General features: G+C 38.2%; 3 protein-coding genes across 14 annotated transcripts; 1 reads left to right on the top strand and 2 right to left on the bottom strand.

Annotated features, from left to right (window-relative positions):
• Positions 1-29,586: 29,586 nt before the first annotated feature.
• Positions 29,587-41,089, bottom strand: GALR1 (galanin receptor 1). Its single transcript, XM_056485693.1, has 3 exons — positions 39,730-41,089; positions 33,510-33,575; positions 29,587-31,240 (listed from the first exon to the last, which is right to left on the bottom strand). Exons 1-3 carry the CDS (start codon positions 40,429-40,431, stop codon positions 30,923-30,925), a joined length of 1,086 nt encoding a protein of 361 aa, XP_056341668.1. The 5' UTR covers positions 40,432-41,089; the 3' UTR covers positions 29,587-30,922.
• Positions 41,090-98,187: 57,098 nt separating this feature from the next.
• On the top strand, positions 98,188-202,566 carry MBP (myelin basic protein). Of its 9 annotated transcripts, none has more exons than XM_056483234.1 (10): positions 98,188-98,563; positions 122,694-122,767; positions 151,742-151,832; positions 185,397-185,827; positions 195,413-195,436; positions 197,379-197,486; positions 197,953-197,988; positions 198,550-198,582; positions 199,558-199,680; positions 202,126-202,566. In XM_056483234.1, the coding sequence occupies exons 2-10, from the start codon at positions 122,717-122,719 to the stop codon at positions 202,180-202,182; spliced, it is 954 nt and encodes a 317-aa protein (XP_056339209.1). In that variant the 5' UTR covers positions 98,188-98,563; positions 122,694-122,716; the 3' UTR covers positions 202,183-202,566. The 9 variants fall into 9 exon arrangements, with proteins under 9 accessions (XP_056339209.1, XP_056339215.1, XP_056339216.1 ...); XM_056483237.1 differs by lacking the exon at positions 98,188-98,563 and adding an exon at positions 98,721-98,895; XM_056483236.1 differs by lacking the exon at positions 98,188-98,563 and adding an exon at positions 99,156-99,415.
• A 2,648-nt stretch (positions 202,567-205,214) lies between these two features.
• ZNF236 (zinc finger protein 236) lies at positions 205,215-277,558 on the bottom strand. 4 transcript variants are annotated; one of them, XM_056484693.1, is made up of 33 exons: positions 277,484-277,558; positions 266,989-267,131; positions 265,372-265,536; positions 260,999-261,177; positions 259,350-259,474; positions 256,122-256,294; positions 253,371-253,517; positions 251,073-251,144; positions 246,495-246,698; positions 245,150-245,378; positions 243,218-243,490; positions 241,095-241,298; positions 239,165-239,309; positions 236,681-236,941; positions 236,180-236,430; positions 235,442-235,543; positions 230,448-230,599; positions 229,265-229,371; positions 229,020-229,171; positions 228,691-228,903; positions 228,041-228,320; positions 227,481-227,584; positions 223,397-223,762; positions 221,329-221,474; positions 219,860-220,103; positions 219,032-219,211; positions 218,393-218,545; positions 217,586-217,776; positions 215,860-215,991; positions 214,963-215,160; positions 209,288-209,417; positions 207,848-208,024; positions 205,215-207,404 (listed from the first exon to the last, which is right to left on the bottom strand). In XM_056484693.1, exons 1-33 carry the CDS (start codon positions 277,542-277,544, stop codon positions 207,277-207,279), a joined length of 5,787 nt encoding a protein of 1,928 aa, XP_056340668.1. In that variant the 5' UTR covers positions 277,545-277,558; the 3' UTR covers positions 205,215-207,276. The 4 variants fall into 4 exon arrangements, with proteins under 4 accessions (XP_056340668.1, XP_056340670.1, XP_056340669.1 ...); XM_056484695.1 differs by having other exon boundaries at positions 246,495-246,665; XM_056484694.1 differs by having other exon boundaries at positions 205,216-207,404; positions 221,329-221,444.
• Positions 277,559-288,358: the final 10,800 nt, after the last annotated feature.

Raw genomic sequence — 288,358 nt, 5'->3', positions numbered from 1 at the left:
GCTGCAGTCTTTGATATTTGCTGTAGTAAAATTAAACTTACCATTCCAAAAAGGCCCAAACAACTATTTTCTTAGTAATTTTGTAAAAATAATTCTATTTATCACATTGGCACTTGAATGCTCCCCAAATTAACTTTGCTGATGTAAAACACTCCCTTATATAGGAACAGAGGTGCAAAAATATTTCAGTGACGTTTCTTCAGGAAATGCTGAGTTGCCTTATTGGGTGCAACACTTCATTGAAATATCTCAGCCTGAGCAAATAAAAATGGAGGCATCAAAATCATGTTAATGTTACAGAAATTTATATTTAAAGCAGTGTAGACAAAGTAATCAGGCTTTTACATGGATTTTATTCTGTTCCTACTCAAGCAGAAATAATATTGAAGTGGGAAAGATTTTACCATTTGTATTCAAAACAGAAGTGAATTCAATGTCATTGATATAGTCTGTAGTCTTTAGGTCTGAAATTTTAATCTATGCATAAAGTAGTTTAGGAAAGCTACTCTGTAGGGTATTACTGATTTTCAAAAAATTGAATGTAAGACTTCTTTTACTAAACAGTCAAAGCATGAAAGATACATCAACAGTACAATGGCAATATAATAAAAAAGTATGAGCAAGAATTCTTTCTCAGGTAAAAGTTTATCAGTCAATATGTCAAAAGATATAGTTTTTTAAGATGCTTCAGAACTTTTTATAGCAGTTTGTGCCATAATGATGATATCATTGCATATATATACATTCCTTATATTTTGCAAATATTTAAGTAGTTCCCATGTGTTCTAATCAGATTATTAAATTTCTTCCATCTATTGAAATGAGTCATGGTGGACTAGGAGAGGAATCACAAATCTCTTAGAAAATAGCATGAGAATCTACCACTCTGCCATTCTAAATTATTGGCAAAACAATATGAATAGTGGTTGTGTAGCAATTACAGCAAAGAAAGTTGAAATGATTTCCACAAGACTGGTACTTGCAAACATTTTAGGTTTCTATGTAAGTTAGAGGAAGGAAGATTTAAGCCACAACTTAAATTCTTTTTCAGAACAAAAACTAATTGACTTTGTCAGCCTGAAAAAATTCTTTTTAGTAAATACTTAACAGCATTGTCTAGAAAAGATAAAATCCAATTAAAAAAACTAAAAATTAAAAAAATTTAAAAATTGAAATTAATAAAATGTCACTAATAGTGTAAAATTGTTAGAGGGAGAAATAAAACCAGAAATCTGAGTAGCCTCTTTCTGAAATATGCCAATTATTCTGAAAAAAAAAGCATTTTTCATGTTTGAAAATTTTCATCTCATTGATTCAATTACTATTTAACAATTATAACATCAGAGACATTAAAACTTTTCACTTCTAGTGGATAAAAAGAGATTGGGTCTAGATTCTTCTTGTCCCTAGCTTGTAGTATTTTTCTCCACATCCAGTGAAAGAAAAAACATATCCGAAAAAAAACTTAGTCCCAGTTGAACATGATTTCCATCAATTACTTGAAATTTCACTATAGAATGATACCTTATAGAAAGGGTAGTAATTAATAAATAGATTTTGTACTGCCACTTTATCCATCATGTTGACACTGTCATATGAATAAGATACAGCTAGGAAGAACTTTAAATTAAAAAGGTAATTTTAAAGAAAAACATACTCAGCATGTTAGCTTTGAAAGGGTTCTGCCAGGGCTGGTTTCAGAACATTATAGATAAAACAATAAGGAAATTGTTCTGCCAAGTGCTACCCTACCAAAGTTTGGAATTCTTCTCTTTACTATGTGTGAAAGATTAATCTTACCAAGGAAAACTGATCTCCACTTGATGTGACTTTGTAGATGGCTTTCAGTAAATTGTTTCTTCCCATGGTTTGAACATTCCTATTGAAGGTAATGAAATAATTCAATAAAAATCTGCCTAAATCTTGAGATTATGAAAATTCAAATGAGCTTAATATTATGAAAAATCTATCTTTAGAAATAATACTATAAATATACACTTTTAAAGATATATTAAAAAACCCAAATATTGTTTAATGGAAAATTTAAGAAAGTACTTCTTTGATGAAGGGAATACTTTTTACAATTGCAGTAGTTACTTGTGGCCAGATTCTACTTCCAGTGTTATGAATTACTACTATAAATCCTAAGTGGGAAAAAAATTTTGGCCTCACTTAGTGTAGTTTCTTCTTTCACACAGAATGGAAGTCACAGAAGAACACAACATTTAAAAAAGAAATAGATGTGAGGGAAATTCCCTCGAATGCCTTAAAAAGCAGATGGAAAGAACAATTCTATCTCAGTAGTTTGAAAGATTTTTGTTTTGTACTAAGCATATTGAGCCAAAGTAGGAAGTAAGGTGAAAAAGTAAATAGAAAATTGTAATTAATTATATTTTGACAGAACCTGGAAAGTCAAACAAATGTGAAGACAAAAGATTGAAATAGAACAATAGATAAAGTGGATAATCAGATAATGTAATAAAATGCTTTAATGCATTTTCATATTGCAAAGGCTACATTCAAATTAGTTTCCCAAAACACTTGATAAGGAATACATATTAATGAATATGTTATTCACATTGTAAACTGAACATAATACATCTAATTAATAACTTAGACTTTTAATACTGTGAAATTTAAATTTTCAAATGCTTTCATATATATGATGTCAGAGCACAATCCTAGCTCTTTGTTCTACTTTACACTACACAGGAAAGCACTGTGTTTGCTGACAAGAATATAGTTTTTATCAATAGAGAACATCCTCCTACTATGTCACTCCAATAATTCAGCTTTTAACATTGTTAATAAAAATCAGAACACAAATTAGTCTTAATTGTACAAACAATTAAATTTTGTTAAGAACAAAATTAGCTAAGTAGTTAATTAGAACAATGTTTTACAGATTTATAATGATATTAATACTGGGACTGCAGAACTAATATACTTACAAATATGGAATTTAAGGTAGCCACAAGTTCTTGAGGTACTGATCCTTGTGACAATGTTCACCTAGGATAAGATGTAATTCAGTGTATTCAGTGCTCAAAATCCATAGCAGCTCTTGCATTTCAAAGATGATTAAAAAAAAATAGTGTTAGCTTGGCTGTGAAGAAAAACAACATGTTAGAATCTCAGTTTTTCAGCTTGTGCAGGAATACTAGTCTTATGGACTGCCTTTCATTAGAAAATCCATTTGCTTACCTACAGCAAACTCAAATAAATGCACAAGTTCACACAGAAATGTAAAGAAAAAACTAATATAAAATCAAACTTTGAAAAATAATCCCATTAAGAAAACCCACTGGCTGGAAAAATGGAAGTATTTGAAAGTAAATGTCATGTTTTCAATGAGGTTTTTGTGTTCTTGTCATTCAAACAGTATTGCAAAGGTCAGTTTATTGAAATGTCATGCCTGAAAAATCTATATGCATTTTTTCTCCCTACACTTCAGAAATGTTATTTTCAGTGACCATCATCACATTGTCTTAAGCAGTACAATGAATCAAACTAAGTGGAAGTATGTTTTGTGCTATTGTAAAATACAATAAATATGAAATAAGTATTTACAGTTGATACAAAATTTAAGCCTTCTGAGTGAATTTACCAGAAGACATCAGTATTTACTGACAGAACAGAGTGTTCATGTCAAATATATTCTCCTTCTATAAAGAAATATATCAATAAATAAGTAAAAAACTACAAAGACAGGGCTTAAATATTCATCTAGAACTTGAAATCATGTGTGGAGAGCATGATCTTAATTCTGTTCTTCTTTCAGGGTGAGGTTCAGCAACCTTTCTTCCTCTATACCTCTGTAACTGCACAGTAGAAAAGAAGGGTTAACATGCATCCCAGACACTAAGACACTCTCAATGATAAAAGTACACTTTTAATATCTTTTAGAGATGTAGCTCAGATTAAAAAAAAAAAAACCCCAGAAACCTTAAAGATTATGCAGAAATCCTTTTGCTGAACAGTAATTTTCACCCTGAGAGAAGAAATTAAATAATTGCAACATCCAGGACGAACAGAAGAGTGAATAATCACTAACCATTGTCTTTGTGTGATATTGTAGCCTAGACACTGAACTGAAGAATGGTGTGTTGAAATGTGGTACTTGCTGCAAGACATTTATTTGTGCAGAGCAGGGCTTTCATAAGCCTCATAGTCTTATAGTTTCTAACAGGTGTCATGCACCTCCCCTGGAGGAGCACCAGAGAGTGGGTCACTGCCTAACATACATGCTCCCAAAGAGGCTGACTAAATAACTCTAATGGAAGCTGAATGCTTGCTGCCTGCAACTGTGGTGTTAAAGGAGAGGAGGAAATTACCTCAAATATTATAATACCTTGCCTTAGGAGCAAAGGGGCCATTTATATAATTTTTGGTCATAGATACCTGCCTTCTGCAGGAGTCATTTTGACTGTCACAATTGTTCATCTTCAGCAATGCCACCTGTCCCAATTTTGTAATTTTGCTTTTCCTCAAAGAAACCACCTTTTGTGTGGAAGGAGGCCAGGGCAAATATTTCAGTGTTACCATGCTTTTTAAAAAGGAATGATGGACATAAGCCCTTCTTGTTGCTAAATAAACCATGAAGATTGGTCTTCTGAGAAAGCCTGAGTATATTCCAGTTCTCTGAAATGAGTTTAGCCTGCAAGTTAAATATTTGTATTCAGTCCTTGGCAGAGAAGGTCCCCTCTTCAGACTTTTATGCCTGTCACATAGTTTCATTTCTTGGGATCATCTGGTGCTCCTTCAGCAAAAGTTCAGTATCTACCAAAGCACAGTGGCACTCCCTAGGGAAGGAGATGGTTCTCTGAAAGCCAAGGAAGAGCAAACCATGTCTTTGAGCTCCAGATCTGCAGTTTCCACTTTCTGTTTTGCACTGATGCACTCCTATGTCAGCAGAAATTTTTATTACACTCCAAAATGTAGCTTCATTCACTACCTCAAAACTCCACAAGCTTTCCAAGGATTCCATTTTCAGCAGTTTTAGGATACCTTCACACTGGCCTGTACCATCCACTTGTATGACTAGAAGAACAGGGGTTGACACTCTTTCTGCATGGCTACATCTGCCTTTGATCCATGAGGCTTTTTTACATTACTGCTGGAGCAAAAAAGAACTTTTTAAAGCAAATGTTGAAATAGGTAGGAAAGGAAAGGATGTGAATCCAAACTTGTAGATTTGTTGTTACCAGAAACTTTTTTTCAATACTCAATCATATTGACATTACTGTATCAAGTATATAGAGAGTTACAGATATTATATAGATGCAAAAATACAAATTATGATCTTGATATAGACAATATTTCTAGGAAGGGTTAGGAAGAAAGTAGCTGAACAAAACCTAAAAAATTTTTAGAGGCCTATGACTGAGAATATTTTTTGCTCTTGATCAACTTCAAAAAAAAAGGAAAAAGGATGCATCAGCTCCCAGAAAGTCAGAAGTGTTAGACAGATGGAATTTTTATAAAACAGAGGTGGCTGGTGGAAGTGTTTCTGTAGATTATTGGTAGTGGAATTGTTTTCCTTGTGCACTGCAGGGAATCATGTCTATTTTTACAGAGCAGAAAGGAACTGTTTAACATGTACTGCACATTCCCCAGTGGTGTTGATGAGCATGCTGAGCTGGAAATGCAGCACATTCTTCCTTTTGGAACTAATTATTGCAACTTCTTCTCCCCCACCCTTTTTCTTCTTCTGTCCTTGTTCCCTTTCTTCCTTTAACACTTCCAGTACATCTCTGTAAAAAGTAACTGAAAGAATCCATAACCAGCTATTTCAGAAGAAATTGTGGTACAGTGCTAACAAAATGAGCTTTTTATACCAACATATGGGAATCAGAAATTGATTGAGCCAATATAAGGAAATCCCAGCACTTCTGTTCATGGTAGAAATGTGATGCCCTAGGAGCATCACCAGGAAACAACACCTAAAACTCATTGCTGGGAGCTCTTTGATAGCAGCCCCAAAGCTTCTCTCCACTGATCTGCTGGTGTTGTTGTTTTTTTTTTTTTATTATCATTATTACTTTGTCATTGAGTACTGCCTGGTTCTTATCCAAAAAGACTACATATGCAGCTCTAAACACTGAAAAAGGCCAAAGCTCTAAACACTGAATTTGAATGCAAAAGTGAATTGCAAAAGAGTATTCTGCCTCTTAAAAAGGGGTAAGCTTTGGAATCAAATATATCTGTTCATTGTTAACCTGTACATTCATAGCCCCCTCAAATAATCACATAAGTTTGTAGACAGTGAAATCCATTCTTGTAGACAATGAGAATTAATTTCTGAACTGAAAGCCAATGGAAAAAAACCTATAATCTGTCTCATACCTACTCTGAGCAGAAAAAGAGTTTGAATTAGATAATTTAGGTTTTAATATAGATCTGTTTGTTAATTAAAACAAAATAAAGAGGAAGGGATAGGAGAGGAGAGGAGAGGAGAGGAGAGGAGAGGAGAGGAGAGGAGAGGAGAGGAGAGGAGAGGAGAGGAGAGGAGAGGAGAGGAGAGGAGAGGAGAGGAGAGGAGAGGAGAGGAGAGGAGAGGAGAGGAGAGGAGAGGAGAGGAGAGGAGAGGAGAGGAGAGGAGAGGAGAGGAGAGGAGAGGAGAGGAGAGGAGAGGAGAGGAGAGGAAAGGAAAGGAAAGGAAAGGAAAGGAAAGGAAAGGAAAGGAAAGGAAAGGAAAGGAAAGGAAAGGAAAGGAAAGGAAAGGAAAGGAAAGGAAAGGAAAGGAAAGGAAAGGAAAGGAAAGGAAAGGAAAGGAAAGGAAAGGAAAGGAAAGGAAAGGAAAGGAAAGGAAAGGAAAGGAAAGGAAAGGAAAGGAAAGGAAAGGAAAGGAAAGGAAAGGAAAGGAAAGGAAAGGAAAGAAGAGAAGGGGGAGGGCCACAAGATCGGTTCTGACATTCACTGAAGAGACTGAATATTCAAGTAATCCTCAGGTTATTGAGTTGCCAAACAGAAGTGTCTCAAAATTGTCACTATTTTAATTTTGTAGCCTCCTATTAAGGTTCAATAACAATATACACACAAAAAATAAAACAAGTGCTAATTAAGCAGCAACACCCTTGGTGAAATGAAGCAGTACCTTCTTTCTTTTCAGGCTTTATGTAGCCACCCTAAGAAAAAAAATGCCATGCCAGTATGAGCAGCAATATTGAAACAGACAAGAAGTCTGTTTCTCTGATAAAATTCCTTCTTGTCTAATTTATAAGGACATATATTTCCAGCTGAGGAAATACATCCATAAATACCCAAGGTAATAGTATCCTTTGGTCATTTGCTGTGGCAAAGATCAGTTTCACAAAAGCAGGCATTCCATTGAATTAATAGCTGTGTTTTCCTTTTCAAAATCTGATTAGAAAAACAAGAAGGAATAAAATTGTGGCTGTCCATCCTCTGAAATACTGCTTTTAAATACATCCTGAAAAATGCTTCTGTTTCTGGGTGAAAAACAAATGCTGATAAATCTGACTTCTTCCACAGTGAAATTTCCCAGAGATGGAGGCAGACAAATCACTGAGACAGAGAGACCATTCCCAAAGGCAGAAGATAAGAGATTGATGAATGTCTGAACCTGCAGTGTGGAGAGCACTTGACTGCTTTGGCATACTTTTGGTTTTACATTAAACTTCACTACATGCACTACTACAGATCTCCCTGTTTTCAGTGCTGATTGAGTGTTTCTGTGTTGGTCAGATGTAAAGATCCTATCCAGATTCCTCTTGAAACCAGCAGTGCAAAGGGGTAAGGAAAAAGGAGGTTGCCTCACAGTTACTTGAAAAACCACACCTGTGTCTTCAGCTGCAGTCTGTGACTGCCCTAGAGGTGCAAAGTTTGACAGACTAACAGGTGATGGATTTAACACCTACCACAAAGAGCTCTTCTTTTATTCCCATTTGCAATCTCAGCATGATCACTCTCCAAGGCAATCTAGTTAGGCCATGAGCTTTTCAAAATAACTAACTTCCATTACTTTACTGTGTCCAAGACTCATATAAAACTTCCTGACTGTAGTAATGCATATAAACTAAATTATCTGTTTCAGAATCTGAAAAAGTTTCAATTGTTCTAATCATATGCTACCTAACTCCCTGAAGTAGATTCATTACTGAATGTATATTCTGTAGCATGAAATAAATGAATTTAAAAAAAATTTACAGATGATTCAATTTAGCATTATTCTTCCTATCAAAAACTTTATTTTTCAGTAGTTAATAAAATATTTTGGATGTACGGTGCAGATAGACAGTAAGGGGGAGAGAGAGGGTGGTGCTAGCCTCCAAAGCTGTGCAGCCTATGTGAAATAACACAGTAGCTGTACCTTGGCAGGAGATGTAAAATAATTCATATCTAATGGGGCTGTCTTGGTCCATCTGGCACGGGCCATTATGTACTCAGCAAAGCCCAAGGGAGACACTTTCTAAAGAATAACAGAAATTATTACTCTGCAGCAGTGCTATCAGTGTTCTTAACCACGTGCTTGCTTCCAGGTCACGGAGAGGCAGCTTGCTCAAGGGTGAAAAAATCTCAGAGTAATTACCTGCTTGTCTTCAGTTCTGCATCTTCCTGTCATATACAGCCAAAATTTCTCTGAGACCACTTCTGTGGTATGAAGAAGAGTGACAGACTACCAGACCCTCATGTCTGGCAACCTTGCTTTCCATGTATTTGCCATTTCCTGATTAAAAAGCAGCTGATATCACAAAAGGATTCAGCAGAAAACCCACTTGTGATCTCTATGGTCTCTCAGTGCAAAGACAGCTTGTCAAAACATGAGAGAAAAAGTCTGAATTCTTCACTGCCATGGAAACTGAAGCATTAATAAATTTTCCTTTTTTTTTTTTTTTTTAAACTTCAGCTGGAACTGCACTTGAGACAGTCTTTTAGTAGAAAACTGTTAAACTGTCCCTGTAATTTCAGTTGTTGTGAAGTGGAGTGGGTTAAAAAATACAGAAAAGAGGAATTTTTTTGCAACAGAGCAGCAGTCAGAAGAAGCAGGGCAAATGACTCAGGAAAAGAGGCTGGCTTGGATGGAATTTTAAGGCCAGAAGGATCACAAGCTGACACTTTGGGGGGTTTAAGTGGCAGTAACTTTTTTATGATTCAGGAGTGTATAGAAAAGACACAGGGGAAGATGCTATGAAAAATACACAGCCTTTTCCTCAAAAGTCTCTGTCTTTTCCTTTTTCACAGTAGAGTATATTCACACACCTGCTGCCCCACAGACCTCTGAAACAAGAACATGGCAGCTTCTTCCCTTGGACACTCCTCAGCACTCACTGGCAGCAGCTTCTGGGATTGTCTCTAAACTAAGGGATTTCTGCTTTATTTGTCCTCTCCAGTCATGCACTGTATCATTTCAAGGTGAAGAAAGCCTGCAGTACACAGCTCTGTGACACAAGACCACCCCTTCTGATTTGAGCACCTTTTGAACTTTACCAGCTCTGCACTGCTGCAGCACAGTGAGCTTTGCACTTGCCCTGCTGTCTTGGAAAATAAGACAGCAATGCACCCCTGGTTTATTGTCCCTGTGTCTGGTGATCTGCAATTTGGAGATCTCCAGAGAGCCAAAGACAGAACTGGAGATTCAGCAGCCTTTGCAATCCAATGAATATGCAGAAGGAGAAGTCATTGTGCATAACAAAGTGTTTGGAAATCCCGTCAAACACTTGAGTCCCTGAACTGCAAATAAGACAAAGGTGCAAGACTGTCAGAAGGAGCTACCATATAACCTGTCCTGATGGTTTTATTATTTATTAAGCCTTCACTTTTGATCACTGTTGAAAATGGGATCCCAGGGTAAATTTGCCTTTGGTCTCACAAAGGACAGTCAGTTTTCCATCCCCACCCCAGCTGCTGGTGCTGCTGGGGCATTTGTTTGTTAGGCCAGCCCATGGGAGCAAACACTTCTCCAAACTCAGCACATTTGTACTGAGCAAGGTCCTACTAAGGAAATCTTCCAACTGTTCTGACAGGCAACAGTTTGATAGTTGCTGTGGCTAATCAAAAACCTTGGAGATGGTCAGGTAGGGTTCAGAAAATTTTGTAAGCTTGTCTCCATCTTCCACAGTTGCACCTAATTCAGCTGCTTTTCACAGCACTTAAGGGAAAAAAAGGTGCAGTCAGGAATTCAGCTAGGTGTTTCCTTTTGAAGTCCCAGATTCTTCACATATAAAACTTATCATTACCTATTTTGCTTTATTTAATCAATAGTGAAAATCTAAGTAGCTAAATTTCTAAAATGCAGGTTTTTTCCTTAGCTGTGAAGTATGAAAGAACTGACAGCATATATTTTTCTTCCTTCTTGTATTTCCTAGGTTTTCATTGTCATGAATGTCAGATGAGTTGATAAACTCAATACTTTTCCACTCCCTCTGCTATCACAAAGGCAACATTTATCTCTGTGGACAGCACCTTCTTCAAATGCATCTTATGTAACTATTTTGTAGGAAGACATGAGACTGACAGGCTCCAGTTTATGTCTGCACAACACCACCCATTTATTGCTATTCAGAAACTCTAGATGTGTTTATATGTTCATAGTAATAGGCAATACATACTAATACAGAAATATTTCCCCCCCTTTCAGGAAACATTGAGCTTACAAACAATGTTTTGTCTTCAGTATTTCATTTAGCCTTACTGAGTCAATGGAAACATTCATTGGTAACAATAAAAGCAGTGGTTTGTACCTGTACTAAAATAATTAAATTCCCAGCTTTACACTTTATGCCTACACAGGACAGTACATTCTTTAGCCTTGTTCAAGCCATATGAACAGTCCAGATGTTTATGCTGCCTCTTTATGTAGGGCTGTCTCATTTGAAACTCATTTTGATGTTATTCCAGAGCTTTGCAATTTATATTGTAGACTGTTCTGTCACTATGCAACAAACTGTTCAAACACAGACCTAAATTCTAATGAATATGTTACGAGCAGGCATTTAGTAACAGTAAATTTATAAGATTAAACTTCAGATTTATGTTTATTGCATTCTGCAGGAGCAAGTTAAAATTGCTGCCTGTGCACACATAATTACTAGTGGAACTTGGCAAGATTATGTTATCCTCGTGGCTGAGATGCAGTTCCTTGTGAGCTGCTGACATTTTATTGTCTTGTACTAATAAAATAGCAATGGTATCTATATTTTTCACAGCCAAGCTTTATCATAAGTACATCTGTCAAGATCTCAAAATACACTAAAGACTCTTCAGCTTCATGGATGTCTTTTCTTAGATTTTCCTTCCCATTCTGCCCTTCCCCAAGTGACATTTAAAGATCCACTTTTCTTCCTCCAGATCTATATCTGAAAAGCAATCAACTGCTCCTCTGAGCATCTGACACATGCTTGTTTGTACTAGTTGTTAATTTTAAAGATGCTTCAGTTTACAATTTCTCTGACACTTACTCTAGAAGATTTGTGCTCCTGAATACATTTATGTGATTTATTTATCCCCAGTTGTTTCTGAAACTCTGATAAAGGCAGAGACTGATCATTATAAGATACCTGCCATGAGTGTTTGTTAACTACTTTGAGTGTCCCTTTGCTTCTTGCACCGCTTCTGCAATAACTGTGGCACTTCAGCCATCTCTGAATGCTTAATAGTCTTTAATATGCCTTCAGTGTGCTAAAATAGACAGATAGATTTAAAAATTATGTCATCTATATATATAAAATACATCAAGAATGTACATATGTCTTTTCATTTAGTACATCTCCAATATGCTCCAAGATGATTGCTGTGTAATATAAGTTAATCTCAAGTTAAACATGAGATTTTAAAAATTCTAACTACCCAAACACAGTGCCAGTTGCAAGAAAATATTTCAGATGTAAATTTTCCAGTGGATGAGAAAAAAAGTCCTTTCAGATTATGCAAACAAAAAGAGTGTGAGAGTGACCTGGGAAGGGAAAAGAGGAACAGAGCCACTGACTGCCTGCCTCCCTGCTTGAAAAATCTGAACTGTGAGAAAATATTTCAAGCTGAAAGCCTGCAGTCTATAAGCAGGTAAAAAGGCACTGCATGTCTTCTTTTCTAGTAGAAATAGGCAGACTCAAGCTGCCCATAGCAGTGTGCTGATATTAACCCTCTTCCCCTCTGAAAATCAGAAAACCACAGCAACCTCAGAATCCAGCAGATATGATAATATCTTAGCTTCTGGCAGCAGAGGATTGAAACCAATAAAATACACAAAATATACATAAAAAGCAGATAAATGCAGGTGGTTATTTAAATCTGTAAACAGCAAAACCCACAAAGATTCTCTTGTGATCTTAAATTTCTATATGAAACTCCTTTAAAAAGCCCACACAGTTTTGAATTATATCGATTCAGAGAACAGCCTGGGGTGGAAAGGACACCTAAATATCATGTAGTCCAACCCTCCTGCTGTGGTCAGAGACACATCCCCCTAGCCCAGGTTGCATATGGCCTTGAACAGGACCTTGTGCTTGGCCTTGTTGAATACCACAGGGTTATATAAAATTATGCTTTGAACAACATAAGCATCATACTAAACTTCTAGTAAAATATTAACTAATTATACAAAGGTATGGATTCATAATGCAAATTTAAATAAGTGATATATTAAATTTTTTTTTAACAGAGTTGATACCATTCTTTACTATTTATAAAATATTGAATGTGTATAGAAACTGTAAGTCACATTAAGTTCATGCTAATAATTTAAAATTCTTCATTAGGAATATAAAACTACCTAATATATAACACATCAAGTAAAATATAAACTATCAGTAATACGTATTTTAACACAAACTAGTTTATTTAATTAGATGAAATTCATACAAATTAAGCATTTTTAAATTTAGTCCGAGCTGCTGCTCAAAAATACTGCAAAATTTTATTACTATTTTCTTTCAGCAGTCTAAACAGAGACAAGCTCTAGTTCAGAAGTTAGACTTCCTTTAAAACGTTGGTGCTAATCATCTATCACAAAGAAATACCTTTAAAATTACCAGGAATTTTAGCTTATTTTAACTTAATTGCAAACCACTCAAGACTTAATAAATCATCATTTCTGTTTTAACTTTCAATAAGCTCTAAAACCAGTTAAATTCCAGTGTAAATGCATATGTTTTCTTTATCTCATTGTGTGTATATTGCTCCAAATTAAGACTGACTGGCAAGAGGTGGAGTGGTGAAATAGCTCAGTGGTGTCTCTTTGAAAGTATGAGCAGGTAAAGTCATTGTGTTTGAGTGACAGGTTTTTGTAATATGCTCTAGAAGGTGTCTGAAGTTAAGAGTCTACTTAGTACATGAATTGTACCTACATTTTGGTTTGGTTTTAAAACCAGGACTGTGACAGGCTCTGGGCAGGTCTTGGGAATAACATAAAACTACTTTAGCAAATTTTCCAGGGTAAGTGGAAAGGTGTTTAAACACTCCTGGTGCACTCTAAGACAAGACATGGCAGGCAGCAAATTGCATTCTCACCATGCACCAACCACCTATCCCAAGCAAGTCCCTGCAACAGCTCCAGCCCTAAATGTAATCCATCTTTACACCTGCCCACATTTTCAGTGTGGTTTTCATTTTTCAGACTTGCCCCTTTGAAGATAATATTAAAAACATTCTGTACCACAGGCTATTCCAGGTTTGTCAAAATTAGCACTTCCACTAGTCAAATAACTCAATGGCTAGGCTGCTTTGTTTTTCTAATAAAAAAAATAAAATTGAAGGAAAAGTCAAATAAAAAGCAGGCAGAAAGATGAAATAAGGCCTTTTCCAGCAAAATATGAAATAATGGAAAAATACTGCATGCCCATCAGAAAACATACTTGCATGAAGCACTTTCAATCCCAGCCAAGCTGTGATTGACTTCAAATATCCACAAAAGTAGCACACTGGTTATTGGATTTGCAGTACCCTTGATGCCAGAACTTTCCTCCCACCTGATCTAGGAGCAAGGTGTGAGTATTTGCAGTCTGTGAGAGAAACTTGACAAACCAAACTCTGCACTGATCTCGTTGCTATACTGACAGCTTCCCCCCAGGTAAGAAGACAAGTTTGATTAGACCCGTTCATACATTTGCAGAGATACATAAAAACAAAAAAATAGGCTGGAAATGCTCTTGCTGAAGGCTAAGGAGCACTTGGTCTGAATACAGAGAAATGTCAGTAGGGAAATGGGTTGGAAATGGATGGAAATTGCTCTTTCTATGGCACAGAGGAGAGAGTAGTGAGATGGCACAGACCTGATCGTGCTGGAGTGGAATGGGAATGAGATGGGCAATTTTCATTTAGAATTTTAAGGTCTGAGGATATAAGCAAAGCAGTCTCTTGAGTTAAAAAAGGGATAAACATATTTTTTATCTAATGCAGACATGGAATGCAAGAAAAAAGCCATCATGAGCTAGGGAGATTTAATGGTAATCATTATTGCCTTTCTAGTGGGCATTTCTGAGATATCTCTGAAATCTAATGACAAGCTGTAATTTCACAACTGCTTTACAATGACATAAAGCAGGCACAGCTGTCAAGAAACCCAGTCTGTCTCCTGCCAGCAAGTGCTCAACCTCTGCCTCTACCATCCCATGTTTCTACTGGCACAAGTTGCATTCAGGGAGCCATATCCTGAAGCTCACAGAGAATCTGATTAAGGATATCCTGGTTTAAGATGGCCATGAAACTCCCATTACAGTTTTGACTGGGAGAGAACCTGGACAGCAAATACTAAAATGAAATGTGTGTGTGTCTGTAGAAAGTTCCTGCCCTCTCTGTGAGAAACCTGTAGCAGAGGCGGATGAAATTTTATGAGTGGTGTAATTAGGGAGATCAATCAAAAGAAAATGATAGTTCCCCTCTGAGGTCAAAATGTATCCAACTATAATTAGCATTAGCTTTTTAAACTATAAGCAATAACAAATATTGTATTCAATTGAAACCACATTATCTAACAATGCTGTATCTAATAACAAATCCACTATTTTAGTAATTATTAAAATGCTGGTACCTTCCTTCTTTCTATAAATAACTGCAGATTGATACTAACAATTAAGTAGCAAACAAAGCTGCTCGTTTCCTTTCAAGAACCTGTCATTCTCACACAATAGAATAAAGAAGAATGTTTGGTTGTAATATTATCCTGGCAAGGAAAGAGAGAAAAGAAGGAGCTCTGTCAAAACAAAAACAGTTTCAAATACCAAAACTTCAATATCAACAGCTTGGGAATGTACCATATTTTCATATTTTTCACTAAGTTGATTAAAAAACTTGACTTATCTAGCTAGAATTTTATTTGTCTTTAAAATTAGATCTGTAGTAGCACCTTTTTTCCTATATGTTAACTGGCGTTTTGCAAGGTAGTATCTGTAATCCTGGGGAGAGATATGCAAACAGGCAATGCAAAAAATCACAGTATGCAAGCCACTTATCAAACTGAGGATGCAAGGTTTTGTCCCTTCATGGGTTGTCCACACAGCATTTGAAGTCACTAAGATTGACATTAACTAAACATAAAATAACATACAAACTTAGGGCATCATCAGGCACTACTTGTGCAATTCATGGAAGATTTAGCTCTCACATAATTTAGATTTTTTTTTGTGAATTGCCATGTCCATCAACTCTTACAGCAAAGTTTCAATAGTATTAGTGTGCAAATCATAAGAGTTTAGCCACTGTTTTACTCTATTTTCTTTATTAGTTAAGTTACCATTGCCTTCAATAGAATTAGCAAAAAATTTTATTGCTGTGAGATTTTCTGTTTGAAGAGGAAATATTTCTGGTTTTTGCTTTCAATTAAGGCATTTTTTGGATGTGTGACTGTTATCCTTTAGCTCTGGGCACCACTCAATCACCCAGCAGCACAGTTCGAGCCCTGTTTGATGTGAATTCACTACTGGAAATCTGTGGGAGTACCCAGTATGGAGTTTGCGTCAGCTTGTGTTTTTGGGTGTCTTTCACATAGTTTGCAGAATGTTATCCAGCACAAAGCTTTCTGGCAACAAGGTAACAGGCAGCTTTTTCTGAAGCAGAGCTGAAAAATGAGTTTAGAGCATACCAGTGATTTGTAATCTGAGGATGTGACTTTCTGATTTTGGGACTATGAGCCTAGCAACAGATTTGGTCATTGGAACCCACAGCTATCTCACCAGCTGGCCTCATTCGTATTTATTTTATGCTTACAATAACATGTAACATTCTAAATAGCTCGTTTCAATTGCAACCAAAATTCCCAAGATAATATATATATATGTAGAGCAATAGAAATTCAAATCACTGCTGTTATAAAAGTACATTTGTAAGTGTGTTTTCACATGATGAGTAGTTCATCGTTGCAGATAAATATAACAGACTATGAAACCCAAATTCTTATTATTATCTGCACCAGAGTAGAAAAAGTAGATATGTAGCAATCTATTGGCTCTTTGGAGCTCTGGCTGTATTAATAATCTTATTATTTTCCATCTAGATTGGTAAAATATGAATGATCTATAATGCTCCCATATTAACCTTATTTAACTTTTATTGCTTCCTATGTTCCTGCTAAGAAAAAAAACCAAAACATTGCAAAGATGATTAAGCAAATACTTTCTTCAGAACCATGCCCTTAGGTTATCTAGTGGATAATTATTAGTCTGGTATATTGTGCAAAACCAAACATTATTTTACAGTATCCCTATACTTCTGTGCTACGTGGAAAAGACTACCTTGTATGATATAGCATATTTTATTTGTCTATTACATGCTACAGCTGTGAAATATTTTTGCTTTATATACTCAAATCTCCAAAATATATTTCTCAGCTCCTAGTAAACCATGAATATTTGGAAATTTTACATGGAATAAATGCATAATAATATCTGTCTGAATACACTTACCTGCTCTGTCACTGCTGCACAGGGTTTATATGGCATTCCTCCAAAGTTTTCCAGTCAGCTCTGTATCATCAACACAAGTTAATTTCAGGCTCCATCTTCTGGTTAAAGTGTTGATGAGTTTGTAAATGGAAGAGCTGATTATTTCTCTCAGGGTCCCAAGAGCACCCACAGCCCTGCCTCCCTCACCTGCCCGTGGCCAGGACCCCATCTCTCCCCAGGGCTGTCAGCCCCTGCCCCAGGATGCTGCACCAGGGCCAGTCTCCTCCTCCCCATGGCCTGATCCTGCCTGGCCATGGACCCTGAGCTGGGATCAGCCAGACCCAGCTTGGCCCCGTCCCTAAGCCCTGCCTGGCCACTGCTGACAGCCAGAGCTGCTGCACAGGAGGGGTCTGTCCCCAGCAGGTGACACCAGGCAGGTTTCCCTGGCCCTCCCACACTGCTGGGATGTTTCTGCTAACACGACGACCTTGGATGAGCAGCACTTTCCTCCGTGGCAGGAAAAAGTTTCCTTTGCAGGTGACCCAGGGAATGGCCTCAGCAGAGGTCTTGCTCAAACGAAAAAGTGAAAAAAAAAAAGACATTTTGGGATACATCTGACCCCAGTATTGTTTGGGACTGCTCTAATATTTTTTTTCCATTATTAACAGTCTATCATTTTAATTGTTTTCTCTGATTTTAGAGCTACTACCATTTGGGTCATAGGAGCCTTTGGATGTCTGCATTTGGCAGGGGAAAGGAAAAGTGATTTAAGATGAAATGTACAATATTTTGGAAAGCAAAAGATACGACTCAATCAGATTCAAGAAGGAACCAGTCTATTTAATTTAACTGTTGAGGGTTTCACAGAAGTTATCAGAAAATAAATTTTTGGCCCACAGAATTGTTAGAAAGTCATGGATATCTTTTCCACACAGGGCTGATGTTTTTACCTCAGAGATAATGTATTCTTCAAGCATTCTTCTCTCTACACTCACCTAATAAATCCTGATCTCATTTTGTGTTTTCTCTTTACAAGTCCCTCCGAAATATATTTTCAGTCATCTGGCCCTGTAACTTAGTTGCTAAGCTCATAAATGCCAGCAGCTAGCCTAGCAAGCCAATAAATAACTTTGCATTGGTTGAAAATATGAAATGACTTGCTGGTGTATGAAATAACAGTTCTATTGCTAATCCTTTCCACTATTTCTTACCCAACATTCTTGAGTATGATGGCCCTGATTTAAGAAGTGAAGAACACGTTGTTTGCTTCTGTAAGGACAGCATTAAGGACTGTGGAAACCTCCTTTTGGATTTCAGGAGCATCACCCAAATAAAATTAACAAAATGTATTAGGCACACTGTTTAGGATGTGCTATGAGCTGAACTTGTACAGAAGAAAAAAATCAAGGCAAAAAAATGTTCAAAGAGTATGTCAAATATAATGGGACTGAAGAACTGCCTGCATCGGGTAATTGTGATCAGTCACTCACAAAAGTCCCCCAAAGCTGCTGCATCAGAAGACACCATTCCAGCACCAGGCACATCAGATTGTGCAGGACCTCTGTGAGAATTGGTATTGCCAGAGCTCTGTCTCCAGGAGCCTGGGAGGAAGGTGATACAATCCTCATGAGTGTCTCAGAGGACAGCAGCACCATGTCTCAGTTACAAGTGTTGGATGATGCCAAGGAATCTCATATCCAAGGGCATGCAGGTCCTGGTCCAGTGGTGCTGGTCCAATACATTCCTTACAGCACCATTTTCTTGCTGTCATTCATCCTACTGGAAGCAATCCAGGATGGTTTTGATCCTACTGAAAGCAATTGCAGAATGGTTTGGGATAGAAGGGAGCTTTAGAGGTCACCTAGGTTGGACATCCCTGCAAGGAGCATCTTCAACGTGGTTGGGTTGCAGTAAAGACCCACCCAGCCCAAACTTGAATGTTTCCATTAGAAAGAATACTCTCTTTAACATCAATAAAAGTGGATTTTGACAAACAATAAGCAGTTAAAATACAAAACAATAACAAAACAAAAACCTGTGAAGAAACCTACACCAAAATAAGCTTTCAAAATGCAGCAGGCACTTGCTTTCAGTGATTCAGCCAAAGCAGACTTGCAACTGCAGTCACAGAGCTCTTAGAGGCAAAACCTTGTAATGCAATTAACTTCACAAAAAACCTCATTAGAAGCAGTGAGGGCTAGGCATGACCAAGCGCAGTAAACAGACACACAAAGCTACATAATGTTTTAGACACCTAGTCCAGCCTGCCTGCTCCTGCTTTAATGGACCAGAATATCTCAGAGTTCCTAATGAGATGATAACACTCTCACAATGAGATGTTCTGGCAACATCTGTTTGATGTATCTGTGGAAACTTTATTTGCCTTAGGCTGGCCACTTAAATTTGGGTACACTGATAGTTTCTCTTGCTTACACAGTGCTAGAGCTCATGACCACACCAACAGAATTTAGGGGCAGATGCAAGAAATTGTGGCTATTGCCAATAATGCTACATGTAAAAGTATACTTCTAATACAAAATAATCACATCAGGCCTGTAAATGACTAGTTATATAGAATTGTGATTTTGATTTTTAAAATAAATTATGATTCACACTAGGAAAACAAAAAAAGCAGAAAATACAAAGTAACTCTGTAGCAATACTAAGATAAAATACAGAAAACAGGAAGATGAGAACATATGTCCTCTGCTTTCTGCAGCTATGCCAAGAAGTCTGATTAATATGTATTGGTTGCCACTCATGGGGGCTTTTTTATAGTTCCTTAACTGAATTGCTTATGGCAACACCCAAGGGTGGGTTTTTTACAGGAATTCTTTTATCTGGTTTTTTTAGAATTCACTGTTCTATATGCAGCGTATATTAAACAATGATATAGAATGTTTATGAATCATCTAGGTATTTCTACATGGTTCCACAAAAAAGTGGCATATAAAAAAATGAGATTTTTCTTTTCATTTTTCTTTTTGCAGCAGAAGGGGTTCCACAGAGTTTCCAGGGGTGAACTGAAGCCCTCAATTTTGTATTGGAGAAGAAACAGCAAATGGGGTCAAGTCCCACCCTGGTAGACACTGCAGCTTTCCTGACATAAAGGTCAGATTTCATGATGTTAAAGGCTAACCAGCTAACCAGGAGATTTTCTTCTTCCTTAGAGAATACTCCATTTTCTGTCTTCACAAGACTGTAGCATGGAGAAAGACTGCAGAAACGGCAATATGAATACTATTTTGTAGTGGGAGAAAGTAATATCTGATTTCCACCAAAATAATTAGATAGACTCCCTAACTTCCTGGGAAGTTAAATCAGATTAAAAAATAAAAGCAAAATAAATTATAGATCATAACAGAACTATGGCTGGTGAGAAGAATTACTGACCTGCTAAATCATGTAGTGATCCATCCCCAACAATTGCATGCTGGAGAACTTTCCACATGCCCAGTGGCAGCTGGCATCCCCAGTCTCCTAATTATTTCTTTCAAGATCTTTTACTGTTACATACTCACGGTTTTATCTTTTGCCTTGCTTCAGTGAAGTCCAGCTGAATAATTTAGCAGCCACTTTGATTTTGCTCAGGTGAAGTACATGGAGAGTCACACTAGAGGGGAACAATAACAGCGTGGACTTTGGGCAATGGGAACAGTTTCCATTGTTCCTCCTAATGGAGGCCCGAGGGATGTACTCGATTTAGTCACCTACATAAATATGGAGCAGTATCATATCAGTTTCACCCTTACTTGCACTTCCCTAACTTTTCTTTTGCCTCTTAACATAATGTGTAGTACAGTCCCTGGCTTTAGAAATACAGTCTTACAGATATCCTCCCTCTTCTTTCTCTCTCAAGCACTAAGTGTCTGAAGGATAAAAGTAATTTAAAAGCAGTATATTTCTCAGTAACAATGAGGGGTTTTTACAGACAAGAAATGCAGGACATGAACAGGCATTCAGTGCCATGAGCTTTAATTTGATTAGTGCACTCACTTTTTAGAAATTTGAGTCACCAAGCAGATAATATGATCTGTTTTCATCATTTTAGTTAGACAGAATGAAATAAAGCAAATAACATTAATACATAGGAAAATTATTACAATTACAAGGTCTAAGTCAAATTTTATAAACAAATTAAAGTGCACAACATAGTTCCTTCTATAATAATTTCTTTTTTTATCAGCCATGAAGCAGACATTTTATTATGCAAGTTCTTTTGCACTGATGTAAGAGATTTCAAATTACAAGAAAATGAGTATTCACCAAAGAAAAGTAGAAAAAAAATCTCTAAATAGTATATTTAGGAGTGGGAAATACTGCAAGATACAGAGTAGAAGTAGGAAAGACCATTAATTTCCATTTGCACTCAACTAAATCTTTGATAATAGTGCTATCATATACAGAGGAAGAAACTCTTGTCCTTATAAATTAACTAAATCTATTGAAAAAAATAATTTAAATATAAGGTGCTAGTTCAATTGATATTATGGAAAGCTTCTGGATGTGGCAAAATTAACAAAACACCAGAACCCCCACATTTTAATGGGGTGTCTGTGGTTAAAAAGATCCTAAATATCCACCTATTATTTCATCCATAGCAAAATTATCATGAGCTCTTTTCCTGAAGAATATCTTAAGCCTTATTCATGGTGCAGTTCTGCATTACTTTCACACAAATAATTTTTCCAGCATGGGATCATAATATAAGTATTCTCTGCAATCATGTTTCACATAATATTATCAGCTGTAATACTGCAGTGAAAATTAAGTCCATATTTGAACATCCTTGCTGTATTTCATTTTGCCCTGAGAACAATTTCAACTGCCACTAGGTTATTTCTCTGGATATTTAGTAGTGATTTATACATAAATTGTGCCTTTTGGCCAGGTGTCCACAGAACTGGAGGTAAAATAAACCCTTTTATCATCACAGGAGTTAAAAAGAATATTTAAATTCTCATCCATATGAATGTAGGAAAATCTGAAAACACATCTCAGGATAACACTGTAAAGCAACAAGGGGCAACATAATAGAAATATGATCCTACAAGGTTTATTAGAGGCATGCAAAGATAAATACACGAAAAAAAATTAAACTGCTCAAGTCCAGGGGATTCTGTGTTCCTTATAGCAACAAACTGCCTACAAACTACTAACCATTGCCTAGGTAGAGGTTGGAAGTTGGGACCAGAAATAATTCCATTCACACACTCAACTGTCTTCAGCATTTACTCCCTCTCCTCCTACCCTTCCTTCTCCTCTGATGTTAATAATTAGATACGAATTTTCAACTAGTGCATCAGGCATACTATCAAGATATCATGAAATCTATAGCAATTCATTTTGTCTACACAGATATAGAGCTGTGGAGAAGGAAGCAAAGGTATTTTCTGTGGCCACTGGTGTTATTGCACTATCAGAGATTCAGGGTTAAAAGTACAGAAGTTTTCTTTCTGCTCATGATCCAGTTAGGCTTACTTATGAAAGCCAAACAAGTCTCTCTGCTCCTCATTTGTAGCACTGAGGGTAGAAGACAAAAAAACACCAACCCCAAAATACAGAATAAACTCTGCTCTGTGTATATCTTAGTAAGGAGAAAGCAGAAGTCTCAAAAACAGCAAGGCCCACATTCACATCAGCCTTCCCACCTCCAACTCAGGGGGAAGCCTTCCATGGCATGTAGGCAAGCTGGGAGCAGCTATAAACAGGATGAGGTGCTGCTCTGACCACGTAGCATCCTCAGCAAAGGGTGACTGACTGCTGACAGCAGGTTAGGGGGCCAGTCCCCAAAGGGACAGGATGCCATGATCAGAGTGCTGTACAGCTATTGCAAGTGAGCAGAATTCTGTAATTATTATTCCAAAAACTCACATAAGACACCCATAATTAGACAGGTTTATCTATCATGCAACCTGTACAAATCTGCCCGAAATGTTGACTGCTCTATCCAAAACACCATGGTAGATTATGTTTGTTTAATAAAGTGTTAGCTTTTAAAATGTTTCATATAAGCAAGGGTGAGTTGAAAACTTTGCTGTCAGAGGCTTTAGTTTACAAGATTTCTGATATTTTCACAACAGACTGGTGAAACTGACATCAGTTTATGGAGGGAAATGCAGGTGTTTGTAATGGACTGGCAATCATCTGCTCATAGTTCCCATGGAAACAATAAATTGCTATGCATGAGTAATGGAGAGTGATTATATTTAGAGTAATTATGGCAAAAAGTAATTAAGCAAGATGAGAAGAACATACAGCATCATTTGCCTTCTTCCTCTACCAATGGCAATCCACATGCCAGTTTTCAATTAGGTTTCTTAACCATCATAAGACCTTTCCAGGCTGTAGCCCACTTATGGAGTCATTCTTTATATATCTTTAGATGATCACAAACTGACTGAATAATAGCTGAGTTTTGTCATGTTTTTTTTTCCTTCACATCTGCATAGCTCTCATACTGTTAATTACAGAAATATGAGTGCAAACTGACTAAGGCCAGAAGGGCCACTGTGATCATCAGGTCTACATACTCTGTTACATAAGCTGCATTTTCTTCCTCACAGCAGTGCTATCACCTAGTCCATATTTTGATATTTAAATACATAAAATCTTTCAAGAAACAGCCAGATGTGAGTTGAAGCAAGATGAATGTATTACACTTGCTCATTAAGCATTCTAGGGTCATTTGTACCCATGGCTCAACGTTAAGGCTTCCTCTTAATTAAGATTCAACTGTTATAGCAGAATTTCACTGTATGTGACCTTGTGAACCCATCCACCAGTTTCAGAGATGCAGAGCATCAGGTATTTCTCTCTCTCTCTACAGAGTAATGTGAAGTTATTAGGGCACTCTTAACAAGAGCCCTCTGCACTGAGTTTACATCTCTTGGCTTTGGTAGCAGGGGGGGCTACAGGGGTGGCTGCAGGGAGAAGGTGCCAGAAGCTGTGTGACAGGAGCCAGAAGCTGTGTGACAGAGCCAGTGCCAGCCAGCTCCTTGGCTGTCCCACTGCTGGCCAAGGCAGTGACAGTGGTATTGCCTCTGGCACAACATAGCTGAGGGGGCATGGGGTATGGAAACTGCAGTGGGAGAAAGAAGTGAGGATGTGGGAGAGAAACAGCCCTGAAGACACCAAGGCCTGTGGAGAAGGAGGGGCAGGAGGTGCTGCAGGTGCTGGAGCAGAGATTCCCCTGCAGCCCACGTGCAGATGATGGAGGGGCAGCTGTGCTCCTGCAGCCTGTGGAGATCCAAGGTGGAGCAGAGATCCACCTGCAGCCCAGGCAGGACCCCGGGCTGCAGCAGGTGGAAGCCTGAAGGAGGCTGGGAACCCATGGGAAGCCCATGCTGGAGCAGGGTCCCGGCAGGATCTGTGGTCTTGTCAGGAGAGGAGCCCACACTGGAGCAGGTTTGCTGGCAGGGCTTGTGATCCCAAGGGAGCACCAAGCTGGAGCAGCCTGTTCCTGAGGGACTGCACCCCATGGGAGTGACTCACACTGCAGCAGTTTGTGAGGAGCTGCAGCCCATGGGAAGGACTCCTACTGGAGAGGTTCATGGAGGACTGTCACTGCTGGGAGGATTCACATGGAATAAGACTCAGAGGAGTCTTCCTGCTGAGGAGCAAGGAGTGGCAGAGTGTGATGAACTGACTGCAGCCCCCAGTCCCTGTGCCCCTGTGCTGGTCAGGGTGCAGAGGTAAAGGAAATAGGAGTTAACATGAGCCCAGGAAGAAGGGGAGGGTGGGGAGAGGGTATTTTTGAAATGTGGGGTTACCTCTCATTATCCTATTCTGATTTGATTGGTAAAGAGTTAAATTAATTTCCCCAAGTTGGTTGTATTTTACCCATGACAGTAACTGGTGAGTGATCTCTCCCTGTCCTTATCTTGATCAATGAGCCTTTCCTTATATTTTCTCTACTTTGTCTAGTTAGGAGCAGAGTGTTCTGAGCTGCTAACAGAGTTCAGCTGGGATATTTTGGTCTTTTTAAGAAGTTCTAGGAAATGCCTTTGTGAAAGCCCCTCCTTTTCACTGGTGTTTCCTGTGGCTCAACTCAAGTACCAATATCCTCCAAATTCAGGATTCCACGGTCTATGCAGGCCATTTCAGTTACACAGAGTTGAAGGTCATGTTTAGTTCACTGGCAGTTTTGGACTCATCATTTTCCAGTGCAATAACAGTTTTTTAAAGTTTGCCTCACATTCTCAATTCCTTTTCATTTTTCTATATTAAAACTATCCATTTGCTTGTACTAAATTGTGAAATTCAATGTAAAGGAACTGCCACACCATCAGCTCTACTGTATATATCACAACTACAAGGCATTACTGGCCCTTTTTTATTTTCTTTCAAAATCTTAATATTAAACTTCAACAAGTTGATAAGTTCTTGACAGGTGTTGCTAGAAACATCTATGTAGCTCAGATGATATATTGCTAGAGGAGAGGTTTTATTTTTCTCAGCAAATTTTAGATGTGGTTAGGTGTTTATAGAGGAATGGAATGACCATGCAATGGAAATTTGTACAGTTTTCCAAGAAGAGAATGCTGCCATTAGGGAAACACTTCTATAAAATGAGACCTCAGCCTTCATCCAGTAAATGTACCTGGCCAAGGTGCACCAATGTTTCTACAAATGTCACACACAAAGGATTCATGAGTACTACCCAGTAAAATTGATAAAGGGCACATAATTTTAAATATACGCTGCAGCTTTTCATTTTGGTTTAAAAGGTTTTCATTAGGTATAAAGCTGATTATATTTTGGTTTTGTGCCCAACCAGCTATTTTTACTGTATTGAAATGGCCGTTGATCAATGTTAAAGCAAACATACACAGAAATATGCACCAAGTTGATTGCCTTTTTCCAAAACTGGAGCCACACACAGACTTTCATAAAACAGGTTTGGACCTCACGTCATTGAAGGACTCATAGTTTTTTTCTGATACTCAAATATATGAATCTGGCTCTATTTATCCATCTCTCAAACTCTACAAAAATTACAGAGATTTAAACTACACTTGAATAAGAATATATAAATTCCAATAGACTTCTTACCTGAATGGAGAGCCATGACTCCTGCATCTAAGTACTTGAAGATCAGTTAAATTTTCAGTTAAATTTTCAACACCTAGTGACATCTACCCATCAAACTGATGCAAATCTGCAAAAAAACTGCAAAATGCAGTTTTACTTTTACACTATTTCTTCTGGAAGTCTCCCAAATGTGCTGCTTGTTTTTAATAATTATGTAAACATTTTGTAAGGAAAGCAGTTTGTATCTCATATGACAGAGCCAAGAAGAGATGGTATAGACCTATTGGAACTATCCCTTGAAAATTCATGCAAAGTAAATATAACTCAGAACAAGTGCACACTATTTTACACGCACTAGACATTGAAACAAACACAAATTTTTAATTTTTTGGTCTTTGACATTTGCCCATGTACTGAATACAGAAAACTAACACAAGCTCTGTAAGGTACAAGCTGTTCTTTTCTCTGCTGTTCTCTTTTCTCAAAATACCACAAATATCATTAGGTTCAATGTGTCACATCACACTGTGAAGCAATCATGAAGATAACAATGTCTAAAATAATGTATTCACAAAATTGTTTTATAAAGCAATCCCTGTCCTTCCCTAAAATGTATGATTTAAAGCAAAATTTATTTCACTGCAACATTAAATATATAAAGGTTAACGTTTATCTCTTGGAGATAGTGACATTATTTTTTGAAAATGGAGATCTAATCAATTATGAAAATAATTAAGGTTTGAAGGCAGAGATGCATGCACATGAAGTAAAAGGAAATACAAAGCTCAAAGGACTGTAGCTTATAAATTGTCATTTAAAAGTCCTATCTTGCCAAAGATTAAATAGTTTTTAAAATATGGGGTTTTTTTGTTTAAATTTAGAAAAAATATTTCTGGAGAATTTTAAAATACTCACAGATCTAGCTAATTTCATCACACAAAATATTGAAAGAATATTAGGATTGCTGATGGGAACACTGAACTACAAAATTTAAGTTTGCTCCTTATACAGTCAATATTTTTACATATAACTTCAGCCAGTTTGGACATATCTTTATAACTTATTGCATCGTGACATTTTGTCACCAACCTTAGACATACAAAATTTTTGAAGAAATTCTACATTTTTTGATACAAGAATTTTAGGCAATTATGAATGATTACCTTACTACAAATGTTTAGTACATACTTGTGACTGAGAGGAGTGTAGTTTAATGACTCAGAAGCAGCAATTAAGTGTCATCTCCCTTGCAACTAGTAAGATTCCTTTCTTCAAAATTAGTTGAGTGGGCAACACAATTACCTGTGAAGTAGCACAGCTGAGCAAAAAGTTAGACAAGTTCCTTCATTTTACTGCATGTTTGCACATGTTCAACAGTATGTTGGCCATGATTTAATTGGGGTTTTTTGGCTATGGATCCTAAATCTGATTTGTATGCAGCAGTGCACAGTGCATGTCTGGATTCACACATATCTTGGAATTGTATTTTAGTCTTTATTAGGGGAAGAAGAGCACTGTTGTAATCTTTTGTATTATACCTCAAACAACCTACTCACAATCTGGCAGGGCAAACATGGCACTAAGAACCCTGGTGGAATAATTTATTTACCTCTTTTAATGAGATTTCTGTATCTTTTCTGTATGTTTTTTTCTGTGTCTTTTGTAATGAGATTTTCTGTACTTTTTTCAAGGGAAAGTGGTGCAAAGCAGAAAATGTCATGTATAAAATGCAAACTTTGTTAGAAACCTGCAGCAGTGTCTTAGTTTGAGAGGAATCTGAGTAAACATTCCTGTTATTTATTCTGTTTTGTACAGTGTAATATTTTCAAATTCACATAGCAGGATGGAATTCAGTGGGATTATTTCTTCAGACCTAGCTAGAGAAATACCTTTTTTTTTCCTCTTGCCTTTACTTTGTGTACACTGAAATCAATCTTTCTGCTTAGAAAAAGACATTAAGAAGTGTATTAAGCCAGTCAATGAGGTGAAACTTCTGCTTTGCTTTCCACCAGAAACCACAAGCCCTGCCAACAAGCTCAGAAGCTGGAAGCAATTCTCAGTTGTAGGGGATCTCAGCACCCATTCCCTGATTTTCTCCCCAAATCAGCCATTTCTGTGGCAGGACACCTTCCTGACCAAGTGTGCAGCTGCTCAAGGGTTGGGCACATCCCACATTAACTCTGCTTCTATATTCATAACCTTCCATCACAGCTGGGTGTGATGGAGTCGCTCCAGAGACACAGAGCAGCAAAGTCATGTTTCAGGCAGGAAACAGAGTCAGCTGCTCCTTAAGGTTTCCCTGAAATTCAGGTGGAAGTTTTACTGATATTCACCAGGAGCAAGATGGGACCTTTCTAACTAGTTGCTGCAGAAGTTGCTACCCTCCCCTTCCCTCATCCTAAAAAATTTCAGACAGATGTAGCTCCACTACTATCAAGCACCTGGGTTTAAAATTATGTTTGTACAATGTACAGTTAAGGAAAAAAATTCTTCTCTAGATGAGACTATATACTTAGCTTATTATAATTGTTTTTACAATTATATGCTGACACTGCAAATTTTATTCAAAATCATAAAATATCATTTTTTTTAAAATAAAAAATACAATTTTCAAAATCACAGAATTTCCTAAAATGTTGTAAATCCAGCTGAAGTTTGATAATGCTTTAATAATATGTCTGTTTAAGGTGATGAGTATATCAAAACTCAAAGGAACTTCTTTCTGGGCTGTTTCCAAACCTTAATCTCAGCCCAGGAAATGGTTTCCTGAATAGATAAACTCTTCTTTTCCAATTGTGAGTTTTTTGAAATATGTATATTTATATACTTATATTTTTTGTTCCTAGAAATACCATCAAATGGTCTCTTCATATGAAAGAATGGACACAAACATCATGCATGCACTAGCATGTCTTTGTTACTATTTTACTGATTCCAAGAAGACAATACTGACACAAAAACAGATATTTTTATGTGAGCTAACTCTCTATAGTTGACATTCCACCACTCTGAATTATTATTTTTTCTAAAGCAAATCTGTGGAGGAAAAGGAATCTGAAAGAGCATCTGGCCAACACCACTTAGCATCTTCAAAGACCAGGAGAGGGTTGCAGGACTGTCTCAGAAATTTTATACACAATGGCAGACCTGGGGGAGTGGTGGATATTCTGGAGAGCAGGTATGCCTTTCAAAGGGCCCTTGGTAAACTGGAAACCTGGAAGTAACAGCTGTCAAATGCATGAAGATCAAGAATTCCAAAAGCCAAGTCCTGACACTTGAACTGGGACTCAATGCAAATCTGCAGGAAAGGACTCGAGGGCTTGTACAGCAGAAATTAAATATAAGTCAGCAGTGTATCCTTGCAGCCATAAATTGTGATAATATTGGGCTGTATCAGCAGGAACCAGCCAATGGGCCAAGAGAAGCAATTACTCTGCTCAGTGCTTGTGAGGTCACATCTGGAGCACACTGCTCAGTCCTGAACACCCCATTTCATGAGAGGGATGGATGCCCTGGAGGAAGGGCAGCAAGGGAGGGAGGCCACCAGCCCAGGCAGGGACTGAGGAGAGGCTGGGAGCAGCACAGTGGTTTCAGAAGGGAAGGCTGGGGGAAATTCAATGGCCATCTCAAATCTACACATTATTCAGTCAGAGAAAAGGCTTCAGTACACAGTGAAAGGGCAGAAAGAAATGGTCACGAGATACATCAAGGGAAATCCCAGCTGTGGTAAGGAAAAATATTTTAGTGAGGGTGATTAGGCACTAGCACAGGTTGCTCCATTAATATTGTTGAATTGCTACCCTTAGAAATTTTCAGATTTTGCCTAGACAAGGAAGTGACACAACTCTGAGGGCATCCCTGCCTTGAGAGGAACCTTTCAGGGGTTCCTTTCATTTTATTGACTCTATGACTCTATGGGTCATTAATAAAAAAGGGTAAATTGATGTCTTACTTCAGCTAAAGGAATGTTTTTATAGGACTGTTTTTCCATTATTTCTTTAGTGGTTTATCACCTAAAGACATTATAAGTAAATTTATAAAATTGCAGAAACTACTAATTTTATTTAAGAACTTGCAGAATTGTACAATTTCCTCCTGTACTTTGCATTAATTTAAATGCAATGTTCTTTATATTTCCAGTTTAAAACTGCATGATTTCAAGCTCCACCCACAAATTTTAGGGGAATGTTACTTTTATATCCTCAAGCACTGTCTAGAGCTTCTTTATGAAACATAATATTTTAAAGCATATGTATACATTGCACGTTTTAAACTGTATCTCCATCTCCAAGCCTATGAAATTAAGAAAACATACATACACATGCACATGCAGCACATGAAGAAAAGCTTCTCTCAGTTAGACACAAATCCTCATTTTGGTACAACTATATACAGGCTATAAAAAACCCTATATAGTGTACACTAAAGTTCTGTGTGTACAGCAAGGCAGCCACATGAAGTGTAGAACCAATCCATCCTTGCTCAGTAAGGCATATTAAAACCAGCTAAACAGATAGAAATAGCATCTCCTCTCTAAAGTAATTGCCTCAAGGTTTACACAACTCATTCCAACTCCAAATCAGAGCTCAAGTTTACTGTAAAAAGAAAAAAAAAAACGTTGTTAAAACAATCTGAAGAGAGAACAAAAGCTTTCCTCTTTGGAATTACAGTAGTCCAGTATTTATTAGGACATGAAAGTTATCCATTTTTCACTTTCATGGAGTAAGATGTTAGAAAGTTACCTGTCCACATCAACATCTTGTACTTTTGTATGCTTGGTGAGTAAGAATACAGACATATCATCTCAACTTTTTTTTTTCACAAATATCTATGGAAGTCCAAGAGCATTATTTGACAAAGCTGTCTAAGATGCAAAGGATCAGCCCAGGTTTCTTTCATATGAGTTTCACCAACTTTGGTTACAAATGCAACTTCAGTACATTAAATACCAATTATCTTTATCAAGATAAACCCAGGATAAAGCTCATTGTGCTTTTTTTTCTTGGTGTTTAGTTTACATAAAGGAAGAGCCAACATGCAGGGCTTCTCAGCATTCACACGTGGGTACAATTGGTAGAGGGTGGTGTATCTATCCGACTTTTATTTTCCTTAGCATCATTCAGAAGTGACTCATTACCAATCTGGCACTTGAAGACTTGTTTGTAGGCCTTCCTAAAATTTTCAGATAGAAATGCATATATGATTGGGTTCACAGAAGAATTGCTGTAAGCCAGGCAGTGTGCAGTTACCCTGAAGAGAAAGGAGGCTTGAGTCAGTGGGAAAACTCCAAATTCAGCCCAGAGATGGATCACGTGATGAGGCAGCCAGGAGATGCCAAAAACCACCACCACCACCAACACAGTCTGTGCTGTCTGAGACAAGGAAAGGAAAACACATATGTCTGATGAGCACTCAAAAAATCAGCTTTAAACCCACTTCAAAACTACTATTTGGAGGGGAAAAAAAAACCCAACAAACCAACCCACAACAAAAAGTATACTGAGAGGGAACACACTGCAGTATTTGTTATTGATTTCACCCCATTGGCTATATGGGCTTTATTTTCCATGGAGAACAACTGCAAGGAGAACTCCAGCCTTGAAAAATGCCATAGTAAACAGCAAAGGCACAACTTTCCTCAAATGTTAAGAGGTATGTTCCTAACTCCCTGCACAAAAGCTTGGCCTTTTCTGAAGTGGACCTAAGCCTGTTGTAAAATAATGACAACAGGGGTCTTTGGGATATCTCATCCAGATCTAATGATCTATATTTTAGTACAGAGCACAAGAATTTCTGATTAAAATTTCAAGAGAGATGTATTATGCACGAAGACAGCTGGTGGAAAAGCTTAGAGCTTGTCCAAGTGCTTACTTCAGTAAGCTTTTTGGAAGTGTCTCCTTTAAACACAGAATTTCCACAGAGAGGGTGTCATACAGCAACATTCTGGGATACAATTAGTGAAAAAAAAATACCAAAAGTAAAGGCTTGAAATTTCTGGTGACTGCCATCATCAAAACCAATCTGGGAATTGAAGTTCACCACCAAACACTAAATTAAAAAATGGAACAAAAATTATCTTCAGTGCTGCTTCCACATTCCACTTCTACTATTTATGAGAGGATCATCAATTTCATTAAATGCATTCTGAGCTCCAGAATAAGCTGGTAGGGACCCTTCAGGTGCTGAAGGTGTTCTGTGTTTTCCACACATGCAGGAAATTTATCTTAAGATTCTGCTACTACAATGTTCCTAAAGGTTTGAATACAGCTAAAAATGTATAATTACACCTGCAGTGCACTCCTCACAAGACAGTAGAAGGAAAAGAAGAAAGATAAGCTAACCAGAGAGAGCACTAACACACTAATGAAGACAATGTTGCTTTGGAAAACTTGAGTTAGGCCTTAGGTTTAGAAACTCAGTTTCTAAGCCAAAAAAAATCTGGATTGCTTTTTGGGTTTTTTCCTCTTTGCCTACTGAACCCTGATACATTCAAGCAGTCTTGATCATATATATAATGCTTTATCCTGAAGCTATGAAAGTTAATTCCTAGTCAGATCAACAATTTTTGAGAGTTAGTGGCTAGAGAAAATGCAGAGATATTTTCAGTTTGAGAATAATTCAGATGAGAGATGGCAATGTACAAAATATCTTTGAAAACCACACCTTTGGCCTTGACAACATTAAATGTAAAAATATATATGTTAAGTATTTTACTGACTCAGGGCCATAATGCTTTTAATTCTAGGAATCAAAATCTATTGAGTAGGATATTTTTCAAAAAAATAGAGAATGAATAAATGAGAGAGTACTTATTCCCCATAGAGTCCAGGGACTCAATTTATCATAAATCTCATTTACATTGCAGGCATTCTCCATGCCCATATGAAAAGAGTGATCAGATCAAATTAAGAGCCACAGCTTAAGGGGTTTTGTTCTCCACATCCATAAAAAGAGAAGCTAGTCAAATGATTTCTGTGGTCAAATCTGCTCAAAAATCACAACCACATTATATTAACTGACAAATTCTCTGTTTAAATGCATCTTTCAAATATTGTTCTAAATCATGAAGCTTATATTCTTCTTTAAAGACCTCTCAAGATTCTATTTGTATCCAGTACATGACTTATGTCTTGAATGTAGGAAAAGAAAACATTGTGTGGAAAATCAATAGAAGAATTGGAGAATCATTAAAAGTCTCTTATTATACTCCTACTGGGAAGCAATATAAATTTCATTTTAAATGTTCCTCATACAGCCTAGGAGTTATTCACTGAAACATTACAAAATCAGCTTGTTAAAAAAAAACAAAGTTTAAAATCCCATGTTTTACGAGTCAGGGGAAAATGCCTTGAGAAAAAAAAAGAAAAAAATTTAACACAAAAGACAGGTTTTCTTCCTGTGCCTAAATTTCAGATGCTCTGAAGCTCCAAATATGAGGATCCCAGGTAATGGCTTGGTGCAATGTGATGGAAAACTTGGATCAGAAAAGATTCCAATCTGCTAAGTTCAGAGGGATGTTGAATATTTCACTATATACTTTACTTTTTTCTCTCTGTCACATCCTTAGCAACAAGTAGCAAATTAGCTTAGCCCTAAAACTAAAATACACACAAATGAGTATTAGTAGTGAATGCAAAATACCTTCTTCTTGGATGCTTCTGACTTCTTTGACATGTTTCTCAACTTCTTATGCAGATGATTAAGAACCTGAAAAGATAAATTTGCATCTCTTTATCATATTTTGCCAATTTCTATTCAAACAAAATTCAAACCTGTGTATCTTAGAGGACCCTTGTGCTCTCCAGTCCTGCATGATTCACTAACAAACATCACTGAACCAGCTTACACATTTCAAACATGCACAGTAGGAAAACCAAAAGAATTTCACATGTGAGTCCCTGTGAACCAACAAATACAAAGCAGACCACAACTGAATTATTATAAAAAGATTCAGATGTATTACACAACAAACACATATCACTAATTAACAAGGAAAACAGATAGAATAGCAATTGGAATAGAATTAGCAATCTCTCTTCTTCCATCAAAAGTCAAAGACTGTTGGTTTAGAGTGCCCTTTAGTGTGTGTAACATAGGAAAAGTGTATATTTTGAGTCAGAGCTTTTCTGAGTCACCTGCATAATTTTCTTCTTTCAGATGGATGCTTGGTTAACATAATCAAGGTGTTGGCACTATTTGATCTTTGAAAGAAGCTTAGGCTTTCAAACATAATTTATACTGAAATGAGATATGAGACATGAGGCATGACATTTACCAACAAAGTGATGATACTCACCATGTGTCTTTCACAAGCTAATTTTAAAAATACATCACAAAAAGGTTCATCGTCCAAGAGCAGGGGCCAAATTTCAACATTTTCATTTACACATAAGATTTTGGAAAGAGGATGCATAGAGATCTTGAGATGGAGAAATGGTTCCAAATTCAGACTCTTTAATATCATCTGGGGACATTTTCTCTGTGTTCCTTGGGGTGCACAGTTCACCACTATCAGGACAGACATCAGCCAAGATGATCTAGAGACCTGATCCCACTCTGGAATTTGAGTTTTATAGACATACATATTGAATTAAAAGAAGTAAGATGGTATTTGTGAGTGTCCAGAGCTCATCAGCAGACTTCATTTTTTAGGTATCTACTCTTAGCTACCAGAGAACCACCACCACCAACAAACATAAGAAATTACTTATGACCACTTGGTATAGTAAGTGCAGTTCATTTGTGCCTGTCTGTGCACACCATGTGACTCACCCTGCCTGCACTTCCTATTTGGAAACACTATCCAGGCCACTTCCAAGGGCTAACCCAAGCTAAGAAGAAGCAGGAGAAAAATAAATGAGAAAGCCTGGTTTTGACTGCATTGCTTTCCTCTTCAGGATGAAGCAGACCCAAAGGAAAGGACAGAACCCCAGCAGAAGAACAGCGACCGTCGCTCACAGAATTTTTATTCACCTCCCATCACCATGTGCAGACCAGCTGAATTGCTGAGTCCATCAGTGAAAAACATAAATCTAAAAAAACGGGCATGGGAGGAATGAAATTAAGTTCATGTCCCCCCACTGCTGCTTCATCTTTCATATCCCTTCCCACAGCTTACAGTGATGGGCTGTTTGTGTCCCATCACCTGCCACCCAGTGACTGAACTGCTCTGTGATTCTCCCTCACAGCCCAAAACTAAAGTCAGATAAACTCTTCCCAGAGATCAGAACTGCAAAATCTTTTTTAAAGTTACAGACATTTTTTTCTTCTTTTCTGAAACTTTTAGCCCAAAGTTTTGCATTGTATCTTTCTCCAGTTCAAAGAAAGATGCAGGAGATGAAACAGGTAAATTGGGTGTTTGAGAGGGGTGGGGGGTGGTGTCAGTTTAGACTGTAACCCCCAAATGAACCTTCTCAGCTTCCCCTCTTTTGGGTTACATGCACATTTCATAAAATAAGCATTTGCAGTGAACTCATATTGGCTCTTCATAGTATTGTACCAGATGGCATGAAAAGTAGCAGCAAGAGAAACAGGCAAAGTGCAATGACTTATCAGCAGCAGTGGAACATCTCTCAAAGACCTGCACAGAATGCCATGGAGTATTTAAAAAGAGCCATATTTGTGCACAACCACTACAAGGCAAATCAAAGACGCTCTCCCCATTACCCTGTTCAAATTGCCTCTTCTCTGGGACAATGAATAATCAATTGTTCCTGCAACAGCCTGAATGAAGAATTATTCTACAGTGTGCTTCTTAATTTGTCTTAGGCTATATCTCTTAAGAAATTATTTCAAAATACTCACTAATTCATTTGCATTTTTAACCCAGGGAATGAAATAATTGTCTTGCTAAAAATAGGTCCTAACCTGGTCTCATAGGATGTAATATTTTCAACCCCAGCTTTTATGTACCAGCTATTCAGAGACCAGCTTCTCTCTTTTCTGGAGATGAGGGTGAGGTGCTGTGGTAAGAAAATTATGTTGTTGTGTAAGAGACTGTAAGGAGTCTCTAAGGAGTAGGGTTTAGTCTGGTACAGACTATATGACCACGACTACCACTCATGGCATTTTGTAGGCCCTTGGTTTTGTCTACAGATCCTTCCTTCCTTCCTTCCTTCCTTCCTTCCTTCCTTCCTTCCTTCCTTCCTTCCTTCCTTCCTTCCTTCCTTCACATCGTGAAAATTTGAAGTCTACACTGCTAAAAACCATGTTTGCTGTCTGGCACTTCACTGACCACACCCTCATTATCAGCCATTGAAAATCATGCAGGAGGAAAGCCTGCACAAGGTCACTATCTAGTAAGAATGAACTGCTCCTTTTATGTAAGCATTACATTCTGAACCATCTTTGTAGTATGAACCTGACTGAAATTCAAGTGCTATTGCCTGCAATCCATGCTTTAAAGTAATACTGCTACTTCTATTGTCATAAGAGATCCTTCACCCTCTTTCAATTAAAAGTGTGTGACTAATGTGTCATACCTTTTATTTTTCTCTTTCAGTGCAGTTTAATGAAGTTTTCCCCTTGCTGCTCAGTAAAACTTTGAATATAATATCCAGAGCCAGATAAGCTTGTATTTTATGTTCAGGCTGTTGCTTTTTATGGCTTAGTTTTAACCAAGTCTGTAAATCATACATGACATGAATTCAGAATGTTCAGAATGAAAGATAAGAATGGAAACATTCTTAAGGCAGAACACATTTGTTTTAAAGAAAGCTTTCAACATCATACATCTATAAAAGGAAATGTTTGCTAATCATTATAGGTGTCTAACCTAAGGGTTTGATTGAAAGAGGCATGACTTTCAAGGAGTGGATCCTTGGAAAAGGGAGGTACCCCAAATAAGTTGTAACAAAGCACAACCCTGGCAGATATCAACTGTTAGAAGCTGACTGGGAATCATTTATCTCTTTACTCTTTAAGGACACATTAGTGAGCAAATGTAGCACTGTTACAAAACACATAAAAACACATACAAAAAGTCATTATTACAAGATTACAACAAGTAAAATGATAAGCAATAATAGAGTCAGAACTCAAGGTGTCCGTAAGTACACAGTGCTGAGACTCAGTTGATCACTACATAATCACTGCTGCTCCCTCTGACATAGCAATCTTCTTTCAAGAGCAGTTCTGTGAGGCCACAAAAGCTGGTTTCCTATGGATTTGTGGTTTCTTTACTGTGTTCCCAAAAAGATGTGTCTTCTCTGTAAGTTGATAAGACCTCTTTCCTTATGGCTTGTCTGGTGTTGCAGTTGAATGCAAACTGACTCCTTAAAAGAGAGGATAATGGAGACTGCACTTCTTTATTGTCTGCTGTTTTCACAAAACCAGGGAAGCATCCTTAATTCTGATATTTTCACTCCTCTATCAAAAATTTGCATTGAAACTGAACCAGTGTTACTTGTGGAAGAGAGAAAAGAGGTAGCTGTACACACAGGACAGAGCATGATCTCATAAATTTCTGCCTGAAGAGCATATATCACATGAGATGTTTTTGGAGGACACGGCCTCCAAATACTTGGCACTACTTCAGCACTTCTGTACATTGTAACAGCATTGTTATCCATGGGAAAAAAGCAAATCTCTGCTAATAGGATATAAACGTGAATGAGAGAGAGAAAGAACTTGGCTCCCTATTAGAGTGCCTAAAAAATGAGACTTTCAATACTGAAAGTTCAACTGCAATTTATTTTTTGAAAGAAACAGAAATGCCTTAAAGGAGTCTGGAAAAGGCAATATATTCAAATAGAGAAATGAGCCTCCTTTGTCTTAATTTACTGTAGCAGAAGATTGCGTTATCTTGCTGATCCACAGTCCATGAAACCCAGTGAAGTCCATAAGAAACTAATGCAGAGATTAATGTCTCCTATGAAGACAGGCTGAGAGAGCTGGGGTTTCTCAGCCTGAGAAAAGGCTCTCCCTGCCCCAAAATACTGCAGTTTGAGGTTTGTCAGTGGCTCCTAAGGAGAGCAGGAATGAGTCTCTAGCTGCAGGCTAATGAATACTTTTGATAGCTCTTTAAGGCACTTTTCAGCTTGCAAACTGATGGGAATCCCAGCTCTCTCCTAGCTATCTTCTAAAATCCACCCCTTCAGGTTAGCTGCTCCAGCCTGACACCATGGTAAGCAGGATCACACATACAGGCTCAAAACACACCACAAAGCCAGGGTGACACTCCAGCTTGACAATAGTTTAAGCACACGATTTCATTGTAATTTCAAGTGGTCTTGATTTTCCTAACTTGTTCTTGGGCATATTTTTCACATTAGAGTTCCTTTTGTTGGCTTGGAGGGGTTTCCACTGATTTTTTTAAAACTACATATTAGTTCTAATATTGAGAGATTTACTTCTTTAGAGGTATTTTGTAATGACAGTGTGTTTTATTTACTATGCATATATTTTGGTTAAGCATATTTGCTTTTTTCATGCCTACACTGTACAGAACTATGCTTATTTCGAAAGATTTCTTTTTCATCTTCTCTCATATAATTACACTTCAAAGGTCAGTACCTTATGCTGAAACTGAAGATGCTTTGGCTTTAAAAAAGGAGGAATTAGTAGCTGAAATCCCCATGCACACAGTCTGTAATGTTTTCCCTGCAATATGTAATACTTTCTTGAAACTGGCAATCTATCACTGCAGCTCAGTGATATTCACCACAGTAGATGAAACACCAGTGTATTCATTCAGGGAAAGCAGGATTCTGTTTGTGTATGAAAACTCGTGTTTCTTCTTCATTTGCCAGTTTGGATTTGTTCCACTATGAACAGCCATTTAGAAATGCTGTCCTTTGTGTTCTGCACGTCCTGGTTTCATTAGAGTAGGATGACATTATAACCTCAATTTGCACATTGCAATTAAGCTGATGTAATATACGTAAAACTGAGCAGAACATAAAATCACTTGCTCAAATTAAATACTTCAGGTACATCTATTGAACTTGCCAGCTGAAGAACTGACTTAAGCAGTCCATATATGCAAGAGCACATCCTCTCAAAAGTCCTATCCCCTCAAATGTAAATCACTACCTAAGGAGAAATCCTACAACTGAATCTTTCAGCTGGCACAGAAACAGGAGGATCTCTGCCTATCTCAGCAGATAGCAACTGGTGCTCCAGATCCTGTTCAGCAGCAAGCAGAGGATCGTACTCTGAAGGCTGCAATTATGACTCCAGAAAAGTGTGACACTTTGCTTAAGCAGAAAAATCCTTAAATACCCATATTCAGGCACCCTTAATTATTGCTTTTTCCTACCTGGTTGTCATACCCTGCTCCCTAGAACCACCTGGCTTTGCTGTAGTCAGAGGTAACTTTCATTAACTTCAGCTGGGGCAAGATACGGCACCACAGGGACCGGGCAGCATGAGGCACATTTTATTCTTAACACCAAAGATAATTTTTGTGACTTTCAAGTGCACTGCACATTTTAAAGAACCACAATGCTTCATCTGAAGCCTGAACAACTTGTTGCTTTGTTGTACTTTATTCAGTCAAACTCCTCACACAGCACTGCAAGAAATTAAAGAATCATGGAGATGGAGAAAGCAACAGAGCACTGGGGCTGCTTAGCGTTCTGCAACAAGGGAATCTGACAGAGAGACCCCAGTAATTGCCAGAGCACCCCCCACTCACCCTATGCAGTCTTTGTTCTGACCTGTCTGTGATATTGAACATAAGTTGTCACCCTTCAGGCACCCCTCAGCTATAAAAGCTGCCCTCTCCCTTTGTGGCACAAACTCACCCCTGCTCCTTTTCTCCCAGCAGTGCCAAGCCCCTCCACATGCCCAGAAATGGCCCTGTGGCCCATGGACACCTTTTCCACCACTGTGTCCCCCCATGGTTTCACATTTGCCCCACCTTGGCATAGCAGAAGGAGATGAGCAGCAGCGGGAGCAGATAGCCGAAGACGAAGGTGCAGATCACGTAGACCTTCTTGTGGCGTGGGTTGGGCCAGAACTCCCAGCAGAAGGTCTGGTTGCTGGTCTCGCGGTGGAAGATGCGCTGGTGGTGAGCCACGGGCGAGGCCATGGCGAAGGAGAGCGCCCAGATGAGCCCCACGCCCAGCATGGCATTGCGGGGAACGCGCAGGGCCGAGGAGCGCCGCGAGTGCACGATGGCCACGTAGCGGTCCACGGACATGGCCGAGAGCGTGAAGATGCTCACCAGCATGGAGATGGTGAAGAAGTAGTGGATGAACTTGCAGATGAAGGCTCCCAGCACCCAGGTGGGGAGCACGTAGACCGTGGACTGGAAGGGGATGCAGAAGAGCAGGTAGGCCAGGTCGGCGATGCTCAGGTTGAGGATGAAGATGTTGGTGGTGCTCCGGCGCTTGCCTGGTTTGCTCCTCGCCAGCACCGTGATCACCAGGGTGTTGCCCAGCACCCCCAGGGTGAAGATTAAACCGAAGACGATCAAGGTGATGAAGTTCTCGATGCCGATGCCGAAGAGGGGCTTCCCCTCATCATCCGGCAGCCCGGACAGGTTGAACTCCCCGCGGGGCGTCTCTGCCGCGGCTCGGGACAGGTTGAGCGGAGCCACCGCGGGCTCTCCTGGCTCCATCCTTCCCCTTGCGCGCCGGGCAAACTTTCCTCGGGCTGAACGCGGAGCCACCGCTCCACGGCACCGCGGAGCGCGGCGAGCCGGGGGCAGCCGCCCTACCACAGCACCAGCACCAGCACCGGCACCAGCACCGGCACCGGCACCGGCCGGGGCGGAGCGGAGGTGCTGGCGCGCTAGGCGCAGTGTGCGCTGCCGGGAGCGGAGCCCCGCCGCCCCCACAGCAGCAGGAACAGCAGGAACAGCAGCACCAGCAGCAGGAGCAGCAGCAGCAGGAGCAGGAGCGCTCCGCCCGCTGCGGCCCCGCCCGCACAGCCGCGGAGTCTCCGCGCCCCCGCGCTGCTCCGGGAGACTGGGCTCCCCGGGAACGTCTCCTCCGAGAAAGGGGAGGTGGGGTTTTCTCGCCCTCTTTATTCGCCCCCGCCTGTTCTTCCCTCCCTCGGCTTGTAGGTGCTTCCCCGCCCAGGGCAGCCGGAATCCCGGTCCTCTCCCCAGAAAACTTCTCCCGGCTCCGAGGGAGGATCGGGAGCCGCGTCTCCCGCAGGGCCAGGCAGCGCTCGGCTGGTCCGGCCGGGCTCGGATGAGCAGGAATAAATGAAGCGCCTGTGTGAACCCACCTCAACAGGTAGCCGGCAGCAAGAGTTGCTCCGGACTGAGCGCCGCCTGTGCTCGCTGCTCTCACCGCCTTCACAGGCTTCCATTAATCACTCGGTATCTCTAGGGACAAAAGGCGGCAGACATTGTCACGCCTTCCTATTAAAAAAAAAAAAAACAAAAAAAAACAACAACAAAACCCCAAACCAACAAAAACCTAAAAACAAACCAAACAACAAAGCACAGCAAAAGAAACGGAACGGGAAGTCTATCCGCTTTTCACTGCCAAGTCACGACGTGCGAGCTCCGGAGCGATCCGGGTGAGGCGCTTCTTGGAGCCGGGCAGCCGCCGGCAGCGCTGCACTGAGCGGAGCTCCTGAGCCTGTCCTCTCAGAGAGGGATGAAACACAGAAACACTGCCAGAGCGGAGCTCCTGAGCCTGTCCTCTCAGAGAGGGATGAAACACAGAAACACTGCCAGAGCGGAGCTCCTGAGCCTGTCCCTGCAGAGCGGGGTGAAACACAGAAACACTGCCGGAGCGGAGCTCCTGAGCCTGTCCCTGCAGAGAGGGATGAAACACAGAAACACTGCCGGAGCGGAGCTCCTGAGCCTGTCCTTTAGAGAGGGGTGAAACACAGAAACACTGCCGGAGCGGAGCTCCTGAGCCTGTCCCTGCAGAGCGGGGTGAAACACAGAAACACTGCCGGAGCGGGGCTCCTGAGCCTGTCCTCTCAGAGAGGGATGAAACACAGAAACACTGCCGGAGCGGAGCTCCTGAGCCTGTCCCTGCAGAGAGGGATGAAACACAGAAACACTGCCGGAGCGGAGCTCCTGAGCCTGTCCCTGCAGAGCGGGGTGAAACACAGAAACACTGCCGGAGCGGAGCTCCTGAGCCTGTCCTCTCAGAGAGGGATGAAACACAGAAACACTGCCGGAGCGGAGCTCCTGAGCCTGTCCCTGCAGAGCGGGGTGAAACACAGAAACACTGCCGGAGCGGAGCTCCTGAGCCTGTCCCTGCAGAGCGGGGTGAAACACAGAAACACTGCCGGAGCGGAGCTCCTGAGCCTGTCCTCTCAGAGAGGGATGAAACACAGAAACACTGCCGGAGCGGAGCTCCTGAGCCTGTCCTTTAGAGAGGGGTGAAACACAGAAACACTGCCGGAGCGGAGCTCCTGAACCTGTCCCTGCAGAGCGGGGTGAAACACAGAAACACTGCCGGAGCGGAGCTCCTGAGCCTGTCCTCTCAGAGAGGGATGAAACACAGAAACACTGCCGGAGCGGAGCTCCTGAGCCTGTCCTCTCAGAGAGGGGTGAAACACAGAAACACTGCCGGAGCGGAGCTCCTGAACCTGTCCCTGCAGAGCGGGGTGAAACACAGAACTTCCTGCAGTACACGGCTGCGAGCTCATGCGAATGTTCGCACCGGCACATACACCTTGCGAGTGAAACGGATTTGCCGGAGGGTTTTTACACATTTGTTTCCGAATTACCAGTCAGTGAGCTACAGCTGGCAGCAGCAGTGACCAACAGAGCTGCCCAGATGTGCTGCTGGAGGCAGCGAGCTTTTGTTTGCATATTTTTCGGTCTGCAGTTTGACAGGGCTTTTTCTACCTTTCTTTCTGCTGCTTATATTGAGGCATCTCAGCAGCTGCACATCAGCTGACTGCAAAGCCATCAACTTCTGCACATCTAGATTTTAATTAAACTAATGTATGATCTCCTCCATTACGTCCAAAGCAACACATCATGGGAGAGCATAATTCAGTTTACATAGACCTAAGAAACTTTTATTTGGATTGAGCTGGTTTCTACATCTGTTGTAACTCATTTAAGAACTTATAAGTATATAAAGCAAAAACATACTAGTAGGGATTCCTCAAAGACTTGACTTTTGATTTTTTTTGTAATGTACATTCTTTATAGTTTTGTTGCCATGCTTGATCACCATGCGAATGTACTAGTCTCTACTTCTGCAAGAGGTGTGAGAAAGAACAGTTAAACATTTCTAGGATGTATCAGATAGCACACACCTTTTGGAAACTGAGTATATTGTGAAAATGAACAGAAGTCAATAGATTGTCCCAGTGTTGCTGATGTCTATGTTTGTCCATGAATTCCTTCATGGGGTGAAGGAGATACAAGAAACGTTTTGAATACGACTGATGGTTTGCTTTTGAATCATGTCATGTTGCCAGACAACACTCATTTCCCAGGATGTCTGGAGTGCAGCCCTGGTTTTGATGAAGCTAATGCAATTCTCCATCTGATATGCTGCTGGCCCTCACCACTCACACTTCTGTTTTCTTGGAAAATATTATCTTCTATACAGAATAACCTGAAAGGTTAAAACAAAGGATATTACACTTAACAGTCAAGTAAGCAGGAAAAGTGGGTAGAGAAACAAAATCGATTTTAGTGGGAATCAACCTGAAAATCCCATTAGTGATTTGGATGGGAGAGTTGACTATTGGTTTCCTTTGGATATTTAATTGACAGTTTTGTGGTTCAAGCTCTGCTTTTCTGCTATGTGCCATTGTAAAGTATACAGTTTCTATAAGGCTACCCTGAGCATTAGGGGGAAAAATCCCCAAGAATACAACTTCATTGTAGCTTTTGTCTCAGACCTTCAGGCATCAGCTTTCACATGAGTGAAGGAAAGTTCCCACACTGGCAACACTCACGATTACTGTTAAGATTGTCATAACCAAACAGGTATTGACATGTTAAACCACTGTTCTTCTTATCTAGACTGAGTAAAATCTTCATGCAAAAGAAAGTTGAGATGGAAAAGCTGTTATGAATTCAGTACAAATAAATATGTAGCTAAACAGGAACTAGTTGGAAAACTATGAAAAAAAATAGTAAAACTATTGCATTGCACTTTGAGAAAATAAATTTCATGTCTTTGCAAAAGAGATCTCTTAAGTACATGCCTCACACATTTTCTTGAATCTAGTTTTATTGAATTTATTTCATTGTTTTCCTGAACACTTTTGACATGAAAGCATCTAAATTTACTAAAATTAAAATAATCTAGGAATTTCAGAAAGAACAAGAAACTGCATGCAGTGTTCTTCTGTCTGTGGCTAGAATCCACAATCATCTTTATGAGATAACTCACCTCCAAAACTTTGGCTCCAAAAGTTTCTGTAGCAATCAATGGAGAAGATAGTAGAAATGTCTAAAAGGGATGGGAACCTATGTACCCTGTACCCTAGGCCCTCATATTTACTCCTCAGTGGGTTGATCCAGAAGATATTACTGTAAATACATGCAAGGATGTCCTTCTTGCTGTTCACTCCCATGGTTGGTTATGTTATTTTTATGTTGTTCCAAAAATAAAAATATTTGACTTGCACTGGTAAAATTTTATTTCAGGAATGAGAATTCCAATGCATTGACTTAAAATATTAATTACTACTAAGCTCTTTGTTCCTATTTAATGCATGTGTATAGGTATAATAAACATGTAGTCAATAAAATGTCAGTAAAATGCATTTATATTTTTAAATGAACATTTCATTAGCACCTTAGAAACAATAAATAATGCAGCTTTTAGTTACTTTTGATTACATTGAATAACTGAGGCACAAAAAACAGCTTCTGACTATACAAATACAAATACATACACAGATGTCCTTATGCATTTTATCATTCCACAAAAATAAAATAATAAGATACACAATTTCTTCAGAGAAGAGTTTTAATAAAATCTTGTACAAATTCTTTTGGGGCCTTTTGGGAGTGTTCTTGGGTTTTTTTCTGTTGTGAAGTTGAGCAGGAGTTGAGGTTCAAGGCTCTCAACTGCACCCCAGTGTCAATAAAGAGAAACCATTTAAACTTTATTTATACTAAAGTATATGAGCAACCCTAACCTTTAGAAATTTTTGACAGCTCAGCCCTTAGCTGAATGACCACTTTTCTTTGCTGGAAAAAAATATTTCCCAGAGTTGGTCGTGTTTTGTTTATCAAACACAGGACCTAAAACAGGTTTGTTTTGAAGACTGACTCTTTTGTTTGTGAAACAAGATCAGATGGAACAGTCACATCAATCATTTTCCTTGGTGACAAGTTCCTGGAGTAGAAATTTGCATCTTAAAGGTGGATGTGAACTTTAAGTAAAATTCAAAAGCCAGATAAAAAAGTCCATGATTCATAAGCAACCTTTGATTCACCTTCTATGAAAATACTAGTATGTAAAAGTCAAGCATCTATAAACTTCTATATTTATCCCTTCTATCTATATTCTTGGGAATAATGTACCCCTCAGGTCACAGTTGTCACTACATTCAGATTTCCATAGTGGAGAAGTGTCACCAATAAATTGAAGTTTATTGCTTCTTGCTGACATTTAAAAAGAAGTAAACATCTGCCCATATACATTTGACAGCCATTGTCATTCCATCCCTGAGTCTGTGCTGACATTTCTTTCCTCCTAGTTCTCTATTACTGTTCTTAAAAACCAGTTCTAAGAAAGTCTTAAAATGCAGGCAATCAAAAGTAAATTTGAAGCTAAGTTTCCAAAATCCCATTCATACTTTGTGTTACTATTTAGTGCTTTAAAGTAATATGTTTTAGGCTTAAAAATTGTACATAAAAAAACATGTATCCATAGTTTATTCAATGACCAGAAATTTTCTCTGTAAAAAATGTCAAAAGCTAAACACCATGGTCTAACAACATGAACTTGCTTTATAGCTGTTGAAGACAGTTGCTTTTCCTTGATTTGTGACAATTACCCCATGGGATGCTCTTTGATGTTGGCTGCAGAAGCAACTTGCCTGTGCATAAAAACACAGCTGTGCTTTGTCTAAAACAGAATCAAGTGTATTCTGATGAACACTTGTAATACAACATAGCACAATAGATCAGGTCTTACTAAACTCAGGAGAATGGAGCAGGTTTCCAGGTCATGGGCACAGGAGGTGCAGAAGTCTTTTAAATGGACAATTATTCTACCTTCAAACTGCTTTGTGAAATGTGCAACTGACTGGAGTGAGGTCATGGGGCTTAAGAAAGGCTTAAGTTGTGTAAAATGAGCGTCATGTTTCTATACAGGAAAAACAGAAATATGGGCTCAAGAGCTTACCTTGGCCATGATGCTGGCAAACATCAAAATGATCAAGGCTGAAAGAGGCAGCAGTAGAAGGAAGAAGCTTGGAAAGTGTGATTCCAGCTGAAGTTGGTGTGTGCTGCTGGCAAAGCAACCAGGAGTTTGCAGGCTGCTTTGCCTGGGGTCAGCTCCAGGCACAGGCAGAGGCAGTGAACACCTGATGTCAGGGAAAAGGCCAGGACCTCACTGTCCAGCCCTGGAGACCTTGGGCACTGGGGCATTTCCTTGGGCAAAGGGACAAAATGGGCAGTGGGCAGTGGATGGACACCATGGACACCTTTCCCAGCAGTTACTGCTGCCTGCTCACTCTCCTGCACCCTGGCAGCAGCAGCAGCAACCTTGGCTCCTGCAGGCTCTCACAGCACTCAGACAGGGCTGTGTGTCAGCAGCACCCTGGATTTCCCTTTCCTGCACCCTGGACACCTCTTTAAAGAGAGGCAAAATCCAACTTATACACCTTGCCAAGGAGCAAATACAGCTATAAAGGAAATAAATGTGAGTGGGTTGCCCTTTTCCTGGAGGCATCATGTCCAAAAAAGTGTGTAAATCATAATTTTGGGGTTTTTTGGAATATTGATTATTTTTTTTTTTTTTTGTGGATACTTATGTAAGAAGAGATTTATAGTGTGTAGGAAAACAGTAAAAGTGCACTTCAATAGCCTTGCAAAGATGTAGTAAAGAAATACAGGATTTTTTGTAAATAAAATCTGCTAGTTCACCATTTCTATTAATTTTCTATGTCAGACTGTCATATAAACTATGCATCAGGAAACAAAAATGCAGATTTAATAATCTTCATTAGAATTACTATTGGAATTGCTATCAGATCCCATCTGTTTTACAAAATATATTTTCTAGTTAAATAGCCTGACAAAATTAATTCCAGTTACTAAGTTCTGGGGATGACTAGAATATTATTTTCTCTTACAGGTTTGTATGCTGCACATCACTTTACTGCTGTCAGGACTTGGGCTGCATCAGAATTCAAGGAGAGGAAATTAACATACAGAGATTGAAAACTACAAATTCAGCACAGCAAATTCATTCCACAGTTGCCATAGGTCTCAAATTCAGGTCTTGCAGAAGCCAATTTTGGAGCTGCTGCCAGCTGCTTTCCCCAGCTCTTGCAATTATTTTTCTGACAGAACAGAGACTACTTTTTCTTTCAGATAATTACTGAAACACTTAATTGCAGTGGATGGAGGTAGCTTAAGCCTGGTTTTGCTTGAGCCAGACTTTTCTTCTTTACTGGTTTTAGTAACTGCCTGAGTTGGGGTTTATGGATTCAGGCTCAGTTGTGCAATGCTTTAATTTGCTCTGGGAGAGGGCTTCATTCAGAGTGCAGATCATTAAACTGATCCTATTTTTCATTTTTCTGACATTTCACAGGAGATGTTATCACTCAGGGTTTATTTGAAGTTCACCAAAATTATAGATGTGGTTGCCTTCCCTTCCCTCATCTCTCAATACTCACTCAGGCATATGCAGAGCTCCATGGAAGAGATTCTGCTGGAGGAGCTCCATCTATCTGCCCCACATCTCCAAAGGCAAACAGAATCAGAAAGAAGAACAATTAACTATGTGTAACCAATCTTCATGAATACCTATTATCCTAAAACAATAGCACTGAAGGAAACCCCACCACCTTTGTAGACACTCCTAGTGCTCAGCTACCATTTACAACCAGAAATCTCTGTTATTGTTTACTTACATTCCTAGTGCACCAATTTAAGCGTGTTTCTCTCTTATCTAAGAGTATGGAGAATAGCATATTCTCTCTGCTTTTGTAGATACTTTTCAATATTTGGAGACAAGCAGCCCTTGCTAGAGACAGTTCAGATTCACATGTGCCCACCTGGTGGAAGAATTTGAGGTAAAAATTTGATCCAGTATATAAAGGTTCTTTGGCTTTTCCTCCTGGAAGGAAAATTGCAGCATGCCTTGGTGTACAATGATCCTTTTTAGTGAATCCAGAGGATTATACAAACTGTGCTGAAGAAGAACTGCAAGTGGACTCAATGGCAGAGCATCCATACTTTGTGCTTTTACAAATCCAACTTTTCCTGTGAGTCCTGTGTGCAGCCCAGTCCTTTGTGTCAACAGCTCAGCATGAGGAGCTGTGTTTGCTTTTGGTCATCAAATGCCCTCATTACATTATTTTTAAGGTGTTTCACCTCAAGGAATCCTGGAGTAACCTGTGTAAATCAACGTACAAAAAGGGGGGTTTCATATTTTGTATAGTGACAAATTGAGTGTCAGAAGATAAATTATTCCTGTATTTTCTTTGATATTTTTAAGAAATTGATTTTTAGTTTTAGTTTGGATCTGGTGTGATAAAGAAGACACACTATCTCATTTCGTCTTGTTTGGATTCTTGCTATATCTTTTCTTTTCTCCCCTTTTAAAATAATGCCAGAAACCACCCTTTCAAATGCCTGTTTTAATAAAAAGTACATTTTTTTAGTTCTAATTAAGCTCGTCATCCACTGATATCCCACAAGTAATTGTCCAGAAATAAATCAATCACAGCATCAATTTACCAGATTATAGAATTGGCATAGCTTTGTGAATCTGTTACTATTTTTTAAAAACATAGGTTAGAGCAAACTCCTAGGTTCACTCAGTTTGAAATTTATCACTGATGAAATTTGGCTTAGCTTTTCAGTTTGTATCTATTTTCTATAGGGTTTTGAAATTTTATTAAAAGTTATTTACTAAAGAAATCCACAGCCTATTTTCCCATAGTAGTTTAAGAATTTAGTAGGGTAACATAAATTAAAATGCAAACTTTTTAGTTTTGTTATGCTGGCATGTGTTTAATTTTTTTAAGGTAAAACTGAAACACTGAAGGGAAAAAGTATGGCCACTGAAACTAAGGAGAAAAACCACTTTTCAATTACTTCAGTCATATTTCTCAGATTATTTTTGGTACACTTCTATTGAACACTTTTAAAAAGAAAAATATTCAAAAGAGACATCTGGACTGAGTTGGTAACTCATTTTATCTGAGAATTTTCAATAAAATGTTTCAGTTATGAAAGGATTACTTTATTCATTAATATGATCTTTTGCTATTCTTACCCAAAAATATAATGTCAAGATCACTATCCATCTGTTGTATCTATCAGTTGTTTCCTGGAGATAGAATTAGCTCCTCAGATTTTTTTCCACGTAGGAAAAACAATCAATAGATGAAACATTTCTTCTGAGATGCAGAGAATTCAGAGTAGTGTTGTTAAATCCTCAGCAGAGCTTATCCAAATTGAATTTAATGAAATTGAAGTACTTCAGGGATTTTGTTTCATGAGCTTGCTGCCTGTCTTCTTATTATTTTATACTGTGATCTTTTCTAAGAGCAAGATATTTGCAATTACAGGATTTCCTTGCAAGGCCATAGAAAAACATATGTGTCAGAGGGACAATATTACATAGTAATGATTGCAGAGAATGGGTTTGTGTTTAAATTGTCTTAGGACAATTCTGTGCTAGGCTCTTATAGTACACATTTCCTTATCAAAATTCTGAAGGAACATTTCAATGCTTGAAATTTTTGCTACATTAAGTTATAGGAAAGAAACCAGCAATTGTTCATTAAAACACTATGGAAAACCTAATGTAGACAAACTTGAATCAATCAATACCAAACTAACTCATGGCCACTTTCACAGGCACATAAATAGCTTATTTTTGTATTTATTAGTCATCCCTAAATTTGCAAACTTTCATGTAAAATATTGTGTATTAAATTACTTATTTCTTCAACAGTTTGACTACATTTATTCAAAGTAGAGAACAATGTGGCAAGCACTTAGAAGGAAGCTGAAATTCTCTGAAAGCATTCTATACAGTCATTATGTCAGACAAATAACATTCATAAGTTTCTCCTGGTAAAACCCATACACACAACCTTGACCATCATAAACTACAGGAAGGGAGACTACACCAGCAGATCTTATCCCTAGACAAGGGTGCACCAGCAGCAGTGATGTGTTGAGCTGCCTAAAGCTGTTCCACAGGTTTGTTCTAACAGTCAAAATTTACCTGAGACCATTATTTTCTGGATACATTGAAGAGCAGGTAACTTCTTAGTGTTGAAGACATGACCATAAAAAATATGTGTTTATCACTCAGTCTCTGTTTCTCATTATCTCTGTACTCAGCTGTTTCTTGGAAATGAAATATTTAGACTGCAAGAAGTTCAGAAAAGGCAATAATTTTTAGAAGCTTGACCTCAGTGAAAAATTATTCAGTCTTGATTCTGTTCACCTGCAAAGGCAATCCAGGTAAAAGAGACTTCTTGAGCATTGGGTCTGTGATCCAGGGCTGCTTCATGCAAACATTCTTGTGTTTCTTCCTATCTCAAATAATTCTGGTTTAATACAAAGAATTGCCATATAAAATTATTAATATTGTTACTCTAATTTAAAAAAAAATAAAACAACAAAACCCAGCTTATTTTTCTCATGCCTTTAGAGGAGACTTTTCATTATATTGATTATGGAAATATTTTTAGAAATCTATAGTAATGTTACAACTGGCTGGATATCTGCTCGAAAGAGGGATGTATCTATTGGGATTTGATCTAGAAATTCTCCCATGTGAGTTTGCAATATCCTGGGGATCAAGAGAAAATGCACATCCACACCTGAGTTAGGAGAAAAGAATGCCAGCTAAGAGAAAATAGAACACATCCAGATTATTGGAGAATTTTGCCTGACTAAAGGGAAACATTAAAAGCCATTTGCCTGAAATTTTGTATTTAGGTGTTTAAAATTTATTTGGATTATTATCATGGGGCTTATGGGATATTAATCCACTGTCTCACTTTTCAAACCCCAAAAGAAATTGAGGGCGGGGGGAAGAGGAATCATTGTAAACTTTTAAAATATATATTTTTTTAAGCTCAGGAAGCGTGTTATGCTCTAGATTACACACGAAGCTTTGCACTTTAATAAATTGATGGTTTCTTAATTATTACTGGGGCCAGAGAGGCTGATGGAGCCAGTGCCGTGTGTTTTATTGAGGCAGCGCCTCTGCCCGTTCCCACCAGATGGAGCCCGAGAAGCTGCGCTGGCAAACGCGGGGAAACGACGGGAAAGAGGAAAAACAGCCCTGGAAAGAGAAAATTGGCAAAGAAAAACTGCCCTTGCCTTTCTGTTCCCATGCTCGAAGCTTGTACAGAAGCTGGTGTTTCCATCTATTTCAGTAATGAAATCTGTATGGCTGGATGGTTTCCTGGCTGAAACCCTGCAGGAGGACAACGAAGACTAAATGATACATCTGTATTTCTTTAAACCACACCTAGAGATAATTTTTTTTATTAAGTATTAGTAGGGATTTTTGTGCAAAGTAACTGAAGTACTTTAAGAAAAAACAACCCAAAAACTCAAAAAGATAAATTGCCCTAGCTTTTCCTAAGGGCTGTCTTTAATTCAACTTAGTAAAGACATTAGATTTGAAGACTCAGAAATGTGTTTTCTACTTTCAGTACTGGTAATAACTCTCTGATATCGCTGTGGTAACTGGAAAAACCGAGGTGTCACAGCTGTACAAATGAAATTAGGGCATTCATATTCTTTCTGAATATAGTTTTCAAGGTTAACAATGGTTCAATGTCCAAACCAACTCTTGCATCAAATGGGTTAACTGCAAATAGTTTTAGTTCAGTCATGTCCTTCTCAGTAATTTCATTAGTTTCTTGAATTATGGGATAAAGACTATGGAATAGATTTGCAGACTCTGTTGTTGACACATTCAAGCACAAGATCAGAAGTCAAAAAGATCTGAGAAAAACTGAACACCAATGGCACTCCCATTGTGGCAGATTAACATCTATTTCCATTCAAGTGAGGAACAACAGGTGAGGTGGAGGTACTGTAGAAAAAGATCTCAGGACTGTAGTGGATTTTAGGCTAGACCGTGCCTGAACAACATGTTATTACAAAAAAAGGTAAGTGCACACTGGAAAATAAAAATAAAAATCATCTAAAATTCTTGGCTCAAACAAAAAAAGATTGTTATTTAATTTTTCAGTACACTTTGTAAACTACTGAAAATCTATTTACTAGAAGTAATTAATTTCTGGGAGCCTCCTAGTTGATTTATTTAATGGGAAGCAGAAGCTGTTTTATACTGCTGGGGTCACATATATTTAAAATAAAATTTGGGTAACCAGTTTTAAGTGACTGCTAGTAGTGAAATGTTTACCTTAACAAGGAGAAAAATCATGTGGCTTTTGAAAGCACTTAAATAAAACATCTGTACTAAATTTGGAATCTGAAGTCTGAAGTTTTCCTCAGTTTATGTAGATGTCTGTATTTTGAAAAGTTAGGGTCTGAATGTGCTTAATGGAATATACATTTCTAAATGTAAATGGCAGTGAACCACTATATTATCTTAGTCTTTTCTCATACTAATGGATGAAATATGGCATTATAATTGGAATGAATGTTCCTTATAGGAGGTGATTTTTTAAGATGATGGTCTAAAGAATTCAGCAACATCATTAGCAGGTGGAAGGGCATGGGTTCACTTTCCAGCAAGATGTGTTTTAGCACCACTTCATAAAATTAGTGCTGGTCCTTTCTGTATTTTTAAACAATATAAAGTGAATCAAGTTTTTAAACTTAAAATATTTGTAAGAAAATATGATAATTCTTTAGCTTTCTTACTGTACTATCACTAATTGTGTAAGTTGTACAAAAATATTTTTGTTATTTTTGTTTCAATCATTTATGGTTGCATTGTGGATGTGGTATTAAATAATCTTTTAATTGCATGGTAACTCATGCAATAAAATCAGCATTCAAGACGATTGAAGAAATTGAATATTATATGATTTAACATCAGATAAAGTACTATGTAATTGTAGAGGAAGATAATTCAGGGGAAATACCCCACAAGAGCATCCAATGATGGATGAATTGATGTTTGATGGCCTTTTGATCACTACTCAATAGCTGGACTTCATAACACTTGCGTGATATGGGAAAATGATCAGCTGAATCATAATTCCTTCCTCTCAGAGGTAAAAACTGGTTTTCTTGTGATATCTGGTCCTCAGTTCTCAACATCTGATAGAATGTTCACACCTCATCCTCTGAAAAGTACAGTAAAGGTACAATAAACAATGAAACCTGTATGGTAGTTCTCCCTGGCAATTTCTCTGAGTGACAGTGGGTATTGAATAATGAGTAACACGCTGAAACAAGCCTCAAAAACTGTGGGCAGGAGCCCAGCTTCTGTTTGCTAAGCCTCCCACTCTCTTGTTATGGTACAGACTCTGTGATGCACAAGTTGTTTCACAATGTGACAAGATCCAGCCATGCAGGATGGCAGATTGTCACAGGAGCAGAAGGGAATCAGTGTTTCTCTGCAGTTGGAGTTTCTGCACTTCCACTAAAAAAGAGGAGGAAACAGTGGAAATTCTCTTTGTTTGAACTTGCTGTTCCTGAATAGATTTTTAAACCGGGCAGAAAAGAAAAAAGCATCCTATGTTACTTTTTATAACTATAGATTGATTCTTCAGCTTTGATTATATTTGTAAACCCCAAAAAAGAAACCAGAAATCTCTGCGGAAAGCTTACAGCTGAATACTGGGTCTGAGAGCTGTAGACTCAGTTCTTTCCATGGCCATTTTTACTGCTATATACTGAGCAAGTAATCAGATTTAATTTTTTTCCCTTTCCTTGTCATTAGTAAATTCCCAGGGAGTTTTTCAGTTGCTCAGGTGCATTACTGGCCAGAGATGTATGAATACCTAATGAAAAACCAGCCCCAATATAATTTTCCTGTCTGGACCTCATGGCCACAGGAGAAGTGAACTGAGTATCCCTTTGCTTATGTTTTTGTCTTATCATTTCTCTGAAAACAACCCAGCAAAAAGAATAATTTTCTTATCTGTTCCCACAAAGTGTGAGTCAATTAGTGATAAGAATAGAAACCCTGTGCTCCAATTCAGACATGCAGCTGTTTGATCTTCTTAAAACAGCCTCTAAACAGCTATATGGAAAATTCTTCTGGGTTTTATTTGTCCTAAATCATAAGAAGTCTTTCAGCTTTAAATTAATGCTAATGTTCCTAGCATTTTGACAAGTGTCCATGATCAAACAATATCTAATTATTTCCTATTTATATTGAAAGGAAATGCAAAAACTCAGTTGCTACTAAGATAACCATATGGAAAATGCCTGTAAGTAACTATATGACTTCTACAGGTAGGAATATCATAGGATGCCTTACTGATTTTTTTTTTAGGACTAGCAGAACAGCTAATCATGTGCTTGAGTGGTACTAACACTAAAACCTTGAATGGCATTTTGTTAAAGCATTCCCATATCTAAAGATAACCAGTTCTTAAGATCAAAAGGTCTTAATTCCCTTTTTCCTTCCCTTCCTAACAATTTACTATAAATAGGATGTTACTGCTACCATAAAAGAAAAAAAAATTCCTTTCAATCAGTACACTTTTATCACTAATGATGGCTAAACCACTGGAACTGGATTTCTTGTCTGCTTGGGAAGATTTATAAAAAAGCACTTGCTACTTTCCATGATTGGTAAAGCAAGAGCATTACATCCTATTTCACAGATGAAGATTGGGCTGAGGTCAACTCCTACAGCAGAGAGCATTAGTTCCCTGCATTGCATATGACATTTTGACCTGTCAGAGGGGGAAAAAAGAAAAAAAAAAAAAAAAAAAAAAAAAAAAAAAAAGAGAAAAGAGAAAAAAAAAGAAAAAGCAGAGCACAGAAATGTGATTAGAAGTGGGAGAGACCAGGAGACAACTCCCTGATGATGGCTGTGCTTGAAATCTTTCAGCCTAGGGAAAATTTAGGGTTGAATTATATATTTAGAACCCTTTAATAAGGCTGTCTTGTGGCAGATCTTCAAACACAAACATGAAATGGCAATAAAATAAACTTGGTTTAAGTTTTAACTCAAGGACCATACAAACAATAGAAAATAGACTTGTAAGGAAAGAACTAGCATCTCAAAAGTAATTTTCAAGGAAATTGGAAAAAAAAAACTTAATTAATGTCCTGCTCTCCAGTTCATCAATTATCTTGAACCTTTTTGTAAGGTCCTTATAGCAGATATTGCCTGTGTAAATAAGGCAATGTCACTGGGGGAAAAAAAGAAAAAAAGTAATTCTGCAGTATTGAAGACAGAAGAAAAATTTTCCATCAAGATGCTTGGCAAAAGACTCAAATGCCAAACTTGGTCCATCATGGTTTCCACTTTTCCTGCAAATAAGCCTAAATGATACTAGACAGGGATGATGTTTGGTAGGACTGGTAAATCTGATAGATTTATAGCAAGTGTTTTTTACACTTGAGCTACCAACTTTATGCTCAAACTCAAGAAAAACATAGTGTAATAAGATGTAGTTTCCTGAGAAAATGCTAATCTTAGGGTAATTTTTCTGTAAATATCTGTTTCTTCAGGGATTTCCTTCAGTGGTATAAATAAAATTGATAGACTGCTTTTCCGGGATAAAGTTTTTCTAATCACTTATTACTAGAAGGAGATTATGTTGAAAATGAAGCTTCATTGATTATGATTTCAAAGGCAGCATTAAACCTTATGAAAAGGCAGCAAAAACTCTAAAAAGATTAAGGAAATTGCTTAAAGTTGTTCAGCCTATAATTGTTGCTATAGTTGTTTAGCAGCTCACACCAAAGCCTCAGGACCAGCCCTGTCCCATGGGTTATTCCATCAGACATCAGTTGATTCAAGGGTAACATCCCTGTGCCTTGGCTGCCCCTTTAATATTTTGTATCTCATCAAGACTGGACACAAAATGCACAGAAATGCAAGGCATTATGAAAAGTACCATCATACTGCAGCTAATGCAAAAGTTGACAGGATCTGATTAGTTAGATTAGATTACCTGATTAGTTTCAGGTAATCAGTCAAATTTTACCTTCAGAGTAATGCCAACCTACTGAATGAAATGCCAAACTGCTCATTAAAACCTGTGTTAGGAACATTCATTCTAATCACAAACTGTGCTAAGAATAATTTTAATGCTATTTAATAATATTAACTTTTTATTTCTAAAATTTATTAGATTTAACATTGAGAGTCTAAGAAATACCTCACGATTAATGTGTCTTGCTTCTGCTGTCTCCTGAGTTTGTGCATTTTCCTTTAAGAATTAGATTCAGTTTTTGAATAGATTTTGAATAAATGACACTGAACTCTGTCAGGTTCAGGCCAGTGCAGAAACAGCTGAAGGATAAAATGACTTTTCTTGATTAATGATCTTTAACTGATATGGGGGAAGGTCTGTTATTTTTCACCACAAACTAAAAACCAGATGACCACTGAATGGCTTCTCCTTTTAAATGTATTTTTTAAAGCACTAAATATTCCCTACTTTTCATACTGGTCATACTATAGAAAAATATTTTGCTCTAGGACATCTGGATTCAAATTTGCTATCTAGATTCAGATTTCAATTTTTACTCACACACACCAAGAAAGAAATAGTCATTGACTTGAACAGAATTAGAAGTACAGATCCATACAGAATTCTTAAATCCCTGCTGATAAACTGGGTTTGCATTTATTCTAAAGGCTGATATTCCCTTGAATGACAATGAGGAGTTAATCTGCTGGAAGGGCAAAACAGCAAGTTTAAATATAATAAGAAACTGGTTAAAGGATTATGGACAAAGAACAATCCCTGTATTAGTGGAATGCAGTGTATCCAAACAGCTTTGGATAAGGTCACTTCCCCTGGAGTTACCGCTCCAGTTCAGCCACAGATTTAAGCCTGTATAAATTAGGCTCAGGAGATTTATTCCCAATAAATCTTGCCTAAATTCTTGTCAAGGACAGAAGTGAAGGACATAGAAAACACATTAATTAAGGCTGAATGCAAGGAAACTCAGGGGTTCACTTAGGCTATATCTACATTAGCCTATTAATTTTGTTCAGGAGTGTGTTTCTAAAGAAATCCCCAGCTGACACTTGTTCCTGTAATTCAGTTCTTCCCACTCAGGCTGAGCCTGGAGTCTGCCTTGCAGCTGAAGCTGAGCTGGGGATATGATACACCTCAGAGTGCACATGGTGTGCTGCAGCAGCAGCTGGATGTCCAGTGCCTCCAGCAGACTGAGTGGGATTAAGGCAAAACTGCTAGAAATATGTTTGTTATGGAGTTTGGGTCCCCAGAATCAACTGTGGGGTTTGACCAACCAGCTCCCCTCGTGCAGTGCTACCTGGTCCCATAACACAACAAAAATGCAGCTCTTGCCTGTAGGCAGGATGAAAATCATCATTTTAGAGCAGTAACCGCAGGTTAAATAATTCATTGAATCTGGGCCAAAGTTAGGTCCAGTACAGTAAATGTGGGGACATTTTATAGTCCCCAAGTAGAATAAATGCAAGAAGTTTTGTTGCTGTGCTTGGTGTGAACAAGTATTAAGCCAGTCAGTCAAGCAGCAGTTGTTTACAGCTGACATTTCAGTGGCCTGAGTATCCCTTCTCAGTGGGTTTGCTTGGGGTGTTACATTTGGCAGAGGATCTGCACTAGGATCTCCTGTACTGAGACCAATGACAAATAGTAAAAAAAAATGGAAAATAATGAAGCATTTGCACAAATAATTTGTAACTTCCTTTTTCAGTTGATGACACTATTATTTGAGATGTTAATAATAATAAATAGCCACCATAGCTCATTCTAGTCTTTCCTAAAAAATGCAGTTGCATAATAGTAATCTTAGAGATTTGAAGTGCTGTTTAGAAGGGAATTCATAAGAACAACAGATTTGAACAGGTCTTGTCTGACTCCTTTGATTAATCATCCCTGAAATTTGCTTAAGAGTTTGTGCTAAAGAAATACAGCTCAATGGGGAAAAAAATGGTGTTTAACTTCTTGGTTTGATAGATTCCCTTTTACTCAGAAGCTGTTACAAGTCAGAACCTTTTATATTGAACTTTATTAATCACATAAAATGCAGTATATTAATAAACCCAGGCACTGGTGTTGCCTGGGATAATTTTCTTCTCAGTGGCACAGTGCTGTGCTCTGGATCTAGTGTGATGATAATGTTGATAGCACACTCATGTTTTGGTGGTTGCTATGTGGTGCTTACCCCGAGCCAAGGACTTTTCAGCGTCCCACGCTCTGCCAGCCAGCAGGTGCACAAGAAGCTGGGGGAGCAGGGCCAGGACAGCTGATCCAAACTGGGCAAAGAACCACAGAATGTTGTTTTCAGTCCATAATCTGGGGGAAGGTGGTCAGGTCCTGCTCATCGCTGCTCAGGAGTGGGCTGGGCATTGGTTGGTGGGTGGTGAGAAATTAAATTATGTGTCACATGTTTCTCTTGGGTTTTATTGCTTTTTCCTTTTAAATAAAAAAATATTATTATTTTTATTATTCTAATTAGTATTATTAGTATATTTGGGTTTGTTTCAGTCATTAAACTGTTCTTATCTCATCCCACGAGGTTTGATTTTTTTCCTCAACTCTTCTCTCCATCAGGAGTGGGGGAGTACTTAGGTGCTGCCTGGGCTTGAATCACAACAATATTATTCACTTCCAGCTCATTGCAGCTCACAATAAGCTTTGTTCTCTGAAAATTAATAATCAGCTGAAGCTGTGTTCTTGCTTGTTAAAAAATGCCCAGTATTTTCCCTCTTTCACATGAAACACACAAATGCTATAAAGATGTTTAGAAATAACAAACAGAATTGAAAGATATTTCAATTAATTTCTTTGTCAGCTACATAAGGAAATCCAGGTACAGAAAGAACCTTCTATGTCAGTGTATTGCAGGCAATCACTGTAGAAAGATAAGGTACAGTCCCCTCAGTGTCATGGAGCAGCAGGATTTTCATCTTTATTATTGAAACACTGCTTCCTTGGAAGCATCCAATTTTATTTGCCCTTTGATAAATCCATTGTCCTAAGAGAATGGTGATTAAAAAAAATCCAACATACTTTTAATCTTGGAGAAAACCTAAAGAATCTGAATAGGATGTGTTAAATCAGTTCTGTGATTCTCTACCTAGACTTTGACATTTCTGGTTTGATATGGTTATTTTCCTTACTGGTATTTTGTAGGTGGGGAGCTGTTTCTGTATATTTGTGTGTGTGTGGGCACATGCATGCCCTTATTCCTCAGCCCAGGAAAACAGAAAGGTTTCAGATAAAATTTGGAACTATGACAAAAATATGTTAATAAGTTTCTAGACAGTATAAAATCAAATTAATGTAAAAAAATCTTTTGAAAATAAATCTGACTAATCAATAACAACAGAGCTGTAAATGAATTTTCAAGATTCTTATCTAGAACTCAATCCCCAAATGAAAAGTTCACTGACTACTTAACCTTACTTGGCAGCTGCTCACCAGGCTAGACATCACCTGTGTAATTTCCCTATTAATTGATAAAGAAATTCTGTATTTTTATGACTTTAGTTTTAAAAATATGAGACTAGAGAATCAAAATTTGATCAGTTCGGGCACCCAATCTGCTAATTGCAAGGCTCTCTTTCATATGATTCTTTCAAATTCTCAATCATATTCACTTTCCTTCTCAAGGAATTTAAATATTGACCCATGATGAGTACTTTTGGATCTGTACAAAGGACAAGAATCAGCAGCAAAGGATGCCATTCTTTATATACCACCTCATTACTCATATTAGTCAATCTAAAATGGGTGAAAAAACCCAAACACTTTCAAGACACTTACTTAAAAGAGCTTTCCAGTAATTTGTGTGAATGGGGGTTTTCTCTTAACATGCACTCACTTGTACAAGGCTATGTTCTGCTGCTCATTCTATGTACTTTGTAGGAATCAGTCATTAAAAATAAGGTCACCAGCTGAAGCTGCTTTAAAGCTCTTGCTCACTTGCTCACCTTGGCAGAAAAGGAATAAAAGCAGATTCTGATCAAGCTCTGCACTTACTTATGAGATCAATATACACTATTGCAATTTTAATGATCAGGCATTTTTAATGCTTGGAAATGACCTGATTTATGTGCCTTCTGTCAGGAATCTAAGCTTGAGAAGTAAACAACAATGATGAATTTAAGTGCTCTGAAATGGCCTCCAGAGGTCAACTCTCCCTGCTGACTACCAAGGAAAACTAAACTACTCACCCATGTCGGAGCTCTACAGCACCTGATGGTATGCCACAGTCCTGAGAAGTGAAAACATAAATAGAAATAAGACCCTCTCAAGATCCCATAGGTTAAAACCCCTGATCAACCCAATTGCTCTCCCATATGTCAAAAGTCAATGACAGTTTCTTGTAAACACAGTCTATTGGAAAGATGACACACAAGTTATAATTAGAGCATGTTACATGGATGGATTCCAGACTACTCACCTACTCTGTGTGCTTGCCTCCCATAAGGTGATGTCTGAAAATTACTGGAGCAATCTTTCAGATGAGTCTTTTCAGGTTATTTGCCAGCAAAATATATTTCTGGAGGACAGCTCCAGAATAATTCATTTTTAAAACTGTGAGAACTCCATTTTCCTGCCAGTGTATTTATGAAAGGAATTGTCTTTACATTTTTCAGTCTGCCCTAGCAGAGCTATGCTGAGGTGTGTATATATTTTATTTCACAAAATCTCCTGTGAAGTGTTTGGAGCACTAAAACAAAACCTAAAAATTCCTCCAAGAAAATTTGTGATTAGCTTGTATTTTTCTTTTTTCATTCTTAATTATGCATTTTCTATTTTATTCAAGCTAAATATTTGTGTGTGTAAACATTGCTGCATGCAATGCCAATTCACCAACTGAAGCCCTTTGAGCAGGTGTGTGATGGCTACATGTGAGTTCTGTGGTTTCAGCAGCAGTTTGCAGAAGACACTGGACTTATTTCTTCTTCATATTAGTGCTGCCTTCTGGCACCACTGGCTTAGCTGGCTTTCACCTACCCAACTGAAAGCAGAAAATTGTACCAAAGGTGGTATTTTGATTATGTTCTTCCTCATCACATCATCTTCTCAAGATGTAAAGGGTAACTTTTTTTAAGGACTCATACCTAATTTTCCTCTGCAGCTTCCAGTTCCTGCTGCAACACACCAATTTCAGCTTGATCTCACCTTGATAATTATTTTACTCACCCTGTCTTGTTTGTTGGGATATAATAATTTCATTATTATTATAATCATGCTGATCCTTTGTTCTGCTTAATAAAAGTCAAAGTATTCCTGTCAGAATGGAAAAGACATATTTCTTATCTGAAATTCAAAACAATGATCATGCTAACACACCTAGTGGTTTAGGTGCACTTCAGAAAGCTGTGGCACCACAGAGGCAATTTCTCAAAGAAGCTGCATAAGCAGAAGTAGTTCTTCTCCTAAAGCTGAACACTCATTCTTCTCAAAGTTTTGTCTCCATTTGTTAAAGTTAAATAATAACTCAGCTGAGACAAAGGTCATTGCTGGTTTTTGGGGTTTTGTTTTGTTTTGTTTTGGAGATTTTTTGAGTAAAGAGACCTTCTCCTTGCATAAAAGGGCTCATGGGGTTTGCAGGTGTTGCTCAGAGTAAAAGATGGCAGCAGTCCAGCACAGGATTGCAGATTCTGGAACCTAATAATACATGTGAATTCCAATGGCAAATTCAAAAGAAGTTGAAAATACAACAGATCTATGATGCCTGAAGTTTTGTGAATCTGTTCTAATCAAAGCACTTGTGGCTGCCTTCTTGCTAGAAGTGGTCTGTCAAGATCTGTCAAGACAGCTCTTGATACCTTTGCATGGGAGGGAGTGATTTGAGAGCCAGGCAATTGGAAAGGGTGTTTTTTGAAGATGTACTTGACTCTCTTTTACAATCCTTAAGTGGGCACTTAAGACAAATGCATAACCATCGAGGAAATACTAATTACATCTAGGGATGTCTTTGTACTTTAGAAACTTGGTTCCTTTTAAATTCTCCAAGTAAGTGATTGCACTGACTGTAGTGGGTCTGGGATCAGTAATCTGAGTAAGCATCTTCCCCTTCCCTCTCTGTGTCACATACAGCAATCAGCAGACCTGCTCCCAGAGAGCTGCTTACACAGTGCCACTTGCTCTTCAAGCAGGGTGCTATTAGCAATATATTCCAACTAGGAGTACTTGAATTTGCTAGAAGTTTTTTTGCCCTGAGACTTTCTTAATCTCTTAATTTGATTTCTCTGGTGAGTGGGAGTGTGGGGGAGTGTGGGAGGTATCCTTAAATCAGTTTCATTGAACCTATTGTAAAAAGGTTCTTTATGGAGCAGGGGGAGAAGGGGGAAGGGGAAAGGGAAGAGGAAGAGAAAAGGAAAAGGAAAGGAAAAGGAAAAGGAAAAGAAAAGGAAAGGAAAGGAAAGCTTGAGAGAGATCTTATAAACTTACTGCATTTAAAGTTGGTCACTATGAGCCCTCTCTTTAATCTCATTCCCTGTGAAGAGGATATGAATTGATTGATCTGAATAATCTGTTAAGCTAATATAATTTAAGAAGTTTTCATGATACGAGTTATTTCTGCTTTGGGTCATAGATACCAGAAATGTCCCTTTCTGCCTGTGCTTTTCAAAGTGTGATGCTTTCTACAGTGATTCATTTAATTAAATTTCTTTGCACATCTAAAGAAGAAAGTTGAAAAGATGTAGCTTATCTATCCTGTCACCAGATATATTTAGAATTCTGCACATTTTAGTTATCTGCTAGAGACATGAAAAAGGCATGGTAGCATTTTTTTGCTATTTACTTAGTTGAATGTTCTTGCATATCTGGCATGATCAAAAATTGTGCAGCACTTTTGAAGAAGTTTTGTACAATTATTCATAGGACATAAGGTCATTAGCTTCATAGTCACCTGTAAAAAAGTGATAATGCATTTCTTCTTTATTAATTATCCATTTCTCTAAAATCTCCATGATGGTAAAAAACACTTCCATATAATTTAGTTAAAAAAGGCCTATGGAACAAATCTCACCCTCTAGTCTGACTGAAAAATGTGTTTGCTATTCCATATTGACTCAATTTCTTTTGCAAAGTATCTGGTCTAATAATGTGACAACTCCCAGTGAAGTTCCATTGTTACACAGAGGAGCAGAAAAAATATTTTTTCTGGTATTTGACAGCCCAACATTTGGTCTCCCTGGGGCTTGGGTGTGGGAAGAGAGAGGCTAAGCTATAAAGCCAGCATAACTATTTTCCTCCATGCCTGAATATTGGGCTGCAGGTAAACTAGGACCATAAACGTGCCCTCCTTGGCTAGGTGTGCAGAAGAGGGGTGTAGAAAGAGAAAAGAGGGGTATGGAGATGGAAAGGTAGAAGTAGCCTAGTTTCTAGAGACAGAGGAGCAGCTATTAGTGATTTTCCTTGTGAGGCTTTCCAAGACCTACTTCAGGACCAAAGAAGAATTTCTAGTGAGTAAGAGAGGGAGGTCCTTGCAGGAACTGTTGTGATGATCACTTTTAAAGCTGTGATGGTTTTGAAAGCAAAACTGGTGAGAGATTCCAAGTCAGAAATACAATTTAATAGGAAAAAAGAGAAAAATGAAATACATGCAATAGTACAAAAGAAAAAAACCACAGACAGAGTCAGAATGCAACCTGACACCCCGCTAGTTAGGGTGGTGGCAGCAGTCCAGATGAAGTGGTCTTGTTGAAGTATGATCCTGTAGAATCCTGGCAGTGATCCTGGTAGCTCTTCTTCTCTGGAACCAGTGGGTGAGGACAGCTTTGGGGTTCCAAATTTCAGTTTTTATCTCGGTAGGAAACGTTTGGTTCCTCCCCCTGGCTGGAGCATCTCCCAGTGAGATGATGTAATTTTATGAGTCATGCAGTGGGACCCAATGGCCCATTAACAGAAGGTATCTTCCTGGAGGAAGGGTGGGTGTGGGAAAGATAAAGAACATTGCCCCATCTGGTTTTTAACAGATGACTCACTAGCAGAGGATATCTCCAAAAAGAATCACTGCCCCACTTGATTTCAGCAGATAGTGATAGAATACATACTTTTGGGCATATCTCTACATTGTAACCTAGGACAAAAGCATGAGAGTGAAATGGATTAAATGGATAGACAGTGAATTTCAGGGCTTTTTTATTGGTCAGGTTTCTTTCTAGAAATTCAGGAAAATAATCCTTTATTGATACTATTTAATTGGCAGAACTATTACAAAGGTGCTTATTTTTAACAAAATACATCTCCCTTGTTTACACAATCACACAAATGCTGGGCTTTTGTCTACACTGAGCCATTCTCCAAGCCTTTGCCACAAATGACAAAGCATACAATTATATACACCATGGAGTTTTTAAATCCTCATTTACTGACAGGAGCAAGCTGCCAGAATCAAACAATCTGAACACTCAGCACGTCAGAAAAGGCCAACAATTCAATGTGATATCAGTGTGCTCTTCACCTGTTAATTTCAGATGTATCTTGCTTTTACAGCATGATGAAGGAACACTCCTATGGATGTGGTTTTCTACAGCTTGATCACTTTGGAGTCAGTTCTGGTTTCCATCTCAGAGTTCCCAGGGCCACAGGCCTGCTTTATTTTTTCTTAAAGTGAGAGCTGGCTCAAATGTTAACTACAGATCAACAGGCTATGTGAGCAGCTGCAGGTCTGATAGATAGATAGACAGATAGATAGATAGATAGACAGATAGATAGATAGATAGATAGATAGATAGATAGATAGATAGATAGATAGATGACTTATACATCTAACATATAGTCTAATAAAGTATCCTGTGTCTTCATAAGGCATAGAGACAGAAGGCTGTACTTCCTCCTATTGTTTTGTCTGTCTATTTGAAACCTGACTCATACTTCTATCTATGTGAGATTCTTCAAACATTCTTTAAGTATGTATATGTATTATGTGAGTCAAGACAACTACTGTCACTGCTCACAGACAAAGGATTTCTTTCTGGAAATGTGTTCCTTCTGTATTTTAGTAGTGAACACTTTGCTATCACCTTCAAAGACAGATGGGATCTTGACTGCTTGCTTTCTACCAAGCAGCAAATATAAATGAAGACTAGATGGTAATGATACAGAAATGTGGCAAATGTATGGAGGAATTATGTTACAGGAATATCCATCTTAGGATGCACATATATATATATATATATATATATATATATATATATATATATATATATATATATATATATATATATATATATATATATATATATATATATATATATATATATATATATATATATATATATATATATTTATAGGCAAGATATTGCTTAAAGGTTCTTGCATTAAAATTTACCCATGGGCACCAAGGGAACCTTTTTGCTGCTTAGTGCAAATTTACCTGATATTGAATTCTTTTTCCTTCCTCTCTGTATTTGCCATAATGAAAACATGACTGAAAAGTAATTCCTAAATCATATCCCTGATAAAGTTTTCATTATTTCCCTGGGTGAGTTCTGCCCACTGCAGATCAAATCAGCAAGAAAAGTAGTCCTACCACGTACTATTTAACAGAGTGCACATAGAGACTGTTTCTCTGGCAGCATTGGCTGAGTCTTGTCTTCAACAGTGGCAATTTTTGTATAAAAAGAGTACTTTGAAAAAACTCTTTACACTATGTAACCAATTAATATGCACTTGGTTAATTGCAGCAGTGTGAAACCTGAAGTGCAGGATAATGCTGTTTTCTACAGAGGTTCATGGAAAGAAGTTGGCTTTTGTAGAGGAACTGGTTTTATAAGGAACAGCAGGATTTTAATTCAAAATTGGAGTAATCTCATATGGTTTACAGCTTTTAATTTAGTCTTGTTTATAACTTGAAATACCTGCAGCAACCTGCTTTGTCCACACAGGCCTTTAAATCTTTGGGGCTTTAGGCCTTTGTTCATTGAAGAGGACTTTTTGGAAACAGTCAGAGGGTTTATCAAACTTCCAAGTACCTTAGAAGGCTACACACTCATTCAAAGTGTCTATAATAAAAACATTTCCTCTGAAGTCTTGATGGGAATTGCAGTAAAAGAAATTTTTTTCTTTAGTTTCAGAGCTATTATAAGGAAATCAATAATATATGATGGGGGACATTTAAAAGAAATGTTAAAAAGCCTGGGATAATGGAAACCATTCTTCATGCTGACACAATTTAAAAAAAAAAGTTCCAACAGAAATAATAATTTTCACACCAACTAGCAATACATTAATGTCTTTTGTGTGCATATACAAATGTGGACTGTCTTTTCTTTAGGAAGAAAAATTTTTCTCTAAGGATAATACTTGGCACTAGATGTAAACTCTTACAATTAAAGCAAGCATCAATTAATGTTATTATTTTAAATTTGAGAGCCACCAACATCTCATATCAATGTATAATCTGGGATCTTCATTTTTCTTGAGCTATTTACACCAAATTTGTTCTTTTTTGGGTGAAATCAGAGGGATTTCTCATGTTTGATTGATAAAAAACAGTTTCCCATGTTTAGTTTCCCTTGCTTTCAAATCAGGGTAACAGTTTTAACAAAATATTGTAAGTATTAATTTGGATTTTCTAAACAGTTATTAATGAATGCTCTGTATTTAAGGAGTATTTGTTATCAGTTAAAACATTGATTTTTATACCATTTAATTTTTTCACATGGTCAATTTTTTTTGTAAATGGAAGCAAAGCCAATTTTTAAAACATCTTTCTCACAGAAAGGATAACATACTTTCACCTAATAGTAAATGTTTTAAAAAACTAAAGAAGGAAGCATTTTACTTTTGGTGTACTTCTTTTATTATAATATTTTATACCATATTATGGTAGAGGGAAAGTGCCTGGTGCAGCACAGCAGGTACAGAGATGGCAGGACCCAGCATGCCTGCTGACAGCAGGGCTCTTTCACCTCTGTCTTTGTCAAGCACACAGCAAATGCTATAATTTATGGTGCCAAACTCTTTAGTTTATTTTTCTTCTGTGCCTTTTGCTGCACTGTATTTCTATTTGTTTAGCATGTTGGCACCGTGGTGCAGTGTCAAGTAAAGGTTGCTATTGCAGTTTAGCCTGTTTCCAAGCAAAGACACTGAGCTTTTTCCACATACTGAGCTTTGTTTGAAAGAAGTCAAGTGAATTCACACGTTCTCTCAGCACAAAGCACAACATCCATCTTCAGAGTACTTCATCACAGAGAACAGCATGTTCTCTGTTCTATGTGAATCTACTGCTTGCACTAGAACATAAAGCACTAAGAATTTCTTTGGAGGGGAAGCTCTCTTTAAAAGTACCCTGAAGATAGCTCACATAATTTTCTTCATGTACTTGATGCCTAACAAAAAGCACTAAAGCTCAGCTGTGGTGAAGACTGTTTTTACATTGTTTAAAATACCCTATACTGGTTGCAAAGGAGCCTTATCCAGCTCCATAGTTGTCACAGAAGGTGGATCAACCTTGTATCACATGAGAGGGAAAACATCACAGAGGTGGGACAAACACTCAGCACCTGACATGACAAATGCATGCAGGTTTATTCTGCAGAGTAGTCATGAGCATGTACCAGAGATAAAGGCAAATGGTGATGTTTAATTTCTCTTCCAATAGAAAATAATTTCCCAGTGATTCTCCTAGAATGTTCACAAGACAGTCCATTTGCAGCACTTGCTTCACAGATCTATTTTACTCCCTTACAGGACTTTGTCTAAGGAAGCAAATCTCCTCTGGCTTTGTTGAAGGTTCATCCACTGAGTATTCCTGGGCACTCTGCAGCCACAGCTAACAAATGACATGACCCATATATGGGGGTATCTTATGCAGGACTATTTATCAGAAAAATTTTGGCCTGCTCTTAATACAGGGGCAATTTCTTCCTGCTAGCCTCAAAATTATGCTCATTCACAGGGTGATATAAACAGCATCTCCTGGTATGTCTCCTTCAATAAGTGAGAATAAAAGGATTGGTACAACATGAACTTCCTATTATTGCTCCTTCTGCTGCCACAGTCCCTGCACTGCTTCTCAAATAAACCCCATGTGCAGCATGACTGCACTAATTCTTCTGCCTAGAAATCCAATATCCCATGAATATGTGAAGGATGATATTGGTATCAGTCAATAGAGAGGTTTCTAATGTTCCAGGGTTTTCTAAGCAAAAATCCCTTTCACCCCTTGCATTCTTTAAAGAGAATGTTTTACAGGAGTATTATAGATGAAGTCAAAAAGAACATGCATCAAAGTGTGAATTTTACATCTAAACTGATGGAATCAAAGCTGGTTTTGATTTGCATGCTAACCCTGTGCCAAATCATCATGAGTGTTTTTGTGTGGATATGCACAAACACACACTAGCTCTAAATTTTGGTGGGTTTTGCTTTATGGCAATCATAAAGGCATGCTCAGGCCAGGAAGGAATGAGAGCATGTTCATGAATTATTGATCAGTCTCAGTGCAGACCCAGAACTTTCTTTTGCTAGTATGCCCAGATGGGCTATTACTGTCACAGGGAAGTGATGTAGAGAAAGAGAATGGTGCTGAGCCAGACAAAGAGAACAGGAGCAGCTCTTGCCTTGGGAATAGCAGGGTCCATCCAACCAAAATTTCATATTTCTTACTAAATGCCTTTTTTTCATTCTATCTTAATGGTAACATGTGCATAGCACAACCCAAGTTGTAAGCAGGAGGCAATATTCCTCAATAAAGGCAAGATGTCAGACATTACAGCATGTCCAACATGCACTTTCCACAGATATATATATGTATTTTGTTTACTGATATTTTAATGCATCAGAAAGTTCACATGCATTTATCCACCTGCACAATACTTCTATTCCAGGAATTTTCTGGCTATTCTCAAGCTTTCAGAGATGAGCCTGCAGCAATTCAGTCAGTGAAAAAATGTTGCAGAAGAAAATTACAAGGCCTTTTACAAGGTTATGGCTCTTTTCTCTGGTTTTCAGAACAGAAAGGCTCAACTCTGAAGTTTGCTTTGTCTTATGGTATTACTGTTAGGAATAGCACACACTGTTCTTGCTTTCTGCTCTGCTGCTCACTGAAATATCCATGGTGTCACACTTGTACAGATTTGCAGTTGTGCACAAATCTACTCTTGGGTTTTCTGCTGAGAGCTTCACCAGTCAAAATGTGTTTGAGTTGCCACAGAGGATGCTTCATTCTAACTAGCTTCTAGTGAAACACCATTCTTTTCTTCTGTTGAGGTGGCTGAGAGGGGGTTTTACAGCTTTATGGAAAGACTGTTTTAATTCTCTATGTCTTCCAGTCACACCTAATAAGGAAACAAAATGAGAGAGACAACTTAAGGGCTGGTTGCTGCATCCAGTTCCCTCCTGTAGTGTGCTTACCAATTGCACACATCCTTTCATTGCCATCATGTGTGCTATGTGAGGGCAAGGGCAGGTAGCATTCTTTTGGCAGTGATATAATGAAGAACCCAAATATAATGCATATTGTCCAGTTTCAACACTTCAGTGGTGCAGATCAGCTAATGCCTCTACAATGAAACTACAAGGGACAATAACATCAGAAACCCAGAGGAAAGGGGATAGAATCAGAAACATCTCACCTGGCAAATGTTACTTTGTGTGTTTTTAGTGGTCACCATCCTCAGAGGCATTAATGAGTGATTTAGAGAAGCTTATATGGTGTCCATTCAAAGGCAGACTGCATTTCAGCAGTTCCTCTCTCTGGAAAGAGAAATTATCACAGCTGTACAGTCACAGTACAGTTGCCTTGAATTGCACAATTCCCCCAGCAAAGATAGAAGTTCCACCTGTGAATTGGTCTATAAAAACCATTAGATTCTCCTTGATTTCTGTGGAATTAGGGAACAGTTGTTGGCAGAATCAGCAGTATCATAAATAGGCAGATGGTTCAGTAAGTAGCAGAGAGGGAGTATTGCTGTACTCCTTTCCTAATTTTATATGAAAAGTAGGGTTTTTGTCTGTACTTGTACATAGATCTGCCTGCATTCCCTGGATTGAAAGAAATATGCTCAGCCTCTTGATTTATATTTCTACTTTGTAGAATTATTTTGTGCAGTTGGTCTCCAAAGCTCAGCATACCTCCTTTTAAACTGAGTTATGTTATGAATGTCATGTTAATGTTAGATTCCTCTTGCCTGCAGAAGGGAAGCCACAGAGCACCTCTTCACTAGCATCAGCACTAGCAATGTACAAACCCAAAGGGTTCAAAAATCATTCAGCTAACTCAGTTAGAAAATAAAACAATTATGGAAGTTTTAAAGATGTTATATGCCTAATTATTTGAAAGCATATCCTGTTCATAGACTGATATTAGAGGAAGTTAAATAAAGTTAATTAGCAGGTATTTTGGTATTCTGCTCAGTTTAATTCTATGGCTGCATCCTGCAAGGTCAGAGTATCCAGAGGTCAGTAATGAAAAATATTTGGAAACTTCTGTCTTATCTGAGTGGCTGTCATGGCAATTTTTCTTACACCATTGTTGTACATATTACTTTAAAAGTTACTTGACCAGACTTAGCTGTCAGAGATGCAAGTGGTCACTCAGCCACACTGCTAAGGTGGGGAAACAGGAGGAACATTTTTTTTCATTATTTGATTACTCAGAGAAAACAACAATAAAACCACAGCCCTCGAGGGGTATTCTGTTACCTGACTCTTAAAGTGAGAGGGAAGAGGTGATTGCAATGACAAAACACCCATCAGGAGATGGTCAGGATGATGTGTGCTCCAAGGCAGAGTAATGGTGCAGAAACACTGGCTTAGTCAAGCCTGGGGGGTGACTTCTCAGGGAAAATGGAGAGATTACAGTGAGTACATATACCTATACAGTCCCTGGAGCACACAATATGTCTGATAAAGAGAGGCAGGGCTACTGTAAACCCAAAGGAGCATCTTTTTTAAAGATGAACTCTCTCTTTTGGGTACTCCCTAGAAGCAGGTGCTAGACTCCTGAATGAGTTCAGAGCAGCCTAAGCAAGCAGACTCAGTGTTAAAAAGCCTGAAGCACCAGGTATGTTTGCTGCACATGGCTTATCCATGTTTTGGCTTTGCAGAAACATCAGAAGCAAGTAGAGTTGTGCTTTCATCAAGCATCTAAATTTATGCAGTAGGACAATTCTGCCACAGCCACGTGGGTCTTACCAGATCCCTCTCTAACCTCTCACTGCAGCAGACCAGAGAGAAGGATTCAGTCATTCTGTGCAGTTTCTGGACCAGCCCTTCCCTCACATGCTCTGTGTAAAGCCATGCTACAATTCCTTAAGCTCCTTCTGTGCTCTTTACTGGGCATAGGTGGATAGGAACATGATTTTTTATGTGAGCCAAAAGACAAATCCAATTTGCTTTGGCTGGTGGGACAATCTCTACCACAGGATCAGCTACTTGAAGGACAGCAGTCTTCCCCTCAGTCAGTGGTTATTTATTCTCCCAATCCAACTTGCTTCCATCTCTCATTTGCCAATAACCCACAGCATGCACAATGGAAGCCAAAATATCCTGCAGAAAGAGAAATGAATGGAAAAATCCCTGACTGCCAATGCAATTTCTTTCCCTGATAATATTGCATAAAATTCCAAATCTAGGGTCCAATAGAAGAAGTGATTTTTGCAGGATGAAGCATCCAGCACATGATTACATCAGCTCCAGCCTCCAACTCCATCAGCCAGACTTCTTCACTAATATCACATTTCATGGTTGACCATGATCTGACAACTTCATGGGCCCCAGTGGAGCTGCATTTCTTGTTCCAAGGTAATACTCTTTCCTCTGTACATTCCTTTATTTTGTTATGTGTTGGAAGAGCCTCTTGTGCTGGAGGAAGTGGATTCTGTTCCAACCAGAGCTCCAGAAATCTCACTAAAAACGTTGTCATTCTGTGTTAATAAATTTTGACATGAAATGGCAACATAGCACAATGCAGGCAATATATGATTATAGAGATAACTGATAATATTTGCTTTTTTATGTTTGTGTGTATAAATGTATATATATGCATGTATTTATCTTTTTCTAATGTTTATATGTGTCATAGACTTCTCATGCATTTGAACCCCTATGTAGGAGCTTTCACTGAGGATTTTTTTGATTATCCCCAAGCTTGTAGAAGGTAGGCCTGTGGGGATTAGGACTGATGAGGAAAAGGGGCTTGAGAAAATCACAAGGTGATCTTTTACAAGGAAACAGTTCTTTTTTTCTCCTGTGTTTCAAAGCGCAGCAACTAAATATTTTTATCTGTTTAATATTATCTTGGTAATGAGTGACCCATATTGGTCTTTTTTTCTATAATGTTGTTCTCACAACTCTCCACTATTTGCACACATATGCATGAATCTATGCAGAATTTTATAAGATCTGGTAAAAAGCGCTAGCACCACTACCACAGAAAATGAAATCTTAGTTGTCAGGGGGTTCAGATTTAAACTTTTCTATAACAAGTACAACTATTGATAGATCTCACATTCATTTCTGGATGTTAATTCTGTACTATATGTCTTTTGAGTGACATACTGTACTTTTGAGGATAAGCATATCTTGGGGGCTGTAGTATGTTTTTTTTTAAGTAAATATTACACAGTGCAGTCATTGGATCTGCATAATGTTACCAGAAACATCTGCAGATCTTCAATTCCCTCTAATCTTATTATTTTCCTGACAGCTATAAACTGATGCTTCAAATTGTAACATTTACTATGGGCAAAGATGTTTCTTCTCACCAAACAGAATTCCTATGCCAGAGAAATAATCCAGTGACAATAGCAGTACAGTAGGGTTTGTGGTGCTGCTGTGTTCAAGAGGAAATAGAAATAATTTATGATTCTTGTTAAAGTTCCAAAGTCTCAGTCCTCTACTGTGACCTTTTGGATACTAGTGGGTTTTTTTCCTAAAAGTCGTCAATGGTTTGTGTCACTTGATTGCAACTTGACAAAGTCATTATTTCCTTTGCAGCTGAATCATAAGTCAGAATGAAGGGAAAAATCATTCAGTATCATAACCATTTAAAATCAGTTTCATGGGTTTAGGTGTTAGACTGGAAACATTTGCTCTTGTTAGAATGCTTGGACTTGCAATACTCCAACCATTAGAAAGCAGCTGCAGATGCTGTGGGATAGCCTCTAATCAGGGTAGGTTTGTGTGTTCACACATGGTCTGGAATGGCTCTGAATGACTTCAGCCAGCTGCAAGAGCTGGTAATTCTATAATGAGAAAGAACAACTTGGACAAGTACTACCCACAGGTGAGATTAAGTTTGAGTTCTTACTCACCATAGATAATCTAAAATTCTCATCCTTTCTGTTCTGTAGTTACCTAACATGACGTGTTTGTGTTTTCTGACAATCCCTCTTTCTTGCCTAACCTTGATCAGAAGTGACATTAGTTTCTGGCACGATGCAGTGAGATGAAAAGTAACTGCCTCATAAAGCTGCTGTTGGCAAACAGAGGATTTGAAGGAGGCTGCACTGCTTCATGGCCAGTCTGCCCTTTGACAGGTTCCTCTCTGGTCCAGAGCAAGAAGCTTTAAAGCATTGCATGCATGCACAAGACTGCTGAATGACCAGGTTGTTTCAGTCTAGTGAAAATGTATGCTTCATGCTTAGGGTACCTGTGGAAGAAAGAAGAGGAGTTTGTGTATGGGTCTGTTACTTTCCAGAATATGCTAATTCTCTGCTCTTAAATGAAATGACTTACATGTACAAATCCAAGTATTCCTGTTTTCCCAACACCTCTGGTTACTGTTTCAGTCTTACACTGTTCACCCAGATTTCCATTTCTCAGTATTCAGGCATTGTCTCCTGACTTATTTAACAGTGGCAGTTAAGCTGAATCTTCTGCAACTTACATCACTTTCAGAAATTTGAATTAGAATAGACTTCATTTCTTGTTTCATTCAGTTGGGTTAACAATTACAATATTTGTTAATTCAAGGTTGGTTTAATTGAAACTGTGCAGAAATATTGTCATTGTATTAAAATTTTATCCATTGAAGTCAAGCTTCTAGAAAGATGCACAGAGAGGTTTTAACTTGTTTAAATACTGGAACTAATGCTTGAGGCTGAATCACATGCAGTAGCTAAAGAAAAGATTGTTATAATAGTTTTTTTCAGTCTTAGTCTCGAAAATTAATCTTTCATTCATAGTGAGACAGATGCAGTAATATGAGAAGCTCTGTCACAGTGAGGTGAGAAATTAATTGGACTGGAAAGTTTGTAGATGAACATTTAAAAATAATGCAGGTTGGGCATTCAGTAGATCAAGAGGAAACTGAAGTAGGGTAAAACTGCTGAGTTTTAAAAGCCAGTTTCACAGTAAGTAGTTCAAGTTCCCTGTAAGCAATTCAAATGTACTGAAGTTTGGGAGCACAGCTGTAATCATCCTTTGTAATTTAAAGAAATGTAATTTTTTTCCCCCTAAAAGGGTTATCATTACTTCCTCTAAACAATTCTTCACGAGCAAAATGGGTGCTGACCAGGCCATGGATCAGCAAAGTTATAGGGAAAGAAGCATTTTACTGAGATTTAAAAAAAGAGAATTTCAGAGATTTGTGCTTTAAAGGTGAGAGAATTTTTTCTACACTCAATTGAGTGTCAAAGTTGAGTAACACATATGGGAAGTCAAAATTTTTTCTTTTATTTTTAACTAGCTTTTTTGACCTATTTATCAGAAACAATACTCTCTTCTAGTCAGACATAATGGCTAAAACTTAAAAACGTGAGAAGCAGATACAACACACCAGTGAAGAAGTTTCACCATGCTTCAGTTCCTGATTTAAATGATATTTGTATGCTCTGCTAGTACCATGAAAAGATTAGTGGAAGAAGATGTTGGTTGAGGCAAAATTATAGAATATACCAGGCCTGGCTCTTTGATTGGGTACAATCTACAAGTCCTAATTTCCATATTCACACCCATTCTTCCAGTGCAGACAGGTCTTTCTCCTAAACTTAGAGGCTGCCAGCTGCAGATGGTAAACATGAAATAGTTCAGTGCTTGTTATAAAATGTGAGTGCAACTACTGTGAGGCAACATTTGAACTGCTTGTGTTTGACTTCTCTGAATTTTGACACACATAAAAACTTATCTGGTGAACAAAAAGGTCTCTGCTACTTCTCTTGCCTAAGGAAGTGAATTGTATGTGTTTGATTTAAAGTTTAAATAGTATTGTGCTCTACTTAAAGTCTCAAAAATGTTTCAAGTTTTGTGTTGTAGAGTGATTGAATCTTGTTGATAGTTCCTTTTGTCACAATATAAGACCCATATAAGCACCAATTCCCAAGAATAAGTTGCTATGAGGGCAGAATCAAATATCTAACTGACTGTCTTGCAGAACTGTTCACTTAAATTTCAGTGCTATACAAGAGAGCTGCTAAAATCTTAATGCAGTAAAACCAAGTATGAAAATATTGGCATACAAATTGTATGTTTGTATATTGAAACTTACTGTTTATGTGAGAAAAATGAGAAGGACAATTCTAAGCCCATCCTCTTTTGTGCCATGGCAGCACACATCCATGCTAATAATTAAATGGCAATGGAAGTTTCCAAAATGCCAATGAAAAAGCCTGCAACTTGTCCTTTTAGGCTTGTCTACAATGTTTACTGTAATTCTTTCTCACTTTCAGGAAAGCAAGGCATTCAGGCTAGAAATTTCCATTCCTTGGTTTTGTAACAGTTTGGTTTTTTGTTTTTTTCTGAGGGCTTGCATAAGATCAGTTGTGCAGAGACTGGAAAATGAAAATGTGGTATTTTCTTATTAATGTTAACAAATAAAGCCAGAAAACAAAAAAATCTCTGTAAGGATAATCTCCAATTATATCTGCCCTGAAGTACAACACAATGAAGGCACTGCACTTTACTCTGTGGATTGAGTGACAGGAAAAGCAGCAGAGCCTCAGAGTTTTTGCAGGAAGCTAATACCTGTGGCCATGGAAAGCTCTTGTAGCTGTCACTGTCATTCTTGCAATTTTGGTAAAAGATTGGTACAATCTTGACTGCTTTTCTTGTGGGCACAGAGTGTGCTAGTTACATAGTATGATGGTTTATATAATCACACTGTGTTTGTTCACTGAAGTGTAGTTCCACTAAGTGAGACCATTGAATGCTATGGGCTAAGTTGAATTCACTTAGGCTGTTCTACAAGCACAAGCTGAGCCAAAGAGACCTTGGCTTTTCTGCATTCAAAATGTGACATTCCAGCATTTATTAGATACTTTGAAAACAAGCTATAGACAATTCAGGCTGGGTACATAAATGAACAGAAACATCTGTCTTTAGTTTCTGACTGCATTGTCCTCTTCATGTACCAAGTAAGGTGTGAAACATCCTAGCACTGTATTTATAATCAGCATAAAACATCATGAGAAAAGAGACTGTTCTGTCTTTAGAACAGTATTCCTGTAGTTTAGTGAAAATGTGATAAATAAGGCATAATAATGCATTACCTGGACTCTGTGAGGAAAAACTGTCAGAATACTGAATTACTGTCTACCCCCAGAGCCCTACACAGCTGTGTGCTGAATGAGGCAGGGGGACCACTGGAAAATGTCATTCAGTTATGGGTTGGACACTGATGGCCACTGTGTTTGCATTTCTCAACTTTAGAAAGCTTGACTTAATATGTTTTCTGTCTGTGGTAGGTTTGTTTTATAAGTATTATGTATTCAAGGAGTATCAGAGATTTCTAATGTGGTAAACAACAAAGAGTTTGTATTTCCTTAACTATCAGTCACAAAATAATGACAGAAAAGGTGGAGAAAGCCTCATAAATGCTACTGAAAAATTTAATAACTTCGCAGGTTTATATCATTATTTCCACCTTTTACTCTTTTCCTTGTTTCTGTCTGCATTTCTTCAGACTCTGCTTCTCTGTCCTGTGCTGTCACTTGCATTTCAGTACAGCAACTGCTGAAAATATGGATGAGAACAACTATTTCCAAATCCCTTTTATATTTAGATACTGTAATAAAAAACCCAGTTAGCCTTCAGCAAGTGATTTGCAACATCAGGTCTGGTTTTTACTATATAAAATGTGCTAAAAAGTGCCAAAACTTCACAAATAACAAAAATAAAATAATGAAAGTTAAAAGACTGCTAAAAAAATTATGCTGTACTAACATTTACTAGCATTTTAGGATTGAGATTTTTTCATTCTAAAAGTGCCTTTTTTTCCTCCTTTCAAATTCTGTGCTAAAATATTGCATAAATTCCTGGTCAGATAATTGAGTGTCTGCAATAAAATAGATGAAACTGTAAATCAAATCCAGTGTGAAGTGCTAGGTTAAAGGTTACTTCCTTTAAACATGAGAAAATATGTATAAAATAAACAGTTACCTGTAGTGACAAGATTCTAAATTTTTCTTTTCTCTTCAAATTCAGAAATGGCTGTGAGTATTGGTCTCAGGATTGAATTGTTAGCTGGAATCTTAATGTAAATCAAATCTATGTAAAACAATTTTGTAAAATTGTTTAGATCCTAAAAAATTCAGTCATTTCTCCCTAATTTGTACTTGGTTTCAAGCCATTTCCCACTTAAATTTTAATACTACACTTTACTTTTTCAGATAGAAATAACTTTTCTGAGCCCCACATAGATCAAAACTAAAAATCTTTGACAGCCAACCTGACAACATCATAAATGTAAGTCATGTGATGGCAGGCAAAATTCCTCATATTTCTATGGTGTCTTAGTTGCTATAAATTCAGCAGACTCATTCCATGCAAAGATAAAGGACAAAGTGTAGAGTTGCATAAATATTCATGTAATTGAAATTGTTTAAAGTTAATAAATAATTGCTAGCTTTAGACAAATATGCCATTTGCAAAAGATCATCATCTAACATATATTTAAACTATTCTGCAGGTCAAATGTAATTAAGTGCATGAGCATCAGTGCAAGGTGGAGAATTTAGGAGGTAGAGAGTTTAATAATAGCTGTATAGGCTGCCAGTTTCCTTTCTTTTATTTAGAAAGGACAGTAACTACATCACATTATGTTCAGGTGCTCCTTTCAGGAGAGTAAGAGCATAATGGTATTTAAATGTTTTGCTGTCTCATTTGTCATCATGTGCCACAGAACTGCTTAAACCAGTGGAGAAAGGGTTCAGTGGGTGTCACAGGGATGACCACACCCAGGAAAGGCACTGGGTGGCACAGAGATGACTATTTAGGGCAGTGCAGGGAGTGGTAGGAGACCTCAGAGGGTTAATAAAACAGCAGTGTACCAATAAAACATGGGTAGCAATGCAAACTAATCTTTTTTATGCAATTTACCATTGCAGACATTCAAAATTGCAATTCTGCTGTAGCAGAAGAGTATTGCTCATCACTTTTTATCTTCAAAGGGTTAGAATTATATGAAATAAATTTACTGCCTTGACAGACCACTGGCACTTGTGTATTTCCACTTGTATTTCTCTTTCTTTCTGCTCAGATTTTGTTTTCTCCATCTTTTACAGGAATTACCTGAATCTTTTGGAGTTACATCTGCTAATGGAGCATAGATACCTAGGAGGAAACCTACAGTCTCCCTAAGGTGTAACTGTGACACAAAACAGCTGCTGAAGATTATTGTACCAAGATGGTATTGTCTTCACAATTTGTTCCTAAATCAGCTGTTGGGGAAAAGGCCAGCATGTCTCCAGGCTCCTCTCTCCAGAAGTTCCTCCTTTTTGCTATGGCTCTCTCAGTTTCCTGCTCTGGGAAAAGGACTGGCATTAAGGATAATGAATGTACTGACTCACACTTCTGCTAGTGGTTATGTCATATTAAAGATTCTCCCTCTGTGTGGGCAGAGGAAGCTGGGCCTCATTAAGAGTTCAGAAGGAAAGATTAATGTACTAATTAATGCACTAGAAAATGACAGCCAAGATCTCTGGATCTGATTTCAGGCTGTGTTCTAGCTGCAGTACCTCATGACACTACTAGATTTAGTCAGAATTTGTTCCAGTAGAAGATTATTCATACAAATTTCAGTAGGATTTCCCATTGTTAAATATCAACACTAATAGTTTCCATTCCTTCTGTGAAACAGAATTTATCTCTCTCCATCAATGTGTATCATTGTCATGGCTTGGTTAACTCAGGGCAAAATCAAAGAAGGTAAAACCCAGACAGAATCCTCCCCATATCCTTGTAGTACTGTAGACAAAATAGTGAAAAACAGATGTATTCAATTTATAGTTACTAGCTTGGCTCAGGAAAGACTCATCAAATTTTATGGTGCTCTTTCTCTCACTAAATAAATAGAAAAGATAATTTTATAACTCTGTTGCTAGACAAAAGGCATTATTGCTTATTTTTGAAACTTTAAAATCTTTTATGAACAAAGATGCTGCTTTTTGAACAGTGAAACTTCCTCAGAGATGATAAATATTGGTTGTATGGAGGATTTTGATTTGTATTTTGTTTTTAGCAAAGGATTGCTTACACAGGCAGCAAGGAAACAAAAACTCATGTGGTTATTAAAAACCACTATATTTAGAGCCTGGTGCACCTAAACTACTCTGTCAGGTAACTATCAGTGTCTCAACAAGACTTCCATCAAAATGAGCTGTCCCTCCTATTTGTAAAGATTTGTGTTGTATTTCAAAAACGTTTGCATCTCCCACTAAAACATTCCGAGATGGGTAATAGAAAATAGAATAAAATAGAAGTGATGGCAATTGATTCAGCATATTCTGAAGTCCTAAGCTGACTTACTAGTACTTATTGTACATTATATCACTTTGAGAGTGTCAAATTAAAGCTGAAAGCTGAAGGAATTAGTAAGGGAATTAGAAGCTGGCTAGAGGCTTCATTTTATTCAGATATTCATTTATTCAACTTTTGTTAAGTACCACTGACTGCTCACTCTTCCCCAAGCTTTCTATTTCCATTTTTCTGTAATTGTTAAATACAATTTTAATGCAGAGGGTTTACCTTTTTGGTTTGATAATGAATGATTGGATTCCACAGAACATGATAAGTACAATTGCCTTTCACTTGGCTTTGTTTGTTTGCTTTTATCATCCATTTCTTGCCTTTCTATGATATCTTTATATCACAAGTTCTTCCAGGTGAAAGCATTATATTTTTCCATACATTCACTTGGTTCATTTTCCCTAGGTACACTTTAGAATCATAGAATTAAGGCTGGAGAAGACCTCCAGGATCAAGTCTAACCTTTGACTGAACACCACTTCAGCTGACTGAAGCTCCACAATTTTAATGTATTTTAATATTTAAATGTATTTTAATTGCTTATCATAAGACAAGAACTTTTATCATTTTCACCTGTAGACTTAACTTGTTTTCAAAATACTCAGCTGAACACTTTTTAAAGACTTTTTCCCCCTACAATTTTTTTGCCTCAGGGAATAACTGCTCAAATTGCTGCTTATGCTTTGAAACCATTGACAGTCTGCTATGCCTGTTCCTAAAATTCAATCTCATGTTTAATGGTTCTCATTGGAAAATAAATAATTGCTTAGAGCCATTAATTTTAAATGTACTTTGGCAAGAGTTGCTTATGACACAGTTGTTCCTATTCTGTTCTCATATTATTCCTCTCTGAGTGACTGCAAATCCCAGCAAGAATTCTGGGACACGTGTAATTAATGAGTATGCTTGGTTAACAAATAAACATTAGAGAAAGGATGAAATGTCCTCTGGTGAGTATCACCCTTGTATCCCAGGAAAGGATAGCTGACAGGCCTGGATTGTGTTCCCTTTAACACTATTTAGTTCCTTGCATTTGGAAGGGATTTTGCTTTTTCTGTTTGGTGCAGGAGGGGCAGAATATTTTGTGCTCTGGTGGTTATTTACAGGGTCCTTTCTTCACCTACTGTTCATGACAGTCAGTATTTTCTCTCCACCCTTCCCTTTCAACATTTCAGAGTATCACAAGCAAGTAAGGTCCTTGTGTAGAAAATGGACACAAATAAACTAAAAGTCAAATTGCTGTGGATATACTTCAGGTGAGACACATTGGGTTTCACACTGACCCATTTTCAGTGTCTAAGCTGAACTAAGAGCCTCAGAAAATGCATGCCATCCCTCTGCCCAGCAAGAGCAGCTAGACTTCTCATTCTACTTTTCCTGAGCCAGGTTGGAATGGCCAAGGCAGCAGAGTGTCATGGCATTGGCCCATGACACGGGTGTTAAAAACAGAGATGTGGTTCCAGCTTGTTCTGCAGCAGGAGGAAAATGCTGTGGGGAGTACATAAGACCAAGAAATTATGTATTTCTGGAGATGTTCAGCTACAGGTAACCCCAGGGATGAGGTGTGAGAGTGCACTGCTGTCTGCCAGCTGCAGAGCACAGGAAGGTGGGACCTGTGGTGGAAGAGTAGTCTCTTCTTTTAACAGAAGGAGCTGTTTCTGCAGAGCCCTCCTTTAGAGTGAAAGGAATGTATTAAAACATAGGTGAATTTCCACAGGAAGAAGAGATTTCTCCAACACATAACTTTTCTTCCTCCCCACTTGCTTGTGTAGCAGTCCCACTGTGTTACAGGCAGCAGCACTCAAGTGCAAATAATTCAGAAAAACAAACATTACTTCACTCTGCCAATTCTGTGCTCCTTATATGCACATCTTACCCTGATTTTAGGTTGATTAATGAGGTGACTTTTTGTAATCCCAACATCCCACTGTTAGCTAAGATGTGCTCTTGTCTTCCATACAAGAGTGGAGAAAGCTGAACTTGTTACCACGTGTCAAAGAGGAATTCCAAAGTTACCAAAGCAGACAGTGACTCTCAGCCTGGTCTTCACATGCTTCTAAACAACATGTTGGAAAAGCTTCCTAAAGGGAAGGTCTATGACTCCCAGTTTGTTCCCAGACCTTGGCAGATTTGTTTGGCTAGATTTCTTTGGCTAGAGGTTTTGTAACCTGACACAGTTGGATGTCACCAGATGCAGCAATAGTAGTATGTTAACTTTAGAAAGAAAAAATGGAGATTACAAACATCCACCTAGCAGGAAAAAAAAAAAAATCAACTTGTTTTCCCGTTGATCTGCTTTGAAGACTAAAATCAGATATTGTATGCCAGACAGTAAAGAGTGTACAATTTCTATGGGGTGATTTTTTTTTCTAAATGAAAACCTGTGACAACTCTTGTCTTTAATTAATTTCTTTACATTTCCTCCCACTTTTCTAACAGTAATATTGGAATTTCAAAAAAAGAAATTGCACCACATTTCCCAATTAACACCCTTGACCGTCAGACTAGAGTTTCCCACAAAATAAATAGGCAGGAGTGCCTTATACTGTGTTTTCCAGTTCATAAAGTGTAAGGAATAGAGTGAGCTATTCCCTGTTGCTGACAGGCCCAAGTGTTTTACTCCTCCATCCTTATTAATGTAAAAGCCACATACCAAGACAAATATTCTAGGTTTTGACTGAAAATTTTTGGTGAAATCCCTGCATCTTGGCTCTATCCCTATTGCACCCAAAATTAAGTGGGGAAACAATTTTTTGGAAGCCTTGTTGAATTTAATGATCTGCTTTGTTCATATGCTGGAACACTGTGTAGAGATTTTTGCCTCAGGATCTGGTGTTTCAGATAATATACCTTCAGAAAATACAGGATAGATCTAGGAATTGTCTTGGTTCATTTTTCTATATTTATCAAGAATTTCTTATGTTCCCTCCCCTACAGAGTTGTTCAAGTTTTTTAGTACATTTTATTCAGAGTCTGCAACAGTGCCCTGCTCATGACTGGAGGCATCAACTAACACTTGGGGATTATGTAACACATGATGCTTTCTCTCCTACCACAGACTACGGCCCTCAGGGACAATCTCCTCATAGGGAGTCATCTGATTCACAGATGATTTTGTCTGTGAACTCATTTCTGTACAGAATATTACAGATTTCAGGATCTGGGGACTGATATCACAAGGCTGAAGGTAACTAGTGAGGACCAAAGAAACAGTTTAATAAAATAAATAAAACAAATGAACATGGGCTGTCTCATGGTTCTAGTTTTTCCCCAGATAACATATAAGTGGGACTTTGATTTGTGAAATTTGGGTGAGATTAACTGAAGATTTCAGATTTGTGGCCAAACTTTCTCAAAACTTGATAAATTGTTTGGTCTGATTTTTTTTTTTTCCAGGAAGACTCACATTTTCTGCAGCCACTCACAGGTAAACTGTGTATTTAAGCAAGTAATTTCATCTGTCTTTGTGCCAAATTATTGCTTAATTTGGCTAGTTTGTCTTCTGCACGATGGTCCTTAGTCTGTTTTTCAACTCTACTGCTATAATGGGGAAATACAATCTCCAAAGAAATATTTTAATTAATTAAATATATAGTTAATAAATAATTAATATAGAATTTTAAAATTGATAAACAATGTAATAGTTTGTTTTTAGAAATGCTTGCAGAACTCTGAAGTGTTAAACAAAAAGCCTTTTCTTTGCCTTTCTGAGCATCAGAGATCTACACTGAAGCCTACACTTTCAGGGAGGTACAGAAATAAAGGCAGAGTATTTGAAGAGCAATTCCAGATTATGGACTCACATATTACAGACACATATGAAGTCTAAATGTCAGCTAAACACATTGATTTTCCCATTTTTGTTTTGAATATCTTCTCCCTTCCTTTTACATAATGTCCTGCTTTTGAAATTCATGTCGTTCCACTGTCCAAAAAGGAGAAAACCCCTGGGGGATTTAAGGGCAATGCATTGCAAAGCTTTTGGAAAGAGCTGCTGCATTGGAAGATCACAGGGTAGTTTTACTGGTTCATTAAATATGTACACTTCATCTCCTGTATAGTTTTCATTCCAAAGCTGCAGAGCAGCTTGTAGAGCATGTGGCTTTGTTCTATTTCCTAAAAGATTCTTTCAGCCTTTAATGCAGTGGAAACCAATAATGACATTGACATTTTCCCTGCAAGCCTCACATTTAACCATGACTTTCTCCTGATGTCTGGGGTGCAAACTCTCCATCTGACTGATGTTACTGAAATGTCAGCTGTTCTGTCACCCTCTGAGTATTAGAATATGTACTAAGGAGGCAGGGATTTATTGAGGTAACCCAGTACATGGATTTTTTTTATGTTACCAATGTCATGCAGTTCCAGTTAAGTTAAATAATCCCATTCAGCCTCAGCTACAGTAGAATGCAAATACAAGCATTCATTCACAACATCCCAAAGCAGTACAGTTAGAAATCATTACCAAAAAAGAGATGCACATGCACAAGTGAAAGAAAACCTTGCTGGTGTACCTTAGGCAAGGTTATGTAGGAAAAATCTTTTACCCATATTAATGCAAATACTATGTCTGTTTTTCACTTGTGGTTTGGCTCTTTCCCTCTTGACTCATATTGCTCCTGCTCAGTAACCTCCACCTAAAATCTGTTTTTAGCTTCCTATGGGGAAGCACCTTCACAGCACATCTTCAGCTGTGCTTAGATCTCTCCTTGTCCCCTTCTTACCCTTTGTTATCCTCCCCTTCAGTCCTTCAAGGACATCCACATGAACCTATTCTCTGGCTTCAAAAATCATGTTAATCCATGCTTATACAGGAGATAATCAGCCCATTCTTCTTAATGAAACCCAGGATTCTTTCCCCTCATTCAACATGTATACAGTGTTGGCAGCAACCCTTTGGCCAAGGCCTGTATATAACCAGCTAGCAGAGAAAACTTTCCTGGAGTGAGTAAAAGTGTCTTGTTCCCCTCTTTAATGAATGCTTCCCATGTTTCAGTGTGGGATGTGGCTTTCATTGCACTTTTATTCTATGCCAATCTGTACATAAAAACCATAACTGAGATAATTACACTGAGGTGCTTGTCTGCCTCTCATTATTGGCTGACTGCTGCCTGGCTGACAAGGAATTTTGGTGACTGATCTCCAGCCTCCTACTCCAAAGCATTCAGTGTGACATGTTGAAGGTCTTAGGACAATGAAGCTGTAGATGTAATTTTTTTTTTCTTTTTTATGGAGACCAGATGCAACATTTTTAGTAATTGAAAAGGCATTTTTCTACCTAGTCAGTGGCATCTCAAAATTGATGCTTTTGGTTAAACTAGAACTAGTCACTGTGTGAATATATGTGCTTATTGACCTTGATTGAAAACACTAATATCCAGCTTAAAACACATGGCTGAATCCCACTAGAGCTCCTGTAAGCATGTGCTTGAGTGTCTTTTACATGTAAAGATGGGCAGAAATCTTGTAGATCTGCATTTCAGACCATCTGCCTTTTTTCCATGCTCCAAAAATTAAAATTCCTATGGCTGCTTCAATCCTGAAAGAGTTAGAAAATTCCAGAAGTTCTGTCTTGTAGATAATATTTGCTTGTCTGGGAATGTAAGTCCTCTACTTGAAGCACAATTCCTAGATGAATTAAGCTCCTGACAGTGGCTGAATGAAAATTTTGATTTTATCCTCTCACTGTCAAGAAATTCACTGTATATGCAGTAATGAAGAGAGAGGTGTGACCAGTGGCTGGGTTTGTTAATTGAACTCTCTGCCAGGGGTATGACAAGAATTAAAGAGACTTTTTCATTTTTCTTAGGACCCTGAAAGGTCTCCATCTAATAAATATGCTACTTCAAAAATGAGAACTTTCACTTCAGGCTTCTTGGCTCCGTGGGATACTTTTCCCAGACACTTGATAGGAAGTTTCAACCAATAATTTCTTTGTCTTAAGGGTAGAAAAGTAGGGAAAAAATAATGTTTGGGGTTTTTTTAGCTTGATTGAATGCATTCAGAAAGCATGGCAGTATTTACACAGTTCTACTGCTATCTTGTCACCTTATTCTGTAAAGAGATCAAATGTAGCAATTTCATTAATCTGGAGGGGGAAAACAGTTTCATAATAGATAAAACTGATCTTCTGCATCAGTATAGCTAATGGGCTCACCAGGTGCTAATAGTTATGCATTAACTTTTTATTAGGTATCATGATTATTACATTTTCCTTTCCCAAATAATTTGCATTTATTTAACTATTACAGCCTTTTTCTCTATGATTAATAGTAGGAAAAATGAAGGAAAATAGCTGGAGTTTTTCCTCAATGAGAATAATTTTACAAGAGTAAAAAGCAAATTACATATTTTGTCAAATAAATAAAAAGGCCAGAATAAATAGATCATCTCCAAGTCCTTTCCAACCCAAATAATTCTATTATTCTATGATCTTAGGATAAATCAAAGCCTGTTTGCCCCAGAGAAGTGCAACATCCACTATTTTTACTTTTTTTACAGTAGTTCAATCTAAGCCCTTTATGACAACTGAAAAGTTAATTATCAGTGTAAGCAGAAGCTACACTGAATTGGGTCACAACAGCTGGGAACTTAACTCCCAGCCTTAAAATGGAATGGCTGTGACAGTTTCTTTGGAAAAAAGACAGGTGGCAGCACATCTATATTAGATATTTTCTTATTCATGCCTACAGACAATGACACTTTCACAGACCTTATAGCACAGCACCTCCCTTGAGCAGTTCGTCCACATGTTAAAGGTTCCTGATAAAACAGGTCATTGCATAAAAGGCAAATTCACCCACTCGGACACTTCATTTAGCAAAAAACTGCAACTAATGTCACTGTTTTTTAACAATAGTCCTTGTAAGAAAAAAAAGTACTTTACATTAAGATTTTGCAAGACTTTACCCTAAAGTCAGATTTTTTTCCCAATACAGCCATATAATAATGGTGCACTGTGTCACTATTCTCAATATTACTGGATAAAGCAGAATTATTTATTTACTTTGTGATGTAATATTCAAGACATGAATAGAGAGACAGAGAAATTGACAACACAAAAATAATTTTCTTCTAAATATATTCCTTTGGACAGGAAATAACATAGAATGCAAAATTGAAAAGTAACAACCTATTATTGAAGAAACAGACTTGATTTATGTGCAGTGCTGAGTGACAGACTTGTGGAGTATCCATAAATACCAGTTTAAGCTTGAGATAATTTATTTTAACCTAAATATTCCACTTAAACTGTGGCCTTATGATACAATTTATAATTAAAATGCTCTCTGCTCTACTTAATAAAATGAATTCCGGGGGGTGGTGGTGTTATCTTCTATCACCCTGAATTAAATCTCTGACAGCAAGCCAGATTCCACATATCACAGGGAATTCAATTGCTCTCCCTGAAGAGCTTAGAGTGTGATTAAGCTGACATTAAAGTCGCTGTAGGTCTGCCCCTTGAGTTCAGGGAAAGGGGCTGATTGCATCGGCCCAGATTGGGAGTTAAGGATAGCAGACACATTCTGCTTTGAATAGGCAGCTTCAGTGATTGTAAGTGCAGGATGGCATTCAGCAAGCTGTTCCCTGCAAGTGGAACACCTATTGAAAGCACTTTTTTCTCCCCACTCTAAAGATGCTTTCCACTGAAGAAATGGGAGGATTTTTAGCACCACTCCCAGCACTCAGCACAAGCAAAACACAAAATTTCGTGAGGCAGGAGAGACTGTGCTCAGCTTGTTTGGTCTTCAGGATCAGCAAGAGGTCTGATGCTGCAAGGGATCCTTTAATTTTTGAGAATAGTGTCAACAGAGCAATCCTAATTTTAGAAATGTAATACTTCTTACTCCTATTGACAGTTTTTGAAGACACGCATAAGATTTGAAAACAGCAATTTAAGTAATTTCTTTCCCATTTCATGGGAAAACCAGGAGCTAATTAATAGCCATGAACTAAACATGTTTGATCATTGCAAAGACATCTGACTGCATGCTAGATTGCATTGGGGCCCTTAGTTTGTGCCAAAGCAGCAGGAGGTAGGAATTTTTATGAAAAAATAGGTAGTGCAGATTTGTCAAAGACTGTCATGAACTGCAACCACACAGCATGAAAATCTGATGTAGCCAAATGGTAAAAAAACCAAACAGAGAACAACCCCACACTCGAATAAGAGTGTTTTAGCTGAAATTATGTTTATTAATGGTGAACCAGAGGCCTTTTCATGCTAAGTGCTGCTCCAACGTGGAAGCAAAAGATGGTGACAATTATAAGGACCAGCAGATGGACACAGGCAGATGGGCAGCAGCAAAACAAGGCAAATGCTGTTGGTCAGCTTGCCTGGCACCTGTCTCTGTCCACTGAAGGATAACTGCAGCCATGCTGCAGGTGGCTGCTCTCCTTTGGGCAGTGGGTGGGAGCATTTTGCTAGCTGAGGTTTTTTTAACACAGGCATTATGACAATAGAAGGTATTAAAGCAAGGAGGGAGGATAAAGGCAGAGCTCTGCAGATGCTATCAGGGAAAATTGAGGGCGCAGATAATCTGGCAGTGTCATTTCTACCTTCCCCTCTAAAGATCTGGGCCAGTTTCAGTGGATTATATAAACTCAGTAGCAAACAACTCTCTCCAGGCCTTTTCATTTCATATGTTCAGCCTACCTGCATTTTGGTGAAGCTCAACTCTCAGAGAATTTTATTGCAGGAGATTTTGGTAGAGGAGGTGAGCTGTGTGTTACCTGTAAAACCCAATGTTGTTATGTAAAGAGGTATTCAGTCTCAGATCCTTGTAATATTAAATATGTACCTGATTTAACAACGATTGATGGGCTCTTACTGTCATGGAAATCACATTTTCCCTTAGTAGTCTTGCCACAGTAGAACTCTTTAATATTCTTCCCTCTGTCACGTCCTTTTTGAATACATTATTTTCTTGTGCTATGAGATGCTGACAGTTGATGGAAAAATTTTGCACCAGGTACACTATTAATAAAAAACCACAAGTGTCTTCTGCTATTTTGGACATGCACACACACCAGCACATGCTCCAGCACAGGCTAATTTATAGAAATACTTTCACAAAACTTTTTTTGCATAAAATTAATGTGAATTTCCAAGTACAGTAAATAAAATAATTTCCTTATCATCTTAAAATTGCTGTTTAAAAATTATTTTAGGCATTTATTTTAAAATTCATTGGTTTGAATATTGTTTAAAATGTATCTAGAAAAACACTGTTTGCTTTATTAACTTCTAAGGACTTTTTGAATTTTTTTTTCAGGTTTTCAATGGGCTTGATGGAAAATTGTGGAAGAGAAACCTAGCCAGGCTCTACCATTACTCTTGTAACAAACACCAAGTTCAATGAAAGAGATGCAATGGTTTATGACACATGAAGGAAAGCTTACACAAGGTTGAAAAAACCTATGTACAGTTCTCATAATAAGTATGCCTAGAACAGAGCTATTTTCAGAGAAAGACTTCCTTGGCTAAAGCTGAACCACAGATAACACCAGTCTGCAAAAAACTCCTCACACTGGCATTTTTACTGGGATAATTTCAGCCACTGGCATCTGTTCAGCTCTGATAAATTTTTCCAATAACTTACACCTATTGCTATATAATTACAGCTTATAACCATAAATGTTTGCCTTCACAGGTTTATTAATTTATAAAGACTTTTCCAAACAGCTACACAGGACTCAATTTTCTGGGCTGAAATTTATGTTTTGACTATTTTTATGAAATTATTAAAATATAATAAAATTTGTGAATATACTCACTTCAATTCCAAACTCATTTACTCATTGAATTTGTGTGTCTCCCAAAGACGGTGCTGACAGTAAGTTGAAAAGGCATTCAAAAAAACATCTGTTGGGCTTTCTTTTGCTTTGTTTCTTCTTGGAAATTCTTGGAAATGCAGACAATTAACTAGCTTTTTTTTTTCCTGTTTTCCATTTGAAGTATTTTTTTCCCTTGAAATGTCATGTTTCCAGTTTACATCATTTCTCTTCGTGATGCATCAGATTCCAACCTTTCCACAGCTGTGTAAGCTGTACAACAATGGAGTATAATTCACACTTTCTTTAGTTTAGAAAAAGGGCATTCTTCTAAAGCATGTTTCATCCCAAAAATCATACAAAGTCAGTTATTTATGCAATATTTAAGAAGATAATTTTTTCCTTTAACCTTGTTGTTACCTCTCTGCTTAGTGGCATCATTTACCTGCACAAACAAACATTCTTGTTTCAGCTGGAGCAGAAATGGCACAACTGTACAAAATATTTTGATTACTAGTTTTACTAACACCCATTAATTAAAAAATTGGTTCTACTCAGAAAAAAAAAGGGAAAAAAAAAGACAGAAAGAAGACACAGAATCTGACAAATCACTCTTTCAGATACCATCACTGAGTCCCTGCACTGGACTTGCACAAGAAATTGAACACAAAAATTTCTTCCCAATATTTAATCTTAGGGAAAACTTTGCCAGCTCTTTGGGCCACAGCTGTGACATCAGTTGTGGTGTGGCACCCTGGTGGCATTCCTTAACCCAGGGAGTGCCATATGCCCACTGCTTTGTCCTCATTGGGATATTGTGGGCCACCAGCAGATGGTGGCCTGCCTGCCATCAGCAGGGCAGATGACAGATTTTGAGAGCTACAGAGGTGTTGAGAAGCAGCCCCAGGAGAGAGCACTGACTGTACCTCACACTGCTGCACACAGAACATGCCCGAGGCCACAGGAGCTGCAGCTCCCTCTGGTTCTTCATCCCATGCTTTTATTTAGTCTTCACCATCTCTAAATACTTTTGCTACAAATGAAATCACCTTCTTTCTGCTCTTATCTGACCTGCTTAAACAATCTTTTATATACTGGAAGATTTACAAATTCAGCCCTTGTGTAATAATTAAGTTAATGATATACTTGTAATCCCCAGCCATTTCCTAGAATACTGCTGTCTACTCTCATTAGTATTAATGCTTCCCCTTTCATAAAGACACTACCTAGGAAAGCTTTAGTTTCTTTTCTTCAAGATTTTAATTTTCATCTTGTCCTACCAAATTACTTGGATCCTTTCTCAGCTGGCTCCTTCCACCCCTTTTATGGCCATCCTTTTTCTCTAGCTCATATCAAAGAGGAAGGAATCTGGACAACTATAAGGTGTGTCCCTGTTGAAATGCATCAGAGGCCCAAATTTTCCTTTCCTGTACCTCTCTTACTGCCACCTTCTTTCATGCTGCCTAGTTTGTTTTTGTTTTTTTTAATTTCCCATTCATTATTTTTTTTCTCCCTGTTAATGAAACAAAAGATTTATACTAGTAACTAGAGCTTATCAGAAATAAAAAAACAGGAATGAGGTAAGACTATTGTTATCTCTGAGCTGCCTAATTTTTTACCTTCAAGAGAAAGCTTTAAGATTTTAAACAACTAAACTCAAAGAAGTGGCTAATTAATCATTTTCATTATTACAGTGATCAGAAAACCTTTTAAAAATCTATACAGTGGTATATTTTGGGAAATTATTATAATTACCCATTTCATAACTTCTTATTGTTTTTTACAAGACATTTATATCAAATACATTAGACATACCTAATAATTACCAACAAAACAGACCATAGATCCACCAGGAATTATTGATAGGTTACCCCCACCCACTGAAAGACTCAGCTTTAGATGCTTAACATTTTATCAATTTTCAGTGATTTGGGAAAACAGTTTATTTGGGCTAGGGCCCTCCCTAAAAACTCAAAAACATTGCTTAGTCTATTTCATATACAAGGATTGTACAGAAAATTGCTTTCCTCATGAAAAAAGAAGCAAGAAAATTTAGATTTTGCAATATGTGCCTAAAAATCCACATGGCTTGTTAATATTTCGATCTACCATGCAGGTTAAAATGAGTATTATGTAGCACTGCTCTATCATTTGTTTTGGCCAAGAAATAGAAAGCTTGGCATAGTCAGTTCCAGAGTTATCTGAGGTGGAATTTTCAGTATTGACTGTGGAGGCATTAGATAACAATTACCCTCCTCAAGTCCATTTGAAACTTTCAGGATAGTCATGTATTGTCTGAATGTTTGGGGGCTGTGGATTTTCAGAGATGAGAATTGTTACACTGTGACTGTAAAGAAGAAAGGAATTTAAAACAATATTATTCAATCTAACACTGTTCATGAACACAAGACCAGAACTTTATTGACAGTGATTACTGAATATTGTATCTGTATTGACAGATTTAGATTTCCATCATTCTAATTTTTACAGTTTTTTTCACAGCCAGTCCAAATAACAATATTTTATTATGGTTAACTTTACAAGGTGCATAAATCTTAAGCATTTTTTTGATTAAAGTTTGATCTGTTTCTACCCACCATGTCTGAATCTGGGTTAAACTCTAGCATTAAGCAATGCATGCAGCACACACAGCAGAGGAATGAACTGCTACTGAAATCCTCTCTCTTTCTAATTGACTGCTTGCTTACCCCATAGCATAAGTCAAGCCATACCTGCCAGTCCGAAGAGACCACCAAAAATAGGCATTCTCTGGCACAAACTGGGATTGTACTGAGCTAACCATCAAAAATTCTGCTGACATACCATGTTTTCTAGACCTCTTCCTTTGCAGTGACACAACACCCTGCAAGGATACAAACTTCACAGGTGCAAATAATCTCCTTTTGTTTTTCAACTTCAGTTGGCTAACTTGCCCACTTTGCACATGTTTAATGAGGGGGAGGGAATGTTATGCATTAACAATTCCAGCTAAAGTCAGTAGCAGAACAAAGTTACGTGCAGTCCATTAAACAAGCACTGTAAGCATAGTTGATAAAATTCTTATGTATACTGCATTAGCTATTTAATCTGCTAAACTGAAAGAAAAGATAAGACAATGGTTAGCACAGTGCAATGTAGGAAAGAGAAAAGTATTTCCCAGCAGGGAAAACAGAAAGCAGTGCAAGCAACTACATGCCCTATAATTGTACACTTTGCATAGATTTGTACTGAAAACTGCTTGTTTTCAGATCCCTCTGGATTATGCAATAGCAAACCTGAAAAATGGCATGATTTCCTATCCTAAGAAGCTAATCCCCAGCTGCAAAATGGGATTGTTTTTTGTAGTAGGGGATTGTTTTTTGTAGTGTGAAGGGGAAGGCCCCAGTTCAGTTATCAAGAATGTTTTCTGCTCTTTCTCTGTGATACTGCTGCAGCTGTGCTGAGGCATTCTGGAGTAAGTTTTATGTGTGAGGCTGGGTGACTTCCTCTTGTTGGGAAGGCATTGAATAGCAATAAAGCAGAGCTTTGTAGATGTCTGCCCACACAGTGACTACAGCTTCTCTCTTCTGCAACAGGAGAAACTATAATGATGGCTGTCATGTTTGACTTTTAAGGAGTATGTTTTACTTGGTGTAAAACTGATCTGAGCACACAGTAGTTCTGATGCAGAGACATACCTACATTCTGTGATTTACTTTCAAATTGCACTGGACTCAAGAGCTAGGTGGTCACAAATTGCATGTAATACAAATCTTAGCCTTATACAGATTTTCACTTCAAGAATTACTCTATAGTAAACAAAATCATATTGTCATTAGGTATTATTATGTATTTTAATATCCCTTTTATTTCCCTTACAAAAATTAACTCAGATATTCAAATGTCAGAATCTTGTGATTTTATAAAGAATAATAAAAAAGTTATTTAATTGTGAGTGCCAGCTGATCATTCTTATTAGTAATTACACTGAATCTGTCTTTATGTTCTAAGCCTGGTTTCTTTACCGACTACCTCTTTTGGAAACTGTCACTTGGGGACTTGTAAATCTTCATTTTTAAAGCTGAACAAAAGCATTATTCCTCTTTTTTTTTTTTTTTTTTTTTTTTTTTTTTTTTTTCCTTCATGATAACAAGCAAAAGGACTTCAAGCTGGAGAGCCCTGCCTGTTACATTTGTTCCCAAGTTCAGTGTGACAGAAGTTAGACATTTCACATCTCTGGAATAAAGGTGATTTCTCCAAATGGAGAACTGGCATTAGAAACAAACCAGTACTTCCACACACTGCCAATAATGGATTGAGAAAACGGATGGAGACACAGACAGGCAGAACTTCCTCTGGCACTGAGCTGAGTGAGGAGTGTTATTTTAAAAGCATCTGTACTGAAATAGAGGAAGTGTTGTGCTGGTCATCCCAAAGAGAAGTCCCAGCTCTGAGGCACACACAGTGTAAGACCCAAGGTGTAGTAAGTAAAAAGGGAAGGTGGGAAGAACAAGGTTCATAGTAGGTAGTCCTGTATGTATTAATTTCTGTCTCTCTTGAAGTTAACTTTCCACCTGCCACAGGAATCTTTAAAACACTCTATCATGGCTTAAAAAACCAGGGATAGAAATGGATCAAATTTGTGTATATCTCTGTGTGTGCAAGCATCTGTAAGTAAGCACTGAGAATACAGACACTTTAATTTGTACAAGTGAAGAGGTATTTAAACACAAACTTATTTTCTACTCATTCATTTGTAAATTAACTGTACACAGCAGTCATGTTTTCTCCACTGATTAAGTGAAAAGCAGAAACATGGTAATGTTCTTAGCACTCGAACACATAAAAATATTTTTGACGAGCTTTTCCCATTAGCTGGAATGTTCATGCTAGAAGAAAAAGAAGAGTAAAAACTCCTTTTATCATAGGACTTCCTTGACCTATATTGCAGCAGTACATGAGACAGGTTTGAAATGACTGGTGAGATTATCAGCTTCACAGAAAACTGGGTTGTCAGAGGCAATGATTAGACAAAGACAAAAAAAAGATAGAAAATGGAGAAAATTAGTTTGAAGGCCTGTTATGGTTATCTTCATGGCCCTGTGCTACTACAACTGCTATTCAGTGTTTTCCTGCAAACAAGGTATTGGTAGTGTCATAAAAATAATGCTCACCTCTTGAACAATGCTTTAGAATCTGAAGATAAATATTGAGGTCAACAATTTGGAACAGGAATTCTTGTTTGATCACTGATAGGCTATTTTTGCTCTACAATGCAACCACTTAGATCTTTAAGTGCCAGTATTTCTCTAAACAATTGCTTTTCTTTCTAATTCAGGCAGGAATATATATTTGCAAGGACTGTCAATATCTATTATATTGTCATTCATTCACTGCTGATTCATTCAGCAGGTAATCATAATTTACCAACAGAAAAATTTTCTTTACAATGCATATTTACAATGAGGTCAAATGCCTTACTACCCATGGCTGGTAAGAAACTGTGAGTTCTGACAAGATTTCTGAAGAGGGTCTGTCCCCTTGTGGCTGCAGAACACCACCCTGATTCCCCAGGTTCATTGAGAAAGTAAAACTGCAAATCTTCTTAAGACTCAAAGGCTTCAGAAATGGTGGCTTTTTAACCACCCCTTTCACAGGTATTTGCTGAAGAAGGACACACATTGAGCCATTTTTCTAAATATTTGGCAGAGATCTAGAGTTTAGCCACTTTGACCATATAGAAAATTGCTAACCAGGAATTCTAGTCTAACTTTGAAATGTATTGACTGCTAACACATAGCTCCCTGTGTAGCATAGTCTGTGACAGTTCTCATCATCTGCAGGTAATGGTGCTCTGTTTGTCTAGGTAAACATTCTGACATTACTCAAACAAATACTTGCTGAGACAATGCTCTTGAATCAGAGTCTTCTTGGGAAAAAAGCATCAAGAACTTGTGTGATTCTGCTCCTAAAAGTAGGGTAAGCATTGTGTTGTTATTTTTAAGGACTCTCACATAATAAAAGGTTTTGTGAAAATACAGCAACCTCCTAAGTCTTTATAATCAAGACTTGATTCTAAGGCTTAAGTGAAACTATTATCATCTGGAATTCAGTGATGGTCATTCATGAAAAATTTCAAATTAGTTCCTAATTAGGTCTAGATTACGTTTCCTCTGCATGTAGGACTTGATATTGTTAATCTTGTGTTGGCAATCTCCACTGTCTCAGTGATGGTTCCTCATTACAACATTTGCCATTTTCAATTCTTGAAAGCAAATAGCTGTTCTTTCATCTTAATTCAATATCATTCCATGAATTTTAATTAAATCCTTCTCTGAGTTTATATGACGTTAGTCTGGTTACTCATTATGAGGCCATTGCACACAAACTACAGTGTTCCTAATAAGTCTAATCCACTGGCCAACAAGGTCAATTGCTTCTCATTAAGAATAATAAATGGCAATTCTAAAGTATATATGAAATACTCTGGAAATTCTGCTCTCCTTCTACTGCCTTTCTCTGATTTGCATAAAGGAACAATTCAGACTTGACTCAAGCAATTTTTTCAGGGACAGTTAATTTAAGAAAAAAACCTCAAGACTAATTTTCCAGAGTCATTTGTTTTCATACTGTCTTTTATTCAGGCAGAATTCTTTACAGGGGCCCAAAGACCAGGAGTGAAATAGTGTGTGGAGTATTTAAAAACATGACATTTTTCTTTTCTCCCAGCAAAAGGAAGCAAACAAAAGACAAAATGACACTGGCCTTGTGGATGTGGGCACATTGCTGCTGAACCACACACTCACTTTCATCATGAAGTGTTTCCAGGTGCTGGCATTCATCAGCCACAGAGTTACAAGGGACAAACCAGAATGTCTACATTTCTAGCTACCAATGCTGCTCACTGATTCTAGTTCTTTTTACAGAAGTTTGTCTATGTAATTGAGCATGCTGACATCTGCTTACACAAAAAAATCCTGGAACAATAGGAGAGAGGTTTTGCAGATATGCCAGGTAACACAGCTGTAGAAGGGCAGTCATTTCTTCAATTTTTTTCCCATATACTGTATGACAATGCACACTCTGCAGCTGTGAGTCTCTTCATATCTTCATAGACATTTAGGCCTCAACAGAGTAAGCATGCATAATTGTATGTAGAAACACACACACATTTATAAATATGTATATTATCTGTATGCAAAGATGTTCACATATGTAAATACATTATGCACTGTCTGAAGTGTAATTATTCTAGCTCAAACCTGTATATAATACAAAAGAATGCAAGGTTTGGGTTCTAATCTTGTTTCCATAATTTATTCATCTGCCTTCAGAGGGTGTGATCAGATGAGAGTTTTGGATTCAACTTTCCCCTCAGATTTTATGCAAGAAAAGACAGAGATGACCACCTGAAATCTGAATTGACCATTGTGTCTTAAAGTTATTAAATATTGGTTTCTTTCTTCATGCTTTTTACCAAAGTTACTATCTAAAAGTACACAAAGCTTAAGTATCAAACTCACTTAATATCTTCCCCAAATTTCCAAGGAAAGAAGTGATACCTTTTTGCCAGTGAAGAAGTGTGAGGAAAGAGATTATTCAAAGCTGTATTTTATGTATCCTTAATATAAATTTCCCCGACTTTGAATTGCTCATAATGGAGATATTCCACCTCTTCGTTTCCTCTGCAAACCTTCTTTCCTTCTGTGACCTTTTCTAAGTCACACTCCAGCATTTTAACTGCACAGTAGTCTTGGCACATTCAATAAAGACTAATGTAAATGTCTCACTTTGCACTATAAAGAATTAGGAAGCTAGGATGTTAATTTCGTACAGTGGAAATATTTTTGCAAATAAATGTTTATTCATGAGAACAAAGAGTTTTTAATCTGGCCCAAAAACACTTTTCTAAGACCTCCTTCATCTTTGGAGATGAATAGCAAGATAAAGAAAGGTTTATATAATGAGAAATTGGTGTACAGCTATAAACCTCCATTGTGGCTTAAACATAGCGCAGGTGCAACAGATACAGTAATCACCAATGAACTTTTCAAATTAAAAAAGATACAAATTTACTTTGTACCTTTGCATTTTTGAACGGAATGGAAACTGCCTAAGTATTCAATCAAGCGAACTGCCCCCAAATGCTGGACAAAATGCAAAAGGTAGTTTTGAGTTTTCGCATCCTTCTCAACTCCAAACAGCCCGAACTCCAAACAGGGGGTCTGTTTGGAGCGTCATTCCACGAATGGCTGAGGTTTGCCTGTGCCCAGCGCTAGGGTGACACCGGGTCCGGGGCTCCAGGACGCCCCTGGGACAGCGGGAGATTCCCGTCGGAACGGCGAGATGTGCCGGGGGCCTCGGACCGGGCAGCGCACGGCGGTACGCGGTCTCTGTTGCGGGTGTGTGACTTTGAGTCCAAAACTGCCAGTCCCCGGGAACCAGATTGACCAGGATCCCAGTAAGGCCAGTTACGGGAGGAGGTTCCCGGGCGGGCAGAGCAGGGCAGGGCAGGCAGGGCAGGCAGGTTGCCACCGCTCTCTGGCACCGTGCCCAAACGCGGCTCCCAGTGCCCCGGAGCCACTCACGTCCCTCTCTCAGCCGGAGCCCCGCGGGGGTAGCGGGCTCCTGTCCTTCCCTCGCCCCGGGGTCCCTGTCCTTCTTTCCCTTCCCTCCCTGCCCGCCCCGCCGGCGGGAGCTCCCTCCCTCCCGCCCGCCGCTCCTTCCTGGTTGCGGGCGGCGGGGCGCGGCTGCGGGCGCACCCCCCGCGCAGGTACCGGGGCAGCCCCGGCTTCCAGGGGAGCGCTGGGGTCGGGAAGGAGCACGGGAACCAGCCACAGGCGCCGGCAGCCAGCGGGGGCAGCTCCCGGCTCTCCTGCGGAGGAGGCGCGGCTGTGCGGCGGCGGAGGGACCAGGCGCGCTCCTGAGCGCGGAGCGGAGCGGAGGTTTCCCCCTCTCCTGCTCCATCCCTGCCTCTCCCTCACCTGACCGCCGCTCCCGGCGCTGCTCTCTCTCACCTTGGCTGCCCCCGCCCGCTGCATGCAGCCCCCGGAGCGCCGCAGCCCAGGAGGATACGCCGGGTGCGTTGGGATTTACTAATTTATTATTATTATTATTTTTAGAGGTTTTGTTTGGTTTTTTTTCCTCTCTCCGGGCGGTTCGCGGAGGGGAGGGGAGGGGAGCAGCCGGAGCCTCCCCACGGCCGGCGGCCCCGGGGCTGTGCCCGCCCCGCACGCTGCGCTCCGCTCCGCTCCGCCGTGTTTGTTGTTGTTGTGCTCCAGGGAGCGAGAGGCTCCCCAGGGCGGCGGAGGGCGGCCGGCTCTGCGCTTGTTCTCTTCTCTCCGCCGCGCCTGTGCTCCTCCCGGGGCCCGGCGGAGGACAAGGTGCGGGACACCTGGCGCAGGTGGCAGCGGTAGGTGTTCCCGGGCTCCCTGCGGGAGGGATCCCGGCGGCGGGACAGGAGCTGCGGAGCGGGCAGCGGTGCTGGGCAGGGCAGGGCAGGGCGCTGCTCGGCCCCGCAGGTGCGGACGGGGACGCGGCGCTCCCGCTCCGTCGGGGCGGCCGTGCCTTACATAACCGGGCGGGAGGCCCCGAGCCGTGCCGAGCCTTCCGGTTTCACAGCGCGGCCGTGCCCGGAGCCGCGCACGAAACGCACAACTTCTCCTTTTTCTGTTTTGTTGGGGGTTTTTGCGCGGGAGAGGCGCTGGCGGGGAGCAGCGGGTGGGTGCTGTCCTCGCACCGCTCCCCCTGCGCGGCTGGGCGCTCCTGCAGGGCTTTGCTGGAGTTTCCTGGGGAAGGAGTGCAGGAGAGCTCCGAGGTGCCGCTGGGCTCCTGCCGAGCGCCCCGGGACCCGCCGGCTGGGCTGGGAGCTGCCGTGCTTGTGATGCTGTGCCGGGGCTGTGCGCTCCTGGGGAGGGTTTGGCGTGTTCCAGGTAACTGTGTCCCTGTGTGACGAGCTGTGCCGATAGCAGAGACTGTGCTCTTAGTGCCTCCGTGGGGACTTCTGAAAAATCGCTGCGTGATCTGCCTCGGGAAGAATGCAAACATGTGTTTTTGTGATTTTAAGTAGGTCCATCCTGATAGTATTTCCTGTGTGCACCGCCTTTGCCCTTCAGTGTATCAGAATGCTCTGTTTGAAGTAAAGTTGATTGAAATAATATGAAGACGCTGGGAAAATAACAAATTCTTGTGGACAAACAGAACCTTTCCCCGTCTTGAGTTGAGCCTCAGGTGATCAGGAGTGATGGCATGCATATTGCACTGTTTTACTTCTGTTATATCCACTAATCATTGTTAAAGAGCTGAGACTAATATAATTTTGGTGTGGAGTACTGCCAGTTCACAAATACTAACAAGTTAACCTGTAGGTTGTGGGTGATTGTGTATAAAGGCTTGAAATACCTGGCTGGAAGGATGATGAAGTGCTGTCAGTCAAGGTAAATAGTAACAGAGTAAGAGAACAGTCTTGGTTTATGTTAATTATTTGATTACTCTTGGTGGTCAAGTAGGAAACAGTTCTCTGAACTCCTAAAATGGTCTTAGAGCAGTTAGTAATAAGTGGTATAGGTCCATCAAAGCTCTTGAGCATCATGGATTGTGGGTTACATTGTCTCTGTCTGTCACAGATTGCATTCAGAATCATTCTAAGAGATGAGAGCCAGTGAGAACATTAAAATGCCATACCAGGCTATACCCAAGTTTCTATTGGTAATACCCCAAGAGGACCAGGAAAGGAAAATCTTGCATTGATGCTTCCCTGGAATACTCTCTCCAGGCAGCTGTGGCTCAAGCACTCCCATGGGTAGAAGAGCTGCCTTTGTTCTTGAACAACACAAAGTTTGTTGTTCTTTCTTTGATCTTATACAGTAGTTTTTTGGTCTCTGAGGAAATAGGTAGCCAGATGAAGCATTATGCAGACATTATTAATCACTGATAAGATGGTCAGAGGGCAAGTTCTTGTTTGCAAAGGCACATGCACAGTAGTTAATATATTGAGGGATATTAATTTTCCAAGTGGTGTTCATGCATTAGGCTCTGAGTAATACATTTAAAATAAAGCTTGATATTTATAATGAAAATAAAAAGGCAAAGAGTGGTGTCTTAATGAAATGGATTTGAATTAATTTTCACTGAGTTGGGAGAAACAACTTATAGTCAGCTTCACTAAATTTCTAAGTAGAGAATTAAGAACATAAATGGAGTTTATGCATTCTGTACAGCTCAATAACGTTCACAGACTTTCAAAGCCCCTTTCCTATCATAACAGTTAACATAAATAAGGTAGTGAATGTTACAGTCAGTATTATGGTGATAAATTTTAGCTCACCTCAGACCCCTAATGATAGAAATTGGAGCATGTTACTTAAAAATAGTTTCATATTTATAATTGCTTAATTTTGTGCATTTGTGAAAAATTAAGTGATAGAATTGTTCTTGCAATGGGATTTGTTTCTCATTATGCCAGCTCCCATATAACACCTAGAGCCTTACATCCTCATTAAAGACAAGCTTGTCAGAATTCTGGAAGTCATCAACTCAGAGTTGATGGGAGTGTCCTGCACATGTTTTTAAGGCTTGAGAACAACCAGGATGATATTGGTCACCCCACGAATTGAAAGCATAACTGGGACTTGCACCCAGTTCTTTTCAGTTCTGAAAGTTTGAGAAGATGAGTGTTGGTGTTGTGTTAGATAACAAATGAAGGTACATGGAGTGGTAATGGTGGGATGAAGCAAGAGAGCAACCTGAGTGAGTGTCCCTGTTGTGTATCTAGAAATTTCTTGTTTGTTCTTTTTTGTGATGGTTTATTCACAAAATATTCACACGATATAAATTACCCATATGGTTGAAAAAGCCCCTTTGGTTCTTTATTCCTTCAAACAGAACATGTAATTTAGGCTCTAATTGCTTTGCTACGTGATTTTTGTGATGGAAGAAATGCATTACAAGCTGTTGAGAGAAGGCTGAATAAGCTGAAATATACATCTCATACTTGAAGCATAAGTACCAGAAGTTGTTCAGTGTTCAAATGTACCTGTGTTCTGTATTCTGTGTTCTTACCTGTGAAAGGGAGAGCTGTGAAAATACGTTGGTGCTCATATATTAGAAACCAGGCCTTAGTTCGAACTTTTACTTACCAGAACTAAATTAATTTCCATGAGAACATGGTTTTTGACAGTCAGCATTGTTATTGGACTAATGTGGATGAAATCTAATATTTTTGGCTAAAGCACTAAAAGCATAACTGGTGTTTAATGAGGAGAAGGCTGGAAGGTTTGTGGTCCAAGACTCTGATCTTGCATACAGGTTAAAGTATAAACTGCTGGATTAAAGGACAGCAGAGTCTTCTGGATCATTGGTAAAGTGCTCCTTCCTGTGGTTTTAATTACCTGAATTATTTTTCTTTCAGGCAAGATGTCAGGTTGAAACTATTATCTGTGTTTCCTGAGGTGAGGCTTTTAAATAAAGGACAGCCTGATGAAGAGCAGCAGGTCAGAAACTTCTGTTTTAAATAAAGCAGGAATTTTTCTGGATTCTTTAAAATACTCAGTTGAAGATAGAAAGGTATCCAGAATTGTTAGAGGCTTCGAAGAAAAAATCAGTGGGACATTGTAATTTCTGAAGAAGCCTGAATTTATATGAAATAAAAAGAAAAGTTAGCAGCCAGTGGAAGAAGAATCAGAAAAAGGATATGTGCTTTAGTGCTTGACTGCTCAAATCACTAGTACAACTGGATCTTCAGACAGATAACTCTAGGCTCCAGTAGTTTATTTGAATATTTCTTGTGTTAATATCCATTTTCTGGCTCTGGCTGTGCTGATCATTCTGCAGGCAGGTTGTCCTCAGCCCGAGGAGACAAATTGGGAGCCAGGGGAGCACAGTATGCTGGTGCTGACTGAGCCCTAAGTGAAGATGCCACAGAAACACAAGGAGATGCAACTGAAACACAGCTCTCTAAGGGATTTGCCAACGTGAGAATTTAGACAAAATATTCTTAGTTATGCTAAGCTGTGGTCAGAAAGAACTGCACAGAACTTCATTGATGGCTTTGCCCCAGGGAGCTGTGATAATGCTTAATCTTACATATTCAGTGACACTAAATAAGGGCTATGTCACAATTAGTTTTAGATTTTCTGTACTTAATAATGTCATTCAGATGACTATGGATTTTTTATGTTCATTTCTCTGGTTGTTTTCTTGTATTAGAAGCACATGAAGAAATGTGTTCTTCAGTCCAATCACCACAAATATCACATGTGCTCCTGTTTGATTCCTTGTGTCAAATTAAATTTTTGGACATAGTAGTGATTCATTTTTGACGTTAGTTATATTTATGATTAACAGTTTCATTGACTTTTTTTAAAAAAGAAATTGTACTCATGTTTTCTTGTTTTGCCAGCTGTTTCCAGAGTTTGGCTTTTGGGTTTTTTAAAACACTTCTAGATGTTTGGGAAATATATCAGTCACTCTCATCAACCTTCTACACCTCATCTTCTTACCTAAGATATTTCCATGACCATTCTGTAAAAGGTTGATCATCCTGGGTTTAACTATTTCTTGTAGAGATTAACACACAGCTTGCTACTATTTTCTTTCAAGGATTCAGAATCTATTATGAACATTTATTAGTAGCTAAAAAATTTCTAAATAGCAGACACTTAAGTAGTTCCTGACAACAGTATTCAGATTTTAAAGGTTTTGGGCTTTCATATTCTGAAAGAAGCCTTATGCTTCTCAAAATGCTCTGTTAAAAATAAGTAGAGAACTCTGGTTAATACAGAGTGAGATCATTTCTATGAGGCTTCTTGCATCAGTTGCAGTAACTGTGAAATCCCAGTTCTGTTGCTTGGAATAGCTGTAAATCTTGGACATAACCCAGGAAAGCCCACACAAAAGGCACGTGAGAGAAAAACAAGAAATAACATGGAAATTTGCAGTCAGTTTTTTTTTTTTTTCTGCTGTCCTGAAGTGATTTTGAAATAACTCAGTGAGGAAGTTAGTTTTCTAAATATTTACTTAAATATTGCTTTTTATTTTACTTTTTATTCTCCCTTGGAGCTTTTGGAAGGCCTTTCAAAGGGGAGAAACAAGGAAATTAATGAATATTAAAAGACTGATCAAGTCAGATTTTTTTTTTTTTTTTAATATACAATGACTGAAGGTAAAACAGTGACCTTTATATTATTTTTTCTTAAAATGTGAGCAGTTTTTGATCAGTGTATCAGCTGGGTTTGTTTTGTATGGTTGAAGGAAAGTTGTTTTTTTTAAATCTGGCTTTTTTTGTATTTTGTTCCAACACTTGTAAAAATTCTTAGTGTGTAGTTGAAATTCTTGAAATTTATTTTTTTGAACACTTGGGAAACTTTAAGCATTTGAAAATGTTTAAATTCAGGTCTTTCCAGGTTGGGGAAATTAACAGCTGAGGGGATCTAGTGTCTATTATGAGTGGAAAGTGAAAGGGAAAGGAAAATCAAATACAATCCAAGTTACATTTCTAAAATTAATTTTGGCATGTGGTGTGTGTTTTTATGTTTACCTGGTGCATTAACTTTGGCTTCTGCTAAAGAGTTGAAATTGGTGGATCACAAGTGAAGATCTGTTTGTTCTTAGCTTACTTCTTACTTGGGAGTCACAAAATTCAGGTGAAACGATGCAGTTGACAATTCATAGCTCTCCTTGGAATACAGATACTTACAAAAGCTCCTTGTCAGTGTGAGAGATCAGTACTACCAGACACATATAAAGCCATTCTGGCTGCATTTTTGAACCAGTTTTTCTGATTGGTTTTGTGAATATGTGAAAGAACATTAAAAATAATGGTTATACATAATGGATTAGGTTAGATCAAGGACTCTTACAGTGCAATAACAGCCTGTCATCTCAATTTTTTCTTCAAAGATTGGAAAAGTCATTAAATGCTTTCTTAGATTTCCTTGATAGATTTCAGGTGGATAAACTAAAGTGAGGTGGGATGGCTTCAGGTTGATGATGCTGGTTGGTTGGATTAAGTGGTAAAGATGGTCTTTGGTCTCCTCAAATCTTCCTCACCAACCTAACAATATCACTTTGTATCACTTACACCTTGCCCACACAGCTGGCCAAATCTCTCCTTCCTCAGGCTGGGTTGGTGCCTTGAAGATAAAGCCTAGACTCTTTCAATGCAGCAATTCTGCATATCCCAGTGACAGCTCTTGTCCTCTGCCCTTCAAATCTCTACCTACACCTCTGTCTCATCAACATATCCCCTAGCTTTTTGCCATTTTCTCCTGACTAATATATGTAAAAATATATGTATATATTTAGAACTTCTATTGGCTTCCTGCAGTACCCACTCCCAGGAAGTATTCCTGCAGTTTGTGACAAATTCCTCAATTACCTAGAGTTTCAGTTTATCTGGGAAAAGACTCACCAGCCTCTGGGGGTGGCAGTTCCATATTATCCACAGTACCTCACAGTTAATAGCAAAGCATTGCTTTATGGTGTTGTTTAATGTATTTAATGCTTTTCAGTTATCCTTCTCCAGCATTGTTGTTTCCTGGATGTCAACATTGCTCTTCTAATTCTAAAAACATGAGTCCTTAGTTAAACTCCCTTGTCACATCTCTTTAGTTCTCTGGATTAAAAGTAGTGTTGGAATATTATCTGACAGGACTTACAGTGATTAAAATAAAATACTATTCTTGTCCCTTAGAGCGTTAAGAAAGTACATAAGAAATTATGGCAGATTTGTGCATATGCTAGTTCTTTTCTTTTTTATTTTTTTTTTTTACTTTTTTTTTCTTTTTTTTTTTTGTGGAGGATGGCTGTACAAATCCAGAAAGGACCTGTTATACTGAAAATTATGACAGCAAAGTCTGAAACCAGATGAAGGAAAATAACTAGCCTATGTTTCCAGTAGTTCTGTGGTATGAGATAAAATACTGGTGAAACAATACAGAACAGTAACTTTAGGGATTGGTACATGCCTTGGAGCTTTTTCCATGAAGAATGATATAATCATTTTAATAGGAAACTTTCGGACCCCTACTGTGTTGCATTTGTAATGTTTTGATAGTTCACACCATTCTAGAGAGCTAAAATTGGAGTAAAACTCATAATCCCAGGAATTACTAAAATCCACTGTCAAGTTACACTGTGATCCCATTTTAATTTTTCTCTTTGTGAAATGGTCACTGAAAAATAGTCAGCAATTTGATTCCAGGCATTTTAATTTCTACATTGCTTAGCTTAAAAGGAAAAAAACCACAATGCCTGGAAGGCTGACTAAAGAGCTGTGGCAAACTGTTTTGAAAGTGGTTGCCTGTTGTGTATTGACAAAATTGGTGATGTGACCAGAACCTTTCCACATTTCTTAAGTCAGCCTTGGTGTTAACTCTCCTTTTATTTTTCTGAAAGTAGGAAGCAGATGGATTCTTTCATAGCTGTTTTTAACTTAATATACATGCTCAAATAATTGTGAGGAATTCTTTGGAAGTTATTGAGGGACTTCTCACTGAAGTGTGGAGCTTCTACAAATAGAAACTCCCTGACTTGTATTTTGTGTTATCTTTTATCTGTGCTATTACCTTGCCCTGACTTGTTCCTGGAAAAGAGATGCACATGAGTTTCTGCACAGCTTTCATCAGCATAGTCTGACTCAGTGCTGTTCACCTGGAAGATAGGCAGTAATTTGGCTTTGGTTTTGTTCTTCAGAAAGATACTCTTGTCAAATGGGAAATAACCCACAGTAGGGTCACATGGAAAAATTGGTGCTTCTATGGAAATTTTAGTAGGTGCTTTTCAACTGAGCAGCAGGGCTATTGGTGTTGAAAAACTAATCTTAAACTTTGGCCAATGTGTAGAGTGGGTTGTGAAATGCTCCATTCTTCTCCTCCTCCAGTGGTAAAATACTTTTTATGTGGTTTGGTTACTGGGTTTGGGGGCTTTTTTGGTTGGTTGTTTTTTTCCCCCCACCTCTTAATTCTAACTCCTGAATGCCATAACCTTCTTTATTAATGAAAGCACCATAGGAAGATATTTGGTTCCAACTGGAGGCTGAAATTATAGCCATGAGTAATAATTTTTATGCCTCTGGAAAGAGAGAGAAAGAAGTAATGAAAACTACTTTGCAACATAATTGGCCTTTTATTATAAATGGCTTGCATGTTTCATCCCTGTGAGTAATATTTTGTCCATTAGGCCTTAGTGAGCCCACAAACAGCATACAGCAACAACAAAGTACGCTCCTTGTCTTAATGGAGTTGCGTGGTAAAGCACTGAGTAGCACCATATTCAGAATTCTTAACTGCAGTTTATATTCTGCCATTAACAACTGTGTTTCTTTTTCCCTTCCCTAATACATATTTACAACTTCCCAGATCACAGTTGATGTTGTTCTGCCCCCGTGCACCTGGGTGAAAAGCCTGGTCTCATCACTTTTATAATTTACTTTTAGGTATTGAAAATTTGATGCTAGGTGCTCCAAAGCTTTCTCCAGGCTGAACAATCCCAGGGATTTCAGCCTCTCCTCACAGGATGTGTGTTCCAGCTGACAGCTGCACTTGCTCCTGTTGACATGTCGTACTGTGGATCCACGAGCAGACCTGCTAGTGCAGATACCAGAGAAGTGGATTGTGAATGAAGCAGAACAATTGCTTGCCCCATTCCACTGGCTGTGCTTTGTTTTCCAAAGCCTGGGAAGCTGTTAGCTCTCCCTGCTGCCAGGTGGAGGGCTGATTCATGTCTTGCCATGACCTCCAGCTTGTTTTTGGGGGAGCTGCTCCCCACTAAGTTGGTCTTCAGGCTATGTATCATGACGTTGTTGGCCATATCTGAGTGTGTATCTGAAGTGTCTTCCACACCTAAATGTAGTGTTTGCAGATTTACTGTGTGCTCTGCCAGGTCACTGTAAAGGAAATTAAACAGGATTGGGTGCCTAGCCTATTCACTTTGTAACCATGGGCAGATAGTGAACCATTAAGAGCTGCTGTTTGAGCCTATAATAGAGATGTTTGGGCTTTTTTATAAGCTAGTGATTTACCCATCCATGCTGTAACTTGGATCAGGTTAGGTGCAAAGATGCTGTGTGAGAGACTGTTGAGTATTTCTAAAATCAAGGTGGGTGACACCAGTGATCTCTCATCCACAAATCCTGTCATTTTACAACACAAGGCAATCATATTGGTCAGGCATGGTTTAACCTCTGTAAATCCATCCTGGTGATTTCCAATGACCATATTCTCCTTAATATGCCCAGAAATGGCACCCAGGCAGGCATATGTCTGAACATACTGTGGAAGCAGATTAACAAACAATGAAAGGAGGCTGGACTGTGATGTTTTCTTTCCTAGCCATCCCTTGGTAGCTGGTGACCTGTGCATGATCCCTCTGCTGCTCTTCTTTTCTGGATGCCCAGTTGCTGCCCATCTGTAGGTGATGAGTGTGTGCTGGTCACAGGATGGGGCACCTGCCTCTGGGAATGTGGTGATGAATAAGCTGGGGCTTCATGTGACCTGGGGTAACAAGTTTGTTAGGAACAGGATGTTACTTCTAGGGTGATTCTTGCACCGTGTGTGTGTGAGAGAGGAATTTACAAGATAAGAAGGTGACACCAAAAGTGACAGTAAGTTTAATAATTATTTTGGCTTGATCTAATGCATATTAATGTTTATATTGGTGATCTGCTTAAAGCCAGTGGGCTTTGCCCTGGGTTCTCTTTTTTGTATTGATTTAGTTCCATTAGCTTGACAGTAAAAGTGTTGCATATACAGGTGTCAGGGTGTGTGAAAAAATATTTGCCTTCTGATATGCATTTAAAGCTGCTTTTTTTTTTTTTTTGATAGTTGTTTTTTTTTTTTTTTTTTTTTTTTTTGTTTTGTTTGTTTTGTTTTGTTTTGTTTTGTTTTGTTGCTATTGTTAATCTGCTTTTACCACTTCTCTAATTATGTCATGGCTTTTTTCCTGCTAATCACTCTTTTGATATTCCCTTACTGCTCATAATTTTAGATGGTTTTTAGAAAACACCAGCAAATGCAGTAAGATCCACAGTAAAACTGAGACTTGCATGATTTGCACATAGGAAGAAGTAAAGAAATTTAACCTGATAGTTTGATGCTGAATAGAGAGTTCACAATGACTTATTGGGGAATTCAGTGTTTCTCTGATTTTATTATTAGCACCACTTGCCATACTGGTTCAGATGCTTAATTTTCCAACCTCTGTTATTGATGAACAGCTATTACTCTGCATAGTTCATCATGTATCAAAATAATTTTGTCACGTGATGAGAGTTGTCCTTTGTTTTGTCCTGTATAGAACTATACATTTAGATATTCATTTTTATTAACAGCATTATTTTTAGGACCTGAAAAGCCCCTTCAGAGTAAGGTTATAAATATATTTAATAAAACATTTCTAAAGGAGCAGTAGCTGAACTGATTGTAAGAGTTACATTCTACAATTTAGAAGTGTTCTAGTAACCATCTAGTCAGCAGTGAATTAATCAGAAACACAGTATTTATATAATGTTTTGAATGGCAGGTATAATTAGTTCATTAATTTAATGCTTCCAATAGTATTTAAGTATTTAAGTAAGACTTTAATATTGTAGGAAAAAATCATAATAGTTGGCAAATCATTGTCAGTATTTTAACTCAATCTTGTGTGTATTCCAAAATCATACTGACATTTTCTAAACTGAGACTGAAAAATGCATGTAGAGGAAAAAATTAAATGATAAATAGTAAATGGTACCTCTATAGTAAATTTTAGATATCTAAGTTCTTACTTTTATCTATAATGCCTGTCTCTCTCATATTTTAGATTTTATGCTTTACTTGTGAAGTGTAAAATCACATTTTCCTCTTGTTCAGTTTAGTAAATATTTTAGTTTTGCAGATAAAAGATTAACATGAAAATACAGTATTTGTAGAATATTACATGTGGAAAAGGACAAATGATTAAATGTATTTCACAATCAACTAGCTCTGTACTTTAACCTGAGAGGAATAACCAGGGCTTTGGAAAGAAGGCAGTTAAGTAATTTCATAATCATTCATGCATTACAGCAATAATACTGGCACATAGAAACATAAAAACTGGTTTTGCAATGTCTTCCTGATACAAACAATTACAACAATCTTCAATGGGCTTCCTTGTATAAGGAAGGACCACCTAAATAAGATCAAATGAAAGCAAGATTTTAAGACATTAAGGTTGGCACACTGATTTAAAATAGATAATAAACATATAGAAAAGTTATTCTGTATATGTCCTTTCATGGTACTGAGTCATTTTGTGATTTTTTTTTTTTAGTTGATTGAGGGAGGCATTGGCTTAGAATATGTTGACTCAATTCCAGCTTATTTTGTTTGTATAAAAACTCCTGTAGTGTCAGTTAAATAAGTTGCCTGTCATGTAGCTTCTTAAGCATTTTAAGTTTTCTCAATTTAAAGATTGCTGCAATTCAGAAATGTTTGTATTCTGTTGGGAGGCAAGAAATAATAGTTCAGACAGAGAATGCTGAGTAGCATTGTGATGGGACATATATAGCGAGTTTCTGGCCAAGAGAGATCATCTCCTTCTGCTTTCAAGTTCTGTATTTGCAATATAAGATCAGGCAGGTTGTGGGGGTGAAGCAAGGAAAAAAAAAACAAAACTCTTTTGTGAAAAACTATATATTCTGGATTATGTTTGTGTATGGACAATTTTCAATGGGTAGGTGGTAAGCAAGTGATGAGTAAGATAATTGAATTGCCAGAGTATTATGATGTGAAATGAGCAAAATAGTAATCAGTACCAAAATTATTGGTGCCTTTGTTTCTGCAGTGCTGTGACAACTCCTGTTCATCACCTTGTGCATGTTCCAGTTCCACTGGACCTGGCATCACTGTGCCTCTCACTCTGTTATTGCCTGCTTGCACCTTTTCCCCATGTGGGATTTGAGAGAGCATTTGTGGTACAATCTGCAGTCCTCCCCCATTTCAGCAGACCACCAATATCTGGTGACATTTTAAGTGCTTTAGGACTGGCTATTTATATTATATAGTTGGCAAGATAAGGGAAACTTCTGTGCATGGCTAACTGAATGTAAGAGTGAAAAAAGTGCACTCTGATATATCCAAACTGATGAAATGTTTACGTGCAACTATGTTAAAAAACCTCCAAACCAGTTCTGGTGATAATTGCTTTCCACTTTGCTTAGCTTCAAACATACAAAGTCTGGAGTGCTTTTGGCTTGTGTTTTTAAATATCCTTGCTAGATGCAATGAAGCCTGTGGTTTTAGGGGTGAAGCTGTGTTTTTTTTCCTGAGTGAATATTGTGTGCTTCAAGATAGTGAATGGGGAAACACTTTGTTTTGTTTTGTTTTGTCTCTAGCATTGCTGTATTTTTGTTTTGGAAATTTGCATTAATTTTGGCAGATGCTCAAATACCAAATTGGGAATGGATTTACCAATAGATACCTATGGACAGTAATGCATTAGTGTTACTGGAACTAAAATAAGGTAGTGATGAAAACAGTAGCATTAATTTAGTAAAAGCAGGTTTGGTCATTCAGAATTATTTTAAAGTCTTAACGTTCCACAGACTAAATATTAAGGACCACAGTGGGGCAATATTGAAATAAAGAAGGGATTACTCATTCGGGAGTGGAATACTCTAGCTGTAACATCACAAACTTACCATAACTGTTAACTTAAATAGCTGAATTTCCACTTAAAATGTATTATAAATCAGCTAAAACCTATTGGTATTACTTAATTTCTTGAAATTCAATAAAAGCTGGTTTAAGTATGATGCTACATGAAATAAAAGACACATTACTTTCACTCACAGCTAACTCATGTGAATGTTAAATGACAGGTTTTGATTCAGGTATAGTAACTTGTATTAATGACAGTATTTATGCCATGAGTAGTTGTTGTTGAAAGTGCTGTAGGTGAACTAAGAGTTGGATGGTAGTAAGTTGGGTGGAGATATTGTTTGAGGTAAGAAAAAAAATTCAGTGAAACCCACAGCTAGTATCTCTTTTCTGAAATGTTTTAACCCTCTTAAGGTGTGGAACAAGAAGCACTTTTATGGATTGAGTCAATGATGAGATGCACAAACAAACTGCTGGAAGAGTTTGTTATATAGTTTGTCCTATGCAGATGTGATATAAAGGTTCAATCACAGTCTGTGGAACTATTACTAATTGTTGCATTTCCATGGAGGAGTGTTCACTGCAGAGTTTTTGAGGAGGGGATTTAAAGGACTCTTTTGGAATAGAGTCTTAGCGGAATGTTACAAGAAGAGCCGTTGGTTTGTAGATGGTTTGGGAAATGGGTTAAAGAGACTTGCAGAGCCTTGTATGGAACCCCTGGTATATCTGGTGCTCAGAATTAGATGTCTCAGAATATTACCCAATGAAGGCAATGAGCAAAGGCTCCTCAAAGTCAGTATCCATCCAAACAAAGTGTGTTTCACTGCTGTTCAGTTCCTGGAGCTGCGGAGGGCAGAGATGGACTTTGTGTGTCTCACAAATGTTCCCTGGGGGCCACTGCTCCCAGACTTGCAGAGGAGCTGGTTAGCCAAGACCCTGCCAAGCTGTGGTGGGGATGGAGATAGCTCCAGCTCTTTCCCAAAGGGTTCAGACCTGTGTTTCCTGCTTAAGGAGCAGGCTGCCAAGGCAGAGGCTGTTGAGCAGGAGTCATGTTCCCTTGCTTCAATAAATGCATTTCTTGGTGCAAGAGAAAGTTACAGCATTCCCATACTGACACTGGTCCCTTACAGGATAAAGTGGGTGAGCTCAGAGTGGGGAATAAAGTCTGTTTGTCTAGTATCCCACATGCCAGTGTGATCCAGCTGGCTAAAAGCTATCCTATTTCATTTCTGTTTCCCCTTTCCAGAGTGTTGCTGGTTTAGTGGTTTTCTTTTGTTTGGGGCTTTGGTAATTTTATCCTTTTTTTACAGTCAGTTGTCAGTGTAGGAACAGATTCAGGAAAAGGTAAGCCCTCTCTGCCCTCCCCTGCTGCCCACCCCAGTGCTTCAGGTACACTGTTCAGAAATATGGATTGAAATATTCCCAGGCCACAGGAGTGGTCTGTGTCATTTGGGGCTGTCCTGCCATGGTAAGAACCACACCATTCATGCAGTCCCTGAAATACAGGGGTCAGACTCTTGCTTTGCCTTCAACACAGCTAGGTGTTGTCTCCTCTAGTTCTCCCAGAGCCCTGCTCTCCTGATGTCTAGAAATAATCTTTCAGTTTAGTTTTGTATGTGGGCAGTGTGTATTTTCTCCTCCTCCAACACTCATTTAGCTTTGCTTTTCTTAGGCTTGACATGTCATGAGCTTTTAGTCTTATCTCTGTTTAATAGGTTCCTATTGCTCCCCTCATCTTTGCATCTGTTCTAGTAAAAAATTCATGTTGTTAGACACGGCTGACCAGAATTGTGCCTTGTATTCAGCTGATGTTATGCTAGTGACTTGTGTGATGACTTTAATTCTTCCCTGTCTTAGCTGGAAATATTCCCCCATGATACAATGTAGGTCTGTTTGCCTGTCTTCTTTTAAAATCTATTTCCCCCTTGCCATATCACATTGGTGACTCACAGTTATCCTGTGATCAAGCCAGACTGATCTTTGCCTTCAGTATCGTCTGAAACGATCCCTGGTTTCCCACATCCTGTGTGAGTGTGCTAATCACAAGCCTATTATCTCATGGCATGGGTGACCTTCTGCTATAGCTGCTTAGGAGAAAAAAAAAGGCAGGAGTGAGTTGTTGCAGTGGTTTCCCCTCTGTCTTGTGATAATCTTGAGCCTGATAGTTCACATTTTCTGTGTTTGAGGCCAAGTTGGCTGAATGAAGACCTAGGATGTCAGAGAAATAACCTCATTGTATATTGATGGGGTTCTGGTGTAAAATCATGTGAAGCTGCTTGGCTGTGTTGTCATAGCTGGAGTGTTATTTTGTATGACTGATGGCAGGACTTGAAAGCCATAAAGCACTTGTAAAATAAGAAAGGAGGTGTGTGTTGTGATCACAAACCCTGGCATTATGTAGTAGCTGAGAACGGGCTTTCAGAATTACAACTCTGGATTTAATTTTCTGATGCCTGCCAAAGCTTCTCAAGTGGGCTGTAAGTATTTTTTTCTGCATTGTCCTTAACTCATCTCTGCCTTTGCTCTATATATGTAATATGGGAGAAAGGTTTACCTTCTGGTCATGTCTTTTGTCTACTTATGTTGCAAGACCTTTAAGCAAGGAACATCCTTGCTACCTTTGGGTATTGTCTGGTAAACCCCTCTTGGCTGGAGGCTGTGGACTCTGTCACAGATAATAGCATTTGCAATATTTTCTTTTTAAAAAAATATTTGGTTAACAGTAAAATAGTTTACAAGTTCAACTTGTTCAAGAACAAGATATTCTTGTGGTGGGTGCTGCAAATATTATATAGAAGCTTAATCATGTAGTGGATTTGAGATGTATTTTGGTCATTGTGACTGGAAGTGAATACACTGCTGGTCTCCTTATTGAAATACATATTTTCTCACTCCATTATTTTGATGTGTTGCCAGATTTTGTTATCTTTTTTTTGTTATTTATTTGTACACTGATAAATGGTGAACTGCATTAGAAAACCATGCTGAAAAAAGATGAGTGTTTAGCCTGTCACATGCTTTTGTCTTCCTTTTAACCTGGAATAAACAATCTGTTTGGTTTTTTTTAATGAAAGTAGGGGAGATAATGGTCTTGTGTACATTTAGAACATTCTCATGTTCAAATGGAAATTTTCCCCTGGGTCTGTCATTGTTATTTTCAGTAATTCAGTAATGACTGTTTCTATATTGGCTTTAAATGTACCCCTGATAAAGATTGGGAAAGCAACATTAGCACATGACATTTAAGATTTTGATAAAATGAGACAATGTACAAGTACAAGCCACGAGTTCTTGAAAGCATATTTAAAGAAGCACACAAGTGCAATAATTATGTCAGGGTGATGTTTCACATGCAGATTTCAGCTGCTGTTACTCATTAATTATTTAAAATTCCAAGTGCAACAACTCACAGCTTAGTGACTGTAACCTGCTGAGGATCTGACCTAAACAATTAAAACCAAAACATCTGGATTAAAATTCCATTTGAAAAGAAGATAAATTGGTTTATTTCTCAGCTATGCAATTATCCTTAGCAAAAAACTAATTTTGCTTTCTCTTTTCAGAAGGGAAAGCAAAACAATGTGTCATCACCAGAGAGAATTCCAAACTGGGGTCATAGTATCTGTGTTTCCAAATAAGCATTTAGGAGCCCAGGAAAATTGTTTCTCTACAGCTTTCTGAGTTATTTTGTTCTAAAATTTATTTACTAATTTATTTGGAGTTTATAAATCTTCACTTAAGCTTCATGAGAAGTCATTTGTTATTGCATAGCAAACCATTTCTGCCTGGAGAAGTGCCTTGTTTGTGTTACTGGACTCGGGATAATGGTAACCTTTTAGGAGGCTGCCACATGAACTTTGAACACTCTTGCATGTCTTCAGTGTGCTTAAATCAAAATCCCAAGGATTGAATCTTCATCACATTACTTTAAAAAGTACTTTAGGAGCATGATTTCATGTATGAACACTCAGACAGTAAGGGCAGGCAAAATGAGGCAAACAGAAGTGAGAAACACAGTGCACCAGGAGAGAGGAATACAAGCATAGAGTTAAGGATGCAGTTTTTCTGTTTCAGAGAAGAAACACTGGGTTTGTGCCTCTTTGGCAGTGTGTTTATGGGAAGGAAGGGAGGGACATGACTGTAGAGAAGGAGATTGGGCCAAAGGGAGTTGGAGTATGGTGAAAGTCAAACCCTTTTGCAATATCAGTATTCGTGCCAAATGTTGCAGAGCAGAATCTGCAGGAAATCCATCTGTTGGTTGATAGGTTTGCAGTATAGATAACATATATGAAGTCAGGGGAGAGAGAGAGAGAGAAATACTTTTTTTTTTTTAATTGAGAAGGATATGGTGATTCAGTGTTATCTCACAGCACAGTAAATGCTGTCTGAAGGGGTGAATCATCTCCTTGTGCCATCTGTCAGTCTGTTGAACATGAGAGGAGCAGGCATACAGTGCCTCTAATTCATGTGTGCTTAGAACTGCAGGTGTGCATTTTGTCATCAGTCTCTACAAAGTGTGAATGAAATACTGATCATCAAAGTGCCTGTGTTCTCTGGGAAGCCTAGGTAACCTACCTCACTTTGAAAGGGAAATTATACATGCAACATTTGGAGAGGGCTGGTTTTTCTAAGCAGAGAACAGGAAAAAAGTGAGTTATCAAATATATCTTCATTTTATTCTCTTGGCATTTTAAAATTTTTATCTAAAAAGAGGTGCTAGGTCTTGTCTGTGTTCAGAGCACCTTAATCTCAGAAACTGAAAGTCATCAAGTAACAAACAATTATAATTTTTGGTATCATTTCTCAGGTGGTTTTTTTTTTTCCCTCTGGTACTGGTAAGAATATTACTTTGGCCTGAAATTCTCCATTATTTGAAGAAGAATTTCATTCTTCTTTTCATTCTCCTGGTTAATACTGCACTTGGGTTGTATATTCTTGTGTAGTGTTTCCTATTTTTCAAAACTACTTGAGAATTTAGGACAAAGGTCTGACTTTTAGTTTTTGACTCACTGAGGCTGAATGTTGAGGTTCCCAGCTCTGGAGGTGTGTTCATAAAGCAAATATGGTACTTTAGAAGCCATGATGGTGGAAGGCACTGGTCTTAGGGGTCTACTGCATATCTTACAGAGAATGAGGCTATGATATGTCTCTATTCTTAAACTTTATAGCTTTCTTTCTCTGTCCATTTTTTTTTTCCTTTTTTTATTTTTTTATGAGATAATTTAATTTACTGTAGCATCAAATAATTTTGTCTCTGGAGCACAAAGAAAAAAATAATTAATGAATATGTGTCTGATCCTTTTCAGAAAGCTGGGAAAATTGGTCCTAGCTCCAAGGTGTTGTATGCCATGCAGACCTAAACCTATCTGAAAAAGAATGTGGGAACACCCAGCCTATTTTGTTGTGGTGTTGTGCATAAAAGACAGCATGTAGCAAATTAGGTGAACCTGTTTGTATTAGTGACTGAGATAGAAACAGACAAATCAGTCTTAGTTTTGTAGGAGGGCACCATTTCATTTTGATACATGCATTCAAGGAAGGTGGATGTGTGTGTTTTCCTCTCTGTTCCCTGGACTGGGAATAGCTGAGAGGCACAAGTGTCTCAGCAATGTCAGAGCACTTACCAGGAAATCCACGTTCAGTGGAGCTGTGGGCACAGTGGTAGAAGGGCAGAAGGGATGGAGCTCAAAGGTGCTGGGTGTACCTGTGCCTTTTCCCAGGGCTCTGGGGTCCTGCCTGGCTCCCTCCCCAGATGCACTGCAGGTGATTAAGGAAATTTCCTTATGACCCTGCAGGTGGATTGGCACAGAGCTCACAGGGCTTTGCTAATCTTGGTGTTTTGAAGACAAACAGTAAACATATGGCCAATGCCAGATGATTGTGGCCATGGATGATTTCTGTTTGTGTAAAGGAGTGTAGGTACCAGCCTGTGCTACATGACCTCAGGGGAGCGTTTTTCCATTTGGGAAGCAGAAAAGCCCTGTTGTGAAATTTGTGTTAAAATTGCATCTTTTCTTAGTGGGTGGGGCAGGGCTGATGGTGTTCTAGCAAGGAGAGTGGAGTGGTTTGAAGGGAGAAAGGAGAGAAAAACAAGAGAAACCTGAGCTACAGAAAATAAATATATGTAGCTTAGCAATTTCATTGTAATTTCACTGTTGTCTAGAATCAAGTTTGGACTTTGCTCAGCATGCTGAGGTGAGATTCCTGGAAATCACATGCTTTATAAAAAATAATATGCAATGTCCTCCTTGTTGGCAGTAGAGGAAAATGATAATCAAAGTGGTCAGTAAACTCTCAAACCTTGGATCCTGCTTACCTTATGGCAATTTTAGGAAATAGTTCGCAACAATGTTTTTTCACAAAATATATTCTCTCTTGCTGTTGTAGCATTTCTCACGTGCTGTAGTGTTTTAGAAAACTTTAGAGAAAATTAAATAATTTTGGTGTCCTTTCCAATGATATATGAAGTGTGTGTAAATTACTGAGCAGCACTAGAGAGTATTTCCTCAGGTATTAGTGTTTCAGATCTTGGTCAATCTCTCAGGGGGGTTGGTTTTCTCAGCCTAGTGTCCTTGCTAAGGTACATTCAGTTATCTGTAAACATGAAAATTGCTGTACTATCTAGATAGGTCAGGACTGTGATATGCAAGGCACTGTACAAGCATGATTAAATACATCTCTAAGTACTATCAACTCCTGTTGACTTCTCTGATTTATATGGTCACTACTGAGATCTTGATTTTGATAATTCGTGATGGAAATATGTCTGGAATAATGTGTTTTTCCTACAGAGAAATATAATTGTGGGAGTCAAAAGTGAGATAAAGTTTGATTTAGGAAGTATTGCACTCTTTGACAGTAACGAAAAATTAAATCTGCGTTAAATAACAACGAAACTTGTAAGGGACTTAAGGCACTGTATTTTATGGAATAATTTAACAGCTGAGCCAAGAGGGTGGGGTTCCTGGGGAGCAGTCTGTCCATGAGGCAGGTTGCTTTTGTTACTTGGTTGCTCACATCTGTCTGTGAAGGCTGTGGCTGCTGATGGATTTGGCTGCAGGTCACTCATTTGTGCCTGCTGGAGGTTTTCTGCCTTGGAGAGTTGGAATACTGCTTTACCATGATGAGGGAATTCTGAAGAAGCAGATGAGGCATGCCCAGTGTCTCAGTGTTGTTTTGAAGGAAAATGAAGTGAAAGGCTTCCTTGCAAAGATGTGTATCACACTGAGAGCCTGAAAAAAGCCACTCAAGGATTTCTGTCTAGCTGGCAGCCACTGCTGTGCAATCTGTCAGCTTGCTTCCCAGGAAGCTGTGTAACCGGGACCTGACACTACCAAAAACAAACAGAAAGCCAAACAAACACAAAAAAAAATTAAAAACAAAACGAAAAACCAAAAAAAAACCACAAAAACTTGGGTAAGTTTGTAAATAAGAGTTTACATTAGGAGGCTACCAGAATTAGAGAGAACTTGCACATTTCTTAAAAGAAATTACACTTCTTTTTTTTTTTTTTTTTTTTTTCCCTAATAAGATCTGTATGTAGTAGTAAAAGTCATATTTACTTGAATAAGAATAGTTATAAATTTCGCAGGAAGGTTTAAGTAAATTCCTCAAATATTTTTATGTTCTACAGTTACCCTTCCCATGTGTGAGTAAGGCTGAGAGCACTTGTAGCTCTGCACTACTACCCAGCATCTGTCTGTGATGAATACATATTCCTAGACAAGGTAGTAATTACATTCTGATACCTGTAAATATGTAAGTCCTTGCATGCCTTTATTATTATGTGTAGTTCTGTTGAGTCATAATTAACATGTGGGAAGAGGTAAGATCATATTTAACAATCCATTTTCAGCACCCTGTGATACACATTCAGTAGTTTGTGCTTTTTAATTTGATGTAACCATTAATGTTCAATAAAAGTGCTCCATGTGGATTGGCTTGCAGACTGTTTTGACTCCTGAATTACAGTATCACTTAATTAAAGTCTGATGACTACACAGGTGGACTTTTTTCAGGCTCCTGTGAGTAAGAAAATGCAATTTTGATGTTACAACTGCAGAAAATAATGCCATTGCATTTCTTGTTATATTCAGAAGGTTTGGGGAAATGCTTTTGTCCCTTTCAGTGAAAATTCAAAATCATAAATTTCTTTATAGGACAGTGGATGTGTATGGGAAGATGATCAGAACCACTTGGTTAGCTGCAAATATTGACAGGCAGACTAGAATCTAGGTTAGGCTAAAAAATTTCTACAATAATACATGTTTCTAAACCCTATTTTTAATCAACTGCTCAGATGAAGATAAATAACATTATGCCAACATAAGTGTATTTTTATAGGTACGTTTTTTGTAGAATAGCGTTTTTCCATCTCTTTTTTATATTGAGTTTTAGAAATAGAAGTTTTTCTCCTTGGGCAAGGCACTGGCATTTCTGCAGTTGTTGCTAGCTGGAATATGGGCTCCTGTTGTGAAGAACGTGGGAAAGCTGCTTGGCCTAGGCTTCCATCAGGTTATCTGTTAGACTGGCTGTAAGAAGGTGAATTGATGGGAGGAGACACTTTATTTCATCTCCCCAGGCAAAATCCCTCGGCTGTTTTTGGAATTACTCAAAGCAGCTGGCATAGGTGGAGTTGCTGCTGTATTAATCATGGATTGGGAAGTGCCAGGTCATGGCAGCAGAGCTGGTTCAGCTCTGTAGGTGGTTGTGGCATAGTGCTGAGGCAGCTGGATGGCTCTGCTGGTGGCAGCTTCCTGCCCCAATTCACTCACTTCACCCTAAAGAGTTTCTAGGTAGCAGAAGTGTTTTCAACTTTTAGTCCTGTTAAATCAGTTTACTCGAGTGGCTTTTAATTTTCTGGGCATCTCAGATGGTTTTAATATGGAACCACCATCTCTTGATGGGGAGTGTTGCAGGGGAGCTGCTGATGTAACTGCATTCACTGCAGGCAGGCAGAGTTTCCCCTCTCATTTGTGACTCAAGGTCACGTGCAAAATTTGTCATCTCATAGGATTTACAAAACTTGCAGGGTTTCACAAGGAAGGCTTTTGGCAAATGCTGTTGTCATAAGCTCAATCTCGTGTGCAGGCCTGTTTTGGCAGCTCATTGTTAGGTGTGATTCATGTGAGATTCGAGGAAGGTGTTGCATTTCCACAGGACTTCTGTTTCTTCATTGCTTGGGGCACCATGACTGTTCTTGTGGCTGTTCATCAGTGCTGAATCATTCATGGATTCCTCTGTAAAACAAGAGTGTTGTTCAGGTGATGGACATTCTTAGGAGCTGCAAGAAGCTGTTTCTTCATACGGAACTGCTTAGTCTGGCAACCTGTACATTATGAAGGTGACTAAAAAGAAAATATGAATCTTTTTCCAGCTGAGATGTTTGGAATAGCTGGCTGCAAGTTCCTACAAAGATTGTAGAATGAGTAATCCCATTGAAGCCAGTGACTCAACTCATTGCACGAAGATTGGCACAGGTAGAAACTGTGCAGTATGGTGAAAATTTAAGTGAAAAATTAAGTCTTTGTTGCTGTAAATTGCTTGCATGTATGTATGGTTCTGCTTCCTAATCAGATATCAACAGAACAGTTGGCACTATACAGTTTATTTCATAATTCATGTCAGATTCTTGGAAGCCTTTCTTTGCCAAAGGATTACTTAGATTTCTCTGTTTAATATTTAGCATGAAGAAATCTGTAACTTTTAGGATACCCTTACTAGTGGCTGGTTGCTTTTGTCCCTTTGGCTTAAAAGTAGTTTTATTGCTGCATGAGGAATTAATAGCAGTTACCTGTAGCTAACTTCAGTTCAAGCAGCTGCATTCATTTATGCATAAAAAAAAAATAAAATAAGATGAAATCTAGCTGTGTTTTATGGGTGCAGGGTGGTTGTTCCTGGAGTCTTACTCCAAAGGCATGAGGGAGGCTAAGGGGAGGCAGGAGGACAGGATCCCAGGTCTGGTCTGCAAGTGTTATGTTGGCTTCATCATCTGTGTTCTTAGACATATGTGTGTTATAGACCAAATTTGATAGTTAATTTTTTGATAAATGAGTAGAAGAATAACACATAGAAAATTTGCCTTTGTATTCTGCTGTAGACATCTCTTGGATTTGTGTGCCACTTTTCCTTATGTTGGGAAGTAAGTGATGAGGAATGAGCTGCTGCTCATAATTTGTAGAGCAAAGGCCAGTTTGAGGCAGTTCAGGTCTGAAACCCAGCGTATATTAATTTATTTTTGTTTTTCCTTGAAAAAATTTAGAACATCAAAAATGGGTGTATTGGTTGTGCTGATCTCACAGTTAGAAAGCAGAGGGTTTTTTTGCTTTTGGTTTTTGTTATCTTGCATGCAAGAGACAGTGCTGGTTTAAAAAAAAAATCTGTTTCAAATTTAGCAATAAATCATATCTTGAGTGCTTTTACTGAGTTTGGATGCTTTTTAATTTTTATTTTGTGAGATCTTGGAAATGGATTTTTGTGAGGAATTATTTAAATGGATACAGTGATAACATGGAACTTAGAGCAAATTGAATTCAGTGAACTGCCAGATGAGCATTGTACATCCTCAAAATTTGAAATTTGTCACTTGGGGTTGGGTGGGAGTGGTGAAATTTGTGTGCAAATAGATCTATAAGTCTCTCCAAAAGTTAAAATAGAGATACAAAATAAGATTGATTGCTTATGACTGCCCATCACAGATGTGTACTTTGTCAAAAGCAAAGTTTCTGTCTTTAGAATCCTTTTGTATACAAATCAGTGCATGTAGCTGGAGTTTTAACAATATATGAGTTTATATAGGCTATTGCTTTACTTCATGTATGTAATTTTAAGTTTCATTGCTTCAAATGTTGTGATGCACTGCATTCAAATAATCTCAAGGCAGCAGCTGCAAGATCCTATGCAGACACCTGCTGCTGTGACAAGAAATATGTGGCACAGCCACAAGTGTGCTCTGAAAGCTGAAATTTGAGTGTTGTGGTTTAACCTACTTAAGCTCTGTTGGAGCTGAGATATGACAGGATGAGCCAGAAAATACAAAGAAAGAGCTGGCATTACTTTCTAATGTGCTCATCATGAAAGCAGAGCTGTAAACATGTTCTAACCTCCACAGCAAATTGGTAGCAGTTAGTGTGGTGCTTTTTTCACTAATTGCTGTTTATATAATGGTAAATGTGAATTCAAAGGACTTACTTGAACTTCTGTGGAAGTTTGTACTTACAAGTTATTTCATGCACACTACACTGTTTGTTATTAAAAACATAATATCAAAAGACAGGGCCTCTACCTAATTTCTAATCTAGTTTTGTTTTATGTGCAAATTTCAAAAAGAACGTTTTTTCCCCCTCTCTTTTATGTCTTTTTTTTTTAATAGAAGTAGGAAAGCTTTCTGATATTGTGTAAACATGCAAAATAGACTAGATAAACATGTTTTGTTTTTTTCCTTAGGATCTTTCTCAGATCTTACATTGGATTGTAAAAATTCTCATTGTATGTGAAAAATTTCTTTGTTATGTGTCGTATCAAAAATTAATTTCTGTTTCTTTACAAATGTATTGGTTTCAATAATGTTGTTTTGTTTTTATCCTTTCAGAATTTAAAGTTTGGTGATCCATCATGGGGAACCATGCAGGAAAGCGAGAGCATAGCACTGAGAAGTCAACCAAGGTGAGTGTAGAAAATTGAAGAGTGCCACTTGAGAAATAGGTATTCTGTGAAATACAGGGGGCTTTTAGGACAGTAGTTGTTTACCAGATCACTGTTATCATTACTATTTTGTATTTTACTCTGTAAAATGACCACGTTTTTGAAAGTGTCCTATGAGATGTGGCCAAATGAAGATTTTTGTTGTGCTGGATTTAATGAGAGATGTGATGTTCGATCCATAGCTGATAATAATCTTCTCAGTCATGGTGGAAATGAATGAAAGGGACTTAGTATCATGATATTTTAGAGTTTTTTTAAGAGTCATGAGCAGAGTTATGTTCTGTGTGTTGACAGTTTTTCCTTTGGGCAATAAAATTGGCTTTATCCATAAGACATTATGAATAAAGAGGTAAAATAAGAGGCTTTTAAAGGACAAGATTATCAATCCAAGGAGATACAGCTTTAAAAATCTCCTCCCTAGGGGGAAAACAAGAGAGAACTGTCAAAATGTTCATGAAAAGTTAGTATGTGATTCCTAAGCATCTGCTGACACTGTTGTGTATTCTGCACATAATGTGATATTCTGTTTGCCTTGTGATAATATATTGTTTATTTGTTTTTCTACATTGTACAGAAGAGATTTCACACATCTTAAAACAGAACATCTTTCTCTATATATTTATAAGTTTAAAAAAACACCACTGCTTGTTGCTATCTTCTCTCCACACATCCTCATCCAAAAATAACTGTTTACAGTCTAAGCCCACACTGAATAAAGCTCTTGCCCTTTGAATTGGACATTAGATGTAAACAGATATTTCTGGGCTTTATCTGGAGCAGTGTGGGTATTTTGCTTTGCTCTGGCAGATAAGCAGCTATCCCCAAAAGGTATACAAACTAGAACTCATGCAGTTTTAGTTCCTTGCCATCTCCTTTAGGAAAATGGATAGTCACACAGGAGGAGCAGGGAGAAAGCAGCAGGAACAGCTGGCTACATACATTTTTTGTGTTGTGCTGGTGCAGAATTCTGCAAAATGCTTTTGTGGCCCAAAGTTTTGGTTTCAGTACAAACAATAGTATGAATCCCAAGTTGCTGTCTTGTGGCTGGTCTTGCAGAGTTGCCCTTTAGAAAAATCTGTGTGCAGCAAGGTCAAATGCAGCAAACAGATACATTTAGCCAAATATTTTGATCCTTCCTGAATAAACATGAGATCCTGAAGGTGTGATACATGAAGTTTATGCAGCTTGATGGGCTGCCGTGCACCAAATACCCCCTGCTTTGGTCTTTGAGGATAAAATTTGGTTAAAAGAAACACATGGTAACTTCTCTCCTGCTGTGGGGTCACACGTGTTTGATGATCTGGATGGCAGGTGGGTGAGTTGTGGGGCACATCTGGCTTCAAAAAGCTAAAAATTTATTCAAATTGTAACAGCCTAAGCAAGAGATGCAAATTCTGTGGTGGTGAGTGAGAGTCAGGTGACCACGAGTCTGCACTTGGTGTATAGGACAGAACTGCTAGGAAATGGATTGCTGCAATTCTTTAAAATTCCTTCTTTTTCCTAATCAGTTCATGAAGAACACTTGGTTCTAAAATCAAAATAAAATTTATTTACCAAAGTCGTTTTTTGAAGCAGGAACTTACTACTGTTGCAATATCTTCTGTCCTTTGCTCATCCTCCTAAAGAATAAAAAAACCAAAACACCAAACCCCTAAACTTTCAAATTGGCAGTGTTTGATGAAAATCGCCCTTTATAAAGCACAGAAATGTGCATGATCTCCCTTTATCTAAAACAGTAATCATGCCACAAGAAATTACAAGACTATAGATTTAAAATGAGGAAATACATGGTTAAAGCACTGCTATGGATTCCCTATTAGTCATTCTTGATTCAGTTCTTTCAGGCAGCATTACATTTCTTAGTGGTTGCATTGACCAAACCAGTGTGTTTTGCTTTTTTTTCCTCTTTTTTCAAAGTTGAAGTAGTTTTTTTAAATTGTTGTTCAGTATTGCTGTAGATTAGAACTGCTTTCCCACTAACCTTCTAGACCTGCTGAGGCTTACAGAGGCTGCAGTGGAAATGCTGAACTGCTTCTCCTCACTCATAGTAATAGAGCTGCATTGAAAGAGGTGAACATGTCACCAAGGATCTTTCTAAATTTCATCACTTTCACTCTCCAGGCTGTTTACTAGAAGTACTTTCCCAAGACTGTAGGTCCAAAGGAAAAACCATGATTTTAGGCAGCTTCTTTGAACTTTTGAGGCCACATTTACAGCCACTGAACTGCTCCTGGACTGGTAGAACATTTCTCCACAGAGCTATTTTGTGTGTAGTGATATTAAAGAGATGGATGCCAACTGCAGCAGTCACAGTTTTGGCTGCCCAGTGAAATAAATATGGCAAGCTACAGTGATTATTTAATAAATAATGAGATACTGTGAAATTAAGTGAATGCTTTGAAAAATATTTGACCTAAATAATGTGGACCTAAATTCTGTTTCACTCCCAGCAATAGCATACACCACCTAATTGCTGTGAGATTTCTTTCTTGTGTTTAATGGATCTGCAGTTTTTAATGGATCTGGAGTTTTGCAAGATACAAAAAAATTCCTCAATTAACCCAGCATTTTATCTTTTATTTTTACTTTGAATGGTACTAGTCTTTGCATCTGCTTAATGCATTGGTAAATGTTTAAACATTTATTTTGTTTACTTTCTTCTTAGTGTTAATACTTGAGTTTGAACTTTGCATAAATGTATCTAAGAACAACAATAACAAAAAGAATGGGCTGTCCAGCACATTACTGCCATCCCAAAATCTTTGAACTTTCTTGTTATCTGTCAAAACTAGCCCTTAATGCCCTTGATTGTTCAGGAACAGGGGTTTGGAAGGAAGGTTTCTGGCATTGTCCCACTTATTCCACAGCAACTTCCAAAAGCACCTGGTCCAAGTGGCCTGGTTTCCATGGCCACATAGTACTGTGGGGAGCTGGAAACCAAGCTTGTGAGCTGTAATAAAGATCAAAACCCACTGCACTGCCATGTCAAGGCATTGCTCAGAAATTTATACAGGGCTTGGATATGTTAGATTATGGGAAATGCTGGATTATCCACCTAGTTCATGTCCTTTAGGTAATTGGGATGTGCTGTAAGAAAACAGCAAGGAGCCAAACCCAATTGCCACTTCTGGTACCCAGCTCTGAAATGCCTTGGGAAATGTAGTTGCAGACCAAAACAGACATAGTGATGATAAGGCATTCAGTCTGCAAGTTAATGTTTTCTTTGAACTAAAAATAATAAAAATAATAGTAATGACCAAGTCTTGCTGGTTAGTGAACTTATGAACAAATTTTGCCTTTAATGTTCCTGTGTTATGTACCTAGATTCTATAATGTGTTTTGCAGAGGCTGATTTGATATAACTTTAATAAACTGACTGTTTCTCAGTGTTTAAGGAGAGCTCAGTGTAACTTGTTCAAATTAAATTGCTTCAGTGAGCATGTATCAGTAAATCAGATGGTTTCTGTGCTGCTTTGGAGGAGATTCTATTTTCTCTCCTCTTTTTTTCCCCCTGTTGCCTTGCTAGTGTTCTGAAATTTGCACCCTGTGTAAGACTGCAGTCTGGTAACACTGACAGAAAATTTTCTCTCTTCATGGTGAAAGGGAGCTGAAATTCTTAAGATGACTGTCACATGATGGTAGTTGAACTGTTCATCTCATATATGCTCAGAAATCTGCAAGCATAAAAGCTTTCACTACCTCCTATGGCTTAGGCTGATTATAGAACTGAGCTGTATGTGTGGTTTTTGCCAGGTGCTTCCTCTTGTTATGCATCGTAAATTATCAAAAAAGGAAAAAAGCAACAGATGAAATACTTTTATTTGCTTAGTTAATTGCTCTGAAGTGTTATTTTCATAAGATAAAAGTTTATTATTTTTCAGTACATGCAATTTGAGAGATATATGGCATACAGATTGTATGGGTTTTGAAGTCTGAGGTGCACTTTTCTGTAAAAAGTAAAGAAAAGAAATAGTCTTATTCCATACAAAATTAATCCTGAAGACTTTTCACTTTTTTCTCCCTAGCAAAGTTGTATAGCATCTTTTTTTTGGTTTCCATTGTAACTGTGTGTTTTCTCAGAGTTTTACTCTTTCTTGTAAAGCAATAAATAGCACAGGAACTCTTATGGTGTATTATTTGCAATTTGATGGATTGATTAAAACACTCCCCCTTGAGCCAGTATGTTTTCTGAGGGCAAGTGAAAAGGGGAAAGAAGCTTTAAAATGTTGGGAGCACTGGTGTTTTCTGTGAGATTTGATGAGCATTTCCACCAGTCAGTTTTAGAGTTAGATATGCTCTGTAGAATCCTTATGACCAACCAGTGTCTGGTTATGCTGGTGGCTGGCACAAAGAGCTGTTGCTTTTGGAAGAGGCAAATCTTCTTCAAGGGTGTGAAGGGAAGTTCTGGGCAGTCAGGTTCAGCAATGCCAGTTGAATTTGATAGATGTCTGTTTTCCTCATTTTCTCCCATCAGCCTAGCTTTGCCCTCGAGCAAATCCTCACTGCTCACTCTGTCTTCCTATTTCACTTCCCAACCTTCATGCTGTCTAACTGGGTGGTTTGTTGGGACAGATGCAATGCCATTCTGTATTAATAGTAGTGCTTGGAGACCTTGAGTGGAGCCTTCAGGCACTAAAGTGCTTGTGCTGGTGAGATGATACCATAGTGATACAGAAATGACTGCACTGTTTGAAACCTCTGAGAATGCCAAGCATGAAGTAGCTGTGACATCTGTCCTCAAAAATTAACCTTAACACCAGCACTCAGTATGGCATCAGAAGTCTGTGCTGATGTTTCAGTGGGCAAATAGTTCTCCTCTGAAGTTTAAAGGAACAACTTGTGTCTAAATCCAGATAATGTGTTTCAGAACTTGACTGTCCATTAAACTCTTTGGGTTCTGAATTTAGTATAGTCAACTGTAGCTGCAGTAAATAATCTTTCTCATACTGAAATATAGCAAGCACGTCAAAATTTTGTGAGGATGATAAATTGTCCCTGACTTGAAGCTGATATTCCTACACTTCCATGTTTCCCTTTGTTGCATGTGAAGGCTGCTGAAGGTACAGTGTTCTGCAGTGCAAGGAATGGGTGGGAATGTTAAAAGGTGAGAGAGGCAAGGCAGGTGCAAGTGAGATGCAAGTTCTGGCCCTGCCACAGGGCCCACTGCTCATGTTAAAGAAGTTGTCTGAATTGTGTAAGCATGGCAGTATATCCCTAGATCTGTGTTTCAACTAAAAAGTGAGTAAATGTGTGGGTAATGGTTGCATAAAATAAGTTGCAAGTATGTTTTTCTGTTGTGCATGCAATGGCTTAGTCCTAGTGCTTCTTGGTTTGGGTCTTGAGCTGGTTAAGCCTGCAAGGGTGTGAAAGGAAGAGGTGCAGTCGCTGCGGTTTTGGCTGGGGAGGAGATAGGGTCTTAGACTTTGCTCTCCCACCCTCAGTCTGCAGAACTGACTAAAAGAGAGAAGTGCACTCTGTACTTTTTTAAGGTCTTGTGCTTCAGATGCCAGGCTTTTGTGGTAGTTTTCTTCAGTTCCCTTCTTGTTAGCTTTGATGCAGAACTAGATAAATGTCCTGTCAAATGAGTTTAATGCCAGTGCCACTTAAATTAGCAAGGAGCTGGAAGAACAGGGGTGTAATGCAGTAGGCATTCTTTGTGAACCCTCTGAGAGCTGTTCTAGCTGCTGAGGTGACTTTTCTAGTAAATCAGCCCATGCTTCAGCCTGAGAACATGTTGTTCAATGTTTTGGCACCTTCATGCCATAAAAATGAAAGGAAAGTTGTTGATGTTTTGTGTCTTGAGGAAGCAGTTAAGTGACATGGTGGTCCTGAAAGGGAGCAGTGTCTTCCTTCCTCTCTTGTGGTGGTCCTGGATCAGCATGCTGCAGTGATATTGTATTACCCACCCTGAAATTGGGTCAGATGAAAATTCTAGTTTGTTACTTTGACCTTGGTTATGTTTGAGAAGAGCTTAAAAGTCTTCTGCAGTGATGTGTTACCTTAAGATGCAGTTACACCTGTAAAATAAGCTGTGGTGAAATGAGCTCACCCTTTTGGAGAAATGGCCAAGCTTTACCTCTGGGTATCCGGTGTCAAACCACAGCAGAATCTCCAGTGTCTAAGACAGTGACTGGCAAACCTGCCCTGTAGCACCTACTGAAGTGTTAAAACCTGTTAAAAGTGCACTTTAAAGTTTGTTCTCATCTTTTTCCTCCTCCTGCTAGTTGGGTGGTGTTTGGTGCTTCTGGGCAGCAGCTGTGAGGAAGAGTTCTGAAGCCGTGTTTTATTTTAATTCTCAGTTTCTCACACTTGTGTTTCTGATAATGCAAATGGCTGTGCAGATTGTAAGACATAGTTCTACACTATGCATCTGTACAAAGTCAAAACACTCAGATCTGATGTTAAATATTCTGCCATGAGAAAAGAGGGGCTCCACATTAAGCTGACTTGAATTTTGCTCTAATTTGTAAATTCAGCAAGTATGTAATGGGCACCGGAAGAAAAAGGTTGTAGGGCTTTCCCATGCAAAATATTGCTGACAGTGACTTCTTTTTTACTTCAGAAGTTGAATTTCTTGAGTAATTGGAGCTATTTGTGCAATGAATAAATTTAACTTGTCTGCAGCTACAGTTCAGAAATTGGTTTTTCCACTTTGAGCAGAAATGCCACAGAATGCTTTTCCTTTTTATTTAACTGCTTTAAGTCAGTGGAAATACTTTGGTAGCATTTGCTAGAGGAGAAAAAAAAAAAAAAGATTTTTGTAAAAGGAAATTGAAAAGCTTTTAAGCAGAATAATATAATGTTACTCTTGATTGCTGAGATAAGATTCACTCTTAAAAACAATGTGTTCTTTCAGTGCAGCATGCAGTGGATGTGGCCATAAAGATATCAACATTTGCACAGAGCTGAAAGCCACAAGATCCATGCACGCTACCTTGCATGATTAAAGGGACTTCTGAGCATCAATTGCAATCAAGAAGAGGCAAAAATGGAAATCTTGCATTTTTGTCACAGTTCCACAGAGTGATGTTCTGGCTGGTGTGGCTGGACTAAGAATTGAAAGCTGAATTTAGGGAGGCCTGAGGGCACCCAGTTTGCTCAGAACTCAGCTCAAAAATCATTGAAAGGACCCAAGAGACCCAGATATCTTGGCAAGTGTGTCACAAGTGAGATATATCTTCGAACAGGCACTTGTGGAAATAACAGCCACCATTTCTGGGTCCTCAGATTTTCCAGTTCAGTGTAAGAGCTTCACTCTTTGGTGGTGCAGGCGTTTTCAGGTGAATTATGGAAATACCAGTACACTGGAGATGTTTTGATTAAAAACAAATTGAGACTGTGACGTTGAAATCTGAGTCATTTGGGGTTTTTCTTGTTTCGGTTTTGTGGTCATAGCTAACTTACCCGTCTAGCTCCTTCCTTTATCTTCCTCTGCCTCTCTCACCCAGTTTCTTCCTGCATGCTGCTTTCTGCCAGCACCTCTGATGCACCAAAATGCATTGCTTTGATTTTTCTGAGGTATTAGAAGTATTTAGCTGCTAACAGTGCTCAGAAACAGTGAAGAGAGTCTGATCAGGGAGGTGTGAACACTGTAGAAGAAAACAGAGAAAATTTGCACTTTTCTGACAACACCTATCCACCAGAATAATTACTTTCTCTTCAAGCCAGCTTTCTCTCCTCATGTTATACTATGAGTTTCTGCAGCTTCCCCAGCCTACCACAGTACATTGCTTTACAAAGCAATCCAGTAGTGCCAATTGTCAATATTTGAAAGCTGAAAATCAAAGTAATGTTCTGTTGTTTTTATGACCAACTGTCATTTTCACTTACATCTGGTTTTGTCTGATTTTGGATTTTTTGCATTTGTACCTTGTACTTCTTAAAGAATCTATTATATGCAGCAAATGCAAGAACTTCTGTATAGTCCTTTTGGGGAAATGTGGCTAAAATTTGTCAGTGTGAAGTGGAACTGTGCAAAAACGTTAAATCCCACTTCTGTTTCTTTTGTGCACATATATGTAAGCATGCACATGTCCATATTGAAAAAAGTACAAGTGTATATTTAAAAATGTATTTGTATATAAATGCAAGTGTATATTCAAGTGTTCATGCTCTGCTTCTTTCCCTGTATGGCTGCAGATCTGCTCCCTGTATTAGTTTCAAAAGGCAGGAGCAGCAGCCTTTCACCCTGGGGAGTCTGACTATTCATTTTGATCTTCCCTGTGAACTACAGACTAAATGTTTTCTTAGTGTTGAGCCAAAGCTTTCTACTGCAGATGAAACTTGCCTTATGCTGCACAGCGATAAAACCTGAATAATCAGTGTTTTTTTTTCTTTTAGACTCTTGTCTGAAATTCCAGACAATTCTGGGTTTTTGAGACTTGGAAGATAAAAGATTGTGCATGTGAGACTCAGAATCTCAAGTCAGTGCCTGTAACAGTTGAAGAATATTTATATATCATAAAATATATTGTATATATTTCAGTACTTCGTATGTATTGATTTAAAATGAAATGTCTTTAATATATTTAACCAGTCTATAGTACTATTATAAATAAATATATCTGTGTGTTATAGAAGAGGTTTCAGAGCTCACAGTAGGTGAGACCCACTGCATAAAGAAATAACTGTTTTGTTTTTGGTGCACTGCTGCACAGAAAACTCAATGTGTTTGTGACAATTGATATTATTTCTGAAGCTTGGTCACATTAAATGAGATTCTAGGTCAAGGCTGCACACAATGTTATATTTTTTGCTGAAATAACTAACTTGTCATGTGCTGCAGGATACTTGCTGATAGAAACTTGCTGAGAGGAGCTCTTCTCCTATGGTGGGCTGCTAATCTTCAGTTTCCTTCAGAATCTTATCTATGTTTGGAGAAAACCAATGTTATATATTTTAACTGAGATGGATCCAAACCATTGTAATCCATTACATTCAGATTGGCTTAAGTGAAGCATGTTTGTTTATAGGTGCTGACAATGTGTCCTGAACATTCAGCTTTAGGATTCTTTTACTTGATAAATTAATTTTAATGTTGGAATTTTGTTTCTACAATACAATATTTTAAAAATATTCAAAAGAAAAGGTTTTTCTTTATATGAGCTACAACTAATTTCTTGCCATATAAGTAAGGGTATTGGCAAGAGAAAAAAAGGTGAAATACCTCATAAAAATTAAGCTTTGACACTTTTCTTGTTTTGACCTCAGTGTTGTGTTCTACTTTCCTGCAGTCCTCTCAGGAAGGGAAAGAACAGAATTACATTCAGGAGTCTCTTCAATATACTTTTTCTGTCTGTTCCTTATTTTCATTTCCACTGGCATTTTGTCTATTTTTTTTTTTTTTTTTTTTTTTTTTTTTTTGTTATTATTATATTATGCTGTGCTATATAGTCTTTAGTCTTTGATTAAGCTGTATAAAAATGAAAGTTTTATGGAGCCTGGAGAAAAGGAGGCCACAAGATCCCTGTCCTTGGATGTGTTCAGCTGGGATGGAGAGCTCTGGGTTCTAATACCCTCTCAGCAGATTGTGCAGGTGTCCTGGCCAGTGACTCTAATTACAAGAACAACCAATGGAGCAAGGGATATGTCTGCCTTTGGCAAGGGATGCTGAGATCTTCCAGGCATCAGATTCTGCTCTGGGATTTTGCAGAGTTCATAATACCATGGCATAATGCAGTTAATACTGTAATAATATAATGTTCTATTGCAGCTGTTGAGTCACCTGATTATGGGAGAATAAAGAGTTTATGGCATTTTGGAAGCCTGTAGGGCTTGACACATGGACTTTGTATCAACTAAATTGCGTATCTTTGATAATTTCAGATGGTGTCTCTTGCTGCTGGATGTAAGGAGCAGGAGGGGTCTCTGAACATTCTCGCTCCACCAGGAGCAGGGGCCCTTGGCTTGGACCCCAGCTTTGAGCTCTGGTCTCAGCAGATGACAGGCTGTTCTGGTTCTGCCCCATGGGCTTGCTTTAGCCAGTTAGGAGCAGGTGCAGAGCTGCTGTCTGTGCAGGAGCCAGATGGCCATTCCATTGTCCCAGTCACTGAGCAGCACCTGGCCAAGGCTCTTGCTCACTTCTCAATTCTGCTGCTGCACTGCCAGCTTGGGTCCTGTGGCCTTAAGAAAATGAGGACTTCAGAGAACTCTAAGCATCTGGACTTCTAGTCATGATATAATGTGGTTAGTTTCAAACCTCAAAATGGCTCCTAGCCTAACATTGTTTTCCTAAAAGAAAAAAATTGCTTGATGCTTTCCTAGAGTAAAAATTTCTGATCTGATCTGGCATATCTTGCTTGTTACAGTGTTATTAATATTGAGGTGACAGGGAAAAAGGCTTTGAGTAAGAATGCTTATTTCAAAGGACTGATTCCCTGGGATTTTGCAAGGAGAACTTTGTATCTGTTGATTTACCTCTTACCAGGACAAGAGCTGAGGGGAGGAATTTTCAGGGTTAATAATATTTTGGTTTGCTAAAGTTTTCAAAATCCTGTTTTAGAATAACAATTTTCCATTGTTCAGAAGAAGTAAGAAATGGTTATTTGAATGCTGCACTTAAGGGGAAGTGCTAGACTTTAGGGCTTGTAAACTTGCTAAATAGAATTGCAAATTAAGTGTATTTGCTTATCTATATGCTTATACTTACTCACTTGGTTTAATAACTGCAAATAATTGTAACATCTTCAAATGAATGTATTTGTTGCTTATATGCAATTCAGTTGTTTTTTTTTCTTAAGATAATCCACTTTTATTATAGGAAATCATTTAAGAAGCTACAACTAAGGGGTGTTAGAGGCAAAGGATGGGGCTAAGCAGAATAATGATAATATGTTATTTGCAGTGCTAGGGAATTGAATTAAAAAGGTATTTCCATCAGGCCACCTCTTTTGTTCAGTGCTAAAAAGGCAGTTTCTGGGTCTAAAGTTATTATGAAGAACCAACTTGATTCAAGCTGCTTGAGTTAGACTGTCAGTCAAATTACATGTAGCCTATGTATGGAAAGGATTGAATATACATGTTAATAAAATACAGCAATTTAAGCTTTTGTATTTAGAGTCAAGGGGTTCTAATCTGCACTTACTTTAAGGTTTGTTTTGTTTTGTTTTTTTTTAATCCATCAGTCCTGGATCTGATTCACACAGCTTTTTTTAGTATTGTTTTGACTGTGGCTCTGGCAGTGCCAATTCTGCCCAGAAGTTATGTAGCCTGCGGACTTTATACCTCTAGGGGAGAAGGTGAAGAGCTCTGCATGGTCTGTTGTGCTTATGTCTGCACTCCCCATTGCACAGCACAAGAATAGTGCCAGAAAGTCTGTCCAAGGTCTACCCACTCCTTTTTTATGATGAAACACCACCGAAAGAAGGGCAGTGGAAAGAGCTTCTTGTTTACCCACAGATTTTTCTCTTGAGTTAAATTCTCTGCCTAGAGAAGCAGTTGAAAATAGTTGGTGCAACTTTGTTTTACAGTTGCCCACATGACTCCTTTCATTCCTGCCTGCCTATAGAATCAGGGCATGGATTTTAGCCATGTGCAGTGATGTAAAATTCTATTTATGTGCAGAGGGTTACTAAGGAACAGTTGCTGAGGGAAATGCAGTCTTTAACTGTGTGACGTCTGTGCACTTAAAATTCCCAGCCAAGTAGTGCATTAATATAGATTTTGCACATTAATGCAATGGGATTTGCTGTGGGCAGTGTGAGCAAAACCTTGGGAAGACAAGAACAGTGTAGTTTAAGGAACTGTAGTTTCTGCAGCCTGACCCTGTGGTGAAACCCAGTTTTTGCCCTTCTACCTCATCCTACCACACCATAATTAAGGACCCTGATATATTTCATGGAATCATCAAATATCCTGAGTTGGAGGGGACTCACCGAGCCCCAGTGCTGGCCCTGCACAGGACATCCCCAGGAATATCACACCATGTGCCTGAAAGTGTTGTCCAGACATTTCTTGAAGTCTCTCAGGCTTGTTTCTGTCCAGTGCCTTGCCACCTGCCTAACCTAGGGAAGAACCTTCTCCTAATACCCAGCCTAAACCTCCCTTGACACATCAGGTAATTCCCTTCAGTCCTGACACTGGTCACCAGAGAGAAGAGACCAGTGTCTGCTTCATTTGCCAGCTTCCAGTCAACTGGGATCTTTCTCAATTCCCAACAGTTGAAAAATCCTTGAGTATACTGGGATGAATCCCATCAGGCACCATAAACTTGGCAGCATCCAGCTGAAGAAGCAAGTCCCTCACAGGTTCAGGTTGGCTGGGAGTTTATAATTCTTGTATTTGTGGTCCTCCATTTCACATCTCTGGAGGTTCTATTTTAAATATTTGTGTGTGTTTTGTGTATTTTAGTATTTTATATTTGTGTGTGTGTATTTGTATTTATATCTGTCTATAGATAAATGTAATCAGTTTGTTTTGCATGTGTACCTTCCTTCAGGAGGAGGAAAGTTGAGTGGCAAAAAACCAAAAAGAGTGGGGATAGATTGGGTGTTGATAATACAAGGAGAAATTCCCCTGAGCTGTGTCTCAAGTTTGTCCCTTCTATTAACTCTGCTTCTAATTTTTCACAGTCTATCAGAGGATTTGTTTTTTCAGTAAATGTTACTTGGGAAAGGTCATATGTCCAGCCTTGAAAATGAGCTTTTGTACTGGAAAAGGTTCTACTTAAATGATCAACCTTTCCTGCAAATCACACCTAGCATGACTTACACAGGGCTTTGAACCAAAGACCTTTATATGCTGATAAAGATGATTTGTTGAACCTTCATGAAGTCTTATTTCTTTAAAGTAATTTCTCTATTACCAGGCTCCTTTTTGTCTGAAAATACTTGGAGGGGAAAGTAACACAAGCTTATCAGGCTGTGTTATTTGCTCACTGTCACTTAAGGAGATCTTCATTTCAGTGAGGTTCTTATGGTAATGATGTCACTATGGCAGACTACATAAAAGATGGGCAAAAATTGAATTTATAATGAAGTACTATCATAGTCCTTCTATAAAAGAGTCATAAATATCTATCTGATATTTTTAGTCATTATTTTATTGTCTTTTAATGACTTTTTTTTATCTGAATCCAAGGATGTTATTTGTTGATCACTGAGAAATGCATTATGGCCAGGAGTTGATCTTATGTTATTTACCTGGGCTCTTCAGTAACCAGCATTGTCACTGTCATGGGAATAGTATTGTAATTTGTCAACTGTACAACATTTACTTTGTTCACTTACTTATGACAATTGTTTTTAGTTTATTTCTTTGTTCTTTCTATGCAAATTTAAAAAAAACAACCCAGCAAACCAAGCAAAAACCCAACCTAGTGATACCATCTCTGTAAAAGTGTGTGTGTTTTCTGTTCCTGACATTGTAAAGTCTCTTCACATTTTTGATGGGCTATAATTCTCAAGTACTGTCTGACTGCATTTTTTGCCTGTGTTTGAGAGACAAGCCCTTAGTATCTGACGGTTTTTGTAGTCTTTCATGCATTCACTCATTTTGCTTTTGAGGCCAGAAACTCTTCCCTCTGGAGAGAAATTGATCCTGAATTCTTCATTGTTCAGTGGAGCTGCTGTTTTTCTGTAACTCTTTGTGATCAGCAGCTTCAAACTGCTGCTGAAGTGGTTTTAATCTGGTGTATTGGCCCCAGCTTTTCCCTGGGGAAGCTGTCATCACTGGTGGGAGTACTGACTCTGAGCAAAGCATCTTCAGAGTCTACACAAGAAGCAAAAGAGAACAAGGGGAGAAAAACTGTCACAAAATTGACACATCTATTCTTCAAGGCCTTTTCTTGTTGCTCCATAGGGGCTCATGTGTTTTTTTTTCCTCTCAAATGGCCAAGTTCAGGAGAACTGGAGTTAAATCTATTTGTCAATAACACCTGCCTTTGCCATGTACTTCAGGAGCTGCTCATCAGTTCCAAACACTCTGTAATTCAACCATTTATAGTTACTTAACTGAAATGGATGCAAAAAAATAAATGGAACCTTTTCTGCAAAGCTGCTTTCAGGCCATTTAGCCCCTGCTGATCCTGGTGAATGAAGTTAACCCATTTCAGCTGCAGGGTTTTGCATGTGCCTTTATTGGCTTTAATGAGATTCTTGCCTGTTCTGCAGCCTGTCAAGGTCCCTGTCTGAAGAGCACCTCTGCTTCTGTGCACTGACCAGTCCCCAGTCTATTATTACTGGGTTTTTAATAAAGACATTAAATGATAGTGGCCTCAGTGCTGATCCCTGAGGGATGCTGCTGCTGACTGGCAGCTGCACTCTGGCATTGACTGCCATCCTCTGAGCTTGGTGCTCCAACCAGTTACCCACCCCTTGTATTCCCTACCAGACTTCATCCTTTGCTGTGCCTGGAAGGGCAGAGTGGCAGACTGTGGGAGGCTGTGTCATAGCCATGCTAAAGCTGGGGGGTGTGATGTCATGCTTTCCCCTCCTGAACAAAACCAGTCATTTCATCACAGGAGGCTATCAGGGGTTCATCAGACACCATTTGCTCTTGATAAACCCAGGCAAGCTGTTCCTACACACCTTCTTTCCATGGGGGAAAATTACTGTGAAAACTGTTATGCCATTTAAAGAAAGAAAAACAGCTAAGCATTTGAAATGCTGTGTATTAAGCATATCTCTCATTTTACCAATGCATTATCACTCCTCCAATCTTAATGCAGAGGTTTCTGTTGAGTACAGAATGTACCTAACTTTGACAGTCTTTTATCCTTCAGTAAAGTACTGCACTTTTGAATTCTTGACAAAAAAAAATACTGAGGCCTTCTTCTTTCAGGGGAAATCCACATGAAAGAGAAAAGAGGTATGAAGTGCACTTTCTAGTTGCATGATGATCCTTGATTTCTGGAAACCTTTCTAGAAAGATGGACAGTTGTCACAGTTACCAAGACTTGATAGAGATTGATAGCAGCCTGTATCAAGTACAGCCTAACAGTACAAAGTTAATGCTGAGTGGTCACAGAAAAAAAGGCAATGCTGTGTGGCTGAGCTGTTGGTTGGGTTTTTGTTTGGTGGTTGTTGTTTTGGGTTTGGTGGGTTTTTTTGGGTTAGGTTTTTTGGTCATTTGGTGTTGGTTTTTTAGGGGGATTTTTTTTTCTTTTTGTTAAATAGCTATAAAAGAGGAAAGATCTAAAAATTAGGCACTGGAGGAAAAGGTGGAAGTTGAAGAAGAGAACAAGTGTTCCTGCCTGGAGTTGGAAATGTTCCCAGGCAGTGAATAGGTATGCTTGGTGGTAGAGCTTCATGCTCCCCCCAAGAGCCTGGGGCTTGGCACAGGTGATGACTATAAATAGTGAAAATTTTATTTAAATCACCTTTTTTCTTTTCCTTTTTAACACGTAGCTCTTGTATTTCTATGCAATATTTCTCCTGAAGATGTAGAATTCTTACTAGAACCACACTAATGAATCAAACTGTGGTAAATTGAATCATCTCTGTAGTGACCAGTGAAAGGACTTAAGGTAATGGCTTGAAGTTGTGTCAGGGGAGGTGTAGGCTGGATTTTAGGAAAAGGTTCTTCACCCAGAGGGTGTTTGGGCACTGGAATAGGCTGCCCAGGGGAGTGGTCACAGCACCAGCCTGACAGAGCTCAAGGAGTGTTTGGACAATGCTCTCAGGCACATTGTGTGGTTCTGGGCCAGGAGCTGGGTGTGATGATCCTTGTGGGTCCCTTCCAACTCAGCATACTGAATGAGTCTGTGATCTTTTTAAATGGCAGTTTCTCTTTGGTTTTTGATCCACTGAATGATAAGCCAGTTACTCACAATTTCTGGTCTTAACCATTTCTCCTGTCTGTACATGCCCATGAGTGTTTCAATGTCGTCACTTCTGATACTTATTTACACTGGTATGAGACAAAATGGGCATTTATCTCACACTCAGTATAAAATTCATATTGCTTGATCTTTCTCAGGATTAGTTTCTGTGTTTGACTTTATACATTTGGAAAGTGGTAGCTAGAGCTGTTTAAAACAATACTGTCCCTGCAACAAAACAAAAAATGTTCCTGAAGAACAGGATTATGTACTGTGCAGATGGGGTCTTTCTTATTCAGTCACTAGATTAGCTTCTCATGCTTTGTAAAAAGATATGAGAATGTGCTTATGAACCACTTATGTTATGGAGCATATATCTTATCATATTGGCCATCTGAAGACACTTTGGATAGATGCTCACTGACCACAGTTTTTTTTTTAAATGGTGTACAGAAATGGCAGCAATTAACTCCACAGGAAGACCTTCCCTAGTTCCAGGTGAGTAATAGTAGGTATTTGCTGATGAATCAGGTGTCACCTGGGGCTGAAGGAGCTGTGAGTGTGAGGTCTGAGTGAGTCATTTCCTTGGGCTCTCAAGGCTTCTTACCACTGGTGTGGTAAGCAGCAGTAGTTATCTTGAGATGACCATTTCTGAAAGTCAGGAACACATTAAATTACTGATATTTGGGAGAAAATGTAACATTTTAGCTGTACTCCATGCATGTGAAATCACCAGTGTCTGCTGGAAACTCACCACATGATTTTATGGAATTTTGGAAAAACATTGATCAGATTGCATCTCTGACATACCCACATCTGCATGATACAGTCTGGGCTGCATTAGACTGTGAGTGTGCTCCAGAGGAGGTGTTAGTGCCACTGGTGTAACAAGCCAGTTGGTGGCCTGGTAGCCAGAACCTAATGAGGTCAGGCTGTGAGTGACTGCCCTTAAAATGTCGAGAGTGACTGAATTTTCCATATACCAGTTGTGGAGCAGCTAATGGAACTGGCTTCTGCTGTTCATTAACATCCAGATTTCAGGATTTGTTGTTGTTATTTTCCCCCTCACAGAGGTCAATACCATTTGAATGCTAATGTAGACATTTTAAATAGGCTGAAAATAAACAATTAAAATGTCATCTCTCTGGGCATCTTTGGGTAAACAATTGGGTTTGTTGTACTTTTTTCCAAAATATTTTGCCTCTTAGACTTCATTATTCCCTTCTGAAATGGGAAAGTTCACCTGTTGAATACGTTGGTTAGTATTTCAGCATGCAGCTTCCTACATGTGCTACAATGGTTGATTTTTCTTCTAATATTGCTGCAGTTGTAGCTCTGCACAGTAGTTTTTGTGAGAGTGCCTGTGTGTTGGCTTAAAGCATGGAGGGAAGCATTATTCTCTTGTTTGTTTTCAGAAAATGTGGTGGGTTGACCTGGCTGGACTCCCAGTGCCCACCAAGGCTGTTCTGTCACATGTTTAGTGCATATGAACATTGTGAAAGGGAAATGATCATGCAGTAAGGGCTCTGCTCCTCTGTTCCTAATAAAGGATGCAGAAGTCAAAGCAAGCAGTGAATGGGAGCAGTTTGTATTTGTGCTGTGGGAATTTGAGGGATTCGTGTTCTATTGCTGAAGAATTTCTTCCTTGTTCTTGGAGTGGATTGGTTTTGGTTAGATTTTTTTACATTCTCCTGACTTGGGTTCTATTGCTTTAGTGCTAATTAGGTGCATTGTTTTGAGTTATTTACTTTATGACACTTTTTTGGGTTCAGTTTAGGCAATTTCTTGAAAAATGACTGACAGCTAGAATATTTCTGAAATCAGTTATCTCCTCTTTAGATTTTGTATTTTGTGGTTGTTAAGGTAACTAGGAAAAATGAGGAAGGGATCTTCATTGTGCTTTCTTCAAGTGTCTTAAGCAAAACTGTAAATCAATTTTAATATGTGTTCTGAAGTTGCACTTTAAAAATATTATTTAAATATTATTTAATAATATTATTTAAATATCATTTAAAAATATAATGTGTACATAATTGTACACATTTCAGTGTATATTCTTTGTCTCTTAGGAAATATCTCTTAGGTTGTTTCTCTGTGTTCTAGTAAGTAGTTTTATTTATTTACTGTTGACAGCTATCTATTAGCAGTTGATTTATACTTGAAAGGCTCACACTGGGCTGCTGAAAGAAAGGTCTGCCCTGTTTGGGCCTGTGGTTGGACATCAGATGAACAAATCCCTGGGATGGTTTTGTGGCTTTCTAAAGAGGTAGCTGTTCCTGAAAGATGATTTTAAAGTCAAAAATTAGCATTTATCATTCTGTTGCTTCCTACTGGTTGACTTGTGTGAGAATTGAAATTGCTGAGACTTTATGGGCAAGGTCTATCTCTAAAAATGATCTATAAAAATATTTGCAAAGGTGACTAATACTGCTGGGAAACTTCCTGTAATGTCTTTGGTGAGGTATGGAAAGGGGAGATAACTTTGGGACTTTAAGCATGTTGAAAAACAGACTCCTTGAGGGACTTTAATATGATTCTGAAAACTAATGGCCCCTCTTTCCTGTCTTTTTATCAATATTATCAATATCCAAGGTCATTACATAAGGTGCAGCCACATTTCTGTGCACGCTGTCTTTTTCCATCTCATCTATTTTCTCTTCTAGGAGAGAGATTTGGGTCCATGGTGTTGTGGTGATGCTGGTGGGGCTTGAGAAATCCTTGGGCTATTACCCCCCAGTGCTTCTCTTCCTTGGTACATGGGCAGCCTTGGTACTGGCTGGGGGTCCTGAGGCTGGTGCTATGGCTCTGAGGAACAGGGGCACAGGAGCCCAGTGCTCCCTCCCATTGAGGGCTAGGGCTTGGAAAGAAGTGATTCAGCCCTGGAGGCTGGCAGCTGCTTGCACAGCTGATGCTGACACCAGGCATGGCTTTTACAGCCATGGAGTCCCTCTCAGAGGGCAAGGATGCTCACATGGAATCCACCTGGCCAAGTCAGGCAAAAGCCTCTTTGCCAACAGGCTGGGCAAGCTGGTGAGGAGAGCCTTAAACTAGGAAAAACAAGGGAGAGAGAGATGGCAACCCACAGACAAGTGAGGAAGTGATGAATGGGCTGGCAAGCGAGGGGCACAGGGTGAGGCAGACAAGAAGAACCTTGAAAAAATGTAACGGGGCCAAAGGCAGAGGTTGGTTCCATGAGCTATCAGTCAAATACTCAGTTTTGCCTAGTGTCTTAACTTTCCTGGTGAGTCTGTGTTAGACTCAAACTTTCGATAAAACTTAGTATCCTAATGTTTGTAACAATTTTTTAATAGAGTCTGGGTTTTTTTCTTTTTTTTTTTTTTTATATAGTCTTATAGTAGGGAACTATTTTTGACACAGTAGTATGTCGATAAAATGATCCTTAATCACCTGATCAATCTTTACACATTGTATGCTTGATATTTTTTAAAATTTACTTACATGGGAGTTAAAAGATGTCTTACCACCATTTTGCAGTTAAACAGTTTTGTGCCTTTATCTTAACTAAAAAAAAAAAAAACAAACCCTTGCTTCCATGCCAACTGCATTTCAAAATCCTTATCTGAAAAGAAATCTTTATTTACATTTTGAAGAAGGCAGTTGTGTTGATTATTTTGTAAGCATTGACCCTGTAAGTCTTGACATTTTAAAGCATTTTCTTCCAAGTGGTGTTCATGTTTATTTACACTGCACAGAGGACCTATGCACAATCTGGGAGCACGGAGCGGTGAAACTCATTTTCTTTCAAGATCATGCATTTAACATTGGTCTGTTTATATCAAACAGGGAAATGGAAAAGTAATTTTCTGCCTTGTGTGGACAGACAGGTACAAGCTCACAAAGGCCTCATTTTCTGTGGTGGCAGCAGGGTCACAGGAGCTTCCCCTCAGCCAAGTGTTCCATAGCAAACCTTCTTTTTCCATGCAGGCTGGGCTGAGGGAGGGGCTCTCTGCTGGGCTGGACCCAAGAGCTGGTTTGGCTCCATTGTCCCCCTTTCCTATGTTACTAAGATGGATTATTTTTAGCCCCTCTTTCGCCCCTTGTCTGGTTCCTTGCGGGCACAGAAAGTTTTGGGAGCAGCTCAACTTGTAGGTATGGTCAGGAGGGAGGACACATTCCCTGAAGGTTGGGATCATGGCAGGGGTGCGTGCTAATGATGAGCCTCAAAATACCTTGCACTTTGGAAAGGAAAAAGTGTCTTTTTCTTAACATCCCACCAGCCCAAAAAACCCTTTTTGTACAAAATTTAGGAAACCTCTGTTAATTTTCTTTTATCACAGTTCAGAAACATTGATGAGTACTGTGGTCAGGATTTTCTTTGAACCTACAAATCTTGCAGGGAAATGTAATGTATTTTAGCATCAGACAACTTGTATGTATAATTTTTCTTGGCTTGGGCCTAGAAATATACTTCTGAGGCTGTCAAGAGACCTAAAGCGCTTTCAAGTGTGCTGAAAAATCTCCTTTCTCAAATTAACTGCTTGATGTTAAATTTAATTCTTCTTTTCATTCTTGGCAAATAAAAGTAAATTTTGCTTTTAAAATGCTGAAAATGGCTTGGTAGTTTTTAGGGAGTAGAAGGGATGTAATTTTGGATGTTTTTGAGTGCTTTTTACCTGTCTGCTTTTGAGCTTTCTTTCCTTGTGAGCTAAAGACTTAAAGTGAAAATTAAAGAAGTTGAAAGTTCATGATTGGTGTTCAGTGGTAATTGTTTCAGAGTTTCATACTCAGTAAGTACAAAGGGGATTTGAATTAGTCTGTTGTGTCTCTTGCCCACTGTGAGTGGAACAGCGAGAAAGTGTTCTGAAGTTGTCTTCTGATTTGTCTTCTTTCTGTAACCTTAGAGAAAGCACTAAAAATATATTTTTATTATTCAAGAAAGCCAGTCTGCATCCGTGTTGAGGAAGTGACCCAGACACATATTCTGTGTAATTATTTTGCACGCTGAAGGACTGGCTCATGCACGTAATGGAATTAGGAATAAAATACCAGAAGTGAAATTCTGGTTTCCCTGCAGCCTGGTTTGCTGCTGGGGAGCTGGGCAGAGCTAACCTCTTGTGTTAGGTGCTGAGTTCCTGCTGTGCATATTTATTTGGCACAGTTGTGTTTCAGCTCTTTGTAGCCCCCACAGTCACATGTTCCACTTTGCTCCTGTAGGCTGGTGGAGTCAATTTATGTTGACAAGGGAACCTCGTGTGTTTTCTCTTAACAACATTAATGCTGGTTGCAGAGTCAGGATATCAGCTCTGTTGGGCTTTTGTCAAAAATACCTGTCCACTGTCAATTGGGAGTGCTGCAAAAGCCAGAACGTTTTCACACCTAGGGGCCAGGAAAAGATGTTTTGCTGGTAATGCAGCAGAAAGGTTTGTCTCTAATAGTTGTTTACTGTTCTTAGGTTTGACACTTTTTCAGTGAATGTTTCTGAAAGGCTCTGTAATAGCTTTCATTTTATAATGTATTTCACTCGAAATACCTTCGAGATAGTGGAAGAAGGTACATGGGACTTAACTTTGATTTTGATTTTTAAAAGTTTTTTTACTTATCCAAGACACTCTGAGACACTCTTGTTCCTGGGTTACTGCAGATATCCATCCTTGTGTTTGATGAACCAGATTTGGGCACTGCTTCAGGCCGAATTTCTTATTTTTTTAGTTTTTTAACAACCATAAGCATCATGCAAATGCAGCAACGCATCCTCACGTAGCCATGGGTGGTGGGACTCTGCAAAAGGACTGGAGCCTTCTCTCTGTGTGTGATGATATGAGGTAACTTCTGCACTGAATCGTGGTTTGGAGTCTCCCAGATGTGCTCCTTTGTGGCCAGCTGTTTCTGGGTCAGCTGCAGGGCAGTGTAGGAGAGCTGTGGGTGCCTTTCCTTGCTTTGCTGCTGGGTGCAGCCCAGCACAGGATCCCTGCAGGAGCCCCTGGCACTGCTCCCAGCCAGGATTACAGTGCTGCTCAGTGCCCTGCTGGGCACTGCCACCCTTCTGCACCTCCTCCTGTGATAAATAAATGTGCACATCACCAGGTTCACTGCCACGCTCAGTCCTCTACAGCCCCCTGAGGAGGGTTCAAGGCTGAGGATGTCTAATTATGCAGCAATCATTTTGATCTTTATTTCCTATAGCTGCCAAACTGAGGCCTCCGTGAAGGAAACAGGATTGCTCTGGTACGCTTCTGTTCTAGCCCTTCAGAAAGACCTCGTGTGGTGGCATTTGAAAATTACCACACACCGACATTGTTCAGTGGGTTTATGAAGCTTTTAAGGAGCTACACTGAGGGTTGAGGCTGCAGCATTAACACTCTATTTGCAACTTAAACCACATCCTTTTCTTGAAAAACAAAGACTGTGAAATATTTGCACTTGTTCAGCATGTGGCTAAAGTAAGTGCTTAAAGGAAAGTAAATTTGCACTCAGTTTAGATGAGATTAAGATGATGAATGGGCTGTGAAGGCATTGATATTGACAGCTGTCGTTTTTCAGACTATTGTGGAAATCAGCTTGAACACCCTTTGTAAAAGAGATGTGCTTTTGTGCTTGGTGCCCAAAGTACCTGTTTTTGATTTTGTCCCTTGAGTGTTATGGTTCCTCTTTGATTCTGAGGTCAAGAGCTGCATCCACCAATGTGCCTGCCAGATGCTGTTTGCAGTGGAGCTCTAGAAAACCTGCCTGGCTTCAAAGCAGGTGTCACATGTTCTTTAATAACATTAGTTCCAGGTCGGGTGTTCTGGAGGCTGCTGAACCTCACTGTGTTCCCTAGTGTGGGTGTAGGTCCTTGCACTGCTCTTCAGTCTCATCTTGTGTTGCCCCTGCACTGCTTGTGGTGATGCTTGCTCTGCTCTGTAGGACCAGGGTGGGATTGGCAGAGGAAGTTACAAGTTCTAGCCCTGCCCCTACTTGTCTGAATTTGATGTGATTCACATCTGGGTTTCCTATGTATGGTTTCAGGGTTAATGTGCACAGAGTGAAAGACAATTGCTTGAAATTGAAAATGTTGACCCAGAGCATATTTTTGTGTCTTGTCTTTACTTGTTTCACAAATTCCTTGTGGCTCTAGGAGGATTCCTGATCCTGGCAGTATCTTAGGAGTACCTACAAAGTAAAAGGTCACTCAAAAGCTTTTCCTCTCCCTCTCTACCCCTATGCACAGGGCACCTGAGATTTTTTTTTTCAGTTCACAGTATTAATGCAAAATTCTTGAATCTTGCACAGAGTTGTCTGACCTGTTTTTTATTTAGTTTTGTTTCCCAAATGAACACTGTCATTTTAACAGCTTGCTGCCAAATTCCTTTTGCCTCTGTGAGTTGTATGGACACAGTAATATAACCCTCATTTTCTTCCTATTGCATGCTCGAAACTCCATTCTCAGCATAGGGAGGTACTGTATGGACTAGTCAAAGCTAGCTAAAAAGTGCACTGTAGGTCCATTGATTATCTTCATCCATTACATTACATTCTGAGCTGCAGAGACCTCAGATATAAAATATGAGAACCCCAGTGTGGTCAGGAGCATTTTAAAGGTGAGATAGTCTCTGTATTAACCCAGTTTGTAAGAACACAGAGCAGAGTGCTGGTAACACCAAAGTCATGGTTCAATCCCAGTATGGGCCATTGCCTTGAGTTGGACTCAGTGGGTTCCTTTCAACTTAGAATATTCTGTGAATATTCTCTACAAACAGAAGTAGTTTTAAAACACTTTTCATAAAAGAAGGGAAGCACAGAACAAAATAGCATGGAACTGTAATGTGGAATGTAGCACACTTTTGAGTTGGAATTCAGTATTTTTTACTTCAACCCCTTGGTATTTTAAAGTTGCAAAATAGACTGAATTAGTTTCTTCAAAGACCTGGATAATGTGTTTGAGGCTTCTCAGACCTTTTTCAAAGTGCCTTGGTCTGCCTTGGGGGTTAGTGATGAGAATTCTTTTGTTTGCAACTTCTTTTGAAGCTCTCCTTTGGTGACAGCAGCAGTAGCACTGAGCTGTTGAAGCTAAGAGGAACAGCAAACTGTCCTTGGAAACTCTAGCCCTCTCCTTTTCCATCACCCTGTCTTTTTTTTTTTCTTTCTTATACCTTAAATAAGGTTTTGACAGGTGTGTATGAATTTCTGTATGAACAGAAAGGTGTTTGGGAAATCTGCTCATTTATGAAGAATCAGTGGTCGAGTACAAGAATATGTTTGAACATACTTGTTAGTGCAGGTCCAGATCTCTGCTCAGCTGAAGAGGGCCAGCTGCCATTCCATGAATTCCTGCTGCTAACAAGTGATGTCCACAGCATCTCATATGTTTGACTGTGTTAAGCTGTATGTGTAGAAATTCCTGTCAACGAACAGGAGCTAAAATTTTGACACTGGTTGATGTGTCTGATAAGAAGTAAAAAGAAATTTCTCCAGCTTTTATGACAGAAACATTGTTAGTACTTAATCTGGAGATGCAGAATACAAAAATTACTGGGAAATTATGACTCTTAAGATTGATTTATATCCTGCCCTGCTGATTGCAGCAGTATTTGGTATTTAGAGAAAAATCCATGTATTTGACAGACTTACTATACTTGTGTGTCAGTCCTGTTACTGTCACAATTTTGAAGGAGCACATATTCATGTTTTAAAGAATTTTCTTACATTTACCCCATGGAATTCTCTGGAAAATCATTTATCTCTGAGAAGAGACAATGTATAAATTGTCCTGAAGGTATACTATAGCCTGAACATCATGCATACATTTTTTAAATATTAGATGAAAGGTAGCATTGTGTGGTTGAGTTCAGGGAAATATCATTGCAGAAGTGGAAAACCAGGAATGTTTTGCAGAGTTCTTCAGCTGGAGCAGTACAGTCTGCTATGAATATGGTTTAGATTATGCAGATTGTTATTGCCTGCAACAACTCCCTCTTTTCCTGTTATTTCAAAGTGAAGGTTTATTACCAGTCAGATCTGGTTTTATGCACTAGAAACTCTTGTCCGTCTTTTGAGGTGGTGCCTGTTGTTTAGCTTAGTTTTGTAGATGCAGCATGGAGGAATAATCAAGTGCTTAACCATGGCCCCAGTGCTGCTGGGTTTTGTGGAGGGAAGGTAATGTTCTGTGGGCAGGAATGAATGGCAAAGGAGCTGGAGAAATATCTGTGCTGCCAAAGCAGCTGCTCATGCACTCAGTCTGTGCTGTCTTGCTGCAGCTTTTGATCCCTGTGTGGCACTTTTCCAAAAAGAAAGGAAATTTTAGCTGTTTTCACTTGTGCCATTGGAATAGAGTTAAACATAGTAGCTAAAAATATGTGATAAGAAAAAGGAGTAGATTGTAAAAGGCAGGAATGAAAGCACAGACAATATGAATCTGTGCATGATGCTGGACTTCTTGAATTCTCATTGAACCATAACACTTCTTGAATAATCATTTTGTCTGTGATGAGAAGTGTGGTTTTATCACTTAGAAAATGAAGCCATTGAGTAACACCTTTGTGGTTAAAGGAAAAGAATCAAGCCCTTCCTGACTGGTGTGCAAAAATGGCAACGTAGTTAAAAAAGCTGGCTTGAATACTCTGGAGTACAACTTTCAATTTCCAAGGCCTGTGGTTCCTTGAGGACTTAGCTGCTAAATGTAATATGCCTCACTGCACTTTTTAACCTGGCCTGATACTGTAGTACCTGCAGAATACAACTCACTGTAACTCAGGATTTCTTAATATTTCCCATGCAAGTAAAGATCAGCTAAGTAGGCACCCATATATATATATATATATGGGTGTATATATAGCATTTTTGATATTGCTGTTCTTTTGTTGCCAATATTTTGACAGCTACTGGTTATTTGTATATTTGCCTATCAAAGTTTTAAAATGTTGTATAATATGGACACTGTGGTGTGCACATGGTGGATAATGGGAAAACTGGTGAAGTGAGTCCTAAGGCACCAGGGGACAGCTACAGTGGAAAGTTGGGCCAAAATATCTTATAAAACTGAGGCAGATTATAATGCAATTCCAATTTTTATCAGGTCTGACTCAAGAGCAGGCATATACATATATATTCACATCTGTAGAGCTGCAGTGTTTATGCACATCTCATTTTGAAGCTGCTTTATGAAATAATAGAAGTGGTTCTAGTCTGTCCCCAGCTGTTATGATGCAGTAGCTGCTGGCTTGCTCCTGAGGTATTTTATGGTATTTTGGAACATGAGTAGTCAAGGAAATGCTTTTTGGGGGAGACAGTTTTTTGAGTTTTTAGGCCTACATAATATTTATTTCCTGGTAAAAACAGGTATTATCTACTCTCCTGGGAGCTTACACTGTAAAATAAATCTATTTCCCCATCACTGCCAAAATTGTATTGAGTACTCAACCTAAAAGAGCTAGTTAGAATTATGTTTACTCTGTTATGTACAAAGGGCCTTTATTTTATAACCAGCCTAAAGCACACTGTGGCTGTAGGTAAAGAATCTCTTCTGGCACAGCTCAGGAATGTGTTCTCACATTTTCTCTTCACTGATTGCAGGGATGGAGACACTTAAAATTTTTTAGGACTCTAGAAAAAAGAATCAAGCAACAAATTTTGACTGTTTTTCAATACAGCTTGGTTTGGAGCATGTGGATCATTGGTTGTTCTTTTGCAGTGATAAGCCTTGTATTGGTTTTGGTAATACAGGTATTATATATGCCAGCAATAATGTGTTGGGTAGATTCTTCATGCAAAAGAAAAGGCAAAGGAGGTCTTTTGAAAGTTTGCCTTTTAAAAGGCATGCCAAGCAGAACTATATCCAACCAAACACTGTCATGTTTTGGGCTGATACATCACACAGCTTTGCTGTCAACATCTTGGAGCTGGCATCTGTCAACACCAACATTGTGCCTTACTCAGGGAGCAGACAGCACAGTTGCTGTGTAGCTCTTTCCAGTGATTTAAGTAAAACCAAAATGTCTCAGCTTTCTGTCTTTCTAACTTCCCTGAGACTGCCAAACCCTGTACTCAAAGTAAGGGATGGTAAGAGCTTGGAGTGACACCTTATTTCACAGACACAGCTGGGTGCTGGCTGGGTAGTGTTTGTGGCTGCTGCTCTTGATGCCTTGCAGCAGGGTACAGACTTTCAGTTGTTTCCCAGGAGGAGCAAGAGCACAAAGAGCAGCAATCCCTCTCCTCCTGTACCACCAGCTCTACCATACACTAAATATGATGAAATACAATTAAAGATGGAGCTAACAAGCACCATCTTTACCAAGCATAGAGCAATATCTCTGATCAGGAGTTCAGCTGTCCCCTTCATTTGGGAAAGCCCTGAACTTTTGGTCATCTAAATGTATTAATTTTGCCTCATCCACAATGACACAATTTTTAGTGGGTTTTTTTTTTGCCTCTGGGATTGACTTACCCTGCTGTAGCAGGTGTCCTCTTCTGCTTTTTTTCAGAGTTGACTGCTGTTCTCCATCTCTCTGTACAACAAAGATATAGTTGATTTGCTGCTCACTATAGAGCAACTAAAATAGGATGGAGAACCTGAGTCCAACATGCAGCTTACAGATCAGTGGCCTCCAAATGCAGGTGATCCTGTCAACCAGCACATCCCTTGGCACATGCCCTTTGTCTGTGTGGACAGCATTGCAAGCTGTGTGGCTGCAAACTGGCAGATTGTGTCTCTGGGGACAGGACTTCAGTTAATTGTGCTGATCATGAAGTGTTTGCCCAAAGCAAGTTGGGTGTAGCCCAACAGAGTAGCCACTACTGATTCCTGACTGGGTCCCTCCATCTTCCCAAGGGACTCTAGTTAAGCCAGACTGAGGTGAGCAGTCTGAAGTCAGTCTAAAAGTGACTTCCCTCCTCTGAGAGGTACCTGCTTTTCTGCATGGGACACACCCAGGCTGGTGCCTTGAGGGAGTGCAGAATCCTTTCATTTTTGCACATCCTTCCTCATTCAGGAAGGACCTGCCCTGTTCCTCTGAGGCAGTTTCTCTGCCTCTGCTTTTCCCAGTTCTCAGCTGCTGTGTGACACCAGTAGGCTTGCTAGCTCTATCTTTCGTTTCTTTCTGAAAATCCTTGCTCTCTTGCTTTAAAGTCCCTTGAGTTTAAGTGCCTTAAGTTTGTACTCCTCTGTTCTGTTGACAGAATTAATCTACCTATCATCTGACACTTTCCTTATTGCTTTAATAAGGGGAAATAAGAGAAATTTAGAAGTGTGTGCTGTTTCTGAGAGCAGAGATGGTAATTTTTCATTAACAGATTGTATAGCAGCCTTTTCAAATATATGTCAGAGCTTAAAAATTGTATTTCTCCAAACATCACACAGTCTTCCAAATGAGCACATACTTGAATAGAGCAATAAGTGCTTTGAAAAGCATAGGCATGCAACATTTCTCTTTTATTCCTTCCCCAGCTCTTAGTCAACTCTTCCCAGTAATATTTAATATTGTATCAGTCATTTCATATCCATCATTCAACAGCTGACTGCTAGTGCAATTTACTGTCTGCATTGCTGTAAGCTTGTGTATGTTTCCCTTGAGTACTAAAATAAAACATTTTTAAAACATGAGTTATTTTTTCTTTAGTAGCAATATAAATATTTAAAACTCAATGTTTCACAGCTTATGTTTTCCTCAGACTTTTCTAGCTAGGGAAAGAAATATTTTAACTTCTGGCAAGTTAAGTGCTGAAGCTGTTGATTTATCTCTGGGCCCAGTCTAACACTTAGGTAGCTAATTGGCAGATTTCTTCCAGAAATAAGTAAGTCCTTGTGCTTTAGACAGTCAAGTACATGAATTGGTTAAAGACTTGAAGCTCTAGCTCACTTACCTTTGCTGTGTGAGAGGAAATATTTGTGTACTATCTTCAGATCTCTTGGTTCACTAAGTCAACATGGAATATGTCAATAAAAATCAAATTAAATATGAGGAGGGAAGGTGAAAACTTGCAAGTCTGTTATGGTTTAAGATCTCTCTCTTGTTTAAATGTCTTTTCTAACTCTCCAGCTTACCTAGTCTAATCAAATTAAAACAGACTCAAAAAAATCAGGATGTTTTGAGAGCATATTTCCTTAATATTTTGCAACCACATATGTATAGCAAAGATAACAAAACCACCTGCGTTCATTAAGAATGTAATTAAGAAGTTTGAAGAGTGTTTCTATTTGAGAGCTGTACAAGAAGGGCTAATCTCAGTAAATGTTTGTTTTACAGAATGCTGAAACCAAGGTGGGGGAAGCAGCTAAGGAGAGCCCAAAAGCAGCCAGACTACCCCAGCAGTCATCAGAGGACAATGAAGTATTTGGTGAGTGGCTACAAAAAGTGGAAAATGTTATTTGATAGTACAAAGGGAATTCCCACAAAGACCTAGTGATGTATTTAATGTTGATGTACAGCATTTGAGTGCAGGCTGTACATTCCCACAGAGACCTGAAAAGATGGAGGGAAAGGCCAAGAAGAAAACAAAGAGCTGTCAGCAATCTAAAACAAATCATCTCTGAGGAGAAGAAAGATTGAACCCAAGTGTTCAACAAAATTAAAGGTTGATGCAGTAAGGGAAAATAAACTTTTCTCCATCCATAATGGAGAGGATAAGCAGGGTTTTCTTAAATCTGCAGAAAGAAAGATGTGTTCAAATGTCAGGAAGGGAAATACAGAAACAAATGCTAAAGCATTGTGATACATCATCTGGAAAGTGTGCAGATTCATCATTGCAGACCTTGAAAAACAGGTTAGACAAGTAACTGTCTAAACTGATGTAATCATCTTGTGCCAGAAGGATAGACTGGGTGACCTTTGAGAATTCTTAGAGGCCTTGATTTTAAATGAGCTTCTCTTGGTATTTTTCTGTGAATCCCTTCCCTGCTCTCCATATAGGTCTTGCTGATATTTTTATTATTTGATCTGAAAGCCACATTTGACCTTTTCTTCTGCACTGAGTTTTGGAAAAGAAATAAGCTGAGTTGGAAGGAACCCATCAGTATCACTGAGTCCAACCCCTGGGCCTGCACAGAGCACCCCAAAAATCACAGCATGTGCCTAAGATTATTGTCCAGACACTTCTTGAGCTCTGTCAGGCTTGGTGCTGAGCACTTCCTTGCAGAGCCTGTTCCACACACTGTTTTCTTAACAAGGAAAACCTTATTATTACAACTTCAGGTTGATTTTATGCAAATAGAACTCCAATAAAGAAGCAGTAGTCTAGCATTAATGCAGGAGAGGTTAGGGCAAAGCTGATCATGTGGATGTTACTAAGGCTGACTAGTTTGAAGACATGGATGAGTGAAATATTTTTGAATACAGTAAGAATTTTTTTTTCTTTTAAGGTACAAAAGGAATGGAGCATGAATAATTAATAATTAGTCTTTCATACTATATATGGAAACCATTTAAACTGGTTTTGTTTAAAATCATCTTTTCTAGTGAGATAATATAGTGTGATTGGCACATGAACCTGAATTCCTGGTATGAATATTTCCAACACTGATCATATAATGCCAGTGCCTGATGAATCCACAAGTGGACTTTAGAACTAGCTTTCAACTTTGCTAAGTGGGTGCTGAGGCTATTACCTCATTTCCTTGCCATTTTCCCTGCCAGTTATTTGCAGTAGATCCAGTATTACTGGTTGTAAAGCCCATGGCATGGTGTACTGTACATCTCAAACTGTGTCGTTTCTCAGTGTACATCTCTCATTTTCTTTCTGTGAGAAGGGTGGAGACAGCAAAGCAAGTTTGCCTCCACCTGCCTCTTTCTAGCAGCAAAATCTCAGGCATTTAAACCTTCTGTATATTTGGTCACTGCTCCCCTGTACCAGTGAGCTAAACCAGTAGTTACTCAAGCTTGTGGTCCATATAGGGACTGTGAGTTTTAAGATGGGAATTAAGCATGAAGTTCATTGTTGATAGGTTTAAACTCACCATCCAGTGATCCATGCCCTTGATCAACAAGTTCTTTAACTAATTGAAGAAAGTCAGCATGCAGTGTGCTATGTGGTCTTTAAAGCTAATGATTTACTAGCAAACTGCCAAATATTTCCATGTTCCAAATCCGTGAACTGAGCTGATTATCTAACATGAGACACTTTGGTAACTTGAAACAACAAGGAGGAAAATTTCTTTCCAACTCCAAAACCAATCAGACTACAGTATCTTATATCAATTCTCCTACCACTTTGCAAATGACAGTCTGGGTTTTGTTTTGGTTTGGTTTTTTTGTTTTTTTTTTCATTTTAAGATTAGATCAAAATGGGGGGGAAAAAGAAGAAGTATGGTGAAAATGAGCTCTGTAATCTTCTTCTACCCTGGTCAAGTGAGTAAATCAAAATGGATTGAAGGTGCAAATGAAACCACTGTAGTGAGAATCAGGGAGAATATTTTGACAGATATAAGTTTCATGTTGTCTTGAGAATGACTACTGTATATGCCTTTCCCTGCAGTTCTGGACAATTTCCTAAAATACTCTTATATCTCATAGGGATAAAAGATAAGCTTAAAGCAGTTTTCCCTAGGTGAATTATTTGTTGTTTTGTGCTTAAATAATTACAGGCCCTGCTCAGTTATTCTCCCTCTGGCTGGATCTATTTCAAGCTATCCCTCATTTCTTTCTTCTTCCTTTTTCCCCAGTGATGCTAATTATACCAAGCATCAAGCATGCACCAATAGTTGGTTAATTTATATCTCCAGCTTTGACTAGAATCCCTCTTCTGAAGAATTTTTAATAGCCTCTAGTCTCTTTTTCACAGAGATCACCATCTCCTGTGTTTATTTTCCCCAGAGATCCCTTCTCCCAGCTTTCTCTGGGCAGTGCCACCCACTACAGGAAGGTGAGCACGGGCAGCAGAGGAGCCTGAGGGAGCTCTGAGCCCCCTTGAGGAGGGGCAGCATCCCTTGGGAGGATGGAGCATCCCTCCCTCCTCCTGTCCCCAGCACCTCTGGCTGTCCCTCGCTGCTGAGCCACCCGGTGGCAGCAGCTGCCAGCCCCTGGCAGCCACCAGGGCTCTTCAGCAAAGGAGATGGAAATCTGATTTGTGCTGTCTCCAGGGCACGGACCAGGTGGCAGCAGTGACTTTTCAGGATAAGGAAACTTTCCCTGCTGTGCACAGCATGCAATAGTTGCTGAGGGTTGTTATTCAGAAGATACCTGATGAACTCTGTGCCATTTGAATACAGCAGGGTTTTTTTTTAAATATTTCCTTTCAGAGTTAATGAGGTTTCTGCTGTCCCTATCACTGGGTCCAGTTCTGGAGGAAAACACATTATTATTGAGTGGCAATATCACCATGGTAAGGAACCAAGTGTGGGGTTCTCTTTCAATTCTACTAGACCTGGTAGATTCTTTGTAGATTCAATCAAGGTAGGTTTGATCCACTGCTGTAAAGTGATGCTTGTGAACACACATAAACATCTTAGTTTTCCTGTTCTTCTCTGTATGGACTAGATTTGGGAATTACCCAGATTTCTGTATTCCAGAAGGCTTTTTTGCATTTCTCTTTAATATTTATTTTTAGACTGGGATGTAGATGAAATGACCTTGTCAATGATGAAACCACATCATACCAGCTGCTTTATGAAACAAACATGTCAGGTGTGCCTTATGTTTCAGAGAGCTAATTCTCAAAGGCAATGAACTTTTTATACAGGAGGATGGAGTGGAGAAATGGAGCAGAAGGGTAAGGGTATTGGGAGAGAAAAGACATCACAGTGATGGCATTTGCAACTATGCAATTCTGAATTGACAAGAGTTAGTTTTGTTTGCCCTTTGAAAGGATTTTCTTGTGGCACCCAACAGAGTTCTGTTGTCTGATATATACTGAATATGCATCTGTGGTGTGGAGCTAGAATGTCTTGCTCACTACAAACTTCTGTTGAACTTGCACGTACTCAACATGGTCTGTGTTGTAACCAGTATGTAGTCAGAAAAGGATTGTGAGTTACATCTCAGTCCAAGGAAGAGGAGAAAATGGCTGGCTGTGGTGCCATGCATTTAAAGGAATGGTTCAGCAGGGGACTTTTAGCCTTACTTCCAGAGAATATTTTCAGAAATTTGCTTGATCCAATGCTACTCTACAGTGCTCAGATGGAAGCAAGAGGGAAGACTGCCTGTCATTCTGACCACTGGAAGGATTGGACCTTCCCTTCTTTGGTGCAACCCCTATTATATTAACCCAGAAAATAACAAATGCAGATTTTTAATTATACTTTATATTTTTTTTCCATAGGGTTGAATTAGCATAAAATTACAAGCAAGATTTTTTTTTTGTAGGGGGACTTTCTGATGGCAATGAAAATCAAAGTGTGCTACCTTTTTGTGATGGAATACTTTGGGTTGGAAGGGACCTTTGAAGGCCATCTAGGCCTTCAAGGCAGGGATGCCTTGAACTAAACTGGGTTGCTCAGAGCCCTGTCCAATGTCACCTGGACTGTTTCTAGGGATGGGGCATCCACCATCTCTGTGAGTAACCTGCTCCAGGGTTTTACCATCCTCATGGTTAAAAACACCTTCCTTGGGAAGTCAGAGTAAGATTGATCTTTTCAAACCAGAAAGCTTCCTTTTTTATCTGCTAGATCAGGTCTAAAAGATTTCCAGGGATCCATGCTGTGTGCCTGGAGTTGTACTGTGATGCTATGGGGTTTTTTTGTAGTTTGGGTTTGGTGGTGGGGTTTTGTGCTTTGGTTATTTGTGGTTGGTGGGGGTATTTTGTTTGGTTGGTTTTGGGTTTGGGTTTGTTTGTTCTTTGGGCTTTTTTTACTAAAAAGAGGCGAAATGAACACTTTTTTTTCCCCCTAAAGGGAGAGATCCTATTGTAGAGCTTTTTCAGCACCATGTGCCATTCTTGCCATTCTGCTGTTTGGAGTTGCAGTGCTGGGTACATCCTGGGGTATCTCTGTGTGCAGAGCTCAGAGATGCAGCAGGGAAATGTGCATTCAGCACAGTTCCACAGTGGCCTGACTCACCCCATCCTTGCTTGTGCTGTGTCCCACGCAGGATGTCCTGTGGGCACTTGTGCAAACCCACACAGGAGGAAGGGCTTCTCTCTCCATGAGGCTTCCATCTGTGGTGGCTTGACAGGCACAGTAAATGCTCACTGTGGGGCTTCCTTAACATGGTCCCACTCCATCCAAACATAGGAACTTTTGGATGTTGTGTATTGAATGCCGGTTTGGGTTTTTGGGTTGGAGAGGGGTTTTTATTTTTGGTTTTTTTTAGCTGAGGATTTGTTGATGGTTTATAAAGTTGTCTTAGAAAATGACAGAATTTGTATTCAGGTCTTACAGAATATACTTACAAAGTTGGGACTGTAAATTTTTGTATGTTATATGTGTATGGACGTCACTCTTTTCTTAAGTACCAGTTTTTGCTTTTTGAATCTTACTTAAAAAGGGGAGGGGGAAGAATGTGAAGGGAGGAGCTGGAAGGCACAAGGCCTTTTTCAGGAGGTGATGCTAAAAGCTGAGGGTTACTGCAGTTCAGTGACCTTACTGGGAAGTTTCTTTGGTTGTAAACACGATCAATTGTGGAGCACAAGCTATGACTTTAATGCAAAATAATGACAAGTTTACCTAAAAAAAAAATCAATCTGGTGTGACAGCAAATGGTCCTAAAATGGGTGTTATTACCATGGTGCAGTTGTTTCCTCTTGCCTGAGAGGCAAATGGGAGAATTTAGTGTCCTGTTGGTTTTCATTTTAAGCTAAGCAATGATTCTGGTCTGCCAGCTCTCCATGTATTTCCACTTTCCTCACCCTTCTTTCCTTTTCCCAGTCTGTTGCAAGACTTACCTGTCTGCTTTCATCCAGAGACCAAAATGACAACAGCAACCCTGTGTTAGCTTTCTGAGGTGGAAAGAATAGATTTATATTTTAATAAAAAAACCTGCTTGCTATGTTTTGTGCAAGCTGTTGGGTCTCAGAGGTACAGCTCACAGCTTTCCCTTTTTGGAGTGGTATTTTATGCCTAGCTGCAGATCTTTTGTTTTGGGAAAGGGCTGAATCTTGGGTATCTTACATATCATAAAGTGATTTTTGCAAACTGTGTGTGATTTTTACATATGGACAAGTGAAGCTGAATACAGAAGTGCTGTGGTGGAAAGAGACCTGTAGGAGTCCAGAGGCAGCAGCTGGCCAGCTGGTAGGATTTCTTGTTATTTTAAAATTTGAAGGTTTTTAAAAGCATAGATACTTGCAACTTCTGTATTAGTTCTGTAGTTGGTTTGGTTAGGGTTAATTTTAATGGTTTTTCTTTATTTAATAAAGTAGCATTCAAACATTATTTATTTCCTGGCAGAAGTCTGATGCTTTAAACTAATTAGTTAATATGCCATTGACTAATTAATGTAGGGTTTTACAGTAGCATCATCTAAATCCTTAAGATTAATTTTAGCATGCCATTGATGTTTGCTGCAAAATTAGTGCACATTTTAACAACTCTAGTTTGGTACGATTTTTCTATTTTTTCTTGTGTGTACCACATGCAAGCAACAAACATAACAGGTCTGGGTTTTTCCTGATATCATAGAGACTGGATTTGTTACTTGGGTCATTAGCATAGGCGTGGAGCTGAGACAGTGATGCCTGCTGTATTTTTAGCAGTGGTGGGCTGTGCTTGCTGTAATTAATCAGCACATTAACAATAAATGACTTATTCATTACTTTAATGCTCACTATACAATGTACAGGAGCTGGAGATTTTTTCTCCCCTTGTTTATGCAATAAGAGTGAGTCTGTATGCAAGATGGGGGGAAGCACAATAGGCATTTACCATCCTATTGTTATCCAGAACAAGCACTGTGTCTGCATGTGAAAGTGAGGGTGGCCAAGGGTGGTCTATGTCACATGTTGCTGAGTGGTGATACCAGGCTTTTGGCTAATTAGCTAGCCATGAAGCAAATTCCTCCTTTCCCAGTGTATTTTGTCATCTCTGTCCTGTCAGCAGGCTGCAGCCCAAGAGAGTATTCTGTGTGCACAGAAGTGCTTGTTGTTCTCTGTCACTGATTCTTATGTGCCATCCCGCTGGCTTAAGGCAGGATTTTATCTGTAAGTGAATTAAAAGTGCTTCTGAAAGATCTTTATTTTGGGGAAAGGAGTTGAAATGTTGCTGTTGTCCCATTTCCAATTTTGTTGAGGCTGAATAACCACTCAGTTCTGGTTTGAGTGAAAGAAGAAGCAGAATAGTTCTCTGTGGGCCAAGCACTCTTCTGTCGGGTTAGCTGAAACAGATGTTGTCATTAAACTTTAATTGCAACATGACTCACTTTTTAATGCAGTGGCTAGAAGAGAACTAGAAGGAGTTTTTGTACCATACGTTAGAAGAATATGAAAACAGCAGTGAAGGTTGATAATACTTCTGTGGCTTTAAAAAAAAAAAATATGAAAGCCATCAACTTGTGCTTCCTGCATAATATAAACTATGGAATTCCATTATGTAACTTCTGGGTAAAATCCTTAATAGCTGATTTGAGCCAGAATAATGTCCTGTTGCAAAAATTGTACTAAAATAGTGGATTCTCCTCGGAGTTTAAGCAGTCAGATACCCTGGATAGAAACACCTTGCTGATGATCTGGACCCCATAATTACCTCTGGCTGTGTGTCTGGCTTCCATAGGCTGCCCCATAGCACACATCATGAAAGACATATCCAAACCCAGATTTTTTATTACCTGAATACAGAAGGCAGAAACCAAGGGGAACAAGAGTAAACATCCTGCCCCCATAGATACACTATGTCAGTGTATATAGTAAATTGATGCTTCCCATCCAGTGTGCTGTTGAGTGGGCGAAATTCCAATTCCCTGCCAGGATCTGGTAGGCCTAAGAAATTCTGGGTTGGATTTCTTAATGATACTTCCCACTCACACCTCCTATCAGTCATGTTCACTCATGATACTGTAATTAGCTCTACTGACTTTGCCAAAGCTATAAAAATAGTGAATTGAGCTTAAAAATCAAAAATCCATTGACTTGTCCTTCTCACATTAAAGGGTTGGGCTGAAGTGTGGAAAAACCTGTGGATTTTCTTATGTTCAGGTTGATGCCCAGAGAGTATGGAAGGGCATGGAGAGAGCCACTGTAGCTGCACCCTCTCATCCAGCAGCAGTTCTGCAAAAATACCAGCTTGGATGTGTGATGGGTGTAGTTCTGGAAGAAGAGCCAAGCAGCAAAAAGCCCACTGTGAAAGGATTATGAAAGCAGAGAATGACAGCAATTGCAAACATCCCATGCAAACTGTTTTGGTGGTGACCCTGACAAAATATTTTTATTCCTCTGCTGGATTAATCTGAATCTTGCTTGAGCCTGATGTATGGCATTTGCAACAAGACTGAAATGAGTGTGATGGTGGTGGAGGGTGAAAGCAAGAAGGAACACACAGATTTTGAATGAGTGGATGAAAATTGGCAGGGCTTGGCATCTGTCAGTCTCCCCAGGCTCTCTCCCATCCTGTACCCTGGAGCTCTGTGAAACTCCAGGGCTGCAGTGCCTTGTCAGGCAGGAAATCCAAACCACCCTTGAAGCTGTGGCTTTCTGTTACGCATTTGTTCAGCTGTGGTTTGGCTTAACTCCTCCAGACACTGAGCTCGGCAGCACTTGTGCAATGGTTCACTTCCAGGGCTGGGACAGTGGCCCTTTAAGTGCTGACAAGGAGGAACAGAGCAGAAATTCACATCTGGGATAATCCATTTTTGATGAGGAAAATAGAAGTGAAAAGAACTAGTATTTACTGGTGTGCACACCCTGGTACTTGTACAGAAACATCCTGGTGGCGACAAGAGTGCAGTCGCTCACAAGCCTTGCAAGGAGCAGAGAACAGCCATGATAATGCTGCTCTTTATTTCCAGTGCTGTTCAGAGCAGGCTCCCTCTCTAGAGCCTGCCCTGTGCTTCCCTTCCCTGCTGCCAGTGAAAAGCTTGGCCTTCTCCAGTCCTTTTAACAGTCCCCCTTAATTAGAAGGAGCCATTTTTATACTGGATATAAATATGTCCATCAAAGCAGCTACCTTAAATTAGTTTGAGTGATTTCTAGTAGCTGTCATCCATTGTGGATTTTTTTTTTTTCCCTTTTTGGTGGTTCTTGCTGTAGCATCTTGGAATTTCTAGAGTGTATCATATTGATCTGCTGCAGGACGACTGCTGTAAAAACCAGCATTCTAAAGACTAAACTTGGTTGTTTAAACACATGCATGGACTGCAAAAAAAATATAAATGTGTTTATCTCAAGTGACTTCAACAGAAACAATCTACAGATGAATTCACAGGAGTTCTCATTTCTCTTCTGAAATATCTGTAATAGGATTTTCTTTTAACCTTTGCTTGTGGAAAAGTGAATGAATGGGCTCTTGAAACAAAAGTGATGGTAGATTTTTGGACACTTAACTAAGACACCATGTTATGTTACAATAAATAGACTTCATTTCATTTGACTCAGGGGAGACAAAATGAAAATATTAATGCTTCTAAAATAAATACTTGACATTTGACTAACAATTCCTTCTTTGAAATAAGCCTGCTTCCCTGAATGTTTATCAGGATGTGGTGACTCTGTTTACCTCCTGCTTCTTCAGCACAGCATTCTGCTGATTTTAGCAGAGCCATGCAGAGTTATGCCCGAGTTCCTACCAAGGTTATGGTTATGCCAGAGTTCCTACTGAGGAAGATGCTGCTCTGTGGTGCCTGAAGTTATCAGCTCAGCCAGCAGGTTTGGGGTAGGTGTCTCACACCAGGCACTGAGTGTGCCACTGGGACAGCTCAGGCAGGAAGGAATTTCCATTTTCTGGTCTCTTGATGTCTTGCAGCCCAAAGGCAAAAAGGAGTAGTAGATAATTGTATTCTGAAATGGATGGGCCAAGTTTTAATTGCAGTTCTGACATTTATTGCTGTGACTGAACTTAATTTTTTGGAAAGCCATTTTGGGCAGGGTTAGATATAGACATGATAAATTTTTGCCACCTTTTGCTTCACCTATTCATCAGGTCTAAAATGTGCAAGTATGTCATTATTTTAAGATAAGGCTATAGCAGGAGCAGGCAGTAGTGTTATTCTGTTATTTCTGTTACTTTCAGGCTGTGCTTTGTTTTGTGTATCATGTTCAATCTTGTATATAAACTGACCATCCTTAAAATGACCACAAAACCCTCTTGTTTGGTCTTCACATCTTATTGCTGTAGTATCACATTCCTTCTGCATTTGTCAATAGGAAACCTATTACAAAATAGGCAATAGATGTTTAGATTTCAATTATACAAAAAGTCTGAGTGCCCTAGTCAGCATTAAATATAAATTCTGAAAATGTATTTATTTTTATTTATTTGCCAAAATTTCTTGAAATAATTTTACTGCTCTGTTTCAGAATATATAATTCTGGTACAAAGATCTGAAGACAAATCTGTATCAAGATTCATACTTGAGATAAAACCTGAAACCACAAACTGTTTAGACCCCTGAAAAAGGAGAGCTTCCATCTTCCACCGTTGCTTTGAGGGGTCAGTGGCTGGCCAACATCATCAAGAGCTGCACAGCCTACAGAGGGAGAATAAAGTGTGAAAATTAATAGAGGAACTAGATTTCAGCAGAATTAGGAACATGCTTTTACTCTTTGGGATACTATCCAGATTTTCACCGAGGTATTTTGGTGAATCTGGATTTATTGTGAGAATCAGGAGATTGGGCAGAATAACTGTTTGTCACCCCCTGTGATAAATTAGCCCAGGCTACAGCAGAGAGATGTCACTTCTGTTTCCATTTGCCAGCAACAATAAATCAGGCATCTGTTTTAAAATCAGTGCTCACCTGATTGTAGTGATTTATATTTAGTGGCCTGTTTTCAGGATGTGGATTGGGGTGATCAGTGAGATTAAACTGAGGAATTTTCTGAAAGTGAAAAGCCTGGAGTTAAGACTTCTAAATGCATTCATGCTTGGGATTTTTTTTTTTTTCCTTTTCAGCTGCTCTCATTATTTTCATGGTGCATGGGCTTTTTTTTTCCCCTCTGTTACTAAAGCACCATAACCCAAATGCAGACTCGCTCCCAGCATTATTCCAGTCACTGTTCATCCTGCAGGAGCACCCAGCTGGGGGCTGGACCTCACGGAGCCTGTTGATCTATAAACATTAGACCATAACCAGCTTGCTCTGCACCTGTTACTGCTGGTGCCCATTTCTGAGAGTGGCTATTTCCCTGCCAGGCAGACTGGCACCAAGCAGAATTTTGCTCTTAACTGCAAGACAAGAACTAAATTGCTCTGGATTTTGCAGACTGACTGCAGTTTCATGGCTAACTCCATGACCACAGTTTCTGTTTGGGTAAACTCAGCAGCAGAATCCCAGCAGCACAGTTATCCTCTGTGGATGTGCACTTCATCAGCAGCCTCCCTAAATGCTCTGGCTGCTCTTGACAGTGTCACACCTGTGGCAATACAGCCCTGCTAGGGACTGCTCCCTGAAGGCAAGTGTTTAAATTATTCCTCTCTTCAGACACCAGCAGTCTTTTTATATTGACTTGTAATTTGTTGTTCAGCTTTGAATAATTATGAGGAGGGACAGATGTCTTTCTACCTTCTGAGGTACACGTTTGCCACCCATGGGTTATTTTTGTTTAATGGATGTGCTGATTAAAAATGTCTCCTGCAGTGAAAATATGAGGCCTTTTCTACTCTATTTTCTACTGTATTTTCTTAGTTCTTATCTCAAAAGACCCTTTTTACCTCTGCCAAAGGTAACTATTAGAGGATTTCTGAGACTGAAATGTTCTTGCAAATTTATTTCAAGATTTCATTTAAAAAGAAAATAAGAAAAAGAAAGCTGTGGAGCTGGGCCCTCGAGAAAACAGAGGTGAATGTCTTGAAATCAGCATGTTATTTAAAACCACACACTGCTTTGGCTAGTCATTGTGACACCCAACCACTACTGTTCAAATACCTGGCTTTTCTGGTCAACTCCCTGTGAATTTTCACAGTATTAAAATCATGTTCCTTATCAGGAATGAAGTGTGGGAAAAGTCAGAATATAAAACAGCTTGGCATAGGGAGCTATTTGGGATTTAGAGCATTTTCTCCTCCATCTCTATTAGTCTACTTGTGTTGACATAATTGTGATGCAACACTGCAGCATAAAGACATGTATTTTTAAGGGCAAGATTCATAGTTCAAATATCCTGATTTAAAATAAAAATACAGCCTCTCTGATTTAGGTGATTCATTTTCACTGAGGAAGTATATAAATACTTCTGGTATTTTTATTTAGTTGTTTTATTGGCTATTTTAGTATATTTGCTATTTCAGTTATTAGAGAATGAAAAGGGATCTGGAGGATCTGAGACTGTTGGAAAGTTGAAATTTTTTAATCTATAATGTTAAATAAAAAAATTTGTGCAAATGGTGCATTTTCATCCAGGAGAAATATCCTAACATTTCTTCTTTGCAGAATTGCTAAGAGTTCATGTGTTTCTGAAAATTGCAGTTAATTTGCATTAAGTGTAGGGGTTTGTAGCATTTCAGATCTCCTTAAAATGTTGTGGATGCAACATTTATTTTGCATTTATTTTAAGAGTATTATTTATACACAATAACAATGAACCATGCTAGTAATCTGTGTCTTCCACGGGGGGAAGATAAAATTGCAACTTGGATTAGGGGGAGGAATTTGATAAGCATATTGATGTTATTTTATGCTCTGTACATTCACCTGTTTAATTCCCAGGCTGATTTGTGTGTTAATTCAGAGAACAGTAATGTGCACACAGTGGAGATGCTTAGGCAATTTCCTTGTCTTTCTGAAGTGTAGGTTGGAAAGTGTATAATTTTCTGTAGATTTTAGCACTTAGTACCAATTGGAGTTCTTGCTTATATGCTGCTTGTGCTAAAGTGGTGTGAATCAGAGGTGGTTTGTTTTGTTGTTTGGGTTTTTTTAAATTTAATTAACCAGGTAAGAGGCTGAGCATCTAATTTTTGAGATTGCTGGTAAACAACTTAATGTTTTCAACAAAACAATTCAAGAATCATTAAAGTGCATCACAAGGATGTGACTTGAATGAAGTATTATAAAACAAAATTTAAAAGGTAAGAAATTAATCTTGTATGGGAGGTTGGTAGAACAGGGCAGAATGGAATAACCTTATTCTTTCCTAAATACATTATCTTTGTGTGCAGTTTCTTAGCCTAGTGTTTGGGCTTTGAGTGTAGGGATTTTCCTAGTGTTTTGGAGTCTGGTTTTTTGGCAGGTTTGTTTGGGGATTTTGGTGGGTCTTTTGGGTTTTGTTTGTTTGTTTGTTTTCCTCACATGTTAGTATCTCCTTGTGCTGAGAGCATTGGATCAGATGCACTTTGGGTTTCTGCCTAAGGCTTTGGGGAGGGACAGATGGATCTGGGATTAGGAACATGTCTGTATCTGTTTTGTCATTCTTGACACTGCTTCACCATTCAGCGCTCAGGGTCTCCAGCCTGGAGTTTTTAACTAAAGCATTGCTGGTATCCTAACACATTTTAAATTAGCCCAGTGGTCCATGAGTTCCTCAGAAAAGGCAGGAGAGAAATTCCAGGCCTGTGGAAATACTTAACTTCAAACATCCTGCCAGCAGTTCCACCTCAGCCCTTCTATGTGATAGCCAACATATCTCAGATGACCTCAGCTCTCAGGGGAACATAAGAATAGAGGCATTCTCTGCATGCATGAGTGGCTGGAATAACACTGTGCTTGGTGACCAAATGAACAATCCCTTTGAGCTTTCGAGATAGTACCCCCTCTCACAGGGCACAGGGAAGCATTTCTTTAACAATTATGCAACAACAAAGCACAATGGGGGCACTGGTTGCCATGATTTCTTTCTGAGGAGGAAAGTCAGAGTTTATGTTACCTTGTTGTTACTATCTCAAGCTAAACTGGTTTGGCAGTGGAGAAATGCAGCCTGATCTGTTGCCAGATCCCTGGTTTTAGTGGAATAGGGTGCTGCAGAAATAAATGTTTAAGATTTTTTGTGCTTTAACCTGCCTGGTACTTTTTTTTTTTTTTCTTTTAAACCTACCTCCCTGCTGCCCCTCCAATCTCTTGTCTGGTGCTCCTGGTTTTTTTAAGGCAGTTTAAAGATCCTTCTGTTGTAAACAGAACCTATTACCATGGACTGTGATTTTCTTATGCTCTGGGTCATTTCTCCAGCCCAGTGGTTTTCCTTTTCACTGTGACTGATTCCTCCTGTGTGATTACACTATTTTACTGCTGTTGTCTCCTTTTGCTCACCACCAGTCTTCTTCCCCCTGTGTTTTTCTCACCACCTTTTCTTCTCACCTGCTGATCCATTTCTTTCTGCCAGACCTTCTTTAGCTGCACTTGCATCCTTCCATCTGGCTGGTTCCCTCCTTTTCTTCCTGATCCTCTTCTCCTCTTTGTGGTCTTCCTTTGCTGCCAGGGGTCACTCCTTCAGCTGCTTTCAGCATCATCTCTACCAACAAACACACAAACAGCTCCTTCTGGTGAACTTCTTGATTAACCTGCATGTTACCACAAACATTCTAAACAATACTAGCCAATTAGCTATTTTCTTGCATCCCTGATCATCAGAAAAAGAAAAAAGAGGGCAGAAAAGGGTCCATATGCTAAGGGTCACTTTATAGTAATTTAGATGTTTCCTTTTTTGATTTTTAAATGTTGAATGTGGGACACTGCAAGCCACATACCAGTGAATATTCCAGCCTTGCACAAATGAATACTGATGAGATGACCTGGGATAATAGCATTGCTCAGGGCCCTTGAGGCCATTCTGCTGTAATAACAAATTCTACCCAAGACTGAGACATATTCTGCAACAGGAATACTTTTCTTTTCTTTTCTTTGACTTTGAAAACTAGTAACAAAACCAAAGTTTTCTTATGTTGTGCCTGTGTGTATGCAAACAAGTATTTGTGTGACACACAAGAGTGGCACAGTCAGCAGGAGAATGAATACAAATACATGTATGCTGCGTTCTTTGGGATGTTCATACCACCTAACCTTTTCATTCTAGATGAAGAAGAATAAAAGTTGAAGATTGCATTCATTTAAAATTAAGATGTAGTGTTTACATTTTTTGCTGGTGCAGTGCCCATGCCTTATTAAAATCTCTGGGGGGAAAAAAATATGCTCTTTAGCAAAATTGCCAGTTCTCACTGAAATGGCCTCAATGTAATATTTATATTGTCATCACAGAGTTCTACTGGTTTGTTGTTGGTTTTCTTTTTACCCCTTTTCTCTCTGCTCATTAGTTTAATGCTGCCAGCCTAGGAAACATTTTTACTTTTGTATTTGTACTATTTATTTATAACTTCAGGTTTGTCTGTATTTTTTAGGAAAGGGAATGAATTTCAGTCTTAGCCCTAGATCTCAGGTATGACCAATTACTGTATCTAGAATCCCACTGGCTCTTCTTACTGCTTTCAGCCCATCCCAGAAGAATAGGCTGTGGTGGTTGGTTTTGGGCTGCTTATAATCACAGGCACACACAGTTTGTTAGATTTTGCATTGTTGGAGGGCCAGGCTGGAAATGGGAATGCATAAATTTGATACTTGATTTTATATTCCTGCTGAGTAAAAGAAACATTTTTCTGGTGGAGCAGAAAACATATGATAATGAGTCCAAAAGCAAGTGGTTATTTAGATGGCAACAAATTGCTGCATAACTGTGGTCCTAAGAAAGAACAGGAAGGTGGGGAAGTTGTGCTGGTTTTGTTTTATGTTGCAGAGAGTATTTAGCACAGCCAGTTTTCTCAGGGTCACTCTGAAGTTTTGTTAATGGAGACAAGTATTTTGAATGTCTAAACCTACTGCTGACCTTTTTTCCTTTCTCTTAATTACTTTGAGTACTGTGGGTTAGAATCTTGTTTCAGATTTTAAAAACAACCAACTAAAACAAGAGCCAGATGAATGTGCATGATAAATTGACAGCATGTTACTCTCTCTGTTAAGAGCACAAAAGTGGTAGAAAATAAAAAGCAGACATAAAATTCTTAAGCAGGTAATTTGCATGTTGTGGGTGGATTTTCTAAAATACCTGAAGGGAATTTTAAATACTCTGGAAAAATTACCAAAAATATCTTAACCTGAGTGTATTGTAAGTAACAAAGAACATTAAGCACATTAAGTGGTGAGCTCTGCAGAATATCCTAAAGTATTTTCACATTTACAGCTCAGTCTCAAGGGAAAAACTGTAAATGGAAGAAGACTAGAAAAATCTGGTCCATGTAAGCATTAGTAATGAACACTGTCAATACCATGTTCTGAGAACTCTGAGATGTAAAACAACTGTTGGCATTGGTAAGTTTGGACAGGGTTTGTGGGTTTTTTTAGAATTGAAGGTCAAAATACCTGATGCCAGACTGCATATGAGGTTTCACCTGGCAGGCAAAATACTGACACCACTGAACCTTTCCAGTTTGGCTGGCAGCAGTGCCCCTAGCTGTACGTGTTTTGTAAGAACTCACTGGAGGCAGCCAAGCAAGATTGATAAATGGACACACATTCTTAAGCAGCAGCCATCTGTAACTTCCAGTTCCCCTTGGCTAAGCACTAATTTGATTTTTGCTTCTACTTTTAAACTCGTTTTGAGCTCACTGTAATCTGTTTGGATTGGCTTGTTAAATTTGAAGTAAATAGTCCAAAAGCAGAATTTGACAGCTTCTGCTTTATTGCCACCTCCTCTCTCCACTCCATTTCAAACAAAGCCTAATTCCAAGGTAGAGTGGCTACACATTTGGCTTGTTTGCTTTTGATTTGCATTAGATTTTACTGCCAAAACAGCCTGATCATACCAGTAACAAGGTTGAATTTGTCTTCCTAGTAACTTGTCAATGTTTGCCCTAAAAAGCAATTTGATGCAAAAGCTTTCTTCAAAAATGGGAGGCATTTTGGGGCAGTAACTACACAGTGAAAACACTTTTGGGAACCCCTCATTTTGAAATTGCTCTAGGTGACCACATTCCATTGTATGCTGAAAGAAGAGGCATTAACAATTGATTTGTTGCATCTTCATGGGGCAGCAAGACAAGGGAAGCACGAGCAATGTGCAGTGTGGAGAGTGCACTTCTGCTGGTGTGGGAACAGGATGTTTCCTTCTTCTGCACCTGCATCTTGATCTGAAGGTCATGGCTTGTGTCTCACACTGGCCATGGTCATGGGTTGAAAGCTTTTATTATTTGGCTTGTTGGTCTATTTTGTACACATACAGTACTAGAGTGTTCACATCCTAAGTGGGATTGAAAATTTGGCTGAATAAGCACGAAACTGATCCTGGAATCTAAAGATTTATTTCTTTGCTTTGGAATTCTTTCTCAGTGAGTGATTTACTTTTATATCTGCGTGTCTTAAAGCAAACAATTGTTTCTCACTTCTTTTAAAGCTAAGGAATAACAGATACAAAGGAGGGCTCTAAATTTCAGGAGCCCAGCAACATTTTCTATCTCTTTTAGGGCTAGGACCTGTTTTTTTCCTATATTCATGTGCTTACAGTCCCTTTACTTTCCCCTTCCACACCTTTGTATTTATTTCCCATATGAAAAAAACCCCAAAAACCTAAATGAGCAGTCTTGGGTGACTGAGGATGTCAGAATTCACATCCTGACACATAGCATGGGCACAGCTATACCACTAGAATGCATCTGGTATGAACAAATAAAAAGAACAGATTTTTCCAGGCCATGTGGAATATGGCTAGGCTGCCTCTTAGTTCTTTGGAGATTTTTGTGTTACATAATTTTTCAGTTTGTGTAAAATAGATGCAGGAAGGACTAAGGGATGCTTTGACAATACGATGGATGTTTCCCAGGGATTGATCAGCTTAGTTCTGGATCATGTTACTGTGTAATTCCTGTAAGGGGAATGAAGCACATAGTCCCTGATATGTATGCTTAGTCAGAGGTAAAAGAGTTCCACTCAGCCATTTTTTAATTACTTTTTAGCTATTGTGTAGGGCAATCTGTTTAGGTAGAGGAAGAAGAGACACTGCTTCTCTGGTATCACTGGCATCTCTCCAGTCAGCATTCAAGTGCCATGGTATTCACTGAATGTTGTGTTTTTCAGAAGCAGGGCCTTGTTTGGTCTGTTTTGTGTTGCAAAACATGAAAAGACAGCCTCTGAATAAGTTGCTTTTCATAGAATCGCTGACCCTTTTAAATGTATTTCATTTCCATGTCCATTCTTTTTCTGGCTACCATTTAAAGCATATTTGATCTAGTTAGCAAGCCCTTCTGCAGGCTTAATGCTGCTGGTACCCCTGAGTTATTAATGCTCTTGTTTGTGTAGATGTTGCTGGAGAAACTGTGTAAGGCCACATGGGAAACTTCACTGTCAGAAGGTAACCTGGTGCACTCCCCAGGGATGTGGTGCCTCTGCATTGCAGTACATCCACCCTTGCCTTTTGCTGACATTTATTAGTTTGTTAGAGGTTTATATTTATGAAGGGAATTGCCTTTGTTATGTCACAGGGTAAGCCAGCTTTTGCTAATTACATCAGGTTTGTGTATGTGGATATGCAGGGTAGTGCTAACAGAAGGATTCTGCTTACAAAACTTAATAGTTTGTTCCATTAAGTAGGTCTCAGTTGTCTGTGAATCCATGCTGACTTAGAGCTATACAGGTGCATTTTTTTTTATAATCTTGGACATACATCTTTTATATAGATGTTGTACATCTATTCAATTCCTGTGAGCTGGGCTGGATGTCCTGCCACTCACATAAGTGCAAGTGGCTCCTACTGACTTGAATAGCAGTCAAAATAATCTTTAAAAAGTAGAAAATCTATAATGTGGTGCAAGTGGAAGAATGATGGCTGAAGATGATGCAGTTTTATCTGCTGGTTAGTTGTGATGATGGTAGTTATCATTTAGCTAGCCCCATGCAGCTGCTGAGCACCATACAAAGTGTGCAGTAATTAAGTATGAACTGCTCTGTAACTTAACTTTTACTGCATTTGGAAAGCTTGACACCTTTTATTATGTGTGACAGTTCTGGCAATGAGAGACAGATGTGAGCAGCACGACTTCAACTTGCAATCATCTAGTCAAACTGTATGAAATTATAAATTAGACTTATATGAAAAACAATAGATGCTTAGCTAATGTCATGGTATAGCTGCACATCAAGTTATCCTTTTTTTTTTTTTTTTTTAAATATGGATTGCAACATGCTGCTTGTGCCATCAGTACAAGTGTAAGGTAATTTGACAATTGCTGATTGCAACTAAGTTATGTCAGCCACCTGCAAAGAATATGGGGCTTAAAATTATTCCTTTCAGGTATGTGAGAAATATTTTCCTTGCCAGAATAGAAAATTAGGAAGTCAAAAATGGGGTGAGTGATAGACCTGTCTTATTTATTGTCACAGAAAGAATTGTCAGGAGATGTGGGTGGGAATTTGTGGGGATTTGTTTCAGTAAATGCCTCTTTATGATACTTTCTGGAAGGCAAGCAATCAGAGCTGGAGACTTTTGCAAGTGCAAGTTTTTTACCTGATTATGAACTGCTTATTTTCTTACTTTTATGAAATGTGTCTTGGTTTGTTAATCTGCATGCATTTGCTTTCTTTCTTTTTTTTTTTTTTTCCCACTTATATTTCTCAGGCAATACTGTCCACAGTGGGCATTTTGCTGCTGAAAGGCATGCCCTTGAGGTTTAATCCTTCCTGAAAAAAAATTCCTAGTAGGCCATGAAGTTCCAAATCTGGAAGGACATGGCAATTTTCCTGCTACTTCCAGCACATTTGACTTCTACAGTCTGTGGAACCCCTTTGCCAGGCTGTCCTGGTTATCCTGTTTTGTCAGGATAAGCAAAGCCCATGAATCTCTACACTGGACTGCATCCTAAATAGAGAACTGAAGGTGCAAGGGCTTTATAAAGATACTGCATTATTTACTTATTTCAAAGGGATGCTAGGTAACTTTCTGGGAAACCACAGACTGTGAGTATGAAAGGCTTGTTATTTTTCCAACATAATCTGTGGCTGCAGAAATGCTCTTACAGCACTTACCTGGGAAATAAAATACCTTTTATTTTCAGAGATAAGGTTAACACAGCTATTTTTCTGTCTATGGAGCACTTCCTACCTTCTGTCAGTTGTCTGCACAGCTTCCTAGGAGGCAGAAAAATGAAAACTTCCTGCTGAGAAAACCAAGGTGGGGTTGTTTTATTTCTGAAATGGCCTGTGGATAGTACTCCTGCACACACAGGCCAGAACCAGGATTGCTGAGCCTGTTTCCAGCAGGCACAGGGAGGCTGCCAGTCCCAGCCAGTGCAGCACCAAGCCCCCCCAGGTGTTGTTCAGGTTTGCTGGCTGGATGAGCGTGGTGCTGGGGGCTCCATCACGACTTCTGCTGGCCCTGGGCACAGGGGAGCAGTCTCTGCCTGCAGAAAGCCTCCCCAGGGCTGCATCCTAAATTAGGGCATCAGGACTGTGTGCTGTGTGCATCTTCTCTATAGAACTGCAGCCCTGTGATAGTCCTTCTGGTGTGACCCATGGAGTTGCTCTCAGGCTCTTTGTCAACTTCTCTAGAAGTGGTTTTACTCATTCTCATGCTTGCTGGTTGGATTTAAGAAACATACCCAAAGCACTTGGGAAAAAAACATGTTTATAGCCTTTCTTGCTTGTTAAAATATTGTGTAGCCCAATCACACTACCATTTCAGTCTTCAGGATTAACAGCTCTTTTTGCTGAGCCTGCTTTCTTCATCACATGAAAAGTGACTTTATGCGTACTCAAATAGCAAAATTAACTTTGTGAATTCTTTTATTTTCTTTCTTTCCTTTTTTAATAGCAGTAACTCCCACGAACTGGTACAAGGCTTGGTACTGTGCAAGCAGTTTTTCACTCTTAGAATGCTGCTGCTGAAAAGCAGATATTGTGTAAAGCACCATCGATCACTGCCGTGGTTTTATACAGTTTGTCACCATTGTTCTTCCTATAGCACTGAGTCACATCTAGAGCTGTGGTACAGCTCACAAGTGTTCAGGGTGGGGGAAAAGTGATGGGTTTTCTTAATGGGAAAAACCTTCTAATTATTTATAATCTGATATCACTGATTTGTTAGTGCACAGAAAATATGTCTGATGTGGCATAGTACAGATGGGAACAGATTTGTTAATATGTTTAGAAGTGTATGATGTTGTTTATAAAGGTGGAGAGTGGAATTGAGTTTCTAAAGACCTAGAATAGCTGAGGTTAGAAATATTAGAGCAGAGGCTGTTCTTACAGATGCTTAGCTCAGAGGCAGAAATGGACTTTTGTATCTGGTTTTACATTAACAGCTTTGGGATTCCCTAATAATTTCCTTGGGATTTTCTTCTAAGAGCATACTATATCTCAGGTAAAATCCCACTGAAATAACAGATGATTTTAAATTGATGTGTGAGCAGATCACATTTTCTCTCAGTCTGTCAAACACCATGTAAATACATCTTTTAGAAATGTGGGATTTCATGCTGTAAAATTGTACCTATGGCCTAGGCTACTTTGGAAATCTTGTCATTTTCCTCCCTTCTTAATCCAATATAGAAATGTTTTCTTTTCATGCACAACCTGTATAGATGACCTTGTAGAATGAAATGGTGAGAGTCCTGTTTGTAATTGGGACATTGAGGAGGCAGCAGGGTATGATCTTTGTGTTAGCACAGCCATTTAAATTTCACTGGGAAGGGTGGGAAACATTTCTTCTTTCAGTGCAGAAAAGACCAACTCTCCAAACCAAATCAATCTGTGACACCAGCCATGCAACACATAATGCTGGTTTAAGAGAACTGAGGGCAGATGCTGATGCAGCATCTCCCTTAGCAGAGCTGCAGAGGGCTGCTGCTGGAAAGGTGCTTGTGAAGTTACCCTGACATGACTTTGGAAGCTCCCATGTGGACAAATGTCAGTAATCCAGGGCAGCAGGAGCAAGTGAGACAGGGCAAAAGGCCATGCAGTATTTATTTTCCAAGTGGAGACTCTTTGAATTTAGATGTTTTGTGTTACCATAGTAAGAACACATATGGGGTTGTAAGCATTTGAGAGAGTAGGTTAGGAGAAGTGGAATTTTAATCTTGTGACTCTTGTTGCTTTAAAACATTTGTTGTCTGCTTGTACTAGCTTCTGACCCATGTTGTATAGGCAGGCCTTAGGACAAGGGGAGATTCCAGAGGTGAATTCCTGTGCAGAGATAATTTGGAATTGGCTCCACAAGAAGCCTGCCAAAGCCTGCAGCAGCATGGCAAGGGATCATGATCTCTGTGGAGCTGGAGCTCATGGGAGTTGGATAGGCAGCACAGCAGAGTGGTTTGGACAGAAGCTTTGGTCCAGGAATTTGGGAAAGGGAAGGTGGGAGGAAGGACTGGAAACTGCTGGGGGCCAGACAGGGAAAAAAGAGAGAGCAGCAGAATGGTGTGAGCAGTGCAAATATTGTCCTTTCCTTCAGGATTGGAAATCCTTCAGGATTTCCTTTCTTACATCTAGACATGTAAGGCTGTGATTCTGTGGTTCACCTTGGAGTGTAAAGTCTTTCCATGAGATTGCTGGTAATGCTTCTTTATTCCGTGGTGGATGCTGGTCAGTGCTTGTAGGATAGACAGACAAGGTGGTTTGCATCCAGCTTTAAATGTCTCCATTTCATCATCAAAAAAAACCACTCATCTCTTTTTTTTTCCTTTTTTCCCCCTGGTATCTTTCCTCTGAACATCTTATTCTCAGCTTTCTGCCAGTATTTCTATGGAATAACATATCTGCTGTTAGTGCCAGTTCAATCAGTGCAGACTGCTTTTGCCCTTTGGATTCATTGTTTTATTTGCCTGGTTTCAAGTATTCTTCTTTTCTAGTTTTAGGGCTGCACTTGAGGCAGTTATGAAGAAGGTAAACCTGTAAACCCCATGATAAGTTCTGGAATAAGGTTTTCTTTCAAGCTGTCTGCCAGGCAGGCAGATATTTTAATCAAATCTCATATCAATTGTTCAGGCATACCTTAGAGTTCCCTTCTGAAAAATATTTCTTTGATTACCAGATTTCTTCACTGAAGAAATCACTTTGCTCAGAATCTCTGAACAGTTTATTTTTGCTGTTCAATCCAAACTACCTCTAAAACTCTTAGGAATTTTATTGTATAAAAGTGCAAAGACCTTGAAATAATTTTTGCTAGTATTGTAACAAACTACCCACCTTTCATTGCATGTATTGCAATATTTTTATACCCTCTTCTCATCCTGCCACAGCAATTCCATGGCTCTGCTCCTCGGTCTGTGCTGGCATTCTCCACTGTGCAGCTTCCAGACAAAGCTGTTCTGACAGCAGGACAGAGCATGGCAGCAAAAATCCCATTCCCTCTGTTCACAGCAGTGATCAGGGTGAACATCCTCGAGTGCTGTGCTGCTGTGCCAGGGCCTGCAGAGAGGATCTAAACTGTGAGAGTGGCCAGACAGCCTCGGGACTCTGCCCCAGCAGCATCCCTGCCATAAATGTGCTCAGCTGTGGTTCTCTGCTGACTTTGGGTATGGCATGTGGAATTTGTCCTTTGAGTAATCTGGCTTTTAGGTTTCTCCTGAGTTCAGAGTTACCAGCTTGATTGTCACATTCTAAAATCCCATATTATTGTATGAAAGCATTTTAAAATCTGGTTAGAGTAAGCATTATTTCCAAGCAGACAAAAACTAACATCTGGAGTGCTGAACATCCCCAAAGTGACACATTTGTGAAGCATTTACTGTGTTTTTACCTGCTGATCTTCTGGCAGCATAACTTTCTCACCATCCATACCAGAGGCAGAGCTGGAGCTGCACATGGCTCCTACAGTGTCCATGAGAGAAAGGGACCTCCTCTTAATGCCAGCACCTTGAGCTGGAGGTGGAGCTCAAGACCTGGAGCTTCCCCAGAGGGTTACAGAGTGCTCATCTTCCACCTCAGGGATGCAGCTGGTGGAGTGGCTCCTGTCCCCAGAGAGGTGAGCTGCTTCCACTTCAGAGGTCTGGAGCTGTGAGTCATTGCATTGCCCAGGCACAGAGGGCTCATCTCCCACCCCTGGGCACAGCTGGGTGTGCAGGTCACAGCCTGGGCATCTGCACCCTCCCAGTTCCAAAGTGAAGATAATGTCAGACAGTGACTGATGGCTGTGGACTTGTTCTGTTTGTAAAGAACTGCAGTTTAGGCAGACTTGAACAACACTACCTCATCTTTTTTGGCTAGTGTTTGTTTGGGAGGTATGTTTTGTCAGCTCCTGAAGAGCCACATCTCCAATTTTGTTTTACATATACAGGAGTTCAACACAATGGTAAATGATCTATTTGTGCCCAGGTATTTCAGATATTTTTAGAAATATTGGCAAATATGTGTGTCATACTCAGAATATGTCACTGTGGTGTACTACAGAATTTTCTGGGAAAAAAGTCTCCTAAAAACTACCAGTGTAATTCCCCTCATTGCAAATTCTGTACCATGACTCTCTGGGATCATTTGTGCTATTAAAAGCTTCAGTTCAGAATACATTAACGGGGCAAAATAGAGAAATCCAGAGATATGGCAATGTGCATGAAAATGTCAGGCTTATTGATTCCATCACCCTGCAGGTGATTCACAGCTTCCAGAAACCCAGTTTGCATTGTGCACTCTTCTCTCCAGGACTGCCACACTCCTGTAGTTTGCTTTTTACCTGGGCCTGCCCTGTATAAGGCTGTGTTGGAAAACAAACTTTGAAGTTATGTCTTCAAACTAGTGAATTGGTGCATTAATATTCTCTTCTTAACATATGAGAATCATATACTCAATACTTTGGGCTGTGTTCATTCCTGTGAAGTGTTTTGTTGGGTTTAGTTGGGTTAGTTTGTCTCAGGAAAAGTTAACACAGGTGAACATGATTACTCTGTGCTTATAGGAATTGGAGTTTATAACCTCATGCTGTAAGCAGTTTCCCTGTGATCACAATCAAACCATTTTTTTAAAGATAATTTATTTGGTTAACTTATTACAGGTGTGTTTTATTCTGCAGTATATACTTTCTCAATAATAAAATACCACTCAGACACTTAAATCCTGGTCAAGAGAAACAGCAGTGTTACCAGGCCCTCTTTGGAGGTGCTACATGATGGGTTTAAACAGGAAATATTCTACAGAGAGGGTGGTTTTGTTTTTTTTCTTTTTGTGCTGCTTATCATGCTCTGAGCAACTTCTTTGAACCAGGTGGTTCAGTCACTGTCCTCACTCATTTCACCAGCATTTCTTTTTCTGCTGCTTTGAAGGCTGTTTCTCTATGGTACTATGAAAAAATTTAACTGTAATATTGGGTACCCAGTTGCACTGATGGAAATAGGTTATTTTCCAGTAAAACATAACTGATGTGGAAAATACAAAAGAGAGTGAAAGTTGAGGTTTGATGGAAGCACTACTCATTTTGCCAGATTTTGGAGGGGTTGAATATATCCAAATTTTGCAACCTAACAATTACTCAGACTCAGTGCAGCTGAAGGATAAAAGATGACTAATCAAACAATCTTTGTCTAATACTTGTCAGCTGCACAATTTTTAAAGAATACAAATGCTGATGGGTCAGCAGGTGATTTAATTTCTCCTCCTTAAGTACATGGAATTGTTTGTTACAAATGATGCTCCAGCTCGCTTTGCTGTGGGAGGATCTTTTGTGAGATATTTGAGATTAAAACAAACCTATATGTTCTAGTAGCACAAAGGAACATTTTTCTTTGAAACTGGTGGGTGGATAAAATTCTTTGTTGAAGTTTTTATAAACCTCTCTGCAGGCCGTGTGGAGAATTGCCACATGCTTCTCATAGATTCCAAATTTCTGCCATAGCAAGTCCCACTGGTTTTAACCACAGGCTCTTTTGTTTTCTGTACTTGCCTTTGTAACCCTCAGCAAGTGGAGGCAATGCCAGGAGCTCTGGAAAACAAGAGGGAGAGGGTGTGAGCCAGGCCCACACTGCTGCATTCCTTCCTCTGCAGTGGCTTTGTTCCTGCTCTCCCTTGCACTCCAGAGGCTCACACAGCCAATGCCCAACTCCCTGCAAGCATGCAGACTGCAGGGCAGCTCCTGCATCAAGTGCCTTGGTTTTAATTACTGTCTGAAGATCAAAAATTGTTCTCACTCAGGAGATGCTTTCAGCTTTTTTGAATGCCTCATTTTAAACTTGCAGGTTTCTTTACCTGTCCTCACAAGCAAACAATACCTTCACATAGCCACAAGGCTCATAACGGTCCTGGGCCACTTTATCTTTCATAGAGTCATAGAGTCATCAAATTTGGAAAAGCCCTCAAAGGTTGAGTCCCACCTTTGATTGAACACCACCACATCAGCTACACCACAGCACCAAGAGCATCCAACCATTCCTTGAACACTTCCAGGAGTAGTGACTCCATCATTTCTCTGGGCAGTCTGATTCAGTGCTTAATCACTGGTAATTTCTTACAAAGGTGTATCACTGAATTGCCAAAATACATACATACCCCATTACAAAAGATGATGAAGAGGAAATTGAGCACCATGCACTGACAGATGATGTAACTTAGGCTTCCCAGCTAATTTCTTGCATGTTGAATCTGATATGGCTTTCACAGGAGGTTTAAGGATAAAAAGGTCAGTTGCACCCGTGGTTTTGAGCCTCAGCATCATCAGTAACAGGGGAACACACAGAGTTGTTATGCTCTGATTCCTGTGGTTTGAAACCCCTTGCTGAGTGGTTTGCTTTCATCTCTTTCTTTGACATGGGCAGAATGAACTGGCTAAATTTCTTCAGTAAGAGCACAGAGGAGAGCGAGTTCTTAAAGGCATAAATAATACAGGGAGTACAAGTCTGGGGAAGGTATGATGTTCTTTTTCCTCCATCAAGTCTGAACCTGGCTCCTGGAGTGCAGCCCCTCACTGCACAGTGGGTAATGGGATCTTCACACATTTCATCCCACAGTACCCACACTTGCTTCCCATCAATATCCAGGCTTTGGGCTGTGGGTTATTACTGCACAGACCTGGAGGTGTTTTCACATCTCTGATGTGCAGATGCTAGGGATTGAGTGTTCCTTGGTGAAAATACAGAAAAGCTTTCCAGCAAGAGGACTCCTGATATATCAAAAATCTCTGATTCAGACAGTATTGCTACATTTTACACACTGATACCATAGGACATAATTGCCTTCAGCAGAGTGATACTGCTGAACCTAAGCTGCAATTAATATACAGCGTATTTTTAATTTCCAATTTTTATTTTGTAGTCATCTCACACAACCAGCCCTCTCAAATCATGAAGTTGTCAGCAGAACTGAAAATTGTGTGCTGCTTGCTGATTCACAAAATAAGATTCAGGCATGTTTACCAGAGTGTCACCATTCTGGCTAGATGTCACGTTGCTGTGTGTTTTCACCTGGTCATTGATTGGTTTCATTATGGTTTTACTGGGTAAGTTTAAAAAGGCAGTATAGTTACCTTACTAAAAAAGATACCACAGCAACAATTCCCCACAGTGCCAGTACCACCTTACAGGGATCCTCCTCCCAAAAAATATTGGCTTTACTGCAGAGCAATGCTTAAGGGATGTATTTGTAATGAAATTGGCAGCCTTGTAACAAGCAGTGGTTCGCACTTACATATTAAACACTTTGGGATGATGAATTCTAGCAGAATTAAGGGGAAAAAAACCCACATCAGGCTATTGATTAACCTCCTGAACTTGCAAAATTAATACTGCTTGTTGTTTATCACTCCATAATCCAGCACTGCTTTTATAGACTAAGTGTGTGTTGCCATCAATGCTGTCTTCATCATCTGGCTTTTAAGCACTGGCACCCTGAAGAAGGTTGATAGTCATTTCAGGAGAGGTTTTACTCTGTCTCTTAGCTAGTAAAATAGGCAATACCTGTAAATTGATGCCAAAGTATGTCAAATGTTGGAGGGTTTGGTTTGTTTTTTCCAGCACATCTGGAGTACGTTTAGGATAGTATCAGAAATAAAATGAGAGAAATCACACTTATGTTTTCATATTGTAGCAGTTAGTGTCTGAAAGAATTTACATTCTCCTATGCAATTTTTAGGTTTTTCCCTACAGCATAATTTTGTGCTAAAAAGTACATGTTCCTATTCTGAGTGAATGCAGTACTTTTTTTGAAATATGAACATAAATAATATAGCTAAAGTGTCAACTACAAAGATAGTTGATTCCATAACAGGATACAAACTACATTTTCCCTCTTTCCATCAAACATTTTTGTGTTTTCATGTAAGCTGTGCTGTAAGGCCAAACTCTGCTACCTCAGCAGCTCTTCTTCAGCTTGAGAGGACCAGGGAGGGCTTGGAGAAATTAGATCTTCCATGAGCCTGGAAGAAACTGTGCAAGACCTGTTTATTAGCAAAGGTCTAGCAATCAATAGATCCTGTTTGACCTATTAATTTTTGGTCTGGCATCAGCTCTTGGGGGGGCATAATGCTTTCTGCAGAGAACAGCTGAGAGCTGGTATTTCATGAGGTACCAGGGATTCAGAAAAAGCATCATTTGCCAGGTACTTCTTGTAAAATGTTAAGTGGAAGTTTCATTTACCCAGCCACAACAATGTAGCCTAAATGTCTAAACCTATGTTGTGCCTTTACCAACAGCAGTGCAATAACTTTCAGCAGGCTCAGCCACTGATCCTTATTGACCCAAGGTATAGTACAGAACTAAACTTGGTCTTTTTAAAAATTTTGTTCAATAGAAGTAAATACTGGACCAGGTGAGATTTTTCACTTTGTACTGCTTTTTTAGTACTAAGTTTTGTTGTAAGGAAAATTATGCCACAGCAGACCCCTTATTCACTGCTTCAGCAGATCAGTGTAGAAATGTGCTCAACTCATCAGTGGAATGGAAACACCCTCACAACTATTTTATTCTAGTCTGGTAAGAGCTTTAATGCTGTAAAATGTCTAATGAAAGAAGTGAGGAAGTCAAAGGAGTGCATGTTATGCTTAGCAGGTGGCTTCTTGTTTTTGTGGTGGTTAGGTCTGCAGCTTGGTTAGCTCGTAGAAAAAGCTGAATTTCTTGTGCAGAAAAATGTAATTCCTTCAGTTAGGCTGAAGCTATAGAGATAACTTGCCTTTGGGTGGAATTTTTTTCCTGAAAGTGATAAGCTTTGGCAAGGAGGGAGGAAGGAGAGCAAGCTGTGATGGAAGTGATCTCTTGGCTAAGGGCAGTAGGAGAGTTAAACTCCTGTGAATCTGTATCATGAGACACATGGGCACTTCCCTCTGCATTCACTCTGCTAGAAAATGGGGAGAATGTTTGTGGAAAGGCTAAATGCACCAGCACATCCGTTCTGGTTGTGTTCAGAGCTATGACAAAGTGTTTGTTTCACAATTATACTGCATGCCATCCATTTCAAACAGAAATATTTGTCCAAAATTGATTCCCAACTGTTTGACAAGCATCAGGCAAACCCAGTAATTAGGTCTGTGAATTGAAATTTCTGATGGCATATTGCCTTCTAACCATATTAGAGAAGTTAGGCTAAAGCCATTTTTTTATCAGCATAATGAGGATGGATCAAGCTTTTGCAGTTCAGATTTAACAATGCAGTCATAATTCTTTCCTCTGTCTCCCCAAATACCTCTGTAGTGAAGCCCAGTGGCTGTGGACACGCTATCCTACTGTGGGCTGTGCTGCAGTGTAAGTCCAAACCAGGAGCTGGATTGCTGGGAAGTTGTCTCAGCACAGAGCTGGAACCCAGATATCCTCAGCTGCAGCATGTATGCAGTGATGAGGGATGTATTTCCTCTGGCCTTTTATTCTTTCAAGTGCCTGATATTACCACAAGTGTTATTAGAAGCCACATGTTCCAAAACAGTGGTCCCAGCCTCTTAAATAATGCAAGGCAACCTATTACTAATACACTTGCCTTATTGCTGTAGCTTACCAGAGACCTTGAAATCTCAGCTGTGACAAAGTTGATTAATTTCTGGCCATTACCTTTCATTGTTCAAGTGATAAACATAGATGAATCAATACAAAAAGTCAGGTGTTTTAGCCAGTATTTTATTGTCAGCATTTCAGCAGACATATTGAAATAAACTTAACTTGGAATTGAGGAGTCTATTGCATTGTATTTCACTATCCAGTTGACATTTATAGAAAAGAAAGGACTTAGTAGAAAAGGGCAAATACAAATTATATTTCATCTACTGAAAAACAGTGCTTTATATATATATATTTATAGATGACTTAAGCTAAAATGAAAAGTTGTTTTAAAAGTTCAGTAAATTCCATCTTCATACCCTGAGAAAAGAAGGCTGAGAAAAAGGAAGTAAGTATAATTGATCAGGGCAGCCTGTAGTTATAATAAAGTGTATTAAATATTAAAGTGTTACAAAGTTGATTAATGTACTTTTTGACATTTGTAACGAGTAAATAATACTTAATTCTTAAGTTTTCATACAAATATTTAAGCTGCTGTCATGTATAATCAATATTTGCAATATGCTCTGACTGTTGATCTAAGCCTCTCCTGAGAACCCAAAGTAAGGTAATGTACTTCAGCTTTTATCAGCTTCATCTTCCTCATTTGTTTTACAGCATTTGTAGAGGGAGCAGCAGTAGGAATGTGAGAGGAATTGCAAGTATCTGCAAGAAAGCAAGACTGGAAAGGAGTAGGAGGAGATGAAAAACTTGGAATCTTTTTAAAACTCTTAGCTTAACAGCATCTTTCCAGGCTGTCCTCTGCATGGAAGAAGACTGCAGACCATCAGAGCAGCCCTTCCAAGGGCTGAGAAGGATACCCATGAGAAGGATATTTGTATCTGGGTCTCTCTGTTGGAAATTGTCCTTTGCACAGAGCAGATTTCCGTGGCTGTTGAGAGGAGTTGTTGTGTGAAGCACTGGGCTGAGAGGTCTCAGCCAACTAGCAGCTTAGGGAAAAGGGTTATTTTGATTCTCAAGGAATGGGATAAACTGTCAATGCCTAATCAAGCACCACGGCCATAGCAGTTTTGAAAATACTTACATGGAACCTAACTCTATTAAGGACAATGAAGGATTTGATTTATTATTGTCTCATTGAAAGCACCTTTGGACTTTCCCTTTGGTTGCATTAACAGACTGCTGGGAACTTTTTGTCCATCTATATTCCTCAATTTGGAAGTCACTGTGTGTACAGGGAACTATTGAATGGCTCTATTCACTCTGACCAGCATGCCCAGGGAACATTGTGCCAGCAGCAGGCTCAGAGCACTGTGTGGTGAGGGGAAGCCTTTGGAGAGGGGGCATTGCCTTTGGGAGTGGCCCTGGGACACACCCGGAGTGCCTCATTCCTGCTCGGAGTCTGGTCCCTCCTGCTGTTTTTGGACTAATGTGAGGAGGTGCTTTTCTTGTACTCTCAGCTATCAAGGACCATGTTCACTTACATTTAAATAGAAGACACTTCCATAGCCTTCTAGTTAATGCCTATGGCAATGCATCCTGCTGTACTTCATTTTGCAAGGATTAGTGAAAAGGTGCCTAAGAGCTCTTCCTGGGCAACCTTCTGTTTTGTACAAGTGATATGGTACAGGTTGTGTGCTTTATTTTAAAAAAGAGCTTCATCTTCCAAAGAAGAGAGCTTAAAAAATAGTAGCTATACTCAGCATTTACAATAGATTTTAATAAAAGTCTAAGTATTTGTTTTTAAATTAACAAATAAGCATACATTTATATAGTCCATTAATTCTGGATGTCTTCAGGACATTATTAAAGTGATCTGTCTCTCCAAATGCACTGGAAGACTTTGATTAGTTAGCAACAGTATTAACAGTATCTCTCTAATGTGTTTTTATATATTAGACAAGACATAAGCATGAAGAAAATTTAGAGGCAAATTTAAAATGTGTGCTGAAATAAAGCCTCCTGAAAGATTTATACTTTATAGCTCGCTGTGTATGCACTGGGAGAAGCTACTTTTGTGGCACAAATACCCTTCTTTGTTGCTTACCAATACCAGTATTCAGTGGCACAAAGAACAACTGTTGTAAAAAATATTAGTATGCAGATGCTCTGGTGTTTTGTTAATGCATTTAATTAAATACAATAACTCTTTTGTTAGCTTTTCTTTTTCTGTCCTTGAATGGATTTGTATTATGGTATAGAATCTAGGCTTATAGTCAGTGTTTAAAATGTTTGGCAGTTTCAGAATGTGTCACACATCCAAGTTAGTTACTTTTCTTTTGTTATATTAAGAAAATAATTTTGGTATGTTAGTAGTTTCTAATAAGTTTGAGAGCATCTTTTCAGGAAAACTCAAATTCCAAAGTTGCCAGCAAATATTCTCACCACTCATGAGGTCTTCAGTGGCGGTTAGGCACTGGTTAAATAATTGTATTCCTGAGAGATTTTCAGATGTCTTAACCAAAGGCATTTTTCTTGAAGTTCCCCAACATTTTCTAGATAGTTTTCACAAAAGAAATGAAAAATTGCACAGAAAAACTTCACTTTATGTTTTTATATGAAAAACTGTTGCAGGCTGATTACACCCAATTGTAACCTACACACAGGTTTTGTGTTGTTACCCATAGAATTATCCTCAGTCTGAGAAAAGGTTTAAAGGTTTCTTTAGTGCCCTGTGGGTGATGAAACCATATGAAATGACTGTGTCAAGTCTAAAACTGCTGTGCTGAATCAGCAAAGTACTTGAGCCCAGAGTACTTTGAAAACAAAGCAGTATTTGCCAGATCCTATCCCTCCCATGGCAATAAGGACCAAATCAAATGATGATGTAAAAAGGTAATTAAGAGACCCTAAAGGTAACACGTGACTAACTTATTTCTGAATTTCTGATCCCCATTAACTCCAAAAAAAGATTTCTGACACAGAGTGTGTGGGAGGTGTCTGTGCTGAAGGTTGCTTCTCAGGCAGTGACTTACTGATACTCTTTTGGTGTTCCTTGGAGATAAGTCATATTCTTCAGTGAGTGCAGTTTCCTTTAGAACAGTAGGAGTCATGGTATAGACTATAGAAACCTCCATAAATCCTTTTTTTAGGAGTTACTAGAGGTGAAGGAAGGGGTGCAGCTGGTGCTTCTCAGATACCATAATGGGTCCATCAGAACACAGCTGTGGAGAAGGCAGCAGGCATTTCACTTACCACAGGGCTCTGTCTTGGTTCCTTTCTTGGCTAAAAAAACCCAAAAAACTTGTCAGTTGCTGGTAATTGTTTTTGTCACTTCTCACAAGCACTAAATGGAAATTAGACAGTTTTGCTTTAGGCCTTCAGCATCAGTTCTAGAACACTGTACACAGAGTGCCAGGATCATCATACATGGGCAAAAGCTGTCATGAGAAGCCAAGCAAAAATTGCAGTTTAGTGCTCTCTTTTTTGAAGTTAGTACAATTTCAGTAGTGGGGCAAAAAAAAATCCTTCCTCTCACTATGCTTGTTTGAACCATACTGAAGTTACAGCAAGGGATTCCAAATGAGGCCATAAGCTCTGATATTGTGGAGAGGGAACGTGCTCTTGTGAAGGCACAGATCTGCAATGTGACTGTAATTATTTATTTTTTTTCTGTTTTGGAGAAAGATGGCATAATTAGAGTTGCAGTCCTCAAGGGAAAGTACAGGGATTCTGATTACTCACAGAAAGCCTCCTCATCCACAAGCCTTCCATGTAAATAAAGTTAGTTTCAGTTATGCTTCAAGTAATCTATCAATCTATTTATAAATGCGTTTAAAAAAAAAAAACAAACACGAAAAAATCACCTAGAACTACTGCAAATTTGTGTGAGAACATCATTCTGGTTTCAGTTCCAAGATAACTTAATGTTCTTTAAGGCTGGAAGAGAACATAGTTCCATTACAACCGCACATATTACGGGTTTTGTACGAGACGAGCATCTCAAGGCGAGGGACAGAAAGCAGCATTGTTCCAGGGCTGTTTTCCACAGGCCCGTATTCATATCTCATCCTTGTTGTTTGCAGGAGAGGCAGATGTGAACCAGAACAATGGGAGCTCCACGAAGAGCCCAGCGGTGACAGACCCCAAAGGCACAGCGGAGCCGAAGAATGCCTGGCCCGCGGCCAGCCCAGCTGACAGCGCGGGTCGCCCCCACTTGATCCGCCTCTTTTCCCGAGATGCCCCAGGGAGAGAGGACAACACCTTCAAAGACCGGCCCTCCGAGTCGGACGAGCTACAGACCATCCAGGAGGACAGTGCAGCAGCTTCAGAGAACTCGGATTTGATGGCTTCTCAAAAGCGCTCCTCTTTCCGGCACGGATCCAAACTGGCATCTGCGAGCACTATAGACCATGCCAGACACGGCTCCCCGCGGCACAGGGACTCGGGGCTGCTCGACTCGCTGGGCAGGTTCTTTGGCGGCGAAAGGCACGTTCCCCGGCGGGGCTCGGGCAAGGTGAGCTCGGAGGAGTAAGAACTGCAAGGCTACGGCAAAGTACAGTACAGTTAAAGAGGAAGGGTGGGTCTGAAAGAAAGGTCTCACTGCTATAAGGCAAGAGTTGACCTAGCCAGCGGGATGGTACTTGTAATATAATGCTTGGCTTTACACTGAAAACAACAAGAGGAGCTACTCTGGGCGGTAACAAGGAGTATTAGAAATCCAGGGGGCTCTAGAAACATTACTGGAAGGAATTTTTATGTAATGCATTTAATGTGGTGTGTTGTACGCATTTCTATGCTGTGCCATTTACAGACACTTCAGTCTGCTTTTCTGTGTTGTTCTTAAAGATTTGCAAAAGGGAGCTGGATGACAGCACTAAATGCAAGACAATCTCCATATCTCTTGGCACTAACTGAGAGAAAAACTTGGAAATAGATGTTAGAAAGGAATTGTGGCCAAATTCTCAGCCTGCTTGAGCAAGAGTATGTTTAAGATCAGTTGACAGCATTGCCAGGGAGATGGATTGACAGATATTATCCTGAATCCCAGGTCTACAAAATAATCCAGCTGCTTTATTCTAACAAGACGTTAAGGTTTAGCCCAAGCATTTCATATTAGAAATTGTATAACGAGCCATTTCTACACTATAAATTTAAAAACAAGGCATTGATGAAAGGCCATTAATTAAATTCTTCCCTTCTCCAGGACACCTGCCTTCTCTGAGAAATTGTGCAGCTGGCATATTAGTTCACTGTTGTTCAAGAAGTGGCAAAGTTTAAGATGTTTTCTCTGTACCTTTTGCCATATAAACCATAAGTTAAACCTTTCCTTCAGCTGAATTTGTTGTAGTTCCTCAAGTTGGGTGTAGCAAAAAGCAGTAGTTGCTGGCTGGGCCCAAATTTTTGAAAATCCTTTGAGGTCTATTCAGTGTTCCAGGCTGTGACCTGTGCTGCACTGGGACAGGACACAAACTGCCCAGTGGTGTAGAACGAACTGTGGTGGTCCCACAGCTGTGACTCAGTGTCCTTCACAGCTCCACACCTGGAAGCACAATGTGTAATAGCCCTTTAGAGACCACTGGATGAAAGATACTCTAGAAACCTAAAACCAGAAGCTCCTCACTAAACTGGTGGTTAGTACTAAGCAAGGTGGGTGTTTTGTTCTTCTTATTTCTCACCTTTACCAACTGGGGCCTGCAATGATATTAACAAAGACTGAGCAGCCAGGCAATTTTTTCTGTTTTAACATTTCTGTGTGTAATGTTCATAAATGCAACAAGCAGTTGCTGTGAGCATGAAGAAAACCTTTTTTCTTACTGTTACTGCAAATAACAGAGACTGTTCCCAGCTGCTATTTTGTGGAACCTGGTTGGCCAGCTCAACTCTTGCTGTTTTGTTCATGTACTGTGTTATTTGATGAAAAGTAGTGTATGAAATGTTCTTTGTACACCACGGAGACAATACCAAAAAGTTAGATTCTGCATACAGAGTATACAGAGGTATGTGCATTCCTGCTTGGCAATAAATTAGTCAACTCAGTTTTTAGGAGTAATGACTGAAAGCTGCCTGCAAGCTGTACAAATTCTGTATTTTATCCTCTGGTGTGAACATGATTGCAATGATTCTCTATAGATTTTAATGTAATTATGTATGAGAGGACAGGAAATCACCTCCTTTATCTCTGCTGTAAAATGCTATTTTGAAGAACTTAAATGTCTGCAAAACAGAAAAGAATTATGGACAATTCTGACTTTTTTACCTACCAGAAGTAGTTGTTTGGGATTTTTTTCCCTTAAGAATGACTACTCATAGTGTAAGGGAGTCTTGATTTGCAGATCTGAGCTGTAAGCACAGAGAAGTTGAATTATTTTGGCAAAAGTCAGTCACATTAGGACTTCCAGTGCCAAAGCATCTCTAGCACTCTTCCACATAATGATAATATTGATCATCCTAGGAAATATTCTAGGAGGCTCTCCTGTGGGAGGGCTTCAGTGTGGAAAGTATTGAGCAAGTGGCAGACAGTCATTTCAACTCTTATTTAGCCTCTGAAACAATGCCTCTTGGTTTCCTGCATCAAGAAAGGCTTGTGGTGTCATTTATTTATACAAGTGTAGACAGAGGAACTCTAGATAGCTCATTTGTGCTTAAACCCTAAATAGTTGTTGCCATTTCCTGAATTTTGTAGAGGATCACTGATACATGATGATGGTGTTCATAGACCAGCCGAAACTGAATGAAGTCCCTTGGCAGTTTTCCAGACTCGACTAAGTAAACAGGTCTTTGGAAAACAAGATACCACTAAAAGCACCTTAAAGGATGAATTTCCAAGGCTTGAAAAGTTCCTAGAGCTGCACTGTTTATTTGCTTGCACTTTTTTCTGTATTTATTTTGAAGCATTTCAGAGCAATTCTGCAGCTGCCTTTCTTGCAGTCTTCCCTTTTCAGCCAGCCCATGCCTCAGTGGGAGCATCTCAACTACCCACACCAGCAAGCACTGGAATGCAAAGACAACACTTGCTCTTTGTACAGATTTAGGGCTGACATTCAAGCAAAACACATTATAAATTCTTTGTGGAGGCATTTTCTTCTTGCATCCATAGCTGAGAACATTAATGAATAATATTCACTATTGTGTCCAGAAAGGTGGGGTAGGAACAATGCTGGGACTGTTTCATGGCCTCCTTGTCTCATGTGGAGCAGGTTCTCCCTTGCCCTGCAATTCTGAGGTTAAATTAAGAGTGCAGGGGAGTTCCATGGGAGGTGTTAAAAATAGAAATACTGGAATGTACAGAAATACTCCTTTTCCTCCAAGGGAGAGCAAGTGCATTTGCCATTTTTCCCCCAGTCCCGCTGAGATTTTGGATAACTGAAACTCAATCAAAGCCAGCTTGAATTTTGTACTTTTAAGAAAAATTATTAAGGTAGAATATTTGAAACAAAACTGTGTTGTGCACAGCTCAAATTTAATTGTATTAAAACAGAATTTAAAATGGTGACAGAAAGAAACTGTGGTGCAGACATTTTAAATAGCATGCAAGAGAGAGTAGCATAACAATAAATTATTTCCTTTCTAATCTTTATAGAATATTTGTCTAAGGAAATTTGTTAAAACAATCAAATGTTTTTTGTGCCTCCTAGATTCTGAGCCTGTATTCAACTTCAGTATGTACTGACTGCTGTTTTGTTCCTTTGATGCAGTTGTTTATGCTTTTGTAATCCTTTTGTTTATGATTTTTTTTTCCTACTAAAGTTTGGATTGTGAAACAAGAACTTTTCTGTCCTGGTTTAACATTTTGCATTAACGTACTAAACTTTAAACTACACTTGTGACACAGATCAAACAAACCAAAATATGTGACAGTAAACAATGGGTGAGGCAAGACTTAGTGAAAGATTAAAACAATTTCTCTTCTACATTTTGCTTCGGTTTTGTATGCAATCTTGTAAGAGTCTCCTGTTGCCTGAATGAAGCCTTGCTCCTGTATTTCCTTCCCAATTTCTATGTGTTTGGGTGCAAGAAATACAGAAGGTAGCGATGGGGCTTCCCCTTGCTACAGGCAGATACAAGGCAGGAGCAGCACTGGGCTGAAGTTCTTCTCAACTTGAGCAGAACCAGGGTGTGGGATCAGCATTTCTGAATAGAAGCTCCAAACCCACTCTGAGCTAAGCAGTTGATAGAGTGGGGATCTACAAAAACAATACATGTGATAACCAGGCACAGGTCAAATGTGTAGGAAGCACAGTTTTAAATAATGCCATGGAGGGATAAATTAATCAGAATCTTTTTTCCTTTTTTTGCACTTCAAATCTAGTCACATTTCCTGTGGAAGCTTTAATGTATACTACAGCACCATGAAGAATTTGAAAAGTAGTTAAATCAGTGCTAGTCTGACTAGTGTATGATGTGATTTAAGTAATTACTTACTGTGATTTTAATTTCCAAGTCTTAGTTTTCAGGGAGTGGTATTGCTTGTGATACACTGTTTTGTAAAACCTGCTGTGCAAGCAGTATGCTTGTAAAAAAAAATTTATAGAGTTTATGGTGGTTGTAACAATAATTTTGTTTTATTATTTTGCTTTTTATGTGCTTTATGTATTCATTAAACTGTTTACATCACAAAAACCAGTGTACTAATGATTTAATTTGTTTTAAATGCTTTAATCCATTAACAGAAGTTGCAACAAACTACTACTTATGTGACAGGTTTTTAGTTTACTGAGAGGCTCTGTGTCCTTCTGCAGAATTCAGTTAGAACAGTGCATTGGACAGAAGGGAATAGGGAGGTTTCCTTCTGGAAAGAAAGGGTAGGCTTTGAATAACCAAAGCTCCTGAATCTGATGTTCTTACTTAATGATAATGGGGACTGAATCTGGCCTCTTGTTTGTAGCAGGTAGTAATGAATGATGAATACCTAAAAATGAATTAGTGTAACAGCTGCTGGTCTGAAGCTCATTTAGTTTGTGCAGTGGTAGAACGTCAGAGTACTTTAGATCTTCCTGGTTTAAAAAAAAATCACCTGTACAAAACAAGGAAATACCAACTGGTGAGTACACACACCACCTGAGAAGTGAAAGGCCCAGGAGCCATCATTACATGAGATTGATTTGGTGTGTTCATTTAACACATGTATGACTATAAACATGTTATTTGTGCTTAACAATTAACACATTGTTTAATGCACTGGAACTTGTATTTTCAAGGAAGCTTGAAATAATTATTACAAGCTACTAGAGGAATTTGGGAATTGGACTAGGTTAAATGCTATTTAAATGGTACTTTGAAGTGCACTAAATTTTGGTAAAGTATTAGTGATGCTTCATGTTCACCTGACATCAGCTGCACGGTAAGGTTTGTTCAGAAATGGGACAAAGTATTTGGGGCTTGCTGATTTGTATTGCAAGTCAAAGATAAGATCATGACTGGAGAGAATGCCTGTGTGCTTCGCTGCTTTTACTGTTTTTTAATATGGTCTTGTGCCTCTTACATTCAGAAGTATATTAGTAAGAGATTCAGGCTAAAAAACAAATTAATCAGCTGAAGCATTTGAAGGATCTCTGTTTCTAATCACTCCACAGCAAAAGGCTTCCCCCTTTCATTAAACTTCTAACAGGATCTTTCATTAAACTTCTAACAGGATCTTTCATTTAAGTCTTTGCTTGACTAACGGGATTTTTCAGTTCAATCTTTGTTTGACTATTTCTAGAGTTTCCTATCCACTAATACGATGTAATAATATCAGTTGTACATGTAAGTTGCATGCAGAAGAGCATGTAAGTTCCACAGAAGAGCTCCAAGAATTCTTTTGAGCACTTGGTGAGCTTCAAAGCTTCTGGTGCCCTTTGTCTGGGTCTGAGACTGATGGCAGAACTGCAGGAGGGGCAGTGATGGGAGAGACAGTGATGGCAGCTTTGGGATCTTTTAGTGGGAACTGGCCTCAGCTGTTCTCAGCCATTCCTTGCTTGTTCACCTGCATGGCCCCACAGCCCGGCTGACAGAAAGGTCTGGATTTAATTTTAAAACCATGTATCAGAGGGGGGTGTTTGTTTAAAGAAGTGCAAGGGCCAGGCAGGGACCCCAAGATGTACATACAGATGGTCAAACAGAGCTATAAAAATTTAGCACAAGGATATTCTCTGCCTGAGGACAGTTTAATCTGTTTACTTCTCTGCAGATTAACCAGTTTGAGAAGTAAGAAATTGTTTTATTCTAAAATCTGCTATATTGGTTTTCTCTATCACATTCCTTGCAAATGAAGAACTGCATTATGCTTAGCATTTTCCATCCTAGAATGCCAAAATAAATGACTGTATTTCAGCTGTTTTCAGATTACACAATGGTGAATGCTGCCAGATAGAAAACCAGAGCAAAAGTTACTACTTTTTTTTTCCCCTTGACCTTGTTTTGTACCTTGGTCACCACACAGCATTAGCAACAATTGCTGGCTTTCACCTTTTGTACAGATGGAAAATATCTCACCATGTTCTTGAAATGGTCTCCAGTTAGACGTGTTCAATTACACATTACACTCCAAGGTTACTTGGTTTCATTTCTGAGCTGCACGAGAAATCATCCACTGCCATTTTCAGGTGATTTTACTGAATTTTTTACAAATCAATTTAGAACTGTTGGTAAAGCACAAATTACTGCTGCAGACCCAAGATAAGCCTTAGCCCTCTTTCTCCTTTTGCTTATGATGCATCTACTTCTCTATTTCTGATACGTGATACAATTAATGTGCCTTGGAACCTGTACAAGCCTCAGGTATGGAGTACTCCAGCTTTCCTACTTTATACTAACAATATTACTGAAAATTTTATCGTGACATTTCTTTCAAAGAAATACGCTGTTAACCATGCCATATCTATATATTTCATAATAGTAAACTCTCCTTGCTATTACACTCTCTACAAGTTATGCTGAGACAGGCAATAATGCTTTTAACAACCTGCATGAGAGTTTAGCTTGTCACTTGCTTACCTATTAAAGGCAGAAAAGAAATAGAATTGGGCCAATCCCTCAAAGATGAGAACTGATCAAATATTTTGTGGGTGGGTGAGTGCATGCAATCTGAGATTTCGAGAAATCAAGGTTGCAGTAACATTTTTCTGGCTAGCAGTAGTAAAGTGATAGTGTACACCTGGTATTTATAGCTTTGCTTTCCAAATAATTCCCATCTTGCTTATTGCATTACCTTAATGACTATATGAAAGTACTAGGAAACAGGGCATCTAAAAATTGTATCAATTTCTGCTTTCTTACCAATGGCCATACCCACAATGTTACATTATTTTGCTGTAGCATCTCCAGCAAATACGCAGGTGATCAATAGAAACTGATCATGGTGAATACCAGTACAGGATGTCTTCCATATCTTGCCCATTTACAGTAAAGTCCTTAAGGCTGTGAAGTTTGATGGTAGCAGAAGCTACTTGGAGAAAACTACTAGCCAAAGCTTTTTTTTGGTTTTTTTTCCCTGGGGCAATTCTTCTCTAACAAAATCCAAAACAAAACCAGTCAAGTAAACCCTCACCCAAACCATGGATCATTTCAACAAGTTAGATCTAAGTCATTGATACCAACTTGATAAAGTAACAGAACAATATTAAATATGCATCAGAGACTATGTCTCCAAGCAGCTAAAAAACTTCTATCATGAAGAATAGTTGAATAAAATTATTCATGCTACGCAGAAAAAATGCTTCAAAAAACCCGAGTCAAAGCATTGGGTTCTCCTCTGAAACCATTTATCGAGTGTCACAACAATGAAATAACTGGATACAGGCAAAAAACCCAGAAGGTATGATGGCACTGGTCTCTCATTTGAGTCCCATCATAAACCAGAACTCTCCTGAAAAACTGCCCCCATTCTTCTTTCCTCCCAGTAATCCTTTTACCTGCTAATCATCAAGTCACTAAGGGGTAATGGGGTTATGAAGAAATGTGGTTCTGGATTATTGATCGGCACCTTTCTTGGCCAGGGAGTGTTCTTCATTATTTCCTTCTTCTTTTGTTTCTTACTTTTCAGTCATCTCTGCTCTTTACTGCCTTGTTAGTTATTCCTGTTATTCTGCTAAGAATTCTTCCTCTTTTTGTTCATCACCTATTTCTAGACAAAGACTGATCTCAGCACAACCCTGAAAGGCAGAATCTCCTGCATTCTACATCCCTCTTCCTGCCAATTCTCCTCTATACTTTTGAGCAAGTAATTTAATTTCTGTCTTAACTTCCACATTAGTAAAAATTAACAGTACCATTACAAGGATGTGCAGTCCATCCTTCCTAAAGTGATTTAAAAAGCCTGCTGAATTAGGTAATCAACTATAATGTCATCACCAGATGAGCCAGTGGGGAAGACATCAGCATTCCCATCACTTTTGGTAACAGATCAGCAAGTTGTGAACAGCCTGGGACAAATACTGCCACCAAGAGCCAACTGCTACTTGGGCTGTACAGGAACAAAGATGGAACCAACAACACCAGTACAACAGAGCTCTGATTTACCAGTGCATGCTCACAGAAGTTACATTGCTCCTAGAATAAGCATGGAAAAATTACATCCCACGTGGACTGTGTATATTGTTGCTGCCTGGTGAGAGCCAGGGTAGCAGCACTGGAAGGTTCTGACAAAGTGTCAGCCATGCCCAGGAACACAAAGCCCCATGGACAAAGCCCCTCCAAATCCCAAGATGAAGCAATTTCTATATTCAAGTGCCTGTCAGATTTCTCCTTAAACTATATCATAGATTTCCATGTTATTAAAATAAGAAAAAAATAAAAGCATATATATTTGCAGAAAGGATGCATCTCAATTCCTGTTTGGCATACATATTTAGAAAACATACTGACTACCTAAGTTTGAACCTGTATAGGAATCTCATTAAAGTCTGGATTCAGAGTCCATTTCAAGGACTCAAACAAAAGCAGATGAGTAGTTCACAATTGCCTGTTGAACTTTCAGCTTTTTCTTTCCACAGAACAGCACAGTGTTCATAATGTAATGCTTAAAGGATAATTTTAATCTACCAGTACAGTTCCAAATGTCTTAGTGGGGGTGGTTATTATGGACATTATAGCATTATGGACAACCTACAGATTGTGGAACAGATTGGTTTTCTAAGACAATCTAAATGCAATTTTCATGTCTATGTGAATTTGAAATGTGTGGATTTTGTATTATATCTTTTAAATCCATGCACAGCAACTCATTAGGTATCTTGTGAAGAAAAACCATTGGAAACCATGAAACCCATTGAACCCATGAAAAAGCTTTTTGTTTTCCAACATTACCTTGTTTGACTGCATTTTAAATCAGCTATTTCCATATTTCATATGCATGGATTTTGCCAGTAGAGAAACAGCATGGGATGTATTTTAGATTTTCATCTCACATCCTAAAATAGACAACAAAAGTAAACAAGTGATACCGAAAAGAACTGTAAAAGCTGTAAATTCACATACTCCAAAAGTATCTTAATACTGTTATTGCCACAAATGAATATCACTGACTGATGAGGAGTTAGAGCTATTTACATGCATATGGAATCTTCAGCTATAAGCAATACTCTTTTGGAAGATGAGTGATTATAATATACATTTAAAAGCAAGATCTGAAATATCCCATTTATAGCACGCAAAATCAGGAATAGATTGCATGGGATTTCAAGACTAAAAAAAAAAAAAGCCTGTAACTGTTTAACTGTACTTTTTAGCCATTTTATACCCAGGGTCAGTTATTGCCCAACACTGAAAAGTATGCATATAGATATATATACATGCCCACACACAAACACACACTTTGGTATCTTCAGGTCATTACACTGGAAATGTAATAACCTTGCACCAAGTGGAGCCCATATTGTTAGAGATGTGGCAATTCTAATTTTTTGTTTTATTAACAGCTCTTGCAAGATACTAATACAGGTTGTGCCAGTAAATGTTATTAGTCTGATGTGAGAGTACATTGCTAACACAGGGAATGCAATTCCAATATATAGCTAATGTTGAGACTTAAAATACCTGCATGTTTTCTTTGTGCTGCATTCACAGTTATTCTCTTTCCTTTTTTTTTTTTTTTTTTTTTTTTTGTTTTGTTTTGTCTTAGTGGCCTACATACCACCATACCAAGGTAGGTGACACAGTAAAACAATGCTACTTTCCTGTGCATCACCAGAAAGAACCACAAAATGTTAAAAAAAAAAAAATCATCGCACTCCTTACAGGATAACTGGGTATTTTATGTATATTTTAAATAATTCTTATTTAGATTATTAATCCTTAAAACTATTGATTTCACAGTGATGTTGCAAACTGTGTTTTTGTCATCAGAGCTCCTAGTTAGTGCTTAAATTTCCAGTACTGGCAAATCTTTTTTATTAAGATCATTCAGCTTTAGGGTTCTTTCTGGCTCTTTTGAATGTGCAGGAGAGTTGACTTAGTTGAGATCCTTAACTGAGGTCAAACATTTCATTAATGTTAACTGGGAACAGGAAAAGTTGAGTGTTCTGTTCAGTTACTGAAGAATTATTGTATGTTTAAACTTTCCTTAAGGGCACAAACAGAGGTACCTCGGTTTTAAACTTCACTACCAGTACCCAAGGGCTCTGAATTCACACTCATACTTGGCAAGTGCATACATAGATATGGAAACCAAACATGAACAGTCTCTGAAAAACACCACTGGATTTTGTTTTCTGTCCCTAGGAGTCCAAAAATTGAAAGAACAAACTAGAGGTGAAAGAGTAAGTTCAACAATCGAGGGGAAACATGTAAATTACCTGTCACAAATAAAGAATAATATCAAAAGTTCTGAAGACAGATGAAGTTTGCTGATGACAATATGAATGGAAAGCACTTTATTTTAAACACCAGGAAACTCATCCAGAAGAGTAATTAAAAATTACTTCAGATTTGCTACTGCTTCATACACATTAAAACAGGAGATAGTCAAAGCCTGTCATGTCATTTGGCACTGCAGGCAGAAGAAACTTTGTATTTACAGCTCAATAACCTTTCCAGTAAGTCAAGTTATTAGTACTTAATAATTGGTCAGAACACCAAAATCAAGAAACCCAACTCTACCTAGATTATGAAATCTTATTATCTCAATTTCTCTCCATTACAATGGCAATCCACAGTGCATCAGAACTGCAACACCATGGTGTTTATCCTAAGGACAAAGCAGTCAGCAGGTTTCAAATAGTGATTTAAATGTAGATTAACAAGACAAAACCAAGGCTGAAGTTATGTACTGAAACACCACTGTCTCTCTCTTCCTAATCACAGCAGCAGAAGCTATTTTGGCAACACTGGAACTAGTGACTGAGTAGAAACTGCTTGCAGAAATATAAGCGTGACTGACTGCCTAACACCATGGAGATTTCACAGATCCAAAATTCAGATTTTCCTGCTTTTAAAATAGTTAACTGTCCAGATATCATCAGCATGCAAAAACCAACCCTGATAAAAACCAGCCAAACTTCTCTGAATTGAGTATTTTTTTTCCAATGGAAATCACTGTCATAAACCACATATATGACTTCATTTGGACTATTGCTTAGGAAGCCCTACTGAAAATAGAAAGCCCTACTGAAATAGAAATTGTCAGCCTCATTTGATTCCCTCATTCTAAAAAAAACATTGCTTTTGCAGCTCATGAGTGTTAAAAAGTCTTTGGGAACTAAAAATATATACAATCTATTCCTGCTTTCCCATGCAGAATGTAAGTTTTTTCATTTTCTAAAATCACAGTCTATGATCCTACTTAAGAAAAATTTCCTATTTAAGGAAAATTACAAAGTTTCTGTTACCTGAACTTTCCAGTAAGAGGCTTAATTCCACACTGGGCTGTAATGTTAAGAAGACGTGCATCCATATATATATGCACAACATATGTGCAAATACATACTGTGTATTTGCCATTTCACAGCACTGACAACTGTAGGGGGCAAACTCTGTAGATCTCCAAGGCATATTTCTCCTGTCTTCAGTTCTGAAAATGATTCTGCATGCCATGGCTGATAAGCTGTCCTTCCCAGCTGACTGGGTGATGTGCCTGTTCTGGTTTTCAGGACATACATGCAGCCAGGGTCAGCCACCACGTTGGGTCCATCCCCCCAAGATCTCAGCATGGCCGGCCCATTGATGACAACCCTGTAGTCCACTTCTTCAAGAACATTGTAAGTCTCCCCTCTTCTTATGCACCAAAATCAAATATTTTCTTTAGAATCCATCAGTAACAAATACTCCCCAATCATTACCCTTTATTTTGAGCCTCAAATTGTACTGTGCCTTTTGAGCTCATTATGCTGATCAAATACAAAAATAATTTTTAGACAAACAATTCTGAAATGCTACAAAAAAGCATGTGAACCTCCATTAGCATAATCAAATGCTAACCATGTCAGTTATAAAGCTTCACTACAGACATGTTTTGTCCTTGTGTCTTTAACACCTGCAGTATTCAGGAATTATTACTGTTTCAAGACAGATATAAATCCAGTGTATTCCAGGCAAGCCTGAGACAGCAGAGGAGCTTCTCAATGCAATTACCATTTTTAGCTCATAGATAACGTGCAAAAGGCCTGATGATTTCTGACATTTATTTTTGCCTTTATTTGACTATTCTTCTGTGTTGGTTTTTAGGTCTCACCCCGTACACCTCCCCCAATGCAAGCAAAGGTAAGCAGTTTCAGGGACTCAAGGCATTTATGGCTACATTCACACTAATTCAAGCAAGCCTAATTCACTGTCCCTAATGGCACTAAATAAAATCTACAGGTATCACTGGGAACAATTTAAAGCAAGAGCCTAAGACATAGAAGCCATGGTTCTCTTCCTCATGCACTTCCTGACTTCATGCAATACTAACTGAAGCCAATTGCATGGATTTTTATATTCAATTTATGGTGTGATTGTTTTTTGTAATGAACTAAGAATTGGTAATGCTTTCAAACAAGCCTCACCAACCAGGAGCCGTCCTTCCATTTACTCAACTCAGCTGGCTTTTGAAGTACATAATACTGACAAACCATGGCTAGTGAAGTCTGTTCTAGTAATTACAATAAATAATTTTGCCTTTTTTTGCTTCACGAAATGACTGTACAGACTGTTGTTCTCAACTCCTGCCTGCCTCATTATCTAGCCATTATTTCATAATCTTGGCTGTCTTTTCATCTTCTGCTGTGTATGGCAGACCCATAGTGATCATCATGTCATTGTTTCTATTTCTTGCATGTACAGGGAAGAGGATTATCCCTCACCAGATTTAGCTGGGTAGGTGATGAATGTGCTTTCGGTAACAGCCCTTTTATTTACCAGGCCAAAGCATAGCTTGCTCCATTGCCTCAAGCTGCTGCAGCAATGTGATAATTTTGTTTTGTCTCAAGTTTGCTATTTTGTTTTTCCTGTTCCACTTTCCTTCCTCCTTCCACAGCACTTTAAGAGGGTAATTGTGTTGCTTGCTCTTATCCTGCAATTTGACAGCCCTTGCAGCAATAATTTCTTTTGCTTCAGCACAAAGGGAGCAAAATCCACTGCATGGCAAAGCTCTCTTCCCTCAAAGGCTCCTGGAAGACCCATCTGCTGCATTTTTCTTCTTCTGAGATGGACAAAAATGGGAGGGAGGGCTGGGACAAGATAGGTGCTTATTCCACTTTTGCAATTGCTTTTACACAGTGAAGTCTGAAAAACTAATGCTGTCACTAACCTCGGTATTTTGTCCCACCTTTCCTGTCAGTTAGAACTGATCTGCCCAAGCAATTCCTAGACAAGTTCTTCCCACAGTTCTCTCACAACTAATTAAATTCAACTTCTCTACCACAGGTTTGATTTTATATGAGATGGCATGTAAATTACTGGCATTTTAAGACAAAATATCAAAGCCTTCAAACTATTAAACATTTCTTTCACTATCAGAACATCACATATTAGCTGATGTGTTTGACATCTTAAAACTCATGAAATTAAAACATTTTAAGTTTTATCACACAGGCTAATGCTCTGAGTATTTAATTTTTGAATATTAATTCATTTTTTACAGTTTGATGCTTCCCTCAGATTTGAATCTATTCAGAAAATTTCCTAACATTTTCCTTCAGCCTTGTTTATTACATAAAAGATCATTTTATTGCAACAACGTCCAAATTCCTCATCTGAGTATTACATTTCAGTGATCACAAATAAAGACATTATGCATATGATAATTTGAATGTGATAATTTGCAATATACATGAAAATCTTTCTTTGCAGGGTGGTGAAACACACAAGCCAGGATATGGAAGTGGAAAATTCTATGAGCATAAATCTGCTCACAAGGGACACAAGGGATCCTATCATGAGGGCCAGGGCACTCTTTCCAGAATCTTTAAACTGGTAAAGTACAATTGAACTTTAAGTACAAAAAAACTGGACTAGGAAAAAGAGAAGCCAAACCTCTCCAGAACCTGCCATGTTTGAAAAAACTGTATTTCCTTAAAGCTTCTGACGGAATTAGATTTGCATGGATAAACCAGAAGGTTATTTCATGGCTTAGGGACTACTTACATGATAGGAAACAAAGGTAAAAGTAGTTAGTGGCCATCAGGAAAGAAGGTAAGTCCAAAATGTCCCACAGAGACCTGCACCAGGATCAGTGTTGTTACTGAATGCAAAAATGATCTGGAATACAGAAGACAAATGAAATGACACAGCTCATTGCTGATAAATTATTTAGGATAGTAAAACGGAAAGAGAACTGAGAAACTGCAAAAGAGCAGTACAGGACAGTGCTGGACACATATTTGGATGCAGTAAGGACCCCAGCAGTCCCTGCTTATTCCCACCCCAGGTAGGAGAACCCCTACAATATGTCAGTATTGCTTGCAAGTTATGAAACCACAAAGTGGGGAAAATTAGAAAACTGTCATATTAGAAATAAACATTTGGTCAAATTATCTTTAGTCTTCAATTCCCCATTTCAAGGCACAGCACAACCACACCACCACAGGCAATAAATGAAAACAGAACAGGAAAAAAAGGTCAGTTGTGAGGATTTTTCAGATTCTATGTCAGGAAAGAGACATATGAAAAGCACACTATATCCACTGGCAGATACATTAAGGAAGACTGTATTTTCACTCAAAGGCAATGATGGCAGTGAGTTCACTTGCAACAAATCACCCAGTGCACCATTTGCACATGAAGATGCCATCAGAAGTCATCTCAATTTCAAGTTAGAAGGTCTGAGATCCTTTGCAGAGCTTATCACTTCAGACTCTTAATATTCTGCTCTGCAACTGGAGATATAACAGTGCCTTCATTTGCAGAAAAACCCCATTATTTTCTCTTAAACAGTTTAGGTTTTATATCTCCCATTATACAATTGTTTTCCAAATTTATGCAGCACCAAATGACAACACAAAAACTTGGTATTCTTATGTTGCAATTTAAGAAAAGGAATGATCTCTTCAGAGGCCTTGGTAAAAATCAAACGTATTTTAAGTCTTAATTTCACATTGTGCACTTGGTAGATTTAGTAGAGTTCAGGTACATCAACTATTCCATGGCTATATACTGACATTATTTGTAAATTTTCATCATTTCAACATCTGAAAATAGGCATTAATGATGTCTCATGAAATTTAACATTATCTTTTTTTCATACTCATCACAGCTATTTTAGCTTAGATCTATATATCTATTTATCTGAGAGATACATACACCAGTTTAACTTTTTAGATAACCTTTTCCCAGCCATTATAATTTCTGGAACTTTGATATGAGTTTTATTCAGTCCATTGTTTACAGCAGGAGGCACTAATTACTATTTTTAATATAGTTTTACAGTCTTGTAATATAAAAAAAGTTATCCATTCTTTAAGTTATCTTTGAAAGAAAAAAAAGGCAGTTACCTAATGAATTAGGCTGAATTTTCCTGTAACACTTCTGTAAAACTAAGGAGGCAGCACTGAAAGATGAGAAGAAGATAAATGAAGAAAATGAAGTCTCAAAGTACAATTATTTTTCAAGTAAACAGTTCAGTCATCAACTGATCACAGTAAGAATTACCCCATCACCTCACATCTGTGATTTTAAGTGCATTTTTCAAGATTTGCCTATAGAAGAGTTGCTAAAGCTAAGGGACAAGATACCAAGTTAGAGTAGTCTCAAATTCCAAAAAATGAAATGTCAGAATTTCAGCTTGGATCATCTTTGCTATAAAACTGCTTATTTTCTCAAATGCAAATTTATGAATTGTCACAGTTTTTTCTTCACAGTTTGACACTTTCTAAGAATAGGGCAGGTTTCAGCCCATTTATCTTTTCTTAGCTTTCTCCCATATCTGCATCTAAGCTTTCCATACAAGCCTCATGTTGATATAAAACTGAGAATTTACTGCAGAATGAAACTATTACATTTCAGTTCAGATGTGAAACTATTACATCTTATATTTAAGGTTTTGGTACTTTGTTTTGTTATTTAGAGTATATACACAGGGTTCATAAAAATGAAATTTTCCATGCTGTCCAAGGAAATAAATTGTTTTCATTAGGAAGACCTGAATAAGAACATGCACTTAAAAGTAATTAATGAAAGACTGTCAAGTCCTCTGTGGAAGATTTAATGAGAGTAAATTAATCCTATGTGAAAATCAATGAAAGTCTTTTTGAAGTGAAAATCTCAGTAAATATTTAGTGATATAGTAGAGGCAATTGCAGGTTATTTTCATTAGACAGTATGTAAAATTTTGTCATACTTACAAGAGATTGTTGTTCTTCAATGCACAGCCCAAACAGTTATTAATTTCTAATTAATACAACTCTGTTCTTCCCTCCACAGGGAGGCTCTGGGTCCCGACCTGGATCGCGGTCTGGTTCCCCCATTGCTAGGCGCTGAAGCTCCAAGATGATACCCAAGGATCATGTACTCTGCTTCATAATATAACTGCCTTAAAACTAGTAACAGCTGCCACAATTACCTAGATAGATGCAATCCATTACTTAATGCCAAGTAGGTTCTGCATGCAGTAGATGATACAAACTTCTATTGGCAATCCCTGAGCAACAGTTGAATGAAAGGAACACAAAAAGTAGCTTTGCTAGATGTTTTCCTTATTTTATGTAAAGTAACAAGATCTCTGACTTTACCCTTCTTCTTCAGGATGCCCTAACTGTATGCTGGACTCCTTTATTTCTCCCAAACACCTAATTTAAGCTCAACTCCTCTGGTTTCGTTTTAGTGAACATCAGAATTACAAATAAAGAGCTATAATGTCTTGGATACTGAGCACTGCTGTTAATGAATTTTTGAGACACTGCTGTTAAAACAAAAAAAAAAAAAAACAACAACATGTGCAGAAGTTGTAAGGACTGTTTATCCAATTTTTTTTTTTTGGTTATTTTTTTGTTTTGTTTTAATCTTCCTTCTCTCACTCACAGAATAATTTATTTTTGTAACAGGATTAGGCAGTCATGGAAAGGTTTATCAAATCCTGGGAGTTCAAGGTATGTGAAGAGTGGGAGGGGGCAGATGTTGAAGAATCAATACGATGTGGAGCAATAGCAATAAGGAAATTCTTTCCATGCCCTGAATTGCTCATTGCATCCAAACCATTAGAATAAAGAGTAGATGAGGGAGAGAAAGAGGATTTAAAATTTGAGTTAGACTAATGTTACAAAACAAGGGATATTCCCAGAGAAACATCTAAGACTGCACACGTGACCACTGGATGTCACTGGTGCTTCACATAAACTCTGCTGCAACAGCAATTATTTTGCAGTACAGTAAGTAAATAAGCATACAAACAAAAAAAGTCTAATTTCTGAAAGAAAGCCCTTCAGTACTGGTATCTCAGATAGTCCTGCACATCTCACGTTAGAATTTCAAATCTTTCTCTTGGTATTCAGCAGTGTTGTATTTGATGGGCTCAACCTTTGCCTGAGTTAGACCTGGATGCCTATTAGGGGCAGTGCACCAAAGCAAACTCATAGTAAACTACTGTGAACATTTAACTGTTGTATTGTAGTTGCCTTGTAGAAATAAATTATAGCTGAGTTAGATTTAGGTATGAATTGTTCACAAATTACTAAAATGAATGTGTGGAGATGGTATTTCCAACCACACTTAGGGAAATAAAAGGCTCTTCTGAATTGCACTGTTTCATTACTTAAACTTAGCATTTCTTCAAACTGTCATCTAAGTGTGATTAATTATTTTATTTTTTAGTTTTAGCCTATGCACTGTAGATTATAATTAGTGCTTCCTAGGTTGAAACAGCATTCCTAATTAGTGCCCAGTAAAAGTTACCTATAAATATATATGTTAATTGCATTTCACATCTAGATCTCTTGTAGGTTTAAATCAGTGTCCATTAATATGAAGCAATGGAAAATGAGATGATAGAAAATACATAGAGACTAAAGAAAACAAAACTGCCAAAATGATTAAGTATACACACACCTATTACATCTATTACCTTTGTTGGTTGCTATGTGTATTTTTCTATTGTAGCTTCATTCAGATGTATACTCTGCAACGTAATAGTTGATTTAATTTGAACAAGTATTGTTCTTATAGGAACATAGCTTTTAAAAATAGACACTATTGAAATAAAGTAATCAACTTGAAATGAAACTTGGGCCAGTTTTGTTTTTTACAAAGGAAAAGGATATATATATATATATATATTTATATATACTTATACATATATATAGGTCTGTTTGGTTTATTCCCCTGCCCCCCTTCCCCCCCTTATGAATAATGTTCAGATACTAGAAAATGACACAATGACACTTTAGGACCCTGCACACAGGCTTCTAGTGACATTGCATGGCCCAGAAGGCTGACAATAGGACACAAGAATTAGGGAATGCCAGCATCTATGGAGTGACAGTTACAGTTCAGAAGGATACTGCAAGGCATAAAATGTCTGTGAAGAGGCAATAAAATCCAGCCCCCTTCATGAACAACTGTGGTGCAAACAGCCTTCAAAAATGTGAAAGAATATTTAAGGTAAAAAACCCAGAGAAATACATCTTTCAAAATACTGCACTTTAGAATTAAACCAAAAAATCTTCCTTGCCTTCATCACTCTTCTTTCCCCTCAGACATCTTTTCCAGAGGATTGAGGTGGCTTTTTTGGATTTACTTCCTTTAGAGGAACAGATATAGTACTTGAAAGCATTGTTTTACCAACATGAAAAGAGATTAAAACTTGGCCTGAAATTTATTTTTTTAGTTACACACTAGTAGTTTTGATGAAAACCAGCAGTTTAAATGGCCATTTGATTAGCAAACAAAGGATTTTTCCTGAAACAGGAATGCCCAACCAATACCAGAAGTGTGTAATTTAATGTACTGAAGGAATGGACATAAACCAAAAGATATTGTGGCAGGCACAAGCCAAAAGCCCCAGGTAGCACAAAACTACTACTGCATTAAACCAGAAAGAACACAGGCTGTCCCAAGCACTGTTCACTTACTCACTATACAACGTGGAACTTTAAGCACTTGTCAGAACAAGAGTTCTTCTGCTTCCTTAAATAATACATCTGCTTTCACATGGCTTTTGAAAATATCAACATATTGGTTACTCTGTCTGTATTTGTTCTGAACATCAACCACATACACTGCTCTGAAAAGCTCCAACTCAATCTTACCAAGGCTATAAAAAACTCTGTTAAGACACTTGAAGTTCACAGGGAAGAGGATGCAGGGAAGCAAATCAAACACAATGTTAAAAAGAAATTTTATAAGTGTCTATTATTGTAGCTGACAGGATTTCCAAGTGCTGGAGCAGTAGCAAACTGAATTCAGGAAACATGTTAGCTGACTCCATAACTCACACTTTTTATTTAACACTTCAAAAACTTGCTAAACAGACTCACTGCCTCTAACCAAGACATAATACTTTTGAGAAGTGACCCTTTAAAAATGCCATCTTTTTACTCATGAGATCAGCTTTTAGGTTGTGTGTACCAAGAACCATTCCAACCCAGAATCACTGAATGGTCTGGGCTGGAAGGGGCCTTAAAGATCACCTAGTTCCAAGTTCTCTGTGCATTTACACAGTATTCCCTGAAATAATAGGGAAAAAAGTCATGCATGGTACATGCAACACAGCACATTTTGCTGTATTATTACAGATAAAATGCATGCTCTACCATGAGGCCAGACAACTGTAAAATATACTATCTTTCTTAAACAGCTGGAACACTCACAGGCTGCCTGGAAAGGAAGGCACTTTATTCTTTACATCTATTATTCAAACACACACTTCTGTAAACAGTTTTTCCAATCTCCTAGAATCCAGAATAATATGCTTAAAAAATACATGAAACAGAATTTGGAAAAAAGTAATATTATTTAGCATGTTTTTCAATTAAATATTCCACATAACAAAAGTGTTATTTTCATGTCACCAACTATATTACTTATATACATATGCTGAACAGTTAACAAAAGAATTAAGAGATGCCCTATCAAAACCAACAGCGATTTCTTGCTTCAGCAATCAGAAATAACTAGTTTATCATAGACAGAATATAGACAATATTTACAGAAAAGGGCTTTTTGGATCTGAGAACAATTATCTTTTAGAAAGTAAATTAAAGTCCAGGTCTGTATTATAGTACAACATATCCACCACTGATCTAGAAGTACTTGTGGCAACCAAACAGATGAACTCCTTGCAACTGGGATTAGTATTTACAAAATATACTGATCAGCCACACAGAGGCTCATAAACTTTAAATATATATATATATATATATATATATATACATACATATATAAGCACACATATATATATCTATATATATGTAACATATAAATAAAATTCAAAAGAACAAGGCAAAAATAAGAAAACAGCTTCTGTCTTTGGAATGTCTAAAACACAACTATGCTTTTACTCCAGTGTTTCTTTGCTATGAATATACTTAACAAGTGGCACCTTTGAAAGCAATACTCAGTCAGCTAGGTAGTTTTGCTGAAACAATGACTTAAACAACAAATAAATGTAATATATTTCCAAAATCCACAAAGAAAATAGTAAGGAATTTACAGATTCAAAATGATAACTGTTTACAGCACTGGGGAACATTGTATAGTATAGGTAACCTAGTGTGGATCTAACTTTCTCACTGCTACCACAAAATTGTACTTGTATACCTCACAGATCTAGTATATGGCTGTTTTCCACAGATACTGAGATAGGTACCTGCTGACCCAGTACAGCAAACAACAGAGGCTTTTACTGGAACATTTTCTCATTTGGATTCTTTTTAAGTAATTATTGCCAAGTCCAGAACCTCAAGACTTTTACTGTAAAAATCTAACTGCCTCTTGTGGTTGGAATGAAAATGAACATGCTCCCTCTCAAGAGTTTAACTCAAGAAAAGCCATGAGCTTGCAGTATTTTATTTTTTTTCAACAAATTCTCAAAATGCACTAAAAAAGAAAGCTTTAAAAAAATACAGCCTTTTCCTGTGCCTTGTAGGAAAAAAAAAAAAAAAAAAAAAAAAGAAAGGCAAAACTCCACTATTTTATACTGCATGCATCATCAACTGCAACACTTCATTTTCAATCTCAATTATTTCTTTAAACACATAAAAAAACCAGTTGACTGACAGTTTCATGATTTTCTGGTGAAGTTATTCTTCATCTCCATTAAAAACTGGTATTATTCTATTCTGATATAAAGTTCCAGTTTATCTTTAAATAGATATATTGTCTGTGAATTCAAAGATGAAACTGTATACATTATTACCTGAGTTCACTGATTCACAGACAACTTAGCACAGATTAAATGAAGTTTTCCCAATATTCTTCTATAAGCTTAAAAAAAAAAAAGAATTTCTCTTTTAGGTAACTTCTGTAAATAATTAAAAAAACCTATAATATATTATTCTATTGTTAGTATCTTCAATGCTTGAAGCTTTAACCATAAAATTCAAGTCCCAGAAACATTTCTAACTTCCAAATTTCAAGGTGTTATCGAAAAACATTGCCTATATTTTGCCATTCATTTGAAGATTCTTGTACCACTTCTTCTAAATTCAGAGCACGACTAATGTCTTCCCCTTCTTGTTCCTGGTGATTTGCAGGCTCTTGTACAGGACCTACACCAAGGCAGAAGAGAAAAAGGCAAGTGAGTGTAATTTAATGTATGGTGTAAGAAAAATGCAAATACAGCACTTGGGAATAAAGGAATCATGATGGGGAACACTTTTATACAATTACTTCAGATACTGTAAATTCATTAGACAGTCTTGGAAAAAATTTTTTTTAAAAAAATCTAATACAATATACTGTTTTCCTGGAATAATTTTTCAGCTCTGTATTTCTGTACACAGAGCCCCACATAAAAAACAAGGAACCATAAAGAGCAATGAATTGCTGTTTCAACCTGATTTTTGTGTTGCATGTGCAACTATTAGCTCACGACCTGTGGTTTTTGGCTATTAAGTCTTGACTCCTCAATAACTCGAGGGAAGTGCTCTGTGCTCTCCTATCAAAACATATGGATTCCTGCCCTCAGCAGTACTACCACCATGCTACGTACCAGTGTAACCATGAGTCCGTTTCATATGCAGCTTCATATTGCTTTTCTGTGTAAATCCCATGGCACAGTAATCACATTTATAAGGTCTCTCTCCTGTGTGCCTTTTCATGTGGACTTTAAGAGCACTCTTCTGGTTAAATGCCTTTTCACACAATGTACACTGAAATGGTCGTTCTCCTTTATAAGAAAAAAAAAAAAAAAAAAACTTATAATTTTTCCTTTTAAGATTGAAATACAGTTTGGAATTCAGTAAAAATTATCAAGATGATCTAGAAATGAAATAGACATCATAATTTTCCCTGAGACTTTCTCCAAACAGTGCTATAGCTCCACATTGTCATCAAAAATCTCAAATTAAATGTCAGAATAATTACATAAGTACTAAATCACTGACATTATCTTTCCTATTCAATTTATCACCTAGGTAAGTTACCCACAGTAGAAGCAGAATGTTCCTTTCTAATGCAGTAACCACAGAAGAGCTTGATGCTGGGAAAGAGAAAGCTCTGGTTGACTCACTCTAAGAGAGAGTTACCCTTTTGAGGGAATCTTCTTATTCTACAGCAAATCCAGCCAAATTCATTGGTCCCCTCCAGATTAGCAGCAACAAGATAACTTTGCCCTGTCCGCTCTAAGTTTAGCAGCCATGACAAATCTTTATTGGTAGCAGTGGTAGGGAAAAGAAAGAACTTTTCAAGAGAACTGACTCCTATACTTACAACTCATGTTCTTAAGAAGAAAGTTTGTCAGGCACGGGGAGGACAGCTGCACTATCATCCTATGCACAGCTTTCAACTTACAGCAGGGCAGAAGCTGCAAGCTGAAAAGCACTTATATTACAGAAAATGAGTGCTCCCTAGGAGAAGTCAGTATAGACTTTTTATAGATTAACTGTTAAAGAAAATATCAGAAGTGGAATATGTGGAAAAGAACACAACAAATGAAAAGTACTGGCATTAGAAACAGATGACCTGTGCAAGTAGCTCAGTAATAACGAAGCACTGCATACAGCAGTCAGTGTCAGCAGTTAAGCCTAGCCTTTGTTTAATATCACTGAGCACACCCCCTTACTTGCACATCCATCTATATGACTGAGGATGATCATAACCAGTGTCTTTAAAGCACTTCAAACAATGCTTTAAAATATGTTTTTATTAATCTGTCTCAAAGGCTGACAAACCTTCAGACACAACCTCAAGCACTCACATTATCACTGCAGTACTGCCAGTCCCAAAATACAGATCAGCTTAGTGAAGCATGTGAGTTTTCAAGTTTGCTGTTCCTCCTTTTAATTTCCAAACATTTGAGGTAAGAAATGGTTTTTTAAGTTTAAGTTGACATTTAAATGCAGATAGTTGAAAGCATAAGCAAGGGTTCCAAACATAACACCCAGATACTCGTAAGAAAACCTCTCAAGATAAAAATAATTTCTGGTGTTACCTGTGTGGATGCGACTGTGTCTCTCCAGCTGACTTGGCTTAGCAAAAGCTTTTTCACAAGTATCACACTTAAACACTCTAGGCTTCTGGGAACTCAGTGAAGGTCCACCTTGATGGGTTTGCATGTGTTCCTAAGCCAGCATAGGAAAAAAAATACATTTCAGACCATTTAAAAAGACTTCAGTACTTAACATAAAAATATATTCACACCTTGAAGGCAAAAGCAGAGGATCTTAGTCATCAGCAGACAAGCTGGAAGAAAATGGAAGCCTGCAATTGTTTTTTTTTCTTTTAAATGAGAGATCACTTTTGTGTATCAACTCTCTCTAACCATCTGTATCTTTACACTTCTGAAAACCTCCATCAATAACTGTATGTCTTTCTTTTTCGGCATACATTATCTCTTTACTAATTATCTGAAGCAAAATAAAACACAGAAAACCAAACCAGAGTTCTTTAAATGCTCTGTACATCCACAAAGAGGTATTTTGATAACTGTGCATTATAAGCTAATGTAGGATTTTTTTCCCTTTCTCCTCTACAGCACCCATCTCCCTCCTTGTCTGATATGTGGGTATTCCTCAGCACCTGAATTGGTAACACTGCCAAACTGTACAGGCCTCAAAGAGGCAACTATCATAACATACACACACACAACTGTGTGATGGCAAGATGCAAACAGAACCACTTCACAATGGACTCTTAATTTAATCAAAACACCAGAAAATAAAATCACTAAGGCTCTTAATGGTAAGATAGTAGGATGCCTTATCTTTATGAAGAAGCATCAATTAACAGTTCTAATTTCAGTGTTTTTAATACACTGATGCTGGCCCAGATATTTTTTGAACTTAAGAGGAGTATATTATGTTACCTATTAATATTTTCATTTTTAATTTATTTATTAATACCAAGATAAACTTCAAATTACAAAAAAAAAAAAAAAAAAAATAAATATATATATATATAACTAAAAAAAATCTAATCAAGAACTATCCGGGAAACAGTACTGCAAATACTTGTCCACTTTCTAAAATGTGTGTGGATATTCTTTTCTACTCTATTTGATTACAGACTAAACTATTAATTAGTCTTTACTATACCTAAACAATAAGCCTTCTTGATGTCTATGAAGTCCTATTCCTCACTCCACGAACAGAAGCAAACTGTGTCTGCAGTTTGTTTACACTGGAAAATCAGTGAGACAGTTACATGGAAGAATATTATTATCACAGTAATTATAATAATAAAGTATTACAGGGAAATAATATAAGGTCTTCTGAGAAAAATTATGTATCTGTAAACCCCTGCTTAGGTGGAAATAAAATCTTTCAGTTTTATCTTGTTCATTACCCCCTCAAGTAGTGAACTGGTGGAAGCACTCTCTGACCTACTTCAAAAAAATTAACTGAAACCAGTTGCTACTTTCTTCCACCACAAAACCCAAACAAAAAACTAAACAAAACTAAACCTCTAAATCCCAACAACCCCCACCCCATCTTCTACTTGAAAGCAAACAATATATCATCCAGATAGCCCTGTAAAGCTTTCTGCCAACTTTCTCTGAAGAAACAGTTTTTGATGCAATTCTGTTCCACTGATCTTTGCACATCTTATACTTTTCCTGTAAAATAAATATACTTTTGAAAATAGCTCAAGGAAATGCACCATTCTGAAGTGCAATATTCTCATTATAGACATAGTATTTTGCCAATTGTTCATGCAATGTTTTACAACTTTGTGTAATTCTTATGTTTCTTCAGAGAGTAATTATCTTGGAGTAGCAAACAAGTTATCTAATTATAAAATAAGATCAGGAAACCTTCTTTGAAATGGCTCATGCATTAGTATGCCACTCTTATACCCTGTTACTCCTGAAACATTAATTGTCACCACCTCTGAAAATGTAGCAATAAAAAGTTTGTTTGATTCCATTGTTTTAATAAGATAAGGCCTTTTTCCTTTCATTTAGGAATCATGTCTGTGCCTTATTTACTATTGGCAATAGTTCCACTACAAATTCATATGAAATTGGACAGTTTAGTCACTGTGCATGTCTTAAGCTTCTCCTCTTTGAAGCTGTGAAACAGGACAGTAATCCACATCAGAAGAGGAACTGAAGTCACTGGTCTGAAAAGCTTTAACACTGGGGGTGGGGTGGGTGGTGGAAGTGTTTGTACATGATCTCTGAAGAGGATTTTCTTGTGGGTAACTGTGAAACTGCTGGTACTGGCATCTTTGGAAAAAACACATGCAGTTAAGTACTGGCATCTAAACACTGATACCCTTAACTCTTACTGGATTTTTCTGAAAACCTGAAGTTTTGTAGTGCCCTTAAAATTTTTGGTGACGTCCAGAATTCCATCAGTATAAAATGAAGACTATGAGTAACAGATCACTCAACTCTTCCCAAAATGCTAAGCCAAACCCCAACATTCATCTTTGAATTAGCCATTAAAGGCTGCTCACAGCTGAAGCTGATATTAACACCTTGATAAAGAAAAGAGTCTGGTAAGGGGTGAAATTTGTTTTAGTATTTGATGGTCCAGTGGCAAATGAAACTGTCCTTTAAGATCAAAGCCACCCACTAACCAGCACTGACAAGCCTACCACTAAACTATGTCTGCTAACTGTCCATAGTGCCACATCTACACATCCTCTAAATACCTTCAGAGTTGGTGACCCGACAACTTCCCTTTACTGTGCCGGTGCCTGACAAGCCTTTCAGTGAAGAAAATTACCCTAATACCCAATCTAAATCTCTCCTAACACAACTGTCCTCTTGTCCTATTGCTCATTATCCAGCAGAAGAGGCCAACTCCCACCTGGCCACAATCTGCTTTCAGGTAGCTATAGAGAATGTTAAGTTACCCCCAGGCTCCTTTTCTCCAGGCTAAGCAACTCCAGCTTCCCTCAACTGCTCCTCCTAAGACTTATGCTCCACACCTTTCACCAGCTCCATTGCCCTCCTCTGGACACCCTCTAGAACCTCAATGTCCTGCTCAAACTGAGGGCCCAAAACTGAACACAGGATTTTAGCTGCAGCCTTGCCAGCACAAAGTAAAGAGGGATAGTCACTGCCCTGCTCCTGCTGGCCACACTATTCCCCATACAGGCCAGGCAGCCCTTGGTCTCCTTGGCCACCTGGGCACACACTGGCTCATGTTCAGCCACTGTCAATCAGCACCCCCAGGTCCTTCTCCACCAGCAGCTTTCCAGCCACTCTGCCCCAGCCTGCAGCACTGCCTGGGGTTGTGTAACCCAAGGGCAGGACTCAGCACTTGGCCTTGTTGAACCTCACCCAACTGGCCCCAACCCACTGATGCAGCCTGTCCAGATCCCTCTGCAGAGCCTTCCTGCCCTCCAGCACATCAACACTCCTGCCCAACTTGGTGTTGTCTGCCAAGTGGTCTTGTCCAGATCATTGATAAGGATATTAAATAGAACCAGCCCCAGTACTGAGCCCTGGAGAACATCACTTCCGACCACCTGGATGTAATTCCATTCACCATCTTTTGGTGGTGGAATGTAATTCCATTCACCATTCCTCTGAGTCTGGACATATAGCCAATTTTTTTCTCAGCAGTGAACCTGTCCAAGCCATGGAGGTCAGTTTTTCCAGAAGAAGGCTTTGCTGAAGTCCAGGTAGACAACATCCACAGCCTTTCCCTCCTCCACTGAGCAAGCCACTTTGTCACAGGAAATCATGTTACTCAAGCAGGACCTGCTTTTCATAAAGCCATACTGACTTGTGCCTCTTCTCCTGGTTGTCCTGCATGTACCACATAAAGATGCTCAAGATGAGCTGCTCCATAACCTTTCCTGGCACTGAGATCAGGCTGAAATGCCTGTAGTTTCCCACATCCTGCTTCCAGCCCTTGTAGATGGGCATCACAGGTGCTTAGATCCAGCCAACTGGGACCTCCCTGGTTGGCCAGCACTGCTCATCATAAATGACTGCAAGTGGCTTGGCAAGCTCTTCTGACGGGCCCCTTGGCACCCCTGGGTGGATTCCATCAGTCCCATAGACAACTTGTGCATGTCTGAGCGGTGCAGCAGGTCACTGACCATTCCCCTACCTCCACTGAGATGGCTGTGGTGCTGCACACACCAGCACAGGGACATTTCAAATGCGCTCCAGTGTACTCAGCACACTGGGGTGGAGCTTGAAGGGCCTTGCTAGCACACAAACCCTTAAACACTGGCATGCTGCCCTCAAGCTGATCTCCAGCAAGTCTGGTTTTATCCCTTCCTCCCTACATCTAGTTTAGATAATCTCTCTTCACGAGCCCTGCTAACTCCTCAGCAAAGATCTTTTTCCCCCTTTGGGAAAAGTGTAGCCCATCTGCAGCAGGCCTGCTGTTATGTAGACCAAGCCATGATCAAAAACCCCTAAATTCTGCTGGTGATGCCAGTCTCAGAAACAGTTACTGATGTGCCAGCTCTTCCTGCATTTTCCTACACCTCTCCCTGCAACTGGAAGGATAGAGGAGAAGATTACTTATGCTTCTGATCCCTTAACAAGTCCTTCCAAGGCCCTGAAGTCTCTTGTGACTTCAACCGCTGCCTTCCTGAAAAATCAGTTACAGGTAACAATCCCAAGGGTAAGATGTGATCTTGTCGTATTTTTAACCTGGCCCCAGTTCTAAGAAAACAAAGTGAAGAGAGACTGATTTTTGGAGTTTGTTATCAGTACTTAAGGAAAACTAGTATCAATACTCTTTTGGCTTTTCCCCTGGAAAATTTCTTCTAATTCAGAGGTTGAGAGTTTCACAACACATTTTATAATAGTTTCCAATAGTCTAGTTGACAGACATGATTACTCCAGACAGGTGAACTTCACAAAGAGAGTATATTTCATTAAAATATTTTATCAAAGTGAAAGGAAATCTATTGAAGAGCTATATATAAATATAAAGATAATATAACTACATTGCCTTTGACTCAAAAAATTTCTTGCTATAGATTCTGGGAAGCTGGTAAAATTGTGGGCAACTTGTATGTTTACCCTTTTCTTAAAGATCTTCTTTAAATTACTTCCTTTAAGTATCTCTCAGAAGTTAAGACACTGGCCTGAACAAAGCACTTGTCTAGTACAGCTCAATATTCCTAACAGGAACATTCTATAATCCAATTAAGAACTTAGATACATCACTAGTTTTTTTTAAAGACTTGGAAGTATTAGGTCGTTCATAATCAAGAGAAAACAGAGAAAATATCACTAGACAATACAATAATATAAGGACACTTTAAAACAAATGCTTCCTCTATCACTTGTACTCACATGACAGAGCCATCTACAAATGAAATGGTAAGACTGTAAGGCAGGTAACTTCCTGAGATACCAAAAGATCATCTGGAAATCAGGATTAGCACTGATGACATTCATATGCAAATAAAGTAAGTGAAATCTTTTCCTGACACTATTGCTTGCATGACAGGCATTAACATTTTTCGTTGTGTAGTCAATATATGCATTAAAATCCTCTCCATGCTCCAGAAGAGAGTTCTCTATCTGTGCACACATTATCATTTAGACTCCCTCTCTCAGATGCACACCTCTCACACTGTAAAGGGAAAGCAAAGACAAAGGGCTAATAGGTACCTTTTGTTAACATTACAGAAAGTCCAAAACAAAAGGAGTTAAGAGAACAATCAACTGTTATTACCAAATACCTTGAGATGTGTTGCCCTCTTAAAGGCCTTATTGCAGATGTGGCAAACGTGTATTCGCTCCTTGCCGTGAACCTCTTTGCAGTGGTGTGTCAGCATAGTGACAGAATAAAAGGTTTGGCTACACTCAAAACACTGGTGCCCACGAGTTTCTTTTTCTGCTTGACTGCTTTTAGCCACATTAGGGGAAACTTCTGTCACCTGTAACAATTTACAATTACACCATCAGGTAATTTCATAAGCACAACATCAACTTTACAGATACAGAAGAATCCTAAGTACAGTAACAAAGAAAGCAACAAATGAAGTCACCATCTACCTCTCCCATTTCTCCTATTTCAGAGGTTGCCCTATCAAGCTGTTTGAAAACATTCATTCCACCTTCAAGACAACAATTCTGAGCCACTTTTTCTAATACCAAAACTGTATTCCTTATGCAGGAGCTTCTACTGTGATTCAAAGGCATAAGAAGTTGCAAAGACTTTATGCTGCACCATCACTGAAACAACTTGAATACAGAAAGAGAATGGAAAAAGCATACCAATAGGTGTTTTTTTTCCCCCACAGCTCCAAAATTTATCTATTATCTAAATACCAACTTACTGGGAAATTTTTGGAGCTGTCTGTGTTGAGCGCATGATTATGTGATTTGTAGAAAGAAACACATTATTAATTACATTTCTTTTTCGAGTGCGTGTATATATATATCCAAAAGTAGTTTTTAATTCAAAACATAAACCAGAATCTGGGTGACTAGGAAGTCACAGAGAACCTCTTCCCAATACTCTTGCTTGGGAATGACATCAGCCTTTATGACTCAAGATAAAAAGAAATTATTCCAGTATTTTGATTAAATAAAAGTCCTTTAATACAAAAGATAAAGGAATGTATTGTATCTACCTGATATGTTATTTCATCAGAGTTTGCAGGTGCTGAATGGGGTGTATGGCTCACCAGTATGACTTGCTGTGATCCTGATCCACTTTGGCTAGCAAGACTGGAATCTGTGAGTATAGCAGGGAACTGTTGACCCTGTCAGAGAAGAGGGGAGCACAAAAAAAAAAAACAAACAAACAAACAAAAAAAGAGTAACTATATTTTAAAAAGCTGTATTTTAACAGCTAACTGTAATAATTTAAGTTTTCACACATAAACAGTACTTTTTTCTTTAGGAAGAAACATTTCAGAATCCTACCTGAACAAGTGCAACTGTTTTCCCTCCTTTTCTCTTTTAAATTTACATCTAACCATTTAAGGGTAACAACAGCTGTAAAGTTGTAAGACTAGATCCAGACTAGATTTTTATCAGCCTTGCATGAAATACTGTATGTTTTAGCCTTCTGCTGCCTTTCTTTAACCCTTGTATTCTGCTCTCCTGCATGGTCTTCCCACAGTATCTTCCTTTATTTAAATCTCTTGATTAAACATACTTCCAAATCGCATGAAATCACGAAACAAAATCAGTAATTAGGATATATGATTATTAATATCTTACTACTTCAATTCCTACACTACTTTCAATGACTTTTCAATTTCTCCAGGAAACACAGTTCTTTCACATACTACCTGCCTATTCACCATGATTTCTTGCACAGAAATTGTGTTTGTATAGCTATTATTATTATTCCATGTTTCAATTTTATTTATGCTTGTCTTAACAGGAGGCACAGGATCTCATAAATAAACAGCAACACTGCTAAATGTAATCACTTAAATTATTACAAAGCCTGAAATGAAACCATGTTCTGGTTTGTTACTTTGTGATCCCAAAAACCACAAACACATCATAAGAATTATTTAAGAAATCTTCTCTTCCCTTCCCCACAGCAAAACTGCAGAGTGAGGCATGTAACTTTGCTTCACCAGTATCAATCACAGCACATCCAAGATAAACAGTATTTCACTTGTATACATTTACACACTTTAACTCACGTCAAAAAGTAAATAAAAAATAAAAAAAAATCTACATTGAAATGTCAACCACACAACTCATTTTCACTTGGTAGTCTTTTAATATTGTTTTTTTATCTCCCCACTCTGTAGATTCTATTTGCTGATACATCTTTGGCTCTTGATGACACCACAAAATTCTTAAGTTATGCTATAAATGAAACTAACAGCAAGGTTATGACAGTCCATACAGCACCATTTTTAGGAAATTTCTTATAATGCATTTGCTATTAAAGATGGTCAATTAAATCCTGTCCTGTTACTTGCTGTGAAAAGAACTGTCACAGCTGTTGTACAACTCTCCCATTCACAAGTTGGAAAAGAAAAATTTGCCACATTAAATAATATATTTAGGAGTACTATGCTGTATTACTGAGTAGTGATAATGAAGTACATAGTCTAACACCAAAAACTGATCTCAAACCATGTTTGAAACAGTAGAACCTATCTGTTAATTTAAAAAAACAAACAACCTTGCAAAATTTATCTGCACTTCTGTTCAAACAGTTCATATCTCTAGATGCCATACACACACGATTAGCAAAGAGAAGCACAATTAACTAAACTTTCAAATATTATATATTTACAGGACAAAATTATTTTCTAAACAAAATCTCCAATTCCTGCTCTGTAAGAGAGAAACATAAATTTATTTGTCAGTTCAGAAAAGCATTACCTGTGAAGTGATATTAAGTGTAACTGCATCAAGACCACCTGACAACATTCCCTGAGTGTCAGCAAGGGTCAAAGTGACACTACCATCTCCTCCAACTCCTGATGAAGACATCACCAGATTCTGTGCAGAAACTGCAGACTGAGATATGGGTGCTGCTGGAGGAAGGTTTGTTCCCCCTGTTGTATTAAGTTCTGGAACACAGGCAAAATGGTAAGAAAAAAAAACCAAACCGTTACATGCATAAACACTAAACTGCAAATTTATTTTAAGGGAATTTAGTAATTTCTGTTTCTCATTGCTGGGATTTTCTATTGTGAAATCAACAAAATTGGTTAAACAGCTAATCAAGAACCTAAAGTTGTCAGTCAGATGATAAAATTAGAAAAATTACATTTAAATGTATCTTGATGAACAAATACAGTATTGCACTCACAAGTGGCAATGTGCGTATACCAACATATATAGGCAGAAATTCATACATATACTTAAAATATCAAAATTTGAGTACTGGAGCAATTTTGACATTTTATCAGTTCTGCAGCAAAGGCACCAGTTTATTGATATAGTTCTTCAATACTCCTCTAACTGCCTCAAAGTACTAATTTAAGATGTCTTCTAGTTTTTGCTTTTTCTTACAGTGTGGAATAAAGTTCATTTAAATTGACATAACAATTTAAAGCTTGTGAGAAAACACACAAAACACTCAAAGTTCCTGAATCACGATGTGCAAGATGATACCATTTCATTCTAGTATTTATTTTTTAAACAAAATATTATTTTCAATTAGAAAAATTGTTGTGTGCATACCTGGAGCATTTAGTGAAGGGCCCTGAGAAAGAAGCTGATCATTGCTTATAGTTAATGTAGCACCTGTAGTCTGACTGCTGATGGTTGGTGCTGTCAGCCTTAAGCCAGTGTTCAGATCAGTGCTTCCAGAATTATGCTGAATAAGATCTTGGCCTGAATAGAAGTAAGTCCTATTGTAACTGGAATTGTCTCAGCATTATTCTGCTACTGTTCTTAGAACTAACCGATCATAAAATAACAGAAGTAGAAAATACAACCCAAACATAAAATTAACTTCTATACATGCAGATTTTTATGCAGCGGTTTGACAAGATTTTAATACAGATGTGATTATGGAAATCCAGATACTAACATGTACAGAAACACCCGAGACTAGTAATATTTAGATAAATAAGGATTTTACTTATCTAGATTCAAAGCACTTAACTTGATCAATCTACAAAAATCCAGCTGTTAACTGAGGCTATAAATAAAACAGTGAATCAATCTAATGTGTTCTCAAAGAAAACACATTTGGGTTTCAAATATAAGAAAAATACGCTATGGGAAGACTGGACTGTGAAAATCCTCACATGCTACTGTATAGGTACTTTGCAAAATAGAAATCTGATCTCATTAAAGATTTTTAAAAACACAAACCAGATATTGTAAGAGTGATTTCTTGAGGACTTCCTGATGAGGTCGCAGTAGTAGAACCTGAAGCATGAGCTAGAACTTGACTCAAACTGGAATTATTTATGGTCAACATGATCTCATGTTGTCCATTTGTAGATGACACCATACCCTGTGAAGTCATGACTTGAGTAATGTCTTGTGCACCTAAATGAAAGTGGTAGAACAAAAAAAATATTCCATAAATATAGTTTGGTGGAATTTTTGACGTAACTTTTTAGAGCAATTTATACATTCTTTTTGGAGCTACTATAAACAATGCAGCCGAGGGGAGATGCTAGAACTGGCAGTATAAATTTTTTTCACATTCAGTTTATTCCTGTTAATATTTTCAGAATGAAGATTTTGTATTTTGCTCAAAACAAGGAAAGTTCTTAAGTATTTTCATTATATAGAATCATAGAATGGCCATAGAATGAACCTCCACTTCACCAAGCTGCTCAAAACCCCATTCAACTTGGCCTTGAACACTTCCAGGGATGGGACATCCACAACTTCTATGGGCAGCCTGTGTTTCAGTGCCTCAGCACCTTCACAGTAAAGAATTTCTTCCAAATATCTAATCTAAACCTACTCTCTAACTCACCTTATAAAAAAAACTGTATTAATAAAAGGTAAGACAAAGTGGTAAAATTTGCTGAAGATGCTTAAGCGTGAACTGCAAGTTTATTTTATTAAAATGAGGTGCTTAGTAGGAGTGGGGGGAGGCAGGGGGGTGACATTTTCTCACTGTGAGTAATACCATGAGTAAAATTAAGAAATTGAAGGCACAATAAAACTACTGACAGTGCTTACCATTAGCGCTGGTTGTCAGCACAGACTCCTGCTCAGACAGGGACCCTATTGTCATGTTAGCAGATGATGTTACTGTGGGTTGCAAAGACAAGCCTGATATGGGCTGAATAACCACATTAGCTGGCACTGCATTTTCTGTTGCCTGCAGGGAAGGATTCTGTGGAGTCATGGTGGGATCTCCAGTCAGCTGCTGAGTAAGTAAATTACTCTGCTGTAGTGTCTGCTGTAGGATACTTGGATCAATCTGAAAAACAAATTTTCAGCAGTCAATCTGAAGTTAACAAACTGGGTTAAATCAATATTCTTAACATAAGTCCAGAATAAATATTCACTGCACAGAACATATAAATGGTATCGAAAATGTTGGTATTGAAAAATAATTAATGATTTAAAATTTAAATTTAGTTTTTGTCTGTATATAGCCAGTCTCTAAAGTGACTATGTAGCCAGTCTATTCGGGTTCACTTTCCCTCCCTTCCTTCAGCAAAATGTTAGGGAAATCATGATCAGTTACATACCAGCATGCCTGGCCCCAGATAAACACACTGCTGGTATTCTGTACTGTCCTATTAGTGTATGTAATGTTTATTACTACTGTCTCCAAGCCTTTGAAAGTGAAAAGGCATGGAGCAGTGAGAAGATTGATACCAGAAATTATTTAATTCTTCAGCTCCTAGGGGTCATTAGGGTCTCATTTCACTAGCCAACGGCTGTTCTCTATACTTAGAGATAAGACATTTTCTTCTTCAGAAATATTTAGCAGCTGAGAAAAACAAAATGAAAATGTCTTCATTTTATGCTAAAAAAACAGAGGGACTATGAGTAACTCAGTGCAACTCTGCAGATGTTCCTTCCCTGACCTTGGGGTTGTACCTGGTGACCTCCAGAGGGCTCTTCCATACATCAACAATCCTGTGCAACTCATCAAACACAACCAAGCTCAAGAAAATAATTGTTTCACACATCTTAAGAACTTTTAAATGCAATCATCTCACCTCTTTCTGTTGTTCCTTTTACAAGCTCAATGGGGATTTAAACTGTGAATTCAACCATTAAAAGCTTGCAAAGTAACACAGTGCCTTATGTTTAGAAAAGAATACTCTGTGCAATATTTGGGGTTTGTTTCGAGGGGTGGGTAGGTGCCTTTTGGGGGTTGGGTGGGAACTGAAAGTACTTTTGAAGTTAAAGACAAAATGCGATTAAAAGGAAAAAAAAAGTATTTTAAAGCAATCTGTCAAAATCCCCAAGAGAAAAAAACCTGAAAAAATGAAAATGAAAGAAACCAAACCAGAAAAATATCCCATTGTGCAGCTATTTTTAAGTCTTCTAACATTGTACAAGTGATACAATATGTAACGAACTCACTCAACTCAAGGGAACTCTTCCAGAATTATGCAGGCTCCTTAAACTTTGATCAGCCCCCAGAGTGACTCTATAGAACTAAAAGCAAGGAACAGGAAGCAACTTACCTGTAATGTTATGTTGTTAATACCAGTGGCATCTATTCCAGAAATCTGAACATTTTGTCCAACCAGATTAGCAGCAAGTTGTAACTGTATTCCTTCAAGAGTGGCCAAGCTACCATCTGTCAAGGACACAGTTAAGTCACCTCCAGCTACCAAAGAAAACAGTTATATTGTAATGTTTTTATTTACCATTACTGACTACCTCTTTCAGCGTGCTTATTTTTATAAATTAAATCAATATAAAAGCTACATACACACACATTTATGACAAAAAAGACAATTTAAAGTGTATAATTTGAAGTAATTTGATTGCCTGTTTTAAAGCTTCATAAATTCCATGTGATCTAAGGATTGCTATTTAGGCACTAGCTAGTGGCTTACATAACAAGAATCATTCCAGAGTAGCATTAGAATCTGGAGAAATTTGGTTTAGATTTGCTTGGAGAGTGTGCTGCACCTAAACAAAGCAGTACACACAGAGGATTTTTACATTCTGACTCTGAGCATACACACAAAAATTACTCCCACATTTTGCACAGCAGAGACACAGTCAAGTATCAAACTGTCAAAGCTCATCCTCCTTCAATGCATTATTAGGATGCTAATGCATACTAAGGTGCATTAGCAATTGAAATCCAGAAGTCTTTAGAACTTAAAAAGGTTCCAATTTCAGAAGTTGAACAGACCATCTCTACAAAAGTCTTGAGAGAATATATGGAAAAAGTCATCTTGGGTTTGACGCACTTTCTTCTCCAAACACCTTGAGTATGATCAACCAGTTTTCTTTGGCTGCTGATGCTTCAAAACCACCAATCCCTTCCCTTTTCAGAATTCTTCAGTATAATAAATCTGGTCTACAATGCACCCAAAAATACCTGCTCTGGCCAAAACCCACACTACCAGTCTCAATTTAAGAAGGCCTTTTTCTGGGACATCTGAACAAGCTAAACACTCCTCCTTATTCTGTTCAAAAATCCAAGCAAACATCAATCGATTTTTTATCACAAGCGTATCACTAACTGTGACTGCCAAATAACATCAGTATCTTCTGAACACCAACAACTTGTTCATTCTGGAGAACAGTTTAGGTCAAATCAGATAAGCTGGAATGGCCACAGTTAAATATGAGACTAGTATAATACTCTGAATTTGTAAGCATACCTGCAAAATAATAAGCACGTACTGAAAAAAATGCCAAAGCACATAAAATCAAAGTCTCACTTTTGGAAAAGACAGTCCAAGATGCACAATTTAAGTAGTACATTTAAGAGTACCATGGCACATCTCCAGAATAACACTATTCTGCTCTTAAAATGGTCCCTGTCCCAAGTTTACCTGAGCACTTACACAAACATTGGGTCAGTGAGCACTTATACAAAAAATACCTGGAAAAAAATTAGAAATTAGCAAGGATCATTCTCCAAAGGTCACTTTTTTGCAACATGAAGCATGTTGGATATTCTGTGCTGGCTGGCCACAATGAATGGCCTGTGGAACATTTAATGTGCTAATGCAGCTGTAGTCACTGCCAATTGGTGAGACTTCATATCCATGGCACTTTTTGTGTTGCTAAAGAGCTTTCTTTCTTTGTGTTGAGGTTGAGGGTCTATTGGTCAGTTTTCTTTTGGGGTGTGTGTGTGGTTTTTTTTTTTATTTTGGAGAAATAGCTACACATGTACAGCAGAGGATTTGCACTTGAAAGACACTCTACATTATTCACGGCCAGGGTAGACAAACAGTAACTGTTTTGCTTCCTTTTTAAATAAAACCAACAAAGTATTACCACCAAGAATACAAGTACTCCAGCTATTTGTTATCTGCATTTTCTTCCTCTCTGCAGTGCAATACCATAGCAGAATTAAAGAGACTTTTAGGTGAACTGCATGTATTTTTCCTTCATTCTTAAATAAGTAAACTTCTATTGATGTCACCACTGTGCATCAAACCATGAATTCAGTACACTTCTTACTTGTTTGGCAAGCATTGTTTGGCCAAACTTTCTGAACTCTAATAGAATGCAAATGCCATAACTTGATCTCCATACTACCACCACCATCCCATCCATTTTTACCTGATACTGAAGCAGGCAGGATAGCCTGGCCCACAAGTCCTTGTTGAAGTAAATTTTGATCAAACTGACTCGTCAAAACAGAGTTATTCATGATGAACACATTAGGGTCTGTTGAGGATGAATTAAGAAGACTGACTGGTTGTAATCCCTCAGTTGAAGTCCGGGCAACAGGCTTTCTAACTTTCTTTGCATCTGGTTTGTAATGACACTGAATGTGGGTTTTTCTGCGCCCCGAAGTACGGAACCGCAAATCACAGTGTGGGCATTTGAAGGGCTTTGCTCCCGTATGCAGGCGCATGTGGACTTTTAGACTGCCTTTTGTAGAAAAAGAATTACTGCACACGTGACAACAGAAGAGCTTCTGGCCTAGAAAAGTTTAAAAACCAGAAAGATAAGTGATTAAATCTCTAAAAAGGCTAAATAATACCTGGCTAAATAATACATTTAACAAACCCCATAAAAGATTTTAAACTAATTTGAACAGAATAAATTTGCAATAGTTGGACTTCATCATTTGGCTGCTTTTCAAATGAATTAAGGTTCTCAATGAAGGGCATATTAACTTTTTCCTTTCACTAGAACTCCATATGCTTTTAAAGCTTTCACGCAGACTCGTATTTGGTCACCTTCATGCCTATGGCATCCTCTTCATCTCATCTTCCTGACTAATCCAGTTGTTTCAACTACACAGCTCATGAACTGGAAAATTAAAAGTTTCATCTTGACCTCTTCAGCATTTGGCTCCTACTTAGCCACTCATTTCCTTTTTAATTCCAGCAGCTTTACTCTTCTGTTTCAATGCTGCCTCAACTAATCAGTATTAATGGATTACAAGTAGGAAATTATTAAAATTGAGTGAGATAGAATTCTAAAACAAAATATCAATCCCACAAGGTAATCCAGAAGTACAGAAATCTGGTCTATGCATATACAGACCTCTTTGTCTCTCCTTTCAGAGTGTGTAACATCTGAAAAATATCCTGGCTCTCAAACGGAATTTTTAATGTACTAGAAGTAACAGCAAACTACAGAATTTATTCCTTTAACTATACGCACAGCTGTACAATTCACAAAAAGCATCTGGCAGAAAACATGCCATTACAGCTGAAAACCTGCTATAACTCCTGAAATTCCCAGGCCTTCCAGCACAATATTGCTTCCTAGCTAAACAAGGGAAAGAAACTAATGCATTTGGTAAGGAAATCACAAGAGCAATATGTGCCTATGATTCCTGCTATTGAGTTCCAGTTTCAATTTACACATAAGAATCTCTCATTAATTTCCTGAGTTACAATTCAACCTACTTAAAATTACAAAACCCTGGTATGCTGTAGTCACTTCTTGTTCAACAAAACTAAGTAAACCTATGACAATGTTCTGTTTCAAAAAATGGAGAAGAAAGAGCCAATAAAATGAACCAGTAACATAATGGGAATCTGAGCTGCAGCAAAGTCATCTACAACATTCACAGTGCCACAGAGGAAGCCAACCAGCAGTCTTTTCCATTAAACAAAAAAATCTCCACCCATAGGGAGAAAGAGAGGTGGAAAAATAAGAGAGAGAGAGAGAAGAAAACCAACCAAAAAAAAGCAGAACAAACAGAACATCTGAAGTCCTGTTATTTAAATATGCAATAAGATTATGACCCGACTCTTTGGCATTTTGTGTCAATACTAGGAATCTGAAAAGAAAAATGAAAGACAGTTGAACTATGTTTTCAGTAGTTTAGTAATTTCAAGTTAGCATCCACAAGGGAAACTCTGAGGGAAGATGATCACAAATTCGGATGAAAAGTCATCAAGGAATAGCAAACACTAAATCGACACTGCTTCCAAATACAGCAAAAAAATACAGTGTTTTAAGCCACTGACATGCCATACTACTGGCTACACAGCTAACACGTTAACAAGAACTGTTATGTAATCAGGAAACTGGAAAGGCAATGAAGACAGAAATGCAATAGTGTGTGACTTCAGTTATCCCACTTTATGCTACATCAGGATGCAGGAGCTCAGTGTTCAAAGAACCATACACCTCACTGAGAAACTTCCAATCTTTCAGTAAAGCCCCAAACTAATTCTTTGGATCATTGCTGATTACAGATGGTATCAGGTAGGCTCCAATCCAGGCACCTCTCATTTACAGGTGAGGAACAAACCAAGTTGCTGTTCAAACAGAACTATTTTAGGGGAGTTATTAATACTGTAAAAATTTTTCTATTGTTCATTTAAATAAATTATGTATGTCTCAATATAAAAACCAATGAACTATTAAATGTAGGTATTACCCATGGATTAAGACAGCATTCCAGAAAGCAATCCAGGCTCAAATGCAGAAAATTGCACATTAGCTAAACTTCATCCAGCTTAAGATGGCCCAAGTATAAAAGAACATGGAAAAAAACTCCCATAAGATAAAATGAATTACAATAGGGAAAAGGTGATGCAGCTTTGGCAGTGAAAATTACACCTCACAAATTTGTGAGCACTCTCTGAAGAAGATCAGATTTCCACTGCATCTGGATTTTTGGCATTTATTTATTTTATTTATTTATTTTTTTATTATTTATTTATTTTGGTTTTATACAAAGAGACCTTAATAAAAATGCTGTCACAGGATGAAAGGACAGAGTCTTTTCATGAACAAAAGAAAAAAGCTCTAAGACAGAACACAAATAGCTTATGTGGACAATTTTCACAAGGCTGGAAGTCAGCAGAAGCATTCTTGAACATCTGAGCAAGGACTCAAACTGCAAAATTGTACTATATGTAATATGAATGAGAGAATGAATAGCAGGTTGGGAAAGTCTATTTAAGGATGTTAAAATAATAATTTACGAAGTTCCATCATATATCGTCAAAAAGTCTGAACAACCATACAGAGCTTAAAAGTAATGGAGAAACAATTTCTCTTTCTTTCCTCAGACAAAAAATTAGTGGGCTTAGGAACAAAATTATCAAGATGGCAAACTGAAGATCAAATGAATCCAGGAACTTACTACTACTGACTGTACTCAAGGCCATTCCTTTTTACCCAGTTTTTCTGCATTAAGAAAACAACTGGATAAAACTAATGTAAAATATTCCCATTAAAGCTAGCAAGCAAAGAGATGCAACCTCTTATTTAGACACCCACAATTTGTAAACTGCTTGAACCTCGAGGTACCTGACACAATCCTTGCTTGGTTCCTTTCACTATCCTTACTATCTGCTAGTATCTGTCCTGATCTACAACAATTTCATGTAACGTGAGTACTATTGCCTACTAAACAACAATAGAAAGTACAAATACTGCAAAATGAAGAGGGAGCTTCCATGAGCAAAATAATCATGCATTACAGGATTAAAAGCTTTCCATCTTGTTTTTCTTTTATTTTTGAAAAGAGATAATAATGAAACCTAATGAAACTGCAGACAGTTTTAGAAATTAATTAGCTAAGGACTGGATTTATTACACAAGTTCAATGGTAAGAAGAAAACAAGTATGGAAGACTTAAAAGGGTTTTTTTAATTAGCAGAAAATTGGAATTGAAAAATACTACTATTAAAATCAGACCTCTCTCAGGAATACAAAAACCTACTCTAAAAATTTAAGTATTACAGATACTAGGTTTTCATTCAACTTGCAAGACTCAAACAGCTCAATACTCAAAATTTTTATACTCTTATTTTCCAGTTCATATAGCAGCATCAACATTAATATTTATAGGGTTTTTTTTTTCTCTAAATCAATTTCATAAAATTCCCTCAACTCCACCTTCTTACTCAAGAAAATCATTTATCATTGAAATGCTACAGAAGATTTGACACTAACATATTCAGGATACTTACATACACAGTTTTTGCATGAGCTAAGACCATGCTTTAACGGCCTACTAATAGAGAAGGCTGTAATAACATTGTTCATTCAGAACATTCAGATGTGATTCATTTGATGGTGTCAGAAGTACCAGATTTCCCCTAGCACAGCCATCCACACTTGCAAATACCACATCACAGTGAAACACAGCATTTCTTGCAAAGTCTGTACTTAAACAGCTGGTCAAGAAAGCAAACACCTTCTAACAAAGACATGCAAAACTGACCTGTGTGTGTTTTAACATGACAATCCAGAGTGGATTTTACAGTGAAACTCTTCCCACATTCATCGCACTTATACGGCTTCTCTCCGGTATGGATACGAACATGCCTAATAATTCCAGGATATATATATAAGTGAATTTCTACTTTTATGTCAGTTGGTACAAATATTTATCTTCTATCTTATTAGTTTTAGAATTAATTAAATACTTATATTAGCATTACTCTAGGCAGAACAAGAAGATTTAAGTGTTTGCATTTTTTCAATAGATTTTTACATGTTTTTATACGCAAGTATTAGAAAAACAAGAAACAATTTATTCTAAAACTCCCTAATAATAATTTTAATACTGCAGGAAGATAAATATGAAAAAGCTGTATTAGTCATACTCAGAATATGTAGCATATTGACACATTTTTAAACCACTGAAAAAGAAAAATTTATGTAAATATTGAAGTCAAACTTCAACATGGGCATAAAGAGTTATATGAAACTCCTATTGCTAAAGTTTCTGGTGAACTATTCAGCAAATTAAAAACATACGAAAATCTTTCCTTTCCTCACCTGACTAAATCACTGGGTTTTTTAAAGCTTTTGGGACAATAACTGCAACAGTTGGCATATTTGGGCTCTGCTTCCAGCTCTGCTTGCTTATCTTTGATTTCACTAATTCTGTCTTTCTCTGCAGCTGACTGAACAAGAACTTTTTCTGAAACAGTAGCACTTTCTTGAGGCCTAATCTTTGCCAGTTCTGCTGTCTCTTCTTCTGTGAAAGTTATGACACCAGGGCGAGATTTTCTGGAAGTCCTTTCAGAGCCTTCATCTTCATCTTCAACACATGCAACTATTGAGTAAAAAAACCAAACAAAAAATCAAACCAAAACAAAAAAAAAAAAAAGCGCTGGATTTATGATTCTTATTTTTGTAATAACTAACACAGGTTAAGTAATACAGGACAAAAAAATCATCTATTTTAGTGACATAGCAAAGTAGCTATATCACATACAGTACCTTTAATGTGCTGGACAGATCCTGGAAAACTAATTTTTTTAAACAATTCAGATAACAGCAATTTCAGGAGCTCTGAACAGCAGACATTATCCATGCTGGAAGGCTATTTTTTACCATTACTATTACAGCATTCATGTAATCCACCAAAACATCTGTATTTCTTATGTAGTAAGGACTGTAAAAGTAAAAATGAAATCATTTACCTCCCCCTCCTGTATCTGTAGCTGCTGCTACAGCTGAGGAGACTGCCTGATGTTTTTTCATATGTTTTTTGCAGTGAACAGTTGTTCGAAAGCTTTCATCACAGAATGGGCACTTGTAAGGCTTCATGCTCATGTGAGTTGCCATGTGCCTGGTAAGGCTGCCATTAGTTGTGAAGGAAGTATTGCAAATGCTACAGCTGAATGCTTTAACTCCTTAAAGTAACAGAAACAAATAAGTAGCATGCTATTTGTTTAAGTTTACTTACACAGGACATTTACAAAACCCAAACATGGGTTAAGCTAATACAGAGCTGGTATACTCCGTTTACCTGTATGAGTTTTCTCATGTGACTTAAGAACTCCCGAGGAAACAAAACCACGGCCACAGAGTTGGCATTTATAAGGTTTCTCACCAGTATGTGATCGTACATGCTGTTTCAAATGGCTGGATTTCTTAAAACCCTTGTTGCAATATTCACACCTATTAGGAGAAAATAGTTTTCATTAGTTTTATGTAATTATTAGCCATAAAAGATTTGGGAAATTCTGTTACAAAGAGAAAAGTGTAACATACCTATATGAACGCCTACTTTGATCTTCATTATCCTCAAGAAAATGAGGCCGTTGGGTGTGCAATTCAAGTTCTTCCTGTGGTGACTGATCTTGTATCAAGCGAGTGGTCTAAAAATCAAAGACTCAAGTGAATTTCAGTAACACAATATTTATATATAGTCTCACAAATAGGCAAAAAAAAAAAAACAAACCAGCATTTACACTCAGCAAGTAATTAAATTTATGCTTTCATACATTTTGACAGGAAATTGAGAGTGCAATATAATACTTCATTCTTCCATAGTGAGAAGGAAAGCATCAAAATGCTCAGCTACTGAACTGGAATAAACAGACAACATAGTGCATCTGAATCTCCACAAAAATATATCTAAATTGTCTAGATTTTCTAGTGTTTGAGGAGTTAAATTTAAAACTAGAGCAGTCATTTTAAACACTGAGTAAGCAGCAAAACACAGTGTTGCTGACAGACTTCACTACTTTCTAAACATTCCTGTAAGTAAAAACAACAGAACAATCCTTGAGAACAGAGTATGTTTCAAGATTTGAAGCCAAGGAAATTCTGAAGCCTGTAGGCTGAAATGACTCAAACTCTTCCAGATCCTAAAACCCACATAAGTTCTCTGACAACATTTGCATTTTGCAAACAAGCTTGAAGGGACAGTAACTCAGAGATCATCATGGTAAATACATTACAGCAGCTTGTCTTCATGCTAGATACTTCTACTGTCATAAAAAGTTGCATTTAAATTGTATTTTTAGCAATTGAGCCCTTTTACAAATTTAACCAAATGAGAACCATGCAAAAACATCATACACTTCAATATGAAAGCTCCATCAATGATCACTGCAGATTTGTAATGCTTTTTTTTTTTTCTTGATAACATGTCTATAGAAATGTAATAATTGAATTTCGCAACATTACATCCACTCCTTAAACTCACAATCCAATATGACAGTATTCTTTAAGTCTAGGGCATCAAAACATACACCACCTTTTCAAAAACTGTAGTCAAGGCATTTATCTTCTCTTCACCTTTCTATTTTCCAGTTGTTAAACATAAGCAATCTAGAGAAGAAATTCTCAAACTTTTCTGACTTCTTGTTTTATCTATTGCCAATTAAATGGTGCAAGAAAGTCACGACTGAGCACAGAACAATTAATCCTCCCTTCAAGTGGTACTTACTACATTAATAGTCTCTGTATTTGGAACCTGAAGAAGGGCTGGTGGATGATAACTCGTTGAAAGAGCCTGAGATTCAAGTGTGCTTGAATCCTGCAGCTGTTGTACAGCTGGAAATTGAGTCTGTTGATTGTAGCTGTCATTCACAGTAAAACCTGACAGAAATTAAACAGTCATAAACCTGTAAAAGACACTGATTTGGACTTTGAATAGCACCACACTTTTCTGAAGACTACCTTCAAAAGAGAATAAGTAGCATTACCATATAGTAATAGTTGTACTTTTCACTGCTGGGCATCAAAACACACACATTTCTGTCATCTATGTAATAGGCATAACAGGGTTACTTACCATTAGCTGGAATTCTATTGGAAAATCTCCTCCACAGAAAAACACTGTTTGAAGTTTCTTCAGGTGCCACAATTACCTTAGAGCCATTGAAATTTTGAATTTCTTGTATGTAAGCATGCATGTGTCAAACAGGTTGACCCATCTCCCTTTATCCACGTTGGTACCACGCTCCCTTAACTACACTGGAAGCCGATCACAAGGATGCAAAGCTCAGTGGGGAGGATGGCGGGTGAGTGGAGGAGATGACCCAATAGGAGAACTCCAGTTTCTGATAAAGTAACCCCATTTTCTCCTACTTTGGATCTCCTCCACATATTCCCACTCTTTAGATAATAGTAAAGTAGAGCCTCTCAAAGGCAAACTGCAAAGTAGAAAATAAACACATTTTTATTCACATTTCCAGTATAAAATCCTGAAATTTTTGTTTGGTTTTGTTCTCCTGAAATAGCAGATCTTAATAATCTCTTTTTCTAAATGAATGAATGAAATGATTGCACCAATGATTGGGAGCCAGGGAAATACAGCTCATATTGCAGTGTTTTTTAATGCTACTAGAAATGACCTTTTAAGTCTTAATACTTTTAAGTCTTAATACTTCTAGTATTAAAAAATAACCCACAATGTCGTGTGGAAAAAAATTAAACCACAGGTATCAGTAATTAAATTATGGGCAATGATTTCAGTACTTCTGTGCAGTTTGCCTTTAGTGGACAAAAAGGGTGAAGATTATGAAAACAGGGTAGAAACAAACCCACATCAGATGATCACAGCATCAAAGGCCAAAAAGCAATGCTTATAGAATGTTTTTGAGCAACAGTAAAACAAAAACCTGGATGTGCTGAATTTAAGCAGAAATTTTTTCCAAAATACACTTTCCACAGCAGAAGAATATTGTAATCAGTAGGGAATAAAACCCCTATTTGTATGCTATTGCTTCCATCATAGAATGAAAACCCACAAATGTAAATAAATCTTGAAAGCATTATTAATCAGGTCATAACTAGTCACCAAACCTAATGCTGAAATTTGTATAATATTTTCTCTCCTAGAAATACCACAAGAGTACAAGAAAAAAAGATGTTAAAGCTGGACTTTGCACCTCAATTATCCTTATGAAATGACAAAAATGTAGCCTGAAGAAAGCAATGAAAAGTTCTGCAGTGATAAGAGGGTTTCTAATTTCTCATTCTCAAATAAATTTTAGAAGTATCTTTATAGAAAAATGACATTCCCACTACATCAGATGAGAATACAAAAAAACAAGACAAAAGAAACTGAAGAAAAGTGATGTTACTTGCATGCCCTACATCAAAAAAAAACTCAACTATTAAATATACTGCATAAAAACTTGAAACTTCTTTCCTAATCAGTAGGCAAATTTTACTAGCTAGGAAGGAAAAAAAAGTTACTGTGCTATGACCTACTTAATTTCACAATATTTAAATAAATTGTTGACATCCTGAAAAATTTCCCAGGATCATGCAACAAAATTCTCAGGAAGAGAAGATCTGAATGAAGAGGTATTTGAAGACAAACTGAAGAAAGAAATGCTACTTCTAAAAGTAGTTTTGGAATAAATAGAACCAAAGCTGTAACAAGAAGAGACATAATGCATCTGCATTTTGCTCAATTCCTAGCATAAGGGTCAACTTTCCCTCAAAATTTAAAAAATATCTCACAGTTTTGAGCATTCTGAAAGGCATTTGCTAGCACCATTCTATTTTTACAGAATAGCACTAAAAAAAAAAAAAAAACCCAATCACCAAATACCAGAACCCAGACACTCAGTCTGAGAAAGGAATTTCACAACATTTATTTTCTGCTAATTTTCATCTCTGTATGTTGTTTCCCAGAAGCTTTTGACAATCTTAAAAAAACCAGAGAATATCTTAAGCTCTGTATAATAAGGGGAGCCTCTACAAAGTCCTCTAAACTTGGAATTGAATTTTCTGTTCTTCAGTACAAGTAATAATTTGTGTTGCTTGGGGGTTTTTCAGTTTTAGAACATTATCCAACCTATTATCTCCTATATTAGCAAAACAGCGAAAAACAGAATACTCTGGAAATCATTTTACTCATAGAAAGATGTATCTTGCTGTGAGAATGAGAAAACAACAGAATGACAGTTACATATGTATTATGTAACAGTATGATCCAATATTTAATTTAGTAGAAATTTCACAGCTCTGTTAAATTCTAACATTATAAACATCAACATGAACATGTGCATCTCAGCAGGGATCAGTGACTAACAATTACATGTTCTGCAGGTTTGCTTCTTAGGCAAAGGCAACCAGCTGAACAGTATTTGCAGTCAGCAAATACATGTAAACAGTTACTGAAAGATCAGAATTCTAAGCCCTGAGACTGCAGACCAGCTTCTTAGGAAAGCAAGTAGCATTCTGGTGGCAAGATTTGTATTTGATATTTGCATTTGGACTTCCGGTTTTTCAAGATCATCTGCCTATCACCACTATTTGAACTATCATTCAACCATGCTTACAGGGACACTTTCAAGGAAGTAAAGGTGATATAGTTTATATGAAAACACATAACTCAAAGACAATTTCAGATAAAAGATGCATCTGTTTGTTCTGACTTCACTTAAAAGTCTTCAAATGAAGATGCCTGAACACACTACAAAGAACCTAAGCCTTCAAATCTAGCTCAAATGAATCATAGATTATGGTACTGTAGCACCCTCATAGGATCTGCACTCCTTTAGAGATCTGAACATATGAGAAAGATAATCTATCTGAACAAACAAGAAATTCAATAGAAGTATTACGAACAAACCTGAAAGAAGAAACAAGGTTCTGCCTGGTCTATGCAGACCTAGAAATTAGCCTTATCTGTCTAAAATGCAAAGTTGAGGTTTTTGCCTTAAAAAAGGAAAATCAAAAAACCAAAGATTTTTTTAAAACTCCTACGCTGTTTTATTAAAACACTGAAACTAAATATTTTAACAAGAATACAGCCTATAATATTAAGAATAAAAAAGACAGCATTTGAAGCTTGAATGTTCTGCCTAGCTGATAGGAAAAAGAAATTAGGAGCATGAAGCACAGATGCAGACATAGGGAGAGGGTCGACCAATTTAACGCATGCATCCGCGCAAATGCTTACCTACCTGAAATTCAAAAATTTTGAAGGGCTCCAGGATCTTCAAGGAAACTTCAAAGAGTTGGGAATCTGTGGATGAGATTCCAAGTAGAATAGGAAACATCTTATACAAATGAGCCTTTAAAATGACCACACTACACATGTTGTTTCTCTGAACCAATTTTACAACATACTGATGATCAATCTAGATTTCTGATAATGAAAGAATTGTTTTGTGGGTTCTAGGAGTGTTTCTCCTCCCCAAGAAATCACTTGATATTTATATAATGCAGAAGATACACATACACAGAAACTGAAGTTTAAATAAGATAACAAGAGTTACTTAGTGGCTTTATAAATTTTAAGGAGTCATTAAAAAAAACAAACAAAAAAACACCACCACCAGTCTTCAGAATAATGTAGAACAAAAGGCTACTTCTTTTCTCCATTGTGTCTTCTCATTCATTTGAAAAACTGTAAAAGTCAACCAATGAAAATAATAGTATTTCAAGAGGATCTAGATCAATCTTGTTTAATAAAGGTGGAGACTTTGATTTTCTTTTCTTTACATGTAAAGCAGCATAACCTAGAGAATTAAAATCAGCAAATGATACCATTTTTTCACAGTCTGATGTACGTACCACAGTCAGTTAAGTTTTTACAAATGATGCTATACAATTAAAAGGGAATTAAACTAGGAATAGAGAAGTTTGTGCAGACAGAATACCAATTACTGGTTATCAGCTACATGAAGTTACTTCCTAGAGTCAGAAACAAGCAGATCAAGGGATAAGCCAGTGATGGATGTTTCCAAAACAAAACAAATGAAAACCACTTGAACATTCCCCGTCTCAGCAGCAGCCCCTCTGCCACAAAACCCAAAACAACCACCAATAAAACCCCAAAACAAGATCAGTAGCTTCATATTATGTAACAATTCAAGAAGTCCAGCTGTGAAAAGCATAGAAGACAGTAACTTCTTCACTATTTGCAGGTTACACATGCCTAGACGTTTCTCTGTATCTTAGGGGAAAAAATAGTTTCCAAGTGCTTAGAATCTCTTAAGTTTGCTAGTTTCATTGCTCAATAAAATATAAAAAGAAACTGCTGCAGATAGGTGAAAGTATGATTTTTACGTGACTGTATTTTGCACTGTCTTTTCCCAAAATGAATCCCAATAGCTACTCACTCAAATCTTAAGACTGTGTTTCTGATCATCTCAGGTTATGAGTACGTATACTGAGGGAGAAACTTGTGCAAACTGCCTACTGCCACAGCAATTTCAAACACCATCAAGGAAAGAATATTATATGCTTGACTATAAAACCCATACTATAATGACTACACATTGGCTCATAAAAGCAAAAAAAAAATTAAGTATTCATAATATTCTACCAAGTATAGCTTCAGAATGGCAATTTTTTTCCAAGTTCTCTGCACTGCAGTTACTCTGACTGCAGATGCCCACTTTGGAAATGTTTTATCATAGCTATGCTGTAAAGCCAGATTTATAATACTTTTTACCTCCTTAACTAATTACTAACCTTGTGATAAGCTCTGTTGATCAAATGGTGGCTGTGTTATAGTCTGTTGTTCAAACTGAGTGATGTTTTCCTGTAAAGCATGCTGAGATGTCACAAATCTGTCTGAAATTGGGAAAGGAAGGAGAGAGGAAAGAGGGAAAGAAAAGGGGGAAATATCAAGAAAAAGAAGATGTAATTACGTGTATATTTCAGTTGTTTCAAAACCCCCATATTTTACAGTCATCCAAAGTTTTGCATTACAAATCAACTAAACTATAATTAGCTGAACAGGTATTTAAATTTTTGTTTATAATACATTTTATTTATATTCCTCTGTTGTACTTGATAACCCAATGAACCATAAGAAAGAGCAAAGAAGCAAAACCAAAATATTTTGTTCCACTATTACAAATAAAGTAAGAACATGGAACATTCACCTCAAACCGCAGGTATTATGTTCTAAGTAGACTATAAAACTGTGCTTTTTAATAATAAGAGAACTGACATGGTAAGGTTTTGTGGACAGATTATTTTTCTCTGTATTTGTTTAACAGTTTTGCTTGCTACAACAAAAGGGTGCAAATCCTAATCTTTTTATATTTTAACCTAAACACCAGTGAATGAAACTGTACTATATACTTTAAGTATTCAGTAAGTAGCCTTTACTCCACGTATTTTTGTAGTTCCTGTCAAGAAAGAATTATTTGAGAACTTGTAAACTTACCTCATTATAAACTTTATCATATTTCAAATACTCACCCTCATCTTGCTCTAAAGGCTGATCAGCCAATTCTTGTTCTAATGCTGCTTCTTCTGTGCCTACTACTGGCTGCTGGTCTAACTCTAAGATAGCCTGCTGATCCGTTGCAACAGTTTCAGACTGCTGCAGCTCATCACTTTGTATCTCCACCTGCATTTGTGTAGAAACGTGGATGCCCTGCTGATGTACTGTAGAATCATCTATTGAAGAAGACTGCTGATTCTGCTGAAGTTGCTGTGCAAGTTCATATCTACAAAGTAAGGTAAAAAAGTCTTTATGGTTTCAGTTAGACATATATCCTATTTAGAGGAACATTTTTTTATTTTTACTATACAATGCAATTTGCTATACCTGCAAAGGTACCTAAGGTTTGCTACTCATAAATAAAAATCCTTATTCAAACATACACAGTTGCTACAGAGCAAAGCTGCCTTTCCAAGAATCTTTAAGGAATGGCTGCTGAGATACATTAAAAGATTACACAAAAATTGCAAGCATACCTGTGAGTCTTCATGTGCTTTTTACAGTTGAGTGAAGTTTTGAATGTTTTTTGACAGTAGGGACACATATACGGTCGAAGGTCATTATGGATCCCCATGTGTCGCCTGAGGCTACCACCAGTAGTGAAGGCCCCGTTGCACACAACACACTTGAAAGCTTTCAATCCAGTGTGTGTTCTAATATGTGCTTTCAGAACTCCAGCTGACACAAAACCTCTTCCACACTGAGAGCATTTAAATGGCTTTTCACCTGTATGAGACCTTAAGAGAAAAGAGAAGTTAAAATAGATACAACAGCTTGATTTATAAAGTTATTAAAGGACTCGATTTTAAAATTAGCAAAATAAATCAAGCTAAGGTGACAGCTGTATAGGATGGAAGAGGCTTCATTTAAGAAAAGCCAGAAACTGAACTTTATTAAGTTACAAAAAATCTATCAGGGCTAAAAACTGTCCAATCTCCTTTTCTGATCATACTTTGTCTCCATCACAATACTTGGGTATAATTTTTCCATTCCAGATGGTGTAGTAGTTCTTCAGACTAGCAAATTATCACTCACATATATTTTCCCCAATTCAGCTAAAACACTGCCCACAGAAGTTTGGAGAAAAAGACATGGCTCTCCTTGTATGTACTACCACTACACTTAACAACAAAACTCTTGGGAAAAGAACTGTGTCTCTCCTGAGTAACTCCTGAACAAGGCACAACCTGTGTCTCACAATGCTATGTGAAAAAAATATTCAAGCAGGGAAAACCTCTCACTTTTACTGTCAAAGTACATAACATTCACTATATCCTTCCTTCCAGAGGTGCTAGGAGTTTCCCTTTAGGACTACACTGAGATACAAAACAGGTGGAAGGAAAAGTCAGCAAATGAAATGGAATGCAAAAAGAATATTAAGGGTTACAACTGTATCATCCCAGGAGAGAGCTGGAAAGAAGGCAATGGGAATGCTAGGAAATAGAAGATAAAAGAAGCAAGATTTAATAAAATCGTGAAAAGTTAGGGACAGCTTATGACTACAGTAACCTTGGAAGTCTATGACCACCACATCAGATGCCATAACAAAGTATATGACAGCTATTAAGATTACAATACACATGATAAAAATCAGCAGTAGGGTATCCTGACTTTCCTTGGTGTGCCTGAGGGATTATTTGACACACCATTCACAGTCATTGCTCTAATGAAAATACCCCTACTATAAATTTCCCTCTCTCTCAGTGAGGGAAACCAGCTTTGCAAGCAACGGTCAGCACTACTCCATGAGGACACATTGTCCACAGAATTATCAAGCGTAGCAATTTAATTTTAGCAATGCCAATTTACAAGGAGCAAATATGTAAGAAGAAAATTCCTCCACAAAACCTTAAAGAAAGCCATGCTTCACTCAGTAGTCTGCTGAAAGATCAAACACAGCAGCAAGTGATTGGCACCCACATAATATTTTTGCATTTTCAGTATAATTTGAAATTATTTTCATTTAAATCAATCCATCTGGAATGTGTCTACAGAAGACAGTGAGAAATCTAGGTAGGATATTACAAAAGAAAAGATGAGGCATTGTAAAGCTTCCCTTCCTCCTGTTAAGACAGCATATAAAACCCAAGAACTATTTCAAGGCAGTCTGAGAATGTAAAAATACAGAACTTGATTTGTAGAGTATGAAGAACTGAACATGATCTGAGCTAGAGAGAGTGAGAAAGCAGAACAGAGCTCACATTGCAGAAGCAAATAGATTACCACCTGCACTCCTCCCTTAGATTCTTCTAATCACCTTTGGTGGGGTTTTTTTTCACATTTCTTCTAATTATTTATAGTTTGTAAGTCAGAGAGCCCTGTTTCATACCTTGACTAAATGTTAAATCTCATGCCCTGTAAAACTGCAACCTGATCTAACTCTGAAGCTACTAACAAGACTGTATTAGTTACATCCACCGGTTCTCCTACACCCTAAATTTTTCTGTGACTCCATGACTTTGTGGTTCTAACAAGCACTGACTACAAAGAACTTGAACTGAGCTTTAAGCAACAAAATGATCCTCAACAATATTTACTCAATTACAATGCAAGCTCAAATTATTTTAGGTTTTCTATACAGAACAAAAGGCAAATTTCCTTCTCAAAAAATAGGAGTTACATACAAAGCAGGCAACCTGGAGTATGCAATTACAAAATTACCATAAGAATTCACAAACAGTGCTTGTTATTTTCCATACACAGTTCTGGAAAAAAGAATCCAAGTGTCAGTAAACTAAACTGCACATTGAACACAACCACTTGTACTGCTAGAACTGCACATAGGCACGAGTTAGTCCAAAGCTTCCTCCAACTCTACAAGAAAACAAAATCAGTTATCACTGATTCAGTGTTCAAGAGATGGTAAAAAGAAGTCTTTTCAGCAGCTACTATACAAATTTCATGCCTTTCTACGAATGTGCTATGGCATACATATCTCTTCTTTATTGTGTTTATTTTACCTGATGTGTTGTTTAAGATGACAGGATTTTTTATAGGCTCGATGGCAATAATAGCATTTGTATGGTCTCTCTGCATTATTCACATAATTACTGTTAAAATAGTTTTGGAAGACCTGGCTATTCCTCGGGATTGGCTGGATAAGACCTGCATATATAAACACACACAAAAATGAAAAATTGTAGGTAAAGTTATTCCAAAGATGCAGTAGTCAGAAGAGCTAGTATTTGAAAAGAAAGCATGACTAAACTTGTAGTATCCAAAAATAGAAAGAAATTGTGCTTATTTTCAGCATTTACTTAAAATTATGCAGACATCTATTTAGCATTATATATATTATACTGTATATGGTATTTTAGAGCTAAGTTCTTCTTCTATTAACAGGTCCACCTCATTACAGTAGCAGCCTTGCCCAAAATAAGCATTAACTTTAGAAAAAAATGAATTCACTGCTAATACAATAACATCATCTTCTTCCAACTTTGACCTTAGCAAATTATATTTAATCAATGTATATCAGGTATTATCAGGTATACAACTTGACAAATATTTAATAAGCCTTTTGTGAAAAGCACTGAAACAGGTAAAGAACAATTTGCAAACTTTTTTTCATAGGCTTTTAGAAAAATTAAGACTATTTTAGAAAGCAAAATATATCTCAAACAGAAGTGCCACTAAAACACTAACACTATTACAAAGTAACATTATTAGGTTCTTGAAGAACTAACCTCTAAACCTCTAAAAGAACCATGATTATTTTGAGCGGGGGAAGGAGTAAAATGTGGAAATATTGTCAAGGGGTTGAAAAAACATGGCAGCTCCAAGATAAACAGCAGAACTTATTTTTACATTGAATATTCTAGCATCAGCAGAGTTCGTGTGTTATCAGCATCCATAGGAAAAAACTTCTATAGTATTTCTTGTTAATATTAATCTTTCTCCAAAAATCAGTTTCACTGAGCAGATTTTAATTCTACTGAAGCAGAGCTTTTCTTCAAAATTGAGAAATGAGATTATACTTGTTTCTGGGGTTCACTCAAGAAAGAAATACTGTGTGATCTGTCTGAAGCCATCAGCTAAGTTTTGATTGCACCCCAAAAATTTAAGTTTCTTCTATCTGATACCAAAATAACCCCTACTCTAGCTTTAAGTAACTCCTGGATGCAGTGAAAGCAAAAGGATTTTTAAAGAGTGATAACAATTTTATCAATATAAGCTAAAGGTATCACCAATATAAGATTCCACCATAAAGATGCACAATAGACAAGTCAGGGGTTAGCAGACTGCTCAAACAAACACCAAACACCTCACCCACTACACTGAACTCTATTGGACAACAACTGTACTGTTTTGTACAACTTCTTCCAAAAAGTGGTTTTACATAACCTTGTGACAATATTCATACAATAGAATTAAATTAACTGGATGAAGTCTCCAAAGCAGGTTCCAGAATTAGGCTGCCCTTTTTTTTTGAAATATGACCACTAATGATTACTACTAATTCAGCTGAGGTCATTATTATAACAAATAGTTTAGATGCATGTAACAGACTTACTCATTATCTGTAATCTTTATTTTAAATGCTTATTGAAACATGATCATCTTAAGAAGACTCTAGGTAATAAACTGTCTGTCATCTCTTCTATACCAACAGTCCAACATACTTCAAATAAACTCGTAATATAAAAATGTACATACTTTCTTACTGCTAAGGATTATACAATTTCACTGTAAATAAAAAACACTGTTCCTATTAATTCTAGTGCAAGCAAATTATAAAATATGGCACTTCGCTGAAGCTTGTTTTTGATGACTCATTTCAACATGCATCTTTACAAGTGAGCTCTGAATGCTTTTGCTCGATTAAAATGCAACCTTTATATTCCATTGAAATCCAAATTTCTAGAGAGTATGGATTTACTTGCTCTTTACCTAAATCAGTTATGAGTATGGGCTCTTGCAAAGGAATGTCTGGTACTGGACCACTTGACTTTCCTACTCGAACTTTTGCGGGCTTACGTTGATGTCGCAGCTTTCTTAGTTCCGTATGTTTAAAATGTGAAGTGATATGAGTTTTCCGATGGCCCGATGTTCTAAACTTCTTGTCGCAGTGAGGACAAGCAAAAGGCCTAACACCTGCAAAAGATAAAAAACAAAAAAATTAGGTTAAAATTTTATTTCCATCAACCTAGAAATGTAGCTTCAGAATACTGATTCTCTTTCCTGGTTTGTTTGTTTTTGGGTTTTTTTTGCCTTCTCTCACAGTGTTTATTGTAACATAGGTTTTCAAAACAGATCCATGAAACCCAATCAAAGTAACAACTAATCTGCTGAACGGCTAATTGACTGAAATACATCACTCAAAGCAAGTTTGCTATCAAGAAACTGGATGATGCAAAAGCAGCAGAAATTTTCAGGTGTTTCAGAAGCTCTCCTAAAAATTGCATATGGCAGGTTAAAGTCTTTCCAAAACAAACTTTTTTAAAACTGTGAGAGAAAGGAATTAGCAAACACATAAGCAAGTATGCTATGTAACAGGACAAAAGAGAGGGAACAGGGATGTGACAAAGTCAAAAAACTTCTAGATCTGTCTCTGAAAACATCAACTCTGTTTGACAGCAGTCAAAAAAGCTTGCCAACAGAAGTATCAAAGAGTGACTTTTGTAATGCAAAATTCAGCAGAAAAATCTCCCTGGGAGAGATTTTCTTGCAAACTCGGTAAGTTAGAGCCAGGCAAAGCTAATAACTTTCTGGTTTTGTTCAAGGGGAAATCTTGCACTTAGAAGGCTAGGAAACCTGACTGGGTATTATGAAGACAGTTTTTATCACAGGCAGAAAAAACGTAGAAGAATGAACCATTCTTCACAATGCAATAAATGAAACATCTGAAACTACAGAGCAGTTCCATAAACACTGGACTACCTGTTTTCCAGCCCACCTAGTGCTTCTGCCACTCCGAATTAATCTGAATGCTTGTAAGAAGTAAGCCCAACTCTTTAAACTAACAGAAAAAAAATACTGGTTTATAAGCTAACAAAAACAAAAACAAGAAAAACAAAACAAAACAAAACAAAAACAAAAAAAAAAAACAAAAACAAACAAACAAACAAACAAAAAACAAAAAAAAAAACAAACAAAACAAAACAAAACAAAAAAAAAACAAAAAACAAAAAACAAAAAAAAAAACAAAAAAAAAAACAAAAAACAAAGAGGTGGAAGACTCTGCAGGTGAATCCAACTCTGATATTTCATGGATAAAATAAATCAAACCATAAAACACATTGGATCCCAAATGCACCTAAGCCAATAAATGATACTTTTGCAGAGGGCAATTACATAAACAGGAATTAAAGGGAAGAGCAGCACTTTTACCTTGCTGAAACTTTATTTACCTGTATGGACAAAGAAAGAACTTGGAAAACAACCAGGTAGCCTACCAAAAGCTGAAAATTCATTTCTCTTTATGGAAAGGATAGTTCAATCACATAAAAAGGTTTTGAAGACATCATGTATGTAAACAAAGACCATATGATCAGAGGAGTTCTAGGATATTCAGTGCAAGATGCTGAAAACAGGTAAGTTTGTGAAAACACGGAGCAACACTATAATGTAGAACATAAAACGGGAAGTAACCAGTCCTGAGTGTTACAGGAAAATCATCAAAAAGTGTGGGGAGGTGGAAGGAAGATGCAGAGCAAATACTAAAGATGACTGGGGATAAGTAAAACCAGAAGTCAAATTACAAGAGTATGACTATTTAGAAAGTACAATTAAATACATTCAGAATAGTGATATTAGAAAGGAACAGCTGACTCATCATCTGAAAATTAAATGTCCATGTTCTTTGAAAGAGCCCAAAGTTTCAAAGTCATAAAGCACTGGATAGTTATGACAAAAAATGACACTAACCATGTACAACACTAATATTACACATTCTCTGATAGATATTAACAATGACATGGCAGACATGTCTACAACTTACACATTTCTCAGTCTTGTCTCATTTGAGGTCTCACCCACATAATAAAATACACACAGCCATTTCAAAGCCTTACCTGTATGCAGGCGAATGTGAACTTTTAAACTCCCTGAGGTGGAAAAGCTTTTCATACAAAATTGGCACTTGAAAGCTTTAATGCCAGTGTGTGTTTTTATGTGTGCTGTTAGAGTGCTCTTCACGGCAAAGGCGCGGAAACACTGGGGACACTTGAATGGCTTCTCATGGGTGTGAATGCGAATGTGGCGCACTAAATCGCTTGGTTTCTTAAATTCTTTAGAGCAATATGGACAAACATGCCACCTGATTCCGTTTTCTTCACGTATAGAACCTAAAACAAGGAGCATCAAAATGAATGCTTTTTAAACCTTCCAACAATTCTTAAAAAATCCCAAAGCAATCAGACCACAAAAACAATTTGTGAAATAGATGCCATCACAACACACTTCATAGAAGATTAACTTCTCTATCGAATATATTCTACTTCATGAAAATGTTGATGTGCTGGAATGACAAAAAAACCCCCAAGAGAATCCTGCTGAAATTCAAATAACGCAATTTCTATGCCACTTAAAAATGTCGAATGCAGCTGTAAATGCAATACAATACACCAGTTATCTTATAAATAATGTAATAACACAAAATTATTCAACAATGACTGTAAATCCTCAACGACAACCACACCACGTTATTTTACGCACTTAACACTTACCTAATTGGAGGAGATACTTTGCTTGACCCTCTCTTTTAAAAAATCAGATTTAAATTACATTTTGCAAACTTGTAAAGGAAGAAAAACTTCACAAGTCTTTCTGATTTTTAAGATTACTTTTTTTACAGAAGTTATTTTACGATCCAAGAATCCGAAGGTCTGCCCTAAGGCAACAGGACATTTTTTCTCAACAAAAAATCAGAGAAACCCCTTCTAAAACCTATCCAAGTTTTTAATTCATATATGTCATTCAATATCAGATTGTTTGATTATTTAAATCAGTTAACCCAGTGTTTCTTTTCCTGTTAACACACTGAGGTCATGTTACTTCATCAAAAAACAAAAGTGGTTGTGTTTGACTGTACAGCAGTGACCTTTTATTTTTATTTGCAGTCGCAGCTAGGGAGTTGTTACGCTTAAATACAAGTAATAAAATAATTATTAACTCAGGAACTTAATTTAATGTTAATTTTTATCACAGCTACACCAAAGATCAATTGGATCAATTTCTCCATTTCTTGCATAAGAAATGCAACATCCATGTACCTTTGAAGATGCTACAGACAGAGATCAAAGCCTGCATTACAGCACTGCATATACCAGGCTGGCAGCTAAAGTATGAAGGTTTTAGTTGCAACAAACAAGCTCAAGCAACCTTGAAACTGAAGTTGCATTTAAGCACACAGAGACAAAAGGTAGGCTTGCATATACAACACAGTAAACAGAGGAATAATAACATGTATTTATGGTGATAATATCATATCAGCACTGTGATTCCAGAGACAGGAGACATGAAGAATTATTCATAATGCCAGCCTTCATCCTTCCCTTCATGAGATCAGCCAAGATCTGCAGTCCTGCCCTTATGCCTCTGGTAATACCTCACCTTCAAAGGGGAAGAATAGTCCTTGCAAGAACTCTTTACTCTGGGACACACAATGAAAACCCAGTCCTTGTCAGAGAAGGATGATGGGGGAGAATAATAGATTCACACTTTTTTTGTCCTTTTTGTATAACTCCACTGATTTAATCTAAAAGATTTAGAAGTATAATTTCACTTCATGCCATGCTAACACAGTTTTTAAGTGAAAATACCTTTTATAATGAAAACTATAAATATTATTAATCATACCTTACAGTGTGTTTTAGGTAAGAACAAATACTGTTCATAACTAATCCACAACACATTTTTGGGAAATCCCTTTAAAAAGCCATAAACATACCCACAATTACTACACTCTTTACAGCACAAGAAGTAGAAAGCAGTGGCAATATTACCAGGCAAAAATGGCGATTTTTTCTTAATGAACTTTTTTTCTTTTTTATCTATTTTATCAGTACTCTCTTGCTCCTTATCTTGTTCGGCGCTATTAGAATCACCCTGGTGATTTGAGAGGCTTGGAACGTCTGGATTCTGATCCTGGGCCCCAGCAGCCTTAGCCTGGCTGCAGTCAGTAGAATGAGCAGAGACAGGAATTGACGACAACCCACTGTTCTCTAATGCTTGCTAAAAAAAAAAAGAGCAAAAAGACTTCTAGATTAAGGAAGAAATATTCCACAGTTATCCTCAATTTTTCTCAAATAAGTACTTAGAAGATACAATGCAAATATAATTAAAGGAATTAAATGTCTCGTACTCACAAAATTTCAGCTGTATTTCAAACCTGCAAACACCTTATTACACAGCATTGATTTCTGATTGTCTGTGAAATTTTAGGTTGGATTTTCTGCACTTACACATTTGCCAGCAGCTGCCTTTCAGGAAACAACTTTTTTTTTTTTTTTTTTTTTTTTTTTAAAACAGCTATCATGATAATAGTTATGTATCATGTTGTCACTCTTTGCAATTCCTCATCACATTCCAGATATTAAAGAAGTCAGCACAGGTAACAGGGTGAACCTGCCCATAGCCACATATAACATTTGGGTTTTCCAAGCCCAGATTTAAATGGTACTTAAACGTCTAGACATGAACAGGTACCTTCAAGGTTAGCTGGCTACCACTAACATTAAAGAATATTATTCTCTGCCCTGATCCATCCTGTTTGAGCCTTTATGTGGCACAGGCAAGCACAGATAATCATTCACCACCCCACATCTCTTCTGTTACGCTGTGTCTCCTTCTGCCATAATCAAGAACAAAATACAGCAAGTTTTTTAAGACAAACACTGGCTGACCTTGGGAAAAAAAAAATTCTTGCTAAAATAGGAAATATTCAGATAGCCCTTATTAATTGGAACAGGGTAAAGGCCACGTATACGTTCTCATTTTTTAACCAGATAAAAAATATTTTTCCCCTCTTGAACGATATCATGCTTTAAGCACTGCATATCCTAAGGACATGCCAAAAAAGCTGCTTCTAGGCAACAGGAAAACAAAAGGCTTAAAGTATCAGTAAAAATATTCATGTACAGGGGTGTACACTTAAAGCCATACAAAGATACATTGGTGCAGTCCATACCCCTTCAGTAAACCTTTACAATTCTTTCTCGACTGATGGATTGTTTAGAAATCCATAAGGAATGTTATAATTGAAAATATTTCATTAAAATGTAAGAATTTCATTAAAATATAAGAAAGGAACCACTGAAATGTAAAGCTATTCTCACCCAGAGCTCTTACCTGCAAAATATCTCTACTGATCCCCACTGCAATGTTGAGCTGTTGACCAGGTGGTTGAGGCTGGTTATTTTCTACTGGACCTGGTTCAGATAACTCAAGGAGCTGCTGAATGACATCAGTGACAGTCTGCTGACCCTGATGAGCAGCAGCTGGAGACACCTGGTTTTCTGTCTGTTGAAGAAGTGGAGACCGAAAATGTGTGGCCTGAAATATACAGCGGTACGTTTGTCAAGGAAGATGAGAAGTATGTGTTACGAACTCACCTGTCCAGCTCCCTTACCTCAAATGTCTGGTAACTGTCCACTATGAGGATTGCTACTTGCACAAGACATAATGATTATACAGAGCCTCATTCAAGGGTTGTTCACTCCATTATAGAATTGCTTCTGTATATCCCTTTTTTTCCACTTCTTCCCAAGAGTGAAATTGTAAGCTTAGAGCTTGAATTAAATTTACTGTTAACTACTGAACCTTCAACCAATTTAGAAAACACAGGGAGGGATCAAATACACAACCCCATGTGTAGAAGTCCACAGGAAAAGTAATTCTCAAAAGAAATAAACTGACATGGCTATCTTTTTAAAGTTCACATTTATCTCAAGCAGGTTCTTCATAAAACAACCTTCCATTAGAGATTTTTTTAAAATAAATTATCTATGTTGCTGTATCAAAACCTTTCAGAACAAGCTACTAACTTTCCCCCTTCAATTTGGAACCTTTGAAAATACTTAAAGGAATCTCTTCATATTCTGAAAATTTAAATACACTTTTAAATTTTTTAAATGTCAAAATACTAAAAAATATTTGAAGCGTAAAAATTTAATTTCTCAATCTTTAATTTTAAATAGTGTATCTTAGACTACATCAGTAACAAATATGAAGGAAAAAAGTGATGAAGAGCTCTGGTATTTATTCTAAAATCAGAAATAAAGACTCCTATTTGCCTTCTTGTGACAAACAGACTGCATAAGTATACCATTACTGAAACAACTGCTTTCAGTAATTTGTTTTTATATAGGCTTCACATTTGTACTACTTCCTTCTACTCTGAAAATGTCCCTGAGATTTTCTTTATGCTGACACTTTACACAAGACAGTTGACAGTCACTGTAGTAAAGAAATTATTACAAAGAATTATATTAAGAAACAATAGCTTGACTCACATTATATCCTGTGAATTTGATTAAGTATTCTTAATGCCTCCTCATGAGACGATAAAAAACAAACCCTTATCGTGTTTCTCTTGCATGCATGTGAGAATATAATTTGTTACTTTGCTGATTTAACCATTAGTTCTTTTTTTTGCCTCATTAGTGAGACACGAAAAGACTCCATATCTCTTCAGATTCCAATTTAGCAAAAGTGCTATAAACATTTCTATATGGGTGACACACTATATTGCAATGAGAATGGCATAACAGGAACTGAAGCAAAGCATTTTACTGAAGAGTAAAACAGCTCTTTATAGAGGTAATTTTTTTTCTGGAAACAGAATGTTGGGAAGCTTTTATGTTGAGCAAGATACCTACACTAAAAGTGTATAAAATTCTCCCAGGTTTTATCAACAAAAAAAATCAACTGTTAATAAAAGAACTTCTCAACATCATCTTTGATATGAAAATCACAGCATTACATGCATTTAGCCAGTGTGTCCTGTGTATTATACAGCAGTTTATATACAGTCTCACAGAGGTTACCTTTTTTGAACAATAATGTACACAAATGCACATATATGAAGTTTGTTACCATTACTCTTAAGATACATTGTCAATTATGAAAAAGTTTCAGAGGTCTCATTCTAGGTCTTATTTGAATATCCAATTTTAAAGATAACATGGAGAACTGTTCAACTGGAACAGTGCACCTTGCAATGACTCTTGGTTTGTCTGATCTGCTGATCACACAAACAGTGTGCCTGCTGAATGAATTACTCCAAGTCACAGTAACTGTAAAAAATTAGAGTAGTTCTTTAAACCAAGTAGTTTATTGTGGTTAACTTTTTCTGTTCCATCCAACTTCAATATGCAGCTCCAAGAGTAAATCACCTTCACTTAAATTCCATACTTTATTTCCAAGTGTTAATTTGCCTAGCTTTGACCCTCAAACTTTTTTCCTCTTCTCTGTTAAGATGACAGACTTCTTCGATGGACAAGGCAGCTAAAGCACCTTGAATGTCTTCATTAATAAACACACCATAGCATATTTTAAGGATTGTGATGGCTCTGATTCCTCCTGCATCATTGAATACAGTCCATGAATAGTGAATACTACAAAAGTACAACTGAAAAAACCCTAAAAATTGCCAGAACAAAATACAGACCATATACAACCCTGGATCTGGACAGACTTGGTCAACAGTTCAATTGTGTGAGGCTCAACAAGGTCAAGTGCCGGGTCCTTGGTCACACTTGGGTCACAAAAACCCCAGGCAGTGCTACCAGCTGGGGGGAGAGTGGCTGGAAAGCTGCCTGGGAGGAGAAGGCAGCTCCCAACTCCTACCTCTCTCTAGGAAAAACCCGTCACTCTTAATCACATTATCACAGAATATTTTGGAAGGTACCCATCAGGATCATTGAGACCAACCCCTGGCCCTGTGCAGGACACCCCAAGACTCACACCACATGTCTGTGACCATTGTCCAAATGCTTCTTGAACTCCATCAGTTTTTGTGCTGAGACCACTTGCCTGGGAAGCCTGCTCCAGGCACAACCAACCTCTGTGAGAAGAACCTTTTCCTAGTATTGAACCTAAACCTCCCCTGCCAAAACTTCAGACCATTCCCTTAGGTCCTGCCCCTGGTCACCACAGAGAAGACATCAGTATCTATCCCTTTTCTTCCTCTCATGCAGAAGTTTTAACTGCAGTGAGGTCTAATTCGTCTCCAGGCTGAACAGACCACGTCCCTATCCCTATTTGCGAGGTGACCACCCTCAGCCTGTAATGGGCCAATTGTCATTAATACATTTGAAAAAACCCGTTTAACTGTCCTCACAGTTCTGGCCAGCTTCAGCTGGAGGCTAGCCTTGGCCACTTAAATGTCCTCCCTACAGCAACAAGCAGTATCTCTATTCTTCCTGTTTCAACTTTGCTTCAATAGGGCATGCACCTCTGTTTTCTGCCTTATTTCCAAGAGAAGATCTCTGTTCAGCCAACATGGCCTTCTACCTTGCCTGCTTGACTTGTGACGTTTGCAAATTGCCTGCTCCTGTGCCCTCAGAAGGTGATATTTAAAAAGTAACCAGCACTGATATTCCCCAGCACCTGCAAAAACATTTTCCCAGGGGTCCTTATTTACTAGTTCCTTGAGCAGCCTGTAGTCTGCTCTCCTTAAGTCCAGAGCTGAAATTTTGCTGGCACTTTTCTTCCTGTCAACAGAGATTTTACTCTGTCGCATCACTGTGGCCAAGAGATGGTTGCCAATCTCCATTTTGCTTATGAGATCCTCTCTGCTGACAAGCAGTAAATCAAGGAGGGCATCTTTCTGAGTCTGCTCCCTTAGGACCTATTCCATAAAGTTGCCATCCATTTTTTTAGCAGTCTTCTGGCCCAGGTTGTATCAGCTGTGTGATTCTCCCAGGTAATTTCTGGCAAGTTGAAGTCCCTTGTAAGGGCAAGGGCAGTTGAGTCAGGTGTCTCATAGTTCCTCAAAGAGTAATTCACCAATGTCATCATCCAGCCTGGAAGGTGTACAGCAGACTGCCACAATATCTGCATTATTTGTTTGCCACTTGATTCTTATCCAGGCACTCAACTACTCCATTGCCAACCGTGAGTTCCAAATACTCTAACCCTTTTATTAACACATTCAGTGCCACCCCTCTACCTCTTCTGCCCTGCCTACAGTGGATGGGCTGTTTATGGTGACTTTACAGCAATACTGCCACATTTCCCAGTTCTTGGTTTTGTGGATTTAAGTACAAGAGAAAATAATCAGTAGCTGTAGTTGGGAAGGGGAGACTGCAAGCCAGATGCTCTGTCCCTAAAGACACCATGCTGCAACCTGTATCTGACAAACAAGATGCTGTACAGCCGTGATAAAACCTCCCAGAATTCTCAGTGGGACTGGCACATACAGACCTTCCTGTACACAACAACTGTTTGCTATGGAGTTCCAGAAAGCCAGCCCTGCATCATCCTTCCCCAGCTCCAAAGCTCCTCCTGAGCCCCACGGCTCCTCTGCCGCCTAGATTCCAATCAACTCAACCCGTATGAACACAGATCCTTCCCTCTCCAACCAAATCATGGTAATCCTTACAAAATAAAGGCAGAGGGGTAGATCAGTGCAGGATTTTTAAGAATCCTTACTATTTGGTCTTTTTATACAGAAGAGCTGATGAACAGACTCACATGTAAAATCATGAGTGTGCAAACAAATGAGGCAATATAATCCGTTCAAGACCTATTCTACCACTAAATAACCAGTTGCATTCACCAAGGAGCTTCCCATCACATATGAGCTGATCCAACTTACCACAAAGTATCACTCTTCCACCAGTTAAATGAAAATTCACATAATTATGTAAAGTTTATCCCACTTACAGTCATGACACAAAAATATGACAAAAACTCCATACTTACATTCTTCCATTTGTTATCAACAGGTTGCAAAAGATTAGATGGGGATGTTGTTAAAGGCTGGGTGACAGAGTCCTACAAAGAAATCAAAATATTTTAAATCTTTATCAAAAAGAAGAAAAACACAGCTGATACAACACAGAAATGTAGCACAGAAAAATCATACTTTGTGAGATAAACAGAAGTACACAAAATCATCTTAGCTATAAATACTAATGCAGCAAATAACAGCAAAATGACATCCTTACAGTCACTATAGCTTAGAAAATATTCTCATGTATCCCACAAGAGCACATTCTTTGGTAATGATGCCTGGAAAAGCTGACCTGGAACAGAGACTAGGCAGAGCAAAAGGAATAAAATAGGTATTTATGGAAAGGATACTCCTCGTGCAGTGCAAGAGGCTGGCCAGGGCTGCACCCAAGTTGAATCCAAGACGGATCCTGGTCACGAGTCTCTACACTTTTATAAGTTTTGGTTCATCTGCATATTGGGGTTAATTGTCCAACCACAGCTTCAGGTTATGAAATCTCAACCCCTTGGCTTGCACCCTTCCCTTAGCCGTTGTTTATGCTTTTTGGGTAATGGCTGTCCTTGAAGGAAGGACCTGAAGCTGGGAAGGAATTGTTTTGTCTAACCCCTCTGTGAAGAGAACTTACTAACACCTAATATGAAGTTTCAGAGTTACACACCAAGCAGCCGAAAATCTGAAAATATAAAAGCCAAAACCCAAGACATCAGCAGCACAGCACTTCAGTAAACTTCAGCTTTTGGAAGGGGCACTTTATAAGGACATAATCATTGCTTATCCCCAAGTATGTACCAAGGGATGACAGAGACTGATGGCAAACAGAATTATTATACTGGAGATTTGTTGTTAAAGCAGCACTGCAAGTTTTCAGCAGAATGAAAGAAAGTTCTAATCTAAGAATGCTTGTGCTAATCTAATAATGTACTAAGTTACTAAAGCAATAGAAAAAAATAGGAATAAATATATGCAGAGTCAGATATAAAATTACAAGCAAAAAGCATAATCCCCTCTAATATACAACTGACATGTCATTTTTTATCTCTACTCCTCCTTGCTAAATCTACTGGCATGTATTTTTAGCAGGAATCTTTTTCTCCCTTCTTTCTCTTTGCTTATACTATTGTATGGGATTTTTTTGCTATTCCTCTCTTGCATGAAAGCAGCAAAGTATTCATGCAAGCAGAGATAATACCACACTGCTGTAATATCAATATGCTAAGCAAATCCAAAATATTTAAGAAAACAAAAACCAAAGCAGAGTTAGACAGGAAAAAAAAAAGCATGAGGTAGTATGAAGGAATTCTTTTCCATCCTGCATTTAAGATTAGGCTTGAGAATGTAGAAATGTAAAAAGAGACAGAGAATATATGTACTTGCAAATAAGACACATTAGTCTTTTTATGAATTAACATAGAGAAAAAATAGCATCTGCCCTATAAAACATCTCAGAAAATGAAAAAAAAAAAAAAAAAAGCTTTTCCAAACAACGCTACTGGACAGTTTATTTCAAGAAGACACAGCTGGAAAATGAAGTTCAGACTTCAAATTTTAACCCTCCTCTTTCAAAGTCTGGTACTACTCATTACCCATTGAACAAGCATGAGTTGGAGATTAGGCAAAACAGAGACGACTAAAGGTAGAAAAGAAAGAAGAGTACTATGAAAAATTAAATATGCACTGGCTCAAAAAATATGCTAGTCTGATGAAACCAGAGACATTTTCTGAATTTTAGGTCTTTTTTTGTATCTTGGTAAAGAAAGAATAACATTCACTGCTTCCAATAAAGCTAGGTATTTTCCTTTATAATCTGCCTAATAAGAAGCTAACATTTAAAAAAAGTTATCGGATACACACAGAAGAAGCCACTATGTGTTTATATGGATGAGAACTATACAAACAATTTCTGAAAATGAGTTGAAACTAATACATTATTACAATAGTTCTAGAACTTCCCTGTAATTTTTATTTTATCAGAGGAGGCTAACAATCTAAAGAACAAGAATTATACTTTGCTTAGTTGCAGAATTAAACTGCTATATTTTCACCCAAACCCTCAAATTGTAAGTATGTTTTTGCATATAGTTGGCCAATTTACATTTTCCCAATATTTAATCCTGAAAATTAATACCAAAAAGCACACAAAACCTGGAAAAGACAAAAAGACAGCTACAGGTCTAGAAGTTCTAACCTATCTGATTAATTACTGGAACTAAGATATAGACTTACTAAACTCTCAATGGTATTTTTACCATACACCAATTGAAGCTTACCGCTGTAACATGAGATACATCTGTTGAAGCGCTTGCAGAATTCTGTGGACCACCCATGTGCATCTTGCTGATATGTGTATTTAAACTACCCAAGCTTTTGAAGACACAGCTACATTCTGTACAGTTGTATGTAGGGCCATTCTTCACCTTTTAAAAAAAAATTAAGTAAATTTTCACTACCAAATATTATGTTTTTCATTTTTTTTCTATGTAACAAGTATACTCCAGGATTATGAGAGATAAAATGGTTTATTTTTTCAAGTTACCAATATGCAGTTATGGAATCAGGCTAGTACCTCTTGGATATAAACGAACTATAATCTATATGCATGACTACAACTGCTTACTACCACTTCTCAACGTTGTGAAGCACCAGACAGCAAAACAAATGTCCTGTGGCAAACAAGGCCTCAGACTTTTCTCTCTTTACCATTTCCTACCATTCCATGCTTAGAGGCAAAACTGAAATGCAACTTTATCAATTAAGATGTGCCTGAAGATGAAAGAGCATACATAATGCAAATGGAAGTTTGGAAGTATGAGAAAAAAAAAACGCAGACAAAACCAACACCATGAAGGGCATGAAGTTTAATGACTAGTTTGAACTGAACTTGAACACAGAATGAGAAAGTGATTAGCAGTCACTTGATTGAGACTTTCAGACCAATGGGTTAAGGTAATTAAAGAAGTTAAATTTGCAGATTCCAACCATCCTCACCTTCCCTCCTCAGTCCATCACACAGCAATAACATCCAGTGTGGTACTAGCAATGTGCAGGGAGCAACAAGGTATTAAAAGAAAACACACTGCAGTACTTGCAATATAGTACTGGTATTTCCAATTTTGTGACATTAAACTGCCAACAAGACTTTCAAAAAGAAGTATTAAGTAATAAAATATATTACAACTAAACAGTGCTTTAGCAAGTGAAAATCAACCTGAAAATGATTATCAGCTGCAATATTATATTGTAACTGTTTCAGAATAAAACAAAGAATTCATAGACTTCCATGTGGGCTTGAAGAAAACACAGCAACACAGCAAGAAATAAAAAATATCAGTAAATTATCCAAAGCGGTAACTCAAATACAGACTCAGGACTGCAAAAGACAGCATAGGATGTGATCAAGAGGTAACATCTATTTCAAGTACCTTATTCCACAGCTTGCTTCTTTGTTACAGAAAAACAGACTAACAGAGAAAATAGTGAAAAATATTTTTACTTCACCCCTAACTAATATTGAAAAAACCCAATTTAAATTATTAAATCTATGTTGGTGCATTTTTTTATGTCGCAAAAGCTACCACTTATAAATAGCTGTTAACCTTGAGGATGACTAGTCACACCAGAGAATCATATAATCAGTTAGGCTGGAAAACACCTCTGAGTCCAACTGATGACCAACCACCACCACATCAATTAGACCATGGCACTGAGTGCCAAGTCCAGTCTTAAATTTATGTCCAGGGATGGTGACTCCACCACTCCCCTGGGCAGCCATACCAATGTCTAACCACACATTCATGAAGGAATTCCTCCTGATGTCCAACCTAAACCTCCTCTGGCACAGCTTAAGACTGTGTCCACTTGTCCTGCTGCTGGTTGCTTGGGAGAAGAGGCTGAACCCCACCTGGCCACAGCCTCCCTCCAAGGAGTTGTAGAGGGTGATTAGGTCTCCCCTGAGCCTCCTCTTCTCCAGGCTAAACATCCCCAGTGCTCTCAACCACTCCTCACAGAACTTGTGCTCCAGACTCCTCACCAGCTTCACTGCCCTTCTCTGGACATGCTCCAGGACCTCAACGTCCTTCCTGAATTGAGTGGCCCAAACTGGACACAGTACTCAAAGTTATATGATTTAACATAATTAAGTGTATCACAAACTATTAACACATACCCATATACTAAGGCATATCCTAAAAGTAAGAAACTGACATGCTAAAAGGATCTACCATTGTAACACAAAAGTGGAAAATGAGACTGCAAATCTCAGTTAGGGAAAGAGTGAGAACAAAGATGATATTGGGCACACAAGCAAAAAAAGAAGTAAAAAGTGTTACCTCTATCATTTCATAACTTCCAAACCAAAACTAGGTCTCTTTCTATGGGTATTTCCAAACATAAATCACTAAACTCTGCAAGGAAATTACTGAACAAAGTTGCATAGCTCACATTGCTAGGATTGTTTTACTTTATCACAGCAGTACCTTTTGAGTCTTAAAAACTGTCTGCCAAAAAGAGGAAAAAAAAAAAACAGACAAAGAGTTCTGAAACAAATTTTTTTTCCATCTTATTCTGGAATTTTCTTCTACTTGTAACCAAAAAAACCTCTGTAAAAGGCTGCGAGACATATACTTCAAAGACAAATTGCAAGTATGTTCTACAACAGAATTAGTTAGTTGATGTTTGGCCTTGAAATTTTTCACTATTTTCTGCTTGGCTGCTTTTGGCTTACTTCCATCTGATTCAAGCCCTTGTTCTCCCAAGACTGACATAGGTACATTTTTGTACACCTAATCCCACTATTTATTAATCTACCCCTGTACAGAAAAGACACTGAGAAATGAAGGTTTTGCTACTTCTCCTAAGTATACATTTATTCAGACCAAGCTAAGGAAAGCTCACAGGTAAAAGCAGCAATCCAGAAGCAACATTACAGCAGTAAATCTATACTGGTTGGAAGCGCATAGTAATAGCAAAACAGAGTTTAGATGGGTGTTAGCACCCAGAACTCGATGTATAATTGCATTTACCTCGGAGTGAACTCGCTGTATGTGTGACTGCAGGTTGCCTTTCTGGGAGAAGGCGGCGGGACAAAAGGCACAGGCGTGGGGCTTCTCCCCCGTGTGCTTGATCATGTGGGTCTGCAGAGCCCCCTTCTGGTTAAAGGCCTTCCCACACTCACTGCACTTGAAAGGTCTTTCACCTGCAAGGCAACAGCAGCAGGAGGAAGGGTAAGGAGATTTAAGTCAATGTCAGCAGTTTGCTGTATCTAAATGAAAAATCGTATCCACTAAAATAAAATACACACGTTATTATATATGTTATCAGGAGGTTTTGACAAAATTGCTTACCTTGACCATCAACCTAAGCACCTACTCTGATGAAAATGTAGCCTTGTGAAAATGTTTTGTGACTCAGCTGATGATTATCAGCTGAAATGGGTAAAATCTAGATAAAGCAATTATTTAAAACAGTTTCCCTCAACTTGTGGTTTGAAAAAATCTCAGAAGCTGCTATGCAAAATCATTGGAGCAAAAAAAAAAAAACAAAGGGAAAAAGAAACCCATGTAAATCCTAACATTTTATCTACTTCAAGTCTTATAGCAACACTGCAAAAGATGATATGTGGTTCCCACTCCCCAATAAATATTAAGAGGCATTCATTCTTTGCAATCACCTAATGAAAACATGCTATGAATTCATGTTTGGACAGTTCAGCTCAGAAAATAATTTTTAAAACTGTTCATATTGAATATTTAAAGAAAAACTAGTCGATATTGTTAAAGAAATGCTCTGTCACAACTTCCCAAATTTGGTTCCCTCAGTGCTGTGCATAATTACACTTTTTGTATGTTTCCAGATAAGCATGAAATCCCCACAGAAACTTGAAGTTACAGAATATAAAAGAACTGCATTAACAGATTAGAAAGCTACATAAACATACTAATAATAAATTACAGTTTCTTACAATCATGTGTCCTAATTAATTCCTGGAAACCTCCACTGTGAACTTAGTACAACCCTTATTTTTCTTTTAGAGAAACAGTTCAGTTGTGGTAACTCTAGGACCCTGAAAATATTTAACATCTTGCCTTTGCACATTTCCATAGCCAAGACCAGTATAAGCACATAGTATGTTATGTCTGCTACACCCGTAAGTACTACCATGTGCACATTAAATCAGTTTTAATAAATATTTTAATATGATTTCTAATTTTATAGCTGTAATTACATCTACTTAAAACTTATTAATTCTTAATTAAATTCACATTGTCAGAAATAAAAGCAGCTATTTTTCTGAAATTGATTACAAGAATATAACTCACTGAAGGAATGTGTATCTTCTGTTCTGCTGCTTAGGGGTTTTGAAGGTGCTTAAAGAATTGCAGGTTTTAACTGTGTATTTTTTAAAAGAGATTAAAACAAACAACACTGATTCACATCTGGAAATACAAAATTCCTATTAAGCTCTCATAGACAAAAAGCTTACTTCCAGTAAGAGCTGCTAGCAGACACATAGCCGCTTCAGGTTAAGTTTGCCCATGTAAGTAAATCTCATTATAAAAACAAAATCTGAATTCTATGGTGGAAATGTGAAATTTCTGTATTTCTCAAGTATAACTTAATAAAATACTGATTTGAAAGGGGAGACAGGGGGTTCATTACTTATTTATTAATGTGGGAATTGCAGTCCCTGAGACTTGATTTTTTTTCCCAGAAGGGTGCAAGTGCTTGAAATGACTAGCTAGAACAAAAAAAGTACTGCAATTAAGAGACTAACATAATGCTGCACATTGTGCACAGACCTGCTATTTTAACACTTAAAGACTTGAGCATTCTAAGTTCTTTAAAGCAGAGTTGTTCTCTTCTTTGTATTTATAGTACCTCAAGCAGCCAAATGCCAGACAGATTGTCTTCAGATTTAGAGTACTAACACACTTTGCAAATTAAAGGAGTATTTGCAAGCTACTTGGAAGTAGCTCCCATCATGTGCAGATTGGGACTGCATTTTCTGTCTCTGATTTTCCAATAGGCAAATGTCTTCTGGTCTTCAAAAAAAAAATAAATGCCCTTGAACTTTCTGAAGCTTTAAAAAAGCATCCGCAACCAACTATAATCTTGTTTCTTTAATTCTGACTAGAATAAGCTAATTAATTAAATAGAGCCAAGAATCTAAAATACTGAAGTTAATTTTCACTGACCTGTTTTTGATATTACTTTCTAGCAATTGTTTTAAAGCAGGTACAAGGGTGACCTCTTGTGTTACTTTTCTATAACTAGATCTGTAAAACTTCAAAAGATTCTTCAGAAAGTGTCACACAATGGTCTTTTTATTTCTCAGTAAACATGGTCATTCTTGTAAATGGCAACTCATCACATCACTGTCTGAAAAGTAGTATTACACTGACTGATATTACAAACAGAATTGCACACTTACATAAATGAATACCTGAATTAGCTAAAAAACAGACAAATGGTACTTTATTCAGTATGTATGAAAAATACATATTGAACACCACTGGAACATCTTCAATGAAGACTTTGTTTAAAGCTTGCTATAATATGTATACCTGGTTAAAACATAACAACTATTCTTTTATAGTCATCTGTACACTTCAAAAGTTTTATTTTATGCTTGGCATTTTTCAATTATTTCAATTGCTTATGGTTTAAACATGCACATATTTATGACAGAACCATAGCAAAAAACATTTCCTACTCATTCTGCAAATTTCAAGTCACCTGCACTTCTTCCATTATTAAAATGACAACCTAGGCTTATCACCTCAGAAGGTCACTTCAGAAGTTTAAATAAATCGATTTTAAAAAATGCAAGACATATACTTTATTAGTATCACTAATCCTCATGTACTTTTGCTCTTTTTGCAATTGTAAATTTCAAAACCTTCTCTCTAGAGCACATAAGATCTAATTTAAAGTAGTTGACTGGCCCTTATCTAGGGATTCTGATTTTAGGGTCCTCTAGTACCAAAACTGATATTTGGTAACAAATGAAATCTATAGTTTTTCACATTTTTTAACTGTTTCTAATCATATAAATCTGGAAATTTTAAAAACATATAAATTTTCTAAGCAAATGAATTAAAGTTTGTTTTTAATCAACAGGTAACTGCATCTAATGAGCTAAATGTATTAATAATATTTCAAGTCCCAACAGAGAGAAAAATATGCAGCATTTCAGAAGTTAAGTGATTTTTGTAAAACAAGAACAAATTAAAGCACTTCCACAGCCTTACCTGTGTGTATTCTAACATGTCGTGTTAACTGACTCGGTTTCTGGAACGTCTTTCCACAGTGAGGGCAGGAATAGGTAAACCCACTTCTATCAATGTTTCTATTGTAAGATCTGGTATTTGATACCCTGTGATTAAAAAAAATAAAGAAATAAAATAGTTTTAATATGAAACATTTTGAAGAAGCTTCTTTTACCCCATCATTTTTAACACTGTGTTAACATAATGACTACATAGTATCAGCCACAACAGCAAACACCCAAACTCCATGAGGATACTGAAAGAACAGGAACAGCTCTTTCCTCAGTACCTACACGCACCAAAAACTTTAGTTATTTCTGCAGTAAAAATCTGATCCATCTTAGAGCCTCTCTTCAGACATTTTCAGGGTAAATTCCGCCAGAATTATACAGTGACATTTTGGTGGGAACTTTCAACTCTGTGCAACTCTATTTCTTTTGCCTGAACATAGGAAGTCCTTCATTCTGAACTAGAAAACACAAATCTCATAAAATAGAGTACAAGTGCACTTGCTGAAGTCTAGTAAGAGCAAGTTAATAATTTAACAACCCAAATATTCACTATTGACCCTCAAATAAAATGACACTCTCCACAGAACCACAGAAACAGAGAATATAAATTCCCAAAATTCATTTTGCTACAGATGAAACTAATTAGTTTACTCATCCTAACATCTCTACAGAGGAGTTGTCCACAAGAAGAATGTTTTTTGCAGGTAATACATTTATACAATGCAATACACACCTAACTTGGTACTTCAAGCCTTTAAATTTCTGTTGGCAGATTGAAATTTACAACACTTGTTTATACCTCCTGCAACACAACTATTAAGATCTTAGAACCTGTATCAATTTCTAATAAAAAGAAGTGGGAATAGACAGGATTTCATGTTTTTAAATATGTAATTTTCCTCATCTGCTCTTTAATAGAAACAGTGAAAATTAAGAGATAACACCTGTCAAGACTTTATGCCTTTTTAATATATAAAGTAACCCAAGAGAAGTTTTTCTTCCTTCTAGCCTAAAGTAATTCTCACCTTCCTAAAAGTAAACTAGAGAGCTGAAAGAAAGAACAGAGCAAATATTTACCAAAAATAAGAAATGCATATACCAGCCCTCTTTTTTCCCCCCTTCATTTTATGCTATTTCAGATTTACAAGAACTCATGGGAGGCTGTAATGAGGACCTCTCGGGAAAGATGATTAAACTGCAAAGAACAAGTTACATCTTTGCAGAATGAAAGCATTAAAACTTTTGTCATTGTAAAAAATGCTGTGCAAAATTAATATACATTTGCTTTAATATACTGCTATTAGTGTTTAAAATCATAAACACACTTCAAAAATCACTTTGCATCAGAGATACGTAACCCATGTTCACAAATAGCTGATAGATGAACTATGCTTAGTATGTGTGCCTAAATACAAAAACAGGGAAAAAGAGGCCTCCAAAAATAACCAGCCACTTAAGCAAGATTTTAAAAAGCAAGTGTCATTTTAGAACAGCATACCAAAGAAAAGAAATTATCTGCATAAATCATGGTACTTTGCTGACTGGAAATACTACTGCTTTTCCCAGCTATTACCATAAAAGTAACATCTGCTCGTTTTCTTATAATCCCATGATTGTCACCTTATTTTATAGTGAGTTTTCATATGCTCCTTTAGCTGTGAAGAAGTTTCAAATTCTTTTTTGCAAGACTTGCAGCTGTGAATCCTACTGCCTGCCAATTCTTGACGATGTTCTTCCATGTGTATGGACAGCTGACTCTGTAAAGTGAATTCATCTCCACACTCTGAACAGATAAGATTCTGAAAGAGATAATAGAGACTGATTTTTCAAAACAGCAGTGCACAAGCTTTGCTTAAGTAGATTAACTTATCCTTCTATGGACACTAGCAGCTGGAAGCAAGCAGCAAGAGAAGTTCATGAGCCCTGTGATATAAATCACGTACAATAACCACTGCAAGATTATATTAATATTTATATTTTAAGAAACTTGACTAGAACTGAGTTCTGAAAAACTCCATACAGCAGCAGAAACAAGCAGCTCAATACCATCCTCACCACTTCCTATTTCATTGGTGTGCTGGTTGAAGAGACACACAGAAGCTCACCTCAGTGCCATTACACCCTGGTCTACAGAAACATCTGTAACAAATAATTACTTTCCAACCAAAAGCATAGTAATTGTGGATTCAGGGATTTCACACTTTTACAGGTTAAAATTATATTGACTGTCACTTTTAAACAGTAATCTTTTCTAAACTTTCTAAACTTTTCTAAACTTTTCTAAAGCTTTCTTGCCAGTAAAGATGACAGATAAAAGAGGGACACAATGTTTCTAACAGATACCTTTCCAACCCATTGATTTTAAAAGTGTTAAACACACCATTTTCCAGTTATACTAGTATTCCATGTAATCTAGAACAGAAATTATACTTCTAATGTTTAACAGAAAAGTGTTGTTATTTCTCTGAAATTCAGAGTAAGAATCAAGTCAAATATTGTTTCCGTGAAAATTAAAAGCTCTGCATTTATTTGACTTCCTTCTGCCTTTTGAAATTGTTAATCATTAATTTTGTCAGTCTATTTTAGAAAACCAAAGCTGAGAGTTAATCTTAAATGTTTAAAAATATCCATCTCTTAAATGTTCTTCCCTGGTATGCATAAGTAAACTCAGGTAGTTTTTTTATCAGCTCAGTTTTCAGTAATTGTGATTATCACTGCAAATTGAAATGTTTTTTATCCTCCCCTCTTTTTTCCTCTCCCGTAATGATCAACAAGAAAAATAAAAACAAACAACAGTAAACAACAGTGTTCTTTTCAAGAAGTATATTGACAAGAATGTTTTAATCAAGAGGAACATAGATATGCAATGTTATTTTTGGACTGTTTTGACAATTAATTTGTTCTTTAAGCCTGAAAAAAAAAATTCTGCAGTATCACATTTCCAGACAAAAGCTTAAAAAGCTTAAGTCCTTTAATGAATTAATTACCATGCCAAAAATTATTTGTTTAATCTAACCTATACTGCAAGTTACAGAGTGAGACAATAAATAACTAATACTTTTTTTTCTAGGACATACATTCAAATCTGAATACCTCTTATGAGCATCTACTGCTCTTACACAACAAATTTAGTTTATGATTTTAGATTTCTAAAAGCAGGGGAAAATTTTATGAAGGGAAACTTACAATTACTATGCCAAGCTCATGAACCTCAAAACTGAGGGATTTTGCATCGCTTCTCATAATTTTTCAGACATGCAAATGTATCATGTTAAGAAGCAAATACACATATTCAATTAAGCAACTTCTTCAAACAAAAAAAATAGCCTAAGATGACATATTTGAGACAAAGTCTTCATTAGTCTATTCAGTACTGAGGAATTTGCTGTAGGATAGAAAGCAAGATCACAGTAAAGCACAAAAACTACAAAAAACCCACCACCAATATATCACACCAAACAGACTCTGCTATAGGCAATACCTGGTGTATTTTTTTGCTTCTTAAGTAAACAAAAAAAAAAAAAAATCATTACCACGCACAGGACAAGTAATTGAACACTGTATCCTCACTACAATTAAACTCACGTTTTAAAACTAAACAAAAGGAGCTGAACATACGCAAAATTCCCAAACTCAAAAAAAAGTTTTAAAGCTCTGCTCATTGTACTCTTCCTGTTTTAGTTCTCCCTATCTTACCAGATGCAACATCTTTGGATCTCACAATTTTCACCTGACTCACAGCATCTGTAAAGGATTTTAATCTGCACTTTTTCAAAAGACCATTGCTCACGACATATTAGACAGTACAAATCAAATACAGTAAATATTTCTAAAAACAAAAACCAAATAAAATCCCAACATCATACAAAGTAAAACATAAAAACCCCACACCAAGAGGATCTTGTAATGAAGGAATTTTCATTTTATATCTGTCTAATATCAGTTTTAACTTTTTCAACATATTAAGCTGTTCCTAAAGTCCAAAAGCCCCTCATGTTCATGAAGAAAGAAGACACAGTAGTAGTTCTTATGCAATAAATAATTTGTGTTTCAGTTTTTTATTCAGCATTTCTGTCTTGCCAGGGCAAAATGTAGCAATGAAAACCATTGTGCATTTCCACTAAGGAAATGGACAAGATCAACAACCCTCAAGAAGATGGGCATATTTATACAAGATATGTTCTCCATGATTTCTCAAGAGAAAGCTACCCCATATTAATGAGGAATTTCAAGTGTGAAGTTTCCTCCTCATACCAGTGTATCACACACAAACCACCAAAGAATGTGAAGAGAAAATACAGTCTCTTGCAAGCTCAGTATCAGTAGCCCAGAAAACTCCTTCCAGAACCTCTCAAAGGGAGCAATCAGTCACAAAAATCTAAGTTTTACAGACAGACCCACTCTCCCAAATCTCACTGGAGCTCCCAAGAAGCTATCATTCTAATTTCTTATTCTTACCCATCTGCTTTCACCTGTAGATAAAACTACCTGATGCAGCACAACACAAGTTCCCCAAATTTCATTTTGTGAAGTCATCTCCTTATCTACATATGTCCCCCCATAAGCACTTTTGCTCTGATTTCAGATTTTTAACCCTTGCAACAACAAAAGGAAGAAGAGCAAACAGGAGGGAGAATGTACTCCACCGGTAACTTGTTAACCTGCACACTGTGGGAAACTTCTCAATGACAGTTAGTGCCATCACCAGTAGCCTCTGCTTCAAGTTCAAATTCCAGCTCTCCTACAGGTCCTGTGCATAATTACTGTGAAAGTTATCCTTGCAGTTTTATGTGAATTAATTGTTATATTCATCTCTGTTTTATCACAAAACTACTGAGTTTTATAAGAAACTCAGTCATTAGCAATTGAAACATATTCATATTTCTGTAAATTTAATTTTCAAGCTGCAGATAGAATTTTAAATTGGAAGGCATCACACAGCCTATTCTTCTGACATCTGCACCAAAGCAACAAAATCAGCACTGCTGAAGTGCATAGAAACAAGTATCAAAAACCACCTCAGGTGTCCTTCTTGATGCTTAGTTTCCTTATTCTGATGTTTTCAGCAATTCATAAAACAAGTTTCCTTAATAACACCGATTAAGCTATTTATCATTATAGATACATTAATATGCAGCAAAATTGTACTCCAGTCCACTTAACTTGGCTGCCTACTTGACTGTGTACATGACAGAACCTGAGCTAAAATAATTAAAGAAGGAATACAATCTCTACAGATGGCATGCCCTGCATCTGGTTTAGGGAAAAGTGCACGCAGGCCTATTATCCCCAACTTACAGGTCAAAACTGCTGTAACTGTTGGCAATTGGCATGGAGAGGCACACCACTGTTACATTTATGATTAGAAGTCTGACAATAAAAGTGCATTCTCAATTCAGCTTCAATTCTCCAACACAAAGTGCAATTTTAAAAAAGCCTTATCAGGAGGAAGAGGCAATTACATGACTGAAAACTTGGTATTTCGAGCAGTGCAATCAACTCTGGCAATTGTAGTAATGTAGTAATGACTATAATGTGTGCAAAATACATCACTGTGTATTAACTGCTTGCTAAGAATTTAACCAACACTCTAACAAAATGGAAAAGGAAATTGTGAGAGGGGACAGAATAAGTACTCTCAAGCAAAACAACCAACCACTCAAAACCAGAGGTGAGAGCCGTAGATAAGGGTTAATCTATTTCTATGGATGGTGAAAGTGCCTCACCATGACATCTGCCATCAAACATGATCACATATTATTTATGATGTGTGGGCTTATCAATGTAGATTAAGTTACAGAAGTATCTTCAAAATAAAAGTGTGTGTAAATAACCAATCAGTTAATGTCACAGACTCCCCACTTAAAGTTTTTTATTTCTTCTGGACAAAATCATGTATTCAATCCTCCAATCTAAAGCATACAGGCAAGGGATTAAATACAACCACTATAACATGTCTTTTTAAAATGAAGTTAAAAAGTTTAATGAATTACCTCCTCTTTCTCATGTAGCATAATATGTGCTTTCAGACTGGCTACCCTGGAGAACTTCTTGTTGCACACAGGACACGTAGGATCCTCGCCATTGTGAGTACATTTGTGAAGTGTCAGGTTGAATTCAACATTAAATGACATTGGACACTGGTCACACCGGTGAGGCTGTTTATTAAAATCACAAAAGTAAAGACAAAATTCAGTCTTCCCATAAGCTACATGTATAGCCCTGAGTGACACATATAACCATACAGGACAAAATGTTTAATATTAAAATAAGAGTGATTCAAGTACCTACATAGGATAATAATGCTTAATAATACCGATATTAATAATTTTATCTTCTTTGCATCTCACTATGGAAAACATAAATACATTATTACAAGAGCACAAAGGGAAAGAAAGCAAGGGAACTAAGGAAACCAGAAACTCAAAACTGAGACTATCTGAAAGGAGTGAAGCTAGCAGGAGAGAGGAATGAGCAAGAAATAGAAAAATATTTCCCCACTTTAACTGTGATCATGATTCAACCAGAGGGTGTTTGGGCACTGGAAAAGGCTCCCCAGAGAAGTAGTCACAGCACCAGCCTGACATAGTTCAAGGAGGATTTAAACAATGCTCTCAGACACATGGTGTGACTCTGGATGTCCTGCACAGGACCAGAGGTTGATCCTGATGATCCCTGTGGGTCCTTTCAATTCACCATATTCTGAGATTCCATGAAATCTCCTAAAGTAAAACTAGCAATCAGAACAGCAAAATACTAAGTTTATACTAGGTCTGACATCTCTTCACTTGGTATCTGCAAAACCAGTTTTTATTCTTTAACAGTACTTTCACTTTTAGATGTAAAGGCTCTTAGATAAGAATGCAATAGCATGGTTTTAATTTTATCAAGTTCACAACACCGAAACTTGTGTAAATTGTTTTTTGTATACCTGAATTATCCCCAAGTGCTATGTTTTGTAAAAATTAGTCTGTACTTAGGGCTTCCTCAAAAAGTAACAAAATTATTTTCCTATCACTTGTACATAGTTTTAGCTTTGTGAAATAGAAAGCAAGGGAAATAAATTAAAAGCTTCCTATTACAGATGCAACTTGCGGGAAAATCTTCATTTAAAAAGCCAGTCCAGTCTGAATCACATATCAATATTCTTCTCATTCTTTCCCAAATCTGATTTGTAAGCAGCTGAAGTGATGACATTAATCTACTGATTAATACATAAATACTAAATTAGTTTACCTGTAGGGTCCTGTTAATAAATATAAGGTCTGGTTTTTTTTTTTATTGCTAATGTGTAGAATCACTTTGCAAGCTCTATGGAAAATAACTCATAAATTTTGTCATCTATCTGGCTATTTTATAAAGAAAATGGCTAAAATTAAAAATTACTGATCTAGAAACAATAGCCAAATTACAGGGCATCAAAGGTAGATCCTATCTCAACGGAAACATGAGAAAACATGAAAAAGAAATGTCACAAAACTCTGAGGTCTGTAAGTAATAATTATTAGTGGTGTGACTGAAAAGAAATGGAAAAGATGTCTTGTGTTAGTTTCACTTGACAGTGTATGAAAATATCAATGTACACTGGTTATATCTACCACAATTCATACCTTATCATTTTGCTCATGATCCCTCATATGGCGCTGGAACTGGGTCTCTCTTGGGAAAGACAGCAAACAAATCTCACACTTATGGAAGTTGGGTACTTGGTATGGAAAATTACCGTTCTCTGTATTCGGTGTCAGAACATCATCTACAAAACAAGCAACAAAACATTTGTATGAAGTCACATTTTATCTACTTATAATTTATTGTAAAAAAACCACAATAATTTGAAGCAGAAACTATTCCAATTCCTCTAAGATTTTGGAATAATCCAACACCATAACTTCAAGGGATCTTGAAGATTTCAGCAATAAATATCGCTGTTTCCATTGACTCAGGATCAACCAAATATATCCATACTCCAAACTGACAGTCACTACAGACATAAATAATCACCTTTTAGCAGTAATTCGAAATAAATTCTTTCTGTGCTTCATAAACACCAATCAAATTTGAAACAAAATGAAACGCTGCAAAAAACACTAGGTATGAATAAGGCCAGGGGTTACTTCTAATAATATTACATCACATGTTACTAAAAAGTTTTTTAAAATTACATAGTCAGCAGTTCTGACTACACAGGTTTTCTGCCCTCCTTCCCTTCTCTTTCTCTCTCTTTTCTTAAGGAAAATTTAGACATATTTTCTTTCTTCTTCTGGCATTATACAACCCTTATTAAAACCTATTTTAAAACCTTCAGAGTTGTAAAACCAACACCAGTATTTCAAACAGTTGAATAAACTGCAAGTCTATATGAGCACATACTAATTCAATGGAGATGTACTTTTCTTTAAAGAGACCCAGTCTAAACCCATACAGTTTTCTTATGAACTCCTACAGTCATGCAACTTTAGAAATACAAGTTGCAAGCTTCTACATCCTCCTGCTTGAATGAGTGAAGTCAATCCTATAAACAATTTATGATATAAGGAAAACATTAATCCGAGGAAGTTAAACACATTTTACATTTGAGAAGATACTGTATTACTAAGGAAGTTATCTTTATTTAAGAAAAACTTTAAGAAAAGCAACTGGCAGGAGGGTTTGGCTTGTGCTGCAGCTTAGGGTCATGAAAGAGAAAAATAATCTATAGAATTCCATTTCAAACACTGCCACAACTAAAACTGCAGCCACAACAGAACACAAAAAAAGGGGAACGTTGATTTTATTATCTCGACATGCAAGGTTTCTGATGTTTCTCTAAGTCAGTACTTTCCTCCATGTGTGTAAGAACTAGGCATGGGAAGTAACAACACAAGAAGAAGTTTACAGGATCCTGTTTACATTTCTTCAGAGGAAATTGAAGATTACCATTCATATAGTATTCCCACTCTACTGCACCCACTTCAAAGTCCTCTCTCATTCACCACACCATTTACAGGTGGGGGAGAAAAATCAGTACCTTATGTCCTGATCGGTTTTTTTTCCTATCAAAATTCTCATAAATAAACTTTAAAAACTTGTAGCTGAGGAAGCTGTAGGAAACATTTCAGCACAATATATTCTGGGCAAGAAATCACAAAAAAAGATGCCCTAAGGACTTACACTTCACATTTCTGGGCTAAGTCAAATTCAATTTTGCTTTGCAAAGTTTAGTTATCAAGTATTTCTCTGTAACAGAATGATGCAAATATCACTAATCTTTATCACGTGTAAACTTACACTTTTGGCCCCTTAATACACTATAAATTCATAGTATGCAGACACTATCAATAACAACCCTGAAATGATCACATTTCTTCAAAAGCTGAAAACCACAGCTTTAATTAGAAGACACAATCCTTGAAGCAATCTTGTAATAAATATGCCTGAGTAGAAAAAAGGACACAAAATCAGTTTCTGTAAATAATGGCATCACAAAGAAGTGAAAGAAAAATCTACTCCTATACTTGGACTATATGAAAACATAATGCACAAGGCTTTCCTTTCCGCTGGAAAAAGGAGTAATTGTTCAACTCCATGTAGGCCTGACCTCACTTTAAATTGTCAACTGAAAAATGATCCAATCCAAGACTTTACCAAGGCCTTCAAACCTTCTCCTTGACTGAAAGAGATTATAATCTTTAAACACTCACTCTTGAGATCAAAGGCACTGGGCAATATGCAAAAACCATGTCGAAGCAATTGAAGTAGCAAAAATGCAGCAGTGACATCATCAAAGGTGCTAACTTCTTCTAACACTTGGAAACAAAATCCCAATGTGCTCACTAGTTTCTGAATAACACTGCCAAGTGTCAAGGGTTTTGGGTCAATAATATATCTATATATAATTTTCATTAAAATGTGTATCATATCTGTATTGATCACAATATTGGTTAATCCACAGACTGTGAATTTTATTCGGCAATTTAAAAATAAGTTTAACTATAGAATTAAAAACTAAGTATCTTGTAATATTTCAACAGAATTTAATTACTATAATTCTATTAAATCAGACTATCTGATGCAGTACCTGAAAGTACTTCAGCTTTTCTGTAAAAGCACAGAAGTGATCACCACTAAAATAAACAGAAAAAGGCAAGAAATGCATAATCTTAAAATATTTCATAGAAAAGAACAGAAAAACAACCTGAACTATGAAAAATGAGGAGTTGAATATATCACATCCCATGCGAAATCATCACGAAGTTCTCAAGACTAGTTCATGGATGATCATAAACTCTAAGCAGCCTTCAAGCTGTTCTATGTTCCCAAAGGCACCCAGATCCCATGGAAGAATAAGCAGAAGGCACCCACATAGAAAATGGACTGCTTACATCTATAACATTTTAAGCATTACTCTTTCAAAGAAAATTTTTGTAACCCTTTCCAAAGCCAAATCTTGCAGAGCTTTTTGATCCTGTCTTTCATATTGCTAAAAAGCAAAAGAAAGACGTTAGAAAATCATTACTGGACTCTAAAATCACCAGTGGACTGTGAAGTTCAGCTTCTCTTAGCAAATGACTCAGTGCAGAAATCTTTAAGGACAAGGCACAGCAGATCAACTTAGGTTAGATTCCAGAAGTCTTCAAAGACTCAACTATTTGGAGATTAGGCTGAAGTCTGTTCTAGGCAGTTACAGCCAGTAGGTCGACAAAAACAGTCCAGTTTGGACATTAAAGAATTCTGAAAGCTCAACTTCTTCACTTTTACTCAAAGGGCAGGATTGCTACCTAATACAGGTTTAAATTAAAACACAAACTCATTTATTCATTAACACTATGTGCTAAGTGGACTATAGGAAAGATGAGACTTTAACGTCTTTTTTCCTTTGTATTATCACTAATAGAGTCTGGTCCTCTACTACCTACCAAATACTGGGTATTTCAGAGAGTTGCACAACTCAGTTTTAATAAAGATGTAGGAAGTGACTTTATAGCTCACTCTTCTAATAACAAGGAGAATATTCAGAAAAATATCCCTCCTGAAATCAAACAACAGCAAGGCCTAAACTGATACACTACGTTCAGAATTAGGAGGACAATAAAAACAGGAAAGACACTGTCAGTTAAAGAAGTAACAAGCAAGTGAGCCATATTTTGACTTTTCAGGCAGGTGTCACAGCCTCATGAAGTACGACCCAGGTCTGTTTTTATTTCAATGTTATAAAAAAAAAAGTTTCAAAAATGAAATAACCATTTGATACTATTTATTTGTTAGAAGAAATCAGTATCTCAATGAAAACTTTATTTACACTGATACTTCTTTCATAACAAGTCAAAGTAATAACCTACCGACCCACACTACTGTATTTCAGATAAATCAGCAATAAAATAATCTTTCCCTATATCAGAGGAAAAAAATGCTTTTGGTGCATCAGCTTGGATCATTAAACAAGCCAAACACTGCAAAATACCGAACCTGTCTTAAAGACCAGTATTTTTGAATACCAAAAAAACATGCAGACAAAAGCAAGTCCAAGAAGTCAGTAGTGAGGCATGAATGCTGTATTTTTAAATGCACTGCGAAATCTGTCAATTAAAAAAAATGCAACCATTCTAAACACTCAGTGGGTACCCAAGTGAAAAAAATCAAAATACGGAAATAACTGACACAACATTTAATAGACACATTTATCATTTATCACATTAGCAAGTGTCTAATAAATAGCCAATATGATGCTTATGCTATCAGAAAAATGTAAGTACTAGAGACACAAATTAAGCAATCATATTAAGCAATATTTGTTTTCAGGTAAACTTTGGCAGTTGAAAACACAAGTATGCTTTCTCAATGAATTAATGCAATTCAGAATGCCATTCAAGCCAAAAACACAGAATTAAAAGTCTGAGGGTTTAGTTCAATAGACATTAATTGATTAAGCACATAATGTCAACACAATCACATGAAAAGCTGGCATGCTCTTACTAGAGAGCAGCTTCTTACTGATATCTGTAAACAAACACAGAGAGAGAAAACAGAAAATTACTACCACAGTAACAAACCTCCTGAAAAATAAGTCAGGCTTTCAGGTCTGCACACTACAACAAATTATAAACCTTGCTGAACAGAAAGGAAGTCTCAAACATTTGCATTTATTAGTATTAGCTGCATAGAAACAGTGCAGAACCTACTATGACTTTCTCCTTTTTTTTCAATTTGCATGTTAGTCTAGGTGCAACATAAATCAACCTTATTCCTTCACAGCTTGGGAGAGACAGTCAAGTATCAATACAATTAACCTAAACAGGGAGCACTTAGCTCATTATGCACCATCAAACATGTCTTTGTCAACATGCACAGTCAAACATATTTTTGTCTGTGCTCTTACAGTTTGTCCAAAGTGCCCAAAAATAGAAGAATCAGATTTGCAAAGTACCTATCAATGATAACAAACTTTCAGTTTAAAGATGGTCTTACTTGAATACTCTTAATGTTACAACCTGTAATGTCTTTCCTGAATTTATTGTCCCTCACAGAGCAGCAGCAATCTCTGTGGGTGAACTCAGCTGTGATACAGCCTTCACCAACACTTGACCTCAGGAGCTGAGTCAGCAAGCAGGTGCTCTCTGCTAGAAACCACTGATGTCAACTCAATGTGGAAGGAGGAAGACAGAATTAGAGCACTCCCAGCCACTCCCTCCTTATGTAAGCAGAACTGTGCCTCATGGCAGCCCACAGGCCTCTCTGCAAGGAGCAGATGGACTCATTCAGCTGTGAATGCAGCACAGCCTTATGAGATCTCTAATAACCTCCTCCAATCCGACTGAGAGGACACTGCAAAAAAACACTCAAGCTCGTGAAATTCATGGATGAAAACTTGTCACTTACATCAAATGGCATCTGGCAAGCCCAGGGACAAAAGGATCAGACCCTATCAAAACCTGTTTACTAATTTATGAGTGGAAGGAAAGTGGTAGGACAAGAGAACAAAACAGGGATGGCAACACTGACATTTCCTCATACTACACTTTGAACTCAGAACACGAATGATAATGAATCATTAAAAAATTTTGCTTAGCTCTGCAATCATAAACACAACAGGTTAGTTTAAATTTAGTTCATCACTCTAAACAAAAACAGCAGGCATTCCTTCTGACTTCTAATAGGAAGAGCAGAAGAAGCAGGAGAAGTCCACATATCGTGCCAAAATCCAGAAATCAATCAAGATTTGCTGATATAAGACAAGATACTTTTATTATGCTTTGGTCAACCCTTAGTCTGGAATAGACTGCTGGGATGGACACCCGGGGCCAGTCGCTTTGGCATGTGCCAACACAAAGTAGATGCATTCCAGGAGCAGAGTCCAGGCAGAGCACAGCCACACTGCTGCAGAGAAGCCTGGATTAAATGTCTGAGGACACAGAATTCACAGCGCCATCATAGCCAGTTTGATGCTAAACAGGTTGCACTGGGTCTGGCTGGGATAGAGTTAACTTCCTTCCTATCAACCCATATGGTGCTGTGTTTCAGATCTGAGACTAAAACAATGCTGCTAACATCACTGCTTAAGCTATTGCTGAACAGTGCTGCACAGCATGAAGGCTTTTTCTGTTTCTCACTTTGCCCCCACAGTGGGTACGCTGAGGGTGGGAGAAAGGTTGGAGCTAACACAAAGGGATATTCCAAGCCATAAACCATTCTGCCTAGCAATATAAAACTGGGGCTAGTTCTTCCACATAGTATGCTCAGAGACTGAGCACCAGACTGCACCTCTGCGAGTGATAGCAAACGTTTATCTTAGCATCACTTGGGCTCTTTTGTTGGTTGGCAATTTGGTTGGTTTGGGGCTATTTGTTTGGTTTTTTTAACTTTTCCCCTTTGTTTCCTCAACTGCCTTCATCTTAATCTATAAGCTTTTTCTTGCTCTTGCTATTCTCATTCTTTCTCTCACCCCACTGCAGCAGAAAGTGAGCAAGTAGTTGGAGGGTGCTTGATTCCTGGCCAAGGTCAACCCACCACACAGATACACCATCCACATCATCCTAACCTACACAGGCAACTGAAAAATGGCATTTCCTTAACCAACTCTGATAGCTTCGTTTGGCATTTAGGTAAATACTGCCATATTTATTGCTAATACTCCAAAACAGGAGTTACTTTTTTTTTGACAGCTGAATATACCAAGCTACCATTTTTCAACTGTTCTCACATGACTTGGATTTCTCATGTTTGAAACCATGACCTTTACCTCTGCCCAGCCACTACACTACTAACAGAAACTTCTGAATGAACTGATTTACTACATGATCTTCTCTCTTCCAGAGAGTGAGCATAATTCAACTGCAGCAATAAAACTCAAAAGAGGGACATGATAAATCTCAAACAGAAATTTTAATTATATTTGGAAGCACTTAATGCATGGGAATAAATGAGGTATGAAGGCATGAGCACAGATGCAATAGGAAATAAAATTTCTGCAACTGACAGAAAGCTACGGACAAGGGACAGAACAAGGAATGAATCTATCACACAGAACACGAGTTATTCAATTGCACAGATTGCTTGGGAAAAGACACAGGCATTATTTCAAGTATAGTGAGGAACTAGTGTGGAATTAAACCATGTCATTATAATCCATGTTTATCACCCAACACGATCCATGTACATAAATGCGGATTTTTTTAATTGTAGAAGTGAGATACTAGAGTATCACCATTGAAGCCTAAACATGAACTTTTTCTAAGGCAAAGGCTTGAGCAGTTGCTCCTCCTGCAAGTTTTCAAAATGAATTACCTATACCTATTGTATTTAAGAGATTTACTGCACACCACACAAGCTGTATCACCTTCATTCTTGCCTGCATGAAATCACACACCTATTCTTCTCTTGTCAGTCAGAGGTCCCCACATAAAACCCTAATGCACAACTACTAAAAATTTGATAAGATTTAACTGGTATGTTCAAATTTCATTTTTCTTCACTAATACAAAAAGCCTCTAAATTGATTTTCCCCTTATTCAATGTACTCACACCCTAAATGCTGCTAGAGGACTGACAGGCAGCAAACAAAATACAGCCAGCTCTGCACAGGCAGACTTAAAGCTATGTCATCTCTGTTTCCCTAGCTTTGTCTAATTTACCACTCTTCATGTGTGAATCCTGTTACAATTCAGGCCTTCTGAAGACATGAAATACTCAAGTTTTAATTGCACTCATAAAGGAATTCAGTTCAAACTTGTTTAAAAGTAGCCCTTGGGTTTATTAAAGGACATACACTCTAGGCTTAAAAACTGCTTCAGTACACCCTGAAATATTTCATGTTGCTGTTCAAAACATTCCTTTCCTGCTATTTGAAAATGATCAGATAGCAAAAGTCAAAACTGCTCATTTCATGTTGCCGCTAGTCAGTGACAGACATCACAGGTAAAAACAGAAAGGGCCTCTCTGTGGAAGGAGACTCCACAAATCCCTTGTGTAACCACTGCCCGTGCTCAGACACCCTCACACTAAGGAAGTGTTTCCTTATGCTCAGACAGAACCTACCATGTTTCAGTTTTGACCAGAGAGGTCAATTTGAGCAGTTCAACTGAGCTTAAAAAAAAAAAAAAATAAACCTAAAAATTGCAAGATGGTTTTGGGAAAACAATACAATACCAAAAAAGAAAAAGGATCTTTATCAGCTATTGAGGTCACGATATTATTTTACTACTGCTGCCTAGAGTTCATTTTTCTTATCCAATGTATTTAACTTTCCTAGAACAAAGAACTTGTTCTAGTCTTTGACATGCATGGTGGCTAAAGTAGTCTAAGGAAGCTACATAAAACATTACTGATTCACCTTTATTTTTTCCCCAAAGCAAAATTACCATAAACATACAGACTGTAAAACTCTACAGAGAGCAACACTTCATGAAAGACATCAGGATAGCACAACTTGTAGGAATTCCAAGGACCACACTTTTAAAAAAAACCTAAAGCCATCCAATTTTTGAAGAAAAGATACAAAACTTATTTTTGCAAACCTGATGTTTTCTAAATAAAATTTCTCCAGATAAAAGTGAAACCTATGAAATGCACAATCAGTTTTCAAAGTTTGTATCTGAACAGGACAAACAACAAATGTCCTGAAACATAAATTTCCCAAATTCAGCTGTCCAGTTCAGCTAGAACTTTCTCATTTGCAAACTTTTTTTGTCACAGCGAAGTGCAGAAAAAAATGTGCAACTTCCCAACATTGACTTTGCTGCCTTTCCAGACTGCTGAAATTTCAAGGACCAAAACTGCCAGAACCCACAAAACTTGTTTATTTAGGGCAATCCTTGCAGTTGTCTCTCAATCCCTGTGACAGCCCTAGAGCCTGTAATTCTCAACTGCTGTCCGTATTCAAACCAACTCTACGAAACAATATCATTAATAAATTAACATATTTCTTTTAAAACAAATGAAAATGTGAAAAATAGAGAATGTGATGAAACTCACAGTAAGTCTTGCCAGCCATACACGCCTCTTACCATAGAATTAGTCTAAGATCAAGGTCCAACTACAAGCAAAATGAATACAGCTACTAGCCTGTAGGTGACTGCTTGTTTCAATTCTCATCCTTTTCTCATTTGTACATCATGCCCTTACTCCAGGAGTTCACACATGTATGACACGTGCATGCCCTTTAAAAAAACTACTAAAAAACTATGTAAATCTTTAAGTAGCTTTTTAGTTTAAATAATAAAAACAAACAAGCAAAAAAACCCTCAACCTCCAAAGCTGGCAAAGCGAAAAGTTCTTTGGGACCTTCTTTATATCCTTATTACTTAGTGATCAAAAGATGAGATCAATGGCCAAACAGAATTAACAGTAACAAAAAAACTAAACTCAACAACTTCTGGTAGGAACCTATGGCCTTTCCATACCATAGAAAAAGCCGTGCCCAACTTCCCAAACTCTCACGTAACAGTACAGCTTTTTCTTTGCCTGTCAGCACATTTCAATTCTATAGAAAAATATTCCACAGAAGGCTCACCTACACATTCCCCTTACAGAGTCAGAGCTCATCTGCAAACATTAAGGAAGCAAAATATTCTAAGTATATACTGAAAATATTAATTGGCTGACTTCTCACAACTGAAATAGGCATGGTATTCAAACGCTTTATGAAATCTCTCTCCATTCTATCTATTTAAAAATACATATTTGAAATAATCTACTGCCACATGCTTGTGCTGAAGAAGTCACTTATGAGGGTTTCAGGCCTACCTGAACCACAGCATTTTTTATTTGTGGACCTTATTCTGATATCGCTCACAGAACCACAGTAACATCAGCAGGAACAAACTACACAAAAGACCCATAAAACTCACCAGTTACCAACTGCTGTCAAAAAAAAAAAAAAAAAAAAAAAAAAGCGCCCCAGCCCATCAAACCAATCCTGCCCTGAAAAGTACTCTCCAGACATGAACGGCAATAAAATACAATCAAAAATTTCAAAATTTAATCGTGAGACTAATACATGTAGGGAGAGAAAAACAGTTTAGTTTGGGGTTTTTTACACGCATATTCACAAAGATCACGCCTGCAAATGTGTTTTTAAAGGAAAACAGCAACAACAACAAACTTAAAAATAACGTCGTCCTTGCAAATCAGAGAGCTGGACGGGCTGAACCTCATTTTCCATTTCTTTATCGTGCTTTATTCGAGGGTCTCGTTAATTTGGCCGGGGGAAGAAGGGAAGGGAGAGGAGCAGCGGAAGGAGCCGGAGCCTTCCCGTGCTGCCCGCGGCGAGCTGGCCCGAGCTGTTCCTCCGGCCGGGGCCCGCACCGCGGCAGCAGCAGCAGGATAAGGAGGAGGCCCGGGCCCGAGGAGCGCTCCTCCGCCGGCCATGCAGCCGCGGCCGCCGCTGCCCCGGCGGAGGCTGGGCCAGGCCGCCCGGGCCCGCTGCGAGGCCGCTGCCCGCCCGGTATCATTCCGCAGGGCCGGGCCGGCTCCCTCCGCTCTCCTCTCCTCCCCTCCGCCCTCTCGCCTGTACCCTCGCACAATAGACCCGGCCTTCCTCCCCCATATCCGGGGACTATATGCGGAGCCCGCGGAGGCTTCTCGCCTCCCACCCCCGGGCGCGCATCGCGCCCGCCCGGCCGCGCTCGTTACCTGCCTCGGCGCCGGCCTCGCCACTCTCCCCGCCGGGCTCGGGGGGCCGCCCCCTCGGCATGGCCGCCCCCAGCCCGTCCCTCCCGCCCCCCCCGGCGCACGCACACACCGACACACCACACACCACACACACACACACACACTCTTGGCGACGGCGGAGGGGGGCCAGAGGGGCGGGGACGGGCGGGCGGGCCCGGCCCTACACACGGGCTGCGGGGGCGGGCGCCGGCGCTCCGGGGGAGGCGGGCGGGGGGCGAGCGGGGCGGCGGCGAACTCACGGCAGGGCCGGGCGGGCGGGGGGCGCACGGCGGGTGAGGGGCGGCGGCGGCCCCGGTGCGCATGCGCCGGCCGTGCCGGGCTGGGGGAGGTCGGTACATCCGGGTGCGGGGCGGGCGGGGCCCCGGTGGAACGGGAACGGGCCCGGGAACGGGAGCGGGAATGGGAGCGGGGCAGCTCGGGGTTTGGCACAGTGGTTCTGAGCGCCCCCGTGTCCCCTGCTGTAGCTGACCCTGCGCTGGCAGAGAGGCTGGACTAGCGGTCCCTTCCAGCTCTAGCAGTTCTGTAATTCTGTGAGGGTGGGAGTCTCAGAGCCTGAAAGTTAGCAGGACTCGGCCAGAGCTGTATGGTTCATGGCCTGAAGTTGTGTCGGGGAAAATTCAGGTGGGATATAATGGTGCTAGGAGACGGTTCTTCAGGCAGAGAGTGTTTGGGCGCTGGCACGGGCTCCGCAGGGAAGTGGTCACAGCACCAAGCCTGACAGAGTTCCAGGAGTGCTTGCACAATGCTCCCAGGCGCATGGTGTCATCTTGGGGCCGTCGTGCTGGGCTGGGAGCTGGACTCCATGATCCTTGTGGCTCCTTCCAGCTGTGGGTATTCTGTGACTCTCCCCTGTGAGCAATTGTTCCCTGCCTTCCCGCACACTCCCTCCATAAATCCTGGTTTTAGGCTGAGGGGGGCACAGCACATGAGCACACGGGACTCACCTGGTGCCCGGGAAGGCGGCAGCCTCCAGCCCCCTCGGCTGCCAGGGCAGGCGGGGTTTGCTGCTGAACCGACTGAACCTGCTGGAATTGTTTGGCCTGGCTGTGCCCTGGCTGAGCTTTGCTACCTGAATTGCTGCCCAAGGAGGTCTTAGAATCACAGGGTGGTTTGGATTGGAAAAAATCACCTAAAAATATCACCTTATTCCAACACCCCTGCCCATGAGCGGTGACACCTTCGATTAGACCAGCCCCATCCAACCTGGCCTTGAACACTTCCAGGAATGGAGCATTTACAGCTTCTCTGGGCAGCTTGTGCCAGTGTCTCACTACCCTCACAGTAAATAATTCCTTTCCAGTATCTAATGTACCCTCCTTGAGTTTAAATTCATTCCCACTTGTCCTATTATTCCTTGTGAGTGAGCCCTGTCAAAAGTCGCTTTCCAGATCTTGAAGTGAGTTGTCATAAAAGATCACTGGGTAGTTTAATAGTGATTTTTTGGTATCATAAGTCATAGTGTTTGATTCTGTCCCCTGTAACTTGTGTGCAATAGAACTGCACTCTCCGGAAAGATACCAATAAAGTTGCATGTGCTTTTCTAGTTCAGCACTTCGTAGATTTCATTGCTCCCAAAGACACTGCTGTATGTCAGTTTAATACACAAGGGTTCAGATTCTAAAATTAGGTGTTTATTACACTTCTTTCTTGCTAAATAAAACTTAATAAAATTTACTTTTGATGAGTGACTTGATTCCTCTTATTCCATGATCTTTATAGTTAGACCTATTTAAGACTTAAAGCCTTCTTGTGAATCATGGGGGGGTTCTGCAAACTTTTGATTTTCAAATAAGTTTTAAAAAGGAGTATATTTCTGTACAGAGGGAACTGGTATGAGAATACTGCCTGCAGTGATCAAACTACCTTTTTTAAATTCTTTTGGCTACTCAAGTCTTACAGCCAAAAATGGATCCAAAGCCCATTGCCACTGAACTGGCTTGCTGCTGCTTATTTGCTAAACTGTTAAAATGCTCAAGTTCTTCTCATTGCTTTCCAGGATGTCCCTTTTTCCTCCCCCCATCCCATATGCCTGCATATGTCCATTTTCTTTATTACAAACTACATAGGGTTTCAATAGCCTGTAGGAAAACGCATTTAATATGATTCACTAGCCAGGCTGGATGATCCTGTCCTCATTTGTTGCTTTATTTATTTATTACTTTAATGTCACTTTGTTGTCTCTGCAACTAGTATTAGTAAGGTACTTCGGATCACTGATCAAAAAATAGAGTGGGTTGGGTACTGATATGTGTAAACTATAGTAGCAAAGCATTACTTAAGAATTTTCACATCGTTGTATGTTAATTATCACTTCGTTGAATCATTTATCTTGTTCCCTTGCAAATGGGTTCTGGGGATTTTTTCTTAAGTTATAGCCTTTCAGATAGCTAATTAAATTACATCTAAAAACTTGCCCTGAGCAACCCAATTTAATCATATCAAAGAATGAATTCAGGTTTTTGGAATGCAAGGTTTCGTTTCTTCCTGAAGGCTAAGGTTGGGTAAGCAATATTTAGATAATTTCACATTCTGTCCGCCAATAAGAAGTGCACTGTTTTTTATTTTCTCTGCAGAAGTGCAGCATTGGCATATAAAAATGGAAAGGAGGACTGAAGTTTGAGTGACCATTGCCTGGGACTTCTGAGAGCTCACTACTCGCTGCAGCAAAAGAGCAAAGAACAGCAGTGGCCTCTGGTGGCTGTAGGATAGTTCTGTATTAAAATACTAAGATCGCCGGTCATTTTAGCCGTGAACTACAACCTACAACTACAGGAAACAAAGTGACAGCTTTATGGGTGGTTTCAGAGGGGCGCCAGGGACGGGAATTAAAACGAAAGAACTCGAGCCCAATCAGTATCTGGAAAAACTTTGCACAGCCTCATTATTTTACATACTTCTCCTGATTTTATTCTAACTGGTATAAAGATTGTGAAGATTAAGAACCTTCGGTCTTGAGTTTATTTTCAGTTTTGAAAAGCCCTGATGTACTCCTTAAGGAATGTAAATGAGATTGTATGTGCAGGCAACTTCTTTCTGTACAGATAGTAATGAAAATTGTCTAATGCAAAAGCCAACTTGCATTTCTATTTTAGCTTTTCAACATTATTGTTCCCTGCATGTCATTCAGTGTTCAGAAACAGTAGATACAATTGTGTTTAATTTTGTACTCCAAAAGTCTGTTCATTATCTGTTCCAACTTTATGTGGTATGTTTGTCATTGCCTATCAGTTTTCTAACACTTCTGCATCTCTCTCATTCTGTATAAAACTAGCTCTGCATAAAAGCAGAATAGACAAGATTCTTTTCTTCAGAGCCTTAAGAAGCTTGTGGTACTGGGAGACAAGTAGTTTATGAAGAGTGTATGGAATATGTTTTGAAGAGCATATGAAAATTTTTATTAATAAGGAGATTCAGTGATATCATATCCCTAACTTTACAGACATTTTCAAGCTGTCTAATCTCTGTGTAATTTTTCTTCTTTGTCTGCCTGATTGACACAATATTTTTCCCCTGCACTTTACAGCTCCTGGAAGAAATGTACTGCATGCATTGCCATAACTTCTATGCTACTTGTCAGTGATTCTATTGTCTTCATTTGCAATATTGTCGGATATTTTTAAATATTTCATAATTTTTGTATTTTGTAAATAATAAAGTCACCAATTACAGTCTCTCTCTGAAGTCTCTGGCATTACTCTAGAAGTACTACACAGGACACTCTCTATTTTGGGATGTGCTTTGCATTATAACCAGTGCCTTCTCAGGTGAGAGCCTAGCAGACCATTACTTATGCTCTGCTGTCCATACAAAGATAACATGGGTCTGTTTCCCAGATGGAGTCTGTAATGTAAAACAGAGAGTGTGAGATGGTTAGCCTTTAACTCTTTCTATGATTAATTTTATCAGGTCTCATTAATTTCCAGGCAGAAAAGGAGCTATAGTGACATCCCTTAAAATAGGCAACATTAAAAGTTATGCTTATTTCATACTTACAGATGAACTGCATCAACAGGCAGTAGGGCTAATGCGAGGCCACAGAACAACTGAGTTCTAGATTTTACTGCCAGCCAGTAGCACTAGATGTGCTGCTGAATTTTAAGGCAAACTTATGAAATTCAGTGAAACATTTCAGTAAAGCTAATTATAAAGTAGGGTGCTATTTGCAAGTGTCAGGTACTGTTTTACTATTGTAAGACATTTTTTCTGTTGCTTATGGCTTTGCCATACTTGAAATCCTTGGACTAAAATTTCTATGCCAGCTGTCTCACTGCTGTTGGTTTGAACACTCTGCTTCTGTTTGTCAGATTATGTTTCAGCATTGGTTGTTTGTTTGGTTGTTGTTGTTGGTTTTTTTTTAGTTTAAGAAGGCATATGAAATAATTTGCTGCACTGAACAGTAAAAACAGTGGTTGAAAATTTTTATATTAGCATGAATTTTAACTCAGGAGGGGTCCATTCCAATAAGACTTCAAATTTATTCTTTTTCTGTGTGTTTCAAACAAATGACTGGAATTGCTCAGTTTTTTTTTAAATTTTAACTTTTTTTTATTTTAAGGGTCATGTGACATCTCTCTGTCCATGTTTTCCAAGCTGGGGAAGGCAGAACAGTACTTTCCCTGAGTTGAGGCTGTAGGTGTGTAATATTCCAGATTGGAAAATCCCTCTACAGTTTGCTCAAAATTATGACATTTAAATAAGCAAAACACCTTTTGAACTCTTACATTTTGGCTTTTGCATGTCTGAATGCTTGTGAAGTAGAAACAAACATACTTCTAGTGAATGCCTTTTTGTGTCTTGGTTTGGCTTCAGGCAATGACATTTTAAGAAAAAAGCATTGCCGTTTTCCCAGAGCGATGAAAATGCTGATACGCCGAATAGTTCTGTAGTTCTGTGTTCAGCCAGAAGTGAGAGAGAGGCAATTTCTATATCCCAGATACACTGTACAGCCAGGCCTCCATAGGAGGGTGGTTTGAGAGCTATACCACCACATTTCACCCAATGCTCTGAGTTGGAAAGGGCTCACAGGTCATTGAGTTCCCACCCCTCTGCCATGGGTAGGGAACCTTCCACTAAACCAGATTTGCTCCCAGCCCCACCCAGCCTGGCCTGAACATTGTATTTGCCAGCTGTTGTCACAAAACAGTAGATAAACCTAAGAATGGCTTAGTGGTGTTGCCAAAATGAAATAAGCTGTCCTGAGAATAGGAACTTTATGGTTGCAGTGCATAACCTGGACTAGAACCTGCAGTAATGTAGAAATGTCAATAAAAGCATTCTATAATAGCAAAAGCTAGAATAAGCTTGGTGTATGTTCAAAATGTATGAAATTGTTAAAATTATACAGTATGAGAACTGCAGTATGCATTGTTTAGGAAGGATTTCACTAGAAAGGTAGTTTTCCAATGTTAACATATTAATTTCCAAGGAAGGATAAATGTTTCCGGCTTTGTTGAGTTGGTTTGTTCATTTATCAAAGAAGTGGTGCCTCCTGCACTTTCTTGATTTCCTTTTGTGTGGTTGAAGGACTTCAGTTTCCAGCATGGTCAACTATCTTGCTTCTAAAGGTGCTATTCCAGTGGAAAATAGTATTTTGATAAAAAACTAATTACCTGTGAAAATCTAGTGTTTACACTCATTACAAACCCCCACACATTTAATGAAGGTTGAAAAGGTAAATGCCCTTTGAATAATATCCATAAAAATCTCATTGGCAGCCATGAGACTCCATATAAAGTTCAGTATTTTAAGAGGAAATTCAGTATAATAAGGCAGGGTTGTACTGTAGTATATTGTGATAGTAGAGCTGTATTAAAGGTGAAATCTATTTTGAAACTAGGACAACTAATAAAATAAGAACAGCACTGAGTCTAGCAGCTTCTTTCAGTATATACTACTGAACTTAGATATTTCACATCTGTGTGACTTCCACCTTCTGCCAGCTAGGCACTGACTCAAACTGGTCATCTAAAGGATAGACATTAAATTTGTTGTCAGTGTCAGAGTTCTAACTGGATTCCTACAGAACCATGTTACCTAGGTTAGCTCCTGCACTGGGGTTTAAAGTCTCCCTCCCTGTTTAAAACTGAGCACAGATAACACCATTTCTTTGTGCAGCCTTCCTGAGGGTGCAGTTTTTACTGTCACATTGATCAGTCTGAGGCTCCATGACCAGAGCTGTCTCTCTTCTATTTCATTTGATTTTCCTATTTTTCTATTACTTATGTAATGTATACCCTGTGATGCAGGTTCTACACCAGCTGAGCTTTATTTTCTGTTGTGGGTGTAACATGCCTGGAAGATGTTGCATTCCTTCAGATAAAACCTGCTAATCTTTCAGCAGCTTTGCTGCAAGGATGCCAGTGTATCATCTGCTCTAGATAAGTATGGGGTGTTGATTTTTAAATATTTTTGAATCTGTTTTAAATAATTTGTCAGAAACCCCTAATAAGTTTCATTATTCCTTTCAGTGTCATTCTGTGTTGTCTGCACTACCTGAAACTTCAGCCTGTAAGCATTCTCTGTATGTTTCCTTGTGTGTCTTTTTTGGGGGGGTTATTGCATGGATGTTGTGGTTTTATGGTCATGCATTTTTATAATTTTAATCTATCTTGTTACTGTTTCAATTTTGTTTTCTATTCTCAAGTAATAATGTAGGAGTCTTCATAACCTACTTGGTTTACTGATGCCTTGCTGTGAGCTTGGCATTTAATTTCCTGTTTGTATGCTGCCTTGTCTTGATGTCTTATGATAGGCTGAGGTTTATGTTTTCTGTTTTCTGTTGTCTTTTCAATCCCTTCCTTCTTCCTCTGCTCTTTCCTCTCCTATTTCCTTTTGCCTTGACTACAAGTTTTGGCTTTATAATTTTTTCTGCTGCAAGTGTATGACCCCCAAACAGAAGGTCTATCCATCACCTTATTTTTTCTTCATAGTACATCATAAACGATTTTATGTGATCTTGTAATTTGCTAATCTTTTGTGCTCTGTATTGCTTTTTGATGGTTTTGGTGATGGGAGTGGGTTCTTGAGCAGGCTTTTTGCTGTCTTTTTGTTCTTTTCCTCTGTTGCGTGCCAAATTGTCACTGAGACAGCTATGTTGGAGAGTTGCTGTCCATATTGTATTTGTCTGTATCTTTTTAGTATGACAATTCTATAATTCAGCTTTCTTAGCTAATTCAATGTTGGTCTTCCCCAGATTTTTGACCACAGTTATTTTTCTTTTATTAGAAAAACTTTTTCATTAATTCTTGAGTGAATCTAAAATCCTCTAAAAGCATGAACTGTTCTGGTCTTGTCTTCATATGTCAAGGTGCCATTGGAATATGTAGTCACCTTTACAATAATGAGTACAGTCTCAGAACATCATTTTGCCCTCCACAAATAAAGATCCCTTCTCAGAGCAGTTCCAGAAGTAAGTCTATCCATTCATTGAAATTACACTTTACATATTCTTTTCACTATGAAGACTATGTTTGAACCATTGGTCTTTTCATGTGAAGGATTTTTTAAATGGAAAAAAAATGTTTGTATTTGGATGCTACTTGTATTTCCTTAAATCTATTGTATTTATCCATATTTAGTCATGCTACAGAGCCCTGGTATCTGGATGCTGTATAGATCACAGAAGCTTGAACAACTCAAGTGGACGGGTGATGCTCTTCTCCCAAAATTTTCAGTAGAAACAAATTTACAGGCTTCAGAGTTAGACTAGGCATGGGACTTACCCTGAAGTAGCAATGTAGGCTAAACACCTTAATCCTGAGGAAGAAAAAATTAAGTTTCCCTGGTTCATTCTTGAAGGGAAAAGATCTTACCTGCTTCAACCAGTGCTAAACCATTCTTTAGATAGATAACTAAGGAATTTTTATAATTTCACAAGTATATATTTTTTTATTTCTTGATGGGAGTCTTTCACTCTGCCTCACACACAGAGATATTAATTATAAATGAGCTCACAGTGAGAAAACACAAAACAAAGTATGTGCTTGCAGAGAAGGTGAGAGTAAGGAAATAAGCAATTATACTCCCTTGAACAAGAGAAATATTATTCAAAGAATAAAATTTTCTTTTAAACATTTATTAGAAAAATCTGATAGAAATGTTTCTGTTTTAAATTTCAGCCTGAACTTTTCTAGATCAATATAAGTATTTGAATATTCATGTTCACAGTCTTGTAATTTTGAAAACTTGTGCAATAGCAAACAATACAATATCATTAATTGTTTTTTGTTTTCACAGTGTTAATTCATGTGAAGAAGCATTGCTTAGACAGAGCCCTTCTGGAGATGTAACTGCATATTGTGAAATAGTTGGTGGCTGTTCTCACTTAGAAATTCCCTCCCTACCATTCTCACTATGATTTTTCTTCTCTCCACAGCCTCAGCTTGTCCACCCTGGGCTGTGCTGGCATGATGGTCCAAGAGGGTACACCATACTTGAAAGAGATTATGGAACTGACCCAATTTTAGAGGATTTGTGTTTTATGGCTTTGGCAAGCACAATCTACTGATGCCAAACACAAATGCCATCCTCTCAGCCAGATACTAAAGCTGCAAAAATCAGGGATACAGATTTACTAGGATTTAGGAACATTGCTTTGTGCAAGGAAGACATATGAGAGGATTCATTAGGAAACTGGGCTTCTGGCACTTAAAATCAGGAGTATCATGAGCTTGTAAACAAAGAAGTGTTGAGAAAGCCAGTATGTTGAGAAGAACATATGTTTTGAAGTGGAAATTGTGGTAATGCTATGGGATTTCAATTACTTCAGTCAAAAGCAGAGAGAAGTCAAATAAGCTGCTAGTTAAAGAAGAAAATGTTGCAGAAACAACTGCTTAAAAACTAAGATGCAGGATGAGGGAAACAAATCCAGCCCTAAGTGGAAGAAGTGGCATAGTACACTTACCAGAAGCTTGACAGAAGTTAATCCACAGATTATAATACCAAAACAAGAAAATTGCTGATGAAGGTGAAAATTAAATAGGCCTTCGTGGTGGTGTGGTGTTACTTACTTCATAAAAGTTAGATTATAATGAAGAAACTCTCTGCTGCATCAAGCAACCGTACGAATCCACGTGGACTGAAATTCAATCCTAAATCAAAGAAATGGGTCATTTTGTTGGTAACTGCCCAGCAAAGATGGCAACACTGGTTCCAGTATCCTAAGACCACCAAAAAGCAGCCAAGTCAGGCAGTACAATAATCATGGGCTGTTTTATTTGTCTATGGTGGCAGGTCGAACACCACTCTAACGCAGAGATTGCTCGGTAGATGGGCATGGGGCAGTGGTTGGGCAGAGCCCAGGAGGGTCTGCAGCCCTTGAGCTGGGTCAGAGCAGCTGCCAGGGGCTGCCCCAGAGCCTCACAGCTCAGGGATTGCTCTGCAGTGGCTGCTGCAGCACACTGGGCTCCAGTGGTCTGCTAGGAGCAACTCGGCTGGGCTTCTCAAAAAGGGCAACTGGGGGAAAGAAGCACTTTGTTAAATTTAATAGGTTAGCTGAGAGAATGGAATCCTCTAATTCATTAGAATTATTTTGGTCACTACCACCCGGGAAACTTTGGGCCAACATGCCCTGTTGATGAAGAAAAGTGGGGGGAAATGGCAAAAGAAAACCCACATAGTAAGGAGCAAATGACAAGCCTAACAAAAGCAAGGAGATGCTCTGCAAAAAGCTGATGTCAATATTAAAAGAATAGAACTAATTGTATATTCTGGCAGGTAACATGTATAAGCACAAGACAAGAAGAATTTTGAGGAGCATCTAGCAGAGGAATCCACAAGTAGCAACAAATAATTCTTCCAATTTAACAACAGCAAGAATTAAGCCAAAATTTGAAGAGCAAAGGTAGTAACTGTGATGTGAAGAGAGCATTCAGGAGGGTTAGACCATTGCAGAGAAGTTACATTAACTATTTTCATCACCACTCACTGCACAAGAAACAGGGCAGGTTCTGATCTAAATTTGTCTTTATGAGAGACTCCTCACAGAAAGGAGTTGGCTACAGAAGACCATGCATGGAGCAAACAGAGCACACAAAGAGCAGCACCTTGCCAGGACAAGGTGGTGTTCATAATAGAGTTCAGGAGAAATTCAAGCCTGAAAGAATTGAATGACTCCTGAAACATTACAGTGGTAACTTTCTCAGAGCTGCTTTGGGACCCAAGGACAGCTGAAGTACAAAATTCTTAAGCATTTTTTAAAGCATGATATCTGTACCATGGGGAATAGCTATTAAGAGCAGAGTTTCTTAATATCCTGATAAAATGATGGGGCTTTTGGCCTTTCTGAAGTCTTATCAACAGGTATGTGGATAACTGTGATATGGTTGATGTGGCTTACTTGGTTTTTCCAAAAGGCTTTTGAGAAATGTCTTGCTAGAGGATTTTAGGGAAACTTTGCACCTTGTCATGAGATGGAAGACCCTTGAATGGTTAAATGCTTAGAAGACAGGAGTAAATGGTCAATTTTCACAGTAGAAGGTAGTGACAGTTGAGGTTCTGTGTGATCTATGCTAGAGCCTTTGCTGTTCAACCTGGTTATAAATTACTTTAAAAAGCATGTTAGCACTGAGGTAATCAAGTTTGATGATACTAATTTATTCAGGGTAGTAAAACTTGGTGACTGAGCAATAAAATGACAGCTGAAATTCAGTGTAGATAAATGTTCAGTGATGTACATAAAGAGAAGAAATATTAATTTCACTTCTATGAGCTGCCTGGAATGAGAATTGGGAGTTATGATCAATAGTCACACAGAAACATCAGTGCTCAGTAGTGTTCAAAAGAGTAAATCAAATATCAGGAGCTGTGAGGAGAAGAATGAAGAACAGAACAGAGACT

Source organism: Oenanthe melanoleuca, chromosome 2 (assembly GCF_029582105.1).
Source record: "Oenanthe melanoleuca isolate GR-GAL-2019-014 chromosome 2, OMel1.0, whole genome shotgun sequence".
Lineage (NCBI taxonomy): Eukaryota > Metazoa > Chordata > Aves > Passeriformes > Muscicapidae > Oenanthe > Oenanthe melanoleuca.
This window is presented reverse-complemented; position numbering and strand designations above follow the sequence as displayed.

Coding starts and splice junctions, on each gene's coding strand:
- GALR1 (XM_056485693.1), bottom strand. CDS start 40,431: ATGGAGCCAGGAGAGCCCGCGGTGGCTCCGCTCAACCTGTCCCGAGCC. Junction 33,576..39,729: donor TCTCCTTCTGCTATGCCAAG/GTGGGGCAAATG, acceptor TTATCTTTTCAG/GTTCTTAATCATCTGCATAA. Junction 31,241..33,509: donor CAGAAGCATCCAAGAAGAAG/GTATTTTGCATT, acceptor TCCTTGTCTCAG/ACAGCACAGACTGTGTTGGT.
- MBP (XM_056483234.1), top strand. CDS start 122,717: ATGGGGAACCATGCAGGAAAGCGAGAGCATAGCACTGAGAAGTCAACC. Junction 122,768..151,741: donor GCACTGAGAAGTCAACCAAG/GTGAGTGTAGAA, acceptor TTTGTTTTACAG/AATGCTGAAACCAAGGTGGG. Junction 151,833..185,396: donor AGAGGACAATGAAGTATTTG/GTGAGTGGCTAC, acceptor TGTTGTTTGCAG/GAGAGGCAGATGTGAACCAG.
- ZNF236 (XM_056484693.1), bottom strand. CDS start 277,544: ATGCCGAGGGGGCGGCCCCCCGAGCCCGGCGGGGAGAGTGGCGAGGCC. Junction 218,546..219,031: donor AATCACTCTTACAATATCTG/GTTTGTGTTTTT, acceptor ACTTCTATTCAG/GCCAAGATCTTATTCAGCAT. Junction 208,025..209,287: donor ACACAGTCGCATCCACACAG/GTAACACCAGAA, acceptor TTTCTTATAAAG/GAGAACGACCATTTCAGTGT.